The sequence below is a fragment of the Sturnira hondurensis genome, unplaced genomic scaffold, assembly GCF_014824575.4.
Source record: "Sturnira hondurensis isolate 20B ecotype Veracruz unplaced genomic scaffold, ASM1482457v3 Scaffold0000780, whole genome shotgun sequence".
NCBI lineage: Eukaryota > Metazoa > Chordata > Mammalia > Chiroptera > Phyllostomidae > Sturnira > Sturnira hondurensis.
Window position 1 is genome coordinate 17,031,399 of NW_028073411.1, and position 276,568 is coordinate 17,307,966.

General features: G+C 61.2%; 5 protein-coding genes and 1 non-coding gene across 14 annotated transcripts; 4 read left to right on the forward strand and 2 right to left on the reverse strand.

Annotated features, from left to right (window-relative positions):
* Positions 1-5,580: 5,580 nt before the first annotated feature.
* SH3TC1 (SH3 domain and tetratricopeptide repeats 1) lies at positions 5,581-42,746 on the forward strand. 5 transcript variants are annotated; one of them, XM_037046414.1, is made up of 18 exons: positions 5,581-5,684; positions 18,238-18,457; positions 20,627-20,707; positions 22,112-22,239; positions 23,278-23,383; positions 24,128-24,274; positions 24,900-25,101; positions 25,851-25,927; positions 26,662-26,857; positions 29,047-29,180; positions 30,131-30,172; positions 31,662-33,326; positions 35,369-35,549; positions 36,615-36,765; positions 38,130-38,252; positions 38,940-39,090; positions 40,049-40,245; positions 41,791-42,746. In XM_037046414.1, exons 2-18 carry the CDS (start codon positions 18,286-18,288, stop codon positions 42,046-42,048), a joined length of 4,011 nt encoding a protein of 1,336 aa, XP_036902309.1. In that variant the 5' UTR covers positions 5,581-5,684; positions 18,238-18,285; the 3' UTR covers positions 42,049-42,746. The 5 variants fall into 5 exon arrangements, with proteins under 5 accessions (XP_036902309.1, XP_036902318.1, XP_036902326.1 ...); XM_037046423.1 differs by lacking the exon at positions 5,581-5,684 and adding an exon at positions 14,792-14,990; XM_037046431.1 differs by lacking the exon at positions 5,581-5,684 and adding an exon at positions 14,792-14,985 and having other exon boundaries at positions 18,233-18,457.
* A 17,898-nt stretch (positions 42,747-60,644) lies between these two features.
* On the forward strand, positions 60,645-90,136 carry HTRA3 (HtrA serine peptidase 3). 3 transcript variants are annotated; one of them, XM_037046461.1, is made up of 9 exons: positions 60,645-61,261; positions 71,341-71,440; positions 73,900-74,122; positions 75,307-75,501; positions 76,104-76,136; positions 77,705-77,819; positions 85,484-85,532; positions 88,116-88,211; positions 89,207-90,136. In XM_037046461.1, exons 1-9 carry the CDS (start codon positions 60,877-60,879, stop codon positions 89,373-89,375), a joined length of 1,365 nt encoding a protein of 454 aa, XP_036902356.1. In that variant the 5' UTR covers positions 60,645-60,876; the 3' UTR covers positions 89,376-90,136. The 3 variants fall into 3 exon arrangements, with proteins under 3 accessions (XP_036902356.1, XP_036902364.1, XP_036902371.1); XM_037046469.1 differs by having other exon boundaries at positions 89,210-90,136; XM_037046476.1 differs by lacking the exons at positions 85,484-85,532; positions 88,116-88,211; positions 89,207-90,136 and adding an exon at positions 79,668-80,131.
* A 13,261-nt stretch (positions 90,137-103,397) lies between these two features.
* ACOX3 (acyl-CoA oxidase 3, pristanoyl) lies at positions 103,398-128,406 on the reverse strand. Of its 2 annotated transcripts, none has more exons than XM_037046483.1 (18): positions 128,250-128,406; positions 126,677-126,834; positions 126,098-126,331; positions 125,064-125,138; positions 124,508-124,597; positions 123,832-123,975; positions 123,265-123,353; positions 118,837-118,933; positions 117,063-117,245; positions 116,418-116,540; positions 114,975-115,095; positions 112,967-113,089; positions 112,557-112,670; positions 110,808-110,923; positions 108,267-108,441; positions 107,228-107,295; positions 105,679-105,765; positions 103,398-103,843 (listed from the first exon to the last, which is right to left on the reverse strand). In XM_037046483.1, the coding sequence occupies exons 2-18, from the start codon at positions 126,821-126,823 to the stop codon at positions 103,727-103,729; spliced, it is 2,103 nt and encodes a 700-aa protein (XP_036902378.1). In that variant the 5' UTR covers positions 126,824-126,834; positions 128,250-128,406; the 3' UTR covers positions 103,398-103,726. The 2 variants fall into 2 exon arrangements, with proteins under 2 accessions (XP_036902378.1, XP_036902383.1); XM_037046488.1 differs by having other exon boundaries at positions 114,975-115,092; positions 116,415-116,540.
* Positions 128,407-133,295: 4,889 nt separating this feature from the next.
* Positions 133,296-152,182, forward strand: TRMT44 (tRNA methyltransferase 44 homolog). Its single transcript, XM_037046493.1, has 11 exons — positions 133,296-134,563; positions 136,702-136,816; positions 138,818-139,037; positions 140,376-140,444; positions 141,111-141,218; positions 142,230-142,301; positions 144,384-144,490; positions 145,175-145,358; positions 146,575-146,965; positions 148,973-149,089; positions 151,512-152,182. Exons 1-11 carry the CDS (start codon positions 133,741-133,743, stop codon positions 151,733-151,735), a joined length of 2,430 nt encoding a protein of 809 aa, XP_036902388.1. The 5' UTR covers positions 133,296-133,740; the 3' UTR covers positions 151,736-152,182.
* Positions 152,183-175,335: 23,153 nt separating this feature from the next.
* Positions 175,336-191,269, forward strand: CPZ (carboxypeptidase Z). Of its 2 annotated transcripts, none has more exons than XM_037046513.1 (11): positions 175,336-175,444; positions 177,117-177,149; positions 177,980-178,354; positions 180,569-180,784; positions 182,555-182,751; positions 183,278-183,439; positions 183,822-183,980; positions 185,532-185,667; positions 187,028-187,167; positions 190,020-190,119; positions 190,775-191,269. In XM_037046513.1, the coding sequence occupies exons 1-11, from the start codon at positions 175,354-175,356 to the stop codon at positions 191,140-191,142; spliced, it is 1,977 nt and encodes a 658-aa protein (XP_036902408.1). In that variant the 5' UTR covers positions 175,336-175,353; the 3' UTR covers positions 191,143-191,269. The 2 variants fall into 2 exon arrangements, with proteins under 2 accessions (XP_036902408.1, XP_036902400.1); XM_037046505.1 differs by having other exon boundaries at positions 177,117-177,145; positions 177,976-178,354.
* Positions 191,270-252,114: 60,845 nt separating this feature from the next.
* Positions 252,115-252,217, reverse strand: LOC118989968 (small nucleolar RNA U13). Its single transcript, XR_005067141.1, has one exon. It is a non-coding gene; the product is annotated as a small nucleolar RNA U13 (small nucleolar RNA).
* Positions 252,218-276,568: the final 24,351 nt, after the last annotated feature.

Sequence of the window (276,568 nt, forward strand, 5' to 3'; positions counted from 1 at the left end):
TTGTGGAGGGGAGACTGGGAACGTGGCCCACACCGCACCAGAGCCCGTTGTGGTCCATCTTCCTGTTCCCCACTAGAGGGCAGTGGTGGGCGGAAGCGGCTCCTCCAGCTCTGGAGGGAGCAGTGTGGGCACGTGGGAACCGAGGCCCAGAACCGGGAAGGGGGTGCGGGGCTTGCTCAAAGTCACCTGGGGAGAGAACTGCCACCGCTCAGGGGCTACCAGGCTGTCACAGTGCAGCTTCGGAGGGGAGACATACCAGGAGCAAGTGACAACACCCTAACATCTGGCAAACTGGGGGGTGGGGCACAGTCGGGTTCAGAGGCCCCGGGAGCGTGATTCAGAAGCTGTTTCGTTGAGAACCTTGCATCTGCAGGGTGGTTTCTGTCACCACACTAATCACATTTTTTCCTATTAGGAACAGAATCATCCTCTGATCACAAATGTGACGCACAGAAGGCACAGGCAGAGCGCGGTGAGTGCCTGCCTGCGGCGGCCTGGCAACCATGGCGGACGGCGTGTCCTTCTGTCCGGCTGTCTTTCTCTCACCAGCGTTTTCAAGAGCAGAAATGAGCCCTGGCTGGTGTAGCTCAGTGGATTGAGTGCAGGCCTGCGAACCACATGATCGCGGTTCGATTCCCAGTCAGGGCACATGCCTGGGTTGCAGGCCAGTTCCCGGAAGGGGATGTAGTTCCCGGCAGGGGGCGCACGAGAGGCAACCATACATTGATATTTCTCTCCCTCTGTCCTTCCCTTCCCCTCTAAAGATAAATAAAAAAATATGTATTTGTAAGAGCAGAGATGATCGAGAGCCTCCGCGCTGCTGTGAATCCCTCCCTCTGGCCTCAGAGACCAGGTGGGTGTTTTCACGGGGCCGATGTTCGTTTGGCCACCAGCGGCATCCAGCACCCAGACCCCCTCCTGCCCCCGGCCTGGCACAACATGGGACACGGTGAAGACAGCCCCTGGGACCCCTTGGGATGTAGCCCGACCTGCTTTGATTTTCTTTCTTTTTTCGTTTTTTTTCTTTATTTTTATACAATTTCAGTTTCTTGTTTTCTTAATTTTTTAAAAAGATTTTATTTATTTATCTTTAGAGGGGAAGAAAAGAAGAGAAGGAAAGAAATATCAATGTATGGCTGCCTCTCCTGGGTCCCCTGCTGGGAACTGGCCTGCAACCCAGGCATGTGCCCTGACTGGGAATCGAACTGCAATTCTCTGGTTCGCAGGCCCGAGCTCAATCCACTGAGCTACACCAGCCAGGCTTTTTATTTCTTTATTTTTAGAGGGGAGAAGGGAAGGAGATAGAGAGGGAGAGAAACATTGATGTGTGGTTGCCTCTCACACGCCCCCTACTGGGGACCTGGCCCACAACCCAGGTGTGTGCCCTGCCTGGGAATCGAACCAGCAACCCTTTATTTTGCAGTCCAGCGCTCAATCCACTGAGCTACACCAGTCAGGGAGCCGACCCCCTTTTCACACACGAAGCTGCAGACAGGGCCACACCTGTCCCTGCCTGGCCTGCAAGTCACAGTCTTCTCCTGGCCTGTTTTTGTCTCCTTGGGCTGCCGCTCCAGGAACCAGGCCGTCCATTCAGCACAGAGCTGGTCCTGGGGGTCCGGGCCTGGTGACCTCCACTAGTCTTCTAGGGTCTTCTCACTTCGGGTGGCCTCACTTGGAGTGCTCCTACGTGTCCCTCAGGGCCACTGTCCCCTTCACCGTGTCACTCACCCAGGCTCCTGCTAGGACACTCATCTTGAAAAGGGCCCCCATCGATCAGGCCCTGCCTTGGAAGAAGGGTTGCCATCAGTGAGAGGAAGGTGGTCTTGTCTTTATTCTTTTAGCGCAAGATTTCTAAAATGGCCTTTAAAATGATAAGATGTCCCCGGCTGGTGTGGCTCAGTAGACTGAGCGTGGGCTTGTGAACCAAAGTGTTGCAGGTTCGATTCCCAGTCAGGGCACATGCCTGCGTTGCGGGCCAGGTCCCCATTCGGAGGAACATAAGAGGTGACCACACACTGATGTTTCTCTCCCTCTTTTTCCCTAACCCTTTCCCTCGCTCTAAAAATAAATAAATAAAATATTTTTTTAAAAAGGATAAGACTTTTTTAAAAAAAAGGATAAAAAAAGATAAGGCGATTTGTTTTTTTCAAAGTGAATTCCGGGCTCCACAGCGGCAGTCCCCAAGGCAAGATGATGTGCGCATCTCATCGTCCACAGCCAGAACACGCTCAGGACCAAAAGGGGGCCACGCACGAAACCCGACAAGCTCAGAGGAGGCCCGCGTGGTGGGCCTACAAAGTCAAAGACCTAAAGCAGCCACATGGTCTGAAATAAAAACTTTTTAAAAACCCTAGTCCGAGGATACATGTTTATTGGTTTCATTATTTTTTGTTTTTATTTATTTATATTTAGAGGGAGGAGAAGGAAGGGAGAAAGAGAGGGAGAGAAACATCGATCAGTTGCTTCTTGTACACGACCCAACCAGGGACCAAACCCACAACCCAGGCATGTCCCCTGATGGGAAATTGAATTGGTGACCGTTCACTTTGTGGTATGAGGCACAACCAACTGAGCCATGCTGGTCAGGGCCAAACTTACTGATTTTAGAGAGTAAGGAAGTGGGGGAGAGAGAGAGAGAGATCAGTTGCCTCACACATGCGCTCCCAACCAGGGATCGAACCAACAGCCTAGGAATGTGCCCTGACCGGGGATCGAAGCAACGGACCAGGGCTGACCTGAAAACTTCTTAACTGGAAACAAGTCGTGGCGGGCAGTCCTGCCCTAGGCCAGCAGCGTCCTCGACACGGGCCGGTCTGTGCCCCCACTGAGCCCGATGTCTTGCTGTGTCTGTGACCACGGCACTCTACAATGTCTCCGTGGTCTCTTTCTCAGACCCCTCGGGGCACAGCCTCTCCGCCCCCAACCCCCGGGCAGAGACCACCGGAGCCCCTCGAGTCTGTCTCCTTGTCCCCCACACACCCTCCCCATGCGCTGGACGGGTTCACTGATGACCGTCCTGTGCCCACCCATGGAACAGAAGCGCTAGTCTCCATTTCACTCTTCATCCAGCCTCCGCGGTTTCCCTGCTCCGCTTTTTCCCGCCTCAGTAACCCACCAGCAGTGAGTTTCCTGGGACCCCCTGGCATCTTCTCCTTTGGTGTATAAAATGTGCATTAAAGCGGCCGTTTTTCGCAGCTTTCTCCCAGTGCGTTTGAGAGTCTGCTTCCTGGCAGTTGCCGTCAGTTCGGCTCTGATAAACTCACAGAAATTCCCTGCTGTCTGGCCGTTTCTCATGTGGACCTCTCAGGCCTCCTGCGTGAACCTCGGCAAAGCGGAGGGCAGGCTGCCATGAGCCTGAGGGTGAGAGCCACCTAAAGAGAAGGGGAGGCAGCCTCTCACTCTGGCTCACCATGAGGCCCTCGAGGCCCTCGGGGGGTCGGGGGAACGGAGTGGCGAGCACAGAGGCTCCTCTGTCACCTTGGCCCACAGCGAGCTCCCAGCCCAGCCCCTCCCAATGGCAGATGGGGACGCTGAGGACTAGAGAGAGCGCCGCACTGTCTGCGATGGAGCTGTGATTAAAGACGCAGGGCTCCAGCCCTGGCTGCTGTGGCTCAGTGGCTGGGCATCCTTCCACAGACCGAAGGGTCGCTGGTTTGATTCCCGGTCCGGGTACATGCCCCGGTTGTGGGCCCGATCCCCTGATGGAGATGTAAGTGTGCGTGTATGTGCGTGTGAGTGTGAGGGGCGCTGTTTGGAGCCCTCAGCATTTGTGTCCTTCATTCCTCGTAAGCCCTGGTGAGGCAGACCAAACACCTACTGTTCTTCCATTTCAAATACAAGGAAAGGGAGGCACAGAGAGGTTAAGAGACTTGCCTGAGCCCTGGCTGGCATGGCTCAGTGGACTGAGTGCCACCCTTTGAATCAAAGGGTCACCGGTTCAATGCCCAGTCAGGGCACATGCCTGGGTTTCAAGCCAGGTCCCCAGTAGGGGGCGTGCAAGAGGCAGCCACACATTAATGTTTCTCTCCCTCTCTTTCTTCCCCCCTTCCCCTCTTTCTAAAAATAAATAAACAAAATATTTTTAAAAAGTAAACTTGCCTGAAGTCACACAGCCAGTGGGGGGAGCAGTGGTCCCGTCCCTGGTGGTCCGCAGGTCTTTGGGGGCCAGGGAGGCAGTGTGGATCCCAGGCCCCAGGTGACCGCCCACCTGTGTGACTCGTCAATGGGGGACACAATGTAGGACAGGGGCCCAGACTTGCCCGGCTGAGGCAGGTCCATGAGAAACTAGTAAGATTCCCTGTCGAGCTGAGTGAGGAAACAGAAAAATGGCTCAATAGGGAGTTTGGGGGGCAGGGGTGTATTGAGGGGAGGAACAGCCAAGTGATTAGCAGCCAGGGAATAAAGGCCCATCCTCCCTGGAGGTGCCTGGGAGCAGACAGTTTGAGGCCCCTCAGTCAGGGGCCAGGGCCTGACGAACCCGAGGTGGAGGGAGCCGCAACCAGAGCAGGGCCCCAAACGCCTTCCCGCTCGCCATAGCGCATCAGCAAGTCCAAGGACTCGCCCAGAAAGCTCCAGAGCGCCCTGTTGGGATCCTCCGCGGGGGGGGGGGGGGGGGGNTCCACAGGAAACAGATAAAACCCTCAGCACAAAGGAGGCCAGCAGTTCTTCTCTGTGCACAGGCACCCCCCCACTCCTCACCCCCCACACACCCTGCTTCCTCAGGGGCTCAGACAAGACCCCCATCCAGGGAGCAGGGGCATCGGCAGCTCCCCAACTCTGTCCCCAGGGGCCCTTCCTTCCTTTGCCGAACTGATCTCAGCCTTAGTAAACTCACTCTTTCTTTCACCTGCACTCCTGCCTTGACATTTGTCCTCCGAAGTCTGGAACCTGGAGTCGCCTGCCTGGGCTGGGGCAGGGCCAGCCCCCCGAGTGGGAGTGGTCTGGCAATGGGCAGAAGACCCCCTGGGAACATGTGGCAAGCCCAGGTTCCTGGGCTCCATTACCCTGAACACGCCCCGGGGGAGCTGCTGTGAGCGAGTCTAGGATGCAGCCTCTCTGGACCCCAGACGGAGAGGGGCACACTCTGTGACCCACTGCGGGCGACACACTCGGTCGGCACTCAGCGCTGCTGGGTGACCATTTGCAGAACTCCAGGCAGCTGCAGGAGCCAGCCCGGGCGGGCGAGATGGCGAGCTCCGTCCGGCTGGGGGAGGCCCCAGCCGCTGTCCAAGGGCCCAGCCCCCCTCCTCTAAGAGGCCGTGACCAGGGTGCAGCACCTGTGTGCAGGTGTGGCCAATCCACAGCCCACTAGGTGGCCGTGGGGGCCCAGCCGGCCCCCTGCGGCTGCTGGCTGCTCCCGCCCTGCTCGGGAATGCCGGCACCATAGTGCGCTCTGGAATGCGGGCCGGCCGGGAATGCTGACACTTCCCGACGGCCCCTGGACGGGCGATAAGGAGGAGAAAGGTCAACAGGGAGACTTGGCCCCTTCCTGGTGGGGCGGGTCAGCCCGGGCACAGCCAATGACCCCGAGGACGGCTCAGGCCACCCAATTGGATCTGGAGCCGGGAGGGCCGGGCTGGCTGAGAACGCGCGCCTTCCTGTCCCTTCTGTGCCGCACTCTGAGGACCCTCGGAGGGGCCCTGAGAAGCCTGTCTCCCTTCATCGGCGCGTCTGCCCCGGGCAGGGTGAGTTCTAGACCCCTAGCCTGGGTCTGCCCCTGGAGGGGCTATCCCCACATTGCAGCCCCAAGCCCCGTGCTGGGTCACCTGTTGGAACAGGTGGGGTACACCCCCACACTGGACTGGCTGGGGAGCAGGGCCTGGTGGCCCCACTTCTGAGACAGGGGCCGAGAGCCCAGCCGGTGGAAGTGGGTGTTGTCAAGCTGGTGGCTGTAAGGGGGGGAGGTGCTGCCCCGTGGGTCCCCCTGAGAGAGGAGTGTCGGGCTGGGTCAGTGTGGTGCCACCCAGCAGCCCTGCAGAGGGGCAGGAAGCCTGGGCTGGGGGCCAGCTGGAGGTCCGCACGGCAGGGAGGGGTCTCTGCTCCTCCTCCTCCTTCCCTGCCCCCACCCAGGTCCCCCAGGGGCCAAAGTTTCAGAAGCCCTGGGAACCACCCCTCCTTCCCTGGTGGGGGCCCTGAGAGTGGGTTCTGAGCAGGGTGGGGGCCTGACCGGAGGAGGGGGAGGGGAGGCCGGCTGTGGGCTCTGCAAGTGCTGGCTGGTGCCGGGCAGCTCCATGGCCCCAGGCAAAGCCACGCCCGTCTAAGCCTCAGTCTCCCCACGGGCAGGGAGTCGGCTGATCGCCCCTCCCCGCCCACGGGGCCCTGGGGATGGACTCCCCAGGGGTGCAGCCAAGGCAGAGCGCTGCTCGAAGCGCTTCATGTGTTTGTATCGGACGGACCCGAGGGCAGTCGCTGCGTTCTGGCCGGAAACCTGTCTAACCCAGTGAGTTTTGCTGCTCGGGTCTCTGCCGCCTCGGCCACTGGGGGCTCTGCCGGTGGCCCCTTGTCCCTCAACACCCGGTCGTTGCAGGATCTCATTCTCTGTTCACTCACTCACTCATTCACTCCTGACCTTTCTGGCACGACCCGCAGGGCTCGTCCTGGGTCGGTTCTGGCCGGTCCAGGAACCAGGCGCTGGCCGGGAGTCCTGACGTGGGCCCCGGGAGAACGGTCTCAGAACCGAGGCCCCTCCGTGGTCGGGCGTGCCCGCTGCTCCCCGCGTCTTTCGCTTCAGGGCCTCTTGGCCAGCGGAGCCTGGACACAGAAGCGTGTGTACCAACGTGGGCACATACATGTGTGTATAAGTGTGAAGCACACTCGCTCACGTCCATACACACGCCTACAAGTTAGTGTGTTGGGTTGGCCAAAAATGTCCCTTCGGGTTTTTCCATAAAATAAAAGGCGCACTTGTTTTCACCAACAGCTCTGTCGATCTGGATATTTTGAGTCTGTCGGTGATCTCTCGTTCATGGCTTCTAGGGGAGAGAGGCCAGGGGGCTGCTGAACATCTTCCAAGGCAGAATACAGCTCCATGACAAATAATTGTCCAGCCAAAATGTCAACAGAACTCCACAAACCACTCGCGACCCGTTCCGTCGGTCGCAGCAGCTTCTCCACACACGGCACAAACCTTCTCTCGCACTTCAGTTGTGTGTTACCTTTCTTGAATTGATAAGGCATAATATGCCGAAGATGTTGCATATTTTCTTCCATCTTCAATATTAAAATGGCTGCACGAAAATTCACCCATTTCGATAAGTCTTTTTTAACGCACACTGGTAAGACAGCTGTCACGATACGATCTAACAGAATCCTTGTGAATGGAATTAAGGACAGCACGGTGCTGCCAGGGGCATCGCACGGAAAAAAACACGAGGGACTTTTGGGCCAACCCAATAGATGTGCACCTACCCCGTGAATATTCGTAAATATGTCTGTAAATGTCCCAGCCTGTGTATGCACATACTGCGTGCATGCATGTTGCTAATACATGTCTATTTGTCGCACGTGTGTGAAGCGAGCCGTGAGTTCTCGCTGCTCTCTCCTCCGACCCCACCCCTCAGTGCCGGGGCCCCTCCTGCCTCTCTCCTTGGTTTCCCGCGCCACCTCCCATTCCGATAGCCAGGTCGCTGGCTCCTGCCGCCCACCCTCCTTGCTGACCAGTGCACATCCAGCCATCCCGTCCTGGTACAGCAGTGGGGACTCTGGGACAGCGCCCCCATGGGAGCCGCGCAGTCTGCTGCAGCCGGGTGTGCACATGTGGTCCACCCTCCTCCGACCCCGACCCACCCCCTCAGGACCCGGGGTGCCTGGCACCGGCCCCCCAGGGAGGCTGCTGCGCGCGCCCACCATTCCCTCTGTGCCCTCCCTCAGGCTGCCCTGCTCCCCTGGACGGGTTCTTACTTGCTCTGTTCTTACTTGCTCTGTTCTTATTTGCACTGTTAAACTCAGTGTCTTTTGACAAGTGTGGAGTGTTGTGTGCCCCCGCTCACAGCATCAGGCAGAAAAGCCGCCTGTCTAACGGGGTTGTCCCCTGAGGGGCCATCACAGGACAGGGGTCCCAACCTGAGAGCTGGACAGGGGGCTGGACACATGGTCACTGTGCTGCTCCCCTCTCCCCACTCCCCGCGTCACCCATCTTCCCCTGTCTGCTCCTCCAGCCTCTTCGACCTGCGGGGTGTGGTGGGAGCGTGGGTTACATGACACCCGGGCTGTTCCCGAGGTGCTGCTGCTGTAAGGCGGGTCCACGCCCTGCCGCTCTGACACCTGCAGAGTGACTTCCCGGAGGCGGGGCTGCTGGTCAAAGGGTGGCCACGTGTGAGTTTCGATGGCCACCGGTTGGCAGCTGCCCTTGGCTGGGCCCCAGCACGGCTTCTTCACCACCACCAGAGGTGTGCTGACATGCGGGGTGCGGCCAGGCGGGGCGACACAGGGTCTTGGGGTCACTCTGTGCCTCTGGGTGGGGGGATTGAGCATCATTGCATACACTCGAATAAGGCCGCAGACAGAGGGGCAGCGTCCGAGCCAGCCCTCACGGCTCTCCCATGGAGGCCCTGGTCTTCCCTCCTGGCATGGGCCTCGAGGTCTCCTGCACAGGTGGGTCTAACTGAACACAGCTGCTGGCAGGGGTCCGGCCCAGCCAGGCTCTGACCCAGAACCAGCAGCAGTCTTGTTCGTTAAAAATTAAAAGTGAAAGGACTGAGAAGAATACCAGACAGATCTCAACTGCAGTGCCCTGTGCAAAGTGCCTGGCCAGGCTCCACCGGCTTCCTGAGGCTGGGGGTTCTGGGGATGGGGCCGCCGCAGGGCCCGGCACGGAGCAGGGCCGGTAGGTTTGGTGCTGGGCAACGCTGCCAGCCCCGGCCCTGCCCCTCTGGATAACCCGATAATGACGTCTCTCCTGTGTGGGACCCCAGATCCATGCCAGGTGTGCTGGGTCCAGGAGCTGCCAGGGCTCAGAATCTATGCTCTTCCTCCCTGTCACCCCCTGATGCACGGTCAGTGTGGGCGTGCGAGAGTCGGGGACTCGGGAGGCTGTGCCACGGGCAGGACTCAGAGGACGTGCCTATCCCACAGTGGGTGCTCTGGCTCTGTTCCCCTCCCCCCAGAATGTGACCCATGAGGCCCACAGCTGGGTGGCTGGCATGAGAAGGGCACAGGTGTGGACGTCTGGCAGGTCTACCACTCGGGGCCATCCAGGAGCCTGTGACCAGGGCCCCGTTCCCAGAGGGCAGAGTGTGATGGCCAGGCCCTGCCCAGCCGGGAGCACCAGGCAAGGCAGGGAGAGGCCCTGGGGCCTGCTGCACACTGTGTGATCCCCCCAAGCCAGCTTCTTCCTCCCTGGAGAACCAGGAATCGAGGGTGGGACTGGACCCCAGGGGCAGGAAAAGGGTGGGCGTGGCACGTGACTCTGCCTGGTCAGAGGCACATGTTTCCCGGGACTCTTCCCCTCTGCAGGGTCCGAGACGCTTGGTTGGCCTATTGCCCCCCTTGCTGGTGCTTCTGTTTGTTAGCCATTCAACAAACATGAGCCGAGCGCCCCGTCCATGGCCTTGAGGTTGCTTCCAATTTCACCAGGGGCAGCCTGGGTAGAGACCCCAGTCCTGGCCCCTTGTGATCGGGGCCCAGGGCCAAGAAGGGCTGGCGTGTCCTCCATCAGCAAAGGCTATGGAAGGAGGTGACGCCACGTGGGGACACCTGCGGGGCTAGGCAGGAGCTGAGGTCAGTGCCTGCAGGAGGTCACTAGGAAGGGGGCCATGCCAGGGCCATGGGGGGCAGGTGGAATCCAGAGCCCAAGTGCCCCCACCATGGCATTGGGCGGGGGCCCGGGTGTGAACAGGTCTGGGAAAGCGAAGGACGCCGAGTGGTGGAGGGGCCAGTCCCTGAGGGAGGTTTGGGGAACGGCGGGAGGGCTGGGTTACGGTGGGGACAGGGGTGAGGCAGTTGTCCAGCCCCAGCCGAGGGGACCGCCCAGGAGTGCGGGCTCAGCCCTCATCTCTAAGGTGGCACCCTGGGTCGTCAGTGTGGACGTGGATGGCTCTGGAGCCCCACCTGGCCGCTGGCATCGGAGAGGAGTGGTGGGTCTGCTGGAGGCAGGAGGAGGGGTTGGGAAGGGGAGTGGGGCCAGCTGGGCAGGGAGGCCCGTGGGTGAGGCCAGAGAAGCGACCCTTGCACTGAGCAGCAGGGTGGGTGCTGGTGGCCCTGACAGGACAGTTTCAGGGAGAGGGATGAGGCGAGGCTGTTGTGGGAGGGGAGGAGGGACCAGGCTGGGCCCCAGAACCTGGGCAGCGCCCCAGAACCTGGGCAGCACCCTGAGGACTGACGGCACCCCCAGGTCTCGGCACGGCCTGTGAGAACACTGGGGAGCCCTGTGGCAACTCCCTCCAGCCCTCCTGACCCCTGGTTTCCTCAGTGGTGGGTCCTGGCGAGGACGATAGTCACAGCCCCCTCCCCCAGGCCTTCAGCGCATGCGCTTAGTGGGGTTAATGTTTGCACGAGCCAAGTTCAACCCCTCCCCCTACCCCATGGCTGCGCTCCAGAGAGTGTCCAGCATTCCAGCAGCAGGTGGGGGTCCCACACCCTGAGTCAGGAATGTTGGGGTTCTGGGGACTGAGGGCCAGTGGGGTCGGGGTGTTCCTGGGGCTCATTATAAGGTGGGGTGACGTCTCAGGTTCCCAGGGGAAGTGGTGGTTGTAAAACACATGCCATGCCCCCCCCCGCCGTCCGCTCAGTGCACCCCCTCCTGGTCACCCCACGACCTTGGCCTGCTGGCTACAGTGTGACGGGCGACGAGGAGGAGGGACCAGCCTGGGCCCTGAAAACAGCTTTTGACGCCTTTCTGACCCACCTCCTCCCTGTGCCCAAGTGCCTTCCACCAGCCGGCTCCGGAGGGGGCAGCCCTGCTCCTGCAGCTCTGCCCCAGGCGGGGGCGCAGTCACCCCAAGTGCCCCTGGGGAAGGAGCCCCTACACGGGCAGGCCCACACCCCCACTCGGCTGCTGAGGCAGCAGTTCCCCACCCGGGGGGCCACGCCACCTGATGGAGCCAGAGCGGGACAGAGGCCCAGGCCAGGCGGGGTGGCCCAGGCCGCAGGAACTGCTGACTGCTTCCTGCGGGCCGCAACCAGCCTGGGGTGGCCACAGGTCACCTGGAGAGTCTGTTGGTCCCAACACCCTCCTTCTGCAAAGAGCAGTGTCTGCAGTCACGGGGCCTGGCGCCCGCCCATCTTTGATCTGCAGGGTTTTGGCCGGGAAGGCAAGAGTCACGAATACGCAGGGGCCAGTCCCACCCCTTCCCGTGGGGCCACGCTCCAGGCCCGCAGCTTCCGCCTCTGTCACCGAGATGCATCCACACACACTCAGTGCGGGAGGGGCTCAGGAATGTGCTTCTTGGAAGGTGGCATCTGTGTCCCTGTGTCTTTCTGGGAAACTGTATTAAGCTGGGTCACATCTGCATGTCACAGTGTTGAACCAGAGACCAAGAAAGACAGGGGTGCTTCGGGGCATGGGACCACGGCCAGGCCACCCCCTCTTGGCCACGGTCCCCACGAAAGGGCTGAGTGACCTTGGGTGGGGCCCATCTCTGCCCGAGTCCCCCTTTCCCCCCGAGAGACTGCAGGGCTTTGCTCCCCTGCCACCTGCCTTCGGCCCTCATCTCCTCTGATCGTGGACGCCCATCCTACCCTCCTGGGACGTTCTTGTGACCTTGAACCCCATACACCCTGATCCCAGTGTGGTGGGGACACCTGTGTGCCGGCTCCTCCTGCTCTGGTGGGCGATCCTGAGATCCGCCTCCACTAAGCCCACCCCACTCTCTAGAGCAGGGCCCCCCACCCCCGGGGGCACCCCACCAGCCACCATGGGCTGTGTCTGCTCTCATGTAGTCGTGGCAGGGTTGTGGCAGAGGCCCGCCCCCCGGCCCCTCACACAGAGCACCAGCCCTGGGACAACCCGCAGAGCTGGAGCCACGCCCCTGCCCCCCACAAGCCTGCAGGCCCTGCTCCTCACTCACACCTACTGTGTGGATGGACCCTCAGGGGCGGGGACCACCCAGGCAGGTCCTCAGCTCCCTCTGTCTGCTGTCACCTGGGAGTGGCTATGGAGGCTCAGCCACTGCCCTCCCCCCCCCAACCCCAGGAGCAGGGCAGCTGTCCCAGCCCTGATCCCCGCTAAGGCCACACGACCACAGTGGGGGCAGAGCTGCTGAGCTCAGGGGAATTAGGGAACGTCAAGACCAGCTCCATTGGAAAGGGGGAAACTGAGGCCCGGGGAGTGACAGGCCCACCCAGAGGGGCACAGGGCTGCGCTGGGCTCGGGTTGAGAGCCGCCTCTCCCAGGTGGGGCTGTGGGTCGGCCCCGAGCTGCGGCCTCCAGGAGGGACCGTGTTTAGAAAGCCCTTTGACCTGGAAGGCCGTGTTCTGAAAGCCTGTGGGGGCACGCTGTGCAGCATCGGGGTGTGCCTTGCAGAGAGGAAGAGTTCTGGGCACGGTCGGGGAAGCCTTGGGAAACCCCCGCTGGCCTGGGGCCACGGGCACAGCTGCGGGGACAAACAGGACGCAGGTCTTGGGTGGTGGGGACAATGGCCAGGGGAGGAGATGTGTCCAGACCCTTTTATGGATGTGGGGCCTGCCTGGGGCCTCTTCCCACAGTTTCCAGCAAAACAAGCAGCAGGAGCCACGCCTGTCGTGTGCTGCGCGAGGCGGGTTCCGGAGTGCAGGGCCGCCTCACACACGGGGCTGAGGCCGAGGCCAAGGCCAAGGGCAGGCCTGCAGGAAGGAGGCCTTGTGCCCTCTCCCGGCCTCTTCCAGGCCTCACGGGGCAGCAGGACTGGCCAGCGCTGTTGGGGGGCATCCGGGCCTGGGGACTGGCTTTCCAGACCTGCTCCTCTGCCTGTGCCTGCAGGGCCCCGGGCCCCAGCCCAGGGGAGGTCGGGCACTGGTGTGGTCACCTGAACAGTAACCAAGTTTGGTTACGTCGCACGCTCTGTGCTTGGCCGGCTACAGAACGCCCACGTCTGCTGACTCCTCAGGACAGCCCGAAGTGAGGGCACAGGGTCAACCCAGCCCCACCTGGGCATCCTCTGGGCACACAAAAGCCAGGGTCGTGGCACCGGCACAGCAGCGCTGGTGTTCACAGTGGATGTGGTGGCCTCGGGCTGGGCTGGCTCCTGCCCTGAGTGCTAGTCGTGCTGGAGATGAGGGGACCCAGGTGCCCCCCCCCCCGGGGGGAAGACCAAGAAGGCGGCTGGAAGTCCCCAGGCACCACAGAGGAGAGTAGGACCTGCCAGTGGGGCCCACCTCTGGATGGGGTGGCCCCCGGGGAACGGCCCACGGGGGAGTCCCCATGGCATGAGGAGGCTGTAGGAAGGTCCCACGGCCAGGGCTATGCGCGGGGTGGGGTGTCCCTGTACCAGGGGCAGTGGAAGCTGGGAAGGGCACCCGACCACTGGAGCAGGCTGTGAAGGAGGGTGGGTGGGCCCGTGTCCCAGAGGGGCTCCTGGGCCTGGTTAAGGCTCCCGAGGCCCAAGGCGTGGGCAGCGGGGGACACGGGGGTGGGTGCACTTAGGCCTGGAGTTGATCAGAGAAAGGCCAGATGTGGGGGAGGGGGGGACAGGGCCACGGGCGGGAGTGGCTTGGCCTCACCCAGAAATAGCTTCACCTAGAGCGTCAGTCCTCAACCCAGGTGACATTGCCACACCCCACCATGGACAGAAGTCTGGAGCTGTGTTTTGCTGGCACAGCTGGGGAAGGCCAGGGTGCCGCTGGAACCTGCCCACGGCAGCTCCTCCCCAGGACAGCGTTGCCGTGTTTGGAAGCGCTGGCCTTTGGGCTTCTGCGTCCCTCGGGCGGGGGTCCAGCTCCTCTTCCAGTTGTCACTGGCCCTGGGCATGTCCCGTGACCCCGCTGAGCCTCAGTTTTTCCTTTTGGAAAACAGGCACCTTACCGCTTCACCTGGAGTCACCAGGCCATGTGTGAAGGTCCGGGTGGCCCTCCCTTTCTTTTCTTTTCTCTTTTCTCTTCCTTTCTTTTCTTTTCTTTTCTTTTCTTTTCATCAGTTGAACTTTAGAGAGAGAAAGGAAGGGGAAAAGAGAGAGAAACATTGGTTTGTTATTCCACTCATTTGTGTACTCACTGGTTGCTTCCTGTGTGTGCCCTGACCGGGGACATATCCCATGACCTTTGTGTATGGGGATGACGCTCCAGCCAACGAAGCCACCAAGCCAGGGCCACCGCCCCCCCCAATTCTTGATTTCTAGGGCTGGGCGGGGACCAGAGAGCAGACGAGAGGGAAGGCGGGGCGCAGGACGGCAGGCCCCCCCCAGCTCAGTTCCTGCTTCTGCTCTGAGCCAGCAGCAGGCCCAGCACGAGCTCCCAGGCGAGCAGGGCTGGTGTCCCTGTTCTCACACTCAGGCGTGGGCTGAAGCCAGCGGAGAGGAGGGAAGAAGCACTGGGGGCCCACCCCGTAACCTTGTCGAAGGGGACTGGTGGGAGGGAGCCACACCTGCTTCTGTGGGGGTGAGTGCACATGCACCCCTGTGAGAGTGTGCACCCAAGGGCCCATGCGTCTTCGTGCATGCAAGTGTGCCATCCGTGGAAGAGGAACAGAGCCGCCGGACTGAGGTTGGCAGGGAGGCCTGGCAGCTGGCTGACTTCCCCAATCCTGGGGCGAGGCGGGAGCCTGGCGTCCCCTGGCCTCTTTCCCGCACCTGGGGGCCGGGCAGAGGGCTGGCAGGAGGGCCTGGAGCTGGCCCAGGAAGCAGCTAATGATCAACTGGCTGTCTCCGCTGGGCCTGCCTCTCGCCACTGGCCCCAGGCGCAGGGAGGAAGTGGGGCAGGAAGCAGGGGGCGGTGGCCGCTGGGGAGCAGTCGGTCTGGCTGAGGGCGGCCCTGCCTGCCCTGGCTGGCAGAGACGGCCTTTCAGGGCCAGCCAGGGAGGAGCCAGGAGCAGCGACCTGGCGTCTGCTGTCCTGGGAGCCGCCTCCAAGGAGCTGGCGAAGGTATGGGGGTGCCGGGACAGGCGGGTGGCCAGGGCTGTGTCTTGGGGAGGGGGTGACGGTGAGGACTGGCCCAAAAGGCATGGCCTGCAGAGCAGGGCCTGGCCACAGCTGGATGGAAGAAGAGTCTCGTGTCCTTCCCTTTCGGGAAGACGTTTCTGACCCTTTGGGAGTGGGGGCGCAGACCTGAAGTCTGGGCAGCCCGGGGGGTGTGGGCCCAGGCAGATGGGTCCCCAGAAACACTGCCCGTGCCACTCGGCAGTGAGGGGGCCAGTGATAATGTCACATCTGACAGAGCGCTGTGTCCCCCTTGACCTCTGCTGACCCTGCTCCCCCAGGGCTCAGCCCGTGAGTCCCCAGCAACGAGGGGGTCCATCTCTGCGGTGGCTCAAGTGGGACCTCTCCCCAGGAGGGCGCCAGAGGGGCCCTGTCCAGGGTGGCACCATAGGCGTGGCCCGACCACTCTGAGGCCACCACCTCTGGGCCAGGGCGGGACACCAACCAGGAAGGACGCAGACTCGGGCCTCCCGACCCCGGGCCCTGCCCTGGGCTTGTGGCCCAGGGATGCTGCTGAGACCCGGCTCCCAGGGGCCCCTCTGGGAGCCCCGGACCCCACCCTGTCTGCAGGGATCCCCAACACTGTGCAATCTGAGGGGCTCCTAGAAGTGATGGCCGTCAGAGCAATGTCGGGGTGTTTGTCGCTGGCCCAGTGTGGGGTGGCCTCCCAGAGTCCTGTCCCAGGAGCTGCGGCTGAACTCCTGGTCGGGGGCAGGGCAGGGGTTGAAGCAGCACATCCGGGTTAGGTTTGGGGCTCAAGGGCTGGATGCGGACCTGCCTGGATCCAAACCTCACCTTTCAAGTCCAGCTGAGCCTCTGGCTGACCACCACCATGCCCGAGTCGGGGGCAGTGCCACCACTCAGTGAGACAAAAGTCCTTTCCTTCTGCTCACGAGGACGCCCTGGTGCGGGGGAGGCTGACTCTCTCTGGTAGTAGGCAGAGTCAAGGCACAGAGTCCCAGAGCCACCACAACCAGAGCGACCTCGGCCCGCATGCCGGGCTGACTTCACTGCCATGGGCTGGAGGCCAACAGTCTGACATCAAAGTGTCAGCAGGGCCACCTCCCTCCACAGGCCCTGGGGAGGCACCCTCCTGCCTCTTCCAGCTCCGGGAGGCCCAGGCGGCCCTGGGCTCAGGGCCTGGTCAGTCCCGTCTGTCCTCTGCTGTCACGGGACCTCTCCCTGTGCCTGTCCCTTCTCTCGTTCTGAGGACACTGGGCACTGGTTTCGGGGCCCAGCCTCCTCCAGGGTGGCTTCATCTTAACTTCATTCCCAAGACCCTCTTTCCAAAGGAGGTCGGTCACCTTCTGAAGTTCCAGGGGGACAGTGTTTGTTCACCCCAGCACAGGGGCAACCAGACAACCCTTGAGAGGGGCTTCCTGGGGCCATGGGCGAGGCCTGCCCGGGCCCTGGACCTGTTTGTGCAGCACGAGCCCCGTGGGAGCGCCAGCCAGGCCCCCAAACCTGTTTGAGCCTGGACTGGTAGTACATCCTCCCCTTCCGTGGGGCCCCACTTAGTAAGCGCCAGCTGTACCCCAGGGGCACTGCTCATTCAGTCCACCAACCCCCTCGTGGGGCAGATGTTCTCGTCAATGCAGGCAAGGAGCCGAGAGGACCAAGGCCAGAGGAAGGAGACTCTCTGTGAGGTGCCCGAGGGGGCCCCGCCAGCGGCCCCCGGGAGCTAAGGACAGCCCCTCTGCAGTTGGAGCTGCAGCCTGCTGGCCCCTCGGGGCCATTTTAGGGACCAGCGGGGGGCGGGGAGGGAATGCGTCCACAGAGAGGGCACTCACTTCCTCATTGCTGGACCGTCGCCAGGAGGTTTGTGCCTGCAGTTGTCCCCGTGGCCCTGCCTGCCTGGCAGGCCCCTCAGGGAGGCAGTGGGAGGGGCCCCGACCCACGCGTGGAAGGATGGCCCTGCTCCCCAGGACGACAGGTGCGTGCCTGGGGCGGGTGTGACAGTGCCAGGTACCCAGCGGTGGGAGACCTGCGCCGCCTCAGGGGCACATCGGTCCTGGCTCCAAAGGATGAGGCAGCAGAGAGGGAGAAGGACAAGGACCCAGGTGGGGACAGGCTTCAGGAATGGAGACCCTACAAACAGAGTCCAAGCGGGCCAGGGACCCAAGGGCTCTGACGGGATACCTGGTGGGCCGCAGTGGGGTCAAAGTCATGTGCACGCTGGTCCCAGCAATGCTGGCATGCTGGTGGGGGCGGGAAAAGTGCCAGAGCCCGTGTCTGGGGCCGAGGCTGGGGGTCTGACCACTGTCCCTGTCACTCTGTGCCTGCGTTCCCTGTCTGAAAGGGGGCTCTGCGTTCTCCTGGGTCCTCCTGCTGTGACGAAGCCCCCAACCCAGGAGCTGGGTCTGCCCACACCAGGGGGCCTCTCATCTCTGGCCCGGGAGGATGAGGCAGGACCATTGGCTCTTGGATGGGCTGAGGGCACCCCAGGGTGCAAAAAAGTATCGCTTCTGCCTCGGCCACTTCCACTTCCGTGCCCTCTGTCACCCGCTTCCTTCCGCCCCGGGCCTGGGGCCTGGCCCATTTCCTGACAAACAGGACACACTGGGAGACCCAGCCAGAGTCCAGGCCCCTCCCAGTGGGAGGGACACGGAACAGGTTGTCCGGCAGCCCCAGGACCCCCGGGGCATCCCAGCTCGCTGAGGCTGGTGGGACAGGGAATGATGCAGTTACCCACCGGGAATAAGCATCGTGGGGGTCCTCGTAAGGTTTCAGCCCCGCTGGCCGGGCATGCAGGGGCCTGGTTCCCGGAGCACAGTGCCACTGTGTGAAATGGGGACGTCACGGCTCCTATCCCGACACGTCACCTTGCTCACATGTTGTCTGGGCATTCTCAGTCATATCTGGGTGTCGAGGGTGTGGTGGCCTCTCCAGTGACCCCTGACTGCCAGGACAACCCCCCAGCTGGCCAGGCAGGTGTTGGCAAGGCCACCATGCAAATGTTGGCACGTGGCTCCGACAGCCTGTTCCAGGGGGACCAGTGCTAGTTAGGGGGCTGGTGACACGCAAGCAGACCCACGAAGGCTGAGTAGGGCCCTCCTAGCACAAAGGGGTGGGGGCAGGGGGCTCCTCTGCTCTTGACCCCAGCTCTGGAGGCAGGGTCCATGTGGTTCCCCCAGGGGCCCGTCTTCCCAGGGAGGTGGTCACCACCCACCACCACCCTCACCTCTCTCCACAGAAGGCAGCCTGGCATGCCGAGCCCTGGGCACTGAGGACGTCGTCTGTCATGAAGGACCCAGCGGAGGTGGCCTCGGAGGAGCCGGCCCTGATGGGGAGGGTGACTGCGGCAGGGCCCTTGGGCGGTGGCAGTGGCAACGAGGTCCACAGAGAGGCTGTGAGCTCATCGGCCAGCGGTCAACAAGCAGGACCTGAGGAGGCCCAGGCCGGGGCCAGAGAGGGTGAGTGTGGGGAGCGAGGGGCACCCCTGGTCCTCCCAGTGGGGGGCCGGAGCGCTGCCTGCCCTGTCCCCAGTCTACTGGAACAGACCGAGGGCCCAGCGAGTCCCCTGCGGCCAGCCTCGACCTTCCAGGGGCGCGTCAGCAATGAGCACACTGCGTGGAGAAAGGGGAGGGGGCTTGGGAACGCTGAGCAGCTGCCCGGACGCACTGAGGGCTCTGTTCAAACTCTGCTCCCGCCGCCTGCTTTGTTCTGGACATCAACTCCGGGCGCTCAGGGCGGACGTCCCTCTGTCCCTGGCACAGACCGAGGTGCCGAGAGGGGAAGGGACCGTGGCCCTTTCAGTCCACTGGCCTCCTCTCCTTCGGTGTTGGTGTTGTTTGGACGTGTCCCAGCCCCAAATCCTTCGGTATTTCCTAAAACCCGGACATGCTCGTGCCGAAGCGCAGTGCGAGGTCTGGATGACGACCCCCCGCCTCCAGCTGGCCCTGCCACCGGTCCCAGGAACATCTCCGAGGCGGAGGAAACCCTGGGCATGCCGAGCGTGCAGTGCCACGGCTCTGGGCCATGTTTAGAAGGACACAGCCAGTCGTTCTGCAGAAGGGCCCTCCCTCCACGTGGCCACAGCTGGTGACTGCCCACTGTGGCGGCAGGCGTCTGGGGCAGAACCAACCCCCGAGGGCTGTGTCCCTCAGTGCAGCGCAGCGGGCGGCCGCGGTGGCAATGTGCCCACCTGCTGGGGATGTCCTCTTTGACCACTTGGCTGAGGGATGTTGAACGTTCCCGCCTACTGCGAGGTCATTATTCTTCTTTTGTCACCGCTGGGCGGCCTGTGGGAAGACACTGGAGACGGTGTCCCTGTCTCCTTCCGGACTTCGTTCTCTGGACTTGCCATCCGTGTGCGTTCCGTCACCCAGATTGCCCCAGCTTCGGCCTCTTCACACATCCTCGCCATGCTGTGAGCACACCCTGCACTTGGGGCCCACAGGCCTGGCCCGCTCCCCACCCCAGCCCTGGAAGCTGCTGAACTGGGGGATAGTGCTTCACCCCCAGATCTGGAGGCCACCTGCTTTTCCTGATCAGACAGGCTTCGCAGAGTCCCTGTGCGTGCACGGGGTCTCAGGCAGGGCTGGGGGCACAGGGCAGGGCCAGCGGGGGGGGGCCGGGTGGGGGCTCCGGCGGCACATGGGGTGGGGCCGGTGCGCCAAGGTGCTCCAAAGGCACCAATGGGAAGAGAGCAGGAATGGGTGCCCTGTGCTGTCCAGCCCAAGGCCTCCCGGCAGCACCGAGCCCGCAGCCCTGGAGGTCACACGGTCTGTGAGGATCACAGGCTTTGCCCAGCCAGATCCGCCTTGGCCCCAAGGCCCCAGCTACCCACCCCATTTTACAGATGGGTCACTGGAGCAGGGCAGAGACCAAGCACCCTGGCCCAGGTGCGCGCTGGGAGCGGCCTCAGGATAGGGCTGCGGCAGGGGGACAGCAACAGAGGCCTGAGCTGCCATTCAGTTCAAGAGCCCGCCCCTGCTCTGTCCGGGTGTGAGCCCCTCCTCTGAACTTGAACTTAGAACTATCTTGCTTGCCCTCACCAGGCAGTGAGCCACGCCCCCTGGCCTCACTAGACCTGTGTTGCCCCCAGCAACGGACTGGGGCAGCTGGATCTGGACGAAGCTCTGTCCACTCCAGACCCGAGTCACAGGATACTGACCCTGGAGGAGTCCAGACCCTCCTCCCAGACCCCACATATGCAACCTCCTGTGGCAAAAGAGGCTGAGGATGGGATGACATTTAGGGTCTGGAGATGGGGCCATTCTCTGGAGGCAGCAGTCCGGGGGGTGGAAGCCACTGTGGCAGTGGGCCAGGGGCCCGGGGACGCGGGAGCCACCAGGAGCTGGGACAGGCGAGGAGCCCGGAGAAGGAAGAAGCACTGCCCACACCCGATGTCACCTGCCCAGGTGCTGTGCCGCGCTGTTTTCTGAGGCCACCAGGCTTGCGGCAGCTTCTCATAGCCTCCTGTCCTCGCTGGCTTCTGTGACCCTGGAGGAAAGAACTCCAGTGCTTGAGGGGGTGTGGACACACCTCTTTTGTTTCAGAAATAGCCGGGGGGTGGGGCCCGTGTAGGGGACAGAGGCCCGTTGTCCCCTGAGCTACACAGACGTGCCCTGTTATTACAGATGCTGCCCCTTCCCCCGGTGTCTCTCCTCCGACTCCGGCCTCCCGGACCCCTCCCGGCCAGATGGGCACGTACCCGACAGGTAGGCATCCTCCGGCATGATGCTGCCCAGCAGGCGTAAATCAGACGGGGACGTGAACGGGGGACCCCTGGGCCCCTTCCCTCCGTGGGGGAGGAGAAAGCATTTAGGAAACGTGGAGCCCCAGGTCCCGTGCCTGCTTGGTTCCATTGCTGGAGCTGGGCCCAGGCCTCTGCATTCTGTGGGGGCAGAAGCCTGGGATCACCTGCGTGTGCAGCGTGCTTCCCTGAACTGTTTCATCTGCTCAGAAAGGGGCGTGGCTCTAAAAGCCACATGCCCGGAAGGGACACTCTGGGGAGGGTGACAGGGTGGGGGATGTGGTAGAAGCTAGACGAAAGAGCCCCAGACAGAGGAGAAGGGCCCTCTGGGAGGTGGGGGGTGGGGCGTGGATTTCTACAGGGTATGACCAGTGGGTGACCCTGGGCTGTAGTAAGCGTCTGCCCCCACCCCTGGGACCCCACTCCCGACCCCCAACTCTGCGGGACATGGAGACCCTGGTGTCGTCAGCATCTCACCTTTCCCCACCCGCCCCCACTTTCCTTTTCGGTGATCAGTGTCCTCTGCGGAGGATTTCCAGGCAGAGTATTTCCAGTTCGAAAACAGGACCCTGCCCTTCTGCGGGAGTAGGAGGGGCCGCACCTCAGAACCAGTCGAGAAATGCCAGCTTCTTGCAGGGGAGAAGGCCTGACCCCAGATTCTCTCTAGAACCTCTGCCACTGGCCTGCCCCACTGCGGGGGGCGGGGTGGGGGTGGCGGGGGTGTTTGCTCCATGGCCCTCTGCTAGAAGGTTCTAAGACAGACACAAGGCTTGTTCAAAAGGTGGGGGAATCTCTCCCTCCCCCATCCTCTCTCTCTTTCCCTCTCTATACCCCCCAGAGTAGCCCCTGCTCCGGGGACTCAGTGTTGCAGAGGCCTCCTGGAAGGATGGGGTGGGTGCATGGGTGGCATCTGAGCTGAGGTCTGCATCACAGGGCCGCCAGCCAGACCTGGCATTGCCGGGACAGTCCGTGGAATTCACTGTGGAACCCCGGGGCCTATGACAGAGGGAGGCGGGGGTGGCCCGAGCTGGGCTGGGGGAGGAAAGGAGGGGGGTCTGTCTGTGGGGCAAATGCGACAGGTGGGGCGCCCCTGTGTGGGGCTGGGTCTCAGTGACTCAGGACACTTGCGGAAAGCTCACTTGGGGCCGTCCTCTCCTGTGCTGCACCAGGAGTCCCCTTCCTCCACCACTCTGGGATGCAGGCGGCATGCACCTCACTCGCCACAACGGGAGCTGGGCCCAGGGCACAGACCCCTGAGCAGGGTTGGCACTGGCAGTGCCAGGCGTGGGCATCAAACCCGGGTCTGCCAGTGGTACACTGGGGACTCGAGAGGGGGGCAGGCTGCCTGACCTTGGCCTGCCCCCTCCAGACCTGACCTTGCAGCTGCTGGCCGTGCGGAGGAAGAGTGGACTGCCGGACCCCGGTCTGCAGCAGGCCCTGCGGGCCCGGCTCCGCCTCCTGGAGAGCGACAGCGGGGAGGTGGCCCGCACACTGGGGGTGAGCCTGGCTCCTCCAGGGCCTAGGGCACGAGGGGGCCCACGCCTGGGCGAGCACAGAGCTGGGGTCCTCACGTGACCACAGGACAGGGAGGGACTAGGCCAAGCAGACAGGATGGGAGGAGGGCCTGGGAAGCCCAGGCCTTCAAGGGCCAAGGCCATGGGCGGGGAAACTGTCCTCTGATCTCACATTGTGATGGCACCGTGACCTGTCCCCATTTGCTCTTCCGGGTGTCTGGCTCCTAGAATTGCCCGTCACCCTGCAGACCCGCCACACTGGGGCCACCATGTACCCCATGTCACCAATTCCTTTCTGCCTCTGCCTTCCACCAGCCAGGATCACGAAAGTCTCTTCATGGGGAATCAGAAGACTGGTGTGAGCCGATCTTCTCTGATTCTGACAAAGCTCACCCCCTGTCCGCCTCTGCAGGATGGACAGTCTGTCCAGCAGGAGGAGGGGGTTGGGCCTGGAGACCTGCCCTTGGCCAGGGTCCTGGGGTGGGACACACAGCCACCCTGCGACCTTGCAGTCTGACCTTGGCCCCTGCCCTCAGCCTCTGTGAAGCCAGCTTCCTGAGCTGCTTATGGGGGGCTTAGAATTATCACTGAGGGAGCAGGGAGAGAATCCACACACAGCACCCTGAGCTCGGTGCTCAGCAATCGGCCCCTGGGCCACGGATGACCCCAGGCAAGAGCACTGTGGTCCCGAGTGTGGATCTGGGCTGACTGGCCGCTGAGCCATCACTGAGGGTCCGGGAAACAGGAAGGCTGAGGGCAGGCCTGAGCCGGCACAGCACTGGCGGGAGGGGTGGAGGCAGGCAGTGCAGGCAGGGAAGGTATAGGGGTTGCCTGCACATGGCCATCCCGGAGCCCTGGAGGGTGGGACGCATGGTAGGGCACTGGGGACCCAGGGGCTGGTGTGGGGGCTAATGTGGGGGCTGGCGGGGGGGTGGCTTGAGAGCTGGAGGGGCGCAGCCTGGGCTGGGGAGGCCCTGCCCCTGCCAGGACTTTGTCTGATTCCCACTTCTTCCCCCACAAGGAGCTCTCAGCCCGGCTGCTGTCCATCCACAGTGACCAGGACCGCATTGTGGTGACCTTCAAGACTTTCGAGGAAATCTGGAAGTTTTCCACCTACCACGCTCTTGGTAAAGCCGTGCCTCCCAGAAGTCGTGACAAGGACGCCCCTCACTAGACACTGGCCACACGCCAAGCACGTCAGGGCTTTAGGGTAGCTGAGTGCAGGGCAGCCTCTCAGGAGAGCTGCAGGGTCAGCGTGCTCCCCTGTCATTGTCATGTAGGGGCGTGGTACGTGGCGACGCTCCCAACGCTCGTTGCTAGTGCCACCTGCGTGAACGGCTCGGGCCGAGTGTCTGAACTCCTTCCCACGCGCGCCACCCAGCCCTGCCTGACTGGCCCCACTGCCCTAGCACAGGCCGGGAAACTGCTAACTTTGCCTAGAAGCAGCGCTCACTTTCTAGAACATTCCTCGTCCTATGGGGAGGCACCGGCAGGGCCTGCTGGGGACATGTGCTCCTCCTCCCCCTGTCTGAGAGCTGAGGACGTTTGCAATAACAATCAGGGGGACAACCCTTGTGTGCCTGGGGGGCACCCCTCCCACCCATGCACAGGACCTTGTGGGTGGCCCCTGGTCCCTCCCACAGAGGAAAAGACTGAGGGTCCTGGAGGGAGTGGCCTTCCCAATGCACAGAGGGGTCAAATACATGGTCCGCAGTCACTGCCGCTCCCCTTGCAGCTCAGACAGGCGGCTGGCCTGGAGTGGGGACGGCACTGTGAGTCCCAAAGGCAGGGCAGGTGTGTGGTGGGGCCCGGCCAGGCGGGCGTCCCCACCCCCTCCCAGGTCTGAGGTGACCAGGCCGGCCTGCCCTCAGGCTTCACTCATCACTGCCTGGAAAACCTGCTCGTGGACCAGGCCTTCTGGCTGCTGTCGCCTGCTGACGACGAGGAGACGACCATCCAGGTCCACGTGGACGAGGAGGCCCTGAGGCTGACGCACGAGGGCCTCCTGGTCCAGGAAGGTGAGCTCTGCGTGGCCGGCCTCGACCCTGCCAGCCCTGGGCTGTGCTGGGCCCCCTCGGGGTCTCGGGTGGCAAGAGGGCTCTGGAGGTGCTGGCGTGCACGTGGAGACCCGAGGGTGTGGGCAGGCGACCCCGACAGGAACGTGCCCGGGCTTCAGTACAGAGCTGTTAAGGCGGAGGTCCGCTCATAGAGGAACAGCGGGTTTTGCAAGCACCACCCCCACCACGCCCTCTCTGTCCTACCGCGTCCTACCCTGGCCACGGAGAAAGACAGGCGGCCAGCTGCGGTCAAGCTCCCCCAGGGTTATACAGGAAAGGAGGGCCCTTGACCCCTCACAGCACAGAAGGGGAGACTAAGGCCCCGAGGGTTTTCAGCCAAGCCGGGCTCCCAGGGGAACTCCAAGCAGAGCCAGGGCGCAGCCCCCGTCCAGTCTCCTAGTGGGGCCCTCTGGGGCTCTGGGGTCCGGGCAGCTGGTGTCTGTGGGTGAAGACACCGAGGCTGGAGTATCCTGTGGGTGCCGCCCCTACACGGGCCCCTGAAGGGCAGACAGGTGGTCCCACTGCAAAGTTATTAGCTGCCTCTGTGACCAGCCACCCCAAGTGACCACCCTCTGCTGCTTTGAAGGGCCTTTCTTTGTCCAGTGTCCTGACCTCTACGTGAGAGCCACAACTGTGCCCCAGGGTGCAGAGAGGGGCCCCCAGCCCCTCAGGTGGGCTTCAGGGGCTCCCCTGGGAGAGGCAGCCCTGGCAGCCGGCTCTTCGGTCCCCAGTACACCCACCGAGGCGGCGGCCACGTCTGCAGGGGAACCTTTGATTCCGTTTCATCAGTAGGTACCGACCTTTGTTCATCTGCTTCCTACTGTGTGGCCTCCAGGAGGCACCCCTAGGCCAACGGGGTAGGGATGGGGGCAGGGCAGAGAACCAGGTGAGCCCTCACAGACCCCCGTGCCCCCTCCTGCTGCATCCCGGTCACCTGCATCGCAGGAGACAGGGCACTGACAGTCTCCAACTGGCTGGTGCTGGGCTGCAGGCCCCAGATGTGCTGGCAGGGCTCCCGCGTCAGAGTCTGGCCGGTTCTGGAAAGTGTTGAGGGAGCTGCACACTCGTGTGCCCACAGCAGGGGAGCACGCAAGCGTCTAAAACGTCACCCAGGGTGGAGGGACCCGGGGGAGGCCAGGACACATCTCCTGGAAGCTCCTGCTCCCATGCTGTGGGCACACTGAGGGGTATGAACTTGGCTTGGAGCTTCCCGGCAGCCAAAGCAAAGAGAGACAGTTGATCTCCTGATGTTCAGTGTCTCAGAAATAACAGGCTGCGGCCGATGTCAAGGGCCACCCCCAGGGACCTGGGCCTGGGGGAAGAGAAGGAGGCTGGGCTGGGGAGCTGGCAAGGCCCTGGGGGTGGGGCCAAGACCGTACACCTGGGCAGGGTCTTGCGCGAGAGTGTGTGGCAGGGACAGGCGTAGGACCTGTAGGAGGAGTCACCGGGGGGCTGCTGACTCACCCAGGCTCGGCACAGCCTCAGTCTGCCCCGCCCCTGAAGCCCTACAGCCAGGCCCTCCCTCTCCCCTCTCCAGGTGGGCTCTCCGGGTCCCCTGGGACCCCTTCGAGGACTCTGTGGGTGGACCTGTGACGCCGGACAGCCAGCAGATGGGTAAATGTTTCCACTGGCTTTTCTCTCCTGGGAAAAAGACGGGTACGGAGGGGCAGGCACCAGTATTCTGGAAGCTTCTGCGCTCACCTGATGCTCCCCAAGCCAGAAAACATAGCTAGAACCCTGTCCAGTTCCCAAGGCGATGACCGAGGTGCAGAGAGGCCAGTGGGCTGTCGCTGGCTCACACCACTGTCACCGCAAGGCTGGGCCGGGGCCTGTTCACTCTGCCTCTAAGTGTGGTTCCACGGCTCACGATCGGCATGCTGGGGGTCCCTGGGGCAGGGGGGCTGGAACTGGGTGGGCCGTGGCCGCTGCAGCAGTACTGACAGAGGGTGCTGGGGCCGGGTCTTCTTTCGAGAAGCCAGTGCGGCTGGGACCCTGGGCTCCTGGTCCAGTGCTTTTTGCTCCGCCCTGTCTGGCTAGTGTTTGGGTGGCTGACGGCCCTGTTACACGGACATGAGCCCGGCCCCATGGGAAGAGAAATGGGAGGAACCCATGTTTATAATTGCTTGCGCCTTGGGTGGGGTGGGCGGAGGGAGGGGCCCCGGCCCCAGTGAACAAACGTCTCTGGCCCTCAGTTCCTCACCCTCAGTGTGGGGACCCCGTGGATGTCCAGCCCCTCGTGTGCGGTGGCCAAGCTTCTCTGCAACGCCGGACAGGTGCTGCATGTCCCTGCTGAGGGCCGCCATCCGCCCCCTAGCACCCAGCGCTGACCACGTGCCCTGCCCCTGCAGCTGTGGGCCTGGCCTCCGCAGTGGCCGACTGCCAGGGCTCGGGGCCTGAAGAGATGACCTTCCGAAGTGGCGACCTCATCGAGATCCTGGGTGCCCAGCTGCCCGGCCTGCCCTGGCTCCTGGGCCGGCACGTGTCCTCGGGCCAGGTCGGGTTTGTGCGGACGAGTCTCCTCCGTGTGCAGGGCCACCTGTCTGAGTGAGTGGCTGAGGCCCCGCCCCTTTCTGAGCCCGCCCCACCCCCGTGGGAACCTGCTACTGTGCACCTGCTTCCCAGGTGACAGTCCTGGACTCGGGCCCAGACTACACCTCCCGAGCCTGCTCCAGGCCGCAGCCCCAGGGCTGGAGCGGCTCCTCCTGGGCTGGGCCCCTGCGTCCTTGCTCCCGGGCCCTTCTCTGAATCCCAGAGATGTCCTGGGCACACCAGAGTCCGGCACTGTCACGACACAGCACCTGCAGCTCGGGGGCCACACCACAGACTCCCCTTCTCTCTTGTCACCTGCACGTTCCTGTTGCCTGACCCTCAACAGCAGTGGGGTTCTCAGGAGAGGGGTCAGCAAGTTCCGCTCAGGGGGAATTTCGTTCCCCGGACTTGACCTTTCTTTGCCAAGACTTGGGCCAGGAAGTCCAGAGAAAGTGGCTTGGAAGAGACCTTTTAGGTGGGTCCTGGGCCCGTCCCCACCACCCTCGGGTCTCACCTCTACCATCCAGCCCTGGCATCCTATCTCACGCCTGCTGGCACCGGGGGAGACTAGCTCCTTCCAGAGCAGGACCCAGGGGCCCCTTTGGCTTCGCGATGCATCCCAAGGTCTTCCTGCTCCCTCACGGCGGTGCCTGCCGGCTCCCTTTGCCCGTCTGTCAGGAGCAGCCCAAACCTGGCTGGGCCCAGTGCTGAGAGCAGCAGCCAGACCAGCGTTTCCCGAAGCGTGTTCCCTCCCCTCCCCTCCCCGACCTGGGCACGCCTCACAGACCTCGCCTCACACGAGCGGGGCAGGGCCCTGCATGTGTCCTGTGGGCCACCGCCCTCAAGGCGGGCGCCAGGGTGTCAGAAGCACTTCTTTTCCCGTGGGGGTGTGTTTCCACACCAATCCGACCCCAGCCCTGCAGCTGGCATTCTCTGGAATGCTGTCTGGGGACCCTGTGTAGTGTCCCCACCATCTCCAGGGAGGCCACCTGGCTTAAACAGGCCCTGAACTTAACAAGTGTCTGAGCTAGAGGCCCTGGGTGGGGGCTGAGCAGTCTGTCCCCGGCCCTTACCCCAGAAGGGCGAGGGGCCCAGGGCCGCTCCTCCCATCTTACAGAAGGAGACCCTGCCACCTTCCCTCACTGGCTCCACGAATGGCCACTGTAACTGCTCAGTTCCCAGCCCCACGCTTCGCCCTCCATCCAAGGAGCCCCCTGGCAGCTCCTGTCCTGCTCCCACACTGTCCGGGCCTCGGGCAGCGGTCTCACTAGGAGCACACAGTGTCCGTGTGCCCTTCGCCCCGGCCACCCAACGCCCAGTTAGGACACTCTCTGTCTCTTCTTTCTCCTAGAGTTTTCTGAGCGCATTGAGGGTGAGTGGCAAACACGATGCCCTTTACCCCTAAATAGTGCAGCATCTCCCCAAACCAGGCCCCCGGCTCGCAGAGCCTCAGTGCCAGGGCAGAGGCAGGAGATCATCCGCGACACGTGCCACCACCTGTGGGACTGGTTTCCCCTGCTGGTGTCCTCTGAAGCCGGAGGGAGCTCCAGAACCCCCACCCCCAGCCGCCCTGTCTCCTTAGCCTTGTCCCCTCCACCCGAAGCAGTTCCCTGTCGCTCCTGTCCTTTATGACACTGACATTTTCTCCACATTTATCTTGTTGAATGTCCCACAAGCTACTCCGTCTATGACCTTGAAACAGCTTCCCCCAGGTTTCAGAGTGCAGTCTCACGTCCTGCGGATGCTGCAGTCCAGGAGTGGCCTCCTCCTTCCCTCCGTCCCCCGTCCTTCCTCCCCCGACCTCACGGAGCCCACGTGTGTTTGTGCCGGGTGCTGTGGGATGCACCGAGGGGCGTGTGTGAGGAGTGTGCTGTGTGTGGGGCCCGTCTGCCCGCGCCGTCCCTGCCGGCCTCCCGGGGAAGGGGCATTTGGGGTGGGGCTTTGTGGGCTGCCCAGGAGCCCCTTTCCACGGCCACCGTGGCTGCTTCGTCTGTCACAGCCGGTTGTGCTCTTGGGCACCTGCCTCTGGTCCAACAAGGCGCCCTCGAAGGCAGTGTCTGTCCTGTGTTCGTTGGTCACCCCAGGGTTCTTGTGCCGGCAGGGAGCAGGGACAGTCTGTAAAGGGAGGGAGCGGGGACAGGTCCTCCAGGGCGACCATCGCTTCGGAAACTGGGATCTCAGACGGAGCGCTTCCCCCTCCCCAGGCTGGACAGCGCAGTCTTCCTCAGCGAGGAGGAACGGGCCTTCTTCAGCGAGGCGGGCCGCTTCTCCGAGGAGGACGCCAGGCAGCTGCTGAGGAGGCTGTCGGGCGCGGACACCTGTTCGGTGTACAGCCTGGGTGCGTGCGTGAGTACGGGGCGGGTGGGTGTGCTCGCGCTGGGGCCTGGCCACCGGGGTTGGGCAGCTCCCACGTCACCTCGCCCCGCACTTGGGGTCCCCAAGGGCCACAGGGTGAAGCACTCACAAAGGAAGAGTGCTACCAACAATGAGAAGGAACAGAACAGAGGGGACGGTGCCAGAGCACCCCACTCGTCACTGCTCTGGTCCTGGGGGTGGGAACGTACAGCTTCCTGCCTCGCCCCACGGGAGGGAGGTAAACCCACGTGGGTGCCCACACCACGTATATATGTACACACACAGACACAGATACACACGTCCACAGCCATGCACACGCACATACACGCCTATACATGCACACCTCCGCCTGCTTGCTGACCTTGTCTGCCAGGATTGGGGTGAATTCCCTGGATCGCACAGTTCTCTCTCTCTCTAAACGGGCGCACTTGCACTTGACCTCAGAGTAGCAAGGCTGGGCCAGGCCTGCCGTGTCTTCTCCTCCCTAGGAAGCCCCACTGAGACCCGCGCTCGGGGGCCAGCCTCTCTCTGCCGGATGCCTCCCCGCTCTCACACAACCTTCCACAGTTCCTTCCTCGTGGACTCCCTCGGCAGCCCAGCGAGTGCTGGGGCAGCCTGCTTTAGGGGGTGGACACGGAGGCTTGGGGGGCACTGTCAGAGCATCCTGCTCCTGGGAGAGCCCATGGTGTCCAGGGCAGCCCATCCCCAGAGGGGCAGCAGCGGCGGCCATAGCCTCTCGTGTGGGGTGGCGGATAGGCGGGGGTGGGGGTGGGCAGACCCTGGAAGGTGTAGCTTCTTGGCCCCTCAGCAGTGGCCCCAGAGCCCATGCCTGTCATGGGCACTGGATTGCTGGGGTCCCCCCTCTGCCCGACACAGTCCCGGACCCAGAGGGCACTGGCTGGTAGCTGACACGTCTCTTCTCTCCCTCTCCAGACACGCTAGGAGAAGCCGAGGCCGAGCAGCCAGAACGACAAGGTGCGTCCTCCCCACACGGCACAGACTCCTCGGGCCTCCGGGCTGGGCCTCGGGGGGCAGCGCCAGGCAGAGGCCCAGAGCCGGCCACCCATGGGTGTCGGCACAGGCCTCCCTAGTCCACAGGGGGTGCTGGCGGGGGAGGAGCCCCGGCCTGCAGGCCGGATGAGGGGAAGGTGAAGCGCCCTCTGCCACGGCAGCGGGCCCCATCAAACATGCCTTGTCCCCCGGCCCTGTCCCCAGGTAAGCTGGGCACACACTCATAGTCTGGGCCCAGGCCCAGCCCTGGGTTTCTCCGCACAAGCCAGAGCAGCTGAAAATCCCAGCATTCTCTGCGTCAAAGGGCAAACAGGCTCTGAACTTGGAGCCCCACATTGGAGACGCCCCTGGGGGGTCCACTCCTTCCCCTGAGGATTTGGTCCTGGGAGAACCCCTCCTTCTCCCTCCCAGACCCCATCTACCCTCAGCAGAGGGCCTCACGCCTGGCAGGCCCCAGGGCCCGCATGCCCGGGGACCCATCTGCTGCGTGGGACGTGGGTGTGTTCTCAGCAAGTCCAATGCGCAGTCAAGTCCAACTTGCCACTATGTAGTTTTTTATTCCTGGACTTTACGGACTAACAAGAGCACAGTTATTTTTGAACAGTGTTTTACGAGAATTTGAAACAGAAGAGTCTTTGCCGGTTCTTTCCTCCAAACAAATTCCCCTGAAAGCCGGTGTTTTCCCAGCAGGAAGTAGGGCGTGTGTGCTCCACAAGGCCGGGCAGCGCTCTGGGTCTGCTGCTTTCCAAAGCCAACAGCCAGGGCAGGCGGTGTGGGTAGCCCTGCATCCCCAGATTCTCCGTCTCTTGCCCTTTTTTCTTTTTAACCCTTTCATGACTGTGGACCTCCAAGTCTCAAACCAGCCGAGCTGAGGGGTTTGGGAGCCGTTCCCAACCTTCCCTGTGGGAAACAGCCCCATGCTAGAGAGGGGCCTTCCTGCATTGTGGCCGCTTGTCAAGTCTGTGGGGTGGCTCTTGAGCTCAGGCTGGTCCACCCCTTCCCCTGATTGGCTCTTGATGGTGTCACTGGGATGCCTGCACCTGACTGGAGGCCCCAGGTGCTGACACAGCCACACGTGGGCAGTAGCGGCACTGATAGATGTCTTGTTAGATGGCTTGGAATCTTTCCAAAGGGAGAAGGGGTCTCCCAGGGGTCACGGAGCTAAGTCACCAGTCTCCAGAAACTGCTCTCACACAGGAAGAATAAGAAGAGGAGACCACTTGGATGCTTGGCCAAACTGACCTGCGTTCCTCCTGTAACCATATGATTAAGCCCCCACTGTGTGCTGGGCTCCCACTGTGTGCCGGCCTCCCAGTGGGTGCTGGGCATTCCCTGGGAAGGCAGTGTTTGCAAAGTGCTGCCACAGGGACAGTGTGCCTGGGGAGGGATGTCCCTTCTCCACCCTGCACTCAGATGAGACTCTAATCCATCTGGGGGTTTTGTTGACTTGCAGAAATGCCTCTGCTTGGCCTGCACCCAGAGCCACGTGAGACCCTGCAGAAGGTGAAGAATGTTCTAGAACAACAAAAGTCCTGCCCCAGCTGCCCTGAGGAGCCAGCGTCTTGGGGTCTCCACACTGTGTCCAGTGGTGTGAGCTCACCAGATGCCGAGGAGCCCTCCTTCTGCCTGGACGCTGAGGACGCCTGGGCTGACCCGGAGGCCCTGGGCTCGCTGCTACGGTTCCTGGACGCTCCCGGGTATGAGACCTGCTTCCGGGGCCTGTACGACCTCTCCCTGCCGGCACTGAGCACCATGTTCCGTGGCTTCACCGACGAGGAGGAGCTGGCCGGGCACCTGGCGCAGGCCCGGGGAGTGGCCAAGAAGGCAGACTTCCCCGTGGCCCTGGCCAGGCTCTGCTTCCTCCTGGGGCGGCTCTGCGTGCGGAGGCTCAAGCTGTCCCAGGCCCGAGTGTACTTCGAGGAAGCGCTGGGCGCCCTGGGGGGCCACTTCGGCGACCTCTTCCTGGTGGTGGCCCTGTACGCCAACCTGGCCACCGTCCACCTGAAGCAGAAGAACAGGGAGAAGTGTGGGCAGTTGGTGCCCAGAGCCGCCGCCCTGCTCATGGGGACAGCCAGCCACGTCTGCAGCACTGGGGCAGAGGCGGAGCTCCTGAGACACGCCCTGCGCAGGGCCATCGGCGGCCGCAGTCCACAGGCTGAGGCCCGGGCCTGCTTCCTGCTGGCCCAGCACCATGTGACCCTAAAGCAGCCCGAGGCAGCCCTGCCCTTCCTGGAGAGACTGCTGCTCCTGCATGGGGCCTGGGGGGCCCCGGAGGCCCTGTGGCCGGCAGACGGCTACCTGCTGCTGGCAGACATCTACAGCCGCAAGTGCCTGCCCCACCTGGCCCTGAGCTGCGTCAGGGTGGCCTCGCTGCGGACGCAGGGCTCGCTGGCCAGCTCACTCAGGAGCGTGGACCTGGTCCTGCGGAACACCCCCCAGCTGCCCCACCTCCCCGCCCAGATCGCTCACTACCTCAGGCAGGCACTGGCCGCCCCAGCCTCAAGCACAGGGCTGGCCCACCGCGGCAGCCTCTGCGCCAGCCTCGCCCGGCTGCACAGCCACCACGGGCAGCACGGCAGGGCCATCTCTGCCATGCTGCAGGCCGTGGAGGCCGATGCCCAGGCGGGCGGCAGCCTGCTCGTGGACCACCTGGTGACCCTCGCCCGGCTGCACGTGCTTCACAGGCAGAACTCGGTGGCCCTGCACATCCTGGAGTCTGTCCTGGACGCAGCGGTAGCCAGTGCGGACCAGCAGGGCGCGATTGCCAACATGGCAGCCATCGCCCTGAAGAGGATGGGCAGGACCCGGCAGGCAGCCGAGGGCTACTACCGTGCCCTGCGTGTCGCCAAGGGCCGGGGCCAGCCGCGGAACCAGGCGGTGGTCCTGGCCAACTTCGGGGCACTCTGCCTGCAGGCTGGGGCCAGCAGGCTGGCCCAGCACTACCTCCAGGAGGCCGTGTGGCTCTTTTCACGGCTGCCCGGCAGGGAGTGTGGCCGGGACTTCACCCAGGTGCTCCTGCAGCTGGGGCAGCTGCATACCCGCCAGGCCCTCACCCAGCAGGGCAGGTGCTACTACGAGTGGGCCTTTCTGGTCGCCGTGGAGACGGACCACGTGGAGAGTAAGTGCCGCCCAGCCCATGCTGGCCTCCTGGAAGGTGGACAGGTGTGCTTCTCACATCCTCTCAGAGTGCACCTGGGGCTGCGACTCACCGCAGGGGGCGGTGCTTCCCCACCCCTGAGAACGCTTCGGGGAGGAAGCTGCTGCTGCCTGCACCTGCTGGAGGGTGTTCCCACACTGGACCAGGCGCCACCGAGGGGCCACCAACCTGGCTTGGTCTGCCTGGGGCTTCCTGCCCTGAGCTCCGGAAGCCCCATGGCCTGGGGAATTCCCACAGGCAGGGGCAGATGGGGGAGGGTCACCCTGGATGTAGCCCAGGCCGGGTGGGGGGCCGAGCAGAGACCTCAGTGGGCCCTGAACACGTGGGCGACTTAGCAGGGGCATCCTCTGAGCCTCCAGCAGCACCTCGTACCAGACACCTCCCGAGGGGCATTAGCTCTACAAACAGCCCCTGGTGAGTGAGTGCACCAGGCTCTGGGCAGGGCCCCTGCAGACAGGCCCTGGGCAGCTCTAGTGGGGAAGAGGCCCAGGTCACAAAACCTCAAAGTGGGTCCTCAGTATGGGGATGGGCAGCTCCTGGCCCCAACTCATGGGTCAGGGAAGCCTGTTTTGTGTGGCACCTGAGGATTAAGGAGGGTTTAACCCGGGTGCTGGCAGAAGGTGCAGCTCATGCAAAGGCCCTGGGGTACATGAGCTGGGCCAGGCACTGAGGTAGTAGGAACCTCGACTGAGGCAGAGCAAGGATAGGAGAGCCCAGGCTGTGGTTCAGCACTTTCCCTGAGAGCACTGGGGAGCACTCACTGAGGCTGGCAGGGCCCCCCGGAACCTCCAGGAAGAACCACGAGCCGAGCCAGGGGACTGGGGACATGTGGCCTCAGGCAGGTGCGGGCCAGTGGCCCCATGGGCCCCTCAGGGCACTCAGGGATCAGAGTTGGAAGTGAGAAGCTGGGGGACCTGGGGGATCATGTTGTTCCCCACCGCCACCCCTGTATTGAATAGCAAGGAGACAAGGGCTGAGTGATACCCAGGGTCACCCGGTGCTGTTCCAGGCCATGGTTTAGGCTGCTTCAGTCATTGACGTCCTCTTAGGCATTTGTCCCCCCTCTCCGGTCGTATGATGAGCCTGCGTGCGCGACGCACAGAGGTCTGTCCTCACCCTTCCTTTCCGTGAGGCCGTGACCCCGGTGACAGTTAAAGCCTGACCTCCGCAGTCCCCGCCCCTCTTTCCCCCTCGGTCAGTCTAGCCAGAGAGTTGTTCCTGTTGTTTATTTTGTCAAAGAACCAGTTCTTGGTTTCACCAATTTTTCAGTTTTTCTATTGTCTATTTTTTAAATTATGTCCTTGAATCTTTAAAAAACTTTTTATATTCATCAATGTGAAAGAGAGAAAGAAACACTTATTCATTGTTCCACTTATTCATGCATTCATTGGTCGGTTCCTGTATGTGTCCTGACCGGGGATCCAACCTGGGATTTTGGCGTATCAGGACGATGCTCTAACCAAGTGAGCCACCCGGCCAGGGCTATGGACCATTTTTACAGACAAAACTCTCAACTGGCCCCAGGCTTTCAGACGAGGCAACTAAAGCTGTGGTTGGGAGCCTGGCATCTGGATGGAGCATCAGTTCTGGAATGCCGAAACAGGACTGGCATCCCCTCCCCCGTGTGTGGGGCTCGACCTGGGGCTCAGACGGCGCCCCTGCTCTGTAAGAATGCTGGCGTCCAGCCTCATCAGCTCGGCATGACCAGCTGTCCTGGCCGGGGGAGCTCTGTGAAGCAGGAGCAGGCATGTTGCTGGGAGAGCCTGGCCAGGACCGCAGGCTCGGGGCTCATCAAAACAGCTGTGTGGTCTCTCTAGCACCCCTAGTGTGGCTGGCCTGGCCCTGGCCAGACCTCAGACAGATTCCTCAGCTTGTCTGGGCTCAGGTTCCCAGCCTGCCAGGACCCCAGCTCACAGAGGTGTGGGAGAGGCAGGCACACAGCAGGGCCCTTATGTTGCTGTGATGAATGACCTCCACCTCTTCCCTGTGTCTGCCCCGCCCAGGCCAGCTGCGTGCAGTCCAGCGGCTGTGTCACTTCTACAGTGTGACCAAGCCCAGGGCGGCCCAGTGTGTCGTCTACCACGAGTTCCAGCTCACACTGGCCCGGAGGGTGGCCGACAAGGCGCTGGAGGGGAAGCTCCTGGAGACCATCAGCCAGCTCTACCTGTCCCTGGGCACTGAACGGTGAGGCCTGGCTCTGCGAAGTGAGGGGGGGGCAGCGAGGATGCTGGGCCAGCCTCCCGGGTCCCTGGTGCCAGACAAGCTCCAAGTGGCAGGCCTGGGGTCATATGGATTGATGATGATGCAGGTGTCCCCTGTCACCTGTCCTCGGTCTCTGCTTGCACCCCTCCTGGGGTAGGCTGAGCATCTCCTGGGCTGTTCTTTCTGCCTCGGTAGCTTCTTTAAGCTGACGTCTGCCTGCCCTGCGCCTGCTCGCACTGGCCCAGTGCAGATGTGAGGACAACAGCCACTTCTGTTTAGAGGGGTCTTGTGCACAGAAGCACAGAAGCTGGCTGCCCCATCGGCTTCCCCTAGGGCAGGGCTTCAAGGTCACGTGTCCCTTGTGAAGCCCACACTGGGCTTCCTGACCAGGTAGGGTGACGGGAAGCTGGAGCCACACAGCCCACAGGGCCTGGCAAAGCCCTTCCATGTGGGGACTCTCGGAGAGAGGGAGGATCCCAGCTTCCTAGGGCCCAGTGGGGCCAGTCCTGGGCCTCGGTTTCACAGCAGGGCCCATGGGCCAGTGCCCTGGACCCATGCTTCTCAAAGGGGGGTCCCCAGACCGGCAGCATGCGCATCCCTGGGGAGCGTGCCGGAAGTGCATGCTCCTGGCCCTACCCCCGAGTTTGCAGCGTGGGAGCAGTGCCCCACCTCCTGTGATTACAGCTTGTGGGTGACTGTGGCTCCCTCCAGTCCAAGCCTTGGGCCCAGATGATCTCTGGATTCCTCCCAGTGCTCTGTTTCCTGCTGCACCCAGACAGGTCGGGCGCCTGTGGGCGGGAGGTGGGCGGAGACTGAGCAGCATGCCCCTCCCAGACACATGGCTAATGTTTCCCTCCAAGGAGCCTCCTTCATCTTTGCCAGATGTGCCCCGCAGCCTGCGTGCTCTGTGCTCTCCCTCAGCCTGGGCGGAGCAGGGCCCGTCCCCACTCGTCACCAGCACTGGCCCAGCCCTTGGAAGAGCCCAGTTCCCTCCCACGTGGCAGCCAGCCTGGGGGTGCTGGTTCTGACCCCTGTGTTAAATTCCAGGGCCTACAAGTCAGCACTGGACTACACCAAGCGCAGTCTGGGAATATTCATTGACCTCCAGGAGAAGGAGAAGGAGGCATATGCCTGGCTGCAGGCTGGGAAAATCTACTACCTCCTCCAGCAGAACGAGCTGGTGGACCTGTACATCCAGGTGCGGGGGACTGGCGCACCTGTACATCCAGGTGCGGGGGGCTGGCACACCTGCACACCCAGGTGCGGGGAACTGGTGCACTTGTACATCCAGGTGTGGGGGACTGAGGCACCTGCACACCCAGGTGTGGGGAACTGGTGCACTTGTACATCCAGGTGTGGGGGACTGATGCACCTGCACATCCAGGTTCAGGGAACTGGTGGACTTGTACATCCAGGTGTGGGGGACTGGTGCACCATACACCCAGCTGTGAGTGTGGGTGCATGAACACTCACTCAGTCATCCCTAAGCTACTGTTGAGCTGCGTGCCAGATGCCCGTGCTACCTGCCCGTTTTCCCTAGACCCTGCCCCTCCCCCTAGCATCTTCCACAGAAGTCTCAGCTCCTGGGGGCGAGAGGCATGTGCCCTCACAGATGCCCCCACCATGCTGGTACACAGCAAAAGCTCCACACGTGTGTGCAGTGTGCCCACGGCTGGCTCCCGCATCATGTGGCATGCCTCTTTTAAACATGATGTGACTTGGGACAAACTGGGAGGCTCACGGTCCTTGTAAGTTGTTTCCTTTCCGAGTAGCAGCTTGATACCTCTTCCGGGCCAGGGGCTAAGGCTCCCAGGTCCTCAGTTTCCGGCTGAGGCTCCTTGAACAGGGCTGGCTCAGGGCCCCAGGACTGCAGCAGGATGGGGGGGTTCAGAAAAGAACTGGAGGGTGTGCTTTTGTCCGCCTGAGGTCACTGAGGCTGGCTCGAGTTGCAGCGAGTGGGGTCCCATGGGGGCAGCAGGGCTCACAGGCGCAGAGGCCCAGAGGTGCATGGGAGGGTGGCAAGTCCGGGACTGCCTGCAGCGGGGTATGGCTGGATTGCCAGCGGGGGCTGGTCCTCTCATTTCCCCAGCAGCACTTACTGAGTACCCACTATGTGCCAGGCACTGTGCCAGGCCCCAGACGCAGCAGAGAGGCCAAGAGCCACGGTCCTCTGGTAGAGAGATGGACAGACACATGCCATCAGGTGTTGCTAAGGGACACAGAGGAAAAACAGTGGGGTGGGCACCCCATGAGACTGGAGTGGAGGGTGCCGTGGTCTGGGCATGGCAGCGGGGTTTGGGAGCCACCTCTGAGCCCTGCACCAGACTCCACACCTGCCAGCTCTGGGCCCTTCCAAGACAAGCCTCCTCACCGGACACAGGGCACCCACACCAGTGGGTGACAATGAGCCTGAGGTGCATGGGCCCAGTCCCTCCTGAAGGGTGTGAGGGACAAGGCCCCCAACAAGGGGGCCGGGAGTGGCTGCAAGGTCTCCACGAGGTGGGCGGGCCCCTGCCCCGCTGGCGCCCTGGGAGTCTCATGAGAGGCGCCGCATCCCTGCAGGTGGCTCAGGACGCGGCCCTGTACGCAGGGGACCCCAACCTGGGGCTGGAGCTATTTGAGGCGGCTGGAGACATCTTCTTCAATGGGACCTGGGAGCGGGAGAAAGCCGTGTCCTTCTACAGGGTGAGGGGCCTGGGGGCAGTACAGGGGGGCTCAGTGGCATCTTGGGTGGGCCAAGGCACAGGTACTTTAGGGCATGAGCCTCCTAGAAGGCAGCACTGTCTGGGATGGTCATGACCCCCTGGCTCCCACCCACAAGGACAGCGGAAGGAAGGGCCATGAGGGCCACAGGCAGATACAGGCTTCAGTGCGCACCCTGGTCACTTCCAATGACCCTGGGATGTCAGCCCATCCCCACTTTACAGATGAGGAAGCTGAGGCTCCAAGAATCGCAGGGGTATGCCAAAGGACACAGAACATCAGCAGGAGGATGGGGACCTGGGCCCAGTCTGCACAGGCCCCCAGGGAGGGTGGCTTCTCCCTTCCCGTCTGCCCAGCTCCTGGCGGGCAGCTCAGCCCTGGGGTCCAGATAGACACGGCGTTTGCAGCACACAGAGGGTGTCAGGCCCTCACTGTCCAGGAACAGAGCGGCTGGTCTGAGTGAGGCAGTGCAGACAGGTGGGCTGCCAGTCACACCCAGCTTGCTCACGGCCCTGTGGGTGTCAGGACCTCTCTGAGCTGACCTTTCCATCAGAGGACAGTGGGACCGTGAGGGCAGGCAGCCCCAGCACTCTGTTTGGGGCTCTGAGGGTCTTGGGTGTGGGCTGGCCACTGTAAGAGGTGGCCTGACCTCCCTGCCTGTGTGGACAGGACCGAGCGCTGCCACTGGCTGTGACCACAGGGAACCAGGGGGCAGAGCTTCGGCTGTGCAACAAGCTGGTGGCGCTGCTGGCGGAACTGGGGACGGCGCAGGAGGGCCTGGAGTTCGCCCACGTGGCCCTGGCTCTCAGCATCTCCCTGGGTGAGCCCCGTGCCCCTGGGCCCGGCTTCCACATCAGAGGGCAGGAGGGCAGGAGCTGAAGGTGCATGGGAGGCGGGACGGGACCGGCCATCCATCCATCCACCCATCCGTGGGCTGCCCTCTCCGTGTGAGTGGGCAGAGAGGGGCTGCAGTTTGCCTCCCAGCCCCTGCTAGGGCCTTGTTCCCTGTATGGCTGGACGTGACCAGTTCAGTGGCTCCTCCCCCTTCCCCTCGCCAACCAGGAGACCAGCTACTGTGCCCTACAGCCCAGACACTCCAGGCCTCCCAGCAGCCCTGAGCCTGCCAGGACGCGTGCTGACCCTTCCCCTCACTGGGCCAGTCCCTGCTGTCCTCTGGCTGGCAAAATCCCAGCCCCCTTTCCAGAAGCCCGCCCCTCGGTGCTGGGCACCCCTCTCTCCCGGTACCTGACTGTACCGTCCCAGGCCTCCTGTCTTTTCCCAGGGTTGGGGAGCCCCGAGAAGGCCAGGAGCACGGAGGGCATGAAGCAGGGTTTGCATGCAGGCCCCAAAGTGCTCACCTGGAAGGGGAGGTGGGCGCAGCTGGTCTGATGACTTCCCAAGGATGGGGCAGGGGCTGCAGCTGATACACCAGGAGGGTCAGAGATCACGTGTGGGGTGGACCAGAGCCCTGGCACTGGCAGGCTCAGACTGAATGGCTTTTGGGGTCTCCTAGTCCAAAATAGCAACCAAGGCACCCCACGCAGGTGGCTAAGTGCAGGCCTGGAGGGGGGGCCCCAAGCCCTCAATGTGACCCTGCCCCGCCGTGGGCAGGAGACAGGCATTATTGGGCCCACCTCATAGACGGGAAGAGCAAGTCTCCAGGTGGGAGGTGACGGGCACAAGCTGTGAGACGGCGCTGGCACAGGCGCTCCTGACAGGCCTGCGCCCCTGCCACCGGGCAGCGTGTCCTCACGTGCGGCCCCCTCTCGCGTCCCTAGGGGACTGTCTGAGTGAGCGCGTGGCCCACCACCGGCTGGCCGCCCTGCACCACCAGCTGGGCCACGGCGAGCTGGCCGAGCACTTCTACCTCAAGGCGCTCTCGCTTTGCCGCTCGCCGCTGGAGTTCGACGAGGAGACACTGTACTACGTCCGAGTGTACCTGGAGCTCGGAGACATCACCTTCTATGAGCTGAAGGTGGGTGCAGGGAGGGGCGCGGGGCATCGGCCGTCGGGGTACGGGGAGCCATCTCCTGCCTCAGGTGGGGTCTCCACTCAGCCCCAGAGGCCTGGGTCCAGGTCTTCTGTCCCTTGAGTCTCAGGCCCCAGGGGCTCCAGGCCTGGCAGTGAGGAGTGGGCGTGGTCAGCAGACTCTCCGAGCTCCCAGCAGGGCCAGGCCCTGCCCTTCAGAGCTCAGGGTCAGCGGAGGAGGCTGACATGGGAACAGAGGGCAGCAGCAACTAAGTAAAGGACAAAAGGAAGTATAACCAGGGGGCCCTCCTGGAGTAGGTAACACAGTTCTGAGTCTGGACAGTCGAACAGGAGTTAGCCACAGACATGTGGGAGGGGGAAAGGACTTCCAGGGAGTGAGGGGGTGGGTGTCACCATTATTTCTATGATGCAAGATCTAACCCAAATCCTGGCACCTCTTCCAGGAAGCCTGCCAGTCTGTGCAGAGCTCTTCCTGGGATCTTCTGACACTTGAATCCTCACATCACCTGGGGAGGGTGGCTACAATCATCCCACTTCACAGGAGGAATCTTGGCGGTGACTTGCCCTGGGGTTCCAGGCAGGGATACCACTCCAGGCAGCCAGGCTGAGTGAGGCGGGGGGCATCAGAGCTGGTGGCCTTGGCTGTATGCTAGTGACACCTGCTGGTCAGGAGTGGTCACTGTGGCCTCCGGCTGTGCTGGAGCCCGGTGGTTCTGGGGGACCCTATGGACGGTGGGAGTCCCCACTGCAGCTGAGCTCTGTGTGACCCCGACTCTGAGCCTTCCAGGCTGCGGTTGGAGACAGGAATGGGGGTAAGGGCGGGGTATCCTGACTTGGGACCTTGGGTTGGAGGCAAAGATGCCTCTGAAATAGGAGCAGGGGTCCAGGGTAGTTGCGCCCCATCAAAATCACAAGGAAAGCTTCCAGAGGTGACACTGTGCAGGGCTGTGCATCTGGAGGGGTCCGGCCATGCTGGCCTGAGTGCAGACACTGGCTGGAGGGACAGGAGCCACGATGGCCCTGGGCTGGGGTGGGCCCTGCAGGGGGCTCTGGGAATGGCAGCCAGGCCCCGCCTCAGCCCAGGGGGAAGCCACATGGGTCTCGGGGTGGTGGGGGCAGCCTGGGCTGCGTGGACAAGACAGCGGCTGGAGGAGCTAGGGGAGCGGACTACAGGGTGCGAGGCCCTGGCTCCAGGGAGGGAAGGGGGAGCCACAGCAGGCTCTGGGTAGGGGGTTGGGAGGGACTCGGGGTGGCCAGGCCGCAGCAGGTGTACGGGTGTGCCCCCAGACATCAGGCAGCCGCTCTGCAGCAGGTGGGCTCCTCCCAGGAAAACACCAGGGGCACCTCCGCTGCTGGCCTCGAGGGGGTCTTGCCTGCAGCAGGCTGCAGCCAGTGTGCGGTGACTAGTGCGGGTGGAGATGATGAAGGGGGCGTGGGAGCAGCTCAGGGGTTAGGGGCTCCGCGGGTTCCCCACTCCCACTCAGGGTCAGTTCACGTGTAGTCTGTGCTAAATGGCACGTCCGCCCCTCAGGACCCGTTCGACGCAGCCGGGTACTACCAGCTGGCGCTGGCGGCGGCCGTGGACCTGGGCCACAAGAAGGCCCAGATGAAAATCTACACACGCCTGGCCATCATCTACCACAACTTCCTGCTGGACCGAGAGAAGTCCCTGTTCTTCTACCAGAAGGCTCGGGCCTTTGCCTCTGAGCTCAACATCCGCAGGGTCAACCTGGCCCCCCAGCAGCGCTGGGGGCGGGCCCCCTGGCTGGCCTCCGGCCACCCGCCCTGAGGGCCCCGTCCTCTGGGAGTGGGGCCTGGTGGCTCATTTTCTGGGAAACAAGGGGAGGGGCTGGGCAGCAATAAACGTTCTTACAGTCAGTTCCTCAAGTCTGCAGGCCTCCTGGGGAGAACCCAGGGCCAGGCCCTGTCCAGGGGGCCACGCTGCTGCTGCACCCGCCCTCAGGTGCAAGTGGGGAGGCCATGAGTCCAACGCACCCAGGCCAGGTCCCCTGCCAGCCACTCTTGGTGTGGCCTGGGGCAAGTCACTCCCCTTCTCCCTTCCCAGAGCCCTCACTGTGCTCTGCCTTTAACCTTCAGGCTTCCCTGTGAGGTCGGGGCAGTTGTGGGCCCCTTTTACAGCTGAAGGAAGAGAGGGCAGGTGCCTCGCCCATGGGCACACAGCACAACCGTTGGCGCCGAGCCCCAGAGCTCAGCACGGTAAGCAGGTTGGCATGGCAGTGCCCACCTGCCTGGAGGGACACTCAAGGTCTACCGCCCACCCCAGCCCCACCCGCCTGCTCCCACCAGCCCAGGGTGAGAACCCCAGCGTTCCTCACTGAAATCCTCCAACTTCCAGGCAGGGGGCCCGAGGCCCAGGGAGGCGTGTCCAGGCCATTGTCGCCCACAGGGCACTGTTTCCAGCTGTTCTTAACTTATTTTGTGAATGAGGCGGAATTCACACAACATAAAACCAACCGCTTCAAGTGACAGGTTCAGTGACATTGTTCTGATTCTCGACGCTGAGCGGCCACCACCCCTGTGTAACACGGGCCTCACCCCAAGGAAGCCTGCACCCACGAGTGGTCACTTCTCACCCCCTCTCCCCAGAGCCTCAGTTCACAAAAGGGGAGACCATGGCCGGGCGGGGGCTCACCAGTGAGGGCCGAGTGCTGGTTCCGTCCTGGGTCTGGGTTTGCACCCAGGACCGGTGGCGGAGCCTGGGGTCTCAGAGGCAGGGCAGCAGGAGAGATCTACCCTTACTCCTCTGGTCCGGGGGTACCTGGAGCCCCAGAGCCGCAAACCTCCCACCAGGGGGCAGCAGAGAGCTTTCCAGAACCCACACCCAGGGGAAGGAGCCTGTCCCAGCAGAGCTGCTGACAAAGCTTCTAATCCTGACCCCAGTCCACCTTCTCCGGGGCTGGGCTGAAAGTGGGACGGAGGACACACTGCAGTGGACAACAGGAGGCCTGAGGAAGTGCCTGTCACAGTAACCCTGGGGACACAGATTCCTGAGGCCTGTGACCGGCTGGCCAGCACCCCAGGCCTGGGCCTGCAGCCACTCGGGGTGAAGTGGGACCCTCAGCAGGTCACCTGCAGACCACCTGGCTCAGACGGCGTGGCCCCGGCATCCATGCCCTCCCCGTCTGGCCACAAGCTTTCACCCCCGGACCCACTTCGGGCATTGGCCTCCCGGGACCCAGTGCTCTACTGGAGGTCCGCGGGGGAGGCTCAGCCGTCCACGCCCTGGGGTCAGATTTGAGCCCCCACTCGCAGGCAGTGGGATCTGTGAGGACAGAGTTTCTTTCTCCAAGTGCCAGCTGGTGATGCTGACATGAGGCGGGCAGACCCTGCACCTGGTTGAAGTGAGGATCTCAGCCCCCGGCTCGACTCGGCTCAGCGCAGGTCCCGGCTAATCCTGGCCTGTTTCCTATAACAATACTTATTTCTGTGGAAAGGGCGCCAGCAACCACAGCTACAGAGCACGGGACCCAGGGCTGCCTTCCTCTGGCTGAGTTGCTTAATCACTTAGACCCTCGGTCTCTTCTTTTGTGACCTGTCTGTCACCAAAGACAAACCACACCTCCAGGCTCTGAGGATGAAGAGAGACTGTGCTGGGCACAGAGAGGGCGTGAGGCATTGGGCGCCAGCCTCTCGTCTGCGGTTGAGGTGAGGGGCAGGTAGGTAGAGGGCAGGGCTCCAGGCTCCGGAGGTCAGAACCCCGGGAAGCAGCTCCAGAGCCCCCTTTTCAGCAGTGTGGCCATGAGAGGGGCACATGCTTGGCACTGTGTATGTGCTCAGCCCTGTGCCCTAACAGGCACCAAATCCAGAGCCCCACCAAGCAGATTTTAGGAGAAGGGGCGGGTGCCTCAACTCAGTCACCTTCCCATACTGGCTCACTGCACACCTACTGCATGCAAACTCATCAAAGACTGCAGGCCAGGGAATTGGGGGCCCTGTGGAGAACTCCCGGGGGAGCCACTAAGCCTGGGCACAAAATCACACTCGTTGCCGGGGGCCCGGGTAAGCTCTGCCACCCACCTCCCCCAGCAGCAGGGAAGCACCCAGCCTGGAGTCATGCAGCTGCTGACCGAGGGGCACTGGGGTCCATGCAGCCTGGCTGTCTCCACCCTCCGTCTCTGCTCCAGCTTCATCCTCGGGGCCAGTGTGAGCCTACCCAAGTCAGCTTCTGGTTTGGATAAGGAGACCATAGCTCAGAGAGGGAGTGTGACTATCCCCAGGACACACAGCATCACTGGCTGTCATTATCACCATGGGGGTGTGAGGAGGTGGGCGTTCCTCTCTGTGGAGAGGGCGTTCCTCTCCCCCTTGAACCCCCCACTGGTGGGCTTCCTGGGAGACGGGAGGTGGGAAAGCCTCAGGGAGAAGTGAACTCCCCATCGGTGGAGGGGTTCAAGTGGCCACAGAGGGTGTCCTACGTGGACAGAGAGGTACATCTAAGTGACCCTGCGCGGGTGCAGGGCAGGGTGTCAGGGGTCCCCTGGGGCTCCAGTCGGCACCATCTGGGACCCCAGTGGCATCTGAGGACATTGTGATAGTAGTGGTTGCCTGTGCCTCGGGCCCGGTGGGGGAGTGTCCGTGGCAGGCTGTGCAGGCCAGACTTGTCCACCAGCAGCGGGGTGGCGGGGGGGCGGTGAGGAGAGGGGTCCTGGCCAGTCCAGGCTTTGCCCCTCTGGCGGTGTGGCCCGGGGCCCCGCAGAAGGCACCCTTCCTGTACTAGGGGCCTGCCCTCTGGGCGCCTCGATTTGGGGGCCTGTAACTAGGGGTAGTGGTCCCTGCCAAACTATTAAGGAGAGGAATGCCTGGCCTTTGCCCCCGCTGCGAAGGCAGGAATGAAAACGCTGGCGTGTTCTGACCCAGATGGAAGGCAGGACGCTACCTGGGCTCTTTATAACCCCCCGAGGGTGGGATGGAACGCCTGGGTTCCCGCAGGTGGGGGGGGACAGCGTTTGCAGGAGTGGTTGACGTCTCTCACCAGTTGCCTGTGACTTAAATGAGACACCGTGCAAGCGGGCCTGGCCTGGGCAGGTGAGCCCTTTAGGAAGGGCCCGGCTTCCCGGCTGGGAGAGTGGTGCGGCCACCGACCTTCTCCCATGGCCTCCAAGGGGCCCACGGCCACCCGGCGAACTTCCAATGGGGGGCACCCGGAGCAAGAGGCTGAGCAGGGACTGTGGCCGGGCCTCAGTCCCGCGGCAGCAGGAACGAAATCTGCCAGCCACCAGGGGGCCTGACTCTCAGGGGCCATCACAGCCCCAGGGCTCGCAGCCTGCCAAGACTCTGAGCAAAGAGTGGGGCTCCGACTCCGGACCCACAAAAACTGAGATAATAAATGGTGTTGTTTTCAGCTGTTAAGTTTGGGACCCTCTGTTACGAAGCACAGGTAACAAACACCTAGGCTTAGCCCAGGTATCCCTGAAGCCTGGAGCCCCACCTGGAGGCTCCCCCCAACAGGCCCCATTGTCTCCCCCTGCCCTCGGCCCAGGCTCCACATGCAAGGGCACGAGGCTGAACTTGGGCTTTGGGTACTGAGGAGGGCAGAGGGCCAGGGCTCCCACCACAGGCTCCTGGCCACCCTCCAGCTCCATTGCGGGGCCTCCACTGAGCCCAGGGGTCTTTGTCCCCTACAGGCCAGGGCCCCGGGCCTGAGGGGCTCTGGGCTCGTCCCCAGGGGCCACCATTGTGGGCTGCAAGCCTGGCCCTTGTCCACCCACCACTGTGCTCCCGAAGCCAGCCGCCACTGCCCAGCCAGAACCAGAAACAGTTTCACAACCCGGCCTCTGGGCGGGGTTCGCAGGCGCCCCAGGAAGAGGGAATGCAGGGCCTGGGGTGTCTCCGGGAAACAGGGGTGTCCCTCCCAGAACAAACAGCATGGGCTCGTCTGCAGGCTGACGGAAGCTCTCCGGAACCTACCAATTTGGGGGGCTGTGAGGCTGGGGGAGGGCAGAGCTGGGTTCCCAAAAGAATCAAGGGAGGCCGGCTGTCTCAGGCTCAGGGCAGGGCCCTGCCCCAGAGGGTGTGGGGGGCAGCCAAGGGGGCAGTTTCCTCTTGGGACAGGGACTCTGCTCTCTGCTCACCTTCCACCCCAACAGCCCCCTCCCGCCCTGCGCTGGCTCTGCCGGGGCTTCCAGGGGGCCACAGGGTAGCAGGGAGGCCCAGAGGAGTGGGGTCATGACCCTGCACACTGCGGGTGTCCCCGCCCAGCTGAGTGGACACGCCCGTTCCCAACATGGGCGGCCCCGGAGCCGAGTGTGAAGTTGGCCGGGCCCTGACCTGGTCCCAACCACACTATGTCTGCTTTTCAGAACACACCCCAGGGGCCCTGCCAGGGCTGGGGAAGCTGGGGGACAAGGAAGGGGGCCCTCCCCTCCTCACCTCTGCCTGGCCCACGGGGGACAGCCCTTCAAGCCTCACCCCAGTCTCCAGCCAGCACCTGGGGCAGATCAAGAAAACCCCCGGAGTCCTGTGCGCTGGCTGGATGCACTCAGGACCAGTCCTCCGTGGCCTCTGGTCCCCGCCTACATGGGATGGGTACCGGGCAGCGGGCACAGCCCACCTGGGCCTGGCAAGGGCCGCCCACCACACCGCACAGAGGGACGGCAGGAGCCCTCTGCTCCTGGGTTCCAGGCCGAGGCCAGTGGCTTCCACACTTCCAGGTGACATTACCCTGGAGGTCAAGTCCCGAAAAATGCAGCAAACCAAGAAAAAAAACAGACTCCAAGTGTCACAGAGACAAGTGGACATTACTCACAGGCCAAACAACTGTTATAATGCGGAAAACGCCAGAGAGGCGCAGGCTCGTGGGACACGGACCGACCAAGGTCCCCGGGCAGGGTGAGCTCGCGTCGGCCTGTCAGCGAGTGTCTGGGAAGGGCCGCTCTGAAGCTCACACAACGTAGAATATCACAAAGAATTTGAGATACCCTGAAATAAATCCAACCAAATATTTACTGTGTTCTTGGGTACCAAAACTCGCTGTGGTAAGTAAAGATGTCGGTTCTCTTCAAGTTGACGTACGGCTTCCGGGCAGTTCCAAAAACAACATCCCACGGGGTTTATGTAAAACTTCACAAACGTTCTAGGATTTATGTGGCAGGAGGAGCCATCGGGAACAGCTGCCCCGGAGGCGAGCGGGAGGGAGCAACCCCTCGGCACTGCTCGGCTTCCAGGCTGTGGACTCGGCAGGCGACGCACCAGCTCGCCGCTGAAAGCCCTCACTCCCCGACAGCTCCTGTGTCCCCACGGGGCCGCCGTTCCAGTTCCTGCTCCTTCTAGAAACAGCTGTGCCCAGGACTTCGGGCAACATGCTCGCCCGGCTGCAGCAAGGTGGCGGTGCTGGCCGGTGCCAGGTGCTGACGCCACAGGCCCAGGACGGACTGGACCGGCGAGGACGGGCTGCGGGCCCACAGCCCCTGCCCAGGGCTTCGTTCCACTTTCCCTCCCCATCCTGCAAAAGCCCCTGCCGGCCCTGAGAGGGGAAGGTGGGCTTTGCGACGAGAGTCCCTCACCTTCGGGGTGGCCAGCACCCGAATCGGCCACTTCCTTTACACTGATACCCGCATCTCCAGGAGCGGCTTTTCGAAGCGGGGTGCGGCCGAACCTGCTCTGGGTTACAAGGGAAGGAGTTGGGGCGGGGCCTTTGTCCTACCAGGCCCGATGGTTTCACATAAAGTTATTTCATGAACGCCGCCGGATAGCACTGGGACAGGGACCAATAGCCCTGCCTAGGAAGTGACAGGCAGCCGCGGACTGAATTGGCCGAGGTGCGGACCCCTGATGCGTGCGGTGCGAGGACCCTTCAGCTGCCCGTGCAGGGGCGCTTGGCCGCCCCGTGGGAACTGGGGTCCCTGCCTCAGACCTCCTCAAAGTGCCACTGCTCTCAGTGGAAGGAACACGGCATGGAGAAGCTGACACCATGCGAATTTCTAACACACAAAAGAGTGAGAGTATTTCATGAGCCGGGGCGGGGAGGGATGTCCCCAGTGACCAGACACCACAGAGGGAAGGACGGACAGACCCGAGGGACCCGGTACACAAAGACTGCAGAGCAGGGTGCGTGAGAGACGGGGGTGGGGGGGGGTATGGAGCGAGACCAGGCGCAAGCTGGGAGGAGGGGCCCCGCGTGCATATATCCAGAGCAGGGCAACCTCGGCAACGTCCTACGTGAGGACAGCCCTGAAGGGGGTCCTCCGGGGCTGCGGACTGGGCAGGGTCACTGCCTCCCTGGGACCCCTGGGCAGGTGTAACCTGGGAGGTCAGGGAAGGGCTTGGAGCCCACACGGAGGAAGATTCGGAGATTTCTGCTCCGAACCCTGAGCAGGAGGTCCTCTTCGCAGATATCCCTTAGGTGCCCCTTCCCTGCCCCCTCCCTTTTTGCCGTGAGTTACTGTTGTGTACAATTTCCGCCGAGGTCAGGCCGAGCTGCAAGCTGTCGGGCCTCCTGCCGTGGAGGACTTGGCCAGGCTGCGTGCTGGACAAACACAGGTTCTCCGGTTCCTGCTCCGGGCCACCGCAGGCATGCTGGCTGGGCAGCCCCGGCTGTCCGTTTCCAGGACGCAGCGTGACAAGGCCCGGGGAGGGCGCGTGGCCTGGGGAGGGCAGAGCCAGACTTCTCCTGCGGCGCTGGATGCCCCCGACCCGCACCCAGGGCGGCGTGGCGTCCACGGGCACACTGGGGTGGTCGGGCTGGAGTGGGAGCCTGAACGTTGTCCAAGGGGGCTGGTGCCGTCATCATCGGTGCCTCCTCGTCACTTGAGTGTGTGTTGACACTTTGCTTATCTTGTTAACGATTTATTTATGTGACAGTGGCCTGAGGCCCTTGGCCAGCAGCTGGGGAACAGAACCGCCTTTTGGAGTCAGAAAACCAGCGGCAAGTGCGACGTGCCTGTGGCCGGGCTGAGAGTCTGGCTGGAACTCCAGGGGCCAGGTGGGCCTGAGGGCAGCTGGAGGGCCCACCAGGGGTGGGACAATCCTTGCATCCTCACTGTCTGTCCCATGGGAGCTGGGCGAGGGGCCATCGCCTGTTTGAAATGCCTGGAGTGGCTTCTGTTTTCCTGGAACGATGCTTTTTCACCTCCCATTTTGAAATAACCCCTGGTTTGGAAGAAGTTGCAGAGGTCGCACGGGGAGGCCCAGCGTGCGCGGCACTCAGCTTCCCCCCACCTGACCCCTGGGACCCTTTCATTCCATGTGCAGGTTCGGGCCACCCCCACTGCCATCGGTGTGCAAACTGCTCCCCGGCCCTACCCCGCCTGGTCACAGCCGCCTCACAGTCCCTCGCCCCCGCCCCCAGTCTGTTCTCGAGTCTGCCTCCCTCAGACCACGGGGGCCACGTATGTGGAACTGGGCAGCCACTTATGCTGAACTTTTTGAAAATCAACATAACGTCTTTGAGACACCGCAGGTGGCTGCATGTGACAGCGGTCTCTTTCTTTTGGGTGACGGCATTGTCCGTGGTCTCTGCCACAGCTGGTCTGGCTGTCCCTTTAGGGTGCCCGGCTCTGGGCTGGCAGAGAGTGGCCGTGAGCAACTGCATGGGTCTCTCTGAGGACAGGGTCTCCGGTGCCATGGGGTGGGTGCGCAGGGGTGTCACACACGTGCGTGGGGCTTGTTCGGGGGCCGTGGGGCTGCTGGGTCTCCCTCACAGTGGCCGCCCCCGTTGGCCTGTCCGCCAGGTACTGACCTTGGGTGAGGTCAGCCGAGGTAAAAATCAGTCAAGTCTGATTTTTATCCCGTGTGTGTTTCTACCTCTTCCAAAGATTACAAGGTAAACGTGTATTTGTGATATATAGTTCATGACCAGAAAAATATAAATTCTGCAAAAATAATGGGATAAAATGAGAAAATCATGTTCTTAACCTGAAGATACTGCAAGGTCTGTTGCCGATCTTAACCATGAAAAATACACTCACACCCACTCACACACTGACACACACCCCCTCTTACCCCCACATACACTCTCTCACACGCTCACACCCCCACTCACACACACACCCCACTGGTGCCCATGCACACCCACTCACACACAACCACGCACACTGTCACACACGCAATCCCCCCCCCGCCCCCCGGCCACCGCCCTGAGGGAGGACAGCAGCCCCAACGTGAGTGGGGACCGGCTCCAGCCGTGGGGACTGGGGCCAGTGTTCGCTCTGCCCCCTCCAGCCCCTGTGGCTGCGGAGACAAATCACCAGGATCGTGGCAACCAGAGCAACAGAAATTCATCCTCTCAGCGTCTCGGAGGCCAGGAGTCTGAGCCCAAGGTGTCCACACGGCTGCCACTCCGGAGGTCCCAGTGGGGGGGTCCTTCCTGCCTCTCCCAGCTCCTGGTGGCCCCAGACATCGCTGGGCAGTGGCTGTATTGTGCCCAGGCTCTGCCTCCATGTTTGGAGGCCTCCTCCCCCTGCCCCTCCCCCTGCCCCTCCCCCTCCCCTGTGTGTCTCACTGGGACACTCTCTGTTACATCGGGGCCTCCCCGATAGTCCAGGCCGGTGTGGTGTTGAGGTCTGAGAGTGCCGCCACGTTCACAGGACTCTGGGGGTCAGGATGTGGACGCTCCCTGTTCAGGGCCTCCCTTTAACCTGCGGCGTGGGGGCGACCTGTAACCCAGTTTTCCCGCGACTCTTCGCTACTTTCCAAATCATCTACAATGACATTGTATTACTAGACACAGTCGATCATGATAATCCTGCTATTCATGAACAAGTTTTATGACATTAGTCATTTTTCCCAATTTGACACAGAAACAGACAGGGAGAGTTCACTGACGAGGACGGGCACAGCCGGACCCTCCCGGGTGTGTGGGAGTCCCCGTCCCCACCCCCACCTCGAGCAGGGCTGCACGCTGCCTGAATGGCTGCGTCAGCATGTCAGGCGAGCTCTGTGTTGTCACTCCACTTCACAGGTGCGGAAGTGGCACCTGCACAGCTGGGCCCCCTCCCCAGGGCACACAGCTGGTCACGGCAGAGCTTCGGCCTGGATGGGGTTCGTGGCTCAGGGATGGTTTCAGCACAGACATCGGCCAAACGCAGACTGGAAGTCACGCTCCTTCGGCTGTCCCAGGTGAATGCAGTGGTGCTCAATAGATGCTCCTGGACCCCATCTCCTCGAAGGTGGGGCTCGTGTCCAGCACGTTGCTGCATCAGCAGTGTCCTCCTTGGGGCTAAGGCCTGAGGAGGCCAGCGGGAGCGTGCCCTCGTGGCAGGGTGGGGTGGCCGTGGGGCTGAGCCCCAGCCCGGGCCCCGGGTGCCGCTCACTGGGTCTGCGACCTGGGCCCGCTTCGTGCCACCTGGCCTGCGGTGCCCCACCTGCACCGAGAGGTGGCCCGGTGTCAGTCACCGCCACGCTCTGCTCCTTGGGCGGTAAACAGAAAAGGCAGCTGTCTCCCCCGGGACCCGGCCTTCGGGGAGCAGAAGGCAGCCCCAAGCCCTCAGGTTCCCAGGCCGCTGTCTGGTCCAGGCTGGAGACCGCAGGACCCTGTCTACTCCTCTTCCTCCCAGAAAGAGTCCTGGGACCGCAGGGCCGGGAAGAGCTTTCATCCTGGGCTGGGAACGGGCCTTGGAGACCAGGACATCCGCTGGGCCAGACGGTGGCTGGAGTTGGACGCAGAGCAACCGCCCACGGGGCAGGCCCCCCCCCCACACCGTGCACATGTGTGTGCATGCAGGCACCACACTTAACGCACACATGTGTGTGCACACACATGAACACAACTCTAAAATAACTATTAGAAATCATGCCCTCAAAGCCTGTTTAGAAACAGAGAGGTGATCGACATAAGAGGACACCAGCCCGAGTCCCACCGCCTGGGCCACCTTGGAGGGTCCCCCAGCTTTGACAGGAGGAGGGCGGGCCTGCACCACTGCCACCCTCTGTCCTGGTGCACCACCCGGACCTGTGGGCTGTCCCCTCCTTTTTCACTGGGGGGCACGGCAACCCCTTTCGCGTGTGGATGGCATCCTACCGCCGCGGCCTGCTGTGTGGCAGGGAAGGAGACAGTGTATCAGTGTCACTGACGCCCCCCGGGACGCACCTGCAGCCGAGGTCTGGCAAAGCCTTCACCGTTGCCTTCGGATGAGTCCCTGGGGACCCTGCAGCAGCCTGTGTGACATTCCGTCCCCGGCTGCAGTCCATCCGCTCTCCCAGCCCCGCTCCAGGTTCCCTCAGAGCACAAGATGCCTCTGGATGGGGGTGGGGTGGGGCGCCTTGAAACTGCCCTTGGTTTCATTCAAGCGACCACAGGACTTTCCTCCCAGCCACCGAACCACACTGCTTGTATCCGAGTGACCATCCCCCGGCCCAGACCCTGGTGAGCAGGGCCAGGGTGCTGGGGACTGGCCCCAGAGACCTGGCCCTGTTCATGGAAACCTGGGCCCATGGCGCCATCTTTCTAGTGTATTCCGTGGAAGACCCCCCCCAACCTGTGGCGTGACTGTGCACGCTGGTCATGGAACAGGGCTCTGGTCTCCAGGCAAGGCTGAGGCGATCCTGGTGCCTGGGGCGTGACCCACCCAGGACACCCTCCGTGCCCAGGAGCGGGGACCCAAGGGTGGGCCCGGGAGGCAGACCTGGGTCGGAAGCACATGGGCATCAGGCCATTGGCAACAGCATGGACGCACCTTGAGGGCCTTACGCCAAGTGAAATGGGTTCGAGAAAGAGTGTGGGGTGGCGTCTCTGATGCGTGGGACCTGAGAAGGCCGAACCCGCGGGGACGTGCTGGTCCGGGGTGGGCAGGTGTCGGTCCACAGCACAGACACCCAGGTAGAAGATGACCACGTTCTGGGGATGTGCCGGGGTGTGACACACCGCGCAGGGCGGTCACAGGAACATAAAAGCTGCTAAGGAGCTAACCTTCAATGTTGTCACCACAAAAGAGACTCGGTGATTGTGTGACAAGACCGAGGTGGCAGCTATGGTGACAGCGGGGTTATAAGGCAGACACGTGTCAGACCGACGCCACGTACACCGTGAAGTCACACGAGGCCGCAGGTCGGCTGCACCGCAGCAGCGCTGGGCGGGGAGAACAAACGCAGCGTGAACCCCCCCAGTCCCGCCTCTGAGACTCAGACAGCGTCCTGGGAGGAGGGGCTGCCTGAGCCAGGGAGGAGCACCTGCAAAACGCAAGTTCGGTGTGCGGCAAGGCGGACGGTTTTAGTCCGGGCCGTGGTGGCCCAGGAAAATGAGGGTGACACCTGCCACATGAAGCACTTAGAGAAAGCCCAGGGCCAGTGTGAGTCCAGGGGCCAAGCCTGACCCCGAGGGCTGGGGAGGCGGGACTACACCGAGCGCTGGAAGATGAGGAAGAGTCCAGGATGGAGGGTGGAGGGTGGAGATGAGGGAGGGCACCCGGGAGAGCAGAAAGCTGCCCCTGCGGGGAGCCTGCACGGTGGGGGAGGAGAGGGCTGGGGGCTGGGGGCGCCCCAGGAAATGATGGGGGCAGGCCTGGGCCGGGCTGGTGGGGGAGCCCCTTCCGCTCGCTTCCCCAGCAGACAGGGCATGCCTTGGGGGTGAGGTCACCGGGGCCGCTGGGCCAGAGTGGGAGGGGAAGTGCTGTGTCAGCACCAAGCTGCCTCAGAGGCTGGGGTGACACTGAGGCCTCTGCTGCACAGGGCGCCGCGGCGGCCGCAGGGCCCAAGCTTCCCGCCTGTTGCGCCAAGAAATTACAGGACCCTGGCCACGCGCTGGGTGGGAGCATGCCACAGGCTCCTTCGTCCCCCCACTCCAGGACAAGAATGCCCCTGTGTCGTGCCGGGCAGCTTTCTGGTCCCGGGCCTCTCCCTGCTGTGTGAAGGCCAGAGGGGCAGCGGATCTGCAGCCCCATGTGCCACCATGGGCCAAGCCTGGAGCTGACTGGGTCCTGAAAGGGTGGGGCTGGCCGCTGGGTGGTGAAGGGCAGGCCCGGAGCTGAGCAGGGACAGTGGCCCCAGCCTGGCTGTGTCCCCAGCGGGGCCCAGCAGCGGGCTGGCCCCTTCTGTGGCACTTTTTCCGTCTGGCCAGCCAGTCCCCTGGCAGCGGCCGGGACAGTGCACAAGAGAGCAGTAGCCAAGTGCACCCATTCTCCAGAGGAGGAGACTGAGGACCAGGGTGGTGGAAGGCTCTGCTGACTCAGTCACATGGCGGTCGGGGCGGAGCCTGGGTGCTCCAGGTCCAGAGCTGGCTGCATAGGTCCCAAGGCACCAGGCATCGGCCACACCCACCAGATGCGTCCCTGAGAGGTGCCACCCAGAGTGCACTGTGGCCCCCCCCAGTCCCGGATGTTCAGTGTGGCCGGGCTCTGGGCTTCAGGGCACATGCCGTGCCTGGGCAGAAGCTTCCTGCGCAGAGAGAGACGCGCAGGCTCTGGAGTGAGACAGCAGGATGCGAACCCCAGCTGCAGGGTCCGGGTGAGTCCCTTCCCTTCTCTTAGTCTCAGGTCCCCACCTGTAAAATGGGGAACTCGTGCTGTGTGCCTAGCACACAGTAGGCACTCTAAAATGGTAGGTTATGGAGCCCACTACTCCCAGCTGACTTCTCCTGATGAATCTGTGTCTACTCCCAGGGTCTGGCTGGGCGCAGCCCCTGTACACCCGTCTCTGCGCAGGTAACCACAGGAAACCCAAGTCACACTGACTTTAACATCTTAGGGGATTTGCTGGCTGTTAGAGCTGAGAACAGCAGCTTCAGGAACAGCATGATCTAGGTGCAGATCCACCCTGCAGGGCCGTATAAATTCTCTCCTTCTTCAGTTCCTCTCCCAGGGTCCACAGAGGGCTGCCAGACCCAGCTTTCCTGACTCCCACACCCAGGGAAAGAGTCTGAGCAGGAGGGGGAGACGCTGCTCCAGCAAAAGTCTTGTATGGAATTGGCTCTCCTGGGTTAAAGAATGCACCACTAAACCAATCAGTGAGGAAGGGGGTGGGATAGGCTCATGGGCTCAGCCAATCGGGATTTGCCCCTGTCTGGCTCTGGGTTCAGTGCCACTTGAGTTTCATGATTAAGAACAGGGAAACAGGCCTCTGTTGGTAGGGAGAACAGGGAGCAGTCCTGGAAAGGCCCTGAGACCTGCCTCCAGAGCTGGACACTGCCACAGCGTGGGTGCTGGGGGCCTGCCCCGGGTCCAGGCTGAGAGGGGTGCGGGCAGGTGAAGGAGGGGCTCCCACCCGATGGGCGCAAGCACTGGAAGATGCTCGGTGGTGCCTGTCGGCTCCTGCGGGGCCCCTTCTGGCTGAAATGGCTCACCTTTGTGACTGTGACCATGTGACACCAGCCTTTGATATTCCCACTTCACACCCTCCTCTTCCAGCCGGGGCGGCTGTGTGACCTTGGGCAAGTCCCCTCACCTCTCTGAGCCTCAGTGTTCTTCCCTGTGATGTGGGCCGACTGGAGCCCCCTGCAGGATTGCACTGGGGATGACACCGCTCCTGGGCTCAGAGAGTGCCCTGCAGACCACCGCCCATGACACCGGGTGGCCAGAGCGGCTACACTGGGGCAGCCACCCCCAGCTCTGGGGAGGACAAGGTGGGGCCACCTGGAGCACCGATGGCGGCTCCTCGGGTGGGAGAGCACGCAGGCGTGCTCCCAGGAGAGCACGCAGTCAGAGGGGGCAGGGCAAGCCGCGTGGCCAGACAGGGTGAGCAGGACCGGTCCTCCCTGTGTGGAGGGCCATTCCAGTCCAGGACAAGGCTCACGCCCACCTGGGATCGGGGATGGGGGGGGGTCGATTTCCAAGAAGGGCTTGGGCCGAGGTTGCTCCCAGCTGAGGGCTGTTGTTTCATGAGAAAGACAGAAGACCAGAGGCCCCACTCTGCCGGCCCGGAGGCCCCAATGGCACCCCTTCCGTCCGCCAGGGGCCCTCCTGCCGCTGCCCTTGTTCCTGTCCTGTAGGCTCTCCGCATCTGGGCCTCAACACCTTTATTGCCTCGTGTTTCCAGGTGTTGGCGGGCCTGGTGCAGCGTCTCTCCAGGGGTTCAGGGCTGTAGGATAAAGTCCCGTTTTCTTGCAGGCTGTCCGCTGGGGTCCCCCAGCTCCTACAAGTTGCCCCCAGATCCTTGCCTTGAGACCCCTCCATGGGCCCCTCACACTTCCAAGTTCTCTACCCTTTGAGCCTCCGACTTCAGAGAGGGCCCAGCCCTGTGCCATGGCCTTGGGCACATCACCCCACCTCCCAGTGTCTGGGCAACTGCACCTGCAAGATGGGGGACACAATAGCACCTGCTTCCCAGGGTCCCCAGAGCAGGGCGAGTGCTGGCCACTGCCGTGCCTGCCTCCCCGCTCCTGCAGGCCAGGCCCAGGGCCAGGCTGGGTGAGGAGGGCGGCCCCCTGTCAGTGTGGGGTGTCAAGGGGAGGCTGCAGACAGAGAGTGTCCCACGTCACCACCCCGCCCCACCCCAGCCCGGAGCAGGGCCCACCCTCTGAGTCACCCACTCATGTCAGAGGACTCATCTTATCGAAGATCGGGGTGTGGCCGGGGATGGCCTTCCAGGTCCCCAAAGTGTGGTAAGCTCTCAACTCATCCGATGGGGAGCCCAGGCCCAGACAAGGGGGCCAGTCAAAATGCGGAGCCTGCCCCGAGTTTGGAGAACTCGGCCTGAGAAGCAGGTGTGGCCCCGCACCTGTGTAGCACTTGTCCAGCTCCAGGCAGAGGTGGGGGTGCCCCTGGTGGGAGGGGGGGAGGTGAAGGTCCTGGATCCCCGCCAGGTCCCAGCTGGAGGGGCTCAGTTCCATTCCCAGCACTGTAAGTAACGCAGGCACCAGCCCTGGGTTAATGGGACACAGCCACTCCACATCTGGAGGGGTGACAGCCAGACCCTCCTACCGGCCGCTGCAGGACCCTGAGCCTTGCAGACAGCAGCCCCTGGGCCCAAGAACTCAGGGTGTTCCCTGCGGGCACTGCCAGGGAGCTCAAATAGAGAGAGTCTGCAGGGGACGCCCTTGCCTCCAGACACCACTGACACCACTGGACACCACTGCGATGCTGGCTCGTGGGAAATGCCTGGTCCCACGGGGTCCTCCAGCACCAGGCCAGGGGGCAATGACTCAGTCCCCTGGGACACACTGGGTCGGAGAGCCCCTCGGGGCAGCATGGGGGGTCTCACGGACGGGTCTCCAATGTCCTTCCTCCCCACAGCGTTCGCTGCTCCTCCAGAGCCCCCCACCGCGCTGCAAGGTGTGGGCAGGCCCCAGTCCGTCCCGTGGGGGAGCTTCACGGGGCTCTCCACCTGTGGTGACATGTGTTGGTGGAGGGACACAGGGAATTGGCATGGGGAAGGCATTCTCATGAGAGGGCGAGGGAGGCCACTTCTCACCAACCTTAACAGCAGGCCCCTGCTCCTGAGTTAGCTTCTAGGTCATTCTGCCAAGCTTGGACACTACTGTTGAAGTAGGTGCTCCCCGCCCACCTCCCCTGGGAACAGCAGAGTCTCTGGCTGACTCACTGGGCTTCTGGCAGGATCCCCAGTCTGTCTTGCCCGCAGTCCCCACAGAGGAGTCTCCCACAGGACTCCAGGTGGAAGGTCCTGCCAGGACGTCCCACGGTTCTCTCCCTGAGGAGCCCTCCTCCCCTCCTGATCATTCATACCAGGCTGCTCTGAAGCATTCGGCTCGTGGTCATCACACAGGCGTCCTGTTTCCCTTTTTGCCCTGGCTGCCAGGAGCCTCAGAGCAGCATTTATGGGCACACACTCCAAGGCAGCATCTCCTGACAAGGATGTGTGTATTAACCTCACCCCTGGCTTCTCATTGTTCCTACCACTCCATTAGGCCCTACTCTGGTTCTCGCCTCTCCTTCTTATGTTGTTCTTGTTTGTGAGAGCCTTGACTATTGGGGGGATGACAGGGGAGTGAACACAAACAAGCAAGTGGTAAGTGTATGTGAGTGGAACGAGCCTCCAGCGCTGGTTGGAGAAGGGACTGTGATAACACTCGAGAGAGGGCCAGGCGCAGTGCGCGGACACACTAGCAGCCCCCACGTCCCCGCAGGTCCTGACCGGAGGAGCAGCCTCCAACCTCCAGACAGCATCACCTGGGCGCACCCTGGGCTCCAAGGGTCGCTGGCCCACGTGAGGCGCAGATCCCAGGTAACAGAAGTAGAAGCCTCTGCTGGGTCCGGTTGGCCGAGCCAGAAGCAGGGAAGCGAGGGAGCAGCAGGGGGCGCTGCTTCCCCTGGATCCCTCACCTGCCTGGTTCTGGAACCCGATTCCCTTTTTTGAAGCCACACAGAATACTCTGGGCCTGGGCCAGCCCAAGCTCTCCCCGCCTCTTCCAGCAGGCAGCCCAGGCTGGGGAGAACCAAGGGAACTCTAGGGGACTGCTCCAGGCTCCAAGTGGAGTAGGGAAGCTCCTGGGTGTCCTTTCCCTCGGCCCAGCTTCCCCTCTGTCCAAGGAAAAAACATCCCCTGTGCAGGGTGGTGGCAAAGATCAGGCCAGAAGCCGGACTTGATGGGCAGGAAGACCCAGGCCTGAGTCCCAGCCTGCCACGTGCGGTGGCCTTCACCGACCAGAGCCCCGCTCCAGGGGTCGAAGCCCCCACCCCCACGGGCCGGGACCAGTGCGTGAAACGTCGCGTGCAGAGGCCCCCGAACCGCGCAGGGCTTGCACAGTGGCAGGCGCTGTCAGTGCTGAACAGGACAGGACCTGCGGGCATTGGTTGGCAGCGACAGCCAGCCCTGCCACCTCTCTGGACTCGGTTTCCCCATTTAAGCAAGAAAGGTCTAGAAATGTGAACTCTGGACCCTGTCACTTAGGGTTCTTCCAAGGAAAGGCCCCCACCCCCACACTCCCACCCCTGCCAACGTCTCCAAACCAAAATGCACTTCCAGGTTTCTGACACAGAAACCCACATCCCATTGCCCTTCATCCGGGGGAGGCCCCAGCCCGCTTCCTGCCCCACCTACCTGTGGCCACCACAGCCACGCCGCTCCGTGGGTGCTCACCCCTGAGCCTCCAACACACCTGTCTGATCCTTCAGCAGGCACTCCCTGTCCTTCAAGGGGCCCACAGCCCTCAAACTAGGACCCCCTCAGTCCCCCAGATCCCACTCCCAGCACTCTCCCCCTCCTCTGAGCCCAGGGTTCCTAATCTGTGTGCCCATGAACTTGCATGAAAACAAACATCTCGATTCTCACCAGCATCTCTCCCCGAAGCTTCCTTCAGTGGGGAGGCAGCTCTGAGCCACAGCGTACCTGAGGCCCTGTCCCCCAGGAAGAGCACAGGTGTGCCGCGCCACGCTGTGTCACCAGGGCAGCTCCGATGCCCTTCTGCTCCCTGCTGCTTGGAAGTCTCACTGCTATCCTGCCACCAGCCGGGGATGGCTAATAACGTGTTCAGAGAGGCCCGGGGGCACATCGTGGGTTCACTCGTTGTTTTGCTAAGTGCACTCCAATCTCATTGTTTCCCTTTGCAAGGCCGTGAGTTTGCTGAGTGCATTTAAAAAACACCATTCTGAGCAGGGCTCCCCAGATTTTTCCAGGGGCCCAGGGGCTCCCTGCGGGGACCACACGGACTGCAGCCGTGGGAGTCTCCTCCCGACTGCCCCACGGTGCCTGCTCTCACTCGCTTCTGCCTCTGGAGCCTTTGACTGGGTGATGACCAGCTCCTGGTAGTGGCCTCGCATCCTCGTCACCAGGCTCTGGGCCACTCAGGGCAAGGTGCTGAGTCTGAAGTGGCCCCTCAGAGGCTGTGGACAGAATAAGGAAAATGGAACAGCTTCCAGTTTCTGTTAGCCTTGTGCCCAGCATAGAGTGCTTGCCAGCATAAACTGCACCCCACCGTCTACTCTGTGCCCCCCAACTCCTGTGTGAGATGACCAAGAAGGGGACAGAGGCACAGAGCTGGGAGCCCTGACAGACGGCCCTGAGCCCGAGAGGGCGCCCTCCGGGCTCTAAGGACCTGGGAGTCCTTGCAGGGGCAGGCGCTTCCTGAGGCTTTGTCCCTGACACAGGTGGAGGCCAGAGGGGCTTCCATCACCTCTGATCTGGGTTGCTTAGGCCCTGTGTGAGGAGGCCTGGGGGGAGTTGGGGGACAAGGGGGAGGGACAGGCTGGGAAGGAGGAGCTGCAGGGTCTGGACCTGTCCATGTCTATGGGGAGGGGAGCAGCTCAGGGCCCTGGAACCCTGGACACCAACATGCCTGGCACAGGGACTCCAGGGGAGCCCAAGACCTGCACCCTGGTGGCTCCCCCTCCCCGCTGCTTCCACCCCTCCAGGTCACCAGCATGTCCATTACGAGTTTCCGAGACCAGGAAGGCCCAGTACTGCTGCCGCAGCCGCTGCCGCCGGGTGGGTCCAGGCCCGGAAGGCCAGGCGCGGGCTGGTTTGGGACGGGGCGGGGCTGGCGGAGGGGGCGGGCCGGCTAGAGTTTTGCCTTTAAATGCGTTGGGGCCCGCTGCGCACAGACTGTCGGCCCGGAGGGAGCGGGTGCCTCTTCTTTCCTCGAGACCCTGTCCGGGTCGGTCAGGTTCCTGCGGTCCCGGCACCCGCCTGCCAGAGCCCTCTGGCGCAAGCGGTCCGCGCCCGTCCCCGGCCTCAACGCAGGAGCCGGACCTCTGGCCTGGACACAGCCTCGGTGTCCTCGCCGGCCCCAGGCCGGTCCTCCGCGTCCCCGTCTGCCGCCGCCCACCCGTCCGCTATGCTGGCGCGGGCGCTGCTGCTGGCCGCGCTGGCCGAGCTGGCGCTGGCCCGGGAGCCCCCGGCGGCCCCGTGCCCCGCGCGCTGCGATGTGTCGCGGTGCCCGAGCCCCCGCTGCCCCGGCGGCTACGTGCCGGATCTCTGCAACTGCTGCCTGGTGTGCGCCGCCAGCGAGGGCGAGCCCTGCGGCGGCCCCCTGGACTCGCTGTGCGGGGACAGCCTAGAGTGCGCGCGTGGCGTGTGTCGCTGCCGCTGGGCGCACGCGGTGTGCGGCACCGACGGGCACACTTATGCCAACGTGTGCGCACTGCAGGCGGCCAGCCGGCGGTCACTGCAGGTCTCTGGGTCGCCGGTGCGCCAGCTACAGAAGGGGGCCTGCCCACTGGGTAAGTGCTCCCGCCCGGGCGGACCTCAGGCAGGGGCGGGGGAGGGGACCTGAAGCCCTCTCCTGGGGAAACTGAGGCTCAGAGCTAGGGTAGAGCCTCAAGGTCTGCCATGCCTGGGCACAACTGGGGCGCCCATTAGAAATCATCTAGCCAGCCCTCTGGTTTTCCAGATGGGGAAACGGAGGCCCAGAGGGGTTACCCGGCTGTCTCCAAGGTCCGCCAAGGTGCCAGAGGAAGAGCAATCTTTCCCTTCCCCGCCCCGCCCCGCCCCGCCCCCCGCTGGGTGCCCTCTCGAGCAATACTCGGGGTTTTCTTTCCTCTTAGCTGCACTTAAAGGCACATCTCCCTCGGGCTGTCTGGAAACAGTGAGCAGAGCCGGCACCGAGTGGGACTCCGTGGGCAGGGGCTTGGGGCAGGGAGCTTCGCAGCCCTGCAGACCCCAAGTTGCCCCTACCCCGACCTGGAATTGGCCCTGGCTGGCATGCACACAGGTTGACCCTGTGCATGAAAGAAAATGCTAGAAAATCCCGCTGTCCCCTTATTTGTTTCAGCTGTCCCTTAGGAAGGCAGGCTCCCACACAAGGTCAAAAGGTATTCTCAGATGCCCTGTGTTGGGCCCCGAGGTCATGGGTCAGACTTGTGTGAGCCCTCAGCCTGCAGCCTCGGGGGGATGGGGCAGCCTTCGGGGATGGGGGGCTTCTCGGCCTGGGACAGCCTTCCAGGAAGCTGGCGGGGAAGATTGTGTGGAAAGAGGGGTCACACAGACTAGCTCGGGTAGGCTGGCTGTCTGAGGTGGGCGAGTGGGCGGGGCAGATCGCCCCGAGCACCTGGTGTGTGTGTGGGGCGGGTGCCTGTGCCCGAGTGTGTTGTGTGTGTGCATGTGCATGTGTGTGTCACCCAAGGTGGGGCGAGTTGGCAGGTGACCAGTAGCCACAGCCTGGTGCCAATGGCTCAGACTTCGTTCTGTAGGCCAGGCTTCCCACGACGCCTGGTACTCTGAAAACAAGTGCCCGGGCCCCTAAAAAGGCAGGGGGAGTCACACATGACTCCATCGGAGGTTCTGAGAAAGGCTGCAGGGAGAAAACACGCATGTGCACACTGACGACAGGACCCAGGGCTTCCCAGGGGAATTTTAACAGAGAGCGCTGCTCTGCGGGGAGAACACGCCCGACCTGCTCCCAGCACTCTCCCTGGATGGGGAGTTAGATGGGGCTGGCCCTCGGGAGGAGGGTGTGGTGCCCCTGGCTGTCAGGGAGATGGGTGCTGGGCCTTGAATGGGTGCTGCAGGCCCATCTGGGGTGGCCCATCTGCTTCAGGGCTTGGTACTGGCGGGCCCAAATTGGGCCACGCTGACGGGTCTGGGAGATGGAGGGCTCAGGGTGGGCGCCTGCCCACTGCAGCTTGGTTGTGTCGGCAGAAACCCCCAACCCTAACCCCGCCATGTGGTAGACCTACTACAGTGAGACTCCGGGTCTTGGGAGCAGGCGGGAGGGTGGAGGCCTGCTCCTTGACCAACGGTGTCTGCCCCTGTGATGTGAGCTTCTCTGTGGCTGGGCTGGCCCTGGGCTGATGACAAGGCCCCTCCATGAGGCAGACACTGTGCCCTGGGGAATCTCCAAGGGTGGGGAGACGGAGGCAGCCTGCTGACCACAGACAGCCCCCGGATGGCTCAGCAGGCAGCAGGGAGTGCTGGGCCTGGGACATGGCTGGGTGGGGACATCATGGGCTAGGCGGCCCAGGTGTGAGGGCCCCTTACTCATAAGGGCCTGAGACGGGTCAGGGGGCCTGCACCCCCCACCTGGAAAGTGAGGGTGAGAGTAGCGAGTATCGGGAGTTGTTGCGTCAATGGGCTGCCTGTGACGTCATGTACTAGTATCACAGCTCCTGCCTCCCCCAGTCTGTCCTAGCTGCAGGGTCGGGACTCCTCCGTGCAGCGGTACGGGAGCAGGTCTGGCCAGGCAAAGTGAGCGAGGAGCGGCAAGGCCTGGGGGCAGAGCGGAAAGCCAGCAGTCCCGGGTTCTGGGAGTCCTGGGAGGGCCACGGGGCCCGGACACACGGATTTCCGAAAAGTCCCCCCCCCCCCCCCCCGCCGCCATGGCGGCNGCCCCCCCCCCCCCCCGAGGAGTCCTTGCTGGGCCGGTCTCTCGCCAACACAGGCTCATTTGCCTCTGCGAATCTGGTCCTTCCTGCACCTCAGATGTGTCCGTGGAGGAGGCAGAGGGCAGGTGACTTGTCTGAAGTCAGTTGGCCGGGAAGTGACTGTGCTGGGCCTGGCCTCAGGTCTGGCTGGCTTTGAACGCCACACTCTCTGGGGTTCCAGGCTTTCTCCTGCCACTGGGAGGCAGCAGGGTCCCCGCCCGACACCTGGGGTCAGGCCAGGCCTGGGTCTCCAGCTCCACTCCCTTCAACTTCCACAGAGCATCACTGGCAGGTTCCCCCTCTGCCCTCTGGAGGGACCGGCCAGAGGTTGCTGAGCGGTGCCCCCACATCGCAGTGGGTAAGTCTCTGCCCACCCCCAGCTGACCCTCACCAGGCCTGTCCTGGCGTGCACCCATGCCCACCTTGTCTAAGGGCCTTTAAGCAACTTTAAGCAGGAGCTAAAGATAGGGTCTGGGGCTGCAGTCCTGTGTGTCAGCTGGCTGTGGCGCTTAGGTCCGAAGCCTTATCACCTTTGACCCACCGCTCCTCGCTGTTACTGAGCTTGCTCCCACAGTGAGGCTTTAGCTCCACCTTGGCACGTGTCCCCAGCTGGGCATCGCTCCTGGTGCCCTGGTGATGACGGCCTCCCCGTTCATCCCTGACTCTCCCCCCCGCCCCCAGCACTTCTGTGCAGAGCCACCAGGACGGCCTTGCAAAATCTGCCCTGCCTGTCACCAGTGGGACGCCTCACCAGCTCCCCAACACCTACCCTCACCCTCGAGTCCCATGCCATCTGGCCCCTCCCATCCTGAACACCGCCTCATCCTGTGTGCTCTGGGCTCCCTCCCACCCCAGGACCTTTGCACAGGCTGCACCCCTGCCCAGAGTCCTCGTTCCCTCCCCTTCCCATGGCCGAGTCCTCATCCTGCCTTGGCCTGGATGTCCCTCTACCCTGGAGTCACCTGCCCTGACCATCACGCCTGGTCACCCCCTTCGTTATCCTTGTGAGCACACCCTGGGCTCCACTTACACCCTCACACCGCCGTCCGATGCAGAGCCTTCTCTATCTCACCAGGCTCTGGGCCTTGCAGGGTGGGCTACCGGTCTGTTTGGTCCCTGCTGGGCCTGGCCCAGCACCTAGTACCCAGTAGGTGCTGTGAGTCCTCGTTCTGTGGGAATCTCCTGCAGCCCTCCCAACCATCCTTGCATACATCCAGTGGCGGGGGGGCTCACCACCTCTCCAGGAGGCAGTGCCACGCCCTGGTGTGGAGGAATGCCACTATGGGGGGATAGTAAAAGTCAAGGTGAAGGCCTACACAGAGAAGAGGCCCCCTTTCTGCCCCAGAACCAAGGGCCCTAGACACCACTCTGCCTCACCTGCCTGCAGACAGGCCTGGGAGTGCGCCCTGAATTCAGAACATGGAGCCCTGGGGTGGTTTATGACGTGGCGTTTAATAATCAGCTTTTATTGTGCAAGCCTGAGTAGGCTCCTACCGCAGCTCTCAGCTTTATTTATTTAAGAGCTTGGGTTGGCTTTTGATTTTTAATCCTCTTAGCAAGTCAAGCTAGAGGACGCCTCCTCCTCGCCTCCCCCCCCCCCCCTTGGGATGGCAGAGCTGAGCTACAGCATCTGTCCCTGGCTGGGCCACCGCACCAAGGCCGCCGGGGGACAGGAGGCCAGCCAGGGAGGGCCGGAGAGGAGTGGCCGGCCCAGGGCACTGGCCTGGCACCCACCCCTCAGCTGTCCCCCAGCTCGCCGCTGTGGGGGCCCCGCATCCCTGTGGACTGGACGGAGGAGCGGGCAGGCCACTGGCCGAGCCGCCTCTGCGTCTGTCCTGACCGAGGGTCTGAGTGCCACCTCTTCCTGTGACCTGCTTTGAGGGAGAGCAGCCACCAGGTTTACCAGGGTCGAGGGCGAAACACAGGCCCAGTCTCTCGCTCACATTACACACACGTGTGCAGGCACTCTTACGCAGCCCTCTGCCAGAATAAACTCAGGGCGGGGTGGCGAGCCCCCCTGGGCACTCCAGCCCGGAGCCCCTGATTGCCGTGTAGCTCTCTGCCCACCCGGGGCCTCAGACACCCGAGTTAGTAGCCTCTGCTTGCTTTCAGGGAGGGTTTCGAACAATCAAGTAAGAGAATAAAATCACTGATCACTTGTCCTCAGGGCAGCGGAGATATGGCCAGGATGTGTGTGTGGCCCTAAACATCAATGCCAGCTGTAGCATGGGACACAGGTGGCCCCGAAGCAGTGTGGCGCGGCCCTGCCGGCGGTGCGCCAAGGCCTGTGGGCAGGGCCAGTACTGGGACCCGGCTCTGCTCCCGACGTCCAGCTCCCCGGGAACGCGTCCTAGCCCCACCGCTGCCCGTAGCCAGCCCCTGCAGGCCTCCTAGGCTCTGCGAGCCTCAGTTTCCTCATCTGTGACACGGATGGCAGTGGTCCCCCTCACTGGCTCATGGGACAGCCTGTGACAGGGCGAACGAAGAGTGCTTTGCGGGGCGTAGAGGCTGACAGACATCCATACCTCCACAACTAGAGGTGGACGGGCCAGGCTTCTGATGTAGACGGAGCTCGTGGGTGTGAGGGGAGGGGCCAGGGAGGGGGGAGCCCGAGGGCGGGCCCGTCAGGACAGGGGCACCTCCTAGAGAAGGAGGTCCGGACTGACCCCACCTTGGCTTCGAGGTGTGGTGGACCCTGTGGGTGGCCTGGAGCCCTGCCTCAGCTGCAGGGGAGCGGGTGGGCAGACGGACTTTGATAAAGAAGAGTGGCCTCCTCCTCAGGGCTGAATGCAGCCCCCAGGGAACCGCAGCTGGAGCCGCCAGGCTGGCCCAGAGCCAGTCCTAGGTCCCCATGAGGGAGTCGCCAGTCCTGTTGTCTGAGGACTGGAGAAGCCTGGGGCGGGGGACAAGGGATCTGGCTGTGGGCCGAGGGTGGGTCTCTTGTCTCATGTCCTCTAGGAACCTCTTGGCCTCGTCTGAGTGACAGGCTGAGGGCTCCTGCCCTGCAGACAGGCGGGGAGGGCTCGCAACCTTCATGCCCCAAGCCCATCCACCGTGGGCGTGGCCGGGGGGGTGGAGCCAAGGCTGGGTCCTAGGGACAGGGACCAGCCCCCCGCCCACCATCACCCTGTGGGATCTGAAGCCGCTGTCCTTGGCTGGAGGGAGAAGGTTCACTGGGGACAGGCAAGTTTTTCAAGAGAAAGAAAAACACAGGGCCTGTCTGGGAGCTTGATTGGACCGGGAGGGGCTCCTGGGGCTCCACAGCCTGGCTTGGTGGGGGCGGGGCCTGGGTGGGTGCTGGGGGCCCTGGGGGACCCTGCTCCCCTGTCCCTGGAGGACATCAGGCACTCCCTGCTCATCCACTCATTACTCATTCTCTGGATGCTCCCTGCTGTGGGTCAGGGACACCCAGGCCACCGGGACAGATGGAGGAGCCAGCTGTGGGGAGAGGAGGCCACGAAGTCTTCTGAGTCAGGCAAGCTCCCGAGAGGAAGTGTGTTGTCCGGGCCTCGGCCTCGAGGGACGAGGGAAGGGGTGGAGGCCAGGGGCCTTCCAGAGCCTGTGTGCTCAGGGAAGCAGAGCCAGGGGGCGGGGGACAGTGGCAGCAAGTGAGGCGCAGCTCTGCAGGGAACCCGGACCCCCGGGGGCCACAGGGTGCTGCTGGGAAGTGGCTGCCTGGACTGCAGGCTGTGGTCACTATCATGGGCAGACCGGCATGGTCCCGGACCTCACCCGAGGACGGCCCATCCGTCCCTGGGCTGTGGCTAACCACTGGGTGACATTAGTCTTCTGGGTGCACGAGGCAGGGGACGGAGGGACAGGGCCTGTGGGACTGGGTGCCAGGGCCAGGCAGGGGCGCGGCGGGGGTGGCATGCGCAGTTGGTCTGCAGTAGTCCTGGGCTGTGGGGCACACGGCCCACTTGGCCGCACCCAGGGGGCCTGCAGGGGTGTGCGCCTCCGTTTCCCCATCTGTCCGAGGCAGTCAGGACTGTCCAGAGCCGGCACAGAGCAAGCCACCTCGGGGTGGGCGCTGTCCCGGAGCCCTCCTGGCGGCCCCGCCGGCTGTGCGGGACGCTGCTCCAGCAGGTGGAGTGCCAGCCTGTGTCTCCCCTCCTTCCCAGTGGGGCCCTTGCTGTCCCCCGAGGCGCCTTGGGACACCTGGCCCGATGGCTTTCCTCTGACAAGTTCCTCGACTGAACCACCCAAGGCCTGCGGATTAGTTTATTTTTGAAAAAACAAAAAACGCGAGCAGCTGAGTCTGGTCGAGACTGACTGTTGACTTCAGAGCTTTGGCTCGAGGACGAGGACGGGGTGGGGTGGGGGTTGTCCAGCCCCCAAATAAACAAACAGTCTGCTTCCCAGCCCGGGGCCGAGGTTTTCATGTGGAAAGTGGCAGTGGGAACCGAGTCCTCCCTTCCCACTGATTCAGGGGTGATTCATCCATGTGGGGGAGAAGCACCAGGAACCAGGCCCTTCCCCCGCAACCCGCCCTCCCCTCGCCCCTCCCCCGCCTCCATCAGCTTAAAGGGCCAGGGCCTGGCTGAGTCCCTGTCACCAGCTGGCTGACCTGGGAGCCCGGAAGGGTACTTCAGGTCCTGGGGTCTGGGAGGCACAGCCTGCAGTCGGTGGGCCAGTGCCAGGCCTGTCCCCACCCCCACTCAGCTTTGCCTCCAGCCTCAGGGTCCTGGCCTGGAACCTGGCCATGACGCTGCACTTGGAAGGCTGCTCCTGCAAGACCTGCTGGCTCTGTGGTGTTTGCAGACCTGCTGTGTGCTGCTTCAGAGGGGTCAAGGGCAGCAGCCTGCCCTCCCTGCCCTGCCCCCACTCCCATCCTTCTGAATCGGCTGTTTCCAGGTCCCGCCTGCCTGTGCTGGGTCCCGGGGGAGGCAGACGGGAGGCACTGATTCCTGGTGGGAGGTGCACGCGCCAGCTTCGCCCGGGGCTGCTGCAGCCCGTCCTTGGGGACAGCGTGCTGCAGCGCCCGCCTTTTCCGCTGCCACCCCGGCCCCGGCCCCAGCTCTCCACCACGCTTTCCTCTCTCTCTTTTCTATTTGTTCAGATATATCTGCATATATTTGCCTGTGGTAGAAAATTTAGAAAGTCCATGAAAGACAAAATCACCCCAAGCTCCCCTGCCACCATGAACTATTTTGATGTATTTCCTGTCAGCCTTTGACTCCTGGGGATTTGACAAAGGGTGATTTTTTAAAAATCACGTGGAAAATTGAGGGTCGCCTGTTCTAAGTGGTCTATAGAGAGACCACATTCAAAGAACAGTGTCTGACAGAGGCCACCAGGCCGCCCAGATCTCCGGTGGCACAAGGTCAGGGCCTCGGTGGCCGGGGCATTTCGTGGCCTCCCTGGGCCCATGGGACCTGGGCCCGGCCAACGGGGGTGGATGGATGTGCCTTAGGGGCTTCTAGCCCCCGTGTGGAAGCCTCTGAGAGCCAGAGTGAGGCCATGTGGGAACATGGCCTTTTCTGATCAGACATGTGATTCTCTTGTGTTAGCCACGCAAGGCACCAGTCCGGGTCAGCCACGTCCACCTGCAGCTGCCTTCACATGTGATGCTGGACCTTTGCGGGTGCTGTTCCGCTGCCCAGTGTGCCATTCCAGGCCTAGGGCCAGGGGCACCCGCGGGCTTCCCTCTGTCCATTCACTGGCCACACTGACGTGTGTGGCTGGTCACAGGCTGTACCAGCACAAAGTGCATGTGCAAAAGGCCCTTGGCACTCGTGGGTGGAACACACTGCACAGAAGAGCCATGGGGGAGGCATTGTGCTGGGAGCCTGAGCAGGGAGACACTCATTCTGACTGGGAGAAGTCTGCTGGAGGGCTGCCTGGAGGAGGTGGGATGTGAACTGTGCCCAGGAGCTTTTGGGGTGGGAGAAGTGGAGAGTGGTCCTTGCACATGAAGGCAGAGTGGTGGGTGATAAAGCAGAAACTCAGGGTAAGTGGCCCAGCAGGTGACACAGTGTGGGGCGGTGGGTGACGCCTGGCCTCGCCCACCTGGGACTGCCCACCTGGGACAGCTTGCCCCAGCACAACAGTGGGGCATGAGCCTCAGGCTGGGGTAAGTCAAGCCTGGGTATGTATGGAAGAGTTGCAGACCTTGCCAGATCCCCCCAATCCCTGCCAGCCTGAATTCGGGGTCCTTCAGGGCCCCGGGCCATGGGGATGGCCTGGTAGGGGGTGTCATGTTGGAGACAGACCTGGACAGGGGGCAGGGTCTGCCTGGCCCCCTTCCTCCTGCCTGTAGTCTCGGGGACAAGTGCGGGCTCCCAGGGCCGCGGGCAGGGCAGGCGGAGCTGGGCTGCCTAGTGGGCAGCCTCACCCTCGGAGTGCCTGGGAGCATGGGCTGCCCAGAGTGGGGCAGCCGTGCCGAGCACCCACGTGTGCTGGAGGCCCAGAGCCCCGGCTTGAAGAGGCTGGTTGGTAACCCGCCTCCAACCTTACCCCGCCCCACCCAGGGGCCTGCCTCTACGAGGAAGGCTCTGGGCACCATGGCCCCTGGCTGCCCGTTGCAGGACTATCAAGGAGCCAGGTGGTGGCCGGAAGCGGGCTCCCTCTCCCAGGCAGGTGGCCTTTGATTTCAGGCTGGCGGATGCCCTGTGGCCAGTGCCCGCGGCTGCTCGAGGCGCAGTCGAAGGGTCAGTGTGTGGGCACCGGGAGGGGTGTGAGAGGCCCCCAAGGAAGGGAGCCCGCCTCTCCTCTCACAAGATGTGTGTCTTCGGGCCAAAAGATTCCTCCCGCTGAGCCTCAGTTTCCCCACTTGGAACATGGAGGGCCGTCCTCGGCTGCCTCTGAACAATCGAGACATTTGTTGAGACAAGGGGAGGGACTGCATTTGCAGCCTCTGGGCACAACGGTGGGCCCGGGCCAGCTCCCAGCACTCAGCGTCACCCCCGTCCCTTTGGACAACCCAGAGAGCCAGGCTTTCTCTCGACCCCGACGCTCAGTCACCGCCAGGGTGGACAAGAGAGGCAGCAGCTGCCACACTGGACGTGACGGGTTGGGCCCGCTTTGCTCCCCGACGTCAGGGTGGCAGGGTGGGTGGTGGCGTCCCCCGCAGGGAGCTTCACACAGCACAAGTTGCAGACGGTGCCAAATTCTACAGGTGGGGGCACGGGGTCTTCAGTCTCATTTTAAATGAAGAGTCAAGGCTCAGAGAGGGGGAGTGATTTGCCCAAAGCTGCACAGCTGGAAAGTGACCGTGCCGGCCTCCAGGCCCAGGCATTTGAGCCCAAAGGACCACTGCTGGGGCTCTAGATAGCACCCGTCACTGGCGGGGGCCCAGGGCACCTTGGCACAGGCCCTCAGCAGGGGGACCAAGGGCCTGGGCCTCGTGCCAACAACGTGCCTCCAGCCTGTGGCCCCAGCAGGCGGCAGGCCTGCTGACAGCAGCAGAAATCCGAGCTGGGGAAGGTTCCAGAGAAGTCTGTGAATAGCTTGGCAAGTCAGGCTGGGGTGGGGCCAAGTGAAATGCAGATGGGGGCCCAGGGTGGCCCCCACGGGCCTGGGCAGGTCAGCCAGGGCAGCTCAGGGGGTAGGACCCCAGGGCAGGGCCGGGGCTGGTTCCGGTGCCAGGGTTGCCGCGTGTTCGATGCAAGCATTAGGGCCCAAGGGACCAGCCCAGACGCAGCCTGAGTGGCCTGTCAGTGCTGTGCCGCCCAGGGCAAGTGTGTTAACCTGTCTGAACCTCCTGGCTGGCCGGGCAGCTTCCAGGGAGGCAATGTCAGGGAGCTCGGCATTAACAGTTCTGGGGGAGAGTGAGCTCCATTCCCGATGTGTGGGTGTCACCACACTGCTAGGCATGGGGTGTCCCCAGAGGGCCATGAACCCAGGGGGATTTTGCGGGGGAGCCTCCTGCCCCTCCCCCGGGCAGGCTCTGGGTGGCATCTGGGACTCACTGAGGCCCCGGGTTCTTCCTGCCAGTGCAGGTCTCCACAAGCTGAGCAGCCCAAGGTACAAGTTCAACTTCATTGCCGACGTGGTGGAGAAGATCGCGCCAGCAGTGGTCCACATCGAGCTCTTCCTGAGGTGCGTGGAGTCCCCTCCCTGTCCGAGGCATCCCCTCCATCAGCTGAGGCCCAGACTGGACTTCATGCTGGCACTGGGGGCAGTAGGAGCCAGGGTGGGCTGTGGTCAGGCAAACCCCGCCCCAACCCCCGGACGCAGGCAGCAACCTCGCTGCCCATGGAGCTGTAGGTGCTGGCCGGTGTGCAGCGAGTGGCAGCTGCGGTTGTTTTCATTCATGCAAGCAACCGGCTTCACTGAGCAGCTACTACGTGTTACATTCCAGAGGGCCGTGGAGGAAAGCTTAGTGAATGAGCAGGGTCCCTGGCCCTGGCACAGGGTCCCCTGCTCGCCGGGCCCAAGCATGCCCAGGAGGAGTCCTGGTCACTGGGCGTCACTGCCCCATCTCTGGAGGGCAGGCCCGGTGCCCACCAGCGGCAGTGAGCCACCAGGGTGAGCAGACGGGAGGCGGGAGCCCGGCCCTGTCAGAACAGCAGTCCCCTCAGACACCTCCTGTGTGTCCCCTCGGCGGTGGCTGCTTTGCCCAAGTTGCTCAGACAGCCCTGAAGCAGGGTCCCCCCTCAGATGAGAGAGACGCAAGCACCTGTGGGACTCACCCTGAGACTCAGGCCCTGGCCATCCCCCAGTGCCTGCACCCCAAGACCCTTCCATTCTCTCACCCTTGGCATCTTCCCATGCCCCCAGAGTAGGCTGGTGTGTCCCAACTTCCAGCCTGTGGGGTCAGAGCCTGGGCCCTTCCCTGGGCTCCCAGAGCTGCTGAGTGCCCAGTGGGGGTGACTGAGTTCCCTGGGCCTCAGAGCCGGGCCCCACCCTCTGCCCCACTCTGACCCCCACCCCAGTGGCCTTTCTGTGGGTCCCAGACCCTGAGATGTGTCATTAAGGAAATTGCCACTGAACATGCTAAGTGGCACTCGTGCGAGGTCCCTGGCCCTGCAGGTGACTTGGACTGGAGCTGGGCTTGCCTCTGCAGGAGCCCGGCCAGGCCCTGAGCCAGCTCGCTGCTCACTGCAGCCCAGCCCGGCGGGCAGTGGTGGTTCCGCCTCGGCCTTAGAGGCTGGCGTCCTAGGGCTGGGGGCCAGATCCCAGATACAGACGAGATCCCAGACAAGGCGAGATGGTCATCGAGCAGGGGATGGCTCCGCTATGACCCCAACCCTGGTGAGCAGGCCCCTGGGCCGCCTCAGGCCCTTCTGCAGACAAACACTGAGCGCTGTGCCTGTCAGCCAGGCAGGCACCGGCGGCAGGTTCTCAGGTGCGGCCCTGCCCCGGGCACACACAGAGCTGGGTGGACACAGGCTGTGGTCGCCTGAGAGGAGCCAAGTCCCCAGGATGCCAGGGTCACACCCCTGCTCTGCCCTTTGCTGGCCTGGCCCTGGCAAGTGACTCATGTCTCTGTGCCTCAGTTTCCCCACCTGTGAACTGGAGACCTACCTACCTTGTAGGGCACCTACCAGGAGCATCGAGTGGCTTCGTCCCTGGTTCACAGGGAATGCTTGGTGGCACTAGCTGCGGTCACTGGTCCCGCCCAGCCCAGAGACTCACTTCCCTGAGAAATCCCATCCTACTTTCCCTCGCACGGTTTTCTCACTCATTTCTGCAAAGCCACCTCCAGCCCTGAGCCCTTGACCCGCCCACCCACCCACCCCCACTCCGCCTTGGAGGAGGCCCTGGGTCCCATCTCCCTCCGCTCTGGGACAGGGCTGTGGCTCCTTCTCAGAGGGCTGGGCATCGTCACCCATCAGTGAGGACTGACCTCGAACCCACGCCAGCTGCCTTGCCCCTCGGTCCCTGTTGCCCTGCCACGTCCCTTGCTCCTCCTGTCCCTGTGTCCTCGGAAGCATGGCAAGGTGTGGCACTCTCTAAGTGGAGCCCGCCACCTGCACTGCTTGGCCAGCCCCTTGGGGCTCCCGGCAGCTGGCCGTGGGCAGGGCCGAGGCGAGGTGGTGGTGGGCCCCCCTCCCCAGTGCTTGCCCTCACCCCGCAGTCAGAGCCTGGGAACACTGACGTGCCCTGGGGACCGGCTCGTGACTGCCCCTGCTGCCAATAATGCGCTGCCTCCAGGGCTGCAGGCCCTGGCCCCCACCCCAAGCAGACTGGAGATTGCTGTCACCAGTTTCCCAGATGGGGAGGCCGGGGGTCAGAGGGGCGAGGCACGGCGGCCCGCCCACGGGCAAGCAGGTGAGTGGAGGCCACACCTGCAATTAGCACCCTGGTTGGGCTGGCTCCAGTGTCCTGTTGTCCGAGTGGCAAGTGTCAGCTGTGTCATCACAGGTCTGACGCGATGGCCTCGTGTCTCACCCAGCAAATGGCAGTTCCAGCGTTACGGCCCCTCCTGGTGGCTGTAAAACGAGACAGACAGTGACCTGGCCAAGGCCATGGCCAGGAAGCGGGAGAGTCAGTGTTTGGACTTGGGCATGGGGGACCCCGTGCAGGCTCGGCCGTCACTGTGTCCCCTCCCGCAGGCACCCACTGTTCGGCCGCAACGTGCCCCTGTCCAGCGGCTCAGGCTTCATCATGTCGGAGGCTGGCCTGATCCTCACCAATGCCCACGTGGTGTCCAGCTCCAACGCCGTCTCGGGCCGGCAGCAGCTCAAGGTGCAGCTGCAGACCGGGGACACCTATGAGGCCACCATCAAGGACATAGACAAGAAGTCGGACATCGCCACCATCAAGATCTACCCCCATGTGAGTGGGCAGCTGGGCTGGGGCACTCTCCTGACGCCAGAGCGTAGGAACTTGGCAGCCCCACCACATGTGGACAGCTGGAGGGACCCGGCCCCAGGGACTGGCCGGCAGCTTGCATGGCTGTGGGTCAGGACGGACGAGCGCAAGGCTGCTGGCCTCTGCCCTCAGGCACTGTCATGCAGGGGTCCTTCAAGGCCCAGGGCCACACTCTCCCTCCTGGGATGACTGCAGGAGTGTAGCCGTCCTGTGGGTGTGACGGAGGCTGATGGAGAACCCTTGAGACATACGTCCTGTCCCTCTGCCTCCACCCTGGTCCCCCAGCTGCTGTGAAGAGGGCGGTGGGGCCCCTGTGACCTGGGCCTGGCCATCTGTCATCCCTCCTTGAGCAGCTTCTTATCTGGAGAGAACGCCAGACCCACAGAAACTGCAGATGTGGTGCCCGGAGGGCCCCGTGGCCCCCCAGCTCCCCCAGGGGTGATGTAGGATGTAAGGGGTACACCAGCGCTGGGAAACTGACGTGGCTGCAGGCACAGAGCTTCGGCCTGCGCCGATTCCACGTGTGTGGGTGCGGGTGCCGGCGCTTCTGCAGGTCCTGGCAGGTGCGGGGCACCCCTCTGGCCCATCCCCGCTGTGTTGTCGGGCACCAGTGTGCGGGGGACGGCAGAGCTTGGTTGGGCTGCTTCGTCGCTCGGGTCCTCAGCTTCCCTGTGTGGCCACCCGGGAGAAGAGATCCGGCGGGGTCAAGGATTTTGTAACAAGGGTCCCCAGGGGATGAGCGGGGTCTGGGGCTCCCGCAGTCTCTGGGTCGCACGCACCAGTGTGTGCATGGTGCACCTTTGGGGGTTGGTGTACATGGCTTCTGTCAGATTTTCAGAGAGACCTGTGACCAACCAATGGATTCGGTGGCCTCGGAGGCTGTGTCCAGCTGGACCCCGAGTGCATCCTTCCCGTGATGGACCCTGTGGGCCACCCTAGGAAGCCCTGCAGTCAGCGGGTGCCAGCCTGAGTCCTTCCTGTTCACCATGGGTCAGCCAGAGGCCACCCTGGCCTTGGTCCACGTTGGGGACTTGCCTTACCTTTACCCTGATGGCCCTGTGGGGGCCCGGCCGTGGTCTGGCTGTGGTCTCTCCACCGAAGGTGCTCCGATGAGCCTCCATCCTGAGCCCTCCCCCATCCTCCTCCAGAAAAAGCTCCCAGCTCTGCTGCTGGGCCGCTCGGCAGACCTGCGGCCTGGCGAGTTTGTGGTGGCCATTGGCAGCCCCTTCGCCCTGCAGAACACCGTGACCACGGGCATCGTTAGCACAGCCCAGCGGGACGGCAGGGAGCTGGGCCTCCGGGACTCGGACATGGACTATGTCCAGACGGACGCCATCATCAATGTGAGTCAGTCCCCCGGGCGGGACCCAGGGCCCACCCTGTCTCTGCTCGCATCCACTTGCTGGAAAGTCCCGTGGTGCCAGTCTGCCCCGGGGTTCGAGGCGGGGACAGCCCTCCAGGATGCAGAGGCGCAGCCATGCCCCTGGGTCGTCCTCGCCCGCCTGAAGGACGCCTGGGGCCGCGTGTTCATGGGCAGTAGTGTGTTGGATGGCCCGTGTGCGCTCACCAAGCCCCTGGCCAGACTGGAGAGGCAGCTGTGGGTGGTTGGGGTGCTCCACCGGCGGTGTCAGCCATTGTCGAGGCTCCTGAGGCCCCAGGGTGAGGACCGAGGCCTGTTTCACCCAGTGGCTGAGACTGGCAGGAGCCTGGCGGTCCGTGTGGAGAGTGCTGCCCGGGTCAGACCCAAGCCTCAGCCTGCTGTCCACTTGGCCTCTGTGGGCCTCAGCTGTCGTATCTGTGAGATGGGGGGCGACGACAAGGCCTTTCCATGCCGGTGGGGACAGAGATCTGGCCACGTCCCTGGCCGTTAGAATGAGAGTTGGAGGGGAAAGGATGCTCCGTTGGGGCTCAGGGCTCCGCTGACGCCGCGTTTCTCCCCCTGCAGTACGGGAACTCCGGGGGACCGCTGGTGAACTTGGTGAGTGTCCCCAGGACGGGCCTCTAGTTTTCCGGGGCTCGGCTCACATGCAGTGGGGGTGGCTTTAGGGTGGAGATGACGGTTAGGGAAGCAGCTGAGCGAGAGAACAGGAAAACGTGGCCCAGCCACGTGCTGCCCTAGCCCCCCTATACCCCCCAGGAACAGGGTGGCTGTCAGCGGCCAGGCTAGGGCCACATGCCCATCTGGGACCTGAGGCTGTGGAGACACAGGGTGGGGTCAGTCACCCCCCAAATTCCCACCCTTGAGCTTATTTGCAAGATGGGGGGGCTGTCCTCATTCTTGCTCGTGCCCCTCAAGTCCCCTCCCCCAGGTCTGTCCTGGGCCCGCCCCGAAGGCAGGCTTGTTCTCGTCCCAGGCAAGATGTCCAGAGTGAGTCAGGAAGCTCGGTTCACAGCCCCAGCCCCGGGGAATGGTCGCCCTGCAGCCCCCACCTGGGGAGCTCGCACGGCGGGGCAGGAAGGGTGTCCGAGGAGTACAAGCCATAGTTCAGCGTGAGGAGCAGGGAGAGCACTCTGGAGGGACGCCTGGCAGGGAGGCCTTGCAGCTGACGTGGGACCGGGGGCTTCCTGGAGGCAGAAGCATCTACTCTGGGCTGTGGACATGCGGGAGAGAGACACTGAGGAAGAGGGCACAGCAGGGCCATGATGGGGCAGGGTCCCGGTCAGGCACTGTGGCTGGAGAGGCAGAGCGGGAGGGACGGCCAGCCGGATGGTGGGGTCCACGCTGCGCCCTGAGAAGCCCTGAGGGCCTTTAGCAGGGTCCGTCCCACTGGCATTTGAGAAAGCTCCTGTGGGTGACTTTCACTGGGGGTCCAGGGTGCAGGGGGGTGAGCAAACAGGGCCGATGAGAGGCCCCTGGATCCTCCCACCTTGAGATCCCAGAGGACCAGGCAGGGACACGCACTCAGGGGACCAGGCAGACGAGGTGTGCCTTGATGCAAAGTTCTGCCCCCAAAGGTGGCCCTTGGGGACCGGGGCAGGAAGCTGCCCCGGGATGGGCAGGAACGCGGTGCAGGGGCGTGTGTGCCAGGCTGTGGAGAACAGCCTTCCCAGGGGCACATGGGCCCTGATGGCCAGGGTGGATTCGGCCCAAGGCCCCGGGGGGGTCAGGGTGGGAGGCCCGTTCCAAACAGATGGACCCACAAGAGAGAGGGGATGCTACAGAGCCTCCCAGACCCACCTGCCTCCAGAGGGAAGGGACAGAGGGGCCCGCTCCACAGTCCTCATCACATCCCTCTCTGGGCTCCGGCCCCGCATAACACTGCCTGGGGGTGTCTGGGGTCAGTGGCCCTGCTTCTAAGGGGTGGCCGACTCGGTCCAGTGAGGGAGGAGGGGTCAGGTGTGGAGGAAAACGGTGCAACAGCTGGGGGCCCTGATCCAGGTGGGAGTGCAAGAGTGTCCTTCCAGGACAGCTTCTGCGCTGTCCCTGAGCCTCCTCAGGCTGGGGCACGCCGCCCAGGTCAGCTCTGGACACCGTGCCCCGCAGCTGGGGGCAGCCGCTGTTTGCGCTGCCATTGTGACTGCCCGCTCTGCTCTCCCCACACCCAGGACGGCGAGGTCATTGGCATCAACACCCTCAAGGTCACGGCAGGCATCTCCTTCGCCATCCCCTCAGACCGCATCATGCAGTTCCTCACAGAGTTCCAGGACAAGCAAGGCAAAGGTAGAGAGCACCTCAGGGCTGGCTGAGGCCAGGGACGTGGAACCGAGGCTTGGGTCTCCCACCCTTCCACGGACGGCCACCCGCCCTTCAGCCCGTGCTGTGTGCCCTTGCTCACTGCTGAGTCTTGGCCCCTCTTGGGTCTTCCCCTTCTCACTGCATAGCCATGTTCACTGCCTGCCCCACTAGACGGGCTGGGGATCTCTGGCCTCACATCCCACCTCCAGCTGCTTGGGGTCCCGTGTCTGCACTGCTCCACTGGTATCAGCGCCTGGGGCTTCCTTCCTTCCAGCCACTCACCATCCACCATCCACCATCCATCCACCATCCATCCACCATCCACCATCCATCCACCATCCAACCACCATCCATACACCATCCACCATCCACCATCCACCATTCACCATCCACCATTCACCATCCATCCATCCACCATCCATCCATCCACCATCCATCCACCATCCACCATCCACCATCCACCATTCACCATCCATCCATCCACCATCCATCCATCCATCATCCATCCACCATCCACCATCCATCATCCATCATCCATCCACCATCCATCATCCATCCACCATCCATCCACCATCCACCATCCATCCATCCACCATCCACCATCCATCCACCTTCCACCATCCATCCATCCACCATCCACCATCCATCATCCATCCACCATCCATCCACCATCCATCCATCCACCATCCATCATCCATCCACCATCCATCCATCCACCATCCATCCACCATCCACCATCCATCCATCCATCCATCCTCCATCCACCATCCATCCACCATCCACCATCCATCCACCATCCACCATCCATCCTCCATCCACCCTCCATCCATCCATCCACCATCCATCCATCACCCATCCATCCACCATCCATCATCCATCCACCATCCATCCATCCACCATCCATCCACCATCCATCCACCATCCATCCACCATCCACCATCCATCCATCCATCCATCCACCATCCACCATCCATCCACCATCCACCCTCCATCCATCCATCCATCATCCATCCATCACCCATCCATCCACCATCCATCCACCATCCATCCACCATCCATCCACCCACCATCCATCCACCATCCATCCATCCACCATCCACCATCCACCATCCATCCATCCACCATCCACCATCCATCCACCATCCATCCACCATCCATCCACCCACCATCCATCCACCATCCACCATCCATCCACCATCCACCATCCATCCATCCACCATCCACCATCCACCATCCATCCATCCACCATCCACCATCCATCATCCATCATCCATCCATCCACCATCCCTCCACCATCCACCATCCACCATCCATCCATCCATCCACCACCCACCATCCATCCATCCATCCACCATCCACCATCCATCCACCATCCATCTACTCACCCATCCATCCACCATCCATCCTTCTTACCATCCCTAAGCACTTCCTCTTCCTGCCCTCTGGCCGTGCAGACTGCCAGGCAGGGTACCTTGCACTCCAGGAGAGAGGAGCCCTTCCCTGATCCTTAGAAGTCACCCTTCTCTCAGCCCCCTTCTCCTCACCCCATCTACACAGGGATGGCCAGCCCACCCTGGGCACTCATCATGGCCATGAGCTTGCACCTGGGAGAGGCCTGGATGGGAGCAGGTGCCTCTCCCGAGTGAAGGCACGCCCAGAGGAGGGTGGAATTTCTGGTCTCAGGACGTTTTCTGGTGGTCTCCGCCTCCCCACCTTTCTTTTCAGATTGAGTGAACTTCCCCCTCCCGCCATTTTGTCTCTACGCCCACCTGGCCCACACCTGACCCAGCCCCAATACTCACACAGTCACACTGCTTCCCTGTCTCCTCCCAGCCCTCTCACCAGCAATTCGTTGAGAGCAGAGGGGCTCCCGCATGCTCACCCCACCCTCCACCCCTCCGCCAGCCAAGCAAACAGCGCCCAGTTCAGCCAGGACCGATGCCATGAAGACTGGTCACGTGAAGAACTGCTGTTGAGGACTCTGGTCATCCGAGTCCCTTATGTGGAGGTGGCCTGGAGCCAGGGCTGAGGGCTTCTGTTGCTCAGAGGCACCCACCAGCCCCTGAGCCCTTTCCCCCTCGGTTGCTCAGAAACTCAGAATGTGACCCAGGGCTGCATCTTTGTCACCATCGTAGCCTTGATTCTTCCTCTAGTAACTGAGCCTTCCTGTGGAATTATCTTCTGCTCCAGGGGTGCCTTTGACCTTGGCCACCTTCCCAGAGGCCGACAGAACTGCTCTTTGCCTAGAGTGGGTAGGGAGGTTCCTGTTTTGTCTTGGACATGGGATGTCAGCGTCCTCTCTCTTCTTGGGAAGCGTCCTCTCTCTTCTTGTTCACTCTGGGACAGAACACGCCAGGAGTCAAGCTCGGTCCCTGGTTGCATGGGGACTGTCCTTGTCCACTCCGACCCCCACCTAGACCCCCAGGAAACACTCCCCACTGTCCTCAGAGCTGGCTGCTCTCCCAGGACCTGTGGGCGGGTCAGAGAGCCCAAAAAACCGTAGCTGAGTGACCAAATCTCCCATTTAACATCCCCCGATATTCACTTTTGCTTTTCTAAAAATAAAAACATCGAATTATCTAAATCCAGTTAATCTAAAGCTCTTTAAAACAAGCCTTCTTTCCATTAAATCAAGGAGACGTTAGTTAAGGTTCACCTCTTGTTCCTGTCCGGGGGCTGGGGTGCAGGAATCCCTAGGGGCTCTTCATGGTCAGAGGGCTGGTTTTGGGACTGTAGCGTTGCCTGGACCCAGGGCCCCGGGGGGTCTCTGGGGGTCCAGCCAGCCTTAGGACTGGGGAGTTGGAGCTCATGGGACTGGGCGCTAAGGGGTGTCTGCCCTCGGTGACGGTCGGGACGGCCCCTCAGGTGTTGCCTTGGGCTGGGGAGGGGAAACTTTGTCCCCAGTGGGCTGGTACCTGTGGCCAGGAGCTGAGAGAGAGCTGCAGGGAATCGTGGGGGCAGGGCACAGGGAAGAAGGGGTCCGAATGCATCTGTCCTGGGCAGGGGAGAGGCAGAGGAGGCAGGAGCCGGGCCCAGGAGGGAGAGGGGCTGGTGCTCTGGACCCAGTGCTTGGATCCACTGGGCTCCCGCCGCGACCGCCTCTCCCAAAGCATGACCTTGGGGTTAGAGCAAAGCGGACCAGTGGCCAGTGCCTGTTGGGGGCAGGATGATGGGCCGATGAGGGGACCTTGGCTGGTCCCCTTTCCTCTGAGGACCCATCCAGTGTCATGGCTGTACCTGCCACCTAGAAAGTGACGCCCCTGCCCCCGATTGTCTGTCTCTGCCCTGTCTCCTCCCCCAGCTCTAGACTGGGATGCGTACAGATGTTTGTGGACGTCTCCACTCCAAACGTGCTCCTCAGTCTCTGCTCCGTGCCCCCCCACCTGTACTCAGTGCCCCCGCCTGTGGGCCTGTCCCTCCTGCACCAGCCCTGTCATAGTCTCCAGTCCCGCCACTCAGTCCTGCCACCAGGGCTGCTCACGGGCCGCTCACCGCCTCCTCCCCCTGCAGACACCTCCCCCCTGCCCGCCCCCTCCTCCTTGCAGTTCTCTTCGGGAACCCCTCCAGGCTCCACCTCACTGTGTGGGGGGACCCTGGAGCCACCTCCAGCCCAGACCTACGTCAGTCAGGCCTCCACCCTCCCTGACCTCATCTCCCACCGGGCTCCATCCATAATTCTGGTGAACCATCTGTTTAAACAGTTTGTCCATTTACAAAATTAGGGTTGCTGTTATTCTTATGATGTCTTGAGAGTTCTTTATACCTTCTGGATGGGATGCACGCCCCGTCCTCAGATGCACACACGACTGCTCATTTTCCCTCTGGCCTGCGGCCCGTCTTCTCGTTCTCTCAACCGCCTCTGAGGAGCGGAAGTTTTGCCGATGTGGACCAAGCCTGAGCCACCGCGCGTCTAAAGGGGCGTGGCCCGGTGGGGCGAGCAGGAAAGCTTGGCTGCCTGGAGGTAGAAAATGTTCTCCCGGAAGTTTCGCTCTCCAGGGTTCCCAGTTTGGGACGGTGATGCCGTCTGAACTGATTTTGCAAAGTACGGGTCAGTGTTCTTTTTTCCGCTCTGGGTGTTCAATTGTTCCAGCGCCATCTGTTGAAGAGGTTACCCTTTCTCCACTGAACTGCCTCTGCAACTCGGTCAGCAACAAAACGCGCACATTCTGTCCCAGGTGTCCGTCTGTCCCTCTTTATGCTGGCGTCAGGCTGTCCTGGTTGCTGGAGCTTTGTGACCAGCCCTGACAGCAGGCAGGACTGTGTCCTTCAAAGCTGTTTTGGTTCTTCTGATCCTTCGATTTCTGTGTGGATTTTATTTTTTTTTAAGATTTTTTATTTAGCCCTGGCTGGTATAGCTCAGTGGATTGAGCGCGGGCCTGCGAACCAGATGATCACGGTTCAATTCCTAGTCAGGGCACATGCCTGGGTTGCAGGCCAGTTCCCGGCAGGGGATGCACAAGAGGCAACCATACATTGATATTTCTCTCCCTCTCTAAAGATACATCTTAAAAAACTTTTTAAAGATTTTTATTTATTTATAGACAGAGAGGAAGGGAGGGAGAAAGAGAGGCAGAGAAACAACATCATGTGGTTGCCTCTCCCATGCCCCCCTACTGGGGACCTGACCCACAACCCAGGCGTCTGCCTTGACTGGGAATCGAACCAGTGACCCTTTGGTTCTCAGGCCAGTGCTCAGTCTACTGAGCCACACCAACCAATGCTCCATATGGATTGTGGAATCAGTTTGTCAATTTCCACCCCCAAACCACACTGATAGTCTGAATATAAATTACCTAAATTCAGTTAATCTAAAGTTCTTTAAAACAAACCTTCTTTCCATTAAATCAAGGAGACATTAGTTAAGGTTCACCTCTTCTTGTTCCTGTCCAGGGGGTGGGGTGCAGGAGTCTCTGGGGAGCCTTCACAGTCAGGGGGGTCACCGTGCCGGTTTGGGGGCTGTAGTGCTGCTGGGGCCTAGGGCCCCAGGAAGACCTGGGGGCTCAGCCAGCCTTGGGACTGGGGAGTTTGAGCCCATGGGGCTGGGCATGGAGGGGCATCTGCCCTCGGTGACGGTGGGGGACAGCCCCTCAGGGGTCGCGTCCGGCCTGGGGAGGGGACCTACGTCTCCGATGGGCTGGAATTGGGGAGAACTGGCATTGCGGCCGCGTCGCATCTTCTGACACTCAGACACGGGCTATCTCCCCTCCGTCCCCGTGTTCCTTGGCTGCTCTCGGCGATGTTTCCCAGTTCCCCATGTACGAGGACTAGATTGCCTCAGCTTGACTCCTAAACATTTCAGAGTTTTGAGGTTGTAATAAATGGGATATTCCTAAAACTTTCCAATTCTGATTGTAACTAGAATGCACAAATAAAATGGATTTTTGTATATTGATCCCAAGAGACCCTGGTAACTCATTCGTTCTAGTGGTTTTTTGTGGGTTCTACTGTTTTGCTGCCTGGAACACTGCCCAGTCTGGGGGCGCGGGAAGTTCTCCGTCTCCTAGTCCCGCCCGAGTGCCTGTGGAATTTTTAAAATCGAGTGGCCCCACCCCACGCTGGTGCTGGACCATGTAACTCAGACCTGACACTGTCTCACTGGGGGCGGTGTCAGACCCCCCGGGGAAGGGCTCAGTCTCTCAAGCCTGACCCTTGTCTTCAGGTGCCAGTTACAAGTCCCGGTTGCCACCTGTGCCCCTGGCTGACTGGCTCCCCCGACTCCCTCCTGGACTTCCACCATTTGCTAGAGCAGCTCAGGAAAGCAGTTTACTTACTAGGTCAGCTGTTTACTGTAAGAGGATACAACTCGGGAACAGCCCAGTGGAAGGGCGGCACAGGGCAGGGCAGGGGAGGGAGCCTGGAGCGCCCGTGCCCTCGGGGGTGCGGCCCTCCCAGCACCCCCACCTATTCACCAACCCAGAGGCACCCCGAACCCGTCCTTTTGGGTTTTATGGAGAACTCATTACGAGGGCCTGATTGGTCAACTCACTGGCCGTTCGTGATTCCTTCCACCTCCCACCCCCCTCCCCTCCCCAGAAGCCAGGGGGTGGGGCTGAAAGCGCCACCCTCTGATCACAGGGTTGGGTCTCCTGACAGCAGCCCCCTCCCTAGGACCTTCTCAAAAACGGACTCCTTACGAATAACAAAAGCCTGCTTGTCTTTTACAGCCTCCGGGCTAATTTCAAGAGCTGGGAGCAAAAGCTGCCCCCCCATCACTTAGGAAACTACACATGTTTTAGGAAAGAGAGGAAGCCCCGTGAGCCAGGGTCACAGACCAAACCACACCTTTCTCACCGTCTGTGTCGTGGTGCCGTGAGCATTCCTTGTTTTCAGTTCTGTGGGAAAGTTTGTTCAGAAACGGTGCCGTTTCCTCCCTAAACATTGGTGCGACTCTCCCGTGGGGCTGTGTGGGCCTGGGGTTTCTCCGTGGGCAGGTTTTTAATGACAATTTCGATCTCTTCAGTAGATACAGGGCTCGTCTGGTTGTCTCTTTCTTCCCGAGGGAGCTTTGGTTGTTTGGAAATTTGAAGAAATTTGTACACTTGTCTTAGTTGTCCAATTCATTTGTGTGAAGTTGTTCATAATAGTCTCTGATTATGCTCTTAACAGCTGCAGAATCTGTCGCGATGTCACCTTTCCCGATATCGAAAATTGCATTTTTTTCCTTTCCTTGTGTAAAGGCTCATCAGTTTTACTCAAAGAATCAGCTTTTGGTTTTCACTTATTCTCTGTATTGTGTTCCTGCTTCCTGTTTCATTGATTTCTGTGTTTTATTATCTTCTTCGTTTACTTTGGATTTCACCTGGTCTTTTTCTAGTTTTTAAGATGAAAGCTGAAGTCGTTGATTTGAGATTTTTCTTCTTTCCTAATTGCAGCATTTTAGTACTATGATTTTCCTCTAAGTACTGCTTTACCTGCATCCCACAAATTTTCATACGTTGTATTTTCACTTTTAATTTAAAATATTTCTAACCTATCTTTTGGTTCTTCTTTGAGTGAGTTATTTGGAAGTGTGTAATAAGTTATTAGAAACCTTTCTATTACTGATTTCTCATTTAATTCCATTGTGGTCAGAGAACATACTTTTATAATATAGAATTTTAAAATACACTGACATTTGTCCTTTGGTTTTGAATATGCACATGTCATTTCTGGGCCCAGGACCCCAGCTCCGGCACAGACTAGGGTGGCTGGGGACAGCGGGGTGCCTCTTGGAGGGTTGTGTGTGTGATGCTCCGGCTAAAGGGCCTGGCGCAGTCAGTGCCCGCTGGGCATGCAGATTAACACTGGTATTTGGGGGACAGGCAGGGGAGGGGACACATTCAGATCCGAGCAAGGGAAGTTGGGAGCCTAGAGGATGCAGGCTGGAGAGGAGGACCCTGCTGGCCCCAGGGGTTGGGCATGGAGCACAGAGGGAGAGCTGATTCGGAGCAATGGGGCTGGGTAGTTCGGGGGCATGAAGCCCCCAGACTGAGCTGGGACATCTCCCGGCCTCGGAGCAGCCACGAGGAGAGGCAGCCCCAGCGCCTGAGCTCACTGGGCCGGGCGACCACGGCGGGACTCATCTGCGCCCCCTGTGGGGGAGCATCTGCCCTCGCCACGCCGCCCCCCTCACGGCGGTTCTAACCGAGCCCGCCGTGTTCCCTTTCCAGACTGGAAGAAGCGCTTCATTGGCATACGGATGAGGACCATCACGCCCAGGTGAGTCGGAACGCCGCCCCACCGTGCTGCCTCACCTCCACCCCAGACGCCAGCCGGTCCTGTCCGGCCACCTGCAGGTGCTCCCAGGGACCCGGCGCACTCCGGCTCCAGGCCTTGCCCCGGCCTGTCCCTCTGCCTGCAGCGCCGGCCCCCTTGGCCTGGTGGGCACCTACGGCTCGCCGTAGGACTTCATTCGGGTGCCCCCTCCTCTGGAAAGCCTCCTAGCTCTAAGTTCCTGTGACTACCGTAGCAAATCCCCATATACCTGGCTTAAAACCACAGAAAACTCATTTTCTCTCAGTTCTGAAAGCCTGAAGTTCAAACTCAAGGCACCGGCAGCTCCGTGCTGCCCCCAGACTCCAGGGGAGCGTCCTTCCCGCCTCTCCAGCTCCCAGGGCTCCCTGGCCGCATCGCCCCAGTCTCTGCCTCTGGCCTCACATGGCCCCTTCCTCCCTGTGCACCCCCTTCCAAACACCAGTCTCTGTCTCTCAGAAAAACACCAGCCATTGGATTTGCCGCCCAACCAAAGCCCGGATGGTATCCTTTGGGGACCCTCAGCCAATTACATCCGCACAGACCCTATTCCAGCCAGGTCACATTCGGAGGTTCTGGGTAGACATGAAGGGGGCACTATTCCCCCAGCGCAGGCTGCTCACGCGGACGCAGGGACCTCCTGTTGCCGCGGTCCAGCCACAGCTCATCTAAGGGTCCCTCAGGTGAGAGTAGGCGTCGGCGCTGGGTAACAGGCAACTACACAGCTCAAAGGCAGGTGAAGCACTGTTCCGTTTATTGCGAGTACAAGCTGATTTTCTGTATTTTCATTTTTGGCATAGATTAACATTTACAGGTGTACAGCATGATCAGTTAAGCAGAAAAAATCAATACAAAGGTAACCAGGAAAATACGAAAGTTCTCTTAGTTTCAGTTATGTTAAACAAAAGTTATTTTGACCAGGAAAACCATTAATCAGACAATTTGAAATAGTTCTATGTATACAGTTTAAATGTCTTATTGTTTATTAAAGTTCTCAGAAATTGTCATTGGCAACAGGTACGCTTAGACCGAGCAGAGGTTAGGAAATACACTATAAGCCTTTGTAATATCTAACTTAGCTATCTATCTTGCTGTCTAAAATGTTTTTTGTATACTGAGGACTCTGACTCCTTGGTAGTTGTTTCTAAGTGCTTAGTTTGTAATAGCTAACCAGCTTCTTCTGTTTTTATGCCTGTCTAATTCTAATTGATATATATTCCTATTCAAGGTAAAGGAGGGGCTGTTACTCTAACAACTCTTTGACAATCAGGGGCTATTTTCTAAAGGGGTTTTTGCTATTCTATGAGGCAGTTCTGTGGGAATACATATTTTTCCCTGAACTGTTCTTTCTTGGGTGGCTTTCACAGGAACAAATAAGTAAAGTACGATGCCTTAATTCAGCCAGGGTGATATTGCTTAGGACTTGAGCCAACTGTTGTTTTTTCTCTGAGAGTGGTCATTAATTCTAGGAGATTCCAAATTATCAGAAGTGCAAAGGTTAGAATACTAAGAAACAGTAAGAATAAAAGCAACACCATATACCCACTAATGCCACGTCCGTCCTGCTGGAAAACGCTTCTGTGAAGCCTTTGTCCCCAAGCCGTGACTGTGTCAGCCGACCTGGTTAGCATTGGACGCGGCATCCTGTCAGTGGGCAGAGCGTGTCCCCCCCACCCGGCCATCACGTTGGTCCCATGGGGTTGGAGTCGCCTGTTTGTGGCCCCCAGCCCACCGTGCCCGTGAGCTCCTGGGAGTGAGGACTGTGGCCCACACCGCCCTCGGCTGCACCCAGAACTAAGCCACAGCAGGGCCAGCTCCTGAGGGAGGGAAATAAGGAAGGGACGGGGGGGAGGGAGCCAGGGAGGGAGGAGCTGGGGAAGGAGGGGGTCGCTGTGGCATTCTGGGGAGAACTGAGGCGTGCCCAGCCACGGCGCCCTCCCGCCCACGCAGTGCCCAAACAAGTGTCGCCCTGTTCCAGCAGCAGCGAATCCAGGGAGTGAACCTGCTGGCCTGATCCATGTGACACACCAACTTCTCTTTTACACGTGCTCTTTCTCTCTCTGTCCATCCGTCCATCTGTCCATCACACCTGTCCCGTCTTCTGTCTGTCCATTCCATGGGAGCGAGGACTGTGGCTCATTCCCATGTTTGGCCATCCCTGCTTCCGTCTCTCCATTCATCTTTCCCCCCTCCCTCCCCTTCCCTCCCCCTTTCCTCTCCCTCCCTCTCCCCCTCCCCCCTTCCCATCCATCTGATCATCCATCCATCTACCTTTCCTTCCTTCCTCTCACCCACCCTCCAGCTCCCCCTCCCATCTATCTACCACCCTCCTCTCCACACTCCCACTCATCCGCCTTCACTAAGGTCTCCCTTGAGGAGCCCACATGGAGTAGGGGTCCCAGGCGGGTCAACCGCAATGCGGCGTGGCCGGCGGCAGGGCAGCACAGTGTGGGGTCCCAGGTGAGCCTGGCCCGCTGGTGTGGCTCGGAGGGACCGCTCTGCGCCTCCGAGGCCCAGAGGAAGGGCCTTCACTGCGGGCTGTGTTTCCAGTCTGGTGGAAGAGCTGAAGGCCGGCAACTCGGACTTCCCAGACGTCAGCAGTGGCATCTACGTGCAAGAGGTCGCTCCGAATTCTCCGTCTCAGAGGTGGGCCCCACCGGGGGCAGCAGGGAGGCTGAGTGGGAGGCGGTCGGGCACCCCAGTGGGCACTCCACGTCACTGACCTGGAGCTTCCTGGCAAGACGTGGTGTGGAAGTGGCTGGAGGGCTTCTGGCCTGGCCTGTCAGCCAAGGGCAGGCTGGAGAGGTGACGTATCCCACAGAGTGTCAGCTGTGCCCTTCAGTGGTCTAAATGTACCCAGTCCTCAGGGCACACAGAGCAGTGGAGCCCCCACCCCTCCCACACTGAGAACCAGCCTGGCTCTTGTTAGCCTGGTGGCTGGCCTGGGTCTGTTCTCTCATCTGCAAAACGGGCACGCTCCAGCCTGCTCCCTCCTCCCCAGGAGGCATCTCGGCCAAGCGCTGGTAAAAGGTGGGATGGCCAGCACCGTGCGCAAAGGCCCACAGGCAGCGCGGTCTCTGTGCACAGACAGGGGCCATCCCAGCCCCTTGGAGGGCTCTGAACAAGCACCTCCCCTCCTTTGGCCGAGTCACCCTTCGGGGCCGTTGGTGGGCGCATAGGACTCATGGTGGTGGCTGAGTCCTATGCGCCACCACCAGGGACCAGCTGGCACTATTGACCCGACACAGAGCCACCCCATCGGCCTCCCCTCCTGGGACGGGTAAGGTCACAGCAAGTTGGGCACAGAGGGAGGTGGCCCAGCACACTCTGCCTCTTCTGCGGAAGCCTTAGCTACTGTGGCGGCTTTGGGACCAACTCCCTGGACCTCCTGTCATTCACAAAGCATGTCCCCATGCCAGGCTGCAGGTGTGGGGACCCAGGCTCCAAGGGGCAGCGTGCTGGGCCCACAGCAGTCCAGCCAGGTGGGCTGCACCTGGGACTTGAACCTGGGGGCGAGCCTCAAAGTCAGGCACCATCCTGCCCGTTTGTTGAAAGGGTTCCCTTAAATAACGAGTGTCAGGGCCTGGCCGGGGGCCTGGGCCTGGCGGGGCTGTGCGGTGACCACAGGTCTCTCCTGTCGGCAGAGGGGGCATCCAAGATGGCGACATCATCGTCAAGGTCAACGGGCGTCCACTGACGGACTCCAGCGAGCTGCAGGAGGCTGTGCTGACCGAGTCCCCGCTGCTGCTGGAGGTGCGGCGGGGGAACGACGACCTCCTCTTCAACATCGCGCCCGAGGTGGTCCTGTGAAGCCGGGGCCGCCTCCCCACCGCCGAGCGCCTGGGCCTGTGGCCGAAGGCAGGTGCCAGCCGAGGGGCTCCGCCAGGAGCTGGAGCCTGGGCAGGGCCAGGACGAGGGACCAGAGTCGGTCCTCAGCAGAGCCAGTGGCCTCCTCTGGTGCCCCCAGGGACAGAGCCACAGTCGGGGCTCCGCCAGGGGTCCAAACTCAGCCTCAGGGAGTGACAGCTCCCGGACCACGGAGCGTTGGGGGCACCCGAGGTCCCCCTTGTACAGATGCTCCCAAGAGCCACCTTCAAGTTCTCGGGATAACATATGAGTCCGAATCTTGGAGAGACGCCTCTGTAGTCCCGAGTCCACCCCCTCCCCTGCCTGCATTTGCACCGCGTGTCTCTGTCCGGCCGCAGCTCCCTGCTCTCAGGCCTCCCTGGCTTGGCGGGCCTGGCCTGGAGCAGGCGCCGAAGGGACAGGCCCTGGCTGCCCAGCAGGGCCTCGTGGCTGGTGGTGCGTACCCCTCCCCCGTGGGAGAGAAGGCAGCAGGGGCCCCGTGTGCCGACTCTCTCTGGAAGGATGCTTGTCCTCCTGGGGGTGGTCCGGAGTGGTGCCTGGGGGGCGGGGCTGCCAAGATGGAGCCCCCAAGAATGGCAGCGGCGGCTGGGAGCACCTGCTCTGCCCCCGGGCGTATCGGTGTGCTTCGCTGTACAATCGACCCCCACGTGGCTTGTATTGTGTTTCTCTACTGTATGAAAATTAAAGTTTACAAGCACATGGTCCTTAGCCAGAAGGGGCATTTGAGGGCCCCACCCCACTGGCCACCACTTCTCTGGGGACTCAGAGACAGGATCCGTAGGCACGGGTACCCACTGTGGTCTCAGCATCTCTCTGGCTCTGGAGGGACAGAGGCCCCTGAGTGCCAGGCAAGTTCTCAGAGTGCAGGGAAAGGTGTATGCCTGACCACTGGTCCCCACTGTGCTGCGTGTGCTGCTGGGGGGGATGCCCGAGCCCCTCCCGGGAGCTTGCTGACAGTGCCTGGAGCCCACTCTCAGCTGCCCCCAGGTCCCCAGGGTTGGAGAGAGCCCCCAGACCAAGAGGAACAGGGAGGCAGGCTCAGAGGGGGCGCTGGGGGTGTGGCAGGATCCCTACGACCCAGGTCCTAAGAGGCAAAGAGCAGAGACACCTAGAAAGGCCAGCGCCTGCCCAGTGAGTGCCTGTCACTCACGTGCCTGCCTTGGGGCCCTTCGCTTCCCTGACTTTCTTCGCCCTGAGATCTGGAGCCAAGGAGGCGGGGACCCATTCAGGGGTAGTGAGGAGGGGTACCAGCTGGGACCCATCTCCCTCTAAAGAGCCAAGGAGGTGCCTGCTTTGCTGCAGTACCCGCTGAATTAAATGATCCTGACTCAGGGTCTGGCCCCACAAGGGCCCAAAACATCACATCCTCTCACTCCCTGTCACCAACCCCCTGGTGACTGTCCTCATCACCCCTGTGGCCTCAGGTCGCCCACTTGGGAACCAGAGGAGGGATGTGAGTGTGTTCGAGCGTGGGAATGAGTGGGCCTGGCGGTGCTCTGGGCTCTGGCCCTCGCTGGCTGACTCCTGTTGGGGGCTCATCCCAGACTTCTGTGTCCAGAGAGGCCAGTGGTGCCCCAGGTGGAGCGGCCCTTCGCAGATGAAGGGGGCTGCCCTGGTGGACACGGTCTCTGTGGGGTTTGAGGCCTGTCCTCTGGCAGCCACTAGCCCTGCCCACCCCCACTCCCCATCCAGCTGGCATCGCTGGCCCCCAGCTGCTGTTCCAGCTCTGCTCTGTGAAAAACAACTTTTCCAGAGCCCGCCAGCTGCCACCGCTGTGCAATCCTCGGGCTCTGACCAGGACTCCTGCCCCCCCCCACCCCACGCTGCCTGTCCTGGAAGCTGTAAATGGGGTGCTGACTGGGGAGCACCTGCAAGGAGACGCACCCTGTTTCAGCCTCAGCGTCGCTCCAGAGGCACCTGGAACCCTCCCAGGACAGGGAGGGTTGGACCAGGACCCAGATCCCCATGTCCAAAAGCCCCGTTGGGCAGAGGCGGAGACCCAGCCCAGAGAGAAGGCCTGGGGGTCACGTGTGAGCTGGTGGCAGGCCACCAGAAGAGCAGGGCCCGGCCAGAGTGCACAGCTGCAGCCACAGCTGCGGCGGCACAAACACCCGCTACTGCTGGCGTGGGGCGGCCCGGAGCTCCAGGACTGTCCTGTGAGCAGCCGGCTCAAGGGTCACCCCCCCACCCCCGCCCCGATGAGTGGCTTCAGAACAAGGTGACCAAAGATGGAAATTCTGCAAGGGTCAGGCGCCTTTGAGGGACGTGCCCAGGCACCTGCCCCTGCTCCTCCCGCCCTGAGCAGGGCCCGCCAGCCCACACCCGCCCCAGCTCTGTAGGTGTCCTGCCTACAGTCATTCCCCCCTCACCACTCCTCTGCCCTCAGGGTGCTGGGGGATCCACGCGGCTCTGCTCCTCCCCTCTGCACGCCCCTCCCGTCCCCACCTTGTGTAAGCGGCTCCCTCCACCTGCACTCCCTGCTCCCCCGCCACCCTGCACCCGCTTCATTCCCAGTGTGCTGGGCTCTGTGGCTGGGCTGAAAAATGGCCCCAAAGGAGCCCCATTGTGACCCCCCAACCTAGGAAGGTCACCTCACACGATCAAAGGGGGCCTGGAACTGGGATCAGGTGACAGGTCCTGAGACCACAGGTGACCCTGGACTCTCCGTGTGGCCCCGGGGAACCGCAGGGTCTTCGTCAGCGGGAGGCAGGGGGGCCGGAGAAGCTGTGACTCGGGAAGCGACAGGTTAGGTGCCAGGAGGAACGGGCTGAGGCGCACAGGGGCTCTGGACGCTGGGAAAGGCAGCTCTGTCCCGAAGCTGTGTCAGTCACTCCCATTCGGACTCTCGCAGCAACAGACACTGCGCTGGCCTGTGGGGGGACCTGTCGGGGGAAGGAGGGGCCGGGTGTGGCTCCCTCGTCCGGACACAGGGGGGTCTGGCTGTGCCCTGGCCATTCACCGAGAAGGCAGTTCTCTCCTCCTTCGTCAGGGACCGTGCTCCCAGGCGCGTGTGTGCCTGCTGCGTCTGTACCCTCTGTCGAGACTGCCTTCGCCCAGTGCCGCCCAGGCTGCAGGGCTCTGCTCTGTAGCATCTTCTGCCCGTTCGTTCGGCGACACCACCCACGACCCAGGCTTCCCTCGAGGGTGCCTTGCAGGTTCTGACTCTGCTTTTCTGCGTCCCTTTTGGAACCTGTTTCTCAAGCTGAACATCCTGTGACTTTGGTTAGAATGGCACTGATCTACTGACCAGGTTTTCTAGGAGTCTTTTATCTATTTATTTTATTTTAGAGCAAGGGGAAGGGAGGCAGAAAGAGAGGGAGAGAAACATCCGTGTGTGGTTGCCTCTCCCACGCCCCCTACTGGGGACCTGGTCTGCCACCCAGGCATGTGCCCTGACTGGGGATCGAACCGGGGACCCTTTGGTTCGCAGTCTGGTGCTCAATCCACTGATCCACACCAGCCAGGCCTACAGATCAGTTTTGAGGGAGGTGGCCTCTTTGTGGTACCCAGGTTTCCAAGACCATGGGGGCATGGTCTTCCCCCACTCACGTCGATTTTTGTCCATTTATCCAATAATGCCCCATAGATTTTTGCATAGACAGCTTGTATTTGGTACTTTGAACAGTAACCTTTAAATATTTTTTTAATTTTCTCACTACTACTGATATTATGTCTTCTTAAATTTTAATGATTTTTTTACACTGACCTATCTGGCCGCCCCTTGGTAGTTCTCACATTGTATCGACAGGTTCTTTCAGATCTGCTGCATAATCCATCACAACATCTATAAAGTAATGAGCTTTATTTCTTCCTTCCCAATACTAATAACCTTTCCTTTTTCTTGTCACGCACTGGCTAACGCCCCTTGTTCACTGGCAAGTACAACTAACGATAACAGACGTCCTAGTCTTGTTCCTGATCTCAAAGGAAAGTTTTCAACACCTCACTATTAAATAACACATGTGAGGCTTGTTTTTCATCATTACCCTTTATTGGCTTAAGAAAGCTCCCTTTTATCACTAGTTTGCTAAGCATTTTTTTATGCACGAACGTTGCACTTTCCTGCTTTTACAGCAATGAGGAATTATTTCCTCCTGGGGTCGAATCCCTTGATTTTGGAACATTCTATCAGCCTTACATCACTGGACAAAACCTAATTTTACTCGGATGTATTATCCTATTCAAATATTTTTACTAGTATTTTGCTTGAGGTTTTGGTGCTCGTAAATGCAGCCGGTCTCGTTTTCCTTTCTCCTGACTTTGCGTTCGAGTTTGCGCCGAGCCTCTCCTGACCTCATTCTGGGACTCGGGCAGTGTTGATGCGTCTCTGGTTCTCAGGGAGGGAGCGAGCCCTCCCCGAAAGGCGGGAGGGGCGGAGCGTGCCAGCCAGCCAGCGGAGGGGCTGCCTTCCAGGGGAGCGAGCGCACCGCGCTCCTGTGCCCGGTTTTTACCGCCCTCTTTGGTCGGAGGCGTCAGTGCAGTGGGTTCTCCAGGGCCTGGGCCAGGATCTGTCCTCCACCCTCAGGAAACTGCCGCCTCTGCCCTTGGTCCCTGTCACTGTGGCTGGGGCGTTCTTTCTGCCGGTGTCTTGGAGAGGGCCTGCTCCTGGCTGGGGTCCAAGGTGGCCATTATCTTGACGAGTGTTTGCATTTAAAGCTGAACTGGGTCTAAAAATAGTTCTGGGAGAGGTGGCTGCTGAGGCTGGCCTTCTGCATGGCCAGGGCAGGCCAGGGCTCAGGACGGACCCAGCAGATGCTGAGCAAGCATGTCCGAGACCCTGCAGGCTGGACTCCATGGCCCGCTACCTGACCACACGCTGCCCGCTGCCCCTGCTCCGGGGAGGCTCCCAGACCTCTCCACTGGGGGGTCTTTGCCCCTCCCGCTGTCAGATTACCTGCCTGTCACCCCCTCCACACACGGGACTGTGAGCTCCTGAGGACAGGACTGGCCGGCCTGAGCCACCCTCGCCTTCCTAGCAGTTGGCCTACAGGCCTGGGGAAACCTCCAGTTCAGGCCTGCCTGGGATCACACCTGGTCTCTGCCATCCCTGCTCTGTGACCTCAGGCAATGCACTCTCCCTCTCTGGGCCTTGAGATCTGCATGCACCTGGTGCCCACGTGACGAGGGTGGAGCCGAGGCAGGCAGTGCAGAGAGCCCGGCAGCACCCAGGGAGGGGCCACCAGGTGCCCACCCCACCTTCTCCCCACAGGGACCTCAGCCCCGACCCGTGCAGCAAGACGGAAACCCAGGCCAGTCTCCCACCCGAGGGCCTGAGGACCGCACTCCTGGGGTCCTGCCAGCCGGACAGTTTGGGGGAACTGTGGAAAGATGAGGTCACGGGAACAGAAGGTGTCAGTTGTTTATGGTAACACCCCAGAGCCAGAGCTACTATGTGGAGGGTCACACACAGTCCATGGATGGGCAGCCCCTGGGCAGAGAGGGCAGCCCAGGAGGCCCTGGAGGGGAGGGGGCACCGCCGGGAGGACACCGTCGTCTTGGGCCCGTCGGCACAGGGCTCTGGACAGCAGGGCTGTGACACGGGGGCGCGTGGGAGCAGATGGGCTTCAGCCACATGGCGGCCAGGGAGCTCATTCGAACGTCACACGCCTACCCTGCAAGGGGCACCCCGATGCAGGGCGAAGCTGGCCCAGGAGCCACAGAGAATTGTGCTCGGGGAGGAGGCAGAAGGGGGCAGGAAACAGGTTCAGAATTCCCACGAAGGCGTCTGTGCTCAAGGCCCTGGTGGAGTGGGACCCACGGGCCACCAGGGAAGGGATGTTCTAGAGGACAGGGACCGAAAGGCAATCAGGGTGGGAGATTGGCCCCTCTGTGGCGGGCGCTGGGGCGGGCCTGGAGGAAGCCCTCACCCAGCACCCAGCCAGGTGCCCGGGGACCTCCCAGACACCTGTCCACCCGCCCGCCTGCCCTGTCCCACTCACCAGAGACCACCCTGGGCAGGGCTGGCCCCTCAGTCCCCTCCGTTGGCCCCAGGGTCTTTGGGAACAAACCAGCTTCCCATCGCAGCAGGCGTTCCCTGCCCGTGGGCCACGAGAAACTTCCTCAGCCCACCCAGCACCGATGGCCCGGCTGGGCCCTCCCCTTTTCCAGAAGGCCCAGGGTCCCTGGCTGGACTCTGACGAGGTGACAGGACTTATTGGGCTGTGATGGTCCCCAGAGGGCTATAAGGAGGGACACTGCCAACTGGAAGGGGGCCGGGGCTGGGGAAGTGACAAGTGCTAATAAGAAGCAGAGAAAGCTGGTTGCCCAGCCCTTCCTGGCGGGTCCTCTGCATCCCAGAATGCCATGGGGCGGGGGGGGGGGGAGGCCAGGGGTGGCCAAGGCCCCCGTCTTTCCTGAACCTCTGGGCCCACTCATAGCCTGGCCCTTTGCCAGACAGTTCAACAGTGAATGTGCAAGCCTACTGTGCACCATGACATGCTCCTCTAACTGCATCTCATTATTGATTTAATTTTCAAAATAGCTCTCTTCCTTTCAGTGCACCGATGAGGAAGCTGAGACCCAGGGTCCAGCCCTGAACTTTGGTGGACATGGCCGGGAAGGCCGCCTCGCTGTCTTACCTCCTAAGCAGTGCCCGAATCCAGGACAGTCCCACTCCAGGCAGACAGGAGCAGGGGACAGTTTGCTCCCCTTGGAGGGTCACCTGCAGCTTCAGGGGCCTCAGATGCCCCCTGCAGCCCCCACTCGCCCCCAAGTTGGGAAGAGGTGTGTGGCCCTCTCGACCTGGCTGAGAGGGTCCTGCAGACCCGGGAGGGGCCGACCCAGGGCCAGCAGAGCCCGGCATGCGCTGCGGTGAGCCCCTGCTCCAGGGTGGGTGGGAGGGCCCGGGGTCCCTGCTCAGGGGGGACAGCTTCAGAAGCTGCAAGGCCCACAACGCGCCAGACGCTCAGTGTCCATGCACACACTGGTTCCCACAGCACAGACCTGATAGGCATGAGATTCCTGGTAGTGGAGACTGGGGTGTCTTCAACCCCCCTCACATCGTGAGGCCCCCGAATCTCCATACTGGGCGGATTTGAGGGGAACAAAGTTCTCCTTCGACTGCTCCAGGGCTTTGTCGTCCAGCCGCCGTGACCGGCAAAACTGAGACCCGTTTTCCTGTTTGCAGGACCTGGAAGGAGGGCCAAGAGAGGCCGTTGAAAAGCTTGTTTCATTTCCATCTCAATTTCTGAGTAGGTAAACCAAAGGGAAAAGCCGCACCTCCAGCATCAGGAATCAGGGTGGCTTGGCTGTGGCAAGGGCTGGACTGGCCACTAGAGGAGGTGGCCAGGCCTCTGAAGTTGGCTTTTGCCCACACTTCTCTGTAGGAAAAGGATTTTCAAACTAGAACTCTGTCCCAGTGTCCTAAACTGAATGTTTGTGTGCCCCCAATTCATAGTTTGGAACCTTGTCCCCTGATGTGAGGTTTTTCGAGGTGAATGGTCAGGAGGGCAGAGCCCCATGAACGGATTATTTTCACCGGCCTCGTCAAAGCCACCCCAGACGAAGAGCCAGAAGACGTCACCCTTGAGCCAACAGTCCGCCGGCACCTTGCTCCTGGCTTCTCAGGCCCCAGAGCCATAAGCACCAGTTCCGGCTGTTCCAAGGCCCTGGGTCTGGTGCCCTGTGATGGCGGCCAGAAGGACGGGGCCGGCCAGGCAGCCAGGCAGCCAGGCAGCCAAACAGCCCACCTGGTGTGAGGACAGGACGGGTCACTCCCAGACACTCCTGACCTCCTGCTACACCTTCACTTGCCCTGCACCCGAGGTGGGGGTCTGGCGCGGAATTAGAAATATGCACATTTGAAGACAAACAGATAAAACAACGGGGCGATTGATAACCGCAGGGGAAACAGATAAGGCAGTGAAAGGCCTCTCCGTGCAGCCTGGGCTCTGCTGCGAGCTGTCTCCGTGACCACATGGGCTGCGATCTCGCCACGTCTGGAGGGCGGCTGGGAAGGGGGTGCAGGGTGCAGAGTGGGGCAGGGCACGGAGAACACTCACCCTCCCCTCCGAGAGGGAAATCAGTAGGTGCACACACACACGTCGGAGAGCAAGCAGCAGCAGTACAAAAATGTCATTTCGGACCACAGACACAAACACCAGAAGGCTTAGGTTGAGAAGAGGAAACAGGAAGTGAAGGCCGACTCTTGGGGAGGACAGTTGGAGGGGGCGGGCAGGGGAAGGCTGGTGTTTGTAGCAAGCTGGAGGAGTGGCTCCTAGGAGGATGTGCACACACAACTTTGATTGCAGCAGAGGCATAGAGCAAGTTTTCCTGGGAGCCAAGGGTGCAGGAGAGCTCGGAGTGTGGCCAGAGGGACCTTGGCCCAGCAGGGGCTCAGCTCACTCTCCGGCCTGGAATGGGAGGGAGGAGGAGGAATAAGAGACGAGACCTTAGAGACCAGATAGGCAGGTGTGGGGCACCCACCTTCCTGCCCCCGGCTGGAAGGACACACTTGGCTGGGTGTCCTGGGATTGGGGGGCGGGGTGGGCCCTCGGGCAGCGGCACCTTCGACACCTGGGTCTCACCTGCCCGAGGTCTTAGCTGGGGAGCTGGGGCGGCCCACGTGCAGGCCCGAGTGGGCCCTGCTGCTCGGGCTGAGGCCAACTTGGCCACCTCCCCACCTCCCCACCCCCGCAGTGCTGGGCCCTGGCTTTGCTTCCGCCACCACGTGTGAAGCCAGCACATGGGAGTGAGGGCCAAGACTCATTTGTATTCTGAGAAAAATACAGCGTTCTGGTCCCTCGGAGCCAGTGTGGGAACAAACACCACCCCCACCCTGTGTGGCGGGGGCAGCCCATCTGTCCTGTGGGCTTCGGGCTGGTTTCCTCCCCGCTCCTGGCAGACCCTGCAGTTCTGGCAACAGCTGTGAATGCTTTGCTCTCCCCCATGAGCCCGTGGCCAGCACGAAGGGTTCAGTCCGCTGGTGGCTGGATCTGCCTGAGCCCCGTGGGCCCGAGCGCCCAGGCAGCCACGTGGGGAGTGGCTGAGGGGCTGAGTGGGGGCTCCACTGGGGTCCCGGGCCTGTCCGGAGCCGGCTCTGCACTTGCCTCCCACCAGCTTCCAAGTCCAACCTACTGGCGCCTGGAGCTCTCGGCCCAGGACCCTGTCACCGCAATGGCCCCTGTGCGGTGACAACCGTGCCTCCTTTCTCCCACATGCCATGTGCAAACCACCAGCCAGTCCTGAAGGTGCACGGCCCCTCCCCCTAGCTGACCTAGAACGTTCTTACCACCTGGGATGTTCAGACCCACCGTCGTCGGCCAGGGCCCTGTGGGTGCTGCTGTCTGTCTCCCTGCCCCCGACCCAGCGCCCTGGGCCCAGCCCCGCCCAGCCCTATCTCGTGGCACCACGAGGGGCTCTGTCCTAGTCCCCTGCTTCCCAGGAGTTAATCTTCTCCCCACACAGGGAAGCCAGCGCCGTGGGAGCTTCCCGACCCCGGCACAGCGCCCAGAGCAGGGCCGGAGCGTAAAGAGCACGGGAGGGTGGAGGGACCGCACGCTGATTCACATACTGGGCGGCTGCGGCTGCTGCTGCTGCTGGAAACGGACCAGAGAGCGCAGGGGCAGGGCAGGGGCCGGCCGGAGTAGAAGCATGAGCGAGGGGGTGCTAGCCTCAGGTCTCGGGAGGGCCCCCTGGAGGAGGAGTGGCCCCGTCACCGTCAGTCTCCCGGCTGAGCACACTGGAGTGGCTGCAGGTCAAGGGGTCCCCTTAGGGGTTTATTAAGAGGGCCTCACTCTCCCGCTGATTGGGACGCAGACTTTAAGGAGCATTAGCTGAGGCCCCAGGCCCTGGACACTTGTCACTGTGCCCCAGGCAGCCAGTCGATTAAGGCCTTCACCTGACAACTGCTAACTGGACACTTGTCACACACGTGTGAGGCTCTAGAGACCCAGAGAGCCACAGAGCCGTGGCCCAGCCATGTTGCAAATGAGCCAGTCTGTGGGACAGAATCGGGGTCACAGAGCTGGGTGGGAGGCAAGGAGTCGGGGTTGGTCTGGGAACAGCCCCCAGGAGAGGAGCTGCTGGGAGGACAGTGAGGGGAACAGTGTTGGAGGCAGAGGGAACAGCCTGTGCGAAGGCACTGAGCAGGAGCCCCAGCTGCCCGTGTCCTCGGAGGGCCGGTGTGATCCTGGGAGGACAGCGTTCGGACCTTTGCACAGCCCGGTCCAGCCGGGGAGGGCCGGAGCTTGTTTTACAGAGGCTCTCCAGCGCAGCGGCTCATGCTCGTGTGGTCCATGGTGGCCTGGCACACACGCCTCCGAAATCCGCTTCGTGTTTTGGTTTTGGTTGGTGTTTTTCTTTTTATGGAAAAACAGCCGTGGGGCAAAGAGAGAATGGGTGTTTTCAAAAAACTGCTGATGCAACAGGCTCACTTTCAAACTTGGGGCCAGGTCCCCAACAGCGCCCGCCCATGCACTGGCTGCCGCGATCCCACACGTTGGCAGGGCTGGGCTGCACTGCCCACCGGGGTCAGCAGCAGGGTCTCGCTCTGCCCCCTTAGGCATTGGGCTCAGGCCGGGGTGACCTGTGCCTTCCCTCTGGTCCCTAGAATGTCACTCCCTGAACGTCGAGGGCCTCAGACCTGCGGCCCTCACAGTGGGTCTCCCTCCTCGCTCTTGGGCTCCCAGCCTAGTGGGCCTCCCTGAGTGTCCCCAGACATGGGGCCCAAACTCTGTGCTCCCAGAGGCCCAGGCCATCCCACCCTCCTTGCTGGGACCCCTTGCCACGGTGGCAGCAGCAGCAGGCAAGCCTTCACTGCACATCTGATGTGAGCCCTGCCCTGTGGGTGGCACTGTCCCATTTTACAGATGAGGAAACTGAGGCATCACACGTTGCATCACTTGCCTGAGCCCCAGAGGGGCCAGGAGCTCTGGCGCCAGCATGCACTTTCCCCTCCTGGACATTGGGGTCCATCTGGAAAGGGGGAGAGGCAGTGGGGTTCGGGGCAGGGTGCCCACCTGGAAGCCTGAGGATGAGATGACAGCCTGGGAAGGGCTTCGATGAGACAGTGCCCTCCCCCCCCCAAGTGCAGGACTCAGGGCTGCTGGTGCCTCTGATAAAGCAGTATGAGAAGGGGCCACATGGGGGTGGAGGCAGCAGGATGTCTGGAGAGGGTCCGGTCTGAGGCTTGAGGGTGTGACTGGGCTGGGAGGGCAGGGGACACGGGGGAGGTCCACAGACAGCAGCACATGAAGGGGCCAAGCCCACGGGGCAGGTGAGGCAGGCGCTGGCTCAGAGGGGCGGCGCCCCCACAAGGGGGGCACCTGCATCTTTAGCAGGACTGTGTTCTGGGGCTGATGGTGACACCTGGGTATCTGGCTGGGGTCCCAAGGATGTGCCCTTCCCTGGGGAGGGGGTTGAGGAAAGAGCCAAGGCTCCTTGGGACCTGACCACAGCTATGGACAGGGCAGAGGGTGACCTGGAGGCCTGGAACTGCGACAGCCGCTCCAGGTGCCTGCTGTTTCCATGGCTGGCTTTCTCCTCCCTGGAGCTCTCACAGTGTCCGGCCAGGGGCGGTCGGGACAGGCCGGCAGGTGGGGCAGAGAGAGTGCATTGCTTTCTCCAAGCTTTCCCGGAAAGCCTGTCCCCAGGCACCTGCTCCCCACTCCTGCCCAGGGGTGGGGGGCCCTTGCTGACTGCTGCAGCCACAACAGGGGACCCGACTGCAGCGTCTCTGCTCCTGCCCTGGGGGCGGGGCCCAGAGACCCAGGTGTGGATGACTCCAGGTCGGGCTGCGACCTTGGGCGGTGGTGACCGCACAGGGCAGTGCTGCACAAGCCCAGATCTTGGTGTTAGGGACAAGTCGTCCGGCATCTGGGAGGAGGCAGCGCTCTGGACAGGTGTCGGGGAGATGGCCCGCCAACCCGGACTGGACACCCACAATGGGGCAGGACGCCTGTGTCTGAGTCCCTCCTGTCCCCCTAAAGGGCTCTGTGTCCCCTGGCTGGACTGGTGGGTATCACTGCTTTCTGGGCAAAGCAGACTCAGTGGTCTATGCCCCCGGGGGCCAGCTGGGCAGGGTGGGGTACCCTGTGGGGAGGGTGGGGGCTGTCACCGAGTGCACCGGCTGCTGAGTCGCAGATGACGATGGGGTCCAGGCTGACCTATTTTCGTTACCCAACACATCCACGCCCTCAAGACCCCCCGCCCGTGGGCACGCTGGCGACCATGCTGTGGGCATGAAAACACACACAGCAGCAGTGAAGGCCGTGACCACAGCCCAAAGTGCCCCCAAACTCAGAACCCTGGCGTGCCCGACACGAGCAGCAGAAGGCGCTCATGGTCTTGGATACAGCAGACTCCTGGCCCTGGACGACATCCTCGCCTGTTGGCCAGACAGGTGCCTCCAGGCCAGACAATAAGCCAAAGTGGGCAAGAAAAGGCTGACACAGCCACCCAGGGGTGGTCAGGCGAGGCTCATCCCTCAGTAAACGAGGGGCCAGGGGTGGCGGGCAGGGGGCTGCACCAGCCAGGCCATCACTGCTGAGAAAGGCCTCAGGGTCAGGGTAGAGTGGTCGGGCCCTGGCATTCCCGTCCTACAAGGGACACCTGCAAGAAACTGGTGTGACCCCAGGCGGCAGGCCCACCCGCTGTCTGGGGCTGGGGCTCAGGCAGGGTGGCTGGGCCTCAGGGACCCTAAGGAGCGAGCCCCCATGGCGTCAGCAGGCTCTCCGACGCCATTTGGGTGTGCGCGCAGACCTGGCTCGTCTGAACCGCCGAGGGCGGGAACACCGCCTGCTTTTCCCATCTCCCTGAGAGCAGGCCCTGTGGGCCATAATGCACAAAACATCCCTGACAGCAGGAAAGTTTACTTAAAACCATGGAAACCGCCCAGCCAGGCGCGCACTGAACGCGGGCAGATTGCTCCCCAGTTAGCACTGACGGCGCACGAGCAGCCCCGGGCCGTGTGCTGGTTCTCGGTGTGCGGGGGCTAAGGTTTGGCTGCTGAGGGCCGGCCCTGCTGCTTCCTGGCTGCTGGCCCTCGACAGGCATTTACCCTTTGGGGGTTAGGTCCCTCACACGAGAGACGGACAGACAGCAGCACTGCTCCCCTCACCCAGTTGCTGGAGAGCCCAACCAGCTGGAGAGAAAGTGCCTGCAAGAACCACGTGCTCACTAAAAGCAGTCCCTCCGAGGCTCCCCGCAGATCGGTGGTGGGGTGCATGCACCCCTTTTCAAAGCGTGAAAACTGAGGCTCAAGCAGTTGAGCGTAACTCCTGAGGCTGGAAGCCGGGTCTCACTCACACGGCCCCAGCGCAGGCGCTCCGGGCTATTTTGGAAAATAAGGACCCGTGCAGACTGGCTTTGCACCCCGTGGGCACCTCGGGCACGTCGCCTGCCAGGCTCCAACCTGACAGAGGTTGGGGGACACTGGGGCTGCTAGTGACCACACTCTGTGCCCCCATGGTGGGTCCAAGGCTGAGGAGCACACCCCCACGCCCAGAGGGAAATGCAGACTGGCCGAGAGCGAGAACCCACCACCGGCCTACCACCCTGACCCTGAAAACAGGAGGGGAGGGCAGGCGTTCACCAGCTGCCTCAGTGTGGCCTCGCTGGTGGGCAGGCCCTGGCAGACCTGGGTGGCGCCAAGGGCACGGGCGCGGAGGGATGGCCGAGCGCATGCACCATGGAACGGGGCAGCAGCAGGACCCCCGGCACCATGGGAACCAACCCATTCATGTAAGGCGCCCACACCCTGGGGGCCAGGACATTAAATGGACCAGACTTTCAAATCATAATTTTTTTTCCTCTGGAAATATTTCCTTGATGGAAACTTCCAGTTCCATTCAAGAAAGTAATAAATCTGATTTTCTTTTCCTTAAATTTCTGGAACAATGCCATTCAGCTGGCCCACAGTGCCCAACAGCAACGTTCCGGGAGAAATGATTACATGAAGACGCCCAGGTGAAGAACCAACCGCAGCACCGGTGCTGGGCGAGTTCCGCTCACTTCTGGTGGCTGCCAGCCAGAAGCCCCGAGTCACGTTCGTGGAAACAAAGTGCCAGGTTCTGGCTGTCAAACGTGGACGCTCCCTCGGGAAGGTACCGTCGTATGGGTGTTCTGTGCACACAGCGGAGCAGCCTGAACCCCGGGACTGCCTGTCCCGGTGAGGCGCAGAGGACGGGCCAGGATGGGCCAGGCCTGCTCAGGGCACCGGCCACCAGCAGGTCAGGTGACACCCTGAGGCACGCTCCTGGTAAGAAAGCTGGCGGCTGCGAGGATCTGCGGAGCCGGAATTTGAAGTCCGAGTCCTCACTGGCTTCACCAGACTGAGCAGAACGTGGGCGGGGCAGCTACAGCTGGGACCTCACACTCCCCACATTGGGCTTGCGGGTGAACTCCGGCCACCACGAGGCCCGCTCCAGAGCGCCGCTGCCCTGCAGGATGGCAGCCCAGAGGTTTCTGTAGAGCTGCAGGGGAGAAGCACACACACCCTGGTAGCAAGCACAGCACTTCCGCCGGCCAGGGGCACACGAGCAGAGCCCCTGGGGGCTCCTGTGGGGCTCCCAGCTCAGCAAGCGCCCAGGCTGTGGGCCCGAGGCGCAGACAAGCCCCCACTGTCCGGGGGCAGGGAAGGGGCCTACTCAGTGTCTGGGGGGGCTGACCCATTTGACTTTGAAGAACCCAGTCTCCCTGTACCTGCTGAACCCACTTAAGGAATTCCGCCCCGGACACCGCTATTCCCGGCCCCGGAGAGGCCCCGACTCGAGCTTCTCCCGTGTGCTGGAGGCAGTGGGGGGGCGCCGTTTCGGTCACCGAGGCCCCCAACCACCTCCCACCGCTGGTTTGCTCATTTCAAACGAGCCTCTGGCACGGCAGCACCTGGTCAAACCACAGTCCCTGAAACGGGGAGAGAGGCATGCAGAACAGCCTGTGCTGTCTGGCAAGGCCCCCACCCTGGGGCCGGCCCCCCGCCACCCTCCTGCCCCTGCTCAGAGGCGACAGGCCCCTCCTCCCAGGCAGACACTGCCGTGGGCTCTGGGCCCCTCAGAAGACACCATTCCCAGGCCCTTCCGGACAGGTCACTGTTCCGACCTGGCGGCCTGCTAAGCCCCCTCGCCCGAGGCTGTCCCCTCTCCCTGGGGCTGAGCACAGCCCCTGCCTCTGTAGCCCCGGCCACACCAGGGGACCGAGGGGCGCTCTCCGGCCTCCTCTCCACACAGAGCTCCACCCAGACCCTGGCTCTGTTGCTCGCTGGCTGGGCTTCCCCCGACCTCAACAGCAGCGCAGAACGTGCACCAGATTGACGGGGACTCTTCTGTCCTCCCCACGCAGCACCCAGCACCTGAGTGTCCCTGGGGTACATGGAGGTCAGGACACCTGCCCCGGGTACATCCATCACAGCTCCATAAAGTGACCATTACAGGACATCTCAGGGCCCCTGGGGGCAGGCTGAGGATGCCTGCCCCTCACAGTCACCCCCATGCAGCGCCTGGGCTGGCAACAGGTGTCTCAGCAGAGAGGGCATGGCCTTGGGAGTCGGGGTGGAGGGAGTCGATCCTGCCCCACCACTGGCAGCTGTGAGGCCTCAGGTGTGTCCCCACTGCGACACGGGGACGACCCCTGCAGGCGGTGCTGTGATGGGAGGCGCCGAGCAGACCCACGAGCACAGGCATCTCCGGGTGACAGAAGGTCAGTAAGAATATGTGGGCTCGGCAACAAGCACAGGGTCCCACAGCAGCGCGGAGGGAGCACGTGCCTGGGGTACATCCCCAGAGGCCAGAGAAGTCCCCCTTGGAGAGGTGGCCTTTGCAACGTGCCCCTGGAGAGCTGGCACGCGGGCTGGGGCCATTTCAGGTCCAGGGGACACTGGTGGAGGGCTGGGTCTCAGGGCTGGCCTGATGCCATCTGCTTAGAAAGAAATCACTCTGGGGGGCGGGCAAGAGAAGGGATCAAGGAACCACGTGGAGGCCACCGGGGAGTGCAGGCTCGCAGGGTGAGTGGCCCTGCGGACAAGGGGCAGGAGCCGGCGGGGTGAGGCAGCCGGAAGACCAGGCCAGGAACGGCCGTGGGCGGGTGTGCAGGGCGTGGCGGGCTGTGGGCCCAGGGTCTGCATCACAGCTGTGTCACCCCACTTCTCAGAGGAAGGCTCTGTGAATGGGGGTCACCCAAAATCTCCTGCTGCCCCCTCCGCTGCTGCCCCAGGGGGACGACTTCCCTGCAGGCCACCCCTCAGGCTCTGCAATAACTAACCCACCCCAAGCGGCCCCACTGGGCAATGGCGGGAGGCAGGGGGGCCCTTTACCTCGCCATCGGCTCTGCCAATCGGGGAGTCCAGGATGAAGTCAGGAGGGGCAATCACATCTACCAGGGCCACCGCGTCGTCCTTCAGCTGTCAGAAAGCAAAGTCCACACGCTTGGCAACACCCCGCATCTCCGCGGCTACCAGAGCTGCAGGGCCCCGGAGTTCACTGCTCGACCCACTGGCAACAGGGCCCTGGCTCGCAGCTGGATGCCCAGGGCAGTGTCCCCTCACCAGCCTGGCTCGAGGGCCCTCGGCACACCTCCGAGTGGTCCCGCCGGGTTGCTGCCCACTCAAGACCCCCACTGCTTTGCTCTTGTCACCAAGGCGGGGGGCTGCTGGTGAAGTGACACTACTGGCCCCGGCCTGGCGCTGACTCCCCTTCGGGGGCTGTGCAGAGTCACAGTGGCTGTCCCCTGGGCTCTCCGGAAAGTCATGAAGATGGGACCTGCGGGCGCGGGCCCACAGGCGTGCATTACCCGCCCCACCCTATCCACTGCGCAAGAGTCTCTTCAGTGTGGAACCTATGGAGACTCCCGAGAGTTTCCTTGAAATGCAAAGGCAGGTTTTTTTCTTACAATACTCCTAGAATGCCATGGCTAGGCTGAGGGGAACACTGGGACAGGAGGGACTTTAGTGACAGCGAGCAGTCAGCACAGAGCAACAAAATCCGCAACACACAGGGCAGGGCACGTCCCCGGGCCCAGACGCTCACTGGTCCCACTGCCCATACCCCTCCCATCTGCTAGCCACCGATGAGCCTGGACGGGCCAGGGGCAGGCTGTGTCACTGTACCTGCGACCGCACTCTGGCCTCAGCCAGGGCAGCGCAGCGCGCTGGACAGCCGGGGACAGCTGCTGTGACCCTGAGCAGCGGTACACCGCCCTCTCCACAGGGGAAGACGCTGCTGTCACTGGCTCAACTGGGGGCAGGCGCGGTGGCTGCCCCAGCGGCAGCCTCCCCCAGAGCAGGGAGATGGCGCTGGTGCTTACCCCGGCCAAGGGGCCCCTGAGCTCACCAGCCCGGAGAGTGCTGACGGGGACTGAGAGGCAGAGCCCCAGCCCGCGGCAGCGGTCACAGCACAGGCAGCTCGCTTTAAACTCATTCCAATGAAAAAACAAAAATCAAACTCCTCCGCCTTCTGGCCACACGGCCACTGCCAGTGCCCCCATCAGTGGCAGCCGGTGGCCCGGGCAGCCCAGGACCCATCTGTCCCTATGGGACGTGCTACTGGACAGAGCACCACTAGCATGCTGTGGGGGGTGGGGCCACTGGCGTTCTCTCGGTGGCAAAGGTGAAAAACTGAAGTTAAAAGTGAAGAACCGTGGAATGAGGCTACACTGGGGGCTGAGCAACCTCGAAGGCTTGGGGAAAGAGTGGCCGGTGAGTTGTGAACGGGCACGGGCGCCAGACAGGCACGGACTCCAGGGCTGCCCTGGGGCGTCCCCTGGGCGCGTGTGCGGGGGCGAGTGGGAGGCAGAGGTAAGCGCGCTCACTGCCTCGGGCGCAGGGATACGGGCAGCCATGACGTCGCGAGGGGAGGACAGCCCACCTGCGCACACAGCTCCAGGACGGCGCTCTCCACCAGCTTGCCGGCTCGCTCCCCGGAACAGTAGCCGCCTGCAAGCACAGTGTCTGTCACCCCAAGTCTAAACCCTCCCCCAAGTTACCAGTCACCCCAAAGCCCCTCTTCAAATCAGCTGCCCCCGCCCGGCTGAGTGGTGACCCCACGGAGGGAACGCATGGCTCTTCTGAGCTTGAACAAGGAGGAGGCCACGGGCGGGGGCTGGGGCCGAGGGAGGCAGGTGGTCTGTTTGGCCCAAGGCAGAGGGGCCCAGGGGAGACTGATGGGCTGGGCTCCTTCCAGAGGGGGCATGGGTAGTGGGGGGAGGGGCGGGCAACCGGATGGGTGTGAGGGATGGGTGCGAGGGGAGCAAGGGGCCGGGGGTGGGAGGGCGCCAGCCAGCACACAGGAAGTGTGACTCCTTCCTCCACCCCACCTCCCACGCAGACCGCACGTGTGGCAGGAGCTGCTCTGGTCGGACTTTCACTATAAAAAACCCAGGTGTGGTCACTCAAGTTGGCGTTTCTTGGAGAGTAGGGTGCTCTGCCCCACACTCTGCAGCCTCTGCAGGGCCCCAGCATCCCCGAGGGCATGGTGTGGGATCTTGGCAAGGGGGCAGGGCAGAGCACAGGCACACACAGGGAGAGAACAGGTGCGCAGACTGAGTAGCATTAACCTGCCGAGGGCGGTCAGGGACAAATGTCTGAAGTGCCTCTGCTGGGGACGATCATGGGAAAGAGCTGAGGCACTCAGGCCTACCCCATTCTACCGGCTCCCCAGGCATCACTTCCTCCAGGAAGCCCTCCTGGTCCCCAGGTATTCCTGGGGCACCTCCCCCCACTGCCCAGGCTCCGGTCTGAGCCCCACGGGTGCGGCATCCTGATGCTGCTCTGCTGCCTTGTCCTCTCACTGTGGCACCCAGGCCCTGGTCTGCCACAGCCCCCAGCACAGGACGAGCCACTCCACACGGCGGACAGTGAGCCTCGGGGCTGGGCGGGGGTGGCAGGTGCCCGCGGCAGGGCCTCACCTTGGTAGAGCAGGCCCGTGTGCTGGCTCAGGGACCACAGGCCGTAGAGGGCGCAGAGCCGCCGCAGCGGGGCCTGGAGCGGGGTTGGCACGCTGGGCTGGCGCGTGTACTCGTGGAACCTGCGCAGCACGGTGAGCTCCAGGAAGGCCAGGGCCAGGGGGCGGCAGCAGTAGGCCTGGGGACACACAAGGGGCCACCACCCCACCAGTGAGTGGCTGCTGGGGACTTCCGGACGTGCCAGCTACGCTGTCACTTCACAGCGGCCCCCGAGCTGGTATTTGGAGGGGGCCTGCACTCACAGCAAGGGCCCCACCCACGTCTAAAGTGGGGGGAACCCCAACCCTGCCAGGTCCCCACACTCCACACTAGTCCCAGGGCCAGCTCCCCCATTTGTGAACTCCCACCCGCCAAGGCCACCAGCCTCAGGAAGGGAAGTGACGAGCCTTTCTATTGCACCCTGATTTCTGAGGGACCCCCCCACAAGGGAGGGACACTTGAGGCACTAAATTCCGAACTGTCCAAGTTCAGAGGTCGGCTGCACAATGTGGGGAAAGGAGCTGGGCCTGGGGTCCGTGGGCTCAGATGAGTGCGGGACCTGGGGCACTCCTCTTGGCCCGGGTCTCCTTGCCCACCAGAGATGACAGTGTGACATGGACGCTGGGTGGGCTGGCGCCGGGCAGGAGCGGTGAGGCTGGAACTCAAGGTAGGGATACCCCACTGCCCCCTTTTCCTATTTCTCACTTTGAACACATGACTGTCACCCAGCCAGAAAATGCCATGGATTCACTCTTTGTAAAGAACCTCTGGGACCGTCTGGCTGGCCTGAGTGGCAGCTGCTGGTGGCAGGAGCAAGCAGGCAGACAAGTTAGTAACCCTCCCCCCACCCCCTCCCCTGTCAGGGAGGAGGGCCGTGTTCACGGCCCAGTAAGTTCTTGCAACACAGTGGCTGCCCCGTCCATTCCAGCACTCAGGTGGCCGCAGTCATCTGGACAGTTGGTCAACCTGCACACCCCTGGCCAGGGCCACAGTCAGACCCTGTGGCTGCGCCCTTGGGCCAAGCAGAGGCCGCTTCCCTGCAGGGGACGCTCTGTGGCTCCCTTGGTGCACGCATGTACCTGTCTGCAGCCTGCCCATTGTCAGTGCCGTTCCCCACTCAGACCCGCGGGCCCCCGCACAGTCAGGGCTGACAGCTCCCATCTTTCCCAGCTCCCCAGCCTCCTGTCTTCCTCCCGAAGGCTTGCCTCGCCCCACACCGAGGCCGAGCACCGCGGGCAGCATGCCTCCTGCAAGCTGCTGCCACTGGGCACCCAGTGAAGGGGTACATCTCAGGGTCCTGAACGCCCCACCCAGGGCTCCGAGCTCCTCGGCCACCAGAAACGACCCAGCACAGGCTCTGAAAATGCTCTGTGATCAGATCAGGGGTGGGGTCCTCGCCGTCCCTTCCAGGCTTCACATCCCCATCCACGACCTTGGCCATTCCGTGGGGCGGCTCCTCCCCTCATGGGGGCCGGTCAGCTCCACGACTCCCCCACGGGTCCCTCTGTCCTCCAGCACATGGGTCCAACAGTGAACCATGGCTCGAACAGGGAGTTTGGGTTCCATCACTGGGGTGAGCAAGCCAGGTACTGCATGGCTGGCTGGCACAGGGCGGGGGGGCACAGCTGGGACAGGTGGACAGTGGCCTCCTGGGCCCTCTCAGGGATACAGATGTGGGGGACACCCTGCACCCTCCATCTGTGTGGCGTCTTGGTTTGGAATCTGGGAGTCTCCTTCTAAGAATGACGACCTGACACTCAGAGAAAGGAGTGACGTGAGACAAGCTAACCCACAGCCATTGGTGTCTGAGTGCCAAAGCCCGTGGTGATCCCGGTCCACGCCAGGAGGACCGTGTCTCGCCTCCTGTCCTGGTCCCCAGGGTGCCAACCTGCAGTGTCACGGAGCCTGGCCACCACTGAGCTCGCTCCTTCTAAGCCACAGGTTCGACCTCAGTTTAGTTGCTTTTGACCAGGCCCCTCTAGTCAAAGCCCCGTCCTGAGGCCCCATCTCTTTCCCCCAACCCAGGGCAGGTGTGCCCAGCAGGTCCCTGCAGATGTCACCGGCTCTGTGGCTGCCCGAGGGTGAGGCTGCCCCTCACTGCGCGGGAGGAGGAGCCAGGAGGAGACAGCAGAGCCTCACTAAGTGACACCAAGGGGAAAGGATGACACCATCACTGTGGACATGTGGGGCACAGGGGTCACCGAGGACCAGTGGGTCAGGACCCAGGCTGGCAACCCCGCCCTCTATGTGTCTAAGGTCCCTACAACCGAGGGGCCCACAGACCAGGTCCTGCCAGGCACTTTAAACACAGCACCCGTAACCTCTTCCACACCTGGCGGGGGCGGGGGCAGGGGCACCGCCGTCCCCACTGCAAGCCAAGGCACAGAGGTCAGGCAATGGCCCGAGGTCACGGGGTGGGAAGGCTGGGGCCACCTCTGGCGGAGCCCGGGGGCAAGGGAACCGGAACAGACAACACGCACAGCAACCTTCAGAGGAAAGACGCACCTGAGAGCGGCTCCGTGCTACGAAGTCACCGCTTCCTGACTTCCTTTCCTGGTTTAGCTTCTGGTGACTCTCTCGGAGCAGGTAACAGACCAGCCACTCGTACGCCGCCAGGGGGACTGCAAAGACAGGACACAGAGGAGACAGGGATGGCAGAGTGTCCACAGGTGCCCAGTGCTCGGGTAACAACAGCGCACCCAGAGGTGCTGAGTTACATGAGCCACTCCCAGCCCCTGGCCCCTGGCCCCTGCCATCCCCACCTGCTCCCTGCGCTGCAGTTTCCTGGCGGACCTCCTGAGTCAGGCTTGCCCTGAGCACACCTCCTAAAGTGGGGCCCCGACCCAGGGGCGGCTCCTTGGTGGGCTCACAGGTCTGGGAGCCACCTGCTCCCCGGTCCGGGCCCGCACGCCAGGCGCCACCCTGTGCTCCTACTGCCCAAACGCACTCTTCTGACCCTCTGGGACCAGTGCATGAGCCGGCTCCCTGGGGATGGCGGGGTTCACTGCCAGGTTCACGCTGCCCCAGAGAGCCCTCCGAAATTGCCCTGCAATGGCAGCCCCCCACAGAGAGTGCAGTGGGGGCCAGGCCCACAGGGACACTAAGGCACAGAGAAGTACCCAGGCCACACGCACCTCACCACCAGGCAGCACGGAGCTCCCGGCCCTGCATGCACCAACCCACAGAGCTGCAGCCCTTCACCCTGTCCACAGAGGAGCTGGTGCACACGCGTCTGCACAGATCAGGACCTGGACGGAGCCCTGCCCCTCCAAAGAACAGTGCTGTGCCCTGCAGGGAAGTCTCCGGCCCTGTCCCTGGGCTTCGCTTGGCACTAGATCCGTCCCGAGGCTCTGGTCCTTCCCACTCCAGGGTCATAAATCTCTTACGAAACTGTGACTAAGATCCGGCTGAGGTGAAGACCAGCCCGGGAGGTGGGGCTGGATGATCCAATGCCCTGGGGACCAGGGTAGGTGGGGGCTGGGACGGGGCGACGCTGGCTGAGGGCTGGGCTCCCTTCTCAGTGCTCCAAGGAGAAGGCAGGCAGCAGTGCATTGCCAAGCCACTTTCGCCAAGTAAACTTTAGCTGCATTTTTTCCCCTCCAGAAAATGTTTTCACTTCGTTGGATCTTGCAAAAATTAGGGCACACGGAGGAAAAACAGATGAGGCCGCCTGGCGCTCCCCTGACACTGGTCGAGACGACCCCTGCGCGCGAGGTGGCAGGGATGGGCATGAGCGGGCTGGCAGCCCCTGTCCACTTTTCATTTTACGACGGGTGGTGGTTTTAGGTAGGAGAACAGTCCGGCTTCTCTTGCCCGGCCTGCCGCCTTTCCTCCAGGGCAGCGCTTTAACCCAAGTTGCCGCCGCAGACAACAGAAACCCTCACCAGCCGGCCACTCTCTGCTCAGAACCACCTTGCCGTTCCCGGCCCCTGGAAGGACGCCTGTCCTGTGGGTCCCCTGCCACTTGCCCAGGGGACAAGACCTTCTTTCCACCAAGATGTTGGCTGCAAGGCCACTTCCTCGGGAGCCAGTCCCTGCCTGCCCAGCCCATGGGGGGTCGCAGCCTTGCAGACTGCCTGCTTCTCTGACCAGGCCCATGATGTTCTTGTGGGTGGCTGTCCCCAAGCCAGGGAGATGCCAAGTGAATGCAGAGAGACGACCCAACAACCAGGGCTCCCCTGAGGCCACATCGCTGGCTGTCCCGGGCACGGGGGCACAGTACCCCATCGCCAGCCAGGTGGTTGGCGTGGTTACCTGCAGAGTCCAGGCAGTCCTGGAGGCTGGCAACCTCAAACCTCTGGTGGAGGATGGCGGGGTAGGCTTCCAGAAAGTTCATGCTCTTCAGCGGGCTCTCAAAGCGAGTGCCACCTAGGAGAACACCAGTCACTCTGGGGAAAGTCAGGGGACTCCAAGCTCTGAGTGTGTCCAGGGAAGCGGAGGGGAGGGGACAGGACCCTGACTCCCACTCACTAGGCAATGATTGCGGAAGTCGGTCGGTCACTGTGTAGTAACACCTCCCTTCCCACAAACAGTGTCCATCTTGAGAGACGGACTAACCCTGGGGGCCCAAGAACCCATGCCCTGTGTGAGCTCAGGGGCTGCCGAGAATTCAGTGGGGTCTCACCTGGGTCCTGGCACCAGCAGGCAGAGCAGGTAACACTCACCTGGGCCCCCACGTTCCAGCAGGCCGAGCAGGTAGTTGCTGGTCTGCTGCAGTAGAACATTGTTGTCCCCTTCATACGTGCAGTTTGGGTCATTGTCATTTCTGAGGTCACCTAGACGACTCACTGTAACAAAGCCACATGGTTTCACCATTTCAGGAGCGCACTTGAGAATGACCATCACTGCCCACAAACATCAGTCCTGGGCCCAGCATGGCTGGGGATGGAGCACTTCCCTCCTGCTCCACCTCCCACCTGCCCTCCTGCCGAGCTGGGGGCCCTCACCACCAGGCTCTCCCGGGACCACCCAGGGAGGGTGTCGGCAGGGACGTGACAGGTGTGTCCCTGAGACACACACCTTGCAGAGCACTCAGAGGTGCCCATTCTAAGCACCCCATCCCGGCGAGGTCACCTGGCAGAACCTGCCTGCAGTGTGGGCGTTGGGGACAGATGCTCGGGGGAGCTGGCCATCTCCTTCTATAACCGAATAAGCCCTTCCTTTTCCACAGCAAAGGCCAAGCATCTGGACAAAACGCTCACTTTCCGTCTGCCGTCTCTCCTGCCGGTTAAGTACCGCAGTTCCTTTGCGAGTTTCATGAGGTGGGCCTTCCAGACCTCCCTCCTCTCCAGCAGGAGGCAGGAGGGTGGGGCCTGCGGGAAGGGGCGCTAGAGCGCCTGAGGCTCACACCCTGGGACACCCTCGTGAGCTTCCTGGCCCCCCGCACCCTGCCAGAGTTAGACCACCGAGCGGGAGGCGCTGGGAGCGATGTTGGAGAAACGCCACTCGGCCGACACTGAGCCCAGGGAAAGGGCCTGGGGCTCCTCCCTGCAGGGGGGCTGCCTGGTGTGGGCCCGGGGTCGCACACTACACGTAAGGACACTGGACGGGGGTTCTGCTGTCTGCAGGGTGGCGGGACTCAGTCTCCTCGTTGCAGACTATTTATAGCGTCTCTGTGAGCTCTAACAGCAAACAGACGACAGACAGCCTTTGCTGGGGGACGAAGCTCGGGGCCGTGGTTACCCACACGTCAGCAAGCGACGGGGGAGGCGGAGCATCAGGGAGCCGAGGGTCGCCCTTCCGGCTACCCTGCTCAAAAAGTAGCCGGGACAGACCCTCCCTGGAAGGACACGACTGTCCACAGGCCACCACCGAGACGTTCAAACTTGGAACGGGCCTGCCACGCTCCTGGGGGCAGACACTGCCGGGGAGGGTTCTGCCAGCTCTGGGGTTTGGCGTGTGCACACAGCCTTCTGAGAGTAACCATTTCACCCAGCGATTACTGAAGGGCATGACCCAGGAAGCCTAGGAGTTAAGCTTTGAATACTGATGACGATGACGATAATAACTCACATGATGACAGCAAATGAAGGGGACGAAGCACATCCCACACACCCAGCACTGTGCTCAGAGCGCCCCATGCACTCACCCCTCCCTACCCGCGAGGGTCCCCACGTGGGCCTCAGTGACACCCTCATTGCACAGACACGAACACAGAGGCCGGGGGGCCAGTGGGCGGCAGAGTCAGCTGCCCAAAGAGCCAACGCCTCTAAAACTGAAGCTCCTTTTCCTATTAATTTATCCAAACAGAACTTGGTGCCAGTTTACCGCCAAGTCATTAACCAGGAAGCTATTATCCCAGGGAAGAGGTACTCTCTGTCTTCCAGGGCTTTCAGTGGCCCCTTGGACCTTCCTTGCTCGGTGCTGGGACCCGGCACTGTCCCAACCCACGTTTCCAGAAGCACCAGGCACGGGAAGAGAGGCCCGGCCAGGCGGCGAGTGGCAGGCGTGTTGTGGAAAGGGCCAGGCCAAGACCACTGAGCCCCACAGACGCAGGTGAACATGGCACAGAAAACGCAAGAGCAGGTGGGCGTGGCTGCGTTCCAGTAAAACTCTGTCCATGAAAACCAGGTGCAGCTGGTGCGCCCACTGGCCATAGTTTGCCAACCACTGGTCTGGGGTCAAGCGGCAGGGTCAGGGTAGGAAACTGTCCCGTGTGTCTCCAAAACCTACTGGCCAGGTAGCCGTGTCCCCCGCAGGCCTCCCGGCATTCCTGAATCCCCCGCTGGGCCGTCCACGAGGCCAGAGGCTTCCCGGCCGACACCAAGGCGTGTATTTCACGTCCAAGGTCTGCCTTGGGAGAGAAAGTCCAAGGAGAAAGGTGAAAAGAGGCCCTGGGCGCAGAGGGAGAGGTCAGTTCCACCACCGAGGCAAAGGCACACGTGCCCTGAAGTCTGACCCCTCACACCCGATGACTCCAGGAGAAAGCAGGGGTCTGACAAGGAATGGGCCCACTGCGGCCCCGCAGACACGAGGGTACACGGACCACACTCTGCCCCACCTGCGGATGGGTCCCAGGGAGAAGGCGAACGGCAGAAGCTGCCTGCGGGGACTGGATGACTCAGTTATAGGGCGCACAAACATGACACAGAGACACGCCAGCGAAGGGCTGGGGTCGGCACCACACCGGAGGTGCGGGGCCCGGCCTGCCGCAGCCCAGGCAGTGGTCCTCTGTCGGCTCCGCTGGGGCGCCCCAGCCAGGGGCTCCGGGCCTTCCACGTCCTATAAAGATCCTTTGCCTCTACGGGGTGTTTAATAAAAACAGTTTGGAGAAAGAGAGGCACACAGGCCCGCTAAGTATTTTCCACCTCAAACGCAAGCAACGTTGACGTCCCTCGGAGCTGGGTTAAACCAGTTTCAGAAGAAATAAAGTGTGATTACACTTTATAACATTATTAACAGTTCCTGTGTCAGCTGGCAGGGGCTGCGGTGACTCATGCTAAGGGAAAAACACGCTTAACCCCTGCCTTCCAAGAGAGGGGAAGGGGGGGTGTCCTTGCAGACCTGGGCTCGGCCCAACCGCGCCCCCTGCTGGCCACCAGCACCATCACGGCTCAGACACTGCAGGTTTGTGCGGGGCATCCTGGCAAGGTCTTTCAGGGTGTCCCACAGACCCCGACCTACGGCATTCCTCATCCGTCTGCACAGGCGCTGTTTGTGGTTCACTGTTTACTGTTTACACCTGCCCAGGAGGCAGTGGAGTGGCCACGGAAAGTCACTTCGTACCCTCTGCGCCGGAACTGGGAAGGCTGATCTGGGTGGGCGAGCACACCCGGGTCTGGCCCAGGCCCCGGGCTGCCAGCTCCAGGCCTGTCAGCTGGATTCGGACCCGGTGGGCCTATTTTCGAGAGCGCCAGGGCCATAAAATCTACTGCGGGGCTGGTCAAGGGGCTGCAAACCCCTCGTGCTCTCTGAGGACAGCAGCCAACAAAAGCCGCTGTACTCTGCCCAGCGAGATCTGCGCTGGCATTCCCTTAAGGGAGGGAGATGTGTGCACGCCCTGCGCACGCCGACACTGCTCTAGGGGCGGACACGTGGGCGGCACGCGCGGGGAGCCTGTGCCCAGTTTGGCTTAAATCGCCACAAACACGCGGAGACAAAGGGGGTCGCCCTCACCTGCCTGGTGCTGAGGTCGTCCCCCAGGAGGCCTTGCAGCAGCTGTATCAGGTCCAGGAAAAGTGACTTGGAGAAGTGGTCCAGGGCGTAGGCGGCCGCCAGATACGGCAGCAGGCGCCATTGCTGAGTGAACAGGATGCCCGCATGAATACCCCGCAGTGCTCAGGGTGGGGCGGGGGTGGGGGGACACCTGCCTCATGTGGGCCTCGGCACTGCAAGGAGGCACGGGTCCGGGTCCAGTGTGATGATGGGACGTCACCGCCCACTGACCCACTTAGCATGCACCGTCCTCCCAGGGCGGGTCCCCGACATTCAGCCAGTCCCTCTCCCACCCCCGGCCAACCCCGCTCCAAGGCACACTACAGGCAGCCTGCATGCCCAGCTCTCGCCGCTGCTTCCCCGAAGTGAAGACCGGCAGACTGGTGTCCACCTGGGAACTAGGAAAACTGGCTGTTGTGCTGCCCAGGGATGCTTGGTGCTTCGTGAGCTCAGAAGGGAAATGGGAAATGGGGAAACAGGGAATTGAAGGTCACGGAGAGCACTGAGCAGGTTCGCTCAGCTCACAGGAGCCAGACGGCAGCTTCTTGTGGGGAAGCGGGCCGTGTGCACTTAGGAAGAAAATGGAATCCTGCTGGGGAGCCTGACCTGCAGCTGGTACTCGAGGACTGGGATCTCCTCCCCATCTGTGGGTCCAAACTGACGCCGGGTGGCAGAGAAGCGAAGGGCTATGCACACAGCCAGCTTCAGGTTAGTGACGGATATGCTCATGATGCAGGCCCGGCCAGTAGACAAGATGCCCAGGGACGCCGCAGAGCGCTGCCTGTCGTCCTGCGGAGAAAGCAGTGAGGAGCGTCAGTCAGACCTCCACCACCACCACCGAGGCCACGTCTGGGAGAGAGGCATGGAGACGGGGGAGCGTGTCCACCCTCAGCATGGGCCCTGGGCCTAGGGGCCCCCCGACACAGACCTCCAGGTGCAGGAGGGCCTGGTGGCAGGGGGACAGGTGCCATGAGTGAACCGTCATGAGACGGTAGGAGGCACTGGGGGACACTCAGCTCCACAAGGAAGGGGACCCCAGGCAGAGGGAGCCTACAAGCTGCCCACCAGGGTTCGGGCCACTGGTATCAACCTGCCTGAGACCAGACGCACAGGTGGGGGCACCCCACACAGCCCGCTGCTGGAGCCCACGGTGCATTTGCTAAGACATCTCCCTTTGACCCCATCCCCCGGATCCCTCTCCCCAAGTGACACGGTCTTAAGGGGTATGACGTTCACCTGTGTCCTGTCTGTTCTTCTAAAACAGATTATCGCCCAATTTTAATCCTTGCCTACAGGCTGGGAGCACTAGCAGTGTTCCCCTCAGTGGCCATGGGCATGCCCTGCCCGGACCGTCCCCAGTGCCCGGTTGTCCGCCTTCCCCTGGGCTCATTTCCTTAGTATTGGGCTTTTCTTCCCAAACCGGGTGCCTGCATGGTGCCTCATGGTGTCTGCATGGCAACGTCCGTGAGCTCAGCGGGCTGGAACGTCTGAGTTCTTGCAGACAGGGGATGGTCCGGCTGGATTTGAAAATACGCCTTGGAACATCGCTTCCAGGAATTCTCGCCCTTCGTGTCCAGCTGCAGAGTCTCGCCCCACTGGTGTCAGAACCCCCCGGCCCCTGGGGGTTTCAGGGCTCTTGGAAGTGCCTGTCTCAGGTGCGCACCCCAACTGCTCCCCTTCAGCTGGTTGCCCTCTTTCTCCAAGTTTAGACATTTGCTCTCCCTGGTTCCCCAAACTTTCTCTCCTCCGTTTCCTCTCGTGCCCTCCGGCTGCCTCCCGCTTTCCCGGCCTCCGACGGACCCCCTGCTCCGTTCTCCCCATCAATGGCTCATTTTCCCGTGAGTGTGCCGTTGATTAGTCTCCAGACGGCTGTCTCCGCGTGTCCGATGCCCCATCACGTAGCCATTTCTCTCATCTCTGGGCGTGCGCCCCACCGCACCCACACCCGACACGAGCCTGCAGTCTGGGTGGGGTCTCCAAGGGGGTGGGCGCTGGCAACGCTCTCTCTGTGCCTGTGTCTGGAGAGGGCCCGAGGCCACACCGCTGTGTGTCTGCCACTCCATGTGCTCGGGGGGAACTGGACACCGGACCCTACCCTCATCTGGGGACCCAGCAACCTTTCACCTTTGGGGGGCTCCATGGGGCACAGCACCATGGGGGGCTCCCTAACTAACCCTGAGGGCCACGGGCAGCTGTCAGCAAGTGTCTGTGGGCACACTGGGGACCACACTGGGGACCCTGGGAGCGTGGCTGACCCAAGCGCCCACTTCCTCAGTGCCAGCACCAGAACCCGAACCTAGCAAGGCCTGCCACCAGCCAGTCTGGCTCTGACGGCCCATCTGCGGGCTCAGGGGAGCTTCCCCACCTGGAGATACCTTACCTTAAAGTGGGTGACGTAGGTGCCCTCAGGGGTGACGTCTCCGGTCCGGTTCAGGAGGTTCTGGCGAGGAATCCTGACCTTGTGAAACATGGCAAACCTGTGGGCACACACAGGTCCTGGGGTCAAACAGCAGCTGGCCCAGCTCCCCGCCACTGCTCCCGACACCCAGTCAAAGGAAGTGAAGGACAGCTGGCAAGGGGACAGAATCCCTGAGGACAGGAGAGAGAACACCTGGAGACAGGAAATTCCAACACCCTTTTTTGTCCAAAACAGTAGGTTTACAAAGCCGGCGGGGGAGTGTGTGGCGGGTGTCCACCTGAAACAGGATGGCTGCACTGTTCCGGGTGGAGCAGCACACTGGGCACTGGTGTTTCTGGGGCCCAGTCTTGGGGTCACTAAATGAGCTCCTAAGACTGAGCCCACTCCCCAGGGACACAGGCCCCCCACTCCGCCTGCCCCGGAGTCAGCAGTTGTTCAGCAGAGAAGAGGGGGCTGTGTTCTTCGAGACGGGGTCTCTGCTCTCACACGTGAGGCTCCTTCCAGAACCCACGCCAGGAGGCCAAGGCAGCGGAGCAGGGCTCTGAGACTCGGGCCAAACCCCATGGTCGGCCTCCTGGGCCGTGCAGGGAAGGTTCCACACGTGCTCCGCTGGGACCGCCTCTAAGCATGTGACTGTCGGGTCAGGAGGCGTGGCCCCACGTATCTAGGGACAAGGTAGTCTAGCCACAGAGAAACCCACCCAGCCCTGACAACACCCACGGTCCCTGCTGTCCCCTGGATGGCTGGCACCAGGAGCACCTCCCTCACAGGGACTGTCCCTTCACCAACCTGCAGACCGTACTCTGAGCGCCAGCTACCGCCCCCGACCTTGAACCTGTCTGCTCTGCCCGACCCCTCCTCACCCCCACCCCCACCCCGAGCCCTGGAGGGAGTGCAGCGCCCCTTGGCTCTCCGTACACCCGGCCCTCTGGCCTGTCCTTTGCGGAGGGGCCTTGCCAGAATGCCCACCAGGACGTCCCACCCTGCAAGAGACCTTCAATCCTACAGCCTGAGACTAACCCCCACGAAATGCGGCGGGCCCTTGGAGGGATCCAGCCCACCAGCTCCCTGCCGTGGGCCGTGTCTGCATGCGACCCTCAGATCAGCCGGGTGCCCTCCTCCAGGCCTGCAGTGGGAGCTGGTGGTCTCGGAACACCATTCCGGGGCAAGTCCAGTGGGGACCACCCACCGTCCTTGTCCTTGCTGAGCCGCTGCTTCCCGTTGGTAGTTTCTAGGGTCTTAGTCGCCCTTTGTAATGAGGCCACGGTGCCTGCCACCTGCCAGTCTCACTGCTTGCTGTGGGGCGAGCCAACCAACTGCAGGGGAGACAGCAGTTGTCTTGGTTGTCTGGGGACAGCCCTGGAGACAAGACACGCAGCTCCTTCCAGCACCTCCAGGGAACAGCAGAGACCTGGGCTGGCACAGGGTAGGCTGCAGCAGCCCCTCCCCAATTCCTCAGGAAGGGACAAGGAACTGCTACCAGGTGCCTGCTGGAGTCCAAGCCAGGGGCCACATCTGCAGGCTGTCCCCACCCCGGAGGGTGACATGAAGGTCATTGGCGGACCAGGTCCTTGGCAAGCCCAGCCAGCACATCGGGGCCCTGTCTGGGGGCGAGCCACAGCACCGGGTCTTTGTGGGGTGCTCCGACTGGCCGTGTGGAGGCCCCCCAGGCCACCTGACCTGACACCCCAGGTCACAGAACACCCAGATGCGGTGCCAGATTAAGGGACGTGCTCCCACTGGTGGCTAGAAGTGAGGAAGGCTTTTCCTAGTGTGACCGTGTGAACGCCAAGTGCCCTGGGTTGGGAGAGGAAACTGTTCCCTCTCTAGCTGCTCAGCGATGGGAGGGGGCTGAATGTGCCTAAGTATTCGACTCGCAGATGTACTGGTGTGAGTGTTCTGAAGGCGGGTTCACACCTTCCCATCTGCACACCGGATGAACTCTGCCCCTGAGGCAGTCAGCAGGGGCCAGCGGGGGCACAGGGGCCTGCCTGTGTGACGGGGGGCGGGGGGCGCGTGTGTGCTGGTAACTCGAGGGTAGCAACCCTGCTCCCAGGTGCTGACACACCTCCCTCCCAGGAGCAAGTGCACCCAGCCCCTTGGGGACGCCCTCCGGCCACTCTCTGGAGGGAGTCCCCAGGCCTAGGCCCCGCCTCCCCTCAGAGCCCTGGGCACGACGGCAGCTGCAGGTTCCCAGGCCAGAGTCTCCCGTGGGAGCGTCTTTCTTCTGCCTTTAGAGCCATTCGCCTAAACATGGCCACAAAACTCACGTTCACCTCTGACTTCTACAGTGAGCCCACATCCTCAGAAGTTGTGAAATGGCAGACTCTAACATATGTTTTCAGGATAAGTGACCTCAGACAAAAGAAAAAGAGAGAAAACCCCACTCGACTCTAACGCTGAGGGTGGAGCCAAGGGTAGAGGCCTGACGCCCCACAGGTTTCCTGTCCTCACAGCCAGTGAGTGCGCCCTCTGCTGGGCATGGCGACTGCGGGAGGGAGGGAGCTGGGACCCAGGACTAGCTACTGAACCTTCAAAGGCTTGGGGACCTGGCCCAGCCACTCCCATGGTCTCATCAGCGTGACCCTGAGAGGCTCCACGGAGCAAGGTATCACTGTGGTTTGGGGGACCCACCCTCAAAGCCCCTGGGTGGTCACTGTGTGGCCCCCAGCACGACCAGTCTCAGGTGTGGGGCAGCACCTCCTAAGAGACAGTCTTTCACCTCTAGAAACCTGTACCTGTCGGCGGGAACCAAGAACAGGGCTTCCCACTGAACGGAGACACTTCCCACGGGTGTGACCAGCCCGTTCCCACACAGCTGGAGGGGAAGGCACTGCCCAGGCCGCACTTGTACCCACAGACCCTCCCAACAACGGGGGTCCCGGCACACGAGTTTTCGGAGTCCCCAGCTGGAAGGCATGGCGCTAAGGAAGGATGCTGCTTTGCAAAGTCCAGGACGAGGCGGCACGGACACCCTACTTCCTGCACAGTCCCCCTGACCCTCAGGCCCACGGACCAGTGTGATCAGTCACACCGACTTGCGTCACCACCTGGCCAACGGCTGAGGGTGAAGGGCCACCAGCCTGGCCATGCCGGGCCCCCCAACAAAGCAGTGGTCCGAGGGAGCCCCTGGCTGACCAGGCTCTGACGTCAATCAACAGGCTCTTCCAGGGCTAACGGCAGAGGTCGGCGCCAGGTGAGCCCAGACCAGAAGCTCCTGCGCCTGCTCTCGCAGCAGCGCTTCTGCCACGTCCCCTTCACACTGACTCCGTGAAGTCAGTGGCTCCCGGCCCCTCTGGCGCAGCCTGGGGGTCCAAGCAGAGACCAGAGACGCAACCCCTGGCCCGGCACCCCTACCCCAGGGGAAGGACAGGGGAAAGGAGGTTCCTCCATGCTCAGCATCGTGGGGACCTCCTGGTCCGGCTTCTCTCTCTGGACCTGGCCTGCTTCACACTCGAAATGACCGTGGATGGGACGACCAGTGAGGCCGAGCCATCGACAGCAGGCTTCCTCTACACTCTGCCTGGCTACCGAGCAGCAGGTGAACGAGCGCTCTCAACACACATAAACAAGGCCCTTGACTGAGGGACACCCTGGCTTTGCTCCCCCCACGTCACAAACCAGCTCACAGGATCAGAGGGACAAGCCCCTCAGCCAGGCTTCCTGGGAGACAGTGTGCCACGTGGGTGCACCCGTGGACACAGCAGGCACTCAGTGGCTAGCCAGGAATATTGCCACGTGCAGGCAGGACCCACAAAGGTCTGGTCGGGAGCTGTCATTATGCCCACATCACCGACGAAATGGGCCAAGGAGGAACTCGAGGTGGGCCCAGGATTTGAACCCAGATTCTGGCTCCAAAGTTCATCCTGGGCACTAACATCAGTTCAGGAAGGTGTCAAGGCCCATGGGACAGGCTCTCCCACACACATGGCACACGTGTTGCCTCTCACCCCCCCTGGACCTCGGCGCCTACACAGCCCGCCCCACCCCAGTGTGTGCTGGATGCTACAGCTCCAGGTCACCGGCGGGAACCTCACGGTGCGAGGGGGTGTGAGGCAGCCCTGGGCTGTCTGTAGCCCCGCCAGGCCACCGCTGTCTGCCTGGGCCCAAGGACAAGCTCCCGTGTGGCACTCGGGTCCTCCACACCTCCTGGCATTGGGGGACGCAGGACATAGCCCTTTATGCCATGGCTCTCCGGTACGGAGGGGAGGACTGTGTCCCCACCATGTGTCTCTAGCCCCACAGGAGCGTAGGAAGGTGTGGGGACAGCACTGGGCATCCCTGTGAGGTCACAGGCATGAGGGGCTGTGTGGCCTTGGGCCCTGGACAAAGCTAAGCCCTGGGCCCTCGGCCTGAGGACCAAGTGAGACCGTGGAGTGGGGCACTTACCCGTTGTCCAGGCCGTTCTGCCCGATCTTCCTCCCCATGTCACCCACCATCACCCCAGGCATGGGGAGGAGGGTCTTTGGGTCCCGGATCTGCACAGAGCACAGCACACAGCGACTGGGCTGAGCACACGGAGCTCCACATGGACTTGTTCGAACCCCTGGAACCATCGGCCCCAAGCGCCACCCCTGGGGCAGTAAACTTCCTGTTTGTGACCCAGGAGTGGGCTCCTTCACAGGCCCCCAGCCGGACCCCATATCAGAGCCCCAGGAGTAGCCCCGGACCTGGCTGGGCAGTCCAAACCTGTACTGAGTGTCTGAGACAATGCCCGTGTGGCTACTAGGATGAGGGTCCTCCCTCCGCCCGATGACCCAGGCCCAGGGCTCAGAGCTGCCCAGCAGCGTAGTATCCCCCGATACCCGGGGGACAGTCCTTTCCTGGGAGGGTGGGCTGCCCTGGGGCTGTGGGGTGTTTAGCTGCATCCCTGTCTACTCACTAGACACTGGAAGGCCCCCCCCCCAGCCCCAGGGTGGCTATGTCTCCAGACCTGCCCCAAGGCCAGCAGCCCACCTGCACGACAAAGGGGAACAAGCCGTGGCACTGGCCCCCGGGCGTGTACAGCTGCGCGAACACCACTGCATGGGTTGCAGTCTTGCCCATGTTGCCGACCCAAAATTTGGCAGCTTCGAAGTCCGGGGAGTGGAGGATGAACTCCTGCACGGAGGGAGGCACGGGGGTGGGAGCTTTGATCGGCTCATGAACACGGAAGCCCGCTTTTGCTCTGGTGCACTCTCAGCTCCCACCCTTCAGCCGAGGGCAGGGACCGGCCAAGGGTCTGCCCTCCCAGAGGCACCATGGCCCTGCCGCACACAGAGCATGTTCTTGGGCCGTGGGCCTGGAAAAGGAACCTTCCCATGGAAACAGCACCCAGTGCGTCAGACCAGGTAACAATGTATGCAAAACTTCGGGAGGGGGCGGGGCTGAGCCCCGGGTCGTGTCTGTTCTCGGTAAGACCTCCCAGACCACCTTTGCTAGTGCCCGCTGGACCCCTCGCTTTGACAGCCAATCCTCACGGTTCCCAGGCAGGGCGGTTGCAGCCTTGCCCTTGTCGGCGCCATGGATCTCGTGCGTGCCGCGCAAGCTCGCATGTGCGCAGGCAAGTCTCGGGTCTGATGACTTTTTCACTGGGGGCCGCACATGGTTTGTGGGCTGGAAGCCATGGCAGTGCAGGGGCGGGGGCACCTACCTCGGTGGCAGGGTCGTAGTGCGCGGTCGTGCGGATGGCCTTGATGTTGCTCCCGTGACTGAGTTCAGTCAGAGCCAGGCACCCGAAGACCTAGCGTGGGAGCAGGCACGGAGTAGGGCAGCAGGGGCTCCTTTCCGTAGACCTGGAAGGGCCCGCCCCCACCCTTCCTTTGGGGTCCATGTGCCCTCTAACTCCAGCAGAAGCCCCAACCCCCATTTCCTATCTGACCTTCTACTGGTCTCTGGGCACCCCCCAGCTGTGCAGGACGGCACACGGCCCAGGGCCCCATTAGGCCGGCCTGGGGCCAGAGCGGCTCCTGGGCCGCAGAGGGAAATGGGAGCTTTCGCTTCAATAAGGAGAAGCCACACACAGTCAACACTGGGGTTCGGCAGCCCCCCCGTCTGTTCAGGGTGGCGAGAATGACCTGAGAGCAGCATGCAGACACCGTTCGATATGGTGAGATCCCCAGGCCCCCACCTGCTGCCACCCTTCCCACAAACTCCAGGAGGACAGTGAGAGATTGCAGGCTCACAGCCTGCCGCCAGCTGAAACTCACCTCCATGCTGAAGACCTTTGGGATATATTTGAAATGTCTTTCCAAACCAGAGTTGTAAATCGCTGACACGAAGATCTGAAAAATGTGACATCACCCCATAAATGGGGGTAAGTTAACAGTGCTGCTTGCTGTGTTGTGACGTCACTAATGACGGCCCTCGAAGCCCCCGCAGCCCCGCACTGCCACACCAGGCCAGACAGCCGAGTGCAGCCCCGAGAGGCTGAGCACGGGCACGTGAGGCTGCCGGGGCTGGGAGGCCTGGGTCCCCTCCCAAGCAGTTTGAGCAAATCCAGCAGAACCGCCCAGTACGTCTTGAGGCTCTGCGAGGGACGCAGGACAGGATGGGCAGGAAGGGGTTAGGGCCAGGGGCCAATTTCCGTCAGACAACTGGGCAGACCATGTGCTTTGCCAAGGTTTTTTTGTTTTCGGGGGTTTTCTGGGGGGTGGGAGGGATATAGCAAAAGAGTCCCAAAGCTCCTCCTCCTACAGGGCTTTGCCATCCGCAGCACTGCGCCTTCTCAAGGTTGGGTGTGTGCTGGTTTGTGCAGATAGGTGAAAAAACTGGACTTCTCACTAAAAACCCCAAGATCTACGGACACGTTATAATCTGCTCGTATCCTACATTATCCTTATTTTTAAAAAGTATTATTTATTCATTTTTAGAGAGAGGGGAAGGGAGGGAGAAAGAGGGAGAGAAACAGGAGTGTGTGGTCCCCTTACTGGGGACCTGGCCTGAAACCCAGGCATGTGCCCTGAGTGGGAATCGAACCTGAGAGACCTTTTCTGTTCACAGCTGGTGTTCAGTCCACTGAGTCACACTAACCAGGGCTCCTACGTTGTTACTACTAGAAATCTCTTTACACAAGCATTTTCCCAAATACACAAATCCCCAGAAAACGTTAAAAGCCAGTAAACACGAACAATCCCAGAACCTAAATCCCACAGGCTGCATGTATTTTCTGTACACAAGCTCCTGTGGTGACAGCAGCCTTGACCCAGGGCAGCTGGACATTCCTCTCCCGACCCTTACTCACATATGCGTGCAGCATGACTTTGATGGCCAGGGACCAGTCATACATGCCCAGGCAGTTCACCAGCACCAGGGCTTTCAGAGGGTTCTGCAGCAGGTCACCAGGGAGGGAGAAGTCATACTCGAAGATGCGCTTGCAGCGCCGGAAGGTCAGCTCACGGTACTGCTCCATGGAGAGGTCGCACCCCCTGGGATGGGTGAAGAGGGGGTCGTTCTCCAAAGCCGAGAAGATGGTTTTCTAGAAATGCAGGAAACAGGAGAGCAGAAGTTTAGAAGCAAAGAATGGAATCTTACCACGCTCTTACCCATCCACGTTTTCTCGAGGCTACATGGCGCACACAGTCCAACCCAGAAACACTGGGATGGAAGCTCCAACCTGCTGGGTGCCTAGACAACTCCCTGAGGCTCCACCATCCCGGGGTGCAAAGAGGGGCCCTGCCCGCACTGTGCCCAGAGCAGCCACACCTTACAGAGTGGGACCCAAGGCCCAGGGAAGCCGCGAGGCTTTAAGAACGCAAAGCCTCATCTTTGCCAGTGAACTGAGACGCCTACCAGACCCCTCTGTGGGCCAGCAGGGCCTCACCTTCAGGCGCAGAATGTCCTCATCTTCCAAGAACAGCGCCAGCTCCTTCCAGTTGAAGGAGGCACGTGCACGGTACACGTGCAGGGGCCCGCTGGGGAAATCCGGGAGCAGAGCGTCCTTGCTTTCTTCTGGGGTGGACGCCATCATTTGACGTCAACCTGTGCAAAACATACAGCCTGAGTCGGGGTGCTCCAGCCATCCTGTTCACACCATCCACGAGCAACTGTGTAAGTGCCACGTGCTACCAGAGAAAAAGTAACTCAAAAGGGACGGCAAGAAAGAACGACCACATTTGGAGCTAACGTTCATGTTCCCCAGACCAAAGCGGGAGGGGAGAGCTCCTTGTTTTCACTTCAGAACAAAAGTGATGGGGAGACTCACAGATGAAAGCAAAGGGCAGCGCCAAGGTGAGCCGGCGGGTCGTGGTCTCCCCGCATGGAGGGCTCCCAGAACCGCGGGCTCGTTTGGCAGTTTCTGCCTGCTGTCCTCATGTCCTGGAGGTCCTCAAACTCAGAACTCGGAACTCACTTCGGCCCACTGATCTAGCCTGCCCTGCAGGCCCAGGTCCACCCTGCCAGTGGCCCAAGGGTGCTGGAGCTGTAACCCAGATGTCACTCTGAGACCCTTGCTCCACTCTTTAATGCCTACTGAACCTTTTCTTTCTTTTTGTCCCCATTAAATCTTGCATTAAAACCTCTGACTATTGCACAATCCCCGCAGGCAGGTGGATGTCTCAGTGGTGTGGCAGCCCGTCAGAGCGAAGTCAGCTGCCCCACGGGGATTTCAAACAGCTGTCATCAGGCAGATCTGCCCCAGGCCCCAAGATCCTAAGTGATCACTAAGTCCCCTATGGCCCCATGCCACCCAAGGTCACTAACATTAGTTACAGGGAAGGATTCTGACTCCAGAGCGTATGAGCTGGGGAAAGTCTCCTGTTCAGTTACCACCCGTCTGTGCCTCAGCAGTGACAATGGTCATGCTATTCTAGTGTCTAGTACGCCAGGTGCTCCAATAACTCACTTCCTTCAGGGTTGTTTCAACCTTCGGTTGTTTCCCCGAAGCCTGGAAACGTTAACTCTGGTTTACAGCAATAAGCCTGTGGTCATGGGTTCGTTCTGCTTCCTTTTGTTTAAAGCAGAACCTATCAGCAACCACCAGCGACATTAAGTGAGGACTCACTGTACCCAGTCGCTGGGCTGTTGGAATTGACAGGAGGCACTCCGAACAGTCCCAGCATGGAACTGTGGCTTCCACCTGATCACCGTGCCAACAACAGTCACCTCCGGTTACCTGTCCTCTCCGCAGTGGAAGAGAGAACACTAAAACTCAGACCAGATCTTTCTCACTGCAGGGAACAGCTGTCCCGTGACCTCCGAGGACTCTGTCAGAGTTCCTCAAAAAGTCACAGGCTTTACCCTCGGGTCGCCGACCCTTGCCTCCTGCGCACCGCGCAATTCCTGCCCACGCTGCGATGGCAGGGGGTGCACAGGTCCCCTGAGGGTGCCCTGGGCCTTTGCACGTGCCGCCTTCCCCTCGCCCTCGGGCAGACATGGGCTGGACCTTCGGATCTCACCAGTCACTTCGGTTCGCCGGGTCAGCACCGCTCCGTGCACACAGCAGACGCTCAATAAACGTCCTTGGGGCGCTGTAACCTTGCGAAAGGTAGCGGACTTCACGAGGGGGTAGACTTCCGCTCCGCTCCGCCCCGCCTCTCAGCCACCGCTCCTCGGCCACCGTCCGACCGTGACGTCATCGCGCCACGCCGCCCTCCTTCGTCGCCCAGGAGACACAACGCGTTCGGAGCGCTCTGTCTGCGCGAGTGGCCGCTGGGGTGTGCGAGGGCGGAGAACCTTGGCTGGACGCTCCCGGGCGCTCTTCCCAGGGGGGGCCCCCTGCACCAGAATCCCTGGGACATTTGTTTGACTTGCGGATCCGGGACCTGCGGAGTCAGAACCCCTAGGCTGGGCATTCTCAAATTGGTAAGCACGCCCAAGTGCTCCTAAAGTCATAGAACCGTGGAGGATGCTCCCCAGGCCGCGAGAGCGTCCGGGGAAACTGAGCCCCGCCGCCCGTAGCAGTAACGAACTCGATAGCCCATCCTTTCCTAGAGTTTCTTCCTCTCTCGCATTTCCCACCTCTCTCCCGCTTTTGGGGTCGGCTCCATATTTAAAACACATGCGCCCAAAGCCTTGCCTCGGTCTCTGGGGGCATCCGAATTAAGACAGGCACATCCTGTTAAATGTATCAAGATAGAATCAGCTGGACGTGGCAATTTGCTATATAAAAAAGAAGAAACGGGCAAAAGGTTTCCATTTAAGGGGACTGGAAGACGGGTAGTGCAGTCACGGGGAAAAGAAACGTTAGTTTAGAGACGGTCAATTTGCAGACGTTGGTGGGACTATGAATGGAGAGGTTCAGCTGATACCTGGAAGTTTTTACTGCTGTTCTACTTTGGAATACCTTCTCTTTCATTCCATGGCAACATTGTTCTTCACAATTGCGACTCTTACTCCAGACTTTTTATCACGGGTATCAGCTGGGCTTCTTATCAGTATGTCGCAAAGCCAAAGAGAAAGACTGGTGGACAAACTGGGCCCTGCCTGCGCGCTCCTGAGCTGTGAGAACTGATCCTCCATCCAGGCGGTGTTTCCAGCGAGGGGTCCTTCTGACACAAAGGTGACTGGTCCCAGTGATGTCTGTGGTTCCTGGCCAAGAGGGAATGTTGAATGATGTGCCTTTAAGGGGCGTGTATGAGATCGTGGCCGCTTAATTTGGAGGCGTGGATTCGCAGACAATAAAAACTCCAGGTCAAAGAGGAAGAGCTAAGCACTTTATTAAGTGAGAGCCAAGTGAAAGCAGTGATCAAGAGCATCCGTCACCAGACGGGAGATCACCTACCCGAATGCAGACACTGGGGAGTCACAGGGACAGCAGCACTGGGGTCCGGGGGGGAAAGCTCCGAGTGAAGCGTCCTTCCCTCGGGTGAGATCCCGAAGTGTCACTGTGGGAGCTGTGCTTAAATATGTTTGAGACAGAAGTGGCTACGTGCTCAGGGCCTTGTGTGGCTCAGCTAACCAACAGGGCCCTCTGGGAGAAGGGCCAGTTCTCCCCGAAGGAACAGTTAAATATTAAAAGTACTCATTGCACCCTGGCTGGTGGTGCTCAGTGGACGGACGTACTAGCCTGCAAGCTGAGGGGTCATTGGTTTGATTCCCGGTTGGGGCACATACTTGGGATGGGGGCCGGGTCCCCAGTGGGGGACGCACAAGAGGCAATCACACATTGATGTTTCTCTCTCTCTCTTTCTTCCTCCCTTCCCTCTCTAAAATTAAATAAATAAAATCTTTTTCTCTCTTTTGAAAAGTACTGATCTCTTGGGGAGAAGGGCCAGTTCCCCCCGGGAGACAGCGCGCCTGTATTTTATTCTTACAATAAAGGTTCAGGCATAAACAGAAGATTCTCAATGTCCCTTTAACCTGTCAGGTGGATGCCGAGGTCCAGCCGCAGCAGGGTCCAGGGGTCCCTCGAGGCAAGGATAGGCGTCGGCGCTGGGTAACAGGCAACTACACAGCTCAAAGGCAGGTGAAGCACTGTTCCGTTTATTGCAAGTACAAGCAGGTTTTTATATTTTCATTTCTGGTAGTGATTAACATTTACAGATGCATAGCATGATCAGTTAAGCAGAAAAAAATCAATACAAAGGTAACCAGGAAAAGTACGAAAGTTCTCATAGTGTCAGTTATGTTAAACAAGTTATTTTGACCAGGAGAACCATTAATGAGACAATTTGAAATAGCTCTATGTACACAATTTGAATGTCTTATTGTTTATTAAAGTTCTCAGAGTTTGTCACGGGCAACAGGTACGCTAGACCGAGCAGAGGTTAGGAAATTTATTATAAGCCTTTGTAATGTCTAACTTAGCTATCTATCTTTCTGTCTAAAATATTTCTCTGTGTACTATAGACTCTATCTCTCTAGTAACTATTTTTTACATGTTTAATAGCTAACTAGCTTTTTCTATTTTTCTGCATGTCTAATTCTAATAGATATATATCCCTATTCAAGGTAAAGGAGGGGCTGCTATTCCAACAACTTTAGACATTCAGGGGCTATTTCATCAGAGGGGATTTGCCTCGGGACTTACTTAAGGGGGCTGCCTTGGGTATCCCAGGCCCCCTACTAGCTGATATCATCTTATCCTACAGTTGCTTAATCAGGTCAGGGAAGGAGGGGTTATTTTGGGGAAAGGCCAAGGTGATATTGTTCTCAGCCTGACCTAGTTGCTGTTCAGCTCTGAGAATGGTCAGCATTTCTAGGAGATTCCAAATTATCAGAAAGGTAAAGGTTAGAACACCTAGAGACAGCAAGATTAAGATCAACACCACATATCCATTCATGCCACGTCCACCAGGCCGGAACACGCTTCTTTGAAGTCGTCCTCCCCATGGCTCGGACTTTGTCAGACAGCATGGTTGGAGCTGGAACTGGATGTGGCAGGTGGATACATCTCTGCTGCAGATGGACTTCCATCTTGTTATAGTCTGTGTCCATGCCGCGCTGGACTTCAGAGTGTGGGGCCCGCCGTACAGCCACCCCAGGATGGAGGGGCCGCCCCATTATAGCAGAGCTTCCGGTTTGAGGCTCTGCTGCTTGCAGAGCTCGGCAGCAGGCACAGGGCTGTTCCACTGTTCAACTGTATCTTTTTTCATCCCCTCTCCACCTGGGACCTAGGGCGTAGTGGTTTGGGGCGTCCCACTTGGGTCTCTCTAGAGCTGCACTGTCCAATACAGAAACCACTAGCCTTCGTGTGGCTATTTGCATTTAAATGTGCACTAGTTAAAATGAAATGAATTGAGCGCTCACTTCCCTAGTTGCATCAGCTATCGTATTTGCAAAGATTCACAAAAACCTCCTTTAAACCTTAAGCCAGGAAGACCAGTAGGGGGAGCTCTCACACCCTATCACTCCTGGCCAATCAACCCAAACGGGGAAAAAAACTGCTTTCTTGATTCCGCGAACACAGGGAACGAGCATTCCAAGCAAAGGGATCACTTAGAGGAAAGCCCTGGGGTGGGAATGAATGAGCTTGGCAAGTTCCAAGAGCAAGAAGAACCCTGTGGCAGGAGCAGAGCTTGTGAGGAAGAAAACAGGTTAAGGGGGTGGTGCAGAATCAGGGTGTGCAGGACATTGGAGGCAGGAGCCAAGAGGCAGGTTAAATGTCTTCTTAGTTCAATGGGTGAGTTTCCAGCAAGAGTATCAGTCCATGTAGAATTTTCCACCTCCCTCAAAACATTGCACTCTGAATTTATGCCTGCTCAGTCCAAGTTGTGGGGCTCCAGGTGTCTGTTCAGTGGTTTTTATAGCTCTGCTAAGGCCCGGATGGCGCGCAGTCAGAGCCAGGACACGGAGGCCTCGAGTGTAGGAGTGCAGAGCCCAAGAGACGAGATCTTTGAGGAGAAATCAGAGCAGACACCTTGCCTGGCTGCTGTTTTGATTAGGGACGTTACATACCAAGCCAAATGAAAAAACAAAAGCACTTTGCATCCTGAGATCAACTAACGGGCAAGAATGCCCAGTCTAATGCCAGTGCCCCGAATCGATGAGCCTTTCCCAAGAGTTGGCTAACCCCCTGGCGAAACGCTGCTCTTGGCTGTGCTTACTGTAGCCAAGAGATTAGCCAAAGAGCATGCTGAGTTGCCAAAGAAGTCTGTAAAATGAAAGACACATGTTCAGACATTTTGAGGCTGTTGGCTCCCCCTGCGTGGTACAACGCTGAGTGTGCTCAGTGTCTCAGTTGGATCGCTGCTGTCCCCTTCCACGGTCTGCCGGATGGTGAGCACCGTCCAGTCATGTGTATTTCCTTCCATCTTCCGTATTAAGATGGCTACACGAAAATTCACCAATTCTGATGTTTTTTTAAATGCACACTGATATGACAGCTTTCACAATACAATCTAACAAAATTGTTTCGAATGGACTTAAAGACAACCAAGCACTGCTAGAGCCATCTTACGGGAAAAAAAATGGAACTTTTTGTCCAACTCAAATGTAGGCATAGCCCATGCACACAGACCACAACCAGTAAGATTTGTAAATAATTACTAATTCTTTGGCTGCCCCAACTACGTTACACCTATTTGGACAGTGTAGGGGACTGAATTAAGCCCCCAACCCCCAGCAAGATATGCAAAAGTCCTTATGGACTGTACCTGGGACCAGATTTGGAAATAGAATTTTTGCAGAAGAGACAAACTCAAGGAAAAAGCCCTGTGGCCATGAGGCAGAGATGGGAGGTATGTGGCCACAAGCCAAGGAGAGCTACTGATTGATGTCGAGCCCCAGGAGTGAGAGGCAGGGAGTGGATTCGCCCTCGGAGCCCTCGGAACTGTAAGGGAATAGCTTCCTGTTGTTTTAAGCCACCAGTTTGTGGTAACTTACGGCCGCCCTAGAAAAACTCATGGACAGTCCATCACGTGATCAAAGACTGAAGGGGCCCGAGTGAGCAGGTGTGTCTCTGAGGCTCTGTCACTCATCTTATTAATTCTAGACATTCTAGACATTAATTCTAGACACTTATTAAAAGACATTCCACTTTTCTTTTTGATAAATCGCATGATGTGAGTTAGTTTTGACTTAATCTGGTTCTCACAGACACCATCTAGGGAACGAAACCCCCGCCCGCAGGCACTGATGTACGAAAAGGCCGACAAATCTTTGACGTTTTGTTTCATCACCGGCTTCTGCAGACTGTGCCTGTGAGGTTGGCTTCAACCGGCAGCGCCCGCCCTTCCCTGTCGCAGGTGACAGCTGACGCAAGACACAGCCAGGGCTGCGCTGGGGCGCAGGAGCGCACGCTGGGGCTCTCCCACAGAAGAATGAGGGGAATGAGTTTCCATAAGAGGCGTCATCTTGAACTTTCAAAAACTCGGGCTTCTTGATCTTGACTCATCAATACTGGAGACAATCCGACGTCGGATGCCTGGTTGATCCTTAGGATTTCATAAATGCGCCACCTCCGGACTCTCCAAAGCTCAGCTCTGAGCATGCTTCGATGAGGCACCAATGCGCCTGCAATGGATCGATCCTCCCAGGATGAAGCAAAAGTTAAATTCCGCAGCGGAGAACTTCGCAGTGCAATCCAGCCAGGGAATAGAGCAGCGACATGCTCCGCCCCGAGCCCGGGCCCCGCCCCTCTCCTGCCCGGCCCTGGCGCCCCGCCCCTATGACGCCACGCCTCGAGCCGCCTTTCGTCATCGCCGCGCGCCGCCGCCTGGCTCTCGCCGTAGGCTGACCATGGCGGAGGTGGGCCGGGTCCAGGTGCGCGACCCCGGTACGCTGCTCCCGGGCGGCTTCTGGGCAGCGGTGGCTGTGTGGCTGGAGAGGCCGCAGGTGGCCAACCGGCGGCTCTGTGGCGTCCGCCTGGAGGCCCGGCGGAGCGCTGCCCTACCCCGGACGGAGCCGGAGACGCGGGCTGGGGCGGGCTGCGGGTCCGAGGAGAGATCGGGACAGGGTCAGCGTTCTCTCGAGGACGGCCCGGGCCCCAGGCCGAGTGCAGGCCCTGAGGAGCCCCAGGGCCGACGCCACCAAGGCGAGGACAGGAGGGAAGCAGCCGCGGCGCCTCTGCACACAGGGGCCCCGGGACAGCCCATCGAGGTTGGAGGCGGGGAGGGCGACTTCTCCGCCTCGGAGCTAGATTCTCTCTGGGACGGTATCTCCCGAGGCCTCGTCTGCGACCATCGGGAGCTGCTGGCCTTCCTCACAGGCTCAGGGGCAGGATCGCAGCCAGAGGCTCAGCGCGAACTCGACGTGGTTCTCAGAACCGTCATCCCGAAAAGGAGCCCGCATTGCCCCCTTGCTGCTCCGAGAAAGGAAATCGCCGTGAAAGGTAGGGGTATTTCTGATACCGGGAGGTGTCCAGATAAGCAAAACCGGACGCGAGTTAACGCGGCAAGGACAGAGTTTAAAATGAATTTGCAACAGGGAGACGAGTCCAGATTGCTCCAAATGCTTGGATTTGTGTGACCAGACGTTTTAAAGGGAGAATGAGCGGATGGAGGTTGATGCACGCGAAACCCCCCTGGGTTTGTCACCTGGAGCATCTAGAAGTCAGGCTCCTACCCTCCACAGAGGGGAGGAGATGGGCTCCAACTTCAGGTGTGGGCTGGAAGAATCCTTTCTTTTGTCTTGAATTTTCTCAGGAAGACAGTTAAAGGGAGCCCCAGTCATCCCAGGAATGCAGCTTACAGCTGTTAGAAATCATGTTAACATTTGTTTCAGTGTTTAATGCGCCGACATTGAGGCCGAATGGAGAAAGGTCCAGAGGAGACTGGCTCGAGTTTGTCAAGGGAATGTTTGTCAGAGGACGCAGTTAGTTTAAAAAGCTGTCGTGGAACCCCAGGTCAGTGAGAAGGCACAGAAGATACCCAACCGTGACAGTTCCTTCCCGGTGTTCTAGGGACATAGGAGCTTTTTCACTGTTTGAGGGGGTGCATAGCAACGTATTGCCATATACAGAGGATGGTCATTGGTTGGGGTGCCTGGAAGGCTTGGGCAAAGACACGGGGAACAGCAGACAGGAGTCTAGCAGGTAAAGAGGTGCGTGATGAGGCCCTTCCTGGGGGAGCCTGCATGAGGGCCCTCAGGCTAGCTCCCTGCATCGTAGAGCTGGCTGGTGTCGACCCTTCTCACTTTTGGAGCCTCTCTGACTTCCCCTTCTGCCCCTCGTCTGCCTCCAGCTGGAGGAGGTTCTCGGCTTCCAGGGCTCCCTCTTCTGAGGTCTGCAACCTGAACCGAAGCTGCAGAGTCTCTTTTTGCCACATTAGGAGGTAGTCACAGGTTCTGGGTGTTAGGGCGGAGACACCTGAGGGAGGCTGCACTGTCTGCCCAAGCAGCAATGCTAAGTCCTGCGTAGTAGGTGCGTACCTCCCCCTCTCAGTACCGTCTGCATCAGTGGACCTGTAAGACTGGTGCAGGTGTCCCCGCCCCAGCAGGCCCTCTCTGGCTCGCACACCCAGCTAGTTCAGGAGGCCTTCCTGCTTTCACCACAACTGCGTTCTCACATTGGCTTCCCTGAGAAGAGGCAGAGCTACACTGGTTTCCCTGAGTGAGTGTGGGCCCTGAGGAAGAAGATGCTCACCAAGGAGGGTGCCTACAGGCCGACTGGGCATGAATTAAACAAACAAAACACCAGAAGCCTAGCACCCACACTGCACACCCAGAGCCACCAGCACTGGCTCCTGCCACCAGCACAGCTCTGATACAGCCCTGGGATCCTATTTCAGCCAATAGGATAAGGCTTTCCTCAACCATATGCTGCTCTGACCTATTAGAGTGAATGTATTATGACCATTCAGGACAGTGCACAGTGCCTTGTGGACCAATCAAGTTATAGAGCTTTGGAGTCCTCATTTGCATGAGGACAGACCAGTGAGGTTCCAGGGGTGGGACCTTCTGTCCGAGTAAGCCGGCTCCCCGGCCAATGAGAGCCCTTTGTCTTTCTGAGGGTGAGGTTGCTGTTTCCTGGCTGAGCTGAAACAGCAGAGCTCTCATCAGAGGGGCAAATGAGTGGATGCAGGCCTGTTGGCAGGCCCCAGAGCAGAGCCATCCGGCTGGAGAGGGGCACCGGCTGTGCTGTTCTCATAGCCGCGCTGCCTCACACTTGAGCTGCTTTGCACTGCGTGAAGTTTCTTTCTTCACCTCGCACTGCGCTGCACGCTGGAGGTTCCCGTGGCGGTGAATTGGCAGCCATGGACTGACACGGAGTTAGTGCTGGCCGACCGGGGGTGCCGGTTTTAGGGCCACCCCTGCTGAGCATGGTGGCTGTGGGGCGTAGGCCCAGGGGCCGCCCGGAGCAGGGCATGAGGGCCTGTCTGTCCTCGCCTCTGTTGTAAGGGGCGGGGAAGCCCTGGGAGGCTGAAGGCACAACACACCATCTGTTTTACTACTGTTTTTAATACTTTTAACACCACTTCTGTTAAGACACTCAACTAAGCCTTAATCTGTCACCTTTTTCTTCCCCCCCAGATGTCCTCAGTGGGACGGTAACGTTTTTACCTTTGGAAGAAGATGACGAAAAGAATTTAAAGGTTAAGATGGGCAACGTGTATCAGATTCAGCTCAGTCGCAGCAGAGAAGGATGGTGAGAGCCGAGTGATGGACTCCTGTCGGTGGTTCAGTCACTTTTTCAAGGAGCCGCTGGTTCTGGGCCACTGGGGCTCTCGAGGGGCTGCCCTTCAGGGTGTTAGGGAACGTGTTTCCCCGCTGCTTCCAGGGTGCGTGTCCCGCTGGTGCCTGGCCTGCGTGGTGTGGTCACTGCCCGGTGGGAGTCTTCCGTCTCCACGGTCCATGTAGGGCTTCGTTTAGCAATGAATTCAAGTAAACTCACCCACTCTTTACTTGGTTACTTCTTACAGCTTGGCCGAGGGGACTAAGTGTGGGCCTTTTTTTGTTTCCTGCCAAGGCCCCGTGATTTTAGGTGCAGTGGGTGTTTGGAAATGGGTGTTTTAAACTTAACAAGGTCCCGTGGTTCTGTGTAGTGGCAGGCCTTTTCAGAAGGTCGAAATGTGGTTTACCCCCATTTGGTATTTTTGAAATGAAAAGGTAAATTTGCTGGTCGCTCACGGTTCCTGAGAGCCACACCCAGCCTGTACGGAATAGAACAGCCTTGGGGAGCCTGTCTGTCAACCGGAAAGTGCGCCGCATCTGGTTCTGTGGAACCCGAGGTGCAGTGGGGGGGTTTGGTTTGGGGTCAAGTGGACTTGCTTCTCCCCACTGGCAGCATGACCTTGGGGACATCGTAGCCTCAGAGGTCCTCAGTCTTCCCACCCCCCCAAAATGGGTTTCATAACGCAGCTGCTGAGGGGGGCCGGGGCTTCATGTTGCAAGCCGAGGGGAGTATTTCTGGGCTGCCCAGGAACACCTTGCCTGTCCCACAGACCTTTTTTCTGGGGTGCTTGTTTGGGCGAGTGGGGAGCGCTGCACCCCGGGGGAGGGGGGTGAGCAAGGCTCCAGCACCAGCTAGTGCTGAGGACCATGGGGAGGATGGAGAGATGCAGTGGGTCTGTGCTCCCACACTCCCTCGCTAGCAAGGGTGGTGCTGTGCTGGCGTGTGGAGGGAGGGTGCAGAAGACCCCCGAGGCACGGACCTCCAAAGGCGGGGAGGCCTGAGTGGGTAAGGGAGCAGTGTGGGGACCTCTGGGGGGCACCAGCTGGAGCAGGAGAGCTCCCGAGGTGAAGGGATGGGAGAGCTGAGCATCTGGTGTCCTCGTCCTTCCCGGGTCCCCCTGCATGGTAGTCCCCCAGGGTATGTCTCAGTGGAGAGCCAGCACCTCTTATGGGAGTGGGCTGTGTCCCTCTGATTTATATGGTGACAGAAAATCTGACAGTCATTGCTCTCACCAGGCTGACTGTCGCTATGCCTACCTCCACCTCTGCCCCCTTTCTCCAGCCGCCTGGGCTCCTGCCTGCCCCGAGGGCCCGAGGGACACCGCCACCTCTGCGGAAGCCCAACAGGCTTCACGCTGCTCTCCTCTCTGGGCTGCCCGAGTTGCAGCCTCCAGAGAGTGGTGGTCTGGCCCGCTGGTTGTGGGCACCTACTGTGGATCAGGTGTCCCGTGAGCCGGGGCAGAGCAGCGACAGCCAGGCGGGAACCCCAGCTGCACCTTGTTCTCGTGCAGGCGAAAGGGACCTGGGTGCTGCAGAGGGTGGTGCGTGCGTGTATCCCTAGCTCTGCGGTTCAGCACTCGGCTTTCTGGCCAGCAAATACTGCGTCAGCCAGTAAGCTCACATTGCACTTACACGGGTGAGAGTGAATAAAGAACAGAAATGTCAGGAAACCTACCGATATTCAGAACCCGGTTAATCAGTGGGGGAAGCAGAAGGTGGGGACCTGGGTTGTTTGTAGTCTGTCCGTCTGGCCAGCCCGCAGGGTATGGGATGCATCTGAACAGTGTCCGCAGGAGGCAGAGTCTTTCTGCCTCTTACACGTGTTTTTCTTGGAGATGAAAACTAACACGTTTCATTCTTGAGTTTTCAGTAAAATAACCCTAGCTGCCTTCTTTCCTTTTGGTAGATAAATGTGTAATTTAAAAACAAGAATTGAGACCAGCTCTGCTTACTGATGTCTCTCTTATTTTTAAAGGTTCATATCTGTTTTGATTTTCTGTCCAGAAAGATGGCATTCGGACGGGATTGTTTACCCCAAACCCAGCTGGCTGGGGCGCGAGCTGCTGGCCAGGCTGGCCCGTTGGTCTGTGGAGAGCAAGGGGAGCGGGTTTAAGAGCACCCTGTCCCTCATCCCCATCCTGGAGTACAGCCAGACTTACCAGGTGCTCAAGGACAAGTATAAGGACATGGTCAAGGTAAGTCTGGGGACGCCCCCCCTTGCTTAAACGAGGCGCAGGTGGCGCTGCTGTCCTGGGCGCCTGCAGGTCCCACAGGTGCCAGCGTTGAGTCAGCAGGCCCTGGCTGTGCCCCTGCCCCTCCTGTGGCCCCGCCCCTTGCGTGCCCCCCCCCCCCGTGTGGTCATGCCCCTCCCCGTGCAGCCACGCTGTAATGTGCTGAGGGGTGTGTGGGGAAGAGTTTATCTGCATGTCACTAATATTTTCTTGAAGGGAACAAAGGGAAAACATTAAATTAGTTACTAAATTACCATAACTCTGGTAGGAACTTCAAGGTGTTTTAAGAAAATATATGAAAAGTTAAAGCACACATGTATATATTTACAAAAAGGTCAACTTTATAACACATCCTTCGTGTCTAAGACATAGACATTACTCAGCGTCCCAGATGGAGAAAGTAGGGGCCCTGGTTCACACCCTCCTCCTCTGAGCAGCAGCCGTCATTCCCCCTGCCATGCATTCTTCTGGTCACCTGTTGCTGTGTGACAAAGCGCCCAGAGTCATAGCCATGGGACCAGAGCCTCCTTCCTGCCCAACCCTCCATGGGTCCTGGGCCCGGCCGACCTGGGCTCCATTCTCTCCCGGGCCCCAGCCAGGAAGTCCTTTGTGAGCTTGGTAACTGCCCAGGGCCTTCCGACGGGGACTGTCACATTCGGCCAGCTTTGAAAGTCACCCTGAGCGCGGTGGCTGTCCAGTCCACTCTGACTGGAGTGGACGTGTACCCTCAGCATTGGCTGCTGGCTTGTCCCCCGCTGCCAGCTGCCCGCTCTGCGGTGTTAGCATTGGTTTTGAAGCACCTGCAAGTTGTCCTGGTGGCAGGCAGGGCAGTGGGGATAGATGGCTAAGGGATGTGCTCTGGGGAGGGACAGCCAGTCACCAAAGGCTGGAGGGCCGGTGCAGGGGCCTCTGGACCTTGCTCCCCATCTGCCCTTGTTTCTTGTGCTTTGCCATTCCCCCCACCCCCCGTGGGTGAGCAGGCTGTGTAGCTGGGTGTCCTCCTGTGACGGCCGGTCCCCTCATCTCCATGCCTCGTGCACGAGCCATCCTGGCCGCGGGGACTGGCCTTGGACAGTGTTGCTTGGGACAGGCAATGCCAAACACGGGTGGGGCTGGGGCCCATGAGTGTGCAGGTGTCTTGTTGAAGGAGACTGACTTCAGACTTCCATCCCTGTAATCAGTGTATCTCATCAAACTTACGGTCTGATGGTCCAGTCTGACTTGCGCCTCATGGGAGTTCTTACGTATTGCGGCCTGGTCAGAGGTGGGAGAAAAACACACATGCTCTTGAATGTTCCCTAGGTGTGGCCGGAAGTGACGGATCCTGAGAAGTTCGTGTATGAAGACGTGGCGATTGCCACCTACCTACTGGTATGAGCGTGTCTCGTCCAAGCTCGGGTGGAGGCAGGGGCGGGGCACCTGCTGGCAGATGCCCCAAAGGGAGCAGTGCCTCTCACACCCATGGCTCAGGGCACCCAGTCTGCCTCTGGGCACCTGGGCTGGCTGCACACATCACGGTTTTCGGCCTTGCACGAGTGTGAGCAAGTGTGAACGGGGCAGCCTGACTGCAGGGATTGAAGCTGAGCCGGTGCTTGTGTTGTTACCAGTCAGTGGGGGGTGCGGGCTGGCGCGGGCAGGGCCGGGGCTTCCGGGAGCCGGCTGGTGCTCCCGCTGCACTTGGACGTGCCCTTAACTCGCTAGTCTTGACTTTCCTGTCACATGTTTAGACCAGGCGTTTCCCAATTTCCTTTCCACTGCAATTCTTGGTCACTTAGAAATAGCGTGATTTTGTTTTGATTGGTAATGTGCACAGAGTTTGAAGGATACAATGAAAGCGCCGATGAGCTAATCGCCTCTAAAGCTCTGTTGCCCAGAGGCAGCCCCTTTGGCCCCACCGCCCCCGAAGTGTCGAACGAATGGGGCCGGTGCCGTGCCCCGGCACGAGGTGGAGCCCCTCATGGGGTTCGTGTCTGAGGCAGCTGGGGTACCTGCCCCCGGTGGGGGCTCCGCACCAACCACTGTGCTTCGACCCACCAGGTCCTGTGGGAAGCGGAGAGAGCTGCTCGGGGCGAGGCTGCAAAGCAATCCTTCGTGGACTTGGGCTGCGGCAACGGGCTCCTGGTGCACATCCTGAGCAGCGAGGGGGTGAGGCCTGGCCTGGGGCCCTTTCCAGGACTTTCTCTCTGGGGTCTTTGGTCAGCGTGAAGGTCACAGAGCTCCCTGTAGGTGTGGTCTGGACTCGGGGTCCGTCGGAGTGGTGGCTACAACAGCCTGTGCCGCTTGGCAGAGGGCAGTTTGTCACCCGGGAGGAGGGACAGCGTGTCGTTGGCCTAAGTCGGGGTCTCAGGGATGTGCGTGAGCGCCCTGGAAACAACGGGCTTAAGCGGCCCCTGTGTTTGCTGTGAGATGTGTCCTGTGGCAAATGCACCGCTTCAGGGCCAGAAGGCGGGCTCTGCCCTGGAGGAGCTTTGGTTCTGGCTCGGAGCTCAGCCGAGTGGGCAGCGACCATGGTCTGGTCGGGGGTGAAGGCAGGGAGCCCTCAGAGCAGCACTGGGCTCAGTCACTGGGCCACCTGGTGCAGCCACCGAGGGCTTCCAACTCGAGGACAGCTGGGATTGAAGCCAGTGGTGACCCCAGAGCTGGTTTCCACCCCCAACTGCAGCCTCTGCCTTGGCCATCAGCTGATCCTTGCTGGGGGGACCTGTGGGGGGCTGTCCGTGGGTGTGAGCACATTGGGCAGTGACTTAATAGTGGGGAGGTGTGCGTGACAGGGACGGGCTGGGTCGGGAAATAGACAGCTGGTTGCCCTGGTTCAGTGGGTAAGACGCCCCTGGGAGGACGTGGCTCAGTTGCCCAGCAGGAAGAGGGGGTTGGCTCCCTTTGGGGCTGTTTCCTGGGGCTGCAGTCCCCAGGTGTCCCGTTCCCTCGACTCGGTTTCCTCATGGTGAGAACTCTTAACGGTGAGCGGGGTGTGGGGTCCGGCCTGGGCCCGGCTGGCGCATCTGTGGTGGGCAGCGGAGAGGTGGAGCTGGTGCCCCCGGGGCTGCTGTGGGGGTCTCGTGCTTCTCACTGGGGGCCACAGCCGCGACTTCGGTTTGCCCGTGCTGATTGATTGGGACGCACTGAACGTGACCTCTGTTTTCTGAAACTGTCCAGCATCCGGGCAGAGGCATCGACGTCCGGAGAAGAAAGACCTGGGACATGTATGGGCCACAGACTCGCTTAGAGGTACTGGCTCCACTCGCTCGCTCTCCTCACGGGTCTCCCTTTGTGCTGGCCATTTTAACGTGTGTGGGCATGCGCACACGTGTTGGCCAGGCAGCCGCTGACCAGACCCTTCCTGTTGGTCTGAGCAATCCAAAGTGTAGGGAGAGGATGAACCGCTGTACTTCCCAGAGCCTCTCGTGAGGTTGGGGAGAGGGTGCTGGCCCCCAGCCCGGGCTGTGGTCTCCCCAAGGGGCCTGCTGCGGGTGCTGGGGGCAGAGGACAGGCCAGGGAGGAGTCTGGTGTGGGTGGGCGAGGTGTGTCTGGGCTGGGCCGGGACTCTGTGTGCTCTGGGCTGTCTGGCAGCCCGGTCTCAGCCTGTGACCATGGGCCCAGGTGTCCCCAGGTCTGCAGGAGAAAAGCAAAATTGTGCCTTTGGGCAAGAGGGTCAGACTGCCATTAAACAGGCCATTTCTCAAGTCGTGGCCCTGAGAGGAGTGGCCTGGCGTGGGGGCCCTTGGAGAAGGGGGGTGTGTGTTCTGAGTCCCAGCAACCCTCCTCAGCCGTCCCTGTGGCCAGGGACCCTCCCCAGCTCCCAGTCGGGGTCCTGCTGGAGGCGTTTCTGTGCTCCCGGCTGGTATGGGTTCTTCTCATCGCGCCCGGACTTCAGTCCTGGTGCGAGGTGAGTCCTGCGTGTTAAGCATGAAGGTTCCAAGCCGTGTGCATCCTGTGGTGCCCTGTGCTCAGGGGCACATGCCGCTGTGGGCACGAGCCCGGGGCTCTGTGGCACCCAGCAGGCGGCGCACGTCCGGGGCAGACACGGTCTGGGCGTCCGCGGGCCGAGCAGGGCTGCAGCTTCGCCTGGTCTTGCAAAACCTCACTGATTATAAGCAAGAAACCCAAGAAGGCACACCTGTTTTTATCATGCCTGTTTCTGAAGAAAGCGCACCTGTTTCTAGCAGCAGCGCTGGAGAGTCAGTCTGTGAGTGAGGCCAGGTGGGAAGCAGGCGTGGTCCAGCCTGCTGCACTCACATGTAAGCAGGTGGGCCTCGTCGGGTGTGCTGCCGGCCAGGTAGCCGCTAGGTGACTGCTGGTTGTGAGCGATCCCACTGCAGGCTGTTCAGAGAGACAGGCAGATTTAACCTAGAACAAAGGGGGGAAAATTAGCATAGGTGGGAATAAAAAGTAAGTAACAGCAAAGGTGTGTTTATCCTGCTTTTGAATTCCATGCCGTATCTTGCCGTGTATAATGTGCACTGTCTCCAAGGTCTTTGACGGAAAAGTGAGGATGGGCCTTATGTGTGAGATCAGCTCTAAACACGGTGCGTGTTGCACACAGTTAAATACGGTGTGAGCGGCCGGGCGATGCTGTTCTCAGCGTTCGATGCACGTGTGTGAGTCGGAGACTTCTCTCAGCAGCGAAGCTGCCAGAGACCTGAAAGCCTGGCTTTGCGTCGTGTGTGCAGGGCTCTGCTCTGAGGCCCCTGCAGGGAGCAGCCGGCCCTGAGAGCCAGCGAGTGTCGCCCAGTGTGTCCTCTTCAGTTCTCGCCGGGGACCGACTTTGCCGCTTGCTTCCCTGGGTTCATTTTTCAACCTCAAAATTAGGAGGATATTAAGTAGTTACATAGTCTTTTCACTTTTCAGTTTTTAGGGACAGATTCACTGCCGAGACACTCCATTGTTGGTTCTTTAGTAGACAGGCCAGTGTTCAGAGTCCTTGAATTGTAAGAGCGCCCTCTGAAGCTCACCTTCACAAGTAATCAGCCCGGGGAACGTGCCTGAGTGCTGCGCTGTTGCAGAAGGCAGTGGGGCAGGACCCCGCACACTCAGGGCGGCTCGGCCTCGCTGCTCTGCATGTACCTCTCCCACGGCTGTGTCTGCCAAAGGAGAAGCCTTCCGTGGCCCCTCTCCCATTGTGCCTTTTTATACTTCTGCGAAGCAGCTCATTTGTAACTGCCAGCAGGCGGTTAGCTCTCAGAGAAGTGTTGTTAGAGTCTCAGTGCTGCCTCCTGCACCGCTGGGCCCGTTTCCCTGTCCGCCCAGGGCCTCTGCCGACCCCCGCTGAAGTCTTTACTCAAGCTCCATCTTGTCTTTGATGTCTTTTAGGAAGGCGCGATCACACCCAGTGATGAGACCCTCTTCCCTGATGTTGACTGGGTCCTTGGGAACCATTCGGATGAACTCACACCCTGGATACCTGTCATTGCAGCCAGGTGAGTGGGGACGGCGGTGGGGCGCTGCTCTGTGGAACAGAGGCTACCGGCGGAGTGTGGCCACTGAGGCCTGGAGTGACAGCGTGCTGACTGTGAGGAGACATTGGAAACCCACCTGTTCTACGGGTCAGATTGCGGGGACCGGGGAGACCGAGTCACCTGCACGGGTTCACGAGGCGTTTCTGTCGGACAACAGAAAACGGCCGCCGGGAGCAGCCGACCCCTGCAGTGCTCGGCCAGCAGTGAGGGACGTGTTGTGTTTTGTTGGAAGTATCCCATTGTTTTTAGAGCGGGTTTGTCCTCCGAAAGCCCGTCACCGTAAAGACTCTGGCAGCCGTGTCTGTCGTCAGGCACCCTCACACCCATGTTGGGGCCATGTGAGCCGGGGGGCAGATCCGATCTGCTCTGCACCCACCTCAGACCTTGGTTCCCCAGCCGAGCCCTCAGAGCTGGGAGTCGGCAGGAGTGAGCTGTGATGGGAAGAGCTTTCCCATGAGTCATTAGCTACGCATTCCACTGGACACCTCGACGGTGCTGCCTTGTCCCTAGGCTGGGAGAAGGGAAGCTGGGATTCACTCTAGGTGTGTTTTCAGAGCCACCATCACCACATGGCTGGCTGCTGAGGTTCCTGTGAGGAACCTGCTTTTCTGACTCGGGTCTCTGTGCCTGGGGGTGTTTTCTCAGGTCTTCCTACCGCTGCCGCTTCTTCGTCCTTCCCTGCTGCTTCTTTGACTTCGAGGGGAGGTACCGCCGGGGGCAGAGCACACAGACACAGTACCGCGGCTACCTGGATTTCATCCGGGAGGTGGGGGCCACCTGCGGCTTCCGCGTGGAGGAGGACTGCCTCAGGATCCCGTCCACCAAGAGGGTGCGTCCTAACCCCCGGTGTTCTCCTGGGCGGCATGGTGGCACTGGGTGCAAAGCTCAGGGCCAGGTCACAGAACCGTAAAGGACACTGAGGACGGAGAGCGTGGCATCGGAAGGCGCCTGCACCAATTTCCCCTTCTCGGTCATTGCTGGGGTTTGGGTGCTCCTTGCCGTGCACACGCTCCCCCCGGTCACCCTTGTGCGTCCGTCTGTGGGAGGGCTTCTTGCCGTTCCCTTCCCTGGGGACATCCTGGCGCTTCCTTCTCCAGGGAGCTCCGCGTGTACCCTCGTTCATTCCCTCTCCAGTGTCTGAGCATGCCAAAGTCCAACTCCCCGATTCGAAGATAATGAAAGGCTGTTTGGAAGTTTGGAACGATGTTGTTTTCTCATTGAAACCCTTACTGATCCAGACTTCCCTGAAATATAGTTGGTCGGCCCTCCCTGTGACTCGGCCAGGCCCACTGTCAGCTTTGGGTGCCCGCGCTGCTCGGGGCCACGTGGGGGTCTCCTGCAGGACTTGGAGTCTGCAGCGGGGTGTCTGCGCACAGCGGACTGATTGTGGGGATCTAGCTGCCTGGTGCACCCACAGTGAAGTCAGCTGCCCAATGTCACACGTGGCATGGTGGCGGGGCTGGGCACCATGAGGGGCGGCTCTGACCTGTTCACACTGTTCTCCTGGCTCTGCAGTCGGTGCACAAGGAGGAAGCAGCGCAGGGATCCTGCGCTCAGGCCATGTGCCGGATGGCGGGCTCCCCTGGGCTCCCTGCAGGGCGGCCTCACTGTGCAGAGCAGGGAGGGGCGCGTGGGCGGAGCCCCTAGTGGCACCTGGCACCCCTCAGAGATTGCACGGCTGCCCTGCTCTGGCGAGACCGGTAGAGAGATGGCTCGTTCTCCTCGCCCCTCCTCCTGAAAGCTCCTGTGGTGTCCATCAGGGTCCATGTGGGGCGGAGCGCCTGCAGTGGGGAGGCCGACGGGCTCAGCAACGGGGACGTCCGTGTCAGTGTGCCTTTGCTCGACCTCTCGGTGGGCCTGCGTGGTGAGCGGTCTCACGCCACTCAACTGTTGTCGCACTGTCGGCACGGCTGTTAGTTTTTAAAGTTGGGGTTTCTTTTATGGCCATGGCCAAGGCTTCCCTGGAACTTGGGCACCAGAGCAGGATTCTGTGGAAAGTGCTGCACATGAGCGGTAGGAGCCTGACTGTGTGCTTTCAAGTGCAGGTGTGTCTCATCGGGAAATCCAGGACATACCCGCCCGCCGCCGAAGTTTCTGTTGACAAGCAGAGAACCCAGTACATCAACAGCCGGCGGGGCCACCCCGCAAGCCCGCCTGTCGAGGGGCCTCCCCCCGCCCCACTCCGGGCGTCTGCCAGCAGCCTTGGCCCTGGTGGTCATCCGGACAGCTGCGGAGCCCTGGACCCCGGGCCGGAAGGCCGCTGGCTGCCTGGGTTTCACCCTAGAGAGAAAGCTGAGCGTGTCCGAAACTGTGCCTCCCTCCCTCGCGAGTTCATTGACCAGGTGGTTTTGCAAGTGGCGAACCTGCTGTTGGGTGGAAAGCAGCCGAACCCTGGGGGCCCTCGCCAGAGGAGTGTGGACACCTGGCGTGGAGGAGGTAACCGGCCGCACCACCGCGGGTGCTCATGGACTTCCATCTGCCTTAGAGCAGACTTGGGGGGTCCAGGGTGGTTCTCAGCAGGATGAACGTTAATCTGGCGGTGGTAATGGGTGTGCTGCAGACCAGTTTGGGCGTGCCGCTCACATGCCCCTCTCTGGGCTCCCTGGAGCTCCCTCCTCAGGGAGGTGGGGCCATCGGGTCTGCAGCACGTCGTGTTCAGTCTGTAAACTCACCCCAGCGGGACGCAGGTACCAGGTGTGGGGAGGACGCCCTGTCCCCTGCAGTCCGTGGTGAAATTTCGTAGCTCAAAGGCCCCCGCATGCCAGTTAGACATGAGAAGAGGGGGGACGGTGCCCCTGCCTGTTTTCATAGTAGGAATGGGGGCGCTGTGCTGAAGTGTGGCTTCCCAGAGCACAGAGTCTAAGGATGCGTCCTGTCCTGATTCTCCTGAAGCTCTTCTCGGAGGTTCTGGGGGGTTCCAGGCCCCTAGGAAGGGGGGACCCCTTTCCTCCTGTTGCTTCTCTGCCCACGAAGACCTCAGCCGGCCGCCAGGTGGCGCTGTGGGACTGTTGGTCCTGGCCAGCCTGGGCCCTGCTTTTGAGGTTTGGGGTCACTGGCTAAAATCCAGGACCCCTCCCTTCCTCCCTCCCTCCCTGGATCAGGACTGGCGGGCCCTGTGGGTGGGACGGGCTAGTGAGGAGGGAGCCATGGGCCCTTCTCCGCCCTAAGCCTGGTCTTCCTCTGCCAGGACTGTTCTCAGATTGGTCTACATTCTCTCCCATCCTGTGGCCTTGTGATGTGGCAGCGCCATCGAGTGTGTCCCCTTCTCCAGGAATCACCTGACCCTCCCAGTCTGGTCAGGGGACCCTCCAGTGGCCCTGGCCCGGGGGCTGGCCCCCTGTAACTGCAGGCAGCCCAGGGTGCCTCCAGGTGTTCTGTGGGCTGGCGCCCCACCTCCTAGGTGGACCCCACTGAGGCGGAGCCAGAGTTAAGAAGGCAGACTGGTTGGGGGCTCCTAGTTGGCCTGGGTGGGCCTGGAGCCCAGACCTCGCAGTGCTTCTGAAAACACAGGGTTTGGCCTTCTGCCCCCAGGCTGCCCTCTCTACGGACAGACCCCTGGGGGTGTCCGCCGTCCTCGTGAGCAAAGGTGGGCTCTTCTTCAGGCTTGGGGGTAGAAAGTTTTGGGGCTACGGGTATCATTTCTTGTCCCCCACCCACTGCTGACATCTGGGAGCTGGGGTACTGTCTCCCCCGGTCCGGAGCTGGTCTCCCCCGGTCTGGGGCTGGTCTGAGGCCTCTAGCTGCCCCAAGGCAGGGGGAGCATGCCCTGGAGAGGCACGGGTGTGTCCTTGGCCTCTGGGCCTCTGGCTCCCACCCGCAGGTGGCTGTCCCCCCCCTATTTGGACATGGGCATGAGGGACCACCTCCCCTGCTGGCCCTCTGTGGTTCTGAGCCCCACGAGACATGGGAGTGGGTCTGTCCCTAGTCCTGGGGTCTCCCCTCGGCACTGCACGGCTGAGGGGCACACAGGGTGGGGGCTGTGTCCCCATGCTGCCAGCTGGGCAAAGACAGATCGAGAGGGCGCTGGCTGAGGTGGCAGTGGGGGCAGCACTGCCTTCTGTCCTTAGACGTCTGCTTCCTCGCAGACCAGCTTTGGGGCAGCCGAGCGGTGGGCCCTGAGTGGGCGCTGAGGTTGGTCAGGTTGAGTCGTAGCAGCTGCTGGCCCTTTGTGTCTGAGGGGTGGTCACCCTGCTCATCTGCAGTGTGGGGCCAGCCTGGGGAAGGCCGAGCGAGCCTGGCCGGCAGCCAATAGCTCCTAGCCGCTGGGGTGGGCCTGCGCACTGCTCAGCTGTGCGGTGAGGACTGAAGCACACTGGGTTTCAGCGTCTGTGGCCGCCCAAGTACGGGAGGGACCTGAGCTCACAGAACTGGGAGGGGGTCATGTCTGTGGGACCAGTTTGTGACCGTCTCTTTGTCCTTGCTCGGGGAACCCGGTTTCAACAGCCAGCCTTCCCTTGGCAGAAGTGGCCCACAAGCTGGACGGGGCCGCCCTGCGCAGACTGAAGCGGGAGTGCGGCGGCCTGCAGACGCTGCTCAGGAACCGCCACCAGGTGTTCGAAGGTGGGTGGGCTCGCCCTGGGAACACCCCGTTCCTCGAGCCGGTGAGAACCACCCGGTCTCTCCCGCCTGCCCGGTCACCCCCTCGGCTCCTTGAGTGTGGTGCGTGGCCTGCCGAGTGTCCCCTCTCCATCGCTGTTGCCTCCGCCGCTGGGGCACCTGCTCCCCACCCTCTCCCAGCCCTGGCCCCCTGCTCCCCACCCACAGAGGCCCCACCCACAGTGGCCCCACTGCGTCTCCCTCCCGAAAACCACTACAGGGCAGCTCTCCATCGCCTCACTCTGTGTCCCAGGTGCTGCTGCTGCACCCAGTGCTCCCGTACTTATCAGTCCCCGCCCCACCAGACTGTGAGCCCCAGGTGGAGGGGGCAGGGGGCAGGCAGGAGGGATACTAGTGAGCCCCAGAGGGAGGTGCTATCTGTGGGCAGGGCTCTCACCATGTGTGTTCTGTGCCAGGGCCACACGCCAAGTTGCTCGTCTCTGTCTTTGTCCTCAGGACACAGCCAAAAACATACACACCATGTAGTGGTCTTACACAGCAGGATGGGCACCTTGGCCGGACTCTGTGGGGTGGGGCGGGGGGAGGAGCCCAGCTGGAAAGACTCCTGTTGAAGTTTGCCCTGAGGGCACTGGCTGCTGCCGGGGCAGCCCTGGGTGGTGTGCCCGTGCTGGGCCGAAGGTCTGGTTGGGGTGTGTGGGTAGCTGCCCAAGCCCCCAGGCTCGGGCTGCTCCCCACCTTCACCCTGACTTTCCCACTCCTCCTGAGCAGGCTGGCAGAGGCACGTTTGTCTGCCCGTCAGTCTGAACACTTCCTGAGAGTGTTGAGTCCTGTGTGTGTGTGAGAGCGGGTGTGCACGCAAGACTGGGGTGTGCAAGCCTGCAGTGCCTTTGGGTGGCTTGGTTGCCCTGCGGAGCTAAACCTTGGTTTTCATTTTACCTTGATGTCAGTGGGATAAATGCTGCTGTTGCAGTGGCGGCAGCCATGGTGTCCACCTTCGGGGTGCTTGTGGGGGCGGCCCCCCAGCAAGGAGAAGTTGGAAGGGGGACAGTGCTGCCGAGCCACCGGTCCCGGCTCCCCTGGCACAGAGGCCTAGGAGCTGCGTGTCACCAGCCTGCGTCCTCGGGGACTCGCTGCCAGTGGGCGCTGCCCTTCTTCATTTTTCCCACCACCTTTTCCTGTTTGGCTGGGAAAACCAGCATCTTTTTTTCCATTGTAAACATTCATGCATCTGGCTGATTCTCTGTGCAGTTTACACGGCAGGGAGTAGGGTAGGGGGTAGACCTCTCCGTCCCCAGGCCCCAGAGGTCCCGGCCAGGCCTCACAGACCCTGCAGGGCTGGCTGGGTGTAGTCCCAGCAGCTGTGGCGGCCCGACCACTCTGGAGGGTGGGGTCCACGCCCAGTGTCGGCCCCTGGGGCCCCTGCCCGTGTTTCTCATGTGCCTGTCTGGGCCATTAGGGGCTCCTCGCCTTTTTGAGGTGCACACCCAGGAATTGGTGGGAGTCTTGCATTCCACACACCATCGAGGGGGTCTGGGCTCCCCACGGACATGCCATCCTGTGCTGCGGCCGGAGGGTCCGCAGCAACCTGGGCTTGCAGGGGAGGGAAGCCACCCCAGGAAGAGCAGAGCAGCAGGCTTGGTGGGGTGGGGCCCGGCCCCATCGCCTGGTGGGCATCCGCCTGCCAAATCTCTCTGCGGCCCCCGTACAGCACACCTCTGCGGTTCCTTCCTCTGGTTCCAGGGGACAGGATTTCGTGAACATTAGCCAGCAGGGACTGTCTTACCACAGTCCGCTCTCATTCCCATGCCAGCGCTCAGATCAGGGAGCCGGGTTCGTTCAGTAAGCCCCTTCCTTTCTCCCCCACTGTCTGGGCTCTGGGTGGTTTTACAGCTTCCAGGGAAAAGTGGGGACGTGCGGTTGCCTTGCTCTCCTTTCACACGGTGGTGTCGGCTCTCAGGGGGAAATGGCCAAGTGCACAGGGTGTCTCAGCTGAGCAGGGCTGCCCGCTCCGAGATCACCCCGGCCAGGCCAGGCCACCCAGGTCCCTCCCACCGCTGCCCTCACCCTTATTGGCAGGGCTGCACCCCTCATCCTCGTTCACCTTTGGGGGCTCTGGCCGTGCAGCCTCCGCAGCCAGCCCCTTGTCTGCCTGCCTAGCTTGTTTCCTCTGATGAGATGTGGCCGGAAAGGCCAGGACCCCTCTGCGGGTGGGGTCTGGCCGTCTGCTCCAATCAGGGCCACGTAGGTGGCTCTCATACAGAGTGTTCCGTGCCTGCGTGTGGCCCCGGGCACTGGGCCTTCCCTTTCCTCCTCCCCGTCACCACTTGCCGGCTCAGCCTCTCTCACTGGGCTCGCTCCTGCCCGGGTGCTGATGAGTTCAGGCCATGCAGGCTGACCCCACTGTCTGCTCTGCTCCAAACTGCAGTTGTGAACGGCACAGTCCGCCTCCGCGACTGGAGGGAGGAGATGCATCGGCCGGAGGCCAAGCGCAGGCTGCTCTCCGAGGCTTTCAAAACCCGCCTCTGCTGGTTCTTCGAGCACCACCCCGACGGTTGTGCTCTGCCCTCGGCCTGCTGCCCCTTCGCCCACGGGCCCGGGGAGCTGCGGCCACCCCCCTGCACCACCAAGCAGCAGCAGCAGGTTCTGTGAGCTGGGGGAGGCCCGAAGGAACACCTGTCCCGGATCCTGAGCTCTCGGCTCCCTGCTGCCTGTGCTCCAGCCGTCCGCTCCTGCCCCCCTTCAGCACCCCCCAGGGACAGAGTACGTCCCTGGGGCTACGGGGGAGCCCGAGGGACGGAAGTCCCTCACGCCCCACACCTGCCTGGGTCAGTGTGTGCGGACCTCAGCGGAGGCTGTCGGCGTCCTGGGGCCCCGGAGGACGTGCTGGCTGCCCGGCGGGGTCTGTGTGCTCAGAGGCCTGGGGCGGAGCCTCTCTCCTGCCGTCTCTCACCCCCCGTGAGCCCTGCTCCTCTTTGGATTCCAGGGGGAAATATCCTGATGTGCTTTTACTTAAAATTATTTTTACAGCTTTACACACGAGTCCCATCAATAAACACTGTAGCAGAGCTCCCGATTTTCTGGGGAATGTATCCTGGCAACCTCTGTGGTGTGGGTGTTTGCAGTTTGCCCTTGAGTGGGGGGTCCACTCCACTGTGAGGCCTTGGCTCCACCTGCCTCAGGCTTCTGCCCCTCACAGCAGCGCACCTCGCAGGTTGTGGGCGGCTCAGCTAGACGGGGTGGACGCGCCTCTGCCTGTGCCTTGCCCAGGGCTTGCTAGGCACAGCTCTGGGCCCTGGGCAGCCCCTGGGGGGCCCCCCCGAGCCCCTGACTGGCAGCTGTGCAGGAGCTGAGCCCGGCAGCACTTTGGTTTCTGGAGTTCCCAGCGCTCCGCCTCCATGGGCTCTGATGGGAAGGGAGTGTGGCTCTCTCCTGCCTGCTCCCTGGCTCTGACAAGTTGTGTTCACTCTAGCATCCGCGGTTTTGTGTGGCACGCATACATTTCTGTGACTTTCTGATCACTTCTCTTGCTTGGGGTTCGCTTAATCTTGGAAGTCCCTGGGTTACTACTTTTGATCCGATTTGGAAAAATAGCCAGGATTCTACAAATGCTTTTTCTGCTCCATTTTCTCTCCGGAAACCCCAGTTGCATGACTGTTGGGCCACTCAACCCTGTCCCGCTGGCCGTCACCGTGCGCTTCAATCCTCTCCGTGCCGTGGACCTCGGTTTGGGGGTTGCTAGCTTGACCAGCCTGTGAGGTCATTGGTCCCTCCTTCCACTGCATCTAATCTGTCATTTGTGGGTGGGGGGTAAATTTGAGATATTACAGTTTTTGTTTCTAGCGTTTCCGGTGGGTTTTTTATATTATTTTTACAGATAACTTCTGTGGGGTTTTCTGTCTGCCTGGCCGTCACCTGTCAGGTTTGGTGTCCTTTTCTGCCACACCCAGCGTTCAGGCTGTCCTGGGGCCTGTTTCTCCCGACTGCGTGTCTTCTCTGGACTGAGAGCCGTGTCTGGCCGGTCCTGTGTGTGAGCGGCTGTGCAGGTGCTGGGAGGGGAGCGTGGTGTGAGGAGACTCCAGTCCTCTCTGTCCGTGTGGAGACAACCGTGTGTCCTGCTCACTGTGATTGTCGGTGATTCGCTCTGGTGTGCTGGAGGCTTGGTGTGGGGTGCTGAGGAGGCAGGTCTGTTTGTTTTCCTTTGTTCCGAGTCCTCGTCCCTGTCCCGTGTCCCTGCAGCCTGGCATGGGTCCTCCTGCCGCAGGCCTTTCTGGGGCTCACGGGAGATGGGTTCTGCCCAGCCCCCTGCTGTGCCAGGACACAGACTCTGAACTCTGTCTCCCTGGCCAGCCCCACTCAGCTGTACTCTGGCCCCTGTCCTGCGCCCTTGGGCTCCACCTCCCCTGTGCACTTCAGGCATCAGATGGGGGTACCCCCTGAACCTGCACATGAACTCCAGAAGTCCTCGGCTGCCATTGCCCCAGGTCCAAGCGGGCCACTAGGAACTTCAAGTGGAGCTGTTGCCACTGAGGATCTGACCCTTTCCCCCCTAATTTTCTGTAATTTAAACAGCCACGTGTGGCTGGTGGCTGACACGTTGGCTGGAGTGCTCCAGTCCTCTGCTGCCCAGAATGGCAGACTCTCCTGGGAGCTGGTTAGAAATGCAGAAGGCTGGGCCGCCCGAGAAGACCAGTTGGCACCCCCAGGGCGGAGCCAGCAGGCTGAGGTTCACCAGCTCCGAGGGAGGCCGGTGCTGGTGCCACCAAGCGCAGCCCGATCCCCTTCAGAGGTCGCTTTCTCTGAGAAACCCTCTCAATCTTTGCTTGTCTCCAAGCCCGTGCAAACCCAGCTTTCTGGGAAGCCTCTTGCCTGCACACCTTGGCTCAGCCATCGGAATGGCCTGGGGGGAGGCCGTGCCGGGGCCACGTGCCCACTGGCCAGAGTGGAGAGTGCTGCTGAGAGTGGCCTGTGCCCTCCCCTGCCCTGGGAGTGTGCCAAGGTTGCAGGTGGAAGGTTGGTGGGCGCTTCTGCAGCCTTGCTTTCTCCCCTGAGACCTGGATGCGGACCCTGGAGGCTTCCCTGGATGCCGGGGGAGGCAGGCGGGGGTGTGGGGAACTGGAAGCTCGGCTGTGAACTGTGCTGCCTCTCATCCTCTGCCCCCGGATGAGGGGGTCCTGTCACTCCAGGCATGTGAGGTCTGAAGGTGGACAGTGGTGGAAGCTCATGCCCCAGGCTGCACAGTGAAGGGCAGCCCCAGAGCTGGAACTAGGGCCGTGTGCCTCGGGGGGGGGCTCTCCCTGAGGGGTCGCCTGCTTTACAAGGAAGGAGACGTGGTGCCACAGGGCTGCCCCCTGCTGGACACCGCAGAGAGGACCCGGAGTGCAGAACTGTCACCTGAGGTCAGGGGAGGAAGTGAAAGGAACTCCTCCAGGGCCCTCAGCGCCCCAGAAGATGACACCGACAGGCTTCTGGGTCCTGCGGCAGTCTGCAGTCCGGGGTCATCAGGCCGACGCCGCTGGAGCGGCACCCGGGAGCCAGGACTGTGCAGAGCCAGCGGAGTCTCAGCCGGGGCAGCCTGCCACTCCCCTCTGGCACGTGGCGCCAGCTTCACCCGACTTCACCCTGGTCCTGGGTTCTGCACAATAACGGGGCCCCTCTGTCAGCCTGGGGGTACCCCCTGCCCAGGGCTGTGTGTGCACTTCCTCCCTGGCTGTCTCCCAGCACCATCGCCTGCTGGGCTTCTGAGCCCTGGACCCGGTTCTTGGCCGGAGCAAAACCACAGCTCAGCTCCCTCCTGTTCCGAGGGAGGGCGCTGCTGGTCTGCCAGACTCCCCGAGGGCCCGCTGCTGTGGCTGGGGGCCTGGTCAGTGTCTGTCCGACTGGCTGGAGGGCTTCGCTCTCGGAGCCCACCTGGCACAGGGCTTTCAGGACTGGGAGGCCTGCTACCCGTGCCTGCTTCTCCCCTGCCCCACTCCCACCCCCCAGCACTGAGCCCTGCCTCCTGTGAGGCCTCTGTGGAGCCTGCGGGTCTGGCACTGGTCTCCCCCACCACCCCCTTGCACATGGCCTCAGCAGAGGCGCCTGCTGTGAGCTGTGAGCTGCTGACCGGGGCCATGCCGCACAGCTCACGGTGGGAGTTTGCAGGCTGAAGGGCACATCTCCTTTGCTGGGACTGGACTGGTCCCATCCCCCAGGTCACGAGGCAGTGACTGGCTCTGCGTGCAGCACTGTCCAGAGAACAGGCGACACCAAGCGGGGGTGGGGCGGCCTGGTTCTGGGAGGATCAGAGCTTCCTGCACATGGCTGTGGGCTCTGTGCCCCCAGCCCCCTCGCCCTCTGCCTTCAGCCAGAGGTGGCCTCTGACTCAGGTCCAAACACAGCTTCATCCTCCTGGTACATGGGGCCCCGCCCACTCCTCCCACACCCTGGAGGCCGGGCTGGGAGGTCTGGGACAGGGCCCTGAGCCAAGCGTCCACAGCTTGCAGGCTCCACCCCCCCCAACTCCACAGGGATACCGTAGAAATGCACCCACCCCCGTGCCCTTTGGGGGCTGGAGGTGTGGACTCGAACCCCGGTCTCTAGCTCGGGATCCCAGTGTCTGTGGGACTGAGCAGCCCCTGAGGCTCTGAGAGGCAGGGAGGTGACATCCCAGCTGTGTGTCAGCCTGGGCTGCTGGGTGGGCGGGGCCTGGGGCCCTGTCTGGCTGTGGGTTACTGTGGGGCAGGGGAGGCCCCGACCCCTTGGTCGCTTTGAACGAAGAGTGGGGCCTCTAATGGACCTGAAGGCCAGTCAGAGTGACCTGTGGTGGGTGGACACGCAGGAAGCCCTCGTGGGACTGGGGGCAGGGGAGGCCCGTTACTGGGCCTTGCAGCTGTGGGACATGGCTGGGTCCCCTGAGGAAAGTGACTCCGACATGCCCACAGGTCAGCCCCTTTGCTGGAAGGTCCTCACACTCAGCTCTGTCTGGCTTGGGCTGGTGCCTTCCCCTCCTGAGCCTCAGTTTGCTGACCTGCGAAGTGGGACAACAGCCCCCTTCCAGGCCAGTGACTTTTCCTGAGTCTTTGGGCCAAGGGACGGTCTCCTTTGAGACCTGGCTGCTCGAGGGGCCTGGCCAAGCACCCTGAGCAAGTGGCTGGACAGTAGGGGTTTCCGCGGAAACTGGGAAACCACTCAGATCAATCTGAGAGCTTGTCATCAAAACTTGAAGTAAATCTGCCCTGGCAGGTGTGGCTCAGTGGGTTGGGCACCAGCCTGTGAAGCAAAGGGTCGCCAGTTCGATTCCCAGTCAGGGCACATGCCTGGGTTGCAGGCTAGTTCCCAGCAGGGGATGCCTGAGAGGCAACCATACATTGATGTTTCTCTTCCTCTCTCCTTCCCCTCTAGAGATAAAATCTTTAAAAAAAATTTTTTTTAAACCTTGAGAAAAACCAATTCCAGCCCTTAGCACTTAGGTTTCCTCCCCAGTCCTGAGGAGCACCCACCAGGGGAGCTGGGGAAGGTGGGGGGTGCTGCCTTGGAGCCTGTGCCTCTCCCCGCCCGATGCCCCAGGTGTTTCTGCAGAGAGGGCAGCTGCAGGCCGAGGCTGCTGACCGCTGGGCGGCCCCAGACCAAACGCGCGGCATGTGTCTGTTATTTCCACCCTCAGCCTGTGCAATGCAGTTCATCTCCCCCACGGGCAGAGCCTGAGATGGGGGTCCTGGCCACATGGTTTACCGAAGGTGTAAAGTGGGTGTATGCCGCCAGGTGGGCCCTCCGCGCCTCGCTAGGCCCTGGTTGGGGCCTGAGCACCCCTGCCCCACCCCCACTGGGCAGCATGACCAGGACCGAATTTTCTCTGTGGAGTCAGTTGGCAGCTGGGGAAGGGCTTGCTAGCCACCAGTGTGCCCTGGGCAGGGCACCAAGAGTTTCCTCTTAGCGGCGGATCTGCCCCATTTCAGAGAAAGACAACCAAGGCTCAGAGGTCAAGGGCCGGCACAGGCCCCAGAGCCCATCTCGTGATGGGTGGGGGCGGAGCCAGGCCCATGTCGCTGGGCGAGCACCCACCACCTCCAAGATTCAAGTCTGGATGCTGCGCCGGGGTCCCTGACCCTCGTTCCCACACACCAACCTGCCAGGACAGGGGCTCTGGGCGGCTGGCATCGCTTGTCCCCACGGAGCTTGGTGTGGTGCCATCAGTCACAGCTTGGTCGTGGGGGCCGCTGCCCTCAGCGCGACATCCTTCGACCCGTCTGACCCCCGGGGATGGCAGAACACCAGGCCTTTTGGGAGAGGACTCAGAGCAGCATTTTCACGCCTTCGGGTGGGCGGGCGAGCAGGGACACACGCGGGGCGGGGGGGTTGGGGCGGAGGACGACACTGGGAGCCTGGTGCTGCAGAAGTAAGGGTGTCCGTCCACCGAAAGCCACCACTAAGGGACCAAGCCAGCAGGTGGCAGCCGAGACGTCAGCAGTGCGTGTGTCTGACACCCTGAACCGGGAACCTGAGGAGCAGCTCTTGCCTCCAGTGGGTTTGTGGGTAAATGCGGGGAACGACCAAGCAACCAGATGCCCCTGCGGAGGGCGGGGTCCCTCCACTGCCGTCACCAGCCCACTTTTCTCTCCCTCCCTCCTCCCAACGAGGGGGTCTGGGCCTGGGGCAGGCCCTGCACCGGGCGCTGTGTGGTCCCAGACGGGGTCCCTCGTGACGTCTGCCATAGTGTCCTTGTCCTGATGGTTGCCGATAGCCTTGCGTCTGTTCTAGTCGGTGCTCGACGCTGAGCAAGCGATGGGAGCCAACAGAGCCCCTGCTCAGCTGCTGCCCCCCCCCCCCGAAGAGGGCACTCAGCCTTGGAGGTGTGCGGTGCCAGGTGCCTGGCGGCTGCCCAGGCCAGGTGAGGGCAGGCGCTGTGGTTTTGCCCGACAGGCTGCCAGCCGGGGAGCAACTTACCCATGTTAGAGAGGAGACAGGGACAGGCCCCCAGCAGGCCAGGCCGTTTGGCTGGGTTTCCTGGTGGGATGGTTCGCCAGAAATTTACTGAGAAATATACTCACAGCCCTGCCTGCACAGGTAGGTGCCCAGGGCAGCACCTCCGGGCTTTGCAGGGGAGGGCGGGGAGTGTGGTGGGGCTGCTGGGGGCCTTGAGGCAGAGGCCCTGCATGGCCTGTGTACCCCTGCACGGGAGACAGACGGCTGTGGGGGGAAGGCCTGCCCAGGGGGTCCTCTTTGTTCCCTCTCCAGAGAGCCCCCAAGTCACGCTGCTGGAGGCCAGTCCCTCCAACAATCTGGCACCCTCGCCTGGTTCCCTGCACAGATTCCTAAGAAGGTCCCACGCCCCCCACGGTGGCCCAAGCCCAAGGCCACATCAGCAGCAGGCCCTTGGCTGGGAGGCAGCTGGGTCCTTCCAGCTTCCACGAGGCACACACTTCTGGCCGGACGGGAGGGGGGTGGGGGCCTGGGGAGCTGTTCTCTTCTTTTTGGGCAGAGAAGGGAAAAGTGACTTCCAAGAACTGAGTTGGCTTTAGGAATCCTTCTGCCTTGAAAATGCCTTCTGGGTGCTGTGCCCACAGGAGCTGCTGGTTCTGGCCCTGGCTTCAGCCAGGAGTGGGGTGGGGGTGGGGATGGGGCAGAAAGCCCTCCTGCCTGCCCAAGGCTGCCCACTCTGCCCGAGAGTGGGCGGTCTGCCTGGGCCTCCGCTCCCTCTCCTACGGTATCGTATGCAGCCTGCCCTGCCCCCACCTGGCTCTGCCCTCCCAGGGGCCCGGGTGCAGGGGACGGGGTGGAAAGAGGAAAGGTTAGGGGTTCCAGGGAGAATGTGAAGTCCCTGCTGGAGAGGCCGGCCCAGCACATCTGGTTGGAGGACTTGACTGTTTCGTTTCGTGAGACCCTGGTGGGCGCAGCCCACCAACGTCACCAGTGCCAGATGGGGACATGGCTGCCGAGCCCACGATGTGGAAGGCACACGCAGGTGGTACGGGCAGCTTCACACCCACCGAGCCGATAACTCCGCTATCACGGGCGGATTCCCGGAATGCCAGGGCGGCCGAGCGGAGAAGGACCTGCACAGCCCGGTGTCTGTCAGGGAAATGGAACAGTGGCCGCAGCCCTCCCCATGAAGGAACTTCAGGCCCGGTGGTTTCACTGGGAAGTTTCGCCCAAAACTCTACCGACTGTACCCAGACTCTTCTGGGAAGTAGAAGAAGGAGAAAGATTTCTGAGCCCACGCTACAGGGCAGCACCACCGGACCCCGAACCGGACAGAGGCGCAGCGAGAAAAGTGAACCACAGACGGATTCCTCGTCGGAACGTAAGAACAGGAGGCTCAGCGTGTCTCGGCCCACGGTCTGGTGCTGCAGACACACAGCAGAGCACCTGTCCTCGGCGGGTTCATCCCAGAGGGCAAGGCCGGTTTCACATTCAGGGGGCAGCCGCTATAATTTTCCACATTAAGAAGCTAAAAATGACCCAAACCCCACGATCATCTCAAAAGAAGAAGAAAAAAAGGCTTTGTTAGAACCCAGTGTCTATTTCCGATAAAGCTTGCAGCTCACCAGGACCAGAAGGGATCTCTCCAGCGGATGGAGAATACCCACTGCCCACTGCCACTTCCCGCCTCACACTCGGTGGGTGGAGGCCCAGGCCCAGGGAGCCAGGCAGGGCCGACGCCCAGCCCGGGGCCCCCCACCTCACCAGGGCAGCAGGCTTGCAACCGGAGGGGCCAGGGTCAAGCTGTCCTCGTTCACGCCCCGTGGGGCCGCCACTGCAGCAAACCCGGAGGGGTCTGCACAGAGCGGCTGGAACCAGCACGTGCAGTGACACTGTGCAGCTCAGCCCTGTCTGGCGGGCGAGGTGTGGCGTGCCTTCTCCCTCGCCTCTGTCCTCAGAGAGGGGCTCCCCTACCCCCAGCACGGCTGCCTCCTTCCCTGCGGGTGGCGGGCTGTGCCAGCAGGGGTAGCTTCCTGCTCTGGGCCTGCAGCAGGTGTGCAGTGTGGTCAGCTTCTCCCTGGGGGGGGGCCTGCCCCTGGTGGCCGGCAGCAGGACACCATTGCTGCCACACAGCCGAGCCACGCCCCTCTGAATGCAGCCTGTCCCTTAGTTCTAAGTAATAAAGCAGAGACTTCATCCCCACTGCCACCTGCCCGATCTCGCTGTCGGCCGGCTCCAGTGCGGGGCAGCCCAGGAAGGTGGCTGATGGGGACTTCCACACAGGGTTCCCGTGGACGGGCCCCTCCATGACCCTCACTCTGCAGGCAAGAAGATGGAGGTGCAGAGCTGTGAACAAACGAAGGAACCAGTGGTGGTTGGAAGGGCCGTCTGCCCCCGGAGCCTGCGCCCTTGGCCTGCCTTTGCTGTGAAGAGTGGGGGTGGCCCACAGGGCGGTGCACGGAGCAGTGCCTGGCCGCACCCTGGACGTGCCGCGTGGCGGGGACAGACCCTCTGGGGCTACGCCCCGTGCCCTGTCTCTGTGACTGGTAGACAGCTACCCCCCAGTTCTGCCAGCTACCATCTTAGCAATGGGGATTTGGGTGGCACCTCTGTGTGGAGGGCAGGGGCCGGGCGTCTGTCACCTCCTGCCCTGCCCCCACCCCAGGTTGGGCACAGAAAGGGCAAGGAAGTCTCCCTGAGGGTCTGGTGGGCTTGGGACACATCAGCTCCCCCATTTGGACCTGCAGTGCAGGAGAGAGAGTCAGAGACCCGGATCCCCGCGCTGAACCCGCCCCCTGTGTCCTTCGGGGGTGAGAGGCCTCTGGTCCCCAGGCCCCCACACCATGCAGTCCCGCCCCGGCTGGCTGGGGCTGGAGAGCCATCCCGGCAGAGCGAGCGCAGCTGCGGGGCTGTGAGCCATCTGGAGGAGCGCTCTGCGGAGCTGGCCAGCGTGGGCGTCTCGGTGGGGAGGCGGCCAGGGCCGACTTTCCACTGTGAGGAGCAGCACTCTGGAAGGGCTGGGTGGCCACGTGGACCGGGCCTGTTCTGGCCACATCCCGGCTGCTGGGCCCCCAGGGTAGAGCCCTCCCGCTGCATCCAGGGCGGGGGCATGTCCTCTGAGTGCCCCAGCTGCGAGGCTCCATCCATTCCGCTCAGCAGACACACCACCCTCCGAGGGGCAGAGCTGGTCGCCACCCCAGGGAGCGCTCAGCCCATGGGGAGCGGACGGGAAGAGGGGTCGTAACAACCCACCTTGCAGGGGTCCTGTGACCACTCACGGGTCCTTCTGAGCTGCAGGAAGCTCACATGGGTCACCCTCATTAACCCTGGTTTTACAGACGAGGAAACTGAACCCAGAGAAGGCGAGGAAACTGCCTGAGGGCACGTGGCTGAAAGAGGAGCAGGACCCTGACCTGGGACAACGGACCTCGATCTTGTCCACCATGACAGGCCTCAGAGCAGCCTGCCCAGGAGGGGAGAGCACATGGCTGGGTGGGAGGTCCCTCATCAGACAGCTGGCCTGGGCTCCCCTGTGTCACTCAACGCGGCAAGGGGGGTACTCTGGCTGTGGGGCTGGGACTTGTGCCCGTCCTCGAGGCCACGGAGGACAACCGGGCCCTACGTTACACCACAAGTGAAACTGGATCCTGGGTGGGTAGAGACCTGAGTGGGAAGAGCAACCCTCTGGCAGGTGGTGGTTCTGCTCTTGGGTCGAGAGCAGTTCCCCAACCCGGACACAGAGTGTCTGGGCCATGCAGGAAAGTGCTTACCCCAGGGCACGCAGGGCCAAAAGCCCACTGGGGGAGGCTTGCAGCTGGCACCTGGCGCCCGGGATGTGCCCGCACATCTGGAGCTTTGTGGGCAGTGGGAGGTTGCCCACCCACCCGCTACTTATCTTTTGCTCCTTTGTCGCACTCACATCCGCTCTGACTTGGAGCCTCTTGTGGGGCGCCAGGAGACAGGCTGCCCCCGGACTCGGCTGACCCCCGGACCTGGCTAAGGGCTCCCCCAGGACCCTGGGTGCTCCAGAGCCGAGATGCCTGAGTCGGGGCTATTGGGTGCCATTTACACCTTGGGGGCCTGTCCTTGAAATGTCAGTCACAGGCCCACAGCAAGCACAGAAATCAAGGGCGAGCGTTCAGAGATGTCTATAGCGTCTCCCATGCGCCTAGACACACCCGCTCACGTGGTGAATCCCACACACCATCACCCACAGCAGAACCACATTCTGGCCTGGGGTGGAGGGGTCTCCCCGATAGACAGGCCGACAAGTGCTGACCAAAGTAACCCTGTACAAGGAGCAGGGGTAGTTAGGAGGGCTTCCTGGGGGAGGTGTCGCCCAAGGTGCCGTGAGTTTCAGACCCACCCTCTTGAGGCCCCTGGGATGGAGGGAGCCTGTCGCTGCAGTCTCCGCTGGCCCCTGTGAGCCAGAGCAGCTGTCAGTCCCCAGGAGAGCCCAAGGGCAGTGGAGACGGCAGGACAGAAGGGAGATACATTTCCAGGCAGGCTCAAGAATGTGCTGATCAGGAAATAGTTCTGGGAGGGTTCAGCAGGGCATCTTGTGGAATCTCAAATATGGCCAGTTGAAGGGGAAGGAAGGTTTGCATTCCAACCCTGAGGCCAGGGAGGCCAGGGTCCGCCTGTCCATGCTAGGATTCCACAGAACCGGCGCCGGCTCCAGTGGAGGGGGTGCATCCGGGCTCACAGCAGGACATGGGACATCCCACCTCTGCCCCTCATTCCAAAGTGCAGGGTCAGGGGGGCTGCAGCAGTGACCAGGGGAACCCCTGTAGGCACCAGCGGGAGCCTGGGGCCCGGACACCAGGGCCACAGCCCATGGCCTCTCAGCGTCTCCTCCAGACGCCTGGTCCTTTACCCACTGTGAGGGAAACCGGCTGCGCCTGCGTCTCAGCGCCACAGCGGGTCCCTGAGACGTGCCCAAGCAGAGAAGCTCCACCTGCACCCCTGGCGACAGGCAGGCTTCCCTGGAGCACCCAAGGGGGGCCTGGGTCCGGCTCAGTGCCCACAGCCCCGTGGGGAACCTCGCCTGGGGCGACCACCTCATTCCCTGGCTGGAGTCCCGGTGCCTCCTGTTTCTGTCTCTTCGCATTTGTTTCTGGTTGTGACGCCGAGAAAACCGAGGCACCAGGAGGGCCTGCGGCGTGTGCGGGGCAGCCCGGGCTGCCCCTCCCGTGCGCCCTGAACTCCCTCTGTCCTATGTGCGCTCTGGGTCAGGTGGCGATCCCTGCAGACGGAGCCTGGGCCGGTGGAGGTGGGGGTCAGGGAAGTGTGGGCTCTGTTCATTCACCTGTCCGCAGCGCACGCAGAGGGCACCCGTGAAAAGGTATAGAGGCTTGTTAGCCCCCAAGTCCGCTGCACGGGCCCAAGTTTTTACCTAAACAAAACACTAATACTGACCACCTTCCACCTTCGTTTACCCCGGGCATCCTGGGTGCCTTCCAACCCGGGTTGAAGACGTGTTTTGTTCTGGGTTTTGGTACATGTCGCCGCTTCAACTACCCTACAGGCCGGCTGCCTTTCTGGCGTCTCCTGTGTTGTGGGTGCTCGCGGGTGGGTGGATCTGTGTAAGCGCCTCACACCCAGTGCAGAGCAGCCCAGCCTCCCTGGCCCGACCCTGACCCTGACCCTGACCCTGACCACCAGCGACCTGCTCATCATCCACGTGGGCTGTCTTTTCCAGACCGCCATGGAAACGGAGCGACACATCCGTGTAGGCTGCCAGAAACCTTGCCAGATCAGCTGGAAAGTTGGCCGGGAAGGGCAGGCTCTGGCAAAGGGCTCCTTTCCTCAGTGCCAGCCCGTCGGCCACCACCCCCCTTGGTCGCTGGGGGGCATTCTGTCGCGTGGTCACACGGATGTAGCCCCGTCTCTCCCTTTATCTGCTCACTCAGCCAAGGACTTTCGGGTCTTCCCACATTTCTGTCTTTCACCAAACTCAGGGAGCTCTCGGCCGTTATTTCCTCAGATTTTCTTCCCACACCGCCCTCGTCTGCCTTGGCTTCTGGGAATTCGACCGGCACAGACGTTAACCCTGTGTCGTTAACCCCACTGGTACGTGAAACATTGTCCATTTGTTATTATTCTCCAAACTGCACTTTTTGAGATATGATTCATACAACATACAGTTACCACTAAAAACTTCCCACTCCGTGGTGTTTACCGTACTTGGTGGTGTGCAGCCGTCGCTGTGACGTGATTCCAGGGCGCTTCCATCACCCCAAAAGGCCCCCCCACCTCTGTTAGCAGTCACCCTTCCCCACCGCAGCCCCCTGCCCGCCGGAGCCGCCCGTCTGCTCCGGCCTCTGTCGACGTGTCCGCCGTGACAGTTCACGTAGGCGAGGTTGCGGGGTGCGCGGCTCCCTTCGCTCGCCTTCGTGTGCCCAGGGCTCCTCCGGGGGGCGGCAGGGGTCGGGGCGGCGGGCCTTCAGGGGCTGCACCGCACTCAGGCCCCTGCAGTCCTCGATGGATGTCAGAGTTGATTCCCCGTTGTCCTTAGAAATGCTGCTGAGGACATCTGCGTCCAAGTTTTTGTGTGACCGTGTGCTTTCAAGTGCCTGATGGTCAGTGACCGTGGGCATCTCTCTCTCTGTCTGTGCACCTTCTTTGGAGACGTGTCCATGCAGACCCTCTCCACATGTTTAGTTGCATTATTCATTGCTATGTTCTGGACACTGTGTCCTCGTCGCCTCTGTGATTTGCAGATACCCCATCTCATTCAGGGTGCCGTCTCTTCGCTCTCTTCCAGCAAAGGTATTTGACTGGGATGAGCTCCTACTGACCTGTTTTTTCTGTGCCTGTTCGTGCGTTGGACTCGTCTCTAGGAAACTGTCACCGTGTCTGAGTTCACGGAACCCGACACCTTTGTTCCCCTCTCAGAGCTTCATGGCTTTAGTGCTCACGTTGATGTTTGCACGTGGTGTGAGGGAGGGGTCCAGATGAATTGCTCCCTCGCCTGTGGGCAGCCCGAGCGTTCCTGAGCTCTCTGTTACACAGACTACACCCCCCATGCCCAGTCTTGGTCTTGGAGAAGGTCAGTTGGCCGCGGTCATGTGGGCTTTTTCTGGATTCCCAGTCCTCCACCCAATCTTGCTGTCCTCAGGGCTCTGGCGTCCTAGTAAGTTTGAGACAAGGGAATGTCCGCCACCCCCTGACGAGGTTCTCCTTTCTCAGTGCCATCTGCTCTCCGCGCTCCCTCTCGGCCTCGCGTGTGCGTCAGGACCAGGGCGCCCATTGCTGCCCGACAGGCCCCTGGGACTCGGTGGGGATCACGCCGGTGCCGCAGACTGACTGGAGAGCTGTTGCCGTTCTGACAGCGCGCCAGGATCCACAAACAGGTGTCTTTCCATCCGTGTGGGTCTTCGGTTTCTTCCAACGCTGTGGTGTCGCTTTTGGTGCCCCAATCTTGCATTTCTTTGGTTAAATGTATTCTTCAGAATTTTTTTGTTTTAATGCTACTGAGGAATTTTCTCACTCCCCCTTGGGATCGCCCGAGGCTAGTGCGTGAGAGCACGGCTCCTTTCGGTGTGCGCATGTGTGCCCTACAGCCTGGCTCAGCTGTGTGTTAGCTCTAGTGGGGCTTGGTGGGGGCTCCTTTGCTCTAGATTTTACTTATTTATTTTACAGAGAGAGGAGAAGGGAGGGGGGACAAGAGGGAAAGAAGCAGGGATGTGCCAGAGAAACATCAGCTGGTTGCCTCCCGTGCGCCCCCTACTGGGCACCTGGCCAGCAACCCGAGCAAGTGCCCTGACTGGGAATCAAAGTGGTGACCCTTCGGTTCACAGGCCGGCACTCAAACTACTGAGCCGCCCACCCGCGCTTGGTGGGAGGCTTTCTAGATACAGATCACGTAGAATGGCAGCTGAGGTCGCTTCGCGTCTCCCTCTCCCATCTGCACACCCTTCCTTCTTTCTCGCCCAACTAAACCAGCGGGACCCTCGGGGAGAGGAAGGTGTGGGGACCTGTGGGCCCCCGCTGCCCTGCCGTCAGCGCCACCTCCGCTGGGGTCTGAGGCATGCTGGGTACACACGGAGCCCAGGCATCTGGGGCTCTGTTCCCGGTACAGCCCCCGCCTTGTCCCTTAGCTGCCCTCTGTCAGGGGCCCCCACCTTGTTCACCGTCCCCCCTCCTCCCTCTCCTTCGCCCACCCGTTTCCTCCCCCTACACAGGCACTCAGTCACCTCTGAGTGCACCTCACACGCACAGCCTGGGGTCTCTCCGCGCCCTTCTCCTCCCAGAGTGGGTGACCTTCGAGGGGAGAAGCCTTAGACAACCGAGGCTCAGAGAGGCTGGGAAAGTTGCCCATGGCTGCACAGCACATCCCCACTAGTCTGTCAGAGTCTGCGCACCTTGCTCTCTGGACCACAGGGGTCTGGCGCAGTCACTGCCTTCCCCACACGCCACCCTCCGCTCAGGCCGGGCCACGGAGTACAGGAAGTGCTTCCCAGTGCAGCAGGTGCAGGTGTCTGGGAAGCAGGCCAGGCCGCCCACCCTCCCACCCTCCCCAGCGTTCCTTTCCGCCCCTCCTCCCTACTTACCTGCTTCTCCCTGTGGGACGCGATGTGCAGGCTCTGGGGACCTTCGTCAGGGTCAAACGCCTGTCATCAGGCCCCGGAGCACTCCGTGGGCCCCTGAAGTCCTGTGCCCTTTGCTTTGTGTGGGGTGTGCCCCACCCTGTTCTCACCCTGTGGAGTCCCAACCACCCCGCCTTGGAGAGGTGACCCAGCCCCCAGCCCAGCCTGACTGAGCCTTGAAGGTCTCCAGCCTTGTGGGCTGAATTGTGAATTTTTAATTGGTCCCTCACGCACCCGCCACCCACACTTCATCTCCCCATCTCACTGGTGGGAGCAGCCACGCAGAGTCTGCCAGTCACAACTCGCCCCACTTCCACCCCCAGGGCTTGGGGCGGGAGGGCACCCACACTCAGTAAACGCCCACTGTAGGCTTGGTGTTGACTGTGTCCAAGTTGTTTTACATTGTAGTTCCCTTCCAACAACCCTAAGATGATGGCAGATAAGGAAGCTGAGGTGCACAGAGCGAGGTGCAGGGCCCAGGTGTCCGACCCAGGCTCAGGGCCCACCCCACCCGGTGCCCGTGGGGAACACTGAAGCCACTGGTGGCTCTGTGGGGTCTGATGGCCTCCGGGTTGCACAATGAACACAGCAGCCAAGAGGGCAGGCTCTAGGACCTCCTGAGACCCTCTGGCCCCCACCCCCTTCCCCATGCTGGGCTGCAGCCCTGCACAGAGCTGGCCTTACCTGCTCAGGGCTCTTAGCAGCAGGAGCCCAGGCTGCCCAGAGGAGTCCCCATGGGCCCCCAGGTCTTCCAGACAAGTCCTATGCAGGCCCCTGCCGGGCCCTGCCAGAACCCTCTGAAAACTTAGGAGTTTGCAGAGTGGAAAAGTCACAGTGAGCTCTGTGATGTTCATACAATAGCAAAATCATCCAAGGACATGTTTCTTAGGACGTATTCCCATCCTTCTGTGACGGGTGGCTGCACTTTGAAAAGCAAAGGTGTGCCCCTCCCCGGGCCACCGGCTCCTTCCCACTCAACCTCAGAGCACAGCGCTGGCTCCTGGAGGCCCCGCCCCTGCCCAGGAATATTGAATATTTCCACGCTGCCTGGAAAATTCTTTCAGGTCCCCCAGAGGCCCCAGATCTGCTGGCTCTTGTTGCTGCTGTGGTCCCCTGTTGGGGCACACCTCTGAGGCCCACGCTCTGACTTCAGACCTGGGGTGCCCCCCTTACCCTCCCCCCAAGCTTCTCCCACTGGGGGTCCGCCAGCAGAGGCAGCTCCTCTGGGCACCGCCTGGATGCCTGTTTCCTGGGACCAGGTCTTCCAGGGCCTTTCCTTCATCCTTGTCCCACCAGGTGAAGATTCGGTGTGGTGACTAGGTTCAGAAGCCCAGCAGAGTCAGCGGAGGAGAGAGAGATCCCCCCAACACTGCCTCCCCCACTGCAACCTCTGGAGTCACTTCAGTTTGGTACCAGCGCAGAACGGGGCGAGGCACAGGGTAAGGGACGACGCCTCCAAGTGGCAGACCGGCTCCCTAGCGTCCCAACCACTCCTGAGTCACCACCTGATGCCCCAGAGGAGGTGCGACCATTGCAAGGACCGACCTGCTTTGCATCAGTCCCGCCTAGATTCAGCCGAGGGGCAGCTCGGCGCCGCCGGGCTCGGGCACCGCGAGCGCGTTCAGCACTGTGGACAGCGCCGCGGGCGGTGAGGCCATGCGGCGGTATCTGCGCGTAGCGCAGAGCGCTTGGCCTGGGCACTGGGGCCCTGCGCACCGGCGCTGCCTCTCCGAGACTCCGCGGGCGCTTCTCCAGGCCGCTCGAGAGCCGAGCCACGAGCGTGCGGGGGGGGGGGGGGGGGGTGGCCGCTGTCGCTGGCCCGCGGCGGGGGGCCCGGGAGAGCCACTAGGGCGGCGGGCCGGGCGTGGCGCCGCTGGCGAGCTGCTGGCGCGGGCGCGGGCGCGGGCGCGGGCGCGGGCGCTGGCCGTGTCGCGCTGTCCAACGGGCTGGTGCTGCTCTGCTGCGCGGACAGCGCCCAGCTGCGCGCTCGCCTCTTGGGCGTCGTCGGCTTCTAGGACCCCTTGTTGGCGTCCTACGCAACGCTCAACCAGCGGTGGGTTTCGCGTTGCGATATGTCCAGTCCCTGGGACCGCGCGACGCCCGCCTGCTGCTGGCCTACGCTTGGGGGCAGACGCTGGCCTTCATGTTTGTCTCCCTTGCCTGCTCGAGCCTTAGCGACCACGTGCCTTCACGTCCTGCTCGTTGCCCTTGCACCTGATTGGAGCCGCGTTTCGCCGCCTTCCATACAGCTCCCCACGCTGCGGGGCGGGTGCTGCGCTGCTGGTCCCTGCGCTCAGTTTCACCTCGTTCAAGGTGCTGCGGCTGCCACTGCTGGCGCATCCACCTCACCTTGCAGGCGCTCCTGCTGCTCAGGGCTCGCACCCCAGGCCCCGGCCCCAACCGACACCCGAGCTCCTTCCGGCACAGACGCCTGCCTAGGCGTGGGCCGGCCTGCGGGGCTCCCTCTGCGTGCTGCTCCCGGGTTCCACGGTGGCCCTTCCGTGCACTCCGTGTGCCTGCCCTCCGGAGGGTGTGCGCCTTGTGGGTTAAGTGCCCACAGCAGGCAGGAAGGCTTTGCCCAGCTGTGCGGGCGGACAGCCCCGAGCCCCTCCTCTCCCGGAGCCGGTGGGCGTGGATCTGAACTCCTGGCGTCCCTGCCCTGCTGACTGGGAGCCCTGGCCTGATCCCGGGTCTCAAGTCTTAGGGAGGGTATCTCTTGGGTTCTGTCTGCTCACGGTTTGGTGGGCCTTTGCCCACCGAATCTCCGGCTGGTGTCATTGCTCTCAGTGGGAGAGGCTTACGGAGGGAAAGGGGGAAGAATTGCCCCCTCTATCCTGCCCCCATGCTTCATTATTTCACTTCTGCAAAAGAAACCCTCCCCCCCCGCCTTGTTCTTTCTCTCTTGTCCCGGCCCTCTGCCTCTCTCGGGCTCTCCAGCCTGGAACCCCGGCCCCGGACCCTGCCTGGTCCAGCTCTGTGATCCGGACTTGGACTCTGGCCCCTGTCCTCCAGGGCCCCTGCCTGCCTCCTGTTCCCTCTTGCTGTTCTGAGAGCCTTGGGGGGTGGGCTCGGCCNAAACCCAAAAGAACCCCCCCCCCCCGCCTTGTTCTTTCTCTCTTGTCCCGGCCCTCTGCCTCTCTCGGGCTCTCCAGCCTGGAACCCTGGCCCCGGACCCTGCCTGGTCCAGCTCTGCGATCCGGACTTGGACTCTGGCCCCTGTCCTCCAGGGTCCCTGCCTGCCTCCTGTTCCCTCTTGCTGTTCTGAGAGCCTTGGGGGGTGGGCTCGGCCTCTGTCAGGCAGGCCTCCGAGGTCTCCTGCTTCTAGGTGGGCCCTGCCCTGTAGGCTCCTGGGTCCAACAGCAGGAGATGCCGGCTGACAAGGACAGGCAGGTGTCTCCATGGGAGGGGGTGCATTGAGGGACTGAGCAGGGGCAGCACCAGGACTCTGCACCCCTCACCCCTCCCTTTCCCAGACCTCCTGCTCGTGAGGGTGAACACTGTGTCCCGGGCCCTGGTCTGCCTGCTGCCCACACTGAGCCTCAACCCCCACTGAAGACAGAGTAAATAAAACCCAGGTCGACAGCCCGGGAACTGGGCAGGGAAGTCACTGGCCCTCAACCCCCCACCCTTTGTCATGCACCTCATGAGCTCGAGGTGGCTTTGTGACGTTCCTGACCCAGGCGAGTGCACCTTCACCACGTCCGCAGGATGGTCTAAGGCCACGCCCATGTCCCGAGTGGTTTCAGGGAGGAGACCCCTGAAATGCCTCAGCAAAGCTGCGCACAGCCTTCTGGGGGCGGGGGCCCTTGAGAGGCCCTTGTCCTGGGCGTGTGGGTGCCAAGGGCTAATCAGCAGCGGCTCAGAACCTTGTCTACATGCGTGGCCACGAGGGTCCCATGTGGGCCACGCATGCGGTGTGGCAGGCGGCTCCTCCCGAGCCTGACGCCTGTGCCACCCCAGATGGGACCCTGCAGGGCCCCTCACTGGCCCAGGGGTGCTCTGCCAGGAAGTGCCAAGGCTGCCATATGCACTTGTCTATGGTTCTAGAACCTTCCAGACCTCTAGGGCACGGGTGTGTGTGTTGGGGGGGAGGTCACTGCCGCTGAGCCCCTGTCCAACTCCCCAGCAGGCTGGTGGGGCTTGTGCCCTTTGTCACAGCCAGTGCCACCGGGGCGCCCTGAGCGAGGTGGCGGCCAACCTGCGCATCTAATTCCTGCTCCACAGCAGTTCTGCCAGGTCCCGGCCTCCCCGACCACCCGCTGCCAAGGACGTGCACGCACCAGCGTCCGCCACGGCAGCTCTCGGGACGTGGAGTGTGACTTCTGCCAGCGGCAACAGGCTGAGGGCCTCACCCAGCCCCGCTGGAGCCCAGAGCACCCCTGGGCCCTGGTGCTGCCACAGAGGCGTCACCTGGGCCCCCATGTGGCCGTGTGGATGTGGGCAGAGCGGGGGCTGCTGGGGCGGAAAGGTGGCACCCGTTGCAGCTTGGTTCCGTGCTGGGCTTGGCTGCGTGGCTGCTGAGTGGCCCTAGGACAGTGTCTTTCTGTCTCGGAGCCTCAGTTTCCCCACTTCCTTTCTGTGGGTAAGGTGACCTTGTTTGCTCCCAGTCTGCCAGGGTGACCCAGGCTGTTCCAGCCTAGTTCCTGGCCATGCGCTCCCCTCAGCATCGTCCAGGCTTGGAAGGTAAACCCTACAGAGCCCCTGGTTTGGGGCTCCCGGGCCCTCTTCTCACCTGACGTGATGTGCAATGCAGCGGGGCCCGGAGTCTCCTGGGAAGCGGGTCCCTGAGAAGCCCTGCGGTCGCTCCCTTGCTGGCTGTCGGCCCTCGCGGCACGTGGGCGGGGCGCCCAGCGGCCGGCATCTCACCTGCCTCGTGGTGGTTTGCTAGGGAGGACGGGAAAGAGCATGGGGACCCTGCCGCCCTGCCCCACGGCCAGGCTGGGACTCCTGGTGACAGTCCCGAGAGCACGAAGACAGTCGCAGGTGCAGGCAGAGCCAGGTGACTCGGGCCAGCAGCCGGGAGGCTGGGGGCCTCCCTCCTCAACTCTGCTCAGCACTTGGGTCACAGCACCGTCCTGGGTCTGGCGGCCAAGAGGCCACCACCCTGTTGCCAGAGGGACCCAGTGGACAGTGTCTGGGGGCACACCTGTCGGGCCCCACAGCTCAAGGGGAGAGTGGCCTCGGCAGTCACAGGCCCTCCTACGGGTGAGGAGGCTGGGGAGCAGAGGGGTGACCGTCCACATCCCCTCAGCCCTGTTCACTGCTGACGTCCTCTGCCGCAGCCCAGGGCGCCCTCAGAGCAGGGAGGGCTGCGTGATCAGGGCCTCGTGGGGTCCCGTGGAGCCCCTCCCCGCACTGGCCCCTATCCAGGGTCCGGGGAACGATGGCCCCCCCACACAGCAGCCGGCATCTTTGGTGGCCAAGGCTTCAGTGACAGTTTATAGCCTGGGGAAGCCAGCCTGCCAAATCCTTTCCAACTAATGGGGTGCTGTCTGGCTGCTGTGGGCTGGTCCTTTATAGCCATTTTTATATATTTATTTACTGTTTTAGAGAGAGAGGGAGAAGGAGGGAGAGAAACATCAATCTGTGGTTGCTTCTCATGAGCCCCCCTAATGGGAACCTGGCCCGCAACCCAGGCCCGTGCCCTGCCTGGGAATTGAACCAGCGACCTTCGGCTCTCAGGCTGGCGCTCCATCCACTGAGCGACCCAGCCAGGGCTGGGCTGATTCTCTAACGGCCGCCCTGGCAGGACATGGTTTGAGTGCTTCCAAGTCATAGGTGCAATTCAAGCAAAATGAATTCTTGTTGGGAGTAGTGGCCACGCGCGTGCGGTTGGACACGGATTTTAGAAAGGCAAAACAAGCACCCAGGCAGGTGGGCGGGAGCTCCGGCCCAGCCCCGCCCGGGGTCGCAGGTGCGAGGCTGGGTGACGTGGAGCCTGGCTGCACAGGCACGTGGGCCTAGCGCCCCTGAGGCCCCCCCGACCTGGGCGTCCCAGTGCGCCCAGGAGAGTCCATCTCCTTGTGTGGAAGCCAGAGCCAGGCTGCGGACCCTCTCCCTCCTGGGCTGGAGAAGCAGCAGCCGGTGGGCCCGGCCTCACCCCGGGAAGACCCTCTCACAGCCTCAGTCCATCGAGGGAACTCGCGTGCCCACCCCGTGGACAGCGTCACCGCTGGGGGTGGTGCCTGTTCCCCACCCGCCTGCTCCGAACCCCCCATGGAGTTTTCTCGAGGGCCACTCAGGCACGGCCACCCTGGGCAGTGCCCTCTGCCGTGCTCTCTGGCCTGCTCCCTCTGATGGCCGGCCGGCTCGCCCACTGGGCTCTCCCTCGGGCTTGCGGTCCTTCTAGTTTGGAAGACGCTTTTCTTGTGAACTGAACCGAAGTGTATTGCGAAACAGCCTGTGTCCCAAGGGCTTCATGAACCAACACTCTTACTCAGAGGGGATTCCGTTTCTCTGCAAGGGGGGAAATGCCGACTCCGCGTCAGCCCGGAGCCAACGGTGGAGCTGCCGGGAAGGCGAGCCCCCTGCTCAGCTTCCACGATGACCCGGACTAGACCTGCCATCCCCCACCCCCTCCGTGGGCAGGGGGGCCCCCAGCTCCCCTGCAAACCTCCTGTTCCCTTCGACCTGCCCCTGCCAGCGGCACCCAGCATGGCCCCCCTTGGAGTCCCAGAGGGCCGGAGACCCCGAAGGGCAAGGAGCACTCGCTGCCGCCGTGGTCTCTTCATCGGCCACTCGGAGCTGGGCTGCGTGGCCAGCAAAGCCTCTTCGGTGCCTGCAGGGGCGGCACCCGCCTGTGGTTACAAGAGCCCGTGCAGAGGAATTAAACGCACCAGCAGCCACGGTGGGCTCCCTGCCCACAGCGAGCTCTGGCACGCGGCCCCTCGGCTGGGTCACCTGCTGGATCCTGACCCCACTGCGGGCTTTGGGCTGCCCTGCCTGCCCCTCTTGCCCCATTCCCCGGTGGGCTGGCTGGAGGGGGATGGGATTCGGTGGGACGGGGAGGACCCACACCCCTCTCGCCCTCGGGAAGGGCTACCCGCCGGGGCGGGCCCCTGACAAACGGGGGTCAGTCAGCCCCCTGGATAAAGCGCCCTTGGTGGGAGGCTGCTCGGCCCAGCGTCCCTGCGGAGCAGACAGGGCGGGTCACCAAGCTCTTCTCCCGGGTCTTTCAAACCAACCACGGCAGCACTGACCCCTCTGCATCACATCTCGACGCCACTAGCTTGCAGTACCGTCATTGCTGCATACGCCACTCGGAAGGACAGATGAACCCGGGGAGGGGGCTGGGAGCAGCAGGCTGGGCAGCAGGGCAGCAGGCTCAGAACTGGACCTGTCTGCAGGAGGGGACTCGCCTGTCCCCATCGCGGCACACTGCCCCCCAGCACGGGCCTGAAGCCTGGGTGGGGCAGTCTCGGGGCATTGCCCCGACAGACGGGCTGGCCCGGGCCCAGAGGCTCCCTGGGGGCCGAGGCTGCCATCCAGGGGAGCACCGGGCAGCGAGGAACAGTGGGTGCCAGGCTGGGAAGTGCCGAGGGGGCAGCTGGGGGTGACAAGGTAGGGCCGCGAAGGGACCGAAGCCTGTCCCTGTGTTGACTCCATAGCACAGCGGTCACTGTCCCCCAGCCTCTGGGCTAAGTGGCTTGTCCAGAGTCCCCGGACTGAGTGGCATCTGTCTCCAGAGTCCTGCCTCCTGCTGCCTGGCATGGCTGGTAGTGGAGGTCTGCGAAGGCTCGTGGCTCCTAGAGGCGGCCGGGCCGCTGGCCCAGGGCGTGAGCGCACAGGTGTGGAGCTGTGAGGGTGGTCCGTGGGCAGATGTGCGCACATCTGGATGGCAGTCGGCCCTGGTCCAGCTCCACGGAGTGGGCATCGCAGGCTTCGGCTGAACCCCAAAGCAGCCTAGCCCTGGAAGGAGGGGGGACTCTGGGCAGACAGAGAGCTGGGGCCCCCCTTTCCCTTACTGTGGGGCCAAGTGTCCTGGGCCTCCCTCAGGTGGCTCTGGTGACACAGGTATGGGCACGGGGGAGGGGAGGCTGGTGGGAAGGGGCCCTCCTAGTCCCCCAGATGTGGACAAGTCGCTAGAGGCAGGGCTGTCTGCGTGGGCTCTCTGGGCCCCTCCACCTTGCCTCCCCTTGTCTGGGGGGAGGAGGGCGGGAGAAGGGGACACTCACCCCAGTGAGCCATATGCCACTGCTGGACCAGCCACCGTTCCCTTAGTGCCCCGAGCCACCTTCGACCCACTTCTCTGAGGACAGGGCCAGGCTCCCTCAGGTCCCTGCTGGGGCCACACCAGGAGGGGCTGCCCCCGAGGGTGCTGCCCCACGGGGTGGCCACTGGCCCCTCTGGGCCCTAACATCCGCACAAGCCCCTCTGGGGCATCCATGCCTTGGACAGGGTGGGGAGATGGGGCACTCCCTGGCCCTTCTCACGGGACAAGGCCCAGAGCTGGGCAGCTTGGCCTGGCTCACAGCCAGCTGGGGTCGCTGGCCCCAGTCCTGGCCGGGAATTGGGATTTTTAGGCAGGATCAGCCGGGGATTTGGAGGCTGGCTCCCAGGGTCCTCAGGTGGGAGCGGGACCAGCCCCAGGGGGTTGCCTAGCCCTGGGGGCGGGACAATGCGCGGAGCGGCTGCTCCCATCGCTCCTCCGCCCCCTCCTCCGCTCGGTGCTGGCGCCTCGCTGTAACCCGACTCCACTCCTGGGGGGCGGGAGCGGAGTGTGCTGCGCCCCGGTCAGGCCCGAGTGCCACATCACGGCGCCGCCGCCCGCCGCCCACCATGCTGCTGCTGCCGCCACTTCTGCTCCAAGCTGCGCTGGCTGTGGTTGCAGCTGCCTGGCCCTGGTGCGAGTCCTCCTGGGACCCTGCAGGTAAGGTGGTTCGGCCTGAGAGTCTGGGGGAGCACTCAGCTCCTGGGATGGGAACACCTTCCCCCCCATGACCCACAGCCCCAGATAACATCTCCAAGGGGCGCCCCGCGGTGCTGGACTGGTGGCCTGCCCGGCATGGGGCACCGGCTTGCTGAGCACCTCTAGGTTGGGACCCCAGGGTGGAGCGCACAAGCAGCAGGGGCAGTGGAGGGACACCGTGTACAGATGTGGGGTCCTTCTCCGGTCAGGGTACAGGGGCTGTGGGGCTCCCTGCAGGTGGGGGACCGAGAGCAGGGAGCCAGGACCTTGCAGGGGCAGGCCAGCCGAGGTCCATCCTTCCAGGAAGGGGTGGCCTCTGAGCATGGCAAACTCTGGACCCTCCCTCCCAACTCGGCTGTGCTGTGGACGGCAGCGTCTCCGGAAATGGGCACAGAGGGCTGGGCAGGAGTGCTGTCCCCTGGCTGGGAAGGGGTGGGGGCTTCTGGAAGGCAGGGAGAGGGAACCCAGGGACCCTTCATGACGCGTGTTTGCCTGCCTGATGGTGTGGGCCGTGGGCAAGTGTGGGGTCCTAGTCACACCTCCCTCCCTGCAGCAGGCCTCAGGTTCCCTCCTGTTAAAAGGTGAGGTCTCCTCCCTCCAGTCCCCTGCCTCAGGGTCTTTATCAGCAGCAGACATCTTTGCCCCCGGAGGGCGGGGTGCCCTGGGGCCCAGGGTCCCAGGGTGTCAGATTCAGAACCTCTGGGGGAGGATGGAGGTGGGTACCAGAGAACCTGCAGCACATGCTAGCGCCCCCACACGTGTGTGTGGCGGCCTTGTCTCCCTCCCCCTTTCTGTAGAAAGGCCCAGCCCATGTGCTCAGGCACATGCGTGTGTATGTGGGCACACATGCACACATACATGCAGGCAGGATGCCAACAGAACTCACACCGCGTCGTGGGCAAACCCTCCCTGGGACCTCTGGAACCCCAGGAAACGTCTAGCATTCCAGGCTGTCGGGGTCCTCTTCCCCGGGAAGTTCGCTCTGCACTGCCTTCCCAGGGGGCAGTGCCTCTCTCCCGGACATGGGCATCACAGGCCACCCCTCCTCACCCTCCTCTCTGGCGTCAGCAACTCTTTCTGGAACAAATCCTCCCCAGACCCATCTTCCCTCTAAGTGCGGACAGGGGAAGCCGACCACCCCCTCCAGGCCGCAGGCAGGCGGGCTGAGGCTGGGCAGCTGGCATCTGGGCATCCAAGGGCTGTCTCCTGTCCCCACCTCCCATGCCCCCGGGCTTGGAGCCAGCCAGACCCCTCCCACCCCTCCCTCCCTCCCTCCCTTCCCGGAGTCCCTCTTCTGGTGAGGTCTCCAGGTCTTCACGGGGAGCCTGGGGGCTGAGGACACTTTGATGCCCCTAAGGGTAGGTCTGGATTCAAATTCTGACTCTGACACTGTGCTGCGTGGACTTGGGCGGATGGTGTGCCCTTTCTGACCTCACGCAGGCTTCCCCTGTGTGAGAGGAGGCCCAGGAGTGACCTATCCCAGGCTTCAGACCCGCCAGCCCGCAGGCTCCATCCCTCGGCTGAAGAAACACTGGCACCTTGTGGTCAAGAGGTGTAACAGCGGCCCGCCACAGATGGGATTTTGCATTTTCTCGGAGCCACACCCCTAACGCAGCTGGCTGTCTCTTTGCAGGTGCCTGCCACCAGCCGTCGACCCCAGACAGTGGTACGTAGTGTGGTGGCCCAATAATCGAGTCCAAACTGCTTCTCAGCAGCTGGAAGTGAGACAAGACCGCAAGTGTGGGCCACGGAGCCTGGCCGCCAGGCCCAGCTCCTGCGCAGCTGACCTGCCCCGTCTCCCTGCTCCGCTGCCCCTTGCCGCCCCCTGAGCCAGGCTGCACACGCCAGGTCCAGCCTTGAAGTGTGGCCACTGAGACTTGCAGTCCCCTTCTGTGTCCCGGGCTCAGCCCCCTTCGGTGCGGGCACCTGCTGAGCCCGCGCTGGGTGGAGTCCCACCCCTGCGGCCCAATCCCCGCCTCAGCAAACTGAGGAAGGGGGCGCTGACCTCCAGGCGGGTGGGAAGGTCTCGTGTATCTGAAGGGCTCAGGAGCAGATGCCTTCCAGGCTCCCGAGGCCAGATCAGGCATCTGCTCTCTTTCCAGTGGAAGGATTAGCCTTTTTTTTAGAGCAGGAAAATAGCTTACCAAAGCAAAAGTCAAGGACCTTCCCTAAGGTGGCAACCCCGAGACCCCAGCAAGACCGGCCCCCTGCTCCCATTTCACAGACTCAGGGACTGAGACCCTGAGCCCAGCCCACCCACCAGGGAGCCGCTGAGCCCAGTCCAAGCGCAGCCTTCTCCTCTCTTCCCTCCAAAGCAGCCCTGTCGCCATCCCTCCCCGGACAGACTGCAGCCATTGCAGGGGCGGGGGGCGTCCCTCCCTGTGGGCCCCGGCCTAGGTGGGTCTGTTTGGGCCCAGTGGGCCTTCAGGGAGCGACAACCCTGTGGGTCCTCCGGGTCCCGTGGGAGGGCCTGACCCAGTCCCCCTGCCCCTGCAGCCACGTGTGTGGACCTGCAGCTCAGCGCCTGCCGGGACGTGGCCTACAGCCAGACAGCCTTCCCCACCCCTCTGGAGCACCGCACCCGGGAGGCGGTGGAATCCAGCTCCGAGTACATCCTGCTGAGCGTCCTGCACCACCTGCTGGAGGGCCAGTGCAACCCGGACCTGCGGCTGCTGGGCTGCGCCGTGCTAGCGCCGCGGTGCGAGGCTGGCCGGGCACGGAGACCCTGCCGGCACGTCTGCCAGGCCCTGCGGGAGGCCTGCCAGCCCGCCTTCGACGCCATTGACATGGCCTGGCCCTACTTCCTGGACTGTGAGCGCTACTTTGCGGGCGAGGAGGAAGGCTGCCACGACCCACTGGAGAAGCTGAGAGGTACGCAGGGCGGCGGGGGCGCTGGGGCCGTGGCGCTGAGCAGGCAGCTGTCCGGGAGGCCCAGAAGGACCGCTGAGTCAGAGCAGGCTAAGCGCTCCAGCCGGGCCAGTGCAGGAGGGCAGGTGTGCAAAGAGCACAGCTGTCCAGGCAGCCAGCCGCCTTGACCGACGTCCCCTGTGGAGTGCTGCCCTTCCCTGGCTGCCCCGGGCTGGGGCTGGCACCTGCAGGGCACCTGCAAGTCCACTGGTAGGATACTGCCTGGCAGCCAGACCCACAGAAGAGGGGTCCATGGAGCTCAGGGGGCTCCAGGCAGCTACGAGAGGGGCTGCAGAGCGATGGGCTCTGGTTCCTCGGGTGGACAAACCAGCAGACATGAAGCGGGCAGCCCTGGGCAGTGGTAAAGAAGTCCTGGAGAGCTTCCTGGCATGGTGCTGAGGGGGGAGGGGTAGCAAAGCCCTACGTGGAGCTGGGCCAAAAGCCTCCGCACACTTTTAACCACAGGCCTGCTGTGCCCTCTGCTGAGCATCCAAGAGCAGGTCAGAAGGAGAGGGTCCGTGGGTGCCTACCCTCTGGGCACAGAGCCATGCCTGGTGGCCGGGGCACAGGTTCCCACCTGGGTGACGATCCTTTCTATGCTGTCCCAGGTAGATGTGGCCACTGAACTTAGAATGTGGCTAGTGCAACCAAGGGTCTGAGTTTTTATTTGATTTGATTTTAATAAATTTAAGCTTAAGTATAAACAGCCATGTGCAACCAGTGTGTGATGCTGGATGGTGGAGGACATCAGCTTCTGGCCTCTTGTGCACTCACGTCACCAGGCGAACAGCCAGGTTGTGTGACCTGGGGCGGAGTGCCATGCATGGGGTCTCATCTGCACCCCACAGCAGCCCTGAGTGTCTGTCACACCCCACTGTGCCGCTGACAGAGGGGCTCTGGGTGTGGACCAGGCTGAGGGAGGGACTGACCGTCCAGCCCCCAAACACCTGCTGCGCGCAGGCTGGTGCTGGGACGCGGAGGATGTCTGGGGGTGCCGGGACACAGCCGCATCTCAGCTGGCCTCCAGCGATCCCTGTTCTGGTTCAGCCACTCTCTGGCTGTGTGGGGCCCCCCCTTCTCCAAGGGCCGCTGCACGGAGGCAGTAGGTCCGGCCGAGGCTAGCACTTTGCGTGTGCAGGGGCCAGAGACATGTGGGAGGTGGTGGGGTGGGGTGGGCACCCCAGTGGGGAAGCCAGGCTCTGAGTGGGCCAGGCCCGCCCGCCCTGGGAAAGCCCACAGACTCAGGCCAAAAGAGATTATTTTGGGCAACTCCGACACCAAATTGCTGGTTCCGTCTGCTTTCTTCCTCCTCAAGACCATTTTGAGTGCAAATAAAACCGCAGGGCAAGTGAGGCCCTGGGAGGAAGATTAACTGTTAGTGCGCCCCAGGGACCAGCCTGCTGGGACCTGCGAGGGTCAGGCAGAGACTCCAGGGACAGGGACGAGGCGGGCAGGGTGTCGGGGCCACCTGCTGGGTATACGCTCTAGTGGGAGGTGGGGGAGCCAGCTGGCTGTGGTCGCCAGGCCTGCGGGCCCACGAATTTCGCCTAAGGAAACTTTCAGAAGTGTAGTGTGTGGAGAGACCCCGCTGCCCCCTCCCCCACGCCTGCCCTGCCCCCACCTCCCCTCCCCCAGGCCCTGGCCCTGCCCTGTGGTCGGGGCAGCAAACACCTGCAGTCCTCAGGTAGCGGAGTGTGGGCTGGACGGAGCCTTTCAGAGCTGCCGCCACTGACCCAGGGGGTTGACACTTTCTTATCTGGGTGCTGAGTGACCGAGGCAGATAGGGACCCCCGCCAACCTGGTCACAGCAGGTGTCCCAGGAAACAGACACCGTCAGGAGACCATGCGCCAAACAGCATCTTTTGGGGATTGAGGGTCCTGTAGGTCTGTCTTTTCCTCCATATTTACAAGAATGGTAGGACCTGCGTTGCTTTATACATCTGTTGGGTGCTGTTATCAGCTGTGGACATGAAGTGTCATGGAGGGGTTTCTGATTTAAAACACGACCCGCTGGCCAGAGTGGACTGGGGGTCGGGGCGTGAGGGTGCTGCAGCGGCCAGGGCCCCAGGCAGGCCTAAATGGGGCGGACGGAGCAGGTGTGGGCAGGCAGATCGCAGTCCGTGGGTAGGCTGCAGGCTCCAGAAGCTGACCCCACCCCCCATCCCCCGACACCTGCAGGGGGCCTGGACCTGGAGGACGCGCCGGCCCCCTCGGGCCTGCCTTCGACCTTCATTGACTTCGCCCACCACTCCTACGCCCAGATGGTGCGCGTGCTGAAGCGGACAGCAGCCCGCTGCCCCCACATCGCCAGGACCTACAGCATCGGACGCAGCTTCGACGGCAAGGAGCTGCTGGTCATAGAGCTCTCGGTGCGCCCGGGCCAGCATGAGCTGAGTAAGCCACCGTCGTGGTCTGGTGCCCCAGGAGAGGCCCGGGAACCAGCCCGCTAGGGGAAAGGAGGCCGGGCCTGCTTGGCCTCCAGGTGCACGAGCCGGGGCCCAGGACTGTAATCAAAGCCCCTGGTATTTGGGGAACAGGATGGGGGTCCCGGCCCCAGGGCTCTGCTTGGCCTGTGCTGGCACACAGACACATCCCAACAGCCAGATGGCGCCACTGGGCAGTGTCCCTGGGAGTCAAGGGGACATGGGAAGGAGGACACAGCCCTGGAATGGGGACTGCTGGCCAGGGAGCAGCGAAGCCCAGGGGTGCACAGCACGGTGGGCACTGGGCCCTGGATCTTCTCTAGGGAAAGTGCACCCTCTCCGTGGGCTGGGCCCGCCGCCCGGGCCCAGGCAGGTGTGTGCGATGCCCAGGCCAGCGCCTTTGGGCTGCGTGATGAACGTGGTATCTTGGGCTGCGTGAAGGGAGCCCTTGTTCTATTTACAACCCACATCTATTGTAACACATGTCAGGCTTCCAGGTCCTGGTCTGCTGCAAGGGAGAGCCGCCGGGGACACCACATTCTATTGTCCCCTTAGAGCATCCTTCTCCCGGGGCAAACAAGAAAGGGCCACTCAGGCCAGGTGCGCAGGTGCCAGGGAGAATGGCCGTGCCACAGGATTTCAGGAGCAGGCTGAGGACAAGGCAGGGGCCGGGGTCTGGCTCAAGAACGCAGGAGGTCCCAGCAAAGACTCTGCCTGTCCCCCCCGCACCGCCCCGGGCAGCCTGCCTGCTGCTGAGGTGACAATGAACCCCAAACCCCCTCGGGGCACTGGGAGCATCCAGGCACTGCCCTTGTCTGGGCCTCTTTAGGGGATGTCGAGTGAGGATCCTGGTCGTCCCCCGGCCTCCGTCCCTGGGACCTTGTGAGTCAACCGGGATCGACCTAGAAGCTGACTGTCTCCAACCGGGGTCCTTATGAGCTGCCGGGAAACACTCATCCTAGCGGAGCAGCCCTGGCCCCTTTGCTGGGCTGGACACCCTCGGCCCAGTTCCCGTCCTCCGGGCTTGGGCAGCACGGAAGAGCCAGGGGCCTTCACACTTGCCAAATCTGGGGGGTGAGGGTTTGCTCCCAAATTCAGGAGCAATTCAGCTGCAAGTTCTTGGGCCACACACGCCAGGGGGGGAGGCACCTCCTTTCAGGTGAGCCATGTGAGGGCCAGAGAGTGTGCCTCACCGAGGTCCCACAGACAGCTAGCGAGGCTGCCGGGCTCTTGGGCTACTCTCTCCCAGAAGTCATCTATCCCCCCACCCACCCCCAACCCATCCCCCTACCCACCCACGATCTATTTATCCACCATCCACCCACCCACCCATCTGTCCATCTACCCATCCATGTACCCACCCACCTGCTCCCATTCTCCCTCCCTCCCTCTCTCCTCCTTCTTTCCTTCCTTCCTGTCTCTTTCCGTTCATTTCTTCGTTCATGGCTGTCTGCCTCTCCATCCGAGCACCCATGTATATACCTTCTTCCACACCGAAGTGTGGCCATCTACGATACCACGTAGTACTAACGCCCCGATCCGTGGTGCTGCTCACTGAGGCCAGACGTAATGAATGAGCTCAGCAGAGGGGGCGAGCTCAATGAGACCCCATTGGCCACGGAGATGCTGGGGCCAAACCAAGCACGATTAGGTACCTGAACAGCTGGCGACCCTGCCAAGGGGGCCCTCGGGAAGAGCCCCGGGATCTGAGGCGACCCCAGGTCCCCGTGTCTCCCCCCAGTGGAGCCCGAGGTGAAGCTCATTGGCAACATCCACGGCAACGAGGTGGCGGGTCGTGAGATGCTCATTTACCTGGCCCAGTACCTGTGCTCCGAGTACCTGCTGGGCAATCCCCGCATCCAGCGCCTGCTCAACTCCACCCGCATCCACCTGCTGCCCTCCATGAACCCCGACGGCTATGAGGTGGCGGCTGCCGAGGTGAGTGCCCTGGGCATTGTAGCAAGGGCTGTGCCTCCAACATCCCATTCACTCATTCACTGGTTCACTAGCAGCCAGGGAGGGTCCGCGTGCGCCTCACCCAGGGGACGAGAGTCCCGCTTGGCAGAGGGGGGACAGGCGAGGTGACTCTGGGTGTCACAAAGGTGGTGCACACGTGAGGAAGACACAGGGCGAGAAAGGGCTAGAGAGAGGGCAAGCGTGCTGGCTGGGGGTCAGTAGCTCCTGCCCCGCAGGAGGTGGGAAGCAGTGTGTGAGAGCGGGGGGGCGGGGGGCCGGGGGGTCACCGGCCAGGGCCAGGCCCTGAGGTTGGAGGGGCAGCCAGGGAGCCGGGCGGAAGGGGCTGGGCAGACGGCAGAGGAGGTGAAGGAGGGACCCGCTCCCAAGCCCACCAGGAGCAGCCAGAGAGAGACCACGGCCCAGCCAGCTCTCAGGCCTGCCCTGTGGCCGCCCTCCAGAGGATCGGCGCCAGCGTGCTGACCCCCGCTGGGCGTGGCCTGTGCTGCAGGGTGCCGGCTACAACGGGTGGACGAGCGGGAGGCAGAACTCGCAGAACCTGGACCTGAACCGCAACTTCCCCGACCTGACCTCCGAGTTCTACCGCCTGGCCTCGTCCCGAGGCACGCGCACCGACCACATCGCCATCCCTCAGCACTACTGGTGGGGTAAGGTAGGAGCCGCCCCCGCCCAGCTGCACCCCCATCTGAGGGTCTCACTCATTCGGGGAGCCTCTGGTGTGGTCCCTCCCCAGGATACGAGAGCCTGGTGGTTGAAGCCTGGCCCTCAGAGGACAGCCCCTTCCCGGCCGTTGGTAGCTTCTGGGGAGCTTGTGTTGAAAGCACCCAGAGCCTGGCAGGTGCTCAGGGTCAGGTACCCAGGAGGGCTCCCTGGAGGAGGTGATATCCCTAAGAGGTAGGAGGACCAGCAGGCAAGAGGACCAGGGTGGGCGTGAGCCCTGTAGTGCCTGAACCCAGGCCTACAGGTCAGGCACTGTCCGCGGGGTGGCCAGCGGGTGACACCATGTCCTGAGGACAGCCGCTCCTCCCTGGCAGGTGGCCCCAGAGACGAAGGCCATAATGAAGTGGATGCGGACTGCTCCCTTCGTGCTCTCGGCCAGCCTGCACGGGGGTGACCTGGTGGTGTCCTACCCCTTCGACTTCTCCCAGCACCCCCACGAGGAGAAGATGTTCTCCCCCACACCTGACGAGAAGGTGAGAGGTGGGCGCAGAGGGTGCTGGGGACACCCCGCTGTGGGTGGAGCCTTGGGACTGGCCCAGGGTCACTGAACCACTGGGGGGCTTCCAGGCCGAGCTCCAAAGTGCCCCCCGCCCCAGGAAGCCTTCCAGCCCTGGCGGGAGCACCCCCTCTCCCCTCTGGCCGCACCCACCTTGCGTCAGTGTCACTGTCTGGGGCATCGGGTGGGGATTGGCCATCTGCCCTTCCACCAGGCCAGCTGTGTCTCCTGGTCAAGGGGAGGGTGGTTCTGGGAGGCGCCAGCAGAGGGCAGTGCTGCAGCGCGCACGACAGTGGCCAGGCTGGGTGTGTGAGGCTCAGGCCCTGGGAACAGCTGCAGTGGGACCCGGCAGGAATCCGGAAGGAGCAGGCCCTTCTGTCCAGGCCCTGGTCCTGCCTGCAGTGACAACAGGACCCACCCCAGCCCCACTCTACCCTGAAGCTGCCTGCGCCAGCAGCCCCGCTGGGCCCCTCCCAGGGACTGGAGCTTGGGCAGCTGGTCCGGAAGGGTGGGAGTGGACCCCCTGTGGGCTATTCTGTGGGTGGAAACCTGAGGTGGGGGGTGGGGCAGGTGATGGGGCAGGTGCCCGCCTTCACTCCCTGACCCACCTGCCGGCTCAGCCCCCTTTCCCGCCCTCCTCACTCATCCACCGCAGCTGCACAGGCCTCCGGTGGCAGGGCTGCCAGGTCCTGGGCTCCTTGCTCAGTGAGTGCGTCCCGGGTAGCTGCAAGGTCCCCCGGTGGCTGTCAGAGTGCAGGGCCCACAGCTGGGTGAGGCCTGTGTCCCCGGGTGGCGGGAGCCCCTGGCTCCAGGCTCAGCATCTCTGAATTCCAGGGGCAGGCACACTAAGATGTTCCCGGGGGAACGTTCACCTTAAAGAGTCCCCACAGAGTCAGAGAACCGAGCATCTTCCCCACCAGCCATCAATCGGCAATCGATTCTCCTGAGCCCTGTGGCCTGTGGTGGTCTCTGTGGAAACCAGGGTCCCGGGAGAGGTGCCGGGGAGCAGGGGAGCTGACTCAGGGCTGACCAGCCCCAAAGTCACCCCCAAACTCCCATGGCACCCTGTGGGTGAGGCCAGCACCTCAGGGCAGCATTCACTCAGGCTGGCCGTGGCCCCCCGCCCCCGATCCCCACCATCTGTGCCCTGTAGCTGCCTGCCCTGCAGGAATTTCCACTCCTGAGTTGGGCTCCAAGTCCGCGCTGCCCCCCGAGCCCCAGGACCCAGCCTGCAACCCAGGGGGAGGGAGCTCGGTGTACCCAGGGTCACAGGGGGCAGAGCTGGGCAGGCTGGTCTTCTCCACAGCCTGGGTCCTGGTCTTCCATGCCTCACCCACCCACTCCCGGCTCCCAGGTGCCCTGAGTCTGGCCACTCCCACCGCCGGGCCTCTGCACATGCCACACCCCCTGGGTAGATGCTGTTCCGCTCCATTACCTGTGTTGCAGGTGTCCATTGGGGAGGCCCCTCCACTGCGCCCAGCTCGGAGGGCAGACGGCAGGGCACCCCACCTTCTGGTTTTCTTTCCAGATGTTCAAGTTGCTGGCCAGAGCCTATGCTGATGTGCACCCCATGATGACGGACAGGTCGGAGCACAGGTGTGGGGGCAACTTCCTGAAGAGGGGCAGCATCATCAACGGGGCGGACTGGTACAGCTTCACCGGAGGTGAGGCCCCGTGGGGCGGGGCGGGGCGGGGCGGGGCCGGCACCGCCCGGAGCAGCTTTTTCTGGGAGCTGCAAAGGTCCCCCTGGGCTCGGGGACACGTTCAGGGGAAAGGGGACAGGAGGAACATCGGTGGGCTTCAGTCCTCGTTGCTGGTGGCAGAACAGGACCTGGGACTCCCCGCTGTGTTCTGGTTAGTGACCACTGCATCTTGGGACCCCCCTCTGTCCGGTTCTGTTTTGCCCCTGAGGGCTATCAAAGGCTGCCCCGTGGAATACAGGACTCCCAGTGCAACTCAAATTTCAGAGAAATGCCGATGCCTTTTGCAAAGCTGGATAAGTATGTCCCTGATACTGCTGGGGACACATGCTTCCACTCAAACCTTATTTGTTGTTTCTCCAAAATTCAACTTGAATGGGACACCTGGTTTTTTTCTGGGAAGCTGCACTGGGTGAGGACGGGGCCCAGAGCCCTGCGGGTGTGCACGCTGCCCTGTGTGGACTGGGGCTGCGCCCCCCCCGCCCCCCGGGCTGGGCACCTGCTTCCGCCTCAGTGCTCCACCGTGCTGCCCTCCCTGGGGGCAGAGCAGTGTCCCCTCCCTCAGAACTCAGCCCCCAGGCTTCCCTGATACCCAGGGCTGCAGGCTTCCATCTTGGCCCAGCTGTCAGGGCCTCGTGGGTAAAGTGCGGGGCCCGGGCCAGAAGTGCCAGGGCCATGGGCGTGTGGCTGCGCTGTGGGCCCGAATGTTAGGGCAGAAACAGCAGCACCAGGCTCAGAGGAGGCCCTGACTTACCAAGGTGGGGGTCCCCCGAATGCCCTGGGCATAGGGCTGCCCCATCAGGACCAGAGTCGGAGGGTGGTCAGTGGCCACAGCCTCTGCAGACCAGGAAACCCCAAAGGCAGGTGGGTGGAAGCGGGTGGGGCAGCGGTCAGTCTGAGTTGTCCGGGAGCCTCTCTCTGCTACTTCCTTGGTGTCTGTCCGGCCAGCGAGGCCCGGTGCCCCCAGACATGGAGGAGACAGGACCTTCCTCCCTAGGCTGTTCTCAGGGCCATCTGGGTAAATGCACACAATTACCTGCAGGGTCCAGGCCAGGGGAGGGCCCTCGGCTTGGCCACACACGCTCAGCAGCCGTACTGGAGGTCAGCTCGGGCTCCCCACCACCGCTGAGGGGCGGCTGACCTGGGCACTGCACCGCCTTGGTTCAAAGTGCACCTAGCCCCCTGCCCCTGCTGGCCCCAACCCCTGCACCGAAGTCTCCTGACCTCTGGAGTGGGGATGGGACACTGGCCACTGGCACCCGTGACGTCGGGGGGGGGGTGCACCGCCGTAGCCACGCTCAGCTGCCCCTCCCCGGTGCCGCAGGCATGTCCGACTTCAACTACCTGCACAGCAACTGCTTTGAGATCACAGTGGAGCTGGGCTGCGTGAAGTTCCCCCCCGAGGAGGCCCTCTACACGCTCTGGCAGCACAACAAGGAGCCACTCTTGAACTTCGTGGAGATGGTGAGCCAGGGGCCTTGCTCTGGCTGGGCTGGGGCCTGGGGGCAGGAGGACCCCCTTGCCCCCCGCCCCGTGGTGCTGAGTGGTGGGCTCCGTGCCCACGTGTGCAGATGTATCCCACTTCCTAGTCAAGCACCTGTTTACCACCAAAGCCTCACCGGCTCCACCTGCAGGTCATGCCCTGTGGGGGTGACCACCTGGGGGCATAAGCCATAATCTCAGAGCCTAAAGGGGCACAATTGACCAAGGAGTGAGTCAGGGGTAAGGGCAGCCCAGGGGAAACATCTGGCCCTGCCCCAGAGGCCCGGGGGCTTCCTGGAGGAGGCAGTCCCTGGGCTATGTCTTGAAGGACTAGGGGAAAGGTGATGGGATGAGGAGAGGTGGGGCAGGGGCCAGTGGGCGAGGGTCCCGGTGGCTGGAGGATGCGGTGGGCACTGGGCAGGGTGAGGCCTGGGTGATCGCACTGGGCAGCAGGCTGTCTGTGTGGTCTGGGCCTCGGGCAGTCTGCCCCTCGGACAGGATGCTGCAGGCTGGTGGGGCGGGGGGGGCCTACTGAGGTCACCCAGAAATAGCTGAGTGGCAGTGAGTTGGGAGCCTCGGAGAATGTCCCTGAAGACCCCTCTCAGGACAACCTTCTCAAGTCTGGGGTGACAGAGCAGGAACTAGAACGCCAGATGTCCAGCCAGCCACCTCTCCCAGCCCTGCCGCCTGCTCAGTGCCCCCAGCGTGGCTCACAGTCAGGGGTGCGGCAGGGCTCTGGGTAAGGTAACAGCATGAGAGGAACGCAGGGGGTCGACGTGAAAGAGATCAGTGGTTTGGTAGAAGCGTCTGCTACATTTTTTCCAAACATTAAAAAAACCCACACACAGTGCTTATTGGCACCATGTTCCAGGGAGAAGCAGGCTCTGGGGGACAAAGCCGGTTGCCCAGGGCAGCAGCAAGGGGGTGGTGCATGCACAGTGCTGCGCAGGGGACGCCCCTGCACAAGGCCTCGAACCCTGACGGCCCTCCCGGGCAGCACACAGAGGCCCATTTCACAGATGAAGGGGCGGGTGCCAGGGAGGCATGGGCCAGTCTGGCTCACTGAGCTGCTGGCGGTGGCTGTCAGACAGCCGGAGCCTGTCTGTCCGCTGTCCCCCCGCCATGCCCAGCACTCGGACTCGGCCCAGCTGCCCCAAACCCCAGGTCTGTCCACAGCCTCCCTCCTTTCTGGAGAGATCAGGAACCTTCCTTCGGGCTGCGTCTCCTGGTCAGGAGCTAGAGCAACAGGAGAGAAGCCCAGACGACCACTGGGGGTCACCAGCGTGCGAGCTGCTTCTGTGCGGCTGTGCCCACGGCCTCTGGCCACACAGCCAGCCATCATTCAATCACAGCTTGGGGCCAGACCCAACACTCATTTCATTTTATGGCTGTCTGCGGAAAATGGGTTTTAAGGAGCCTTCAGTGGAGCTGGGATCGCTCTGAGGATATTGTATGTGAAGTCTTGGGATATGAAGATTTAATAGCAAGCAAGATTCTGCAGAAGGCTGCGCCGGGCGTGGCTGCCCCGGAGGCTGACCCCTCGGGAAAGCCGGGCCCGGCCTTGCGATAAGGATCGAGCCTGTCGTGGCCCATTGAGGGCCTGTTCCCAGTGATGCTGACCAGGCCTTGGGTGGGTGTCTCCATCCCCCCAGTAGAAAATGCGGGGCGGGGCATCTCTCCTTCCTGGCCAGAGAGCTCCCCGTCCTGATTCTGCAGGAAGATGACCCTCAGCCTGAGATCAAGGATGGAGTAGAATCCAGCCGGGGCACGCTGACATTAAACAAGGCCCTACTATGTGTCTGACCTCTGCCCTCGGGTTTGGGAGAGGAGGACACTGAGTGACATCACTGTGAGGTCAGGGCTGGGAGGGTGGACGTACAGGACCATGAGACCCCAGAGGAGCCCCCTGATGTGGCCAGTCATCAGGGAGGGCTTCCTGGAGGAAGAGGGGTATGAGCTGTGTGTTGAAGGGGAGAAGCATTGGTCAGGGGTTGGGGCGCACTCAGTGGGTGGTGCAGCCTCCTGGGAGAGACCGGCCTCACTGTGCTGAGCCCCCTCCCACCCAGTCGTCCTGGCCCCATCCGACGTGACCTGTGGGCCCACGCTGTTCCTGGCCGATGGAACAGCGGCAGTCCGGCTTGCATGTCGCTGACTTTCTCAGCAGAGGCATGAGCAGGCCGAGGCAGTGCTGGGAGGGCTTCACTTTGGGGAAGGGGAGCGTGCCTGCCCAGCCCGGGGCCGTGTGTTGGAGCGGCGGGAGAGCTCTGGGGCTGGTGCGTTGGGTGGCGCAGGTCCCATTTCCCTACTCTGGTGCCACCCGTGTTACTGTGTGGCCTTATTTTGCAGTAGCACCCCAGCAGGCCACGTGACCCCGGTTTCCGGGTGAGGCCACCACACTGAGGACACCAGGTAGCCTGCACACGGTCAGAGAGAGCAGGTCAGGGCCACAGCCAGGGCCAATGCCAGGGCCCGAACCCTGGCCCGTGTCTTCCCAGTGGCTGGTGCTGCCTTGGGGACCTCAACTCAGAGAGGAGCCAGCTAGGGCTCTGCTCACGGAGGCGGGGGTTTCGGCCCTCAGGTTTTGGGGGTTTCCTGCCCGCTGCCCGCTGCCCAGGAGGTGTTGGCAGCCAGACCCTCCGGTGGGACTGTGGGTCCTCCGCAAACCCACAGGGAGGGGAGCAACGCACTCAAGGCAAGGTGAGGGGTGGGCTTAGTCACAACTGGCTTAGCCACCCGGAGACCCCAGGCTCTGCGGACAGACGTCTGGGGACTGGCTGGGTGCCACTTGGGCTCTCTATGCCCCCACTTACTCAGCCCCTCTCTGGTCCCTTCAGGTGCATCGGGGCATCAAAGGGGTGGTGATGGACAAGTTTGGCAAGCCAGTCAAAAATGCCCGCATTTCCGTCAAGGGCATCCGCCATGACATCACCACAGGTGAGCGCCTTTCTGGGCTGTGTCCCGGCCACTGGCTCCCACGAGTGTTCACAGTGTCCCCACGCTGTTCGAGGTGACTCATCCTCTGCCCGCCTGGCAAGTGAGGGTGGGCGGGAACCTGGGTCTGTGCCTCCTGTGGCATGTGGGTCCCAGAGACCCCACTCAGGCCCAGGGATGGGGACGCGGACTCCAGGTTTGTCGAGAAAACCTGTGCCAGGAGGAAGCTGCCTTCGGCCCACGAGCCCCTGTGTTTGCAGCCCCGAGTTTATGTCCCACTGATGAATGGGCCTGCCCCTGTGGGCTCCAGGTGCCCGCAGGCATTTCACAAGTGATTCGAACATTTTGGCACATTGGCATGTGCATTGCCCGGTGCAGGCAGGGTGGGGTGGCCAACTGTGTGGGTTGGGGATGGAGGCTGGGGATGGCCTGGGAAGGCTTCAGAGAGGTGATGGTGCCTAAGAAGGGCTTTGAGGGTTGAGTAGGAGTTTGACAGAGAGAGGTGCTGGGAAGGCCACTCCAGGTCATGACAGAGGCCGGCATAAGTTTGGGGCCCGTCTGCCCTCCAGGCCAATGCCCCTTCCGATGCCCATCCCCCATCACCCCAGGCTGGCTCTGGGCCCAAGGCCAGGAGTCACTTCATTCTACTTGTTAACAGCCCCGGAGGGTGACTACTGGAGACTGCTGCCCCCGGGGTCCCACATCGTCATCGCTCAAGCTCCTGGCTACTCCAAGGTCATCAAGAAAGTCACCATCCCCGCCCGGATGAAAAGGGCCGGCCGTGTGGACTTCATTCTGCAGCCTCTGGGGACTGGACCCAAGAAATTCCTTCAGGGCTCTCGGAGAAGCGGGCCGGGGCTCCAAGACCCGAAAGCAGGCACCGGCACACATGGGGAGCCAGAGGAGCCGAGCCGGGAGCCCCTCGGGGCTCGGAGGCAGCCTGGCACCGGCGGGAGCAAGCCCTGGTGGTGGTCCTACTTCACGTCATTGAGCTCGGACAAGCCTCGCTGGCTGCTCAAGTACTAGGGGCCTCCAGCCGTGCGATGCTCAGGCCCCCGCCCCACCTCCAGCCCGGGGCTCCTGGCTCTAGATGTTGTCTCCCAGACATCCCGCAAAGCCATTCCCTTCCATTAAAGAGTTTCCATTCACCTCCGGCCGTGACAGGAGGCTCCGTGTATGGGGCACCTGCTGGGGGGAGAGTGGGACCCTGGTGGCTACTCACAGGGCTGCCACTCAAACTCCCTTGTGCATGTGTAGCCCCCAAAGCAAGGGGGGCCCTCTGTGTCACAGATGGGAGACCGAGGCTTGCCCAGGGCCACCCACGGAGCAGAGGTGCTGGGCCGAGCAGGAGCTGAGCCCCTGTGGCTGAAGGCTGTGTGCCTGGGAGTACGGGATGTGGGATGCAAAGACGAAAAGTCGGGTGCCTGACTGGAAGCAGTGGCAGGGGGAAGCAGGCAACCCCCTCGGGGTCAAAGCCTCAAGGGTTGGAGAGCTGCCAGGGACTTTGAGCCTGTCACCTTCACCTGAGGGTCATGCTTAGAGGCCCCAGGCCCCAGAGCACCTGAGCCCAAGGGGAAGGGTCTCCTGGACCCTGGGGGCATGAGGTGAATCTCCTGTCCTGGGGGGGTCAGCGGGGGGCAGCCCTTCCAGCGGACTAGAAGCAGGTTTTCTTATAAGGAGGGATGCAGGTGGGTCTGCAGTGATAGTTCTGGTTCAAATTCAGAATCACGTCCATCCTTTTGCTGCCCTGAGAATGCGGTTTTCAATGATGCCGGAAAGGCAGAATCGCTATTTCTCGTAACTGCTTCTCTGCTTGACTGATGACCCACTCGGGTCGGCTTCAGGGGATGGTACCAGCATCGGCAACCACAGGGTGAAGGCCAAGAACCGGTCAAGATTTTTCTTCTCCTTTCTTTCTTTTCCCGTTTCTTTTTCCTGGGATACAACCCGTTAGGATATGAAGTCAAATGATTCGATTCTGCTAATTTGGGCAGCAAAGCGCCCCCACCAGGCCCACAGGCAGAGGCTGCAGCGGGGGTGGGGGTGGAGCACGGGGCTGTGGGTGGGACAGAGGGGCCACGGAGGCCACAGGCCTGCTGGGGACAGGCCAGTACTGGAAAGACACGATGAGAGGACATGGAGATTTAAGGAGGTGTGAAAAACGTTTGAACAGAACACCTCGATTTGTAAAACAAAATCCCTGCGTCGGCTGAGTCAGGGCGGGGGGGAGGTCTGTGGGCTCTGACTGTGTGTTGGGGAGACGCAGTGAGGCAGTTGGGTGCGTGGGCACAGGGCCCGCTGTGAGGACAGACCCAGCAGCCCCGTGTGCGTGGATTCAGGGGAAGAGGAAGATGTAACGGGAAGAGGTGTTTGTGAGCCGTGGCTATGCAAGTCTGCCTGCCGACCAGAAGGGCTCACGGGGACCCGGCCAGGCTGGCGGGGCAGGGCACAGAGCCGTGCAGTCGGAGGAGGTACCTGCACCCGGAGGGGAAAGCGAACACCCTGTGAGCATCGGAGACCTTGTCATTTGTTACGGTGAGGGCCCGAGGTGACAGGCTGGAGCCCACACCTCGCTCGAAGCGGAGGGCCCGGCCAGCCGCCGGCACCTGCTGACTGCTAATAGTGACTGGGAGTGTGTGGTGGCGCCCGGCGCACGAGCTGGATCGGTCCCCTCTCCCTGCTGATGGGGTGTTAGCACCACCCCCCTCTGAGAGGCACGGTGGGTTTAAGCAGCTGACCACGGGCTCAGCCAGGGCTGGGGCCTGGAGTCCAGCCACAGGGTGGGTCCGTGCCCTTCGCCCCTCCTCACATGAAATTCATGGGTCACAGAGACAGAAAGGGGTTTCCGGATTCACATGGATCAAGGGAACACGTGGCCTGGGAGGCTCCTCTGGGCCAAGGGCCACCGACATTGGGCAGAGCCGCCATGAGGGGCTGGGAGCAGGTACCTGCCTGTGGGGCTCAGCATGGGCTGGAGGAGGTGGCTGGGCCCTGGGGACCCAGAGCCAGGAGGCTTGAGGGGGGTCACACCAGCACCGACTTGGGAGCGGGTTGAGCTGTCCTCCAGCAGGGCCAGGCACAGCGCGGGGAGGGGTCCCCGAGGGTGTCTGCCCGTCCCGGGGGTCACAGAGTGTGGCCCATGTGACCTGGAGGTAGGACAAGGGACGGTGGCCCCTGGTGGGGGAGAGCCTGGGGTCACTGACAGATGTCACCAGGAGCGAGGGGAGGTGACTAGCACCCAGAGCAGCAGCAACAATGGAAGGCAAAGGAGCACAGGCCAAAGCCGAAATGACGAGCTCAGGAGGGGTGACAGGAGGCGGGCGCGGGCCCGTCTACCGTGGACCTGCGGCGACCGCGGATCGGGGTCGAAAAGCAGACAGGATGTGTTCTAAAGCAGCATCGTGTTAAAGGCAAGCGGCCAAGGACGCTGGGGAGTGAAGGCGTGCGGGGGACTCGGAGAAACGCGGGCGGAGGGCGAGCGAGGGCAGGCGGCACCGGAGGTGCATGCGAGCCTCACTCGGAAGGAGGGACACGAGAATGAAAAGAGCCATTTATGAACCCACAGAACAGTGAGTCTGTATGAGCACGAATCAACTTAGCAGCTAACTCCATAAGGCCGAGTTATTTAAAAATACGAGAAGAACGTAATAAGAGCAGAATTCCGATAGGAACTGCAGTTTTGAGAATCAGACTAATCTAGTCGATGACGAATAAATGAATCGGGTCTTAGAAAAATGGAATCGCATAATCAGCAAACTCAATTTCATAGCTGAATACAAACCATTTCCATCTCAGAGATGGTGTGTTCTTCCCATGACCCCTCCAGCATCTCTAGAAATGAATGGTGCACTCAGCTTCAAAAAACCAAACAAAATAAAACAACACACACAAAAAATTAAAGGTTGACATTTTTTTCTGGCCATATTTCAGAATAATTAAAATAATATATAAATACTTAACACCCCCTCCATTAAAAAAACCCTTTACTACATAGAAAACTAGAAACACTGAAATTGGGGTTTGTCTTAGAGAACAGGGTTAGCCGCCTGGCAAAGCGTGAACAGGACGGGGCTGACGCTGACGCTGCTCGTCTCTAACGCCGAGATCCCTGCTGGGGGCGAGGGCGGCTGATCCCAGCCCCAGGGTCTCGCTGCCTCGCAGTCCCAGCCGCCCTCACCCTCATGGCTCCCACTCACGTCGCATTGGCCAGAACCCAGGCACACGGTCCTGCCTCGGTTGAGGAAGCGGGGGAAAGCAGTTTTTATCCCGGTGGGACAGCACCCACTAAAAACGGGTCTCCGTCACGGTAGAAAAAACGGAGAACCGGGTTTGGAGGACTCAGCGCTGCCTCCTTGGAGTGGAGAGGAAGGGACGGCTGAAACCAGCGCCTCGGGGACCATCGCTGTTGAAGGGGGAAGTCTGAACGTCAAGGCATCAATTCATCACCTTAGGAAAGTGCTTTTCATTATTTATGTATTTATTTTTAAAGATTGCATTTACTTTTCGAGAGAGGGGAAGGGAAGGAGAGAGGGAGAGAAACCTCCACGCGTGGTTGTGGATGAGAAGGACGCGGTGGAGGAAGAAGATGCTAGAGAGGCAACTGCCCAAACCGTCCAAAGTCTCCGTAAAGCCCCAGGGCCAGGTCTTTGAAAAGACCCACCAAGCAGACGCGCTCTTACAAACACACGGAGACACCCAGAGAGCAGAGGGACGTGACCAAGAACGAGAAGACGCACAGCTAGGACGCCGCCGCCGTGGGGGGGAGCCTCGTGGGACCGCGGCGCTCACGCAGCAGGCCCGGAGAAGAGGCAGCTTCTGGGGAAACGATACATTAAATGCATGAAGCAGGTGAAGGCAGATTACAAAAAGTAACCTTGGAAGAAGTAGGGACTAGAGCAGGTCACACTCCGCACGCAGTACAGGCTAGAGGGCGGTAGGCCCGGGTGGGGCTCCCGGGGTGGGGGCTCCCGGGGTGGGGCGGGGGCGTGGATTGTTCTGGATTAGGCAGCAGTGAAGGTCGTGCAGCTCTGTGAAATGCTATGCCCAGGGAGCCCTGTTCTTCAAAATGGTTAAAGCAGAGAGTTTTGCGTGACATGAATTTTTTCTCAAAATTTTACAAATGCAGAGAGAAAGCTCTTTGGAAGGAGCACGCAGATGCCGTGAGTGACACCAGGGGACAGGCCTGCGGGGCCCCCACCCACCCCGGGCTGAGAAGCTCCGTGCGCGGGGGGCCGGGGTGTCTAGGGCACACCCCGAGCTGTGGGGGCTTCCCATCTGGGCTCCGTGTGGACTTGGGGGCCCCACGGGGGATGGGACGGGGTCAGACCGAAGGCCCTCCTGGGAGACTGGTGTCCCTTGAACAGCGAACGAAGATGAAGGAATGAACAGAATAAACGGGAAATTTATTTACTCATTAGCCGGAAGCGGTCTGGGCAGTGTGAAAGTCACACAGATTCGTCAAGGACGGGTCTGGGGGGGTGGCCCAGGGCGCCCTGGGGTGCTGGCCTGCTCTCCCTCCCACCCAGGGAGCCGTGTGGAAGCCTGCACTAGAGGAGGGAGTGGGATGGGGGGGAGCTCGCAGCAGGATGCGGAAGATTCCAGACCAAGGACGCCATGCTCGCCAGCCTTTGGTCCCTGCGTCAGACCCTGGGATGGGAGGGGGCGGCGCTGAAGCTGGGGGCGGGGCTGGCGGGGGCCCTTGGCTGCTGCTGAGCTGCAGGAGGTGGCCTCCAGCCCGGGGTCCGCCAGAGAGAAGGGGAAAATGGGTGTCCGGGCCCAGAGATGGGCAGTGAGCACCAGAGGGAGACACTTGTCACCTCCTAGTCTCTGCGTGTTTGCTGAGAGGGAGGGGAGGTGGGGGGTGAGGGCAGGGGGAGTCGCTCCCAGATATAGGCAGGGGTGGGGTGCAGAACAAGACCAGGGTCTCGGGGGCAGAGGGGGCACACGTGCCTGTATGGTCCCACAGCCCAGGCGTGTGGCATTCTCCAGGGCCCTGGCCTCTAGACTGGCAGTGACCTGGGGGGGTCCTGTGGCCAAGCGGGCTCCTCTGCAACGTCTCTGGTCTTCCCACTTCACCTTCACGCCTTCCGGGGTGGGAAGGTGAGCCCCTCAAGAGGACACCAGGTCTTGTTGGGAGACAGCGCATCCTCAATGGGACCTGTCTGGTCCTACACGGTCCCTCTGAGGCTGCGCCGGCCAGACCCTCCCTTTCCCCCAGACCGCTGTCCCGCCACCCCAGGTCACTCCGGGGACAGATGACTCTCCTCTCCACCAGTGGCCCCGGCCCCTCACCCCAGGTGGGCCACGCACGAGGAGCTGGGGAGGCAGGGGGCCGTCTCCACGACCCACCAGGCATTAAACCGTAAACCACTCAAGTGACTTTATGACAGTCATTTTTTCCCTTCCATTTTCGTGTACAAATCTAATCTTTGGAGACCCGACTCCCTTCTAACTCACATATGATGGGCTTTCATCAATAATAATATACGATCAATTACTCAAATATAATTGATTAGCCCAGAGAACCGTATTTCCCCCCTGGACTCATGTCTGATTGGGCAGAAGGCACAGCAGTTGCCATGGTGGGGGGGGGGGGGCTCGGTCCTTGCCCTTGGCTGTGGACTATCTTTACCTTTTAGCTGAGATTAAATTTATACACACTCTTCTAATGTTAGCCTAAGAAAAATATAAAAGGGCACTCTGTGGCCCAGCCTCCCGATGACACCATCCCCGGGCGCGATAAGCAGCCCACAAGGTGGATTATGGCCCAAATGGCCTCTTGAGTGGACTCTGGGCTCCGTCCATCTTTATTTGGCCACACAGATAATTTTTTGTCATCAGAAAGTTGAATTCCATAAATCCAATATCACCCAATTCAATAAAGGGAATCGGAGCCAGTTTCAGCCGGTCTGCACCTCTCTTGGCCGCAAGGAAACCAGGACATGTTTCCAAGATGGCAGCGCACCCAGCCCAGCAGGGCGGGCCGACGGCCTCTGTAGGCCAGGAGTCCCGGGAGGCCCGTGCCAGCCTGGGCTCTGCCCGCCTCCCCAGCCTCACCCTCCCCACCAGCAGGGCGGCTCCTGGGAGCTGAGACTCCTTGGCCACAAGACCAGCTGGTGGAGGACAGAACGGGGGCACAAAGGGTCCAATGGGGCCTCTTCTTTCCGGGAGGGCCTGTTACCACGACAATGGCAGGCCACAGGCGTGGGTGCTCAGGTGGTGTCTGTGGGCCACCGCGCCGGCCACCTGTGGAGTAGTGACCAGGTGAGGGTTCCTGGGGAGACCCTGCCCCGCCCCTCCAGGCCCAGTGCGGCTCCACCCCCTCCACGCAGCCCTTGCTGTCACGGCATCAGAATCAGCCCCCCCGCCCCCCACACTCCCCGGTTCCGCAGGACAGAGCTGACACCATGGTCCTCGATCTCCGGGGTGGTTCTGCTCTGGCTTCCTCTCTGTGCCCACGGCCAGAGGCCCGGGCCTAGCTGGGGCTCCAGAGAAAAGACCCGCTTCTGGCCCGGCCTTTCCTGCCTGCCCCCTCCCCGCACTGTCCTCCAGGTCCGAGTTGGCCATTTTCCAAGCTGGCGGGTGAGTCTGGTCCTGTCTCGCAGAGATTGATCCTGCTGTGGGTGGCACTGTGTCCCCGTGAAAGCTCCGTTGACGTCCTAACCCCAGGCACCCGTGACTGTGACCTTACGGGGCTCAGCAGCAGATGTCCCATCAAGACGAATCCTGCTGGAGTGGGTGGGCCCTGGCCCAGGGACCGGTGTCCTTCCAAGAACAGGACACGCCGAGGGGGCGCAGGGCAGGCCTGGTGGCGGCAGAGGCGGGGGTCGGGGCACTGGCCTCTGAGCCCGGGGAGCCCAGACAGCGCCCTGTGGGCGGGCGGGTGGGGGGAGGGGGAGTGTGCAATGGGAGGGATCCTTCCCTGAGCTCGCAGACAGGGTGCAGCCCTGCCCAGGCTGATGTCCCACTCCTTGCCGCAGACGGTCCGAGGGGAGATGGCTCTCAGGAGCTCAGGGGCGCTGCATCTGCCCCCGGGGTCGGTCACCCTGGGAGACAAATGGAGGAAGGAAATCCTCCGACACCCTGAGCCCAGCCGGCCGCGTGCCCGGGGCGCAGTGGGACATGCATAATTTGTTTGCTTTGCGATTCTCTCCCTTCAGTGGAGACAAATTGCTTTGTACATGGAAATGGGCTGTCAGGGGGGTGGGGCGGCGGGCAGAGGCCTTGCCAGAGGGCAGACCGCTGTGGTTAAGGGAGCACCGCTGGGGGGTGAGGCCGGACCGTCACCCCTCCTGGTAGCCCGACAACCCGGGGAGGCCTCACCCCAGAGCCTCCTCGGCCCCCGGTCTCGGGGCCGTGCCCTGGTGAGGGCCTTGCCGGGCACCTGTGTGCTGGGCGTCTCCACAGGGACCAGACACAATGGTGGCCTGACCTGGCGGTGGCCGCTGAGAGGCAGACACTGGGGAGGGGTTCAAAGGAGGGGCCACGGCTGTTTTCACAGGGGAAGGTCAGGGCCCGGTTCAGCAAATAAAAGGTGGTTTAAAAAACCTCCAAACACAAATTCCTACAAGAGGGGACAAGGGGTCAATGCGGTGTGACCGTCTGTCTGCCCTCACATCCACTGGGCACGGCCCACCGAGTGGCCAGTGGGCTCCTCCCGCCGGACGGTCTCTGCGAGGCAGTGAGGGGCAGGTGCGTGGAGTCCCCAGTGCAAGGGAGGTGGGTTCCCGGGAAGAGAATGAAATGAGAGTGAGCCCCTGAAAAGCACAGGCCGGGGTGCAGGTTCCACGCCCAGGGGCACAGGCGCCTCTCTCGGGGGGACACTGTATGTGACGCTCATTTTGGGCCCACGTGTTTTGAAGTTTCTGTGGTGGACACTCATTCTGGTTCAAGTCCGGACAAGAGGTTGACTGAGTTCCGAGCCAGGGGATCTGGGCTGCAGCCCTGCGGGGGCTGCAGAGCAAGGGACTTGCCTCTCTCAGGCTGGCTCAGTTGTCCTGCAGGTAACATCAGAGCTGGGGAGAGGGTGGCTACGAGCCAACCATCCCACCAGTGTCTGTCCCTGGAGGGACTCACGCCTGTCCTCAGGCTTTCTCGGTGACGGCTTAACACGGGGAGGAGCGCAGACTGGGCAAGACTCCAGCCCCCTCCTGCCCGGGCTCATCTGGAGAAGGTTCTGGCTTTCTCTGCATCTCAGCCTCTTCACCCACCAAACTGGCTTCGTATACATTCAGGCAAATGGCACTCACACAGTAGGTCCTCAAGTACAGGCCATGGCTGGTGGCCATCACCATGTTGGCGGCGTTACCACCAACTGGGGGCAGGTGCTGCCTCCAGCTGCGTGCAGCCGGGGAACGTGGCGCCGCACCTGGGCGGGCCCGGCGGGCATTGGGTCTCCCTTTAACACAAGTCCATGGCTGAGACCCAGGTGCCAGTGAAAATTGACTCATGGGACGTTTAGAAACATCCTACCCCATACCCCACAGCATCTGCGAGAGCGGGAGAGGCATGGCCATAAAGCAGGCAGAGCAGCCCCCACAGAGGTCTGGGCCGGAAGGCGCGAACAGAAGGGTGGGGGAGCCGGGGGCGAGGAAGCCACTCAGGGGCCAGCCAGGAGCCCCAGACACAGCTCGGGGGGTGGCGGCAATCCCAGCCTGGACGTCAGCCCCCGCTGGAAGTGGGCTGGTCGTGTGACCTGCCACATCCGAGGGACAGTGACGTACCCATAACCTGGAGGAAGAACAGTGCATGCTCCTGCTGGGACCTAAGGGAAAGTCGTAACAGGGAATGCAGGGATTAATGACTGCACCTGGCAAGAGCTCATTGAGGACCTACTGTGCACCGGTTTGGGGATCTAGGGAGGCCAGGTGTGGTCTGGGGGAGGGGCCTTGTGACCCGGGTCCCGTGTGTTGTTCTAGCCTGACAAGCGGTCCCACCGGGCAGCCCCCGCCCTGGGCCCCTCCATGCAGCTGCCACCCCAGCTCCCAGCACGGCCTGCCTGTGCCCCAGGGAGGGGCCCGGCAGGCTTCCCGGACGCCCGATGGAGAACCGAGGGCAGCAGGGACCGGCTGCTGGGGACCGCCTGTCTGCTCGTCCAGTGAGCCCAGCCCCAGTGACCCAGCAGGCGAGTTCACCCCAGAATCAGGGGTCAGCCCACGTTGCCAGAACTAATTCGTGAGGTAGACAGACCCCGGGGCGCTGGGCAAACTCCCAGGCCGGGGTCAGAGGGCTACTCCTCAGGTGTGGGGAAGGCCGGGGGAGCAGCAGGGTCTAATGCGTCCGGTGGGCAGGTGACCACGGGCCCACCCCGCTGCACCTGGGGGAAGGGGGCGGTCGGGCTGGGCTCATTACTTGGAAAGGCTGGGGAGCTCTCTGCAGCGGCTCTCGGCTGCCGGAGCCCATCAGCGTCAGCCGGGCGCCCGGCCCCAGGGCAGGGAGGGCTGGCCACTGGCGGGGCGAGGGGCTAGTCTGGGGGGGCCGGAGGGGGCCGAGGCGACGTGGCCCCAACAGGCGGCCCCACCCTGGTGACAGGGAGCTCACTGCTTTGCAGGGCGTGTTGGAGGACACTGACCCTCCGGGACCACTCGCCCCTTTGAGAAAACCCTGTCCTGCACGCTCTCAGCCTCAGGCCTGAGCTGGGACCTGGCCTTGCTCAAGCCACTTAGCTTTGGGGTCCTGCATCCTGGTCCACCACAGGAATGAACGATCCCCAGCTCCTGGGGGTGGGGGGTGGCAGAAAGGCCTTCCCGCCTTGTTGGGGGCCACGTTCCCAGCCAGGAGGCCCTGCCCAGCACCTGCCTGTGCCCCAGGCCAAGGACCCACCAGCATCTATGCCTCCCCGGGGGCCCCCACCTCGTGCCCTTCCGCACGGACTTAGTGAGCACCTGCTGGGGGCCGGCACTGCTGTGGGCGTGAGAGTCCCAGCAGGGACCACATGATGTGGAAACAAAACCCTGATGCACGGTCAGAAAAGGCCAGTGGGGAGACCAGCTCCCGGAGGGGGACAGGCCGCAGAGGGACACAGGGTCGGGTGCCGGGGTTTGACTGCCGTGCTTACAAGGAGGGGGAGGCTGAGGCCCAGAGGGGTGGGGCAGAAGGCTGCCAGGCCAAGAAGAGGCTGGGAAGGGCTGGCAGCCACGTCTCCAGGGCTCAGTGCCTTCCTGCTGGCCTCAAGGTGATTTCAGCCCCTTGGGGCCCACTTCAGACCTCAACCCCAGAATTCAGGCCAATGCCTGAGGGTGTTGGTTTGAGACAGCATGTCTGTGGTGGCTGGGCCCACCAGTGGTGGAACCAGTGCAAGGCACTGTGCATTCTCCTGCCACTGCTTACATGGCTTCTTGTCCCTAGGTCAGCCTTCTGCTAGTGAGCTCCTACGCATCCTTCAAAGCCCTGCCTAAACATCGCCACCTCTGGCCGGGCTCGCTATATCCAGCTGGTGGCTATTTTTCCTCATTGTGCCCACCTCATGGGTGCATGCTTTCTGGTGCCGTGGCCACTTTTGCAAGCGTGCAGCGCCCTCTCCACACTCCGCACACCCAGGGGTAGAAGGTAGAGGACTGTGTCTTCCCGCTTCCCGGGATGGGCCTGCTGCTCTGTGAGACCGGCGAACTCAGCTCGACTGACTGAGGAACCTGACCCCCCTGCCCTGCCCCACAGAGGTGCCCGAGTGGGTCTGTCTGCTCTGGGTTACGAGCATTTATGCAGGACAGGTTTACGGGGGCTTGGGGAAGATATGTTGATGATTCGGTGATCAGCACAGACTCGTGTCTGCCATGTGACCACGGGGCTGGGAAATGCAGGGGGCTCTCCAAGGGAAGGTCTGGCTGCAGGTGGGAGGGGACAGGAGTCTGGGGCAAAGGGGAGCAGAAGTGCCTGGTGGAGGCTGGTCTGACCGCAGGGCCCAGGGCCTCTCTGCAGACTCGGTCCCTCTCTCTACAGGAGGAAGTGGGTCCAGAGGGTCCCCAATAACCCTAGGATGCTATGACTCTAATGTGACCACAAGTCCTTTGCAAGAGGCCGAAAACAGCGCCCTGGCAGCTGCCCCCCCACTGGGGGGTGACCTTGTGCACCTGGGGAGGGGGCTTTGCATGTCCAGCCTAGGGGGCGGGTGCCAGTGGAAACCATGCACAGCCCCACGCATGCCCTGCCCACCACCCTCACAGAAGCTGCATCAGGGCCTCAGCAAGTGAGGCTGGCCACGGGAAGGCCCCTGAACCCAGCCAGGAGAGAAGCTTGCCTGCCAGGGCCAGGCTCATGCTGTTGGCTGGAGGAGACCCCGGGCAGGAGTTGGGCAGCAAGTGCCCAAGGTGGGGAAACCGAGGCATGGGAGTCGGAGATCCACCTGTGGTTCCCTGAGGGTAAGGGGCCCCGTCCAGTCTGTCTGCCCACTGCACCTCGGGGCCTCTGTGCTGCTCCTGCCGCCAGCCTGAAATAACGCCGGGGGGAGGGCTCGCTGCAGTGGTGGGGTAAGTGCTTCCTNTGTGACCACGGGGCTGGGAAATGCAGGGGGCTCTCCAAGGGAAGGTCTGGCTGCAGGTGGGAGGGGACAGGAGCCTGGGGCAAAGGGGAGCAGAAGTGCCTGGTGGAGGCTGGTCTGACCGCAGGGCCCAGGGCCTCTCTGCAGACTCGGTCCCTCTCTCTACAGGAGGAAGTGGGTCCAGAGGGTCCCCAATAACCCTAGGATGCTATGACTCTAATGTGACCACAAGTCCTTTGCAAGAGGCCGAAAACAGCGCCCTGGCAGCTGCCCCCCCACTGGGGGGTGACCTTGTGCACCTGGGGAGGGGGCTTTGCATGTCCAGCCTAGGGGGCGGGTGCCAGTGGAAACCATGCACAGCCCCACACATGCCCTGCCCACCACCCTCACAGAAGCCGCATCAGGGCCTCAGCAAGTGAGGCTGGCCACGGGAAGGCCCCTGAACCCAGCCAGGAGAGAAGCTTGCCTGCCAGGGCCAGGCTCATGCTGTCGGCTGGAGGGGACCCCGGGCAGGAGTTGGGCAGCAAGTGCCCAAGGTGGGGAAACCGAGGCATGGGAGTCGGAGATCCGCCTGTGGTTCCCTGAGGGTAAGGGGCCCCGTCCAGTCTGTCTGCCCACTGTACCTCGGGGCCTCTGTGCTGCTCCTGCCGCCAGCCTGAAATAACGCGGGGGGAAGGGCTCGCTGCAGTGGGGGGGTAAGTGCTTCCTCCTCCTGGCCCCGGGACTGCAGCCCTGGGCCTTCCTGAGCTCCGCCCTCTCCCACCCGCCGCCCAGTGCACCGGAGGCCCTGGGGGACCTTCCCCTACGGGTTCTCTGTGAGGGTGCCTGGTGGGGGTGGGGTCTGCTCCCTTACAGTTTACAACAAAAACAGCCTGGAGTCTCTCCAGGACTCCATGTCAGTGTGAGCCCCTGGCAGAGAGTGGCATGTCACAGGGATGGCTCCCCAAGGCCACCTGGGTGACCGCGCATGCCGGGGGCCAGTGAGGGAAGGCTTTGGTCTGGCTTCTTGCAGTGCCAGGAAGCACCTGCAGTCCCAAGGGTTACCCGCATGGCTGCGCGGGTGGGCCTCCGGGGTCTGCGTGAGGCCTTCACTCTCCAGGGTCGCCATGCTCCCCAGCCCCACATCTAGTCCCCTCAGGCCCTGGCACACTCCAAAATGGGTGCAGGCAGCCTTCTTATGACTCTGGAACCTCCCCAGCTCCCTCGCTATGCCTCTGAGGCCGGGGAAGGCAGGGTGGGAGACCGGGGGAGCAGGGGAACTGGGTAGGGCAGGACAGCCAGAACCCAGGTCCCAGCTCCCCTTACCCAGCGGCAGGGCGACCANAGTCCCAAGGGTTACCCGCATGGCTGCGCGGGTGGGCCTCCGGGGTCTGCGTGAGGCCTTCACTCTCCAGGGTCGCCATGCTCCCCAGCCCCACATCTAGTCCCCTCAGGCCCTGGCACACTCCAAAATGGGTGCGGGCAGCCTTCTATGACTCTGGAACCTCCCCAGCTCCCTCGCTATGCTCTGAGGCCGGGGAAGGCAGGGTGGGAGACCGGGGGAGCAGGGGGAACTCGGTAGGGCAGGACAGCCAGAACCCAGGTCCCAGCTCCCCTTACCCAGCGGCAGGGCGACCAGGGGCAGACCCTAGCCACTCTGGCCTTGCTCATTCCTTCCTTCACTGTTCATTCACTGCTCATCGCACGTGTGTGTCCGCGTGTGTCACACACTGTGTTCAGTCCCAGGCCTGGAAACAAGCCGTGCACTCGACCTTTCCTGGGCTGGCTCCAGTCCGTTCACCTCATTCTGCACCCACACAGCCTTCTCCCCAAAGTGCTGATGTAACTCGCACACCGTAAAATTTGCCCATTTGGAGTGTGCGATTCACCAGCTTTTAGCACAGGAAGCATGACCTGACCGCCGTCACAAGCAGCCTGGCGGCACTCTGATCGTCTTCCCCAAAAGAAGCCCTGACCCCCCCAGCGGCCAACCCCCACCCCTCCCAGCCCCTGCGCCCCGCAGTCTACTTTCCGTCTCTGCGGACTTGCCTATTCTGGATGGTTCCGGGAGATGGAACTGTGTCACCCGTGGCCTTGGTGTCTGGCTTCTCTCCCTGGGCCCTGTGTGTTCAAGGCACGTCAGCGTTTCCTTCCTTCTCACGGCTGAGCAACGGTCCCCCACACGGAGGGGCCACACTGTGTCCCTCCCTTGCCTGCTGGTGGACTGTGCTTCTGTCCACTTCCTGCTGTGGAGGATATCGCTCTGCATGTTCACACGCAGCTTTCTGTTTCCCATCTCCTGGGGGGCAGAACAAGGTGGGGGTGAAATTGCCGGGGGCGGGACTTGAGTTGCCATGACTGCAAAATGTTCTGGTAGCCGGTGGGACAGTCCCCCACCGTGCGTCATTCATGCGCGTCTCGGCTGTTGGATGTCCGAGTTCCCATAACATGGAGAACTGGCTGGTCGAGTTTCACACACACGCGCCCACAGGGGCACAGTGTGGTTGGAGCAGCCCGGGCCCCGTAGGCTGTTTGGGCAGAACTGGCCCTGTCAAGTCATGCCTGTGTCACCTCCACGGGTTAAGAGTGCCCGTGGGTGACACTCCTGCGCAGAGGCCCTCCCACCCACTCCCGGTTTACCGCCGGGCGCTCCGTGTTTGCTGTCCATGTCGAAACAATTAGATTTTCAGACTCTGCTGCTGGCTTGAAGTCATGCGTCGTTAAAGAGGTATTGATCTAGCGTTCGGAAGCCTCGCTAATCTCTCATTAACTCTGATCATCTGTCTTCAGCTTGTTCAGGGCTTTCTCCGGGGAACGGTCACACCCTGTGACCATAATGACACCTTGAATTTCCTCCCCTCTCGAGTCTTCCGTTTCTTTTTCTTGCATTACTGAGCTGGTGGGGGCCCCCTCCCCTCATTCCTGACGTGGTGAGAAGGCGCTCGGCAGCCCCCTGTCCCCCGTCCCCCGTCCCCATCTGCCCAGAACAGGCAGGTGCTCCTCGCTGGGTGAGAAGACCCTCCCCTCCCCTGTGTGCTGCGCTCCGTGCACGTGGTTTGCGGTGCGGCCCAGGTGGCGGGCACCGTTTTCTGTGCTTTCTCGGTGAGGCGCGGAGAGGGACCTGCCCGAGGTCACACCCCTCGGCTGGGGGTGGCCAGGCCCGTCGGTGCCTGAGCACCGCTCTGACTTCCCGCGGCCAGGACCCAAGTACTGGAAGTCACGGGCAGCAGGAACCGCAGCAAAGCCCCAAACACAGTTCTCAGAAACAGCGAATGCAGGGGCTGAGACGGCCGGAGGGGACAGCAGCCAGGGCGCCAGCCGAGGGGCAGGCAGAGGAGGGACAGGGCGCGCCACCTCCAAACACCACGGGGACTGAACATGACAGCGCAGGGTAGTGAACGGCCCCACAGGAATACATTTGAAAAAGTTAGAAGGAATAGGGGTTTTTTCCCCAGAAAAAAATGTGTTTTCAAACTGTGTTTAAGGGGGAACAGAAAACCTACAACCATGAACAACTGAGTAGTCCCAGACTGTTCAAAGGTGGGCCTCCGCGCGTCTTCAAACTGCAGGTGGTGTCTACACTCACACAGATGCCCCTCACCCCCGTTATGAGGGCCTGGTCCCTCCCAACAAAACAGCTGACACAGGCGGCCAAGGTCATTCACACGTGTGTAACTCTCACAGAGGAGTTGACAGAGTCAGTCCGGCAGATTATTAGATAAACCCGTCGAGGACAAGCGAGGTTTGTGTTAGAAATGTGAATTTGTTTCAGCAAAAATGACACCCATGCCTCCCACAAAAGTTCTAGGTCAAGCAAACATTTTCACGTGGAAAACAAACTTATTGGAAGAAAATACCGAGGGCCAGCCCAGGCCTCGGGGCAGGAACATTCCAGGTCCAGACGTGAGACCCGTGAAGGAGGATGGGTGGGTGTGACGGGAAAGTCTCCCCCTAAACTGACCTCGGGGCAGGGGAGGCCAGAGCAAAGGTCAAGGTCAGGCCACAGACAGAACCGGCCATAGTGCATCAGCCAGAGAAGACAGACGTCCGGGGAATGGGCAATGCTGTCATGACTCAGTGAGGACAAAGGCCACTGGCCTAATAGAAAGGGGACAAAGGCTATGAAGAGAAGAGGAAATCTCAGTGTCCAGTGAACAGACAAACAGACAGACAGATGTCCAGGCATCTGTCAGGTGGGTTCCTCTGGCAATGGCGTCCCAGCACCTGCCATCTGGGAATCGCCTTGAAGGCCAAGACATGCACCTGGGGATCAGTGCCACATGCAGGGGCCGGTGGCAGAAAGCTGGGACGGCCGACCTGCCCACCGTGCGGGAATGGGTAAGTGACGCGGAGGGCTGGTCATCGAAGCACCGCTGCGTTGCAGCCGGAACACGCTGTCGGCGCCCAGCCCACCTGCTCCGGCAGGTCTCGGGCCTCCAGCTGCTCCCAAATGCCCGGGACGCAGACCGGAAAGGTGGGCATCGGAGCCTCGACGTTCGAGACAGGTGTGGCCTTGGGGACGGAGGGCAAGTGTGGGTTCCTCTCCTATATTTCAATAAAGGTAAGTGAACATGAAGCAGGAGTACTCGTGGATTCTGGGAGTTGGGGGCGTAGGTGGGCATTCCCTTCTGTGCTTGTCTGTGCGTTAGACATTTTTGGAGGCTACAGGGACAAAGCACCTGCGGGCCACCCACAGAGAACGGAGGTGGGAGGGAGGAAGGGGTGGGAGGCCACTGGCGGAGGCGCCGGGGCTTCCCTCGCCCTCCTGGAGCCAGGACTCACCCAGCCGCCGGCGGGTGGCTCTGTGCGGTTCCTGGTATTGATCGGAGAGCCACTCTCTGGCCACAAGCCCCCGGGGGGGCCTGCAGCAGTAGCCGTGATCAGGGGAGCGGGCCCGCCTGGTGGCAGACGGGCAGGGTGCGCAGGGAAGGCCAGGGAGAGGGCAGGCAGGGAGCTGGAGGGTGCACTCAGACCCAGCTGCCCCTCAGAGTACTGGTGACATTGGGAGGTCACATGGCCTTTGTCACCCACACGCTGCCAAGGAGGCTCTGGACGGCTTCTAAGGACAATTCTGAGGGCCCTGGGGTCCGCATCATTCCATCATGCAGGGCTCACTGGGAAGGCTAGGGAGGCCTGCTGCGGAGCATCTGCTTGGGGTCTTGAGGGGTGAGTAGGAGTTTACAAGCTGGAGGGAAGAAGGGCATGCTAGTCAGGGGGGAAAGTGTAGACAAAGGAGCAGAGGTATGAAAGGGCCGACGAGACCAGGAGGTTGCCAGCAGCTGAATTGGCTTCGGCCCCTCCCCCCCCAGGGGCTGAACACCATCCTACCCGTGACTCTGGCACCTGTGACCTCCAGCGAGAACAAACCTGCCCAGAAACCTCACTCTCGGCTGCACTGCCTGAAAGGTGGGGAGACACCGGGGATCATGCCAAGCCTCCCTCACCCTGTACAGGCTTCACTTCAGGTTCCGACAGGGGACGACGCAGGGCAGTCCACTTCACAGAGATATATGGCCTCGGCCAACGAGAGCAAGCCCACGCTACCTCCCGCCTCCATTACCATCCTGGACCCAATCAATACCGAAGCAACCGAAGTCTAGACACATAAACGTCAGAGTCTTTAACAAGAAGCAGTTAGTGCAGAAAAAACACTTAAATGGCAATTGAGGGGCCTGATGCACCTTGAAGTAGCTTAGGAGGATTTATGGAGGACGAAAACAGGTTAACTCAGCCTCGCCCAGCCCCGGCGGCCAGCTGGGGGACATCGGGCTCTCTCCCTGCCGGCCGGGCGGCCTTGTCCGGGGACAGAGAATTCTCCTCCTGGCTCATCTCCGTCTCGTCCAGGCGGCAGGTTGCTCCTGTATTAGTAATGTTCCAACGCGATGCATCACCACCAAAGTCGCTGCCGTCCTGTAACCACAGCTGAGCCCCACAAGCAGCCACCCCTCCTCATTACCAGTTTAAGTGGAGCAGCAGCTACAGGTGTGGAGGGACTGCCACACTCCAGGCACATACATGACCTCATGTGGTTTTCTCAGTGACCTGTTGCAGGGGGCTCACCTTTGTGGGGAAGGGGAGGAAGTGGCTTTGTTCACGGTCATGGCCGGGTTGGCCCCAGGCCCTCTCCCTGCAGCCTGTGCTCCGTCCGCCAGTCAGGCTGCCACACCCAACTGAAGTCCAGTGCCGACCGGTACTGCTGGTCCATACAGGAGGTCCAGCTGTCCCCAGGGAGGGAGGGCAGTGACCTCCCAGGAGGACCCATCTCAAGTGCCTGCCAACTGGCCATTGCTGTTTAGTGGGATCAATGGCGCTTCTTAATTGCTGGCGATGACTCAGGCTGTCCAATCACAACCTTGTCTCTCGAGGGCCCGTAAACACCCTGCGGCACTCAGATGGCCACAGGGGCTCGGGCTGGGATTGGAAAAGGACTCAGACTTCCAGGGGTGCATGGCCACCCCCCTCCATCAGGCTCCCTGGCTGGGCCCAGCACTGAGGCAGAGGCCGGCGGGACTCCATGCAGCTCTGGGCCTTGTACGTACCCAGCTTAGTCATGACACACTTCCCACGGCTCTGTGGTCTCAAGTTCAAGGGCAAGCTGCAGTCCAATGACACCAGCCATCACTGTGAGTGTGCCTGGGCTCTGCCTGTCCTTCGCTGGGTCATGGAGCCCTCGGGGCAGGCACAGAGTCACCCACATGGCCTTGCACACAGTATGTACTCAGTAATGCTTCTGTCCAGTGAGTAAGTGGGCTTCTCTTTCTCGGACAGTGAAGGACACTGTTGTGGCCACGTGACATCTAGGCGCCCAGAGAAAGCGGCTCAGTGCAGAGCTACATAAAATGCTGGGTGAAATAAGTGAGCATTTTATACACACCTCATGTTTTCTGTAAAGTCTTCTGAGGCGCATATCTCAGCGAGCAGACAGGAAGAGGAACCCTCAGTGGCTAGAGATGGGGAGGACCGGGAAGCCAGGACAGCGAGCCAGCGTGTGGCAGCCTTTCCCTGGGAGGCGGCCACCGACCCAGGTGTCTTAGGGACGCACTCAGAGGGGCCCATGTAACTGGGCGGTAAGACGCGAAGGCCCGAGCAGGGTCATCAGTTGGGACAGAGCTGCCTCTTAAGCCAGCACTTCTGAGGGGGGGGGGGCAACAAGAAACACCACGAGGCTCCAAAGCCACACCACTAGGCGTCCCCTCTGCCAAAAACCAGGGGTGGGGGGTGTCCGGCTTACAGGTCCCAGGGGGGTTCTGGCGATGCCAGGTATCAGGCAGAGGGGGCAGCGAATCTGTACAGGGGACACTCAGACCCAGGTCCCAGAAATAGTGAGTTATAATTAAGGTGAAATCACAATGAAAAATGAAGACCCAAGGCAAAGTCACAAGACCCAAGGCCTGCGGAGCTGGGTTCAGGAAGGCTCTGGCTGTGGCCGCACCGGGAGAAGATCAAGGGTATTTGCCTTCTTAGAGGACCCAGGGGTGGGGTGAAGCTTTGACCGAGGAGAGACAATTACCGACACTGACCCAGCTGACTCTAGGTTGGCCAACAAAATTCCAGAAATGGAAACAGTGCCAACTGAAATTAGGAAACGTGCACTGGAGCATTGGTGCAGCTGAAGAAGGAAAAGGCGGAGAGACGCGAAGGAACCGCCCGCAATGGAACACTAGGGGACGGTGACATTGGGGAACAGGGAAACAAAGACAGAAGGGTGGCCGAGTGGGACAGACCTCCAGGCTCCGGAGGGCGACCCGAGAGAACGAGGGGGCGGAGACAATGCAAGGACTGGGTGAGGCCGGACTGTCCCACTGCGAGACCCAGATGAGGCGGGGCTTTCAAAATCCACGCGCTGTTCAGGAAGGACAGAGGGACAGAGAAGGGAAGTGATGAACTGAGTCCTCTGGAAACTTTGTCCAAAGAGCCGACAGCTCCACCCAACCCAGCTGCGTGGTCTGAGAGGAGGACATTCTGCCGATGGCAGAGTCGCCAGACTCAGACGTGAATCTCAGTGTGACTGTGATCCTAGACTCGTTCCCCAACACCAACTTCAAAATGTGTAAAGCAAACTTGTCGAACTCCACGAGGAAGGAAGGATAAACCCTTTCTAGTGGCGTGTTTGAGGCTCTTTTTGCAGTAACTGGCAGAGAAAGTAGACAAGAAAGTCCTACCGGTCAGGCACATTCTAACGAAACAGTTAACGAACTTGATCTAATAAACCCGTGGAGAACACTGCACCTGGCAACTGGAAAACCCAGGTTTCAAACGCCATGGGCCATGGCCTTAAAAACGAGGCCATGAAAAGAGCAATCCTCAACCAGTTGCAAAGACGGCTCAGAGAGCCCACGCTCTGCGCCCACAGAGCAGTTACGTTGACACCGACATCACATCCCACGGGTGGAGAGTTTCACATGCACATACAATGAGCTCTCACGTCAAACAGTGTGGCAGCGTTAACACGGGAAAGTGCGACAAAGGAACGGCCAGAGTGGTGTTGCACGCCTGCCCCTGGAGGGGGCGCCGAGGCGGCACCGTTTGGGAGTTCCGCGGCCAAGCTCTTGTTTTGGAAAAGAGTCCAGGTCCCAGTCAATGACCCGAGTGTCAGAGTTAACACCGGACAGCCGAGCAAACCCAAAGAAAATAACTCGAGAGGATAAGAACACAATAATAACAAAATGATGCTGTGAGCGGCTTGGTAGCACCGAATAGAACAATGGAAGTGGACTGGCCAGATTTCTAGAAAGACCTAAAATGCCAACCCTGCCTCAAGAAGCTACAGGAAGCAGAATCAATAGGTAAGGAAGCTCGGGGGAGTGGGGCGGGCTGGGGGGGCGGCCCCCTCACTGACGGAGTGAGCCAGGCAGGCTGCTGGGGGAGAGAGCTCCCAGCGGGGCAGGCAGACTGCGAGAAGGCCCTGGGGCAAGCCCCGCACGGCTGCCCAGGGGCCCCCGGAGCTGAGGGCGGCTGCCTCTGAGTGAGCAGCAGGGGGGTGGGAGGGCCGGGGGTGGGGATAACCTTTCACAGCACCGTGAGGACTTGGAAGCGCTGCAATGACCACTGTCCTCGAAGTCCCACAGGTTCCTAGTCTCCCCACTGCCACCCCCTGCTCCCGGGGGGGTGGGTGAGACCAGAGTCAGAAAGGACGTCAGCCGTCCTGCAGGGCACGCCCTGTTGGACTTCCCGCCCAGTGCTGGAGCCGGAGTGCCGTGTGGGGGCGGGGCAGAGGCCTGCTGTCAGAGGGAGGGGCGGTCCAGGAACAACCTCTTAGCGGTTGATCAATCTTGGGGAGCACACAGAGAAGACTTAGAGGCTCCCCACACGGCCCCCACCTGGGCTCTTCCTGCCCTGCCCACAGTTCTTCTGGTCGCCTGCACCGCAGGGAGAAGATGGCGCCTAAATTTAGAAGCTGTTCTGGGAAGAGAGGAGGTGGCATGTCGGTCAGAGGATGATGGGGACACACCACAGACCCCGGGGGCTGTCCGCGGCTGTTTCCTCTGCCAGGCCCCTCCATGGGGGACCCATGCGGTGACACACTTAGCCGCAGGCTCTGTCCCCTTCGCAGTGCCAAGGAGAGGCGGCTGTGACTGTGGCCACTGTGCAACCTAAGGGCCCTGATGGGTGAGGCGCAAAGCCTCAGAGCTGGCGAGGGCAGGAGTGGACCCCACTTGAGCTCAGGCCCCTTTGTGGCCTCTCTTCTCTCCCCACACGGGTTATTCCCCTGGTGACAGTCTGGGAGTTGAGGGTCAAGTCCTCGGTCCACACTCGGCTTTGAACCTCGGTCTGTCCCTGGAGGTGGGTGATCAGGATGAGAGGGGACACACCCACAAGGCCCTAGTGCAGTGGCACCTGAGAGCCCCCCTCCCCGCGCCGATTCACCAGGGGCACTCTACCTCCATAGACACCATGTACCTTTAGAAGGCCAGGGCTGAAGCCGAGCCTCCTGCCCCACCCCTCCCCCACGTCTTCTTCTGGGGTGCAGGTGCCCCTGCCTGGGCTGGAGCGTAGGGGGCGGATCTCTCCCTCCTGGTCCTCAGCTGCAAGGGACTAAAATGCCCTTCCCAGCCATTCCTGCCTCCTGTTCCTTTTCCCCACCCCACCAGCCCAAGGTGGGTGGCCCCTGCTAGGTGACCCCACACCTCCTTGGAAAGGGTGCACAGGGCCTGATACCTCCCTGGACCCCGGGTGACTGGCAAGAACAGGAGGGGCCTTTCCCGCCACCCCTCTTTTGCCCCAAAGCCAGAAGTGTCCCCATGGAGTCCTGGGCATGGCCTGGGCGCTGTCCGTGGTGCTGACCTCAGGCAGCTCCTCTGCCACCCAGGTCCCTGTCCCCAGAGGTCAATCTCTGGCCTGCCCAGCAGTACAGCCTCACCCAGCTCCCACTGACATCTGTCACTTGCTGTCCTCTGCTCGCTCACCAGCACTCACTGCGGCCGGTACAACGCCATCCAGTGTGGAAACTAAAGAAACAGATTAAACTTGTTCTGCCTTCCAGGAGCTCACAGGTGTGTAAGTAGATGTCGGGTGAGACAGAAGGGCTCAGGACCCGGGGGGGGGGGGAGGGTGACAAAGGAAGGAGCATGTCCAGTGTCCTGACCCCTGGTCGTTCGTTTGTTCACTAAAAACCCTGCCAGGCCCCTGCCGCTCACCAGGCTGGTGCCACCATGGAGGTGGCTGAAAAGCCTGTCGCTGGTTTTACTAGTTGTCACTGGTATGTCTGAAAAAACTGAATTTCAGTGTCCACTCTCGGGCTGAAGGCCCGGTTCCACCCCCAGGTGTGTGGGGGACCTCAGCATCCCTGCCTGCAGAGCGAGGACACGTTGAACTTGCTCTGGCCACCTCGGGGGGTCGCAGGAAGATCGATCGAGTACTGTCGTATCTCTGAAAAGCATTTGGCCAATGTGTAGCCCTGCATGAGGGTTCATAGTTTGAGTCAGGACTGAGACCTTACACATCCAGTAGCTTTCACCAAGTGTATTGGGCAGGTATGATGCCTTGTAGCATCACGGACCCTCTGCCCCTCACCCAGCCTCGGGGTCTGGTCCCTCTCATCCTTCATAACCCTGAGACCCCGCGTGGATCCCTCACAGAGGCACGTGGGGTCCTCGGTGGGAAGGACCGCACCTCCCTGAGGCACCCTCGCCCTGCTGCGCTGGGGCTTGGCCCCCCGGTGGCTGCTGCCACCTCCCAACTCACACCCCAGCTTCTGTCCTTTCTCCCCTACAATCCCGTCTCCTAAGTGGCCAAGGACCCTCCTGTGACACAGCGCGACCATATTCACGATGCTGATCAAGAGATGGTGCCCATCTCCCCAGAGCAAGACGCAAAGCCCTGTCCTGTTTGCCCGGGGCCCCTTCCCCTTCCCCCCGAGGAGCCAGACCGTTGGGAGTTGCTCACAGCACCGTCTCTCCTCCGGGACACAATCCCTTCCACGAGATCTCTGCCGTGTGCCCAGAGCCGGACACCAGCCTGGCACACTGTAGGTTCTCAAGCAATATTTGTGGGGTGGCTTAATTGTCAGAAACATATTTTGCTTGATATTATGACGGTAAAAATAGCTCTTTCTTGGTGTAAAGACTTTGTCCAGACAGCTGACAGCTCAGGGGAAGTCCGGTGTAAATAAGGTAGTGATTCGGGCAACTCCAGCACACCCAGCTCTGGGGTTCTCTTCGGCTCAGGAGAGCGAGGGTCAGGGCAAACAACCCGGCCCACACCCTCTCGGCGTCTGTGTGAGAGACAGCGAGGGCACAACAGGGCAGAGCGCCAGCAACACCCGCAGAGCGTGGTGGGGCCACTTGAGAACAGCCAGCGATGCGGGCTGGGGCTCCGCTTGCCCCATTCCCCATCGTCGAAGGATCTGCAGCTGCGGGAAGGGCCACGACCCTGCGGCACTCAGACGCAGCTGACACCCCGCCCAGGACAGGCCCTCCCACGGGGGTGGAGAGAGAGGCAGGTGGTGGAAGAGCGGACCGGGCCAGCACTGCCAGAGTGTGCCAGGCACGTGCTGATGGGTCACGAGAACAGCCAACGGGCGTTTCAGAGTTGGGAAGCCAGAAAGCCTCTCTTGACCTCCCCGCCCTGCTTCTAAAAACTCAGGTCTCCTAATTTCACACGAAAGAGAGTGGTGAGGGGTGACAAGATCTACATGGTTATTATAAGAAGGGAATATGAAGACAGAATAACATATCCACATACAATGAAAGTGAGAATTCCCACAAAATATGAAGAGCCCATGTTTCCCAGCCGGCTGAGAGAAACGAGGGCAGTGGCCGAAGAAGTGGGAGAATGACAGAAATCAGAATCAGAAAAGCCCAGGCGCTAGGACCCAGGAGATCGACTACAGGAGAAGGCAACTGAGAACAAAAATTAGACGGCCTTCAGACCGAAAGGGAGAATTTTAGAAATCAAAGTGGTGAAGAAAGAGAAAGAGGGTTTCGGAGGAAGAAACAGCCGCGGGGCGTGTGTGAACGAAACCCCACGTCCATTAGACGGGGCCCCCCCAGAAGGAACCGCAGCAGAGGAGCTGCACACAGACGCCCAATGTGACAGCACTACCGAAATCGAGAGACGTGATGCGAGGTCACACTGAAGGGTGCGCCACGGTCCGCAGACGCTGAACCGGAGGGACCCAGCCTGAGATGCGCTCGCCTGTAGACACTGGACTTTGAACAGCCTTGGACACCCAGGCAGAAGCAGCAAGTCACTCATGGGAAGGAAAAACCACCTCACCGTCGTGCGTTCCCACAGTCTAGCTTTGTGTTGACAGGCGGGGGAGTCGCATCCCTGGGATTTCCGGGGAAGAGCAGGTGCCCAAGACTCCAGGCTCCCACGCGTTGTCTCAGGAATCGCACAGAGAGAGAGGCCATGGAGGTGACCAGAGAGAGATCAGTGTAAGAGTTGGTGGCGCCTATGGCAGGTGACCATTGCAGGAGAGCAGCCCGCGATGGCCGTGTGATCTGAGGGGGCGGCGCCCAGCAATGGGAGGCGGAGGCCTGGGAGGCAGGTGGGCCTGCCGCCGGCTTTGTGGTCATTCACAGGGAACACAAGGGCGTCATCAGACTGGGTTTTCTGGGGGACAGTACTTCTCCTCCCCCAGAAAAGGGGGGAGGGGTGCACCATTGTTCCAGTATCGGTTTTCAGAGGGCTCCCAGGTCAGTGGGCAGAAGCAGGGGCTAAGTGACAGGTCACAGGGGGACCATGAGGACACTAAGCAATGACCACAGGAACTCCGGAGGGCCACAAAGGGCGAGACGAGAGACGGAGCAGGTAGACTAAAGCCTGTGATGAACACGTGTGTGTAAAAACCGTGGTCATGTAGATAGGATGCGTCACACAGGGTGGAACCAGGGTCCCTACACAGGGTGACCCTGGGCTCACATTTAGAGTGACAAAGAGCACAGCAGGGGAAGTGGGTGTGGTTGCTGCCGTTTACTCAAGAGGAAGAAGGGTGAACACGTACACATTCACTGTGTGTGCTTATCACACACGCGTGTACCCAGGTCTGCTTGTGTCTAAAAAAATAATCCAGGAAGACGTAACGCCAGGCAATTTAAAGCAAAGGATCGTCACTAGGGCTGGGAGGAAGTGGAGGTGAGGGGACGGGGCTGAAAGCAGGTTTATGGGTGTGAGCATCAGTCAGCTCACGTACGTAGGACCTTTCCAGAGACATCCCCAAGTGAAAAATAAAGGGAACAAGTGAAGCTAAACGCCAGCCTGGTTGGCAGCAGGACCCCACGGGGAGGAAGTGGCCCAGGTGACTCCAGAACCCAGTAATCTCACTGAGCACCTGGGGCAGGGGACACACACATGACCTTAGTCCATCTGGACACTCCAGCCAGGTGCCACAGACCAGACCAGGAGCTTATTAATGACAGAAATCCACCTCTCGGATTACAAAGGCCACGAGTCCACAGTCAGGTCTCCGGCAGGTCTGGTGTCTGGTGAGGACGCTCCCTGGTTCCCACGTGGCCGTCTGCTCACTGTGCTCACCTGGTGGCTGGGAGGCGGCCACCACCTGGGGTCCCCCTTGTCAGGGCACAGTCCCACTCGGCAGGGCTCCACCCTCATGGCCTCATCCCCTTCGGAAGCCCCACCTCCGGGCACCACCCCATAGAGGGTTAGGGCTCTAGCCCTTGGGCTGGGGGAGGGGAGCACGGTGTACGTGGCCCCTAAGCACAGAAACACTGGGAAACAGCCTCCAGCCGCTGAGTGAGCTTGTCGTCGACCCTGTTAGCCATTGTCCCGAGACTGTTGCGGGATTTCTGCCATCCGGCCTGTCCCCCGGGTTGGTGATGGTCAGTGTCCTCAGCGTGGGGAGAGGGAGGCCCAGAGGGAAGGCAGACGAGGCTGAGCCAAAGGCCTCCAGCTGTGGTGTCGAAGTGGAAGCCTCAGTGGAACCCCCTGAACCACCAGCGTTGATGAAACACATTCCTGACCTCTGTCCCTGGGAAGGCCTGGCAGCAGCGGCGGCTGCATCGAGGTGGGAGCAATGAGCCTGTCTGAGCCCCTGAGGTGCCTGGAAAGCCGGGGACCCGAAGTCCCCTTCCTGTCGGAGAGACTGGGGCCAGGAGGACTCCAGGTCTGGGGCGGGCACCACGCGCAGGAGTCTGGACCATCCTGTGCAGCGTGCTGGCGAGGAAGCTGTCAGGATGATGGAGGTCGCATCGAAAAGGCTCAGGACCCGCACACCCACTGGGACGGACCGGTGTCACTGTCGTGACTGTCTTTGTATATCTGGAGTTCAGGGGCACTGACCACATACCTGTCGGTGTGAGGCCATTGCCACGTTTCTTTCCAGAGCTCTCTCCATCTGCAGAGCAGACACCCTGTCCCCGGGAAACACCAGCCCCCCCGCCGCCATCCTCAGCCCTGACCCCCACAGCCCTCCCTTCTGTCTCCAGGTTGTGACTGAGCACCTCCTATGAGCCGCTGCTGTGTAGCTCCTGTGAGTTACGCTGGGAGCGAGTCCAGTTCCAAGTGGGACTGGAGAAGAAGCTCAAGCAGGGCCTCGTCCCCAGCACCAGCACCTACAACCGCCCAGGCGAGAGGTGGATGCACAAGCCGAGGTCCGCCTGCACGACAGAACACCATGGGCCTGAAGAGGAGGGAGAGTCTGACAGGGGTCACAGCAGGGAGGAGCCCCGAGGAGCGCGTGCTGAGCGAAATGAGTCAGTGACGCAGGACACAGCCTGTGTGATCCCACCTACGTGAGGCCCTTAGAGGAGTCAGAGCCGCAGGGACAGAAAGGAGAGGGGAAGGGGGGTTCCCGGGACTGGGGAGGGTGCGGGGAGTGAGCGTTCAGTGGGGACGGAGTTTCAGTTTGGACCAGGGGACGAAAAATCCCCGGAGATGATGGCGGCAAGGGTTGCCACGGGAAGGTGTCTGGTGCCGCCGGACTGTGCACTTCAAATGGCGAAGCTGGCAGATCTCGGGTTATGCGTATTGTACCACAATTTAAAGGAACACTGAAGAAAGGAAGATTCGGAAGCCAGCAAGATGAGGTCTCTACTGGCCACGTGTGGAAAATCTGAGCTTCTCTGCAGGTGATACGGGTTTTAGTGGCTGCCGTCTGAGATGCATTAAATGTGTTGGAATGGGTGGGTTCATAACGATTTAAGAAAAATAAACCCCAACCGGCCGCCGCTGGAGGACACGGCTATGAACACTTGTGTACAAGTCTGTGTGTGGACAAATGGTTTCGTGTCTGATGTGCAAATAAACAGGAGCAGAATTCCTGGATCGTAGGGTAAAGGTCTGTTCAACTTCATGAGACACCGTCAAACTGGTTCCAGAGCAGCCCCGGCTTATCACTTCCAGCAGGATGTGAGTTCTAGCTGCTCCACATCCTTGCTGCCCCTTGGAATTATCTGTCTGGATTTTAGCCATTCTGGTGGAAGGGTAACAGCATCTCATTAGGCTTCAATGTGTCCTCTCCTAAAGATGAACGATGCTGGGCTTCTCACGTGCTTCTTGAGCATTGATGTGTCTTCTTTAGGTGATTGTTCAAACCCGTTGCCCATTTGTAGGTATAGTTATCTTACTGGTTTGTGCATTGTTTTTTAAATATATATATATATTCTAGCCCTGGCTGGTGTAGCTCAGTGGATTGAGCATGGGCCTGCAAACCAGACGATCGCGGTTCCATTCCCAGTCAGGGCACATGCCTGGGTTGCAGGCCAGGTCCCCAGTAGGGGACACATGAGAGGCAACCATACATTGATGTTTCTCTCCTTCTCTCCTTCCTTTCCCCTCTAAAGATAAATAAATAAAATATTTTTAAAAAAATAAATATACGTATATTCTGGATGCAAGTTCTTTACCAGATGCATGCTTTGCGAATCTTTCCTCCCTGCCTGTGGCTTGTCTTCCACATTTTCTTGAAAGGCTTCTTTTGTAAAGCAGAAGTTCTAGAGTCCGTCGCACTGATTTTCTCCTTGGCAGTTTGTGCTTCTGTGTCCTGCCGAGGATTCATTCCCTCCATTTGTTTAGAAGTTGTACCATTTCAGCTCTTACGTTGAACTCTACGTCCACATGAGTTAAATGCGTGGGAGCACAGCGGGGGGATGGGCGGCAGAGATGCTGTGCAGGGACCACGGATGGGCTGTCGATGGTCTCAGGCTGAGGGCTGTGCCCTCTGTGAGCTCAGAGTGGCATCGGGGAGACGGGGAGGAGCCCCGATCTCGGGTCAATCACTGGCACTCATGAATGGCACCGATAACTTCTTCGGGCAGGATCCGACCACCCACCCATCATTTCCTCGTGTGACCCACGTGACATCCTGGCCAGACTGCTCTGCTGTGCAGGGAAGAGGCTGAAGCACAGAGAATCTCAGCCACCTGCCCAAGGTCCGCAGCAGGCAGGGGTGGAGCTGGGATTTGAGCCCAGGGCAGCTTGGAAACGGCCCCATTCGTGTGCTCCTTTCTGTGTTCACTGAGCAAACCCCAAGGCCCATCAGCCGGCTATCAGGGGCACCAAAGGAAGGATGGGTGCAGAGCCCCTGGCGGCTGGGGTTCGCAGCCGGTCCTCACCGAGGCTTGCCAGTCTGTGGCTGAGGGGTGGCTTGGTTTTCCCCCGGCAGCGGCTGAGCCGGGGCTCCCCGTCCCCTCTCTAACACAGCACTGCTGAGGGACATGTGCCCCTGAGGAGCCACCACAGTCCAATGACACTCTGAACACAGGGTGGCAGAGGGGCCCTTACAGAAGGTGGACCAGAGGACCAGGGTCGGCAACTGCTGAGCTGTTATTACTCTGTCCTGATGGGACAGGGGGACCCATTGTCACAGCACCAGAGGTGGGGAGGGGAGAGGGGCGAGCATGTGAGGTTCAGCCTTGGGCGCAGGACCCCGGGGGCGCAGGCCACCCAGAGCATTGACCTGGTCGTGCTCCCTCCTCCAATCTCCGCGGGGCCCCCTACTGGCCAAAGGCAGCCGGGGCACCAGTCACAGCTGTCTGGTGAATGTGGTCCCAGCCTCTGGGGGCCGGAGGGGATGAGGAGCAAAGGGGCGCTCTCAGAGGCCAAGGGAAAAGTCCACGTGGAGAGGCCCTCGGGCCAGTGACCTGTGTGTCTCTCCATGGCGACTGGACGTGCAGACAGACAGGGGAATGCGGAGTCTCTGGGAGCAGGAGTGACGAGAAGCTGGAGGGCGGCTGTGGCCAGGAGGGCCTGGGAGGGATCGCGCCCTGGGCTGTGGGGGCCGGACCCCGACTCCACGGCCTCCTGGGCTGCACTGCGTAATGGCAGTGACCTGCCGAAGGCTGTTCCTCATGTCGACCTCTGCGATTCTCGACCTGGGTTGGGAAACCCAGGCAGGGGCTCCGCTGCAGGCAAGTGGCCCAAGCTGCCCCGGATCTGAGAGACCCCCTTCGCCTCCGCCGGGGAGTGCCCTCCAGGAGACGCGTTCGAGGGCTCAGGCCGGACATTCAAAATACATTCCGAGACATCTAAAGAGCTCAGAGGACAGGTGGCTTTGCTTAGGGCCTGGCCGAGCTGTCTTTCTTGTGGGATTCGGCCGCTCTCTCGCGGAGCACAAGGAGCCGGGAGGGGAAAATGAAAAACAAAGTTTAAAGACTCATCGCAGCTTCTTCCCTCTCTTGCGCCTCCTTCCCTTTCAAGTCAGCGGAGGAGAGCTCTGCCCCTCCCAGATTCCTTGCAAATGTGCAGCCGTGCGTTCTCGCAGGCCCGGGGCCCACATTTGATTCTGATTTGCGCCAGGAGTGTGATGACAAGCGGCCCTGGCCGATAATGGACGAGGCCGGGCTCCGCGCGGGGGCGGCCCCTGGCCCGGCCATCAGTCTTGCTGCCGCAGCTATCAGCCAGCCGCCGGGGGTCTGGCGAGCCCTAGCCAGGGGCGGGGTGTGGGGGGTGAACAGGGGTGCGACAATAGTGGCGAGCCGCCCGGCACCTTGTGCCCACCGGGGGCTCGGCGAGGATGGTCAACCGAGAGGCAGCAAGATCAGGGGTCACCGTGAAGGTCAGGGACCAGGGACTCGGACCCTCCTGGGGTGGGTGACCAGAGGGAGGCAAGCTGGGGGCAGGAGCATCTCCAGTCCCAACGGACTGGTGGACAGGGTGGGCAGAGCCAAGCAGGGGCCCGCAGTCAGGTCAACGGGTCTCACGTCCAGGCTTTGAAAACGGAGGCACAGTGTATCCCTTTAGAATGGCCCGTGGGCAGCCTTAATTTCTAGGGGAGTCTGTAACAAATTTTTACACGGGAGAAACTACGAATGTCCCTGGATACGCAGACATGTAAATCCACAGACAGTAGAAGGGCAACGAAGCGTCTGGAAGGACGAGTTTGTGAACTGGGCCCCAGACACAGGCCTGAGACCTGCCATGGAGACACACCCTCATTCGCCTGAAACACCGAAAACGCCCCCGTGACTGGCAGCTTGCCGACCACGGATCCGATTCCGTTCCTTCCCCAAGGCCGTGGCCGCGGAACGCAGGTGTGCTTTCTATTTTATTTTTATTTATTTTTTATTGATTTGAAAGAGAGAGAGAGAGAGAAGCATCGATTTGTCCCACTCATTGGTTGGTTGATTCCTGTACGTGCCTTGACCTGGCATTGAACCTGCAGTCTCGGTGTTTGGGACAGCGCTCAAACCCCCTGAGCTGCCGGGCCAGGGCCCTCAGCTATACTTCCCACGGTGGCTCTGGTCGGCCTTGTGACTTTCTTTCTTGCCAACAGGTTGCAGTGGAAATGACACCATGCTGGTTCTGAGTCTTGGCCTTCAGAGCCTCGAGTCACCGCTCTGGCGAGGCTAGCTTCCCGTGCTGCAGGGCCAGAGACACGCAGGGCATAGCGGGTCCCCACTAGGGCTGAGCGGGATGGCACAGTTCCCCAGACTGCCTCAGGGGACAAAAGTCGGCACTCGTTTGTTACCTAGCCGCAGCTGACCACCCAGAGACCAGTGGTGTCGGGGAGGTGAGCCGTGGGCCAGGAATTCCGCCTGCTCCCTCCTTGCTGCCTCTCGATGACCCAGCGAGACCGTGAGTCTCTCTGGGTTCCGTTCTCCGTAGGCACCCTTCCGCCTTGAGGACACCCCAACTCTAGCCCACGCCGGCCACTGCAGGACGTGTAGCCACATCCAGACTCTGCATCGGGCGCCCCCAGACGGTGCTGGCTTTGAAGGCCCAGGTCCCGGCTTTGCCAGCTGCCAGCGCTGGCGCCGTGGCAAGGTTTTGTTTCCTAACGGGGAGGCCGGACGCCACCCAGCACCTGCTTTCCAGAGCTGCAGCGCAGACGCACGTGCTGCGTAGGAAGGCTGGGAGCACGGTGGGCATCTCCAGAACGGGGTCTCGCAGAGCTGCCCGTGCTGGAGGCAGCGAACGTCGGCCTGGGGCGTCGGGCTAGCCCCGCTGTGCTGAGGCGTCCTCTGAGCTTGGCCGGGTCTCCCCTCCCTCCAGGAGAGGGAGCAGAGAGACACTGCCAAGTGCAAATTTGATAACCAGACGCCGTGCTGGGGCTCGTGGACAGCTCAACCCGCTTTGATCCCGAGCTGTCTGGGCCGGTGCTCCCTGGCTGCCCGGGGTCTGTTTTCCATTTTGGGTTCAGCTGCGCCCTCTTTTGTGGAAGATCAGTTTTCAGGCCCTGGCTGACTGAGCAATGGGTGTGAAGGAAAGGTGTGCCCCCCTTCTCTGTGGGGGACACCCCTCGTGCGGCCCCCAGAGCTAAGACGGGGTCCTGGGAATCACATGAAAGAAGGAACATGTGCTTCGGGAAGTGCTGGAGGAAGAAGGGGTGCCAGGGTGGCCGTGTGGGACCTCAGCCCCGTCCCTGCGGCCCCTGCCGGCACGGGGGTGCGGGGAAGGTCCCGAGACCCAGTCTCCCATAGGCCACTGGGGCGGCTGGTAGAGCAGCAGATGGAATTCTGAGGGCGGGCACTAACTAGATGAAGAAGGGCGAGGGTCTTGACCTTGATGGTTGTCCAGGAGAAGTTTGTTGGATAAATCCAGGGATGGATAGATGGGTGAGCAGGTGGGTGGACATGTGAGCAGGTGGCTGACTGGGTGGGTGGACGAATGGGTGTGTGAGCGGGTGGACAATTGGGTCGGTGGACCGATGGCTCTCACCTTGCTTGGGCTCTAAAGGGTGGGGTCAAGCTGTCTTCATCTACCCAAAGCAAAAACCCTTGTCCTGCTCTTCCAGGGTCAGACCCAGGAACAACCCGACAGTCACTTTGAATGACAATGTGGTGTCATGAGAGGGATCAGGAACTTGGAATCGGACTAGGAATTTGGCCAAGCTGCTTTCTCTCTGGAGGAAGTCCCCGGGATGACAGTTCCATGAGTTTGGGCTTCCTCTCCCTCACTGCCCTCTATATTCGGCGCCTCGCTGCCGTAGATGGAAGGTGTGTGTGTGCCCCCAATTCAGATGTGAAAGCTGGAACCCGACTCCCAGCCCTGCGCCACCCGCCTTCCAGATGGGAGAGTGGGGGTGAGGAGGTTCATACCGGGAAGGGCACCGTGGCTGCCCTGTCCCCCACGATGCCAGGACCTCTTAGCCATGCTCAGCCTGTCCCTTACTGGGTCCCCCGCTGTGATGCGGCCCCAGTTCCCATGCTAGGAACAGGAACTAGGTCCCAACGAAAAGCCCCCGCCTGGCCTCACTGCTGTCCCCCGAGGTGTGATGGTGGGAGAGAGGCTGGCCACTGTGCCCCGCAGACCTGTGCCAACAGGTGCCTCTGCCCCCGCCCCTCCACTCCGCACCTCGCCCGCCTGCGGTGCTGCGCTCGGGTGTCTACAGTACACAGGCTCACGGGGAGGCCGCAGCCATGGGACCAGTAGGGCAAACAGGGGGGCTTCTGAGGGAGACTTCTTCCCTCTTTTTTCCTGTATTTTCCAAGTCCCCTGCCAGAGAGCACAGGTAGAGTTTTTGGGCCGGCCCCACCCGCTCCCTGGCCCCTGGGCTGCACTCCTCCACGTGAACACTGCAGGGCGCACTTTCCGCCCAGCGGCCCTGTCTGTCAGGAGGCGTGAGGAGAGGTGGTCGGATTCAGCCACAGCCACCCTCCGTTCTCATGAAACCTTCCCAGGCTTTACCTTCAGCCTGTTCTATAATTTTACACTTAAAACACATGAACGGTGGTTACTTCCCTAAGTTACGAGGCTGAATTCATTCCCCATTCCAATAATCATACTTGTGTTTCCCCGAGTGACTGCAGAAAACGGGGCCTGTGCTCAGGAAGGCACAGGACTGGGGGCCCCGGGGAGCCCCTCTCCCCACCCTGGCTCCTCAGTGGGAGCCCAGACAGCGGGCGGGGGCCCATCTCCCGGGCCCGTCCCGGCCCAGCCTCTGGCTCACCCCAAAAGTCTCCCGAAATGCACAAACCGGTGTTCTCGGCAGCAGGCTGAGGTTCAAGGGTGCAGGCTCCCACCTCACACCCGGAACAATGACAAAACCGAGTTGACCTGGCCACCGGACCTTGTCCCTGGAAAGGAAAGCCGGTCCAGCCACACTCTCAGGAGGAAATGCTCACCGCCAAGTGTGCGGCTTACTGCACGAGTGTCTGTGTGCACATGTGTGTGTGTGTGTGTGTGTGCAGGACGTGGGGTAAGAAGCAGGTGGGGGTCACCTAGCCTGTGAGTAGTTCAGGAGTAAAACAGTGTGTTAATGTCCAGGGCATATGCTAGAACCTTCTATGAGCCTGGCCGGGGGCAGAGCTGGGGTCACAGGTGACCGGGGCTGGATTGTTTAAGGCCTCAGAACCAAAGTGTGACCTTCAGCTTAATCTCTGGGTAAGGCAGGAACAAGGCAGGACCCTGGGCCATGTGTGGGGTCCACAGGGAAGGACACGAGTGCCATCTGCTCGGGCCCTGCCTCAGGGTGGGCGGGCTGGGGGCTCAGGGAAGGGGTGCAGGACAGGGTCTAATCTTGAGACTCGGTTGGGACTTGCGCTGTTGCTCAGGGGAGATCTGGGGCTCCATGCAGACCTGGGACAGGGCCGTGTTGCATTTTGGGCCAGTCCCTGTGGGCTGTGGGACAGCATCGCCAGTGTCAGGAACCGCCCAGGTGCTCTCAAAGTGACTCAGAGTCTTTGTCGGGAGCAGGGCTGTGTCGACCAGTCCTCTGATAAGCGGTCACCAGCTGGTCCTCGTCCCAATAGAGCTGCGTCCCAGGCTGAAACTGGCTTCACGTGCCTTTGGGGCTGTGCATTCTTGCTCGTGGCATTTTGAAGTGTGTTATTTCGCACACGAATGGCTCTAGACTCCTGGCGGAAGGACCTTTGAATTGTTACACGTCTGTCTTCAGTCCAGAATCTTGACCTAAAGACCGTTCTGCCCGATACAGACACGCCTGGTTCTATTGTGGTTCCCTGACCCGGCGGTTTGTGCCAGCCAGAAGTTGGTGGCCACCCCATGGCAGTCGGTGACCGATCACCAGCCATGAAGCATTTTTAAATGTCACGTGTGTCCACAGCTTCCCTAGAGAGCACGCTGTCACCCATGCAATAGACACGAGCACCGTCTACCTACTTGGGGGGAGACAGAGACGCCCGTGTGACCCGCTCACCACGGTGTCAGAAACCAAACACACACTCTCTCCAGTCAGCCTGTCGACGTTTTTTCCGGGCCTCAGCCCTCCTGCACCCTCTGTGTCGTGTGTTTTCTGTGCCGCAGGCATGTTCGTGGTCGGCCAGCCTGTGTCTTTGGCACTTCGGTCAGTCCAAATCTCGTGTGACTGTTGCGGTGTTTCTGTCCTAAAATCTTCTGTGCTTCCTGTTTGTCCACCTGCTTGATGTTCTTTTCTCTTTTTTCCTGCTTTATTGCCTTGCTTTAGATTAACCCTGGCCTTTAGGTCCATCTTCTCCCTCTCCCGATGGGTAGCTAGCTATCTGGTGACTGGTTACCCTGGACAGAAACGACATTCTCGGTGTACTACAGTCAAACACAGACCAGTGCGTGTACCAGTTCCCGGTCACGGCTGGGACGCGCTCGGAGAGCGTGTGGCCGCCAGGCACCCTCTTCCTGCCTCGTGTGCCCTCCTCCTCAACTCTGCGTGTCCGTGGAAACGATCGTCGCTTCTGTCATCTGCATGCACTCAGAGTGTCTTCTCACCCACACCCGCGTGTCTGTGGCTCTGTGTCCTCTGTGTGAAGACTGCCCTTCAGGGCAGGTGGGCGAGTGGCGGATCCCCTCGAACCCAGTTTATCCGGAAGGAGCCCACCTCCCCCTCTGGGGAGGACGCGTGACTGAGGGCAGACTTCGGAGTTGGCAGGTGTGGCCCCGTCCCTCTGAGGGTGTCCTCGATTCGCCAGTTCATCGTCCCTCGGACGTCCGCCTACCCTTCCTCCACGGCTGCAGCGAGCATTTGCTCTTCCATCTTATTGGCGGTGGTGCCGCGTGCGGCCTTCTCTGTGCTCATCCTCCGGGTCTCTTAGGGATTTCTCAATCAGTCGTCGGTCCCCCCTGGTTTTCCTGTTTTGGAGAATTCCCCGCCCTTATCTCTTCCTGTCCTCCTCCTTCCTGCTCTCCTCCTCCCCTTGGATGCCTGGCGTTGTGCATGACCAACTGCAGGGGTTCTGGGCAGCATGATGTTTCTCCGAGGAGGGTCTGCTTCACCCCGCGAGGTGAGCAGAGGGGAGGCAAAGGGCGTGAACCCAGCCTGGATCCAGCCCGCTGGGGGCTGGGTTTCAGTCTTTAGAAGCCTCGCTTTCCCCTCAGGTTCTCCCCCCTCCCCCGCCCCGCCACTTCCAGGCTGTGTTCTTCCGGGGGCCCCAACAGAGAACCGAGGTGTTTTCTGGGGCTCCGACTCCTCCCAGGACCTCAAACGCCACATCCCACCTCTTTGGGCCTGTGATGCGGGAACTCCACTCTGATTGACAGCTGCCATCTCCTTGGTCTGTTTTCCTCTGAGGAGCTTTACGATTTGGCAAACGTCTCAAAGGGAAAACTGCCAACTGGGAGGCTGTCTCTGTGTCTCTCTGGTCATCTCAAGTCCCCACGGCCTGGTGGATGCTGACGCCTCCAATCACATTAAAAAATTCCTTTTCTAGTGGTTCTTATGGTGTTGGCCTGTTGCAAACTCCTCCCTCCTAGTCGGGGGCCAGACGGGTCAGGAGGAGCAGGGAGGGGCTGCTGCTGGGCCGGGGGTGTTGAGAGTCGGGGCGGATGATAGACCAAGAGGCATGGAATAGAGATGGGGCCACAGGGCTGGTCGCTGATTACAAAGGTGGCCCCAGGAAGTTTGTGGGAGGGGACAGGTGGGGCTAGTGACGCTGTCCAGGAGGCTTGGAGCCACGCAGGACAGGGGGCTGGGGAGGAGAGGCGGTGAGTTCTGTTTTAGACCCGAATTTGCAGGGCCGATGTCTGTCAGGGTGGGCGTGTCCAGGAGACAGCTGGAACTCACAGGGACGTCTAGATGAGAAGGGACCAGCTGGTCCCTCGTGAGTGGGGAAAGGATGGGAGCAGACTCAGTAGGAGCCCCGAGGAACCGCCCTGCATGAAGGACAGAGGAGGTGGGGCGACGGGACCTGGCAGAGAGGTGGGGGGACCAGGACAGAGCGGTGTTTCAGGACAGGAGGAGGGAAGAGCATTTCCAAATGGAGGGAGGGTCCACAAGGCAGTGTCCTGGGATGGGGGCTGACAGGTCCCACTGGTGACCCCAGTGCAGACGGGTGAGGACAGGAGACAGGCTATCGAGGTGCTGAAGCGAGGACTGGGGGGTAGCCCAGAACTGCCCCTGGCTGGCCCCCAGCCCAGCCCACCTGGACAGGGTCCAGAGAAGGCTGCTGTGATGTCACAGAGAGCCGGCAGCTGGTTCACGCTGACTCTGGCCCCAAGGTCCCAGGAAGTCCCCGGGACACGTGGGCTGTTTCCTGGCGGCAGGAGGCAGCAGAACCGCAGCAGGACCCCGGGGGGGGGGGCACGGCAGACGTGGCCTGCGCCGAGTCAGGTCCCAAGGGCAGCCCAAGCTCATCCACAGGGGAACCTCCCTTTCATCACGGTGACCGATGACCCGTGACCGAGGACCCCGCAGACCTCCCCTCTGTCAAAGCAAACACTTGGTGAAGGAAGGAAACATTGTTTCTGAACCACTCAAAGTCCAGTTTAAGAAAACTCCTTGGCTAATTTAATCTGCGGCTCCCCTGCAGTGGGGGAAGGGCGGAGGGGCCCTCAGGCTTGGTCTCCACACCTTCCTGTCGGGCTGGGAGGTACTGTCATGATGGCCAGCTGCAGAGGCCAGGTGGCCAGTGACCTTCCCTGAGTCACACACCTCCTGTGCTGCTTCTGCTGGGGGGTGACTTGGGCTGCCCCCCATCTGCTTCCCCAGGGAGTGCCGGTCAAGTGCCTCCTCGCCCAGGAAGGCCTCTTGGATTGCCACAGTGGAGTCCCCTTCCTGGCATTCCTGACCAAACTCTTCTTTCATCCCCCGGGTGGCCACACGCCCAGTCCCCCAGCACGGTGCTGGGGGTCCTGCCCCGACCCAGGACAGTGCTGCCCCGCCAGCTCCCCTTCCTCCTGCCTAGGGGCAAACCAGCTCCACCCCACCAGCCTTGCAGCTGGAGCAGGTCAGCATCACCTGTCCAAGCCTCCACTAACTCACCTGGGAAATGGGACTGAAAACGAGGTCCTGTATGAAAAAGCGACAACTTGGTGGTTGTAGTGCACTCACAGCTACGTGCCCCCATCACTAGCCAGCGTGACAGCATCTCATCGCCTAGAAAGGGACCTGTCACCCCCAGAACCCCCAGTCCTAGTAACTGCTGACCCGCGCTCCGGCTCTGCGGGCCCCTCTGGGCATTTCCTCTGCAGCGACCAGGTCACACGAGGCCTTTGGTGGCCGGCTTCTCTCATGGAGCGTCAGGTTCTTGAGGCACCGAAGCCGCCGTCATGGTGCCTGGGCGAGCGTCTGTGCAGACGCGTTGCGTTTCTCCTGAGTGCAGCCTCAGAGCGGGTTGCAGGCCACGTGTGAACTCTTCGTTTCCCACAGACGCGCCTGCCCTTGAAGGAGTAGAGCGGGGCACGTGGCCCTGCTCCAGGTGCGTGGCAGGTGTGTCCCTTGCTCAGGGGCTTCCTGCTTCTCTCTCTCTCTCTCTCTCTCTCTCTGTTGCTGCTCCGTGCATACCTGAGGCCTCATCACCAGGGGCCCATGTTCAGCCCCCGCCACATACACTCACCCACTTAGCAGGAGGGGGCCCACACATTTTCACAGGCTCTTCACCCCAGACTGGAGGGTCTCAGACATCGCCCACCATTGCCCTGGGACCCCAGGGGTGGAGAAGCAACTTGTCCAGGCCGCGCTACTGCAGGGGCCAGGACGCAGAGCCGCAGCCCCGAATTCTCCTGACACACCCGGACCTTCTCTGCATCCTGCATGTCCTGCGAATCTCTCCCCTCGTGTCCAGCAAGATCCTGGCATGTAGCAGGTGCTCACTTAATACACTCAGACCTTCCAGCAGCTGGCACGACTCTGCGGGGGCCCTTCTGCCTGGCACCATGTAGCAGCCTTGCCTGGGACAGAAGGGTGTCTGCCTGCTGCTCGGATTCTTGTCCCCGGCCTTGCTTGGCACCGGGCCTGGCAGAGAGGGGGCAGGGCCTAGGGAAAAACAGGAGGCGGCGGGTGATGAAGAAGGTCCTGCGCGCGTGCGTCACTGTCAAGGGACCCCAGACTTGACTCGCAATCGTAGACGTGGCTGGTGGGAGATACTCAGAGAGACTGAGCTGGCTCACGTCCCCAGAACCTAGGATCCAGCCAAATTCACTGCCCTGTGTCAGGGCCTGGAAACCCCAAGGTGCGGGAGTCAGCCGGAACCAGCCAAGCGTGTCCACCCGCGCCCAGCCTCGTCCTAGCAGTGACTTTGTGCCGTCACTTGCCATTGGCCTTGAGGGGCCTTTACACCATGGACATAGGCAGACGCTGCAGATCAAGGTTTATGCGTTCGGGGTTTTGCTTCGATTGCATGTGGGTTCACCAGCACGCGGCGGCCTGGAGAGAGCAGGAGGAGGCCGCTGACTGCAGGGACGTATGGCTGGGGGTGGGGCCGTTTAAGGGGTCTGCGAACCTGCTGGAAAGGCTTTTGCACAGGGCTCCAGTTCCTTTGTCCTTCGGGGTGGGGGTGCTTTATGACTTTCATCAGATTCTCAAAGGCATTCCGCCCCAGAGAAGGCCAAGGCTGCGGCCCTGCCAATCGGCCAGGAGCTGCCTCTCCCCCTCACAGGGCATCCCCGTGGCCCCCAAGGCGGCTTCCCAAACCCCAGCCCTGGGCTTCGCTCTGCTCCTCTTGGGACGCCACCCGCACGCCTGCCTTGAGAGTTTTCCCACTGAACTTTGCTGGGACTGAACTCAAAGTCACTTCAAGGCATTTTCAATTAAAAAAAAAATTGAAGACGGAAAAGAAAGAGGAAAAAAGAAAAGGAAGGGGCGGAGAGGGGACAACCTGAGCAGGCACCGCACAATTACCCTTTGAAATTAGAATATTCGGGCAGATGTTTCTATTTTCGTCCCGTCCTGCTCTCTTTCCAATCCAGTGAAATTAGTTCCAAAGTCATTATTCACCTAATCACACTAATAGTTTAACATCCGATCTGCCCTCTGTCCAGACGGGAGGGCGAGCAGCCGAAGCCGTGTGAGCACTTCCTTCCCGCCCAGCCCCTAATGAAGCGGCATCTGGCCGGGACAAGTCAAACATCGCAGTTGACTTTATTTTCTTTCGCCTGCTCCTCGGGCCCTGAGACGGGGGGATAAAGTGAAACACATTGCCGCCCGGGAAGGAGGAAGGGACACGGGGCTGCCTTTCTGGAAACCCGGCCCATCAATCATAAACTGATTACAAATTCGTCACCTTGAATCAATTTCTGTTCACAAGTTCAAAAGGCACTCTGAGCTCGGGGCTATCTGGAACATTCTACATGTGGAGAGGATTAACATTTGATCGAATTCCTCCTCCTTCGGAGGAGGCTGCTGTGGCTGTAGACAGGAGTGGGGGAGGCGAGGTGGGGAGCGGCTCCGGGGTCCCGGGGCACCCTCCGAGGCGGGCGGCGGGGCCCCCGAGCCACGGAGCCCTTGGCGTGGACCCCCGGGGGTGGGGAGGGGAGGGAGAACCTGGCACAGTCCTGTCGGGTCAGTCAGACCGCACGGCGGGCACCCTCCCACACAGGGTGCTCCTCACAGCAAGCGGCTAGGCGCTGTGTGTGTGCGATTGTGTACATGTGTTTGTGTGTGTGCCTGTCTGAGGTGCATGTGTGTCTGTGTGCACATGTGTGTCTCTGGCTCGTGCATGCCGGTGCATGTGCGTCTCTGCGTGTGGTGCTAGTGTGCACCCAAAGTCCCCAAGATGCCCTCAGCCCCTACCCCCATCTAGAGCGTCAGGAAGGGGGTGTTCCGTCCAGCACATCTGAACCTCAGCCGAAAAGTTAGTTCATCGAGAAGCCGGGCCTGGGAATCACCTTCCCTCACACCAGGGCGAGGAGGCGGGGTCCCGCGGGGGCTGAGGGTGGGGAGGCTCTGTCATTCAGCCTCCACACAGGACGGCCTGTGGCTGTGACAGTGGGACGGACCTGAGGACTCGTGCTCCACGGGACATGCCCGTCAAGGAAGGATGAGCACTGAAGGATTCCATGCACACAAGGAGCCTCAGCCGCCAGGTTCGGAGCAGCGGACCACAGGATGGTGGCGGCGGGTGTGGGCGGGGGCCCCATCGTGGGTCAGAGGCCACTGTGGCCAGACTGAGGGCGGCCCCGGGACCCTACCGGCCGCAGGACTCCTGGACGGCATTGAGTGCCGCCCCTGCCAACCTTTTTCCCGGGCCGGAGTGGAGGCCCGCTGCTGGCCCAGGATGGGCCACGGGCTGCTCTGTTCATTTGTGCCCTATGTTGGTTCGTGTGTTTGGCCATCCTCTGGGTGGGTATAAAGAAACTCGTCACGGCGTGAAGTCTCCCCAGGACAGGGCTGTGAAGTCCCACACGGGAGTTCAGCCGGAGTGGGATGGACTCATCGCGGGGGTGAGGGGGCAGGGCTCCTTGGAGGGCCTCCTGAGTGGGCGGCAAGCTGCGAGACTGGCCACATCGTCTCCAGGACAGGCAGGAGGTGGTGGAGGTCTCTGTCTCCTGGGTCCCTTCCCTCCGGACATCTCATTTCTTCTGAGCTGGTTTGCTCTGTTTCCCCCAATGCTTAATTCCTTTACAAGGTGACCGTGACAAAGCACTGCACGCGGTCTCCGGGGACAGCCAGGCTGGGACACTGGCTCCTCAGTTTGCTGCTGGGCACTTGGGCCTGGCTGCTGTGTGGCATCAGCTTCCGCACCTGTGCACGGCCTGACACTTCCATCTTCAGGACAGCCCGTGGTCAGTTCGGATGCCAGTGTGGCCCATCTCAGGGGAGCCGGGGCTGGGAGAAGTGGGGAGCCGGGCCGACTTGCGGGAACGGCCCCCAGGAGGGGTCCACTGGCCTCTGTCCACTCCTGCAGGTGTTACCTCAGACTGGACCGCCTTGCACGTGGCTGTGGCCCAGCCCACTGCACTGGACGTGCCTCTCCCACCCCCTCCACAAACGGGCTTCCGTGCCCGTAAATCGTCGCACGCTGTCACGGTCGCCCAGCACACCGGGCGGCCCTGACCACTCTCCAGGAGAGAATGCGCTGGCTCCCTTGCACTCCTATGCAGAGCCAAGCCAGCTGGCTTCCCCCACCCCAGAAACTGCTGCGCGGGCCCCCCGCTCCACGGGGACTCCTTCTATACCCTCCCCACCCCGATTTGGGCGTCAGGCTCAGAAAAGGCCAAGTGACTCCTGCATGTGGTTGTGGGCTTTTCCTTGGGGACTGTTGCCTTGGCTGCTGGGTACCACAAAGCTGTGATTTTAGGTTTCTTCTCGCGGGGCCTGGGCCCAACTGGAGCTTAGCCGGGGGCTGGATCTTCCTGGTCTGGTTTCCTGCCCCCACCGCCGGGCCTCAGTTCCGTGTGTCGTCCTCCTACATTGCACAACTTTCCATGTCTGCTTGATGGTTCTTTTTTTAAAATATTTTATTTATTTATCTTTAGATGGAAAGGGAAAGAGAGAAGGAGAGAAACATCAATGTATGGTTGCCTCTCGTGAGTCCCCTGCTGGGAACTGGCCCGCAACCCAGGCATGTGCCCTGACTGGGAATCGAACCACGATGGTGTGGTTTGCAGGCCTGCACTCAATCCACTGAGCTACACTAGCCAGGGCTGCTTGTTGGTTCTTGTCAGAGCGAGGTGAAGACAGGTGCTTGTGGTCAGATGGATGTGGAGACGGACAGCGGCAGGAACAGACACACAGACTGCAGGAGTGTCAGCGGCCAGCTCACCCCCTGTGTCCATGGCCCCAAGGCCCGCACCGCCCCACCCCCAACCACACCTGGCACCATTCAGGGCCCAGCCCGGGAGCAGGCAGCGCAAAGGGAGTGGAAGCCCAGACGTGGGCCTCTGGGGGCGTCGCAGTATAGAGGTGACGGGATGAGGGACAGGACGAAGGGGTAGAACAGGTTCTGTGAGTCCTATTAGAGTCAGGAGCCCATGTGTTAGCAGACAGGGTGGCCTGGGTGGCGTTGCAGCTTCCTTCTGGGCCCCCCAGCCCCTCCCAGGTGGTGCCCATGCAGGAGCCCCGCCCGGGCCTTCCTGGCGTGGTCAGCGGAGACCGCCGGCTCCGCCTCCTGAGCAAAGCTGCCGGCAGGTGCTAGCAGCGGGTGGGAAATGGCCTGTAGTCATTTCCCAGAGGCAGTCCCCACTGGTGTCTGGTTGGTCCCTGCACATGTGTGCCCCAGGGGCGCTGAGGACACACGGGGCTCGCCCATGTGCCCTCAGACCAGGCTGGGCGTGGCCCGCCACTCACCCCCCCCCACTTTCACAGGGTGGGTGGCTGACGATGCTGGAAGGAACCCCACGGGAGACTCAGTCCAGTTGGCCTGCCCCAGTTCTCCTTGGAGAGTGAACGGGGGCGCTGCTTGGGAGGCCCCAGGGATGGGGAGCTCACCACTCTCCAGGGACCCCCATCCCTGGACCCCTCTACTGTCATAATGTCCTGCTGGCTGAGCGTCCCCTCGCTGTCCCCTCCTCAGGCCACCCAGGCATCCCTCTGCTCCCCGCCCCGCCTCTGGCTCACTCTCCCACAGGGCGCTGGGTCAATGGGGTGCTCGCCAGCAGGACGCACCCAACGGGCCCCCAGCCAATGCCGAGGCTTCTGGTGACTCTGAGTCAAGTCCCAGGACCGGGCGGCTTCCTGACAGATTTGCTTTGGGAAGTGCTCTGGGCTTGGGGTCAGCTGTTCCCTGTTCCGGCCGGCTCACCACGGAGGCCTCACGTGCCCCAGGGCAGCCACTTAACCCCTGGCCTGTGACACTGTGGCTCCAAGGGGCTGACGCCACCCACCTTGCACACTGCTCCAGGAGCCGTCCCCGGAGAGGGCGTCCTCACGGGCTGTGCCCAATGTCACCCGCTGTTTCCACTCCAGCCTGGGGTTCCGGGTGCAGGAAAGGAAGGGCCCTGAAGGCGGTGAAGCCTCCGGGCTGCTTCTAGGGACTGGGGGAAGACATTGGTCACCCTCTGCCCGCCCCCCGCCACCACCCCCTTTAGAAATGAGAGGAAGCACAGAGAGAGAAGGCGGCCTTCCCAACAAGTTGGGGCCTGAGATCTGTACAGTTCAGAACCCTGGTCCCTGTGACCAGGTCCCTGGTCCCTGGCTTCACTCTGACAGTGTCACTGCGATGCCGTGAAGACGAGGTCGTGCTGGGGCAGGGCGGGCTCAGGCCAAGGACCGGGGGCCTCAGAAGAGGGGGGAGACTTGGACACAGACCGGGAGAACTGAGTGAGGCCAGAGGCGGGGACTGGGGCTGGGGCGGCGCTGCCGCGAACCGGGCCCTCCATGCACGGGGCTCCCCGTCCGGCCTCGGGGCTGAGAGAATAGATGTCTGCTGTTTCGGGCCCCAGTTTGTGCCCCTTTGTTACCGCAGCCCCAGGAAGCCAACACAGCCTGATTTCCAGTCAAGGCTTCCCCACGTAACCAGCTGTGTGGTCTTGGGTGACCAGCTTCCCCTCTCTGAGCTTTAGTCTCCCTGTCCAGAAAATAGGAGAATGCCCATTTCCCTGGGTGGGGGTGGAGGGAGATGTGTAAAAACAGATGCCACCGAATGGGAAGCGACAAGCCAGCCAGCCGCTCGGTTGCTGGAAAGCCGGCCAGTGCGCTGCGGGAGGGGCCAGGGGTGCCGCTGGGTCCCTGGTGGGGGTGGGCCAGGGCGGGAAATGGGGCATTAGAGGCTCCCNGTGGTCTTGGGTGACTCGCTTCCCCTCTCTGAGCTTTAGTCTCCCTGTCCAGAAAATAGGAGAATGCCCATTTCCCTGGGTGGGGGGGAGGGAGATGTGTAAAAACAGATGCCACCGAATGGGAAGCGGCAAGCCAGCCAGCCGCTCCGGTTGCTGGAAAGCCGGCCAGTGCGCTGCGGGAGGGGCCGGGGTGCCGCTGGGTCCCTGGTGGGGGTGGGCCAGGGCGGGAAATGGGGCATTAGAGGCTTCCTCCTCCGCTCCCTTTGATGTGCACAACTGCGTCGGGGTGCCGTGAGGGCGCGAGAAACACTTTGAGCTGTGAGTCGGGGCAGGGAGCACTGAGAAAGGCCACCCGGGCAATTAGCTGTGGATCAGGTTTCGGCTAGGGCTGCGCGGTCCCGGAGTTGAAAGCCGGGAGAGGGGCCTCCGGTCCGCGGCCGGCGCGTCCATCGGTTTCTCATGCCCACCCCTCTCCTCGGGAGTCTGCTTAGTAAATATTAATTTACCCTTGATTACTGACGACAGGTTGGGGAAGGCCTCGCCGCCATCAGGGGCCCTGGCTGCAGCCCGGGCGGGGCCCCTCAAAGCCAGGCACCAGGCAGGGCAGTCGGGCCGAATGGTGCCTGCAGGCCAGGGGCCCAGCTTCTGGCCTTCCACCCCCGTCATGGGGGTCCCGAGGGCCACCTCTCCTCTCCGGGGCAGCAAGCCAGCCAATCTTCCAAGCGTGCAGAGGGGCCCGGAGCCAGCGGGGGACGGAGCCAAGGACAGAGGTGGCACGGCAGCGGGTAGGGGGCTAATTAAGGAGCAGCCAGGGGCACAACAGACTGCATGGGTTCCCAACCACCCGCCTTCATCTTCCCCTCCCCCACTCATGTGAGGAGTGGCCCTTCCTGTCCTGGTGGGGCCACCACCTACACAGTTCTGCCCCACCCCCAACCCCACCAAACCACCTAGGCAGTCGGGGACAGGGTCTGGGGACCAGGTCTGGGTCCAGTTCTTGAGGCCCAGCAGCCCAGCTCTCCCTTCACCCCCAGGGTCTGCCGGGACCTTCAGTCAATGCAGCTTTTGCTCACGTGCTCAGACTTGGACTTGGTTTCTGGTGTCTGCAGCCCGGGGACCTGCCTGGTAGAGACCAGGGCTTCCTGCAGGACAGGGAGTCTGCACACCCGGCACTCCACGGAGGGGGACTGGGTATGGGGACTGGAGGAGAGGGTATGGGGTAGGGTGTGCATAGGCGGAGGGGCGCAGTGGGAGCTGGAGGACACTTCGCCCCACCCACCTCACCCCTGTTCCCAGCCCCCTGCTCAACTCAGTGCCTGGACTGGCCGCCCTGGAGAGGTGAGTCGCCGTGTGGGCAGGAGCCCGGTCTGACCTCTCGACCCTCCTCACCTGCTCAGGTGCCAGAACAGGGCTGAGCGGGAGAGAATCTTCACGCCGCTAGTACAGGATGACGGCTCTGAGTCACTGCTTACTCTGTGACTACTACCCCAGAGTCACTAACACGGAAGCACAAGCAGTCTTCCCAGGCTCCGAGAGGTCTGAGGACCCCGCTCCCAGCCCATGGGAGTTCAGTTCCCCCACTCGGAAAGTGGGGGAAGCAGAGAGCTGGAGGCCGAGGAGACAGACACAGCTGCGCGTCTGGCGAGAGGCCTCACTGGAGGCGCACGGACTGCCGCTTCCGGGCAGTGCTCTCACCCTGTGGCCACACTGGCACCAGGGACTATGCGGTCAGAGGTGGGAGCCCAGGGGCTTGGCGAACGCTTGCCCCCCAGTGGGGAGTGAGCCGCAGCACGGGAAGAGTTCGGTAAATGACAGATGCAAGAGGCAGCTCCAGACCACTGAGGAGATGTCCCCAAGACAAGACACGGCCAAGGGCCAGGTCATATCACACAGGCTGCACAGGGCCCTCCTGCTGGCCACCCAGGCCCCCAGGCCTCTGCCCAGTCCACGCTGCACCGTCTCCCCGTGTCCCAGCCAGTTGGCCCCACATTGCAGGGAGGTTTCCAAATGCAGTGAGGACACCCTGGTGACGGCGGGACAGGGTTGAGGACGCGGGCTTCCCTTCCAGTTGGCACTGCAATCGACTACAGACATGGAAACTGGTCAAGTTCAGCGTGTAGGCAGCCGCCTTGTGGGTGTCAAGTGCTGCCCCATGTCTCCATGGCAGCGACCTTGGGAAGCACAGACTGGGTGTCAGAGCACGTCCCCAACCGCACCTCTGCATCGTGGGGGGGGGGGGTGACACAGTCCTGGACCCGTCAATTAGGGGAGATGAGAAAGGGGACCATCGAGGGGGACCACTTGGGGGGAAGGGGCTCGGCGTCTTGAGGGACACAGACAGGTCTCTAGGGTGTATTTTATTTTAATTGGCTCATGTGGATTTGGGGGAAATGGCCCAAAACAAATGAACCAGAGCAAAAAGGCAAAGATATTTAACCAATCAGCGAAAAGACAAGGGGAGGACCAAATGGTCCCACGGAGGCAGCTGGTGACCCAAAGTGGAACCGAATTGAAACATGAGAAATTGTTACCTAATAAGATGGCGCTGCGGGCCGCCACGCAGAGCGTGTCTCCAGGGGTGACAGTCTGTGGGGGGAAAAACACAATTTGTTTGGTTTTTTTGAAAGAGTAGAGAAACTGTTCAAGGATAAGGCAACCCGCCGATACCCTCACATGTGACAGAGTCCAGGGTGTGGGTCAGCGGTAAGTCCACCTCGGAAAGAAATCCTCCCAGTCAAATCCATCGACCACGGATAAAAAGAGAAGTCACGACAAAGGCGGCCCCGCCACGCAGAAGAGAGCAGACGGCCAGAGACGGCAGAGGGAGGGGACGGAGCCCAAGGTCCACACGCCACCGAGACGGCCGCCGGGGGCAAAGTCCGAATACCGGCCATGTCAGACGGGCAAGGACTCGGGGAGTACGGCATCCGCGACCCTTCTTGTGGGGAATGTGCCTTTTTAAAAAATCTGGTAAAAGATGGTTTAAAAACTTTAAACCCCAGGGTTGGAAAAGTTGTCAAGAGGGGAAACGCAGAGAGCAGGCATGGACCGAGTTTTACGCACTCAGTCAACACCTGGGTTGAGGTTACAGCAGAACTTGCAGACGCTGTCACCCTCGGCAGAGGCAAACCCACACTGCAGTGACGAAAAGCACTCGGGACCTTGATGGGGACTGTGCGAAACCCAGGGACCAGAGGGGCCGACGCTCTGCAGGGCCAGAGAGCCAATATTGCAGGCACCGAGGACCACACGGTCTCTGTCACGGGTCAGATCTGCCGTGGGGTTCAGAACGTTCACAGACAAGACACACAGCACTGGGCGTGACTAGGCTCCAATAAAACTTTATTTACAAAAGCAGGCAACCAGCCCTCGCTGTAGACTGATTGGGAGAGAGAAGGTACATCTCAACAATGCTGAATCTTCCAGTCCGTGCGATGGACGTTTTGTAAGACTCCCGCATAAAACTCAAACCATTGTGGGCTTCCCAGCGCTGTGGTTTGAGTTTTTATGTGGGAGTCTTACGAAATGTTCGTGTCATGTATGCCTGTTTTTATATTATTTTGAATGGTATTTACAATCGTCTTGCTTTGATTTTAAATTTTGAAAAGAGAATGTCAACTTCCAAGCCACTGCTAGTGCAGAGAAGCGCTGCTGATTTTTGTGTGCCGACCTTGCGTCATTCATTCAGTCTCTGGGTCTAGAAGGTTGTTTGATGGCGTCTGAGGATTTGCCTGTAGGCAGACGCGCTGTGGCGAGGAGACCACCTGTTGCTTCCTTTCCAACATCGGTGCCCGTTATTCATTTATTTTGCTCCCTTTTCTTGCTGCACTGTGTGGGCTACGCCCTCCTGCACCCCAAGAAGTGGAAGTGGTGAAAGCGACCGCTGTTTTGTCCTGGATGGAGGGGTGCGTTCGGTCTGCGTGAAGTGTGGTGTCGTCTATTGGTTTTCATAGGTGCCCTTCATCAAATTCAGGAAGGACCTCTTCTCTTATCACAGATGAATTTTGAAGTGCAGTTATCTCTTTGTGGTATTTCTGCCTCTGTTAAAAGAATCATAATATTTTCTTCTGATTCTGTTAATGTTGTGATTACATTGATTGATTCTCAAATCTGGAGCTACCCTTGTGTTTCTGGAATAAACACCACTAGTCTTCTTCTGTGCAGTTGAATTCAATTTGCTAATGTTTTGTTGAACTTTGGACCATGAGAGACAGGTTACAGCTCGAGTTCATGGAAGATGTTGGTCTGATTTTCTTTCCTTGTAATTTCTTTGCCTGGTTTTGGTATCAGGGTCATATTGGCTTCCAAAAATGAGTTTTAGGCATTTCTTTCTTCTACTCCATTTTCCAGGAAAAAACTTTGTGTTATATTGGCGTTATTTCTTTCTTGTAAGGTTTTTTTTATTTTTAGAGAGAGGAGGAAAGCTAGGGAGAAACAGAGGGAGAGAAGCATCGATGTGAGAGAGAGACATGGGGAGTGGTTCCTGCTCCCACACGCCCCGCCCAGGACTGAACCCAAAGCCCAGGCATGTGCCCTGGCGGGGAATCGAACCAGCCGCCTTTCTCTTCGTGGGGAAGGATGTCCAACCAACTGAGCTGTACCCGTCAGTCCTCGCTCTTGTAAGTTTGGTACAATGTACCTTTGAAGCCAACTGGACCTGGAATTTTGGTTTAGAAAGGGATTTGGCAACAAACTGAAATTTTTCAATAGTTACAGAGCTGCTCACACTTTCTGTTTCTTCTGAAGTCAGTTTGATCATCTAGTTTTCAAGGAAGCTGCCCTTTATTTATCACATGTGTTGAAAGAAGCTTGAGTTTTTTGCTTTCTTTTTAATTTTTGTAATAGACAGAAAGCTGGACATAATTAACATGCACATTTGATGAATTTGGAGATAAGTGCACACCCCAGGAACCATCCCCCCCACCCATGCCTCGCCTCTGAAAGTTGCCTCCTGGATTCTCTCCTGGGTGGTTTATAATATTTCCTGATTATCTTTTCATTGCCTGTAGTATTGTGAGTGATAATTTATCTTTTTTACACCTTTTTAAAATAAATTATGTTTTTTCCTTGATTGCCCTTTTAAAGAATGTTTTAGATTATTTAATTTTTTAAAAACAAATTTTGGGCTTTATTCATCTTTCATTTGTTTTGTTGTTTCTTATCTTTATTACTTCCTTCTTTCTCCTTGCCTTCAGTTTGCTCGTCTCATCTTTTTCTGCTCCTTTGTGTAAACACAAACCACTGATTCTATCCCATTTTCCTCTCTAACGTATTTAAAGAAATAAAATGCCACTTTTAGCTCTACATCACAAATTCTAAAAGATTATATTTCCATGATCATTCATGCTAAATATTTTCTAACTTTCCTGGTGACTTATTCCTTGACCCATGGGTTATTTAGAATCCTGTTAATTTTCAAACAATTGGGCATTTTCTTGCCATTTCATTTTTATTGACTTCTCATGTAATTCTACTATGGAGAGAGAACATGGTCTGCGTAACTTCAATCTCCTGAAATTTATGGAGACTTACTTTTTATCGCAGAAACAGTCTGCCTGGACAAATGTTCCACGTCCACGAGAAAAGTGCCTTCGCAGGGGCTGTGGGGAGTGTTCTGGGAAGGTCAGAAGGCCAGCCAAAGGTCAGGGAGGTCAGTGCGATGCTGTCAGATCCGCCCATCCTACCATATTTTCATCTCTGTATTCCAACAGCTACCAACAGAGGTGTCCCACCCGCCTTTGCTGCCCTTCTTCCAGGGCCACAGACCCGCTGTGCAGGCGGACCAGCCCGGAGCACGGGACTCCGCCCAACTGCGCTGGTCTGTGCTGTTTACACCCGGTGGGCAGGCCCACGTGGCCAGCAGCCAAAATCCCAGCCGATTCACATTTACCTTACTTTTCTCCCAGCTGGAAATTCCTTTTTCCTCTGAGAAAGTTTATAGATTTCTTGCTCCAGTCTGTCACACAGTAGGACCAAGACTGTGGTCCTACTGCGTGGGACCACAGCGCATGAGACCAATATAGATGATTATCGACTCATGGTCGTCCCTCCATTTCCCAGTGTTGAATGTTTCCAAAGAACTGTCACATCCACCCTCTCATTAGTATGTCACCGAGGCTCCCGTAGGGCAGACTAGTCAATATTTCCTGTCCCCATTCCCAGACTGGGAAAGGAAGACCTGTGCAGATCGGCGGGCGCGCCCACAGTTGCAGAGATGGGAAACTCGGTCTGCACCAGAACTGTCTCGTCCAGAGCCCTCCGCTACGGCCACGCCCTCCCGCGGCCACGCCTCTTCCTGTGACCACGCCCCTCACACACCACGCCCCCTTCCCCTTTTCGCACCCCCATCTCTGCTCTCCTGGGGGAAATCACCCCATGAGCAGGATTCTCCCAAGATGCACCTGACAGCCCATAAATCAGCAATAATCAGTGTTCCCATGAAAGCCAGCAGTCAGTGAGTCCTGACGCTTAAGACACTGTGTCACTAGATGACTCCAAAACTCACTCGAGCTGGGCGCAGACGAGAAGCAATTCAGGGAAGAGAACTTGGAACGACCTGTCTGTGAACGGAGGGGTGGGGCCGACTTAATGATGTGTCCATCTTCCCCACACAACGCTCCGCTCCCCCAGATCATATGATCCCGTCTCTGCGCCAGGAAGGCTGCCCACAGCTGCTCTGGCTGCAGGCCGTTGGAAATGCCGCAGGAATGTCTCCTGCGTCCAGTTGGACCAAGGTGTTATTCTGTTTCAGAGGCTCCAGGTCTTATAAAACTTCCAAGGGGGGAAAAAACCCACCTTGAAATATCGAAAGGTGTTCCCAGGGCTCTCAGGGTGTTCAGGATGAGCACCAGATGGGCCAGATGGGCCATGCTGAGGCTCCACTGTCCACGAAAACCAGCCACTCATTCGTCTTCGTCGCCGGGAGCGGTCCAGGAAGGGCCTTCCCCGAGGCCTCCGTCTCCAAACCAAGACCCGGGTGGTGCCTGGGCGCGCAGGCTTGCTGGCCAGGGTGCCGGCCTGAAGCGGCTCTGCGGTTTTAGTGCTCTCACTCGCTCCAGAGGGATTTTTCAGGGGAAGAGTAAAACCTGGAAGGAACCGGGTGCGCTAGTAACTCGACTGACTCAAAACAACTTACAAAGCAGATGGACGCCTGTTGCATTTTAACACTAAAATAAAGCAAAGGGATAGCCCTCCCCTTACATTCCACAGGCTCCTTCCTTACTGCCCGCTCAGACTCCCTCGGACCAGCGCGGGCCTGCGCCGGACACAGGGCAGACACTCGGGGAGTGTCTCCGGAGGAAATGATCTGAGCATTGAGCAAGGTGGCCTGGAGCCTGGCTTCGGGAGCTTTTCTGAAGTGGGCTCTGAGAGTCTGTCGATCACAGGCGACAAGTTCCACCGCCCTAGGAACCCGCTTGCCTAGACAGACTGGCCCCCGGGGGCCCCACCTCCGCAGGGAAAGGGCTGCTGTGCCCACCACTGCCCTGGCACCAACCCGGAGTGGCCGGTTCCGGCCCCTGCCCCTCCAACCCCGGGGCCTGCAGAGGGGGAGGGGCGCACCAGTACCTGAGCGCAGCTGTTCAACCCGAGTGTGGCCTGCGGAGGCCTGGGTGCAGAGCTCCTGAGCATGATAAACCATTCAACGCATTCACATCTGGACTGCGAACCTTAGTGTGCCTCTGAATGGAAATAGGTTTTCTTTCACAAAACTTAGAGAAATGAGTGAATAGTCAAAAAATTCCTTTTTGACCTCCATCTACCACCACATAAAATATAACAATAAAATAATTTGAATGAATGTATAAATATATAAAACATGTGTTATGGATAATAAATTTATTCTTCGTTCATAACAAATTTATTTTTATATGGCTCTCCATCTCCGTCCTCACTCCCTAGAAAAAACCTGATCATTCTACCAGCTCCCTGGTTTCACTTGACTTGTTGGATTATCTCTTATATATAAGCTGAAAATGTGGGACTTAAAAACATTTAACAGAAGACAGATAGCCTTTCCGGATATTACATGAATAGAGGCAAATTCAAAACAGAAAGCTAATACCAAGCGGGTATTAGAAATGGATCGTTTGATTAAATCTTGTCTGGATTACCAGTTACATAATGAGGAAAGCGTCAGCCCTGCCTGCCACGCGGGGCCGTCACTCTGCGCGGTTAATCTTCATCTAAAAGAGACCAGATACCTCTCGGTGGCAACTGAAACCCGGCATTTTTCTTATTTAAGATGATTGGAATGACGGATGCATAAATCATAGCATATGAGATGCTCCGGTAACTTCGACCCCGCTAACACTAACCATTTGTTCAGACTTCTCGCCCACCCCTGCGCGCGGGGGCTGCTCCTTGTGCTGGCCGGGCAGCCTAGCAAATGGTGCCTTGCCACGTGCTGCCTCAGAGCCAGAGACGGAGGGCCGGCGACGAGAGACGGCCAGAAAGCGCTGACCGGGGCTCCATGGCACGTGGCCCTGGCTGTGGGCTTCTTCAGGATGTCTGCAAAGAACACAGAATGGCTTGGTCCTTGAACTGCATGATTTTTTTGTGGTGATGGGTTTGTGTTTGTTTCTTTACTTCTCATTTTCTCAGGGTCACATGCCTGACCCATCGCTCCTCCGGCAAAATTCATCTCAATAATATACTCTAGCCCTGGCCGGGAGGTGCAGGCGGTTGGAGCATCATCTCACACACCAGATGGTTGCGGGTTCGATCCCCGGTCGGGGCACGGACGGCAGGCAGCCAATGGATGTTTCTCTCTCTCTCTCTCTCTCTCTCTCCCCCTCAAACCAATGGACATACCCTCAGGTGAGGATAAAACAGAAAGAACATAAGCTAAACCAGAGGTTTTTAATTTTTCATCTCATGGCTCACATAAACTAATGACTAAAACCCTGTGGCACATCTAAAATATAGTTTTTGCCGATCTGACAAAAATAGTTATAATTTTGATTTACTCACACCAGACAGCTATCGTGTGTTGGCTGTTACCACTGTTCTATTTGGCAATCAGAGAGGCTGGAGCCCTGACTGAACAGTCGGGCATGTTTTAAACGTTCTTGTGGCGCAGCGGTCGGAAATCATGGGCCCAAACAATGGAAATGTGTTTCTTCGCTGGAGTATTTGTCACAGGAACAAAATCAGTGGGAAATAGCTTTCTTCTTATTTGCTTTTTTTTTTTTTACAGAACACCATTCACCCATTCTAAATTACATTGTGAGGCACTAAAAAACAAAACAAACAAACAAAAGAAAAACATGAGACGTGCGTAGACAGGTTACACACTGTGGGTGTCTCTTGATGACACTGTAAAAAATTACGTGTGGACAAACGCCTGGGGGAAGTCCTCCCATGCGTGCTCGAAGGAACGTTCCCAGAACAGCTGCTCTTTCTCCATCCGGCTCCCACTGTTTGTGGGCCTCTGGGAAATGGGCTTGGCCAGTTAGCCAGGCTTCACTGGAGTCGGGGGCAGGGCCAGGGGCAGGCAGAGCCCACTATGGACTGAATGGCATTGCGATGGTCCTTTTTGTTCCGTCACTTGCTACAAACACCAGCCAAGCTTCACTCAGCAGCAGGTCCCGGGCCCCACCAGGTGCCAGGCCCAAGGCACCCGGCCCGGCCCCCTTCTTCGCGGGCACCTTGGCCACCCACCGCACCTCCTTTTCTGCACCATGGGTCTGCACTGGACTTTGAAGCCCATGCTTCCCCACCACCTACTCCTAGGAATCTGGGGGTAACTGCACCCCATGAGAGCGGCCCCTTGAGAGATACTCAGATAAGGGGGCAGTTAAGAGACAGCCCCTGTGCCCCAAGCCAGCCACACATGGCAGGCTCCTCTCCCCAAGGTCAAGACGACCGTGCACATGCGCACACGAAGCTTTACTGCAGGTTGCCTCGGACCAGGACTCCCTCAGAGGCACAGACCAGTCCAAGCCCAGAGAGGCTGAGCCTTGCCCAGGGTCACGCAGAAGGTCCAGCTGGGGCTCAAACCACAGGCAAGGCCCACCGCTTACCTTGTGGAAGTGTCCCCCAGGACTTTCTGGGGAGCTTGCTTCTGGGGGGAGAAGCAGCCCCTAGGTTCCTGAAGGGCAGGGGATGGGGGATGGGGAGAGGCTGGTGCAACATCCTGTCCCTGCACCCCCAAGTCAGCCCACACTCTGAGGGTCAGACAGTGGAAAGACTGGCCAGGGCACAGCCAGCTGGGTCGTTCTGGGAGGGTAACCAGAGATCAGCAGGGTGAGCGAATGAAGCCAGGGCCAGAGTCACGGGGAGAAGCAGGCCCAGCGCCCAGTCCCTGAGGGGCTGCGGGCTGCTCACTAGGGCCCTTATCTTCAGAGCTGCGGGGGGAGGGAGCCTGCGGTTAGGCCTGGGGCACCAGGTGGTGGGGCGTGTGTGGTAATGACTTCCGCAGGACATGAGGGGGGCGGCCCCCAAGGAGGAGAAGAGAGAAGCTGGCCAAGCAAGAGGAGGGGTCTCCCTGGGGAAGGACAGTATGTGCTGAGGCCCACGCAGGGACACAGGGATGCAGGGCAGGCGCTGCTGTGCCGGGAGAGGCAGGCAAACCTGGTGCCTGCCCCACCAGGGCCGTGGGCAGGGCTGGAGCCCAGCTGCCCGTGCCCACGCCTGGCCTGCGTCCGGCCGCGGCCAGGTGCGGTGGAAGGGCGGCCCGGTGGAGGCCGGCCCCCCGGTCTGTGAACTAGAACAGGCCCGCTGGACCAGGCTGCTGCCTAATGAGAGCCAGGTGGGGCCACACCTCGCAGGCCCATCGGGCGGCACCTCGGGCTTTGATCAGCAATAAGGCCTAAGTGTTCCCAGGACCCCTGCCCTCCCCCTCAGCCGCTCAGGCCTGGCCGCTGCTTCCCTTTCAAAGCCACCTCTCATCACTCGCCCCAGGCAGACAGACAGGGCCCCGGTCTCCTGTACCCCACCCCCCGATGTGCTGCACAGCACTGTCGCTCCCCATGAGCACGGGGACCCCGACACAGGAGTCAGGATGCAGACCAGACTGGGAACTGCCCGTAAGGTCCCTCCTCACGGCCCTGGGCCTGGTCACCAGCTGGCTTTGCTGGACTGCCCGCTGGCCTCCCAGATTCGGGGCCTCCTGTGGTGCCGGAGACCCTCAGGGAGATTGGGGGCTCAGAAAGCACCCCAAAATAGCCCTGACATTACCCCCCTTGTTCAACCCCTCCTCCCCTCCCTTTGGCTCTTTTCCTCTTTTATTTTTCTCTTGATTTAAAAAACAGTGCTTAAAAGTCAACTTTCTCTGCCACAAAGTGGAACGAGGCTAGGTGGGAAGACCGGAGGTGGGGGCCCAGCCTGGGACAGGGGGCTGAGGGCCACGCAGGCCTGCCGGGGCCCAAGCCTTCCTCACCCCACCAGGGCTCGAAGAGGAGGACAGGCTGGGAGGGACACTGCCCCTGGGCCCCTGTAGCGCGGGAGCCCCAGAGGGACCGCCCAGCCGACGCCTGGACGGTATCCCGGTTGGACCAAGTTGGACTCCTGACCCCCAGACCTGCAAACAGTAAATGTGTGGCTGCGAAGAGAGGACTGAGCCAAAGGGGTGGGGGCAGACAGTGGCTGTACCCCCTCTCCACTCACTGGGGGCCCGCCATTGGCACGGGAGGGAGGGCTGGAAGAGGGGAGGCAGGGGGACACGAGGGTGTATTTGCTGACTCCTGCCCCAAGGCGGGGTCTTCTCTGACCAGTGCCATGGCCACTTCTAAGAACTTAACCAGCAGATTGGTCCCGGGGGAGAAGCCCAGCGCTTTCCTTGATGAGTGGCTGTCTGAGAGCCAGGGCGGCCCTGCCGGGCCGCTGGGGTCGATCTGCTGGCTCGTTTACATTCTGCTCTTCAAGGAAAGTGTCTGAGCAGATACCGGGGAACATCCGGCGCTCATTTGCTCCCCAAGCCTCTCCGAATTATTCGGGCCTGCTCGTGAGGTTGGCTTACTAGTGGGGCGAATCCTGCTGCGAGGGCCGCCACCCAGCATCACTCCGCGCCGTCCAGAAGGGCTGCTCCCTGGCCGGGCGGGGGCGGGGCAGGGCGCAGGAACAGCCCCGCGGTTCCCGCCAGAGAACACTGGCGGTGACGCTCCACCCGAAGTTGCCGGGTGCAGTTCTAGAAACCTTAGAGGGCGTTTCAGCTGCTTCCTCGAAGAAAGGTCGTCCTGTAGAAGCACGGAAATCTGCGGGTCCGGGGCCTGACCAACGCCCCACAGCTGGAGCTGCCGCGCTGCACTGGCAGGGGTCGCTCCTCCCCGGCACTGGGATACCTCCGCCTGTCCTCAGTTTCCCCATCGCGTGAATCCAACAGGCACTGAGCTGAATTCTGGGGAGCCAGGCGTGGGCCCCACAAAGGTGCAGGAGGCCATGGCCAGGGCACCCTGAGTGACCAGCTCCTCCTAGACACCCAGAAGTCTCCCAGACCAGCCCAGGGTGCCAAGACCCCCAGGCAGGGCCATTGTCAGCCTCAGAGCCCCTCGACGCCCCTACTGTGTGACCTGGGAGGTGTCCCAGTGCCAGACCCAAAGCCAGAGGCCAAACCTCTGCCCCCTCCATGTCACCTGTGGGGCACAGTAAGTTGGGTGTTGCACAGCAAATTATGTACCCCCCCCAATTCACACGTTGAAGCTCTCCCGCTAAGGCCCTAAAATGTAATTATATGGAAATGAGGTCTTTAAACTGGTGATTAAGGTGAATGAGGTCATTAGGGTGGCCCTGATCCAGTATAACAGAGTCCCTATATAAGAAGAGGACATGAGACACAGACACACACAGAAGTCTGGCCGTGTGAGGACACGGAAAAGAAGGCTGTCGACACGCCACAGAGAGAGACCTCAGATCTCAGATGCAGTCTCCAGGCCTGAGACAGGGCGTTCCTGTCGTGTCAGGCCCCAGCGGTGGGGGCCTCCCAGGGCTGCCCGCTGGACCAGACGAGGATGCACGTGGGGCAGCATCTGCAGACGCCCTGGATTCGGGCCGCGCAGCCCACCAGCACCTTCCCCGCCATCCTCCGCCTCCACCACAGCCCCCGGGCTGCAGCGCAATGCCAAGTGCCCCCCTGACTGGATCCGTGCCCACCCTCGGGCCCAGATGAGTCGGGGGCTCCAGGCTGGCGAGACGGCCGACCGCCGCCTCCCCCTGTGCAGCGCCGTGAGTGTGCTCGGGGAGCGCTGCGTGCCTAATTGCTATAATGGTGCTGGGGGGGGGGGGCGGTCTGCCCGCACTAATCAGGTGTGAGCCCAGAGAGTCTTTGTGCCACTCCCCCCCTCTCCACTCCGCCCCCACCCTGCCTGCCTGCCTTCAGAGGTGGGCTGGGCTGCCAGGTGGGGGGAGGGGGGCTCCCAGCCCCTCTGATTCCCAGCTGGGGGCCGAGGGGCCTCTTTCACGGGCTCACAGGGAACTTTGCACACGCAGACTCATGGTTCCAACTGTGCTGGGGTTTCACCCCCTTTTTCAGTTGACAAAAATCAGGCTGCAGGCAGGTTGTGTCGCTGTCCAAGTTCTCCCAGAAAGCGGGTCTCCAACCCAGGTGCCTGGCTGGGTCCAGCACTGCTGCCCCAGCCCCTTGGCCCAAGTGAGGCAGACAGGCCACAGAGGGCCCTTTGCCCTGCAGACACCAGCACCTACCCGGCAGGGGAGCTACAGAAGCTGAGAGAGAGCCAGCGTGGGTGCTGGGCCCACCGGGGTAGGAGGGGAAGGACACCCAGGTGTGGGGTCCCCGAGGACGAGGACACAGCTCAGTACCTCACAGGCGGGTCTGATCTTTAAAGGGGGCCCACAAGCTGAGACTTGAACCAAATGGATGGGGAGCGGGACAGGGCAGAGCACCCACAGGGGTGGCTGTGCCCTTCCACATCACGCAGGCCAGGAGGCTGGGGAGGACTGGCCAGGTGGCAGGGGGCAGGCTCTGGACCTGGGCTGAGTCCCTGGGCCACAGGAGTGGGAAGATCCCCTCGCAGCTGGTGCTGGGTTTTGGGGAGGGTTGACCAAGGCAGCCTGAGCTGAAGAAATGGGCGGCTTCGCCGGTGTCTGTGTCACGGTCTCCCTGCTGCACTGCGTCGTCTTCACCCGCAGAGTTCCGGACCAGGGACGGTTCTGGGCTCTGTGCAGAGCCCACAGACAGACCTGCGGGCAGGCTGCTGCGGGCTTCCTCTCCCGGGTCCCGCCTGCGAGCCCGTCTTTGCGCCTCCACCGGGGCAGCGGATTACTCCACCCCGGGGCCTCGGTGCGTCGGCCCACGCTGTGTGCTGTCACTGCGTTGTCCTGTTTATGCTGCCGCCACCAGCAAGGAGGCTCAGCCTAGCAGGGAAGAGTGAGGCTCGGGGAGCTGTCCCAGCCAGGACCACACGGCGCAGGAGGCGCAGAGTCCAGGCGCAGAATAGGGGCTCAGAGCCGGCAGCCTGCCGACATCTCCCTCCGCCGGATGTCTGATGCCAGGTAAGCGCTGAATGAACAAACAGAAGAGCAGCAGGCTCTCCCGCTCGTGGCTGCAAAATGCAGGTCTTATTTAATTAATGACTGGCTCTGTAATTGCCGCTCTGTGCACACTGCCTGCGCCGTCTGCAATGGGTTTTGTAGACGATTTTGGCGCCAGCGGCCTCCTGTGGGCGCGCTGGGCCTGCGCGCCGAGGGACCCGGAGGTTCGTCCATCACTCCTGCCGCAGCCACAGCAGATCAATACCCGCCCCTCCCGAGGCCGCCCCTCAGCCTGTGGCTCCGGCAGCGCGTGCTCCCGGCCCTCCATGCTTTGCTCATTGGGATCATCTGGGCCCCGGGGAGGTGCGGTTTCCTCCCCCCCACCCCCCCACAGAGATGAGCAGGCTCCTGGGGCTGCTGCTCCCGCCGCCTCCTGGAATTTCTGTTCGTGCTTCCGGACTCTGCTCCCCTTTGCTGGAACTTCAGTGTGTCTGCAGGGGGTAGTCACCTGCCCCGAAAGGGGAGCCTCGGCCCCCATCAGCACTCACCCCCGCCCTGTCCATGCGTCTGCCCCTCACCACCAGACCCTCAGCAGATTCATCCCGGTGGGGCGGGGGGTCCAGGGGCGCAGGATGGTGCTCCCTGGGCATGAACGACCCAGGAAGCAAACGCGAGCTGGACGGGGCCACACGGAGGTCAAATGGAGCCCGCCTCTGGGAGCACAGGGCTGGGGAGGCAGGAGAGACAGCAAAGGGCTAACGGCCATGTCGCCTCCACTGTGGCTGGAATTTTCTGCGCCCCCAAAAAGATGTGTTGTCCCAACTGCAGCCCCTGCCAATGTGGCCTTAGATGTGTGTGTTGTATGAAGTGGGCCCAGCATTGCCGATCTGTTAAAGAGCATTAGCAGTCTTCAAGTCACATGCCCCTGTGGTATGCCTGGTCCTGATTCGGGCAGTGTATTCTGAATAAACAAAAGAGTAAAAATGCCCACCCTGCGCAGACCGAGGCATTCTCCAGGGACAAAACCATTGACCAGGATGCTGCAGAGGCAACGAGGACCAGGAGGCAGGGATGGTGCAGAGGGTGAGTCCGCCTTTTGTGGGGTTTGCGGGTTCCATCCCGGCAGAGGCCAGAGCCCGAGAGTAGGGGCTTGTCCCGGGAGGAAGGCTGCTGCGGCGGGGGCAGTGGTTGGCTAAAGGGCCCGGCGGGGCTCCTGGTGGTGGCAGGGCTGCTGTGACAACGCTGGAGGCTGGAGGGGCTTCAAGACCGAGGACCTCGTCCCTGTCGAGATTCTTGCCAGCTCCTGACGCTTCGTGGGAGAAGGGGAGAAGAGGCGAAGGACCCAGGCTCAGGCCCCCACAGACAGAACGCAGCTTTTCTCAGTCTCGCAGGGATGAAGAGACAGACACCCAGCAGGAGGACGGGATTGGGGACACGGCGAGCTCCAGGCGAAGGTCTGGAGGCCCGCACTGGGGGAGCAGGGAGCTGGGCCTTACAAGGTCAGCACCCAGACCCCCAACGTCTGGTCCCGAGGGCATGGGCCCCACCCTCAGTTGCCGGCAGGACCTGAGGAACTCTCTTGGTAGAAAACGAGTCACCCAGAGCCACTGCAGTGTTCTGCGCAGTGTCTGCCAGAAGCAGGAACTCCTTAGGATGCCAAGTGACAGAGCTTCGTGGAAGAAAGCCCCGAGGGGCGGAGACGGGCGGTGTCCACGCGCTGGAGTTGGCTGGCAGGGACTTCGAGTGATGGTGATCGGTGTGTTTGAAAAGAGCAGATGATGGAGCTGATTTGTTGCTTTGAAAAAGAGCATTTCAGCAGAAAACTGGAATCAGTACAAAAATCAAATGAAAAAACCTAAAAACAACTTGACAGACGGGTTTCACACAGGGCAGATACCGCAGAAGGCAGGGCTTACAAAGCAGAAGGCAGGTCAGCCGAGAACGTCTAGCCAGGGCAGGTGGGGCGGGGCAGCGGAAGGCGTGAAAGAGCAGAGAGAGTGTGTGGACACACTAGGAATCTCAAATAGTCGTGAGAGGGGCCCTAAACGGAGAACAAGGGGAGAAAACGGGGGAGAAGAAAGTCTGAAGAAACAGCGACCTAAAATTTTCCAAAATAGGTTTCAGACATAAATGCACAAATTCAAAAGGCTCGGCAAATTGCAAGCAGGAGAGGCTTTTTAAAAATACGTAAGACACAATAGTAGTGAAGCTGCTAAAAAACACAGGCTGAGAGGAAAACCTTTAACTCGCCAGTGCAGCACGCACCCTCCCTTCCGGTAAACAGTTGTGACCGTGGGGACTGGCTTCCTGGTGGCCAGAGAGAGAATTACCTACGATCTTGTGTTTTACACCCAAAATGCCCTTTACAATAAAAATTAGAGTGAATTGCATTTTAATTTATTTTACTTTTTCCATGTCAGACGGGTAATGGGCTGATGTGGTAACAGGCTTGTGGGAGGCACGTGTCACACAAGAGCGTGAACACCCAGCCATCACACTTATGAGGTACAAAAGGATCTTTAATTTATTTTTTAATGTGTCACTTATTTATTTATTTTAGAGAGGGGGAAGGTGGGGAGAGAGAGGACAGAAACACTGACATGCAAGAGTAACTTTGATTGGTTGCCTCTCACATGCCCCCAACTGGGGACCTGGCCTGCACCCCAGGCATGTGCCCTGACCGGGAATCGAACCTGCAACCTTTTGGTTCACAGGATGATGCCCGACCCACTGAGCCACACTGGTCAGGGCAAGTGAAATACCATTCAGACAAACAAAAGTTGTTGCTCTTTGTCCCCGGTGTCCTTGCATTAAAATAAATACTAAAACAGATACTACAGACAGAGGACAATAATGTCGCTACAGCACAGAAATGCAGGGAGAAATGAAGAGTAAAGGCAGGTTCGTGAATATCAGTGGTCCTGACTGTGCGCTATCACAAGCACAGGAGTAACTAAGGGCACAGAAGCCGACGTCGACGACGGGAGGAGGAGGCGGAGTTCAGGCGCCCTGGGCTCCAACGTCATTGGCCAGTGGTGAAGAAAATCACTTCTGTTTTATCGGAACAAGTGAATAGTGTGTGTAACGATAATGAGTCAGTGGAGGGGAATGAGGTAGTAATAAAAATAGGATCAGTTCAAAGGAGGCAAGAGAGGAGGGCAGATAGGAAGCCACAGCGAGATGGCAGTCACGACCCAGCGGTGTCAGGAACCTTGCGCGTGTGGACAGTCTGACGGTCTGGGGGTGTCAGGCCCCACTGGGACCCTTCTCGAAGCCCTGCCCCTGCCCAGGGCTCCTTAGCGCAGGAGTAAGTCTCTCCTGTGCCCGCCAAATCCCGGCTCAGGGCGGCCCCTGTCAGCCTCTCAACTGTTGTTTGAAATGCCGCCTTCATTGTGCATTCCACACCAGAAACACCAAACTGCCGCCATTACTCAAAATATCAGGCATCTGTGCTGTGCTTCACGCTCTTCTCTTTCGTCCGGAGCAGGCCCCTCCCAGACTATGGCCGGCCCGGACGCCCTCGCCCCAAACTCACACACCTGCGCTCCTGCAGCCTCCGTCTGCTTCCCGATTTGCAGCCCAGGTCAGGTGACTCCGCAGAGCCTCCCTGCCCCCCTCTGGGCTCCCCACCACCCCTCCCGAGTCCCTTCACTGGCGGCTCCTGCAGAGCCGGGCCACGGGCCCACTGACTGCAATAGAATGCTGGGGCTGGGGCGGGCCTCCTGCAAGAAGCCTCCCCAGGGGTGTAACCCCCCGCTAAGAGCAGTGATCACCGGGGGCTAACACTAACTCGGGGGGGCCAGACACTGTGCTCCAGGCTCCCCCTGCACTGTGTCACATGCTCCTCACACAAGCTCTGTGAGGTGGGGCGGTACAATCAGGAAGCCGGGGCTTACAGATGTCACCCACCCAGGGCCCACCATTAGGCAGGCCTCTGGAGTGGCGTGCAGCCCGGTAAGGAAGGCACGTTCAACAAGCAAAAGATGGAGGCATAAGAGGAGCCGGGGGCTGGAGGACAGGACAGGGCGCCTGGCCTCCTGGTGGAGTCCTGGAGGGCTTCTCAGAGGCAGTGATTAGGCTCAGACTCAGGACAGGAGCAGGAGTTGGAGGGATGAGGGTGGAGCTGCTGAAGTCGTGTGCTCACAGAGACTGAGGAGGAGGAGGTGGCAGGGTGGGGGCCCACGAGGAAGGTGTCATTGATGTCCTTGTCCTTCAAATGCCTGGCACGTGGTTGGCCGGCAGTGAATTTCTTGGAACCAAATTGAAATCACCAGCGCCCCAGACATTGAAAGGCAAACCCTGGTTGGATGCGATCCTTCAACATCATTTCCTGTCTCATTTATTTCTTAAAAAAAATTTTTAGATGTTATTTATTTATTTTTAGAGAGAAGGGAAGGGAAGGAAAAAGAGAGGGAGAGAAACATTGATGTGTGAGAGATACATCCTCTCTTACATCTCCAAGTGGGGACCTGGCCCGCAACCCAGGCATGTGCCTTGTTCGGAATTGAACCAGCAAACTTTAGGTTCGCAGGCTGGTGCTCAGTCCACCGAGCCATACCTGCCAGGGCTCATTTATTTATTTTTTTTAATGAGAGCCCTGGTCACACTTGGTGGGAGGGGCTGGCTGTCCAAGACACCCGCCACCTCCTGCAATTCTCTCTCCAGCCTCAGAGCCGAGACATCCCAGATGTAGGCGTAGGGTCTCAGAGCATTTCCAGCCGGGAGCCCAGCCCAGCCTTCCTGACCCCCAGCCTGGACCTGCTCACCCAGCCACCAGGCTTCCTGGTCCTCGGCCCCCCCCAACACTAATGCTCCACCTCCTTCTGGGCCTCAGTTTCCCCAGATGAGGGTGGACTGGAGCGATCTCTCTTCCTTCGAGTGAGCCATCTCTCTCCTGCCCCCAAGTCACAGTTTCAATAGTCAAACAAAAGTGGCCCCACCCCACCCCCATCACCAGGTGCACAGAAATGCAGTTAATTCCTGAGCAATTACTTCCACTAACAGGCAGGGATTCACACCCTCCGCCAGAAGGCTGCCTTCACCCGAGCGTCAGCCAGGCAAAGGCACACCCAGACACAGCGAGTTCAAAGTGCGCAGGGCACTAGTTGCCCCGCACCCCACAGCACCCACGTCCTTGCACACCCTCTCCACGTGCCCCGGGCCGCGGGGTCTTCCCAGTCCTGCGAGAGTGTGCCCAGCACATTCGGCCACTGTCAGCAGCCCACGGCTGATCAGGAGCGATTGTTTTCAGCGTGGAGTCAGCCAGGAATGGATGCACCGAATTGCTAACTGTGCTTATTGCAAATCACCTTGATGACGTGTTAACATTTCATCAGATGGCCCTGAGCGCTTGGGATGACACACACGCAGCCTGTGAACGTGACTGTCGGAGCACCAGGAGCCACCTCCCAGTCCCGGGCTGGTGCTCCTGCTGGGTGGGTTTCTGGGCATGTGTTGTCAACCTCTGCAGGGCTCTGATAAACCCTGCACCTCCGCGGAGGGCGGGGCTGCGTTCACCTGGCGTATCCGTCCTCCGCAAGGCACAGGGCCTGACGGCACGAGAAACACCGAGCAGCGGAGGACATAGTGGCCCCCACTGCCCCCCCACCCCTGGGGGCAGGTGTGCAGGAAGAGAGCTCCCGCCCACTCGCTCCAGGCCCCGTGCTGAGTAGGCCGGCATTCAAAATGGGGGGTCAAGGCTGGGAGACTCACTCCCTTGGTCTGTGAGACTCGGCCTTGCACAGGGCAGGGGGCCAGGGCACGGTGCAGAGGCAGCGAGACGCGTCAGGCCGACACAGAGGGCCTGGGCCAGGGAGCCTTGGCGCTGGGGCTCACTGCTGCTGGGGCCCTGAAAGCTCAGGGTGGGAGCTTCACAGTCCAGCCCGTATCTGAGGACATTATGCTACTAAATTGTCATCAAGGCTAATAATTGGGAACAGGGAGTCCAGGTGTGAGCCCGTCACCTGCAGGTGACTGAGGCTGGTGGGGCAGAGCACCTGTCTCATTGATGCACACGCTGGGTACTGCCCGGCCTGGCGGGGTGCCCAGGAGAACCTCTTTGTCACGCATGCACACATGTGTGCTCATACCCGTGGAGACACATGCATGTGAACACACATGTGCCCAAATGCCACCATAAATGTGTTGTGAGCACATGTGTGCAGGCAAACAGACTCCCCCATGTCCCCGTGCCTGCACACACGTGCTTTGTGCATGTGTGTCCACATGTGTGCTGACAGGTATATGTCCATGCGGCGTGCATGTGAACATGGAGGCATCCATGCATGCACAAATGCACACTCACCTTCCACATGCACACGCTGGAGCACATGGGCACACAGAGTCAGCCCCCCGTGGCTCACACAACCACACAGGAAGGCCCCGCCTCTCCTCTCCCTCACGCCAGTGAGGTCCTCGTGGCCTTGCTGCTCCCTTCCTGGGCGTGACTCCGGCAAATGACCATTTTAAAAGGCGGTGTCCAGGCCAAGCCTCTCGGCCCCTACAGCAACTTCCCCAGCACGTCCACGGAGCAGCCCGGGCAGCAGCTGGGCTGCAAACGCCACCCCAGCGGTGCTCAAAGCCGGCTGGCTGCCAGAGCAGCCCTCCATGACATGACGTGACCAGACAGGCGCAAGGAACAGGCCCCGCGGTCATGTAAAATGCAGGAGGCGGCCCCGTCCTGGACGCCTGCCGACCAAACAGTGGTGCGGCATACAGTGCCTCTGGCCGGCTGGGGTGGTGTGACTCAGCCCCCCGTACACCCAGAGCCTCGGTTTTGGATGAAGCCAGAGGTGAGGCATGTCTGTGACCCCACAAACCTTGCAGGCGTGTGGGCGACTGGGGGGGCCGCCACATGGCCTTCCAGAGTCAGCAAGCCCAGCACGCAGATGGAAGCTTCCAGATGAGTCGGTCCGTGGGAAGAGAACAGGCGTTTGCTCACCAGGCGCAGAGCCTCGGGCGGCCTGGGGATGAGTGACCGTGAGCGAAATCGTGCATCCGAAGCTGACGAGTCCTGGGTTGCCCGGCAGATTCCATGTACGGGTCACCTCCCCAGACAGATTAAGCACCCTGGTGCCACTCAGCCCGGAGGGGCGGGGAGCCCCAGGCTGCGTCCACATGGCTGTGGATGAAGGGGCAGTGAGGGGCCAGGGCTTCCGTCTGGCTCGGTGAACCCCAACCCTCTCTAGAGCTTGTATTTTTTGGCCCTGAAAATGGACACAGTAATGGCATTGCCCCTCAGCCTGGTGGGGGAAGCGGCTCCCGACGGCCAGAACCCAGCCCCCGCTCTGAGGGGGCTGCAGCAGTGTCCTGGGCCCTGTCACCACTCAGGTCACGTGGAGGTGGAAAGAGGCCCCAGGGCCCTGAGCCACACCCGTCACTACTCAGCCAGGCTGCTCGACTCTGCCCCCTCCAGGCTCGGGACAGGCTGCCCTCCGGCTCCACGCTGGGGAGACAAGGCCCCGCCCCGTTCGTGCACGGTGCCATTGTCCTCACCTGTCCAGAGCCATCTCCCACACTCACCGGAGCTGGGGTGGCTGGGTGGACCCAGGGCCTCTTCTACACACACAGAGGGTACGTCGGGGGCTGGCACCAGACCGCACTGCGAGGCCAGACGGCAGTCCGCCCTTCCCCTTTTCCTGGGCAAGTTTAACAGAGAAGGACTGTGCAGCTGAGGGTGGGGCCCGGGGACTCCCAGACTCTGCCGTGGGGATGGGGACGGGGACGGATGCCTAACGCCTCTCCCAGCGCCGAGGAGTCCTCAGTCCAGCAGTTCCACTCCAGTCCAGAGGGACCCGCCCAGGAGCGCATTGGGGATGAGCACAGAGATGCCCCCCAGCACCGCTCACAGTGGACCAGACAGGGCAGCCCTCAGCGGGGGTGGGCAGGAGGGAGGGGACGCCTAGACACGACATGTGGTTTTCAACAAAAATTCTGACGATGCAGAAAGACCAGAAAACAAGATACATTCCGAAGAGATAACGCGAACGTCAGAACCAGACCCAGACACGGTCCACACGCTGAGCCATCTGATGGGGTTACGGTAGCGGCGGCTTCGCGTCGAAGGCTGTGATGGAAAAGGAGAGGCCGTACATCGTCAGGCGGTGATTTCAACAGAGAGGTGAGGCTCTGAGGAACATTCAGTGGAAAACACGTGGCGGGGAGGGGAGAGGGGGCAGGGGGAGGGAGGGGAGAGAGAGGGAGGAGCCATCTCCAGGGGACCGATCACAGGTGCTAGCCAGCGAGGAAGGGGTCCAACATTAAACTGGAGACCCATAACAGAGACGTCAAAAAAAACATTTAGACACTAAACAACACACTTGAGATAAACAAAGCTGAGAGAGTGTCCAGGGAAATTTAAACATTTAAAAGTGAGCGTCAGTGGAAGTAAAAGAGACCGACCGCTGTGGGGTGCCGCTGAAGCAGACCTCAGAGGAGAAGTTCCGTGCAAGGTGCCTTCATTACGGACGGACGCAAGGCCTCGAAGCAGTGATGGAAGCTTCCACTTTAAGAAACTGGAAAAATGAGAGAAATGTAAATTCAAAGCAAGCAAAAGGAAGGAAGTTATGCAGCTCAGAGACAAAATTAATGAAATTGAAAAAGTAAAAAAAATCCATGGCACCAGAAGCCAGATTAGTTTCAGAGAGTGACAAATTAATGACCCTCTGACACAAATGCCCCAGAAAGAAAAAGAAGAGACAGAAATTACTAATAGAATCGAGAGGAGAGTGGCCGCCACGACAGACCCCACAGACTCTGAAAGGACGAAAAGGGACCCGTCACATCAGCCTGTGCCCTTGCCGTCCACAGCCTGTCGGGATGCACCCAGGCAGAGATCAGCGATCGGAAGGGCGCCGTGTCTACCGAAGAAAAAAGGCCGTTGCGTAAACATCTCCAGAAAAAGAAAACTCCCGACCCCTCGGGCTTCTTCACCGATTCTTCACTGAAGAATCCCGCCCAGTGCATGAGGAGGCGGTGACGTCAGTCCCACGGGGTGTCTCCCAGGGGACAGGGCAGGGAGACACGGCCCCTGCCACGTTTTCTGAGGCCGCCAATGACTGAGCGGCAGCGTGGACAAGAACGTTAGGGGAAATGAGCCACAGACCAACGACTCTCAAGAACATAGGTGTGTAGCCCTTAACCGTTTATTAGCAGACCGAGTCCAGCAATATGCAGACAATTATCTCTCCTGACCCAGTTTGTCCCAGGGACACAGAGGCGGCTGGGAATTCCTAATTGAACGGTTCGCGGCACCCTATCCTTAGGTGACAGGTAAGGAGCCATGTGGTCCAATACGTGAGACGCGATTCAAAACCTGTTGGAGAGGAAAGAGAATTCTTGGTGCACTGGGAGGGGAGGGACTTCCTAACTTGGCTGAGAGCGCGGTAGCCAAGCCCAACCCCAGGGTGAGTGCGCACGTCGTCCCCCACGGCCCTGAGCCACGCGTCCCTCGCACTGGCCCGACTCGGCAGTGGGTTGAGTCGAGCCAGCGCATTGAGGCGCAAAAGACGAACTACAAAGAAAAAGGAGAAAAAACCTCTCTCCCTGCCTGGGCAGCGTGGTTGCTGTGCAGACAAGCCCGGAACTAACAGGAACCTAGCAAGGTCGCAGATTCAGGACCGACAGGCAAAGCCAAGTGTGCACCTCTGCACCAGTGGAGAAGACTCGGGCTTTGAAATAGAAAGCAAACACACACACGGTAGCACCAAAGTATGAAACATTTTGGAATTGATGTTTTAAATGCAGAAATCAAAAGACACTGATGAAAGAAATCAAACAAAACCCAGATCATCGGAGAGCTTCGTGGCCTGGAGGACTGATTTGGGTGCAACCCCACAGAAACCACACCAGGACCTATTCACAAATACACACGTGTCACGTCGAACGTGTGCGTGGAAAGGCACAGCGATGCACAGCCACCACGGGTCTGCAGAAGAAGGACCAGGCTGGGGGCCACCTGAAAGCCGGGTATCCGGCCACCTAATGACAAGGCTTGCCGCACAGCTGCCACAGCTGCCATCCAGAAACCTGGCCCCCGCAAGGGGGCAGCCCAGGGGTCCCTGGGACCAAAGGCAGAGCCCAAAGACAGACTTACGGACGCACGGTCACACGGTTTTTGTCAAAGGTGCGGAAGCAGCTGGAGAAAGGCCGGTCCTGACAGGGAACAGTGCTCCAGACAGTGCGCTCACGTGACACCGATGAACACGCCAAAGCCCGAACCGCGTGCCTTCTGGCAAACCAGTTCTAACAGACTGGAATGTTTGTAAAATGTTTAAAACCACAAACGCCTTTGAGAACACGTGGGGGGACATCGGTGTGATCTTGAATGAGGTCTCGTTCCTGGATGGGACACCACAAAGGAAAAATGAGGAAGTTGAGCTTCATTCAAATGTAAAACTCGACTCTGCCATAATACGAACACGACTACTACTAATTAAGGAAATGAAAAAAACAGGCGGCAGACCAGAGGAGGATATTTGAGAGCCACATTGCTGACAACACACTGTACTCAGAGTCTATATAATAAAACAAAAAGCATTTGAAGGTCAAAGATAAGGAAAAACCCACTTGTTGAAAGAGAGGGAAAGAGTCAGCCATTGAAGAGGGTTTCGGATGGCGAACTGGCATGTTGAAGTGCAAGGGGCGAGACCCGGGTACACCCAGGGCACCTTCGAGTACTGGAAACCAGGCAGTGGCTTTATGGCAGAGATGGGTACATGATAGTGGACCACAGAGCTCACCTGGGGCGGGTGACAGCGGGGGTCAAAGCTAGAACCATTACACAACAGAGTGGGCAAAAAGAACGGTGGACTGGAACCCAAAGAGTAAAAACGAGCACCGCTGTACTCATGCTGATGTTGGAAACGGGCATCGCCGTGTGGTGCTCTCCCGTGGAGAACGTCCAGAGAGTGACAGAGATCAGGAGAGTGACCAGGAGGGTAGGCCATCGCCGCGGGGACAGGGTGGCCATCACTGCTCCGGCCGAGCGTACTGTGGATGCTAAAGTTAGGGCAGTGTTTGGGGAGAGAGAGGGTGTTTGTCAAGCCTCCAATGAGTCCTTTGGACACATCACTAATTAGAAAGAAAAGGCAGTCATTTTACAAAGGAGGGACCTGGCAGGTGCCACCTTACCCGAGGGACACCGTCAGGGTCACCAGCCCAGAAACATACGTGTCAGCTGTGACGTGACCCCTGGGAAGGGCGCAGCTCCTCTGTGGCACTCTTTCGGGGCATGCAGAGCCTCGATCGTGGCATGGGAAAGCGTCGGAAGAACACAAGTCACTGGCCTGAACCTTCAAGGCTTAATTAAGGCCGCAAAAGGCCAGGAGAGACGGGAGGAGGCAGCGGGGGGGCGGGGGGCACCAGCACAGAGGGAGGAGGCTGAGGTGACAGGAACACAAAATAAAAACGTTGTACAAAAGTGGGCTTTCGCCCTGGCTGGTGTAGCTCAGTGGGTTGAGCGCGGGCCTGCGGACCAGACGATCGCAGTTCGATTCCCAGTCAGGGCACATGCCTGGGTTGCAGGCTGGTTCCTTACAGGCTAACTACCAGCAGGGGACGCACAGAAGGCAACCATACATTGATGTTTCTCTCTCTCTCTCCTTCCCCTCTAAAGAGAAATAAATAAATAAAATCTTTAAAAAAAAAAAAGTGGGCTTTCTAGGACGGACCATGGCGCTACGCCCACGGAGGGTGTTAACCTTGGGAAAACAGGGTGAAAGCTTGGGGGGGCCTGTGCCATTCCTGCAACTTTCCGAAAAGCTCCCGTGACCTGCGGAGGGGGGTGAAAAGAAGGGGGTGGCAGCGGGGAGTCGGAATGACTGACCCCCAGACACCCCATGACACGGCAGCCACCAAACCAGCCTGGCGCGGGCACCCGGATGGACGTGCAGACCAACAGCACGGAACCGACCGGGAGACGCGGAGACGCACCCAGAGGGCTAGCTGGCTTTCCACACAGAAGCCAAGGCGACCGAATGAGACAGGGCTGTCCCCGTGTGGTGTGGCCTGTGGGCCCCACCCCTTCCTCATGTCTGTGAAGAATCAGTTCCAAATGCCATATAAGCCCAAGTGCAAAATTAGGAACTCTTAGAAGGAAACACCCATGACCTTGGATTAGTAAAGTTACCATAGATATGTCAATAAAAGCTTGACCCTTATGAGAAAAAAACGGTAAACTTTATGGCATCAAAAACTGTTTAAATCCACTTTGTAAAAGATCTTGTTTAGAGAATAAAAAGGCCAGCCGAAAAGTGGGAGACGTCATCTCCAAGCCTCGTAGGTGGTGCCGGACTTGCAGCCAGCGTGTGTACAGAACTCTCCGGATCTGGTCACGAGCTCACAGACGAGCCCGTGTGAACCGGCAGGGGTTGGAGCCGACACCCGATGGGGAAGCCACGCGGGTGGCAAGCAAGCACAGAAAAAGATGCGCAGGGTCCCCGGTAGGAAAGCCCACACTCAACCCGCAAGGAGCGCCAACTCCGCACTGGTGACAGCAGCGGAATTGCTGTAAAGACCTGACGAGGCTGCGTGCTGACCAGGGTGGAGAGGAACCAGGGCTCTCCACCGGCATGTCACGGGTGAGGACGTGGATCCGGTTTAGCAGTTCCTTACCCACCGAAACTTCCACTCCCCAAGGAGGCGGGAGCCCAGCGCAGGCACCTACCTGCCCCAGCGAGAGGGGAACCCTCACCCCCTCGTCCTCTGTGCCTGCTGGCAGCAGCTTTGCCCACCTTTGCCCGAAACTGGAAACGAGGCAGAGGTCGCCGCGCTGGAGACTGGGCTGGCAGACTGTCTGTCCACGCATAGTGAGGATAGCGCTCCGCAGGCCAACAGGCGAGTGTTAAGTCCCAGACCCCGGCCACGCCGTGAGGGTCTGAGCGGAGAGGAAGAGGCGGGGTCCGACTACTCACTGCATGCTTCAGGGACATCCCGGAAAAGGCCACCGTGGGTGTGGAGGACAGACAGTGAATGCCGTGGGGAGAGCCGGGGAGGCTCTAACCACAGGGGGGGTTCGGGGGAGAGGGATGGAACTGTCCTGTGTTTTCACTGTGGTCATGGTTACGTGACTTCATGCATTTGTGGGAACTCATTCACCTGCACACAAAAAACAGACACAGCTGATTTTGCTGTGGGCAATTTTTTAAAACATGGTAACATGAGTTTATGGTTTGGTGTCTCTTGCTCTTTGTCTCTGACACAAGAACAGCCTGTCCTTAAGGGGGCTGCCTCCTCCGCCTGGTTAGGGACGTAGACAGGCGGACAGACACAGGGACAGACACAGGGCCACCCCTCAGGGAGGCCGAGGGGCGGGGCCTGGAGCTGGCCCGGCCCCACGGAGGGGCAGGGACACAGGCGCACTCCTCTCCCTCTTACCACCTAGTTTTGAGCCCCGGGGACTGAGGCAGGTACCTGTGCCTTCCTGACCCACCGTGGGGGCATTTGAGGTTGGTGTGCCCAGACCCCTCCCTCCTTCTCTTGGTGGTAAATGCCCCTCTCTCCAACCCTGGGTGGCCAGCCAACCACGCCAGGTGACCTGGCCGAGTCAATGAGAAGCCTGCCTGGGCGTTTTCTACCAAGAGCCTGGAAAGGGAGGCGGTCTCTCTTTTCCATGGGTTTGAACAGTCCGGGGTGACAAGTGAAGCTGGTGGCCGTACGCTCTGCCATGTGGAAGGCTCCCAGAGAAGGAGGCCCTGGGCACGCAGTGGAGGAGAGGGCCCCGGTCCAGTCCCCCCCCCCCCCAGTGCCTGCTCCTTCCTCTCCCAGCCGTGGCAGCTCAGGGCGCCCCTCGGTCCCGAAGAAGCCTGAGGCTGCAGCTGGGAACACGACTCAGCCGCCGGTCCCTGCGGCTCCGGCTGCTCCCTGAGCTGCTGAATGCCCCCGAAGTGAGTGATCTCACCCCTGCAGCACCCCAGGGGCCCCGGCCTCCTCAGGCCCCGGATGCACTGTCTTCCTGAGAAGAGAGGGTCGAGGGGTGGGGGGATGGGAACGCAGCAGGCAGAGGCCAGGTGAGTAGGAGGATGGTCCCCAAACCAGCAGCCCTCAGCAAACCTCTGTGCATAGGCCTGGCCAGCCCGAGGCAGGGATGGCATTCGGAGAGGACCCCACCACCCAGCCACAGCTGCCACCTTCCCCAGAGCCCCGCCACGGCCCCCCTTCACGACCTCATTAATTGGGCCACATCTGGTGATTGTAGATCACTTCCCACTGCCACCTCGCTCTTGAGCCCGCCCCTGCCTTTCTGCCAGAGCCAATCAGAGCTGTGCACCTCACAGCCAAGTGCCCTCTCCCCCTCCCCCAGCAGCCAAGGCTGCTCTGGCACTGAGGCTGCTACCAGGCTGGCTCCCGCCAGTCTGCTCCCCTGTGGCCGGATAGCCCCTCCTTGTGTCCGGCCAGACACCGGTTCTGCCGTGGGCCAGTCGTCGCGCTTACTCCCCACATGCCTTGGTGCAGGTTCTAGAAGTGCACTCGGCTTCACACCAGCTGGGGCTGAAGCCACCTGGGAGCCAACGTGGCTGTCCCCAGAGACGCTCAGGGCCCTGTGGGAGAGGGCCAAGGCACAGACACTGCAATTTGGGGACAGGACCCAGGGGGCCGGTCCTGCAGCACCGAGAAAGGGGAAGTGAGGAGGGCAGCCCCAGGTTCCACTCTCAACAGCGAGCTCGGCAGCTGTGTGCCTCGCTGTTTCAATGGAGGAGGCGGCCAGAGAGGCACCAGCATGCAAAGGTGGCCCCGGCGTCTGAGAGCTGAGCTGGGGCCACACCAGGGGCGGCAGGCCAGCATCCTCCATGGAAACCTGCTGGGGGTCGGGGGGCCTTGAGGCCGCCCAGGGGAGCAGCAGCTGGCACGTCCGAGCTGGGGCTCCCCGGGAGCTGGCCTGGGCCACACCTATCACGGAACAGGCCGGGGGTCTGGGCAGGCTGGGGCGAGGCCCCACCAGCACAGGATGGAGGTCCTGGGTAGGAGGTTCTAGGTGCTTCAGGCTGAGTCCCCCGGCGGGAGACAGGGGCACCAGGCGCTGGTGGAGCAACAGGAGTGGCTGCCACTCGGGGAGCAGAAGGAGGCTCAGGAGCCGGGCGCACACCTGGACTGACCCGGACGGCTGAGCGTGTGGGGGCTGGTTCTCAGGAGGATTCGTCCATGAGCCCCGCAGACACCGACCCACGCTTCCCACTGAGAGTCCAGGGAGCTGGGAGCCAACAGTGTCCGTGAGGGCGTTTCAGCAAACTTGTTGCTGGCCTGACAGCAGTCCTTCGGGGTCTTGTGACACTTAGCAGGGGAAGCCACAGTCCCCACAGAGCAATTGAGCACGTCTGAGCACTTCAGAGAGGTGACCCTCCCCCAGATACCAGGCCTTCCCCTGGCGAGCCCCTGCCCCTTGGCTGGAGGAGGGGCTCTGGCACTTGGGGTCCGCAGCTGGGACATTAACACGTGGCACGTGGAGATAATGCATTCTCAAGGAAGCGGCATCGATCCGCTGGCTGCAAGATCTCTTCGTTCTAAATCCAAGGCCAAAGGCCAGGCTGCTGGGGGCTGGGGCCCGCTCGGACGAGCACCGTGCTGCACCGGGGTCGGATGAGATGGCGCCAGTGCCCCAGGTGCCCGGGCAGCAGAACCAGACTCGGGGGCAGCACCAGTGGAGGGGCAGCATCCGCCCTCTTCAGGAACAATCTCCTGCAGAGGCGTTCCCACCTCTGCCTGGGGCCCCCCCAAAGTGCTGCTGCTGCACAGGGAGAGTCTCCGGGGGGGTCGTCCCCAAGCGCTGCGATTCCCTGCTTTCTGCCAAAGTGGTCATCAGGCGAGGTGGGCGGGGGACACCTCAGTGCTCCGTGCTCTGCCAGAGAGCAGGGCTTCCCGGGGTTGGGGGCGGGGCGGGGAGGTGTGCTGCTGGACACAGGGCCGGGCCTGCCTGTCCGGGAGGGGTCTCCGACAAAGCAGAGAGGAAGACAGTTGGCTGCACCCCGGCCAGGTGTGTGCAGAGCTGCATCCCCACATCGCCCACCCTCGGCAGCCACACTGGGCGGGCCTTCCCCTTCCCGATTCGTTCGTTCGTTCCTTCCTTCATCCATCTGGCACCAGCAATGCCGGCTGCGGGTGATGGACCCAGCCGTGTTGGGACAGCGTGGCCCCTGCCCACATGGGCCAGTCCGCAGGAAAGAGGGAAGTTCAAGCCCCCGGGAGGGAGCCTGGGCCCAGGGGTGGGGCCTGCGGTGGACACACAGCCATGGCAGCATGGGATCTGCAGCAGGGTCTACGTGGCTCAAGGCCACACTCAGTCCGCAGCCCCCTCCTCTGTGGCTGCCTCTGTCTGACGTCTGTCCTGGCCACCAACCACCACCCTGAGTCTTGTCCAAGGGACCTCTGGCCACCTCCTCTGCACCTCCGTCCCAGTTGGAAACTGAGTGTCTTCGCGCCTTCCCTGGCATCTTGTCCTGGGTGCCTGTGTGCGCCGCCAAGCTGGCTGGGACCCCAACTCTTCTTCACCCTCACCCTCAGGTCAAGGGAGGCCATGTGGCAATGGGGAAACTGAGGCTCAGGAGGGAAAGCGAGGGGCCCAGGGCTGAAAGTAGGAGCTGGAGCTGGGTGTGGAGTTCCGGTGGACCCTGCTGGGTTACGGCTTTTTATATAAGATTCCAATTCTGTGATTCTCACTTCTTTGTATCTATTATTCTACATTGCCACACATTTAGGTTTATTAATCCGGACAGCCCAGGCCCCTGCCGTCTCTGGAGGCCTCCCCCCTCCCCCCTCCCTCCCTCCTCCCTCCCAGCCACCGAGGCCTCCAAGCTATCACGCTCGGCTGCCAGAGCGGGTGACAGCCGATTAATTGTCCACAAAGCACTCAGACACTCTCAGGCGACAAGAGGCATGTCGCCCCAACATTACTTCATTACCGTCCCTCAGAGACAAGGCCATCAGCCAGGGCCTGAAAACAGGGCCGGAGCCAGCGCTGGCCTGGCTGGGGCGCCCTGGGGACTGTGGGCAAGTCACTTAACTTCGGTCACACACACATTCCTCCATCAGAGCAGGGAGCTGGGGCTCGGCGCCCCGCCCACTCCGCTCTGGCTCCAAGGGCGCCCAGCGAGCCACCCTGCCCCGCCCCCACCGGTGTGCTCTCGCCACTGGGCTGACTGGGCTGCCGCTGACCTCTACGGCCCTGGCCGAGGGAGGACGGCGTTTATTCGTCTCACTTGAGACTGTGCTTGTGCAGCCGCACTCACCCCACCCCCACACCAGTCCCCGCAGCCCTGTGTGTTCAATGTTCACCCCCGCCTGTCCCCCGCCCTCACTTTGCCAAAGGTCACGGCCCCCGTCCAGGACCAGTCTTAGGCAGACCTGGAGCCCTGCTGGAGGAAAGACCTGCCCTGAGGGGCAGTGACTTCGATGAGAGCCCGGCCCCACAACCCCCAACGACAGTCTGAGGCCGGGGTGAGAGTGAGCCTGCCAGAGGTGGACTCTGTGCAGCCCTCACCTCAGCGTCCGCGCCCCCCCAACCCGGCCTTGGCTCCCCCCACCCCTGCCTGCTCAGTCCTCAGGGGAAGCAGAGCACTTAGGGCCACTTTCCAGGCATGGCCTCCAGAGGGGCCTCTCTGCCTCCGTCCCCTGCAGCCCAGAGCGGAAGCTCTTCTGCGGTGTCTTTGGGGAGCCCCCACCTCCCCTCCCTACACTCCTGTAGGGGCGTCTAAAGTCCTCTCCTCTCAATGTGTGGGCAGAGAAAGGCCAGGAGGCCTACCCTGGCCATCCAGCGGAGCCCGCGGCCACAGAGCCCTTGGTGTGCCCACCTGCCCCACGAGGGTTGCCCCAAGTGCCAGGCCCAAGCTGGATGGTGAGGCAGCTGGACCCAACGGCCCCCACCCTCCCCACAGCCCCCGACCTCCCAGCTCAGAGCTCATGACAACAGAGTCCGGACAGACACACAGCAGAGGCAATGGCCCCAGACTGACTGGGCCCCTGGCTCCCCTTGGCCTGCAAAGCCCCAGCGCCCAGCACAGGGCCCAGCCCAGCGCCCAGCACAGGGCGAGGGCTGCCCTGCCCAACTGAGTGGGCAGTTAGCATGCTCCGGCTGGCAGGGTTCGGAGGTCCTGCCTCGCCCCCATTGACCGTCCGGGCACTGAGCCTGCCAGGCATCGGCATGTGACCTGTCCTGCCTGTGAGCTGAGGAGGGGCATCCAGGATGGGGTGGGCCGCCTGCTCCCTTCCGAGCAAGGGGAGGGAGTCAGCAGTGCCTGAGGGGACCCCCCCCCACCGCTTGCCTCACCAAGGGTGATGGAAATCCCATAATTGTCCCCATTAAGCCCCTCCCCCAGCTCTAGCTCCAGGCAGGGGTCAATACAAGTCATTTGCTCAATGTGGTGGGAAAGTGGACAGGTCAGGTTACCCCGCCTCAGACCAGCAGTCCCGGAGTCGGGAGTGGCTGTGATGGTGGGTCAGCACCACCGTGGGGGTCTGCACACCCAGGTCACCAGGAACCTTGGTGTGGGGGGTGGGCGGGATCTGAAGGAGGCCCTGCCGACAGCAGCAGTGGGTACAGAGGCCTGAGGCAGCCTTGGGGAACCGGACAGCGGGAGACGGTGCCTACAGCCGGCAGCCCTCCCTCCATCCGCCACAGGTTCTCCGGGTTACAGACAGCCCATCCCCACCGGAGAGAGCAGAGGGGTGCTTCTGCCCGGGGACACTCCAGGCGGCCGGGGAGAGGGCTTCAGAGTCACCCCAGCACTGTCCCGAGTCTGCTGGGCGCCAGGGTGTCCTGCTTCCTCCTTCCAACCCCCGCCGCATATGACAGGAGGAAATAGAGCACAGAGATGGAAGCAGCCTGCCTCTGACAGGGTGGCGTGGCTCGGGGGGCCCAGGGGCACCTGGCGGCTGCATTCGCCCTCCTGCGTCCACTCACTGCAGACAGCCTGGCCTGTAGCCGCATCGGCCCTGGCAGATGCCTGCTGCCCAGAATGGCTCCCTTTCTGCCGGCTGCCCACCCTCGCACAAGCCACACAGACGCTGAGGACCTTCTGACCCTGCTCCACCTCCAGCTCCCATCTCTACTCCCCAGGAACGGCCCGGATGGCCCCTCTGCTCTGCCCCCTGAACCCCCTCTGAGTCTCAGCCCGCCCCTCTGGCTTCTGCTCCAACCCCACACCAAGTCCCTGTGACTCAGGTGCCGCTGCGCCCAAACTGCCACTTCCAGCAGACCCCTTTCCCGAAACCGTAGGGCTCTTTGGGCCTTTAGTTCACTGGGATAAGAGGCCGTGCAGATGGGCACTGAGCTCGCGTGCACCTGCGGGTTCCGCCTGCCGCCGGCCTGGCCCGCACTGCCAACCCAAAGGCCCCGGAATGAGTGTTGGGCTGATAGACATCGGACAGAGCCGGTGGGGCCCCTGAGCTGGGCTCCCCAACCGGAGGCCAGCCCGGCATAGCCTGGCCCCTTCGCCTTCTGCCTCCCGTCTGTGAAATGGAGCCCATCCTGCCTCCTCTCCAGTGGGATGGGGACGAGGACGTCGTCACAGGAAGGGGCTGGGTCTGCCCCGTTGGTGCCTCTGACTCCGGGAACCCTCAGCATGGGCACCCCAGCAAACGCTGGGGCGGGGCCGTGTCCCCAGATCCTGTGCAAAACAGACGGGGAGGAGGGGCTTGGGAAAAACAAAACATAAGCATGACCTCACTCGCGCCTTGCCAGCACCCCGCCCCCGCCCCCCCAGGCTGTCCTGGTTTTGTGCTCTGTTGTGAAATAGCACAACCTGAACACAGAACAGTGCGTCCCCAGAGATTCCCTCGGGTTCAGCCCTCCCCTGCCCTCCAGGCGCATGGCCACCCAGGCTCCATCCCCAGCCAGGCTCCATCCCCAGCCAGGCTCCCAGACCATTCACATGCAGGAGGAGGGAGGGCCAGGCCTCAGCCAGGCAGGCAAGCTTCAAGTCCACACGCACGGTATTGACAAGTCTCCTCTCTGCTGACTTTTCCTTCTCTCTCCTCCACCCTGGAGCCACACCCTGGGTTTGAGGGAAGGAACTGGGCACCAGGCACAGCTGGCAGCAGCAGGTGGGGGGAGGAGGTGAGGAGCCCTCTTGGTCTCCAACCCAGAGGCCGCTCAGGGGCGGGGAGGGGGGATGTGGGCCCCCGGGACACCAGGACCAGGAGCCTCAGGTCCAACCCGGGAGGTGAGGGACACAGGCACCAGCCCCTCCCACAGCTGCCGCCCTCTGCCAAGGGCTAGGAGTTGGCTGGCCACGTGGGACACAGGATTCCACCTGGACTGGCAGTCACCCCGAACCCTGCCCTGAGCCTCACCCTGCCTGCCGCCCCTCGGTGACAATGGCTCTTTCTGGTCTCCAGAGTGGACCCTGCTCTCCCGAGCACAGTGTGGCACTGCCCAGCCCTGCTCTGCCTTCTGCCCGGGTCAGGCCAGGGGGCCAGGAGGGCACATGCCTGGGGGACAGCGTAGGCTGTGCCCAGCTCAGTCACAGGGGGAGAACAGAGTCGGGTGGTTGGGGTGGCAGCTGGCCTAGTGGCCTATAACCGGCTGGGAACAGTTGGGGCTACTCCTGTGGCAGCTGGACACGCCTCCTGGCGGGTCCGGGGACACTAATTAAGAGTCGGGTTTCCATCGAAAAGCTTTATTGCCAGGAGGGCTTGTAAATCAATAGACAGGGTTTTTATCGCAGAATGAAAATTAATTATTCAGTGTCGAACATGTTCGTGCTCACTTCACTGCCGATGCGCTGGCGGGCCTCGGGGCTGGCCAAGTGACCCTGGCCAGGACAGTCACAGAAATGGCCTCCCGGGGCCCTGGGTGCCAAGGGAGACAGGGGCCCAGGAGGGGACACGTTGAGGAGGGGCTGCGAGGCGATTCCAGGCAGCGCTTCGGCACCCACCGAGCACGCTGGAGGCCCAGTCTGCCCGTCCACCTGGGAGGGGCGCTTGTGGCAGGTGCGGCCAAAGCCAGTGGGAGGAGAGGGGGCCCGGCTGGGCCAACGGGCAGACACGGCACTGCCCCTGGTCTCCTCTCTCCCCCTTGTCCCCACCATCCCTACCGCCCTCAGCAGAGTGGGGTTGTCCCATCAGGAAACAGACAGGAATCACACCTGCTGCTTCGATGCGTTGGTTTATTAATTCATTTCTGCATCCACCTGAAACTCAGAGCAAGTGGGCAGCAGCGCTGGCACGGGCTCCGGGCCAGTGGGTGTGCGGAGAGGCCGTCTCTGGGCGGCTGTAGGAGGCCCTGGACTTGGCCCAGAGGAAGGGGCAGGGGCCTGGCCCCGCTGGGAGAAGTGGGGGCCGGTGTCGAACTCGGATGGGGAGCTCCGTGGACCTGAGCCTGCAGTGGCTACTCCTGAGTGGGACACAGTCCGGGAGTCTCGAGCAGCTGACCCAGAGTGGCCCCAGCCCCACAGCCCCAAAGGGACACCTGGCCCCCCAGCACCCAGGTCCTCAGGTGCCTCCTCTGCCCCCCCCCATCTCTCCCTCTGGTAGCCCTTCCTCGACCCCCCCCATCTGTCTGCTCTGTGTTGTAATGGGGACAGCAGCCAGCATGGCCAAGTCAAGGATACCCGTGTGTCCTGGGATGATTCCAAGGACAGTGTGGCCACAGCAGGCAGGCACTAGAGGGTAGTGAGAGGTGGGAGGGCAGAGGTGAGAGGTCAGCAAGGGCCACAGTGGGGCCAGCCTGAGTGCCCCACAGAGAGTGGACTTCATCTGAAGTCAGGAGAGGAACAAGGTCAATCTGCCCTTCAGAAAGGTCAGCCTGGACACGGAAGGGACATATTGGGGATGGGGAGTGGAGCAGAAAGGAGCAAAAGGCAGGGTGGCCACACAGGGTTAGGGTACAGCCCAGAGGGCTGTGTGGGGGGCTGCCACGCCTGTCTGTGGTCGCGCACCTTGTCTGCTGCTGGCCCGGGCAGAGGAAGGGGGAGAGTGAGGGTGGGGGACAAGAGTCAGAGCAGGCTGTGGCTGCCCGGAAAAGTGTGTGTGTGGGGGGGGTGGGGTGGCTGACTCCTGTTTGTCCCTGCCCCTGCCAAGGCACTTCATTTTTTTATTTTAAAAATATTTTATTTATTTTTAAAGAGAGGGGAAGGGAGAGGGAAAGAGGGAGAGAAACACAGATTGGCTGCTTCTTGCATGCGCCCCCACAAGATACCGGACCAGCTACCTTGCTCTGCAGGACGACGCCCAGCCCGCTGAGCCACACCGGTCAAGCCACCAGGGCACTTTGAAGTGGGCAGGGCCTCATTTTCTCAGCTGTGGACCTCCAGGGTCCTGGGGGGAGGGGTGCTGGCCCGCCCCTGCCGGTCTGTGGACAGACCTCGAGAGAAGAGAGACTGGCGGTGCAGTTTCTCGGCAGCATCGATGCAAAGGCTGGGCTGGAACCCCGCACCGCATGGCTCATCATCGTGGCTGGGCGACCCGAGCCTTAGTGTCCTCTTCTTCAAAACAGGTCACAGCCCCACGAGACCTCCCTCCCGGGGGGCTTTGGGCACTGCAGAGGCCCTGACTTGCGAGGGCAGTCGATGCCCGGCTGCCGTCCATGGGGCTCTGCATGCCGCTGTCCCAACTTAAACCTGCTGACTTCAAACCTCCTCCAGCCCTGCCTGCTGTGGCTCAGTGGACTGAGCGCCGGCCTGAGAATCATAAGGTCACCAGTTCGATGCCCGGCCAGGGCACCCGCCTGGGTCACAGGCCAGGTCCCCAGTTTAGAGCGTAGGAGAGACAACAGACCGATGTGTCTCTTACATATCAAAGTTTCCCTCCTTCTCTTTCTCCCTCCTTCCCCTCTCTCTAAAAATAAATAAATAAATAAAATCCTAAAAAAAAAAAAGCACTAAAAAACCTCCTCCAAAGAGCACAGAACCTGAGCCAAGGGCAGGTTGCTGGCACTCCCAGGGTCCAGGATGCGCCCCGCTCTGTGTGGCCGAGACCCTGTTACCATCAGATATTAATATCTCCAACTCCGATCTTTACACACCTCCCCAGAGGCTGGGCTGATGGAATATTGGTGATCATGCTCAACTAAAGAGAGTATATTGATCTGGGGGAAAATCAGAGGTCACTTTTAAAAAAATAACCCAAACTATAAAACACTGAAATCCATAAACCCCTGGTTTCTGGGCTGCAGAGTGACATCCAACCCACTGCGGTCTCCACGGCCTGGTCAATACGGCTCCATTAAGGGCCACTCGCCGCGCCCTGCCCACCCTGTCCAGGCCTCCGTGGCTGCCCAGATTAATCTGGGCCTTGGCGTTTTAATTCTCTGTCCATTAGTATCACGTTGCCAGCCGATCAGCTTGGCTATTGATCCGGAGGGAGGCTGAGCAGGGGCCCTGTGCCCAGCGAGGTCAGCGGGGGACACAGGACAGCTCTGCCGCCCGAGGGCAGAGCCCGCCCTTCTGCGCAGAATCTGGCGCCTCGGACACTTGCTGCAGGAGGCCGAGGGGGTGGGGCGCGAGCTGGGCCTCAAGCCCGCAGGCCTCCACTGGAGCCCACCAGCAGGGCCCTGCCCGCCCAGCACGCACCGGGCAGGGGCAGAGGAGGCCATGTTTGTCCAGCACCTTCTCCCACCAAGCGCCATGCAGGCCTTTTGGAGAGGGGCCGTGGCCAGATCCGCCGTCCAGCAAGCCCCCGGGTGATTCTTGTAAAGAAGCCACACGCCTCTGGTGGGGCAGAGGGGACCACGGTGTCTCACTAGCAGTCTCCATACTGAACATGGACAGTGCTGTCCAGGAGGGAGATGGCAGAGCCTGGACCGCAGGCTGGCGAGATGGAGCAGCAGACAGATGGACAGACAGGGGCAAAAACTGCCCCAATAACCACCGAGTGAGCTGGCAGTGAGCCGAGGCGGGGTTATAGGAGTGATCCCTCCCCGCACTTCCTCCCCCAAGGACACCGCCCCAAAAGTGCAGAGCCACATTAGAGGTCACGAGTGTCCTTCACAAGCGGAGTGTTTGTGGGGGCTTCTCTCGTGGGTGCAGCAGGGCGGGGAGGGAGGCGGGGCTGGAGGCCCAGACCCTGGGGTGCGTGCCCCCAGGCAGGTGAGCTCAGCTCTCAGAGCCTCAGTGGACTCCTCTGCCGTGCAGATCCGACGCCGCAGCCCCAGGACCCACACAGAAGGGCCAGGCTGGGGCTCCAGTGCCACCTCCCATCCCGGGCTCCAGCCTGGGGACCTGCAGTGTGCACACAGGGCAGCAGACACCAGCCTGGCCGTGAAGGTGAGAGGACACAGGCCGGCGTGGCCCCGGGTACCATAAGCACGGCCATCACTCATGGGGGTCAGCCCTCGGGCCACGGGGACCAGAGGGTTTCGGAAATGCCGGTGGGCGCACAGCATCCTGAATGGCAGCGATGCCGCGGGGTCCGGCACTCACGGTAGTGAGAAGGCAGCTTTCATAGCACATGTATGCAAACACACACGCACAGGAGAAACCCTGATTGCCTGTTGGGTGCCAGGCGCCCAGCGCCCCTGGAGAGGTGTGGGAGGGGGCTGTGGATCTGGAGAGAGGCCGGAGCCGTTGGGATGGAGGCACGCCTCGGCTGGTGGACAGAGGCCGGGAGACAGAGTGAATGCAGGGAAGGAAGCTGAAGACGGGGTACAGCTGCTCAAATGGGGGAGGAGGAGCCCAGGCCGCGGCCAGCCCTGTGCCCTACCTGCACCCTGCCCTGAACTTCACCGAGGAGCCCGGGCAGAGGCGGGGTTGTCAGCCCGGCTTTGCTCCGAGAGGCAAACCTCTGGACTCCGCCTGGCTGCTCTCCCCGCCCCACTCTGAGGCAAAGCATTTGGGGGTCTTCTCCCGACAGACCGCCTGGCAGGGAGAACCGCCTCACCCCGAACCACAGACATTTGTCACCGATGGATCAACAAGTCACCTGAGGCCCCCCTGGGGAGCCCCCGGTCCCCTGGCCCCTCTCCAGTTGCAGAGCGGAAGGCAAGGTGGCGGTTGATGCTGTTCTGGCTGTGCGGCTACAGAGGGCCCTGCAGCGGCCGGGAGGAAGCCAGCCACTCCCCCATCCCCACAGGGCGGGCACTGGGGCCTCTCACGGGCACCCTGAGATGGGCCACAGGACAGGCAACGGCTGCCAGCCAGCCGGTCCCCTTCCTTCTCCTGGGGGCATCTGAGCTGCAGCGGGGAGGGGTGCAGCCCCGTTGGGACACCCGAGGCCCACAGGGAGGGAGACAGCTGTGCCCTGATGTGGGTGACTGGACCCCGAGGGGTCTCGGAGGTGGCTCAGTCTGGGCAGTGATCTGGCTGTGCAGGCAGGGTGGGCACACCCCTCTCCAGAGGTCCTAGCCTCTGTGTGGTCCAGCGTCCAGCCTGGCCTGGCGCTGGCTGCATCTACGCCTGTGACTGCCCACGTGACACCTCCCATCGGCACCACCGGGGATCTGGCCCCCTGCTGGCTGCGAGACACAGAGCCCCTTACTGAGTTCTGCCCTTTACCAGTGGCACCATCCCCCAAAGGGTTCTCAGTCCCACTGTACAGGTGACAAAACCGAGGCCAAAGAGGCCACAGTCAGTATCCCAGGGTGACACCCCACCCCCACTCTGTGTCACTGGAGCGCAGCGCCTTCCCCTGCGACAGTGGCAGGAAATGGGGTTCTGATGTCTGGCCCCCTCCCCGGGAGCTCCAAACTCTCCGCCAGAGCCCAGCCCGGAGGGGAGGCCCCACCCCTGCTGGCGCCCACAGCACTGCCCTCAGCGAGCCGCCTCCCAGAACCACCTGACGAGTAACTCCATCCAGAGGAGCCGGCAATGACTGCCATCAGAAGATTTCCTGGGGCTCAGGGGCAATGTGGCCCCCTGAGCCTGGCCTCAGAGTTTGCCAGCTCATGCAGAAAACAAAGATTGCAGCGTGGACCATTTTGCCACTGAAATTCATGCCTTTTGACCCCAACTGGAGAGACAATCCAGGACTCACTTGCGCTCTGGGATGTCGTCAATGGCTGGCTCTGAACGGGGCCTCCCGGTGGCCCTGGATGGCACGCCAGTCATGCTACGGAACTGAAGAACATGGTCCATCACTCCGGCCACAGCCCGAGTCGCTGGAGAGCAGCCCTCGAGAGAACTCTATTTCCAAATGGGGCACTTGATAGAGCTTTCGCTACAGGAGGCAATGTGCCTCCTCTAGACCCCTAGTAAAGACTGTAGACTTAGCCATGATTTGCTTTTCTCCTCGGCTGCCAGGAAGCTCAGAGGCCAAGGAAAACTTCATATAACAGAGATGCTGGTCCTTTATCCCATGTGTGTTCTCACCTATGTTAGTGTCGAGGTTTCTGTTTGGATTTTATTACCTTTGTTCACGTGCCTCGGGCCTCGAGCCACTTCCAACCCTTTGTTGGAAGTGCAGGGACAGCAATAAGATCAATGACGCAGTGGAGTGCTGACAGCTGCTGGCCAGGACAGCTGAGCGGCCATTTGACCTCTGACTGAGGGAACTTCCAGTTTCCTGCCTGGGTCTGACCCTGGTTCTAGACCGGCCTTGGTCACCATCAGCTACACATCAGTCTTCGGCATCGGGCCCACCACCCCCGCACTGTCTACCACCCCCTGGTTTGCGCTACAGCCACAAGCCTTGGTTTCTCGCCCATGGCCCTGTCAGCAGCTCCGCTGTGTCCCTCGATGTTGCTTGTTAGGCAGTGGCCCACTGGAGAGTGGCTGTCACCACAGTGATCGCAATGTGGAACCGGGACAAGTCCTGACCTCGAGGTGCAGCACAGAGCAGGTGCTCGCTGCAAAGGGCTGGGGGGACCCATTGGGGTGCCACGGGCGGGACGGCCCCAGAACGGCCCCAGCACGACCCACACGCTGGCAGCAGCGCCCGAACCCACTCGGACTGTGAAGTTAGTGGGTGCAAACGAGTTCCGGCAAAACTTCCTTATGCGGAGGGGCC

Coding starts and splice junctions, on each gene's coding strand:
- SH3TC1 (XM_037046414.1), top strand. CDS start 18,286: ATGAAGGACCCAGCGGAGGTGGCCTCGGAGGAGCCGGCCCTGATGGGG. Junction 38,253..38,939: donor AAGCCGTGTCCTTCTACAGG/GTGAGGGGCCTG, acceptor CTGTGTGGACAG/GACCGAGCGCTGCCACTGGC. Junction 39,091..40,048: donor GGCTCTCAGCATCTCCCTGG/GTGAGCCCCGTG, acceptor TCGCGTCCCTAG/GGGACTGTCTGAGTGAGCGC.
- HTRA3 (XM_037046461.1), top strand. CDS start 60,877: ATGCTGGCGCGGGCGCTGCTGCTGGCCGCGCTGGCCGAGCTGGCGCTG. Junction 76,137..77,704: donor GGGGACCGCTGGTGAACTTG/GTGAGTGTCCCC, acceptor CCCCACACCCAG/GACGGCGAGGTCATTGGCAT. Junction 88,212..89,206: donor CCGAATTCTCCGTCTCAGAG/GTGGGCCCCACC, acceptor CTCTCCTGTCGG/CAGAGGGGGCATCCAAGATG.
- ACOX3 (XM_037046483.1), bottom strand. CDS start 126,823: ATGATGGCGTCCACCCCAGAAGAAAGCAAGGACGCTCTGCTCCCGGAT. Junction 125,139..126,097: donor AAGTCATGCTGCACGCATAT/GTGAGTAAGGGT, acceptor CACATTTTTCAG/ATCTTCGTGTCAGCGATTTA. Junction 103,844..105,678: donor TTGGCAGAGCCGATGGCGAG/GTAAAGGGCCCC, acceptor TCTCCCCTGCAG/CTCTACAGAAACCTCTGGGC.
- TRMT44 (XM_037046493.1), top strand. CDS start 133,741: ATGCGCCTGCAATGGATCGATCCTCCCAGGATGAAGCAAAAGTTAAAT. Junction 144,491..145,174: donor ATACCTGTCATTGCAGCCAG/GTGAGTGGGGAC, acceptor GTGTTTTCTCAG/GTCTTCCTACCGCTGCCGCT. Junction 149,090..151,511: donor CCGCCACCAGGTGTTCGAAG/GTGGGTGGGCTC, acceptor TCCAAACTGCAG/TTGTGAACGGCACAGTCCGC.
- CPZ (XM_037046513.1), top strand. CDS start 175,354: ATGCTGCTGCTGCCGCCACTTCTGCTCCAAGCTGCGCTGGCTGTGGTT. Junction 183,440..183,821: donor AGCACTACTGGTGGGGTAAG/GTAGGAGCCGCC, acceptor CCTCCCTGGCAG/GTGGCCCCAGAGACGAAGGC. Junction 185,668..187,027: donor CTGGTACAGCTTCACCGGAG/GTGAGGCCCCGT, acceptor CCGGTGCCGCAG/GCATGTCCGACTTCAACTAC.